Genomic DNA, 264,418 nt, shown 5'->3' with positions numbered 1-264,418 from the left:
CCCCCCCCCCTCTGGATTTCGAAAGGACTGATTACTTATGCAAGCAGCATGGATAAGAAATTAGTAAGAGTGGTTGTGTCAAATTTATTAACTGATAGAATGGGTGTGGGTGGGGTGGGGTGGGGCTTAGTTTAGTTGTAAACTGTTATAATAAATAAAGTGAGAATCCCCTGTGAGAGGGTGGGGGTATTCCTATTCTAATTGGTTCTATTATCAGATTTATAAGCATACGCTTGCTTGAATATGATGTTACTAAATGTAAAGTTTGGATCTTTTATTTAGTTAAATGTTCAACTCCTTGCAGAGCATGTTTCTAAATTGTTACAACTTAGAATATGTGCGGTGGCATATTTTCAGTCGTTGGAGAATACTAACAATTGTTTCTCTTTCATTTAAACAGTCATGCATGGTTATCAGTTTGTTGGATGAGTGGGGGATGGGGGGGGGGGGTGGGGGTGCGGGTGCGGTATACAGTTGAGAGGACTGAGTTATGTTCATAATAAAGAGAGCTCCCTCTGCCTTATAAGCCCGTTGTAGTATACGTGTAATAATAACAACATTTATCCTTCAGGCAGCTATATGAATCCCTTTGTTACGTCAATATAAGTATTAATAGAAACTATTAGTTACGGTTTCACTATTTGGCTTTCGTTACATCGTTAAAGTTTGCGTGCACTGTATGTTGATAAAGATTTAAGTTCATTACTAACACGCCATTTTTTCGGCAGGCTATATGGCACCAAACTGTCTCATGCATGCTAACAAAATAATTCAAATATATCAAATCATTCTTCCTGGAGCTCTCACCATCCAAATCTTTCTTTTATTGAGACGTAATTAAGTGAACATAAAAACTTTCCTATGTTGAATTGAATGTGGAATTTAAAATGATAATATGAAGTTGGTTAATCCTTTGATTGCCTTCCTTTTTCAATATATATATATATATATATATATATATATATATTTGCCTTTGTCGTTTACCTCCATTGCATTAACATAAAGTCTGTTCAAAGTATCTCTTTCGAGATCCGGCTTTAGGAATCACAAATGATTTTCGAGTTGGATAGCATCATGTTTGATCTCTAGAGTAGGGCAAAATATGTCACCAAAAACAGAACTAGTATTGTTCGATATAGGTGACAAACGCCTACAGTGGAATTACGATCTTCCTTACCGGTTTCGAACCTCTGGACATACAATCAGCGTCCATAGCCTAGTGGTTAGGGTGTCCGCGTACAGAGCGGGAGGCCCGTGGTTCGAATCCCGGTGGAGGCTGAAAGTTTTTTCACTGTTCTTGATTTTCCAACTCATTACGATTTTCATTTATATATATATATATATATATATATATATATATATATATATATATATATGTATATATATATATATATGTATATATATATATATATATATGTATATATATATATATGTATGTATATATATATATATATATATATATATATATATATATATATATATATATCGAGTATGTGAATTTTTGCCACGGTAAAGGTATCATACTGCGACTTAGAGCAGTGTACATGGACCAAAAAGGTTAACTTCCATTGCCGAGAAGTGTCTAAATATGACCTAGTGAACTGTTCGTTTTTGAATATGTTTTAATTTCTGTTTGTATTGATAAAGAGCATGAAAATAAAATAGCTTGAGGGTGAGTTAATGAATTTTAGAAATTCTTTCGTCCAATGTGTAGATTAGTCTCTGAAGGAACACTCGTCCGAAGGGTTGTTGCTTCTCTTCTAGCTCAAAATTGTAAAGGTTACTGTATGGTGATTTGCAAGTGCCACGACAGACCAAGCCATCAGCCATTAGCATGTGGTGAACGGATAGGACATGTCAGTTGCAAAATAAACGCATAATGAAAGCAAATTCAGCAACGTGTGTTATTCAATGGAACCCTCTAATCATACCTTGACAACCTAAAAAAAAACAGTGAGAAGAAGTACAATGACTCCATGGAACGCCACGTGATCTATTCTTAGCATTAAAAATGTCGATACTGGCTGTCACCTTTACTTGTCACAATATGACATTTCCATCAACATAATATTGAAGTATTAAAGCCAAAATTGTATATGTCACTTGACACTATATTACTTCTAATATTATCTCTTCCGATGAATTTTAAATCGTGATATCGACATGGATGCGGTTTCCATTCCGGTTCATTTAGAGTTACAACCTATAAGTACATTGTTCTGAAGTGTTTCTCGATTCGGCGCCATACGGTACTGTACATCAATCCGAATGAAAGATATTTTATTACGTTTGCTTAATATATAATAATAATGCAAGAAGGTCAATATATTTGAAATTTGGACATTTTTGTTATCATAAAATGTGATTAATATTTCAAAAAAAGTGTCTGGATGACGAAATGTTTAGAGTCGAACAGAATTGTAAATGACTTATACGTGTTATAAAAAACAACAACACCATCGAAAAAGAGGGCAGGTGTCCAGTTTTGTTTTATTGGAATCCTATGTTCTTGAATGGATGTGTAGTGGTCAGTCTTAAATAAGTAAAGTTACCTGCCGGGAAGGATCTAACTGCTTTGAAGTCTTCAGTTTAGTGAATGGGAAGCGATATGAATCGAGAAGGATGAGTGGACGAGGGTGTGGTTTACTTTTGAAATTTAGTTCAGTGACGTTATTTGGCATGCCACGTTAGATATCTTTTCCGGGTACAAAATTTGATTGTGTCATCATCAGACTTGTAATAGGTCGATGCTGCACAAAATAAGATCAAATTACTCATGAAGGAACTATCAACATCAAATAAAAAAATAACAACAACAGTAAACAAACTGTTTAGAGAGAATCTAATAGCTAATATTTAACAATAACCTTCTTCATCGTGATAAAAAGGTCAAAAGAGGGATAATTCCCTTAATGGTGTCGTGTTCCGATTAAATATATATATATATATATATATATATATATATATATATATATATATATATATATATATATATAACATCCACTTCGCAAGCGCTACACATGAAAAAGAAGATAGCGCTACATCACATCTAAACTTGATTCCTTTTTAAGCACCTAATTGGGCATGCACCTGTGTGGAGGCAAACAAGACACTTCCGGTTGACTGTAGACTATGGAGTCTGAATATTCTACTACTATACTTTCGCTAATAGCAAGTTGTCGCTTTTATTTTAGGGTTTTGCACCCTCCTTCTCTGTAGGGGTGGGGGGTGGGGTGCAATAAGCGAGGTGAATTTCACTCATCGTATTAGAGTATACCTTTCGTGGTTATTTGGCAGAAGAAGAGATAAATAAAATTGGCTTAAAGAGAGACTTTGCAAAGTATCGGACTATATCTGGCACTCTAATTAACCATCCCCACCCCCTTCACTCAACTTGGAAAGCATTGAATCGCAATGTAACAGTGTGAACTGACAAATGAAAGTAACATACATTAGATACATTGCAGATATTTAACTGAATTAATGGTCATCAGTTATGGCCCCAAAATTGCATCATTTTCAAAAGGAAGTTCTGACTCTCCAAGTCTTCCTAAGACTTTGAACGTTCAATTAGACAACTAACTGTCTCAGCGAAGACACAATGATTTGAGCTTGAAACAAATGTACCAACGTCGGTGACCATAATTTGACTCTGAATAGCATATTTCGGGGCTGGCATTAATGATGACTTTAAAACTGATTGTATTCTAATCAGTAACAGGGCCTGACGAGAAAGAAGATCCAGCTGGGATCGAAACGTCAGTCCCCTCTTACTTTTACACATTCTCTTACACAGGCTTTTTAGTGGATAAGCAGTTTGCTAAAAGTTTTGTTTTATTTTGTATTTTAATCAGTTAGCGTCGTTTGGGCGGCCGCTGATTTAACACTGATGTAATCAAATATTCTGGGCGAAAAATTGTCAGAATGGAATGAAGCCATAAATGATTCGCTAATTATAGTTATTTTCAGTGAAGAAAATTGACATGCGGAAGTGCGGTCTTTCGGAGTTAAGTTTGGACAAATGACAATCTTTTCGTTTGGTAAGATTGCTACAAAATAACAACCAAAGACAAATTCTTCCTTTAAGATGTCATCTGACAATCTTAAAATAGTAAGGCATTTTCCTGCTGTATTGTTTCATTCAAGTTTCCTTCAAATTCTACAGTGAAGTTACTGTCAAGAGACTCCAAACTGAACAACACTATGTCGATAGCGGTTTGTATTGAGAAGCATGAAGACAAATCTAAATAGCGCCATCGCATTTTAACAAAAACATCTTTGTTATCTCATGTCAAACATCCTGAGTTTACATTAACCTGGACCGACCGTATGTATGGAACGCCAAAAAGGACTACAGGTGGCGCTGCTACTCTAAACAGGAGGTGCTACTACCCTAAACAGGAGGTGCTACTACCCTAAACAGTGGATGCTACTACTCTTACTAGGAGGTGCTTTTTCTCTAAACATGAGGTGCTACTACTCTAAACAGGAGGTGCTACTACTCTAAACAGGAGTTGCTACTACTCCTAAGTGACAAGGCTGCTCTAAAAAGGTGGCGCTACTACTCTAAATAGGCGATGCTATATTGCTACAAACGGCGATGCAACTGTAAATTAGTGGCGCTACTACCCTAAGCGGAAGGTGCTGCTACTCCAAATTGGAGTCGCTACTACTCAATAACCAAGGCGTGTTTCCCAAAACAATATTCACAGAGGTGTCATCATGAAAGTCAATCTCCGTGCCGCGTGTGGTTATTGCATATGCAAACAACATTCTTTCCAGACAAGACCAACCACTAGCAAATCATCGCACATGATTTAAAAGGTGGGGCTCAAATCCCAATCCCTTCCCCGAATAATTTTTTTGGAGCATGAACCAGAACGGACTGTAGGCGGATCATGGACTATGACTAAGGGTTTCCTGGATTTACATTTTTCTTTGGAGTGCTCCCCGGAAGAAAATTACACAATTTACACTTCATATGGGCAATCCAGAAGTGTGTTAAGCTTAGATTAACTCAGTGAATAATTAGGATTAAACGTAATTTTGAAGAAAAGATTCACACGTTGTTGTTTGTTGGCACATTTCCCCAACTGATTACACCCTCCCCCACCCTCCGATGACGACTTGTACACAGGGTGCTAAGGTACACCACAGTGTACTGAAGCGCGCTGGGGGCAGCCAGTCCACAGGGTGCTAAGGTACACCCAGGGACGTCTCTAGAGGGGTGTGGGGGGGGGGTGGGGGTGTCTGACCCCCAAACTTGGTATAACTGAGATTATTGGAAAATTGGAGTGCGACAGTCGGAATTTCCGACTGTCGCGCTCTAGTTTATCTAGGCCTAATCATATATTCCTGTGATTGTGAATGACCTAAAAATTGAAAAAGTTCGGTCAAAATTGACCTTTAATCAGGCATATTTACCACGTATTTCTTGCCACTTTGAGAAATTGTATCTCGCGATTCTTATACTCCACCATACAAAACTTCGTATGATTTGAATACTCTAAGAAAATGCCTTATGGAACTACCGTCATAGGCGTAGGAGCCCAATTTGATTGGGGGGGGGGGTGTAACGACTTGCCCGAAAAATATAACCAACATTTTGTTTGCGTTCTACATGTTAATGTGCATATCATATAGGCATGCATCGGTTTTTACATCGCATGCCAATAACATACAATCATTTTCCGTGTTAATACCCTTCTATATTGGTTATAAATATGTGGGAAGTCGTTACAATATTAATGGTATTAATAATAAGTTTAACCATTGATAAACACATTGCAAATTATCCTTCTTTCAGTAGGTGCCCCAAAAGTTATCAGCATATTGCCCGAATTTTCACACAAATATATGGTGGGGGGGGGTGGGGGTGGGGGATAATAAGCTTGTGAAGTGAGTGCCAGTAGGTAAGAATGTATCGAAAAAAAGTTCTTGGAAGGCCTATGATAAGAGGTCTAAAATTGCCTCAATGGACTCAATTTTTGCACGACATATACTTCCACTTGATATCATATCGAAAAAGATGTCCTCTTGTTGCTTTTTGTATGTATGTATGTATGTATATGTGATCTTCCCGCAAGCAGGAACTCGCGAAAGAAGCCATGGAGGCTTATAGACTCGCAAGCTGACCGAAGCCAATCTCTCGGCACACATCCATTTAACGTCCATGTCGGGAAGTTGTTATTGAACAACACCCTTGCCAGACGACACACATTGCTGTCGGCGGGAATCGAACCGGGGATCTCATGACTGGGAGACGCCGGCGTTAACCACTAGGCTATACTCTCCGCCGGCAGCTTTTTCGGCAGCTTTCCTGTACAATACCCAGACGGATTGATGTAGACTCTCAAAAATGTTCACAGAGCACAATTATAGATTAGAGTGAAGTCCGTGACCAACGGCATAAAACCATGTGTATGTGAGTGTGCAGTTGCACACTTCCAGAACATTATGCGAATCTTTATCGTGATTATGTATTTAGTCAAATGTTATGGAATGAACAGACGTGACATAATACGTTACCGTGTTTGGCGAACGTTCCAAAGAACTTGGGGCAAGAAATACCTCGCCCCCTACTCCTCCGCTCCACCTCCCCTCTCCACCTCTCCCTCTCTCTCTTATCCATGGTATCATGAGTACGAAATCATAGCGTATAATCAGGGATTTGTTCCATAACAACTCCCTGGTTATAATCGTTCTTAAGAATTATCAGACTGAATTTAGCGTCGACAACCGACACAAAGTAAACAATATACTGATTGTTAAAACAGACTGTATATGACGCACTTACATCGCTCTTGGAAATACAAAATGTGTGGTTAATGTTTACCCATTATTTCATCTATAATCTGTGTTTTAAATATTTGCATAGATTGTGCACATTATTTATACAATGTTTACATACGTTAAAGTCCAATGAACGATAAGTGCCTCCTTATGATATAGTTTGAATGAAGAATAGAACGCATCTAAAGAAAAGTTGTGACTTTTGGTATCGTAGAGGGGAAAAGAAGATGGAATGAGGGAATTAGGGGTAAACAGGGAGCACGGAAGTGTCTTTCAACTCCCAGGGGGAGGGGGGCGGAGAAGAGGCTGTGATTGACAAACGTAAGTGACTGGTAGCACTCGGTGGAACAAGAGCTATTTGATCAAGTGGATTTATTAGCTTATTAGTTGTTATTAATTAATTCTTAAAAGAAAACAGCAACAACAAGAACGAATTAGTAAACTACCCCCCACACCCCTTAAATAAATTATAGGAAGCAAAACAAAACAAACCAAAACCATTACAGTTATATGGCTTCTATATCAAGTATATCTAGTTTTATATCGAATACCGTATCTTACTATAACGCAAATACGGTACATTTTTATGGAATAAATTCAAATATCGTAACACTCAAATTCATACGAAAGATGCATAAAATTACATTAAATGATTGTTTATCAAAATAGAACTGAATGAAACAAATCCTACGGTGTCTTCTTTACTACAACAGATGGTCTTTTCATGATTTTTGGAGCACTTTACCTACAATCAAATTAAACATAACCAAAAAATTTGGCGAACTTGCTAAAAAATGGTCAGAAATTCAATAAGGTATGTAACTGATATTAGTCCCTGTAGGCTATGCGTTATTACTTCCGAACCGTAATCAATTTAATGGAGAGTTTACGATGCTCGCATAAGCCTCTTTTCATGATATCTACACTTTGCTGAGTCCTTCATCGACTCCCTGATTCAACGTATTAAACACAATTTTGAGGATATCCAATGTTAATACATTTGCAGTCAATGAACTCACCCTGATTGTTACACGGAATCTGGACTTTTAAGTCTTTTGTTTTTACAGCGTCGTGTATCGGCTGGAACTATAACGTGAGAGTCGGCAGTGCGCATGCGCGTGTCATTAGCTAGCGAAGGAATGCAATGCTTAGAGATGACGAAAGCCTGGCTGACTCACAAAACAATAACCGATGACGTTTACAATTTTTTTTTTTTTATTGAATTGTCTATTTGAGATTGTCTATCAAAAAGCCTTTGTCAAGACTGAAAGGACAAAAATATTGTAAATATCTGCGTAGTTAGTCACTGATCCGGCGTTGTTGTTTTTCCGTTGGGGAAGGTGTAGGAGAGGGGCAGGGGTGGGCATAGCGCAGCCTCTAGGGCGTTAGTATGTTCCCACTAGTACGTAATAATTTATGTAAATGGTTAGGAGCTGGTATCTTAATAAAGCTTTATTGTTGACAAACCAATCCTGGAAACAACGCTTGAATATTCAATTTGATAATGTAAGTACCCCCTCTCCCCCTCTCCCCCTCTACCCGTTATCTTCCGAATGACAAACGAAGAAGAAGAGGACAAGATAAGAAAAGTATTGTTCCAATATAGGAAGCAATGGGAAGGAGTAAAAGGAGGTTAATTTTTTTTTTAAAACGGAGAACAGTCAACATAAATTATTCAGTTTTATTCTTTCGAAAGATTCCTTAGGGATTTATTAAAGAAAGATTTTCGTCACGTGGGAAGCATGTATCAGTAATGATGTATATCAGTGGTACGCCTTCAATCGCTCGATGTTATATCTTCCAATCAATACTTGGAATTTTCAAGTCCCATGACTACAAGGATTCGGCTTGACTTACATCGCGGAACTTTGGTTGCACTTTACATTGCACGGATAACTACAGTCATTGTAATATCGATATACCTTGGTACGCGGTTGATCTCGCCAATGTTGATGTTATCATGCCGACAGCTCAATCTGTATTTTTATTATTGATCTAATACAGTTTTAAATTACCCGAATGTTAAAGTGCAGTCATGTGAGAGTATACAGACAACTGGAAACACATTGGCAGGAAACACATTGACAGTATTATCCGATCCTGGGAATCAACATGACTCACGAACAGGGAACGAACGGCAAAAGTCATCCTCTATGGAACAGGGGTTCTCAAGTACTTCTCTTCGAAGTGCCCAGAGAGGGGACCAAAATCTCACTTTACCTTGATTGAGCAGTGTGTAGTATGCAGTGTGCATGCAGGTTAGGCCGGTAGGGCTACTAAAGCCTTTTAGTGCCCTATTAGACTGAGCAGTGTGTAGGCTAGGCCGTTAGAAATGCTTAACTGTCTACTAGCCTTATATTGAGGATCGTTTCCTGTGCCAAATTGAAGTCTGGCGAAAGCCGGACCATCTTTTGAGAACCTTTGCTCCAGACCAGTTTGACCATGTTTCTCTGTGGCGTCTTGCTCCCTTCTTGGACATACATGTCATTCCTTTACAACAGTGTAAGTAATGAAGCAGTGAACACCACCCTACCGTACATAACAGCAGTTGCTATTAAAGGATCAGTATATGAATTAATTCCATAAGTCATACTTTCTGATAAGTTGACATACACCGTGATCACACAAAAAATAAATAAAACATCGATTCTTCAATGTAGACTACGTCTTTAGTTTGATTTAGAGTTATCTGAATATGAAAAGTAAATAATTGATTTGATTTCGTTTCTGATTTATCAAAATCTTTGTGGGTTAACTTAGCGGTCTCTGTTAATCGAAGTCCCGAATCACATTGTTTCCATGACGTCATCGCCATTGCTTTCTCTATATATATCGCCCTCTATTAATCAGCAGTTGTGTTTACGACGCTTAAGCGACCACAATTGTGGGAGAATTCCGCAAAGGCTTATGGATTACAACTTACACGTCGGGTGGCTTCCAATTCAACATTTTAACTCAAAAGTGGAATCTTTTCAATTTAGATGGGAAAATCCGTAGATTGCCCTTGGATGAAAAACCAGCCTTACTATGACTCGGCCGGGTATCGAACCCGGAACCTTCCGATTTCGAAGCCCCGTTGCTTCAAATGCCAACGCATTTATCCACTCGGCCATAGCACCGGTATTAAAAACAGCGACCTTTGCGAAGAATAATAAACAAAATCTTGAAAGCTATCCTCTAAATTATTTTTGTACTTTACCTCTTTATTTTATTTACATAAATATGTATTAAAAATATGATGCCACCAAAAAGTGAAAATTGACCATCCGTTGATGTAAGCGTATATACGTTAAACAATCACCTCTGTATGTTTGTTTACTGTACTACATAAATAAACTCTACCTACCGGTGTCCGATTACATAAATAATTGCCGCCAAATTTAGTTCAACAAATTATTTCGCTTTTAGGGAGATGTAAAATGATACCTTCAAAATTCTTGACCGTTCAGGCAGTTTCTTTATCAATTTGATTGTTTCTGTCCGACGTAAGGAATGATGCGTAACTATTTGTTCGTTAATTGCCAAAAAACAAAACAAAAAAACTCGATGTTGATTACTAGTGATCTGGACTTATTAAAAATAAGAACAATAAATTAAACCTGGTGTGCCGGTACGAAATATAATACCCTGGCTGTCAAGTTATAACATTTCTTTTTATTCCCTCGCTAAAGTTTGGAAATTAAAGGATAGTGTTACATTCACGAAATCGACAGCCATGAGTAAAATACTGTGATTTTGGACCAATTTTTCAATGTATTCATAAAATTACTCCAGATAAGGTGAGGGGGAGGGGGGGGGGGGCGAGTGGAAGTAAGGAACTATACCATCAGAAGCAACTGGAGATACAAATCTTCGACGATATTTCAAATTGTTATAGACCATTTGGCTTTGTGTGATAATATTCTTTAATACTTTGGCTTGTCACAACTAATTGTCTCAGGCTTGAATTTACGTATATTCGATCGCAGAACTCGAAAAGCTGTGTTTTACAAATTATTTAGAACATATGTAATTGTTATTCAAAATTTGTTAAATTTTTTGGTACAGTGACAAATACTATCCCAAAATGGAATGTTTGCAAAAAGGAAACAAATAAGGGGAGTGGGGGTGGTGAATGGGGGGGGGGTGGGGGAGTGGACAGTCTGGTCAGTGGTGGACACTGATACGTTCAGACTATATACATTGACCTACTTCAGATTCGAAATCTTGAGTAGTTTAAACATTCTATGTGGACAATTATTTGGGGGGGGGGGGGGAGCTTCTAGTTGCAAGCCTGCTTGTATTCTAGTTCTGTTATAATATTACTACTTTCCAACTGCAGGTAACCGAAGCATCATGAGAATACCTAACTGTTTGGAAGAATATTATTTTCTTCAGCGGATAAAGGATTTTTTTGGATATTATAAAGAAAAACATAGACTTTGTCAGCTCTGTCCCCATGGTGACATTATACTTATCCTACTGTTGCCAGATACATTCATCAAATTTCACTGAAATGATTAAATGTTGTATCTCTCTACGTTAACAAATAATTTGTATCTCCACGATACAAAACGCTGTTATAAGAATGTGGTTTGGATCTATAAACATACAGACAAGCTCCATTAATTGTGTTAAAAGAAGACACAAACCCAAATAACATTAATGATCTGTGAGATAAAGATAACTGTCATTAATAAACACTCCCAAACAGCTAAACAAATATATCTTAGTATTTAACATTTAGGAAAATATCAAAGAGTTAATGTTTCTTTACAGGTAAGGTTGAAGACTTGACCAAGTCTAAATATCCCATCGAACCACATATACTTCAATTGTTTATATTTTTCTTTATTTTTTGTGGTAATGTTTATTTTCTATAATGGAGATGAATTTTGGATATATTGAGTTCTAAAAATATACTGAAGCTGGTCATAAGACCAAATGATGGCATTGGTTTCAGTTTCGAAACCGTTGACATTTCACATTTGAAAATATTATGAAAAGATAAACAAAGAGAAATTAAAAATGTTCAGATCCCACAGTGGCACTATGACACTACATAGTTACAAAATGGCAGCTCCCAGACCACATTCATATTCCAGGTTTATCTACCAAACGGATCAGGATATTTATTAGCTGTTTGTTGTTCTTCACAGAGATCACTGCTATGTAAGCAGTATATGATGGCTGGGTTAGTGTCCACTTTAAATCAATTAACTTTTGCGAAAGGAATATCTATTTTAAAGCGAAGAACCAAGTCAGTACAAAATTGAACTTTAGAGCTGATGGTTCTTGTATTCCTATAGCTAATTGTGCAATGGATGCTACTTCTCATGGTATGTGTATACCGCTATAATCCTCTCTACCGATTTTTATTTTAAATGGTTGTTAAATATCTAGGCGTACAAAAGCTCACATTGAGAATAACAACTGCGCTCTCTTATGAAATATACTAGACTCCATGGTACATCAGATTGTGACAAACGTGTTGCAGGCCTGATGGGTATAGAGATTTTATGTGGTTTGAAGAATAACTGACATTCCTTTAGATCAAAACATCTATCGCGACATGCAATAGGCCATATACGATATTTAAATGACAAAAGACGTTTAGTCGGAACCGAACCTGTATAGTTGCTTTAAGATTAAGATCTTGCCTAATGAGGATTAATTTAATCCCACCTGGCTCACCAGAGTACTATACCCTGCTTTAAGATCTAGGTCTTGTCTGATGTGGATTTATTAAACCCTCTTATCACACCAAATTTACCTGCTTCAAGATCAAAATAATCCAAATCTTGTCTTGGGAAGATGAATAAATCTCCCTTATTTCAACTATACATATAATGTGAATAACGGAGCAATATTCATCATAAAGTCTCTCACTCTCAATTAGACAAATCAATAAATGTTTATACAAGTATAATGAATGATATCACTCTTATATGAAAATTTATCAATCCCATGCGTTATTGCACATTATGGCTATTAAATTATATCAAGATAAACACGTAGTTTAATTTGATCATTTCTCGTTTCTAAGGAAATATAAAAAAAACTTGCATATAACGCTCGCTTGTAAAATAATATATGTTTATAGACCAATTTACTCTCCATCTTATTTAAATGTTCCTTACTTTTCTTTTTGCTATCTAAAATTATACTTTTCAGTTTTCATTTTAAATGTAAACAACCCTTATACATGTATGGCCTCTACGGCATAATGATTATTTCCCCATGCGAGGATATCGGCTTAAAGCGTCGAGAAAATATCTCAACTTTTCTCCTCAAATGACCTTGACTGGATCTAGATAGAGCGAGGTAAGAAGGGCTCTGTTTCCGCGCTTGTGAGCAAGAAATCAATTATCTTTCGAAATTCCTTCGTCTTTAATTCCAACAGGAGGGAGAAATATTGACAGGACTTTCATTGCAGCGAGCTGTAAAGAAAAGAAATTGCCAGGTGCCTAAATTGATCAAAACTCGATGAAACTTCCCGCGCTGTCAACTATTTGTCAGTTCTCACTAAATGTATCCTTAAAATCAGATATAATTCTCCAACAGTTCGATAGATATTTTAATTTGTGAGGATCCTTTCAAGTTTTTTTTTCTTTCTCTGGACGTTTGAAGGTTTTTTATTTTTTATAGTTCCTCAACTTTATCAAAAGTAGGGAGTGCAACTGTGCAAGAAAAAAAAAGTCAGAAATATAAAATGATTGTACGTCGGCTTGAGAAATTTTGTGCACAATTTTTCTTTTCATGAATATATTCATGCGTGACGCGAGGCGAGGGGTGGGTGGGGTGGAGGGGGCACACTGCTCTGGAAACTCGGTTATATGTCTATTTAGTTACATGTTCATTTAAACCCTTCATATTCAATAAATGTAGGAATTTATACAGCGTTTGCTTGAAAGTCCTCGGAATCATAGGTTTGAAATCAACAACAGGTCGTTGGTTAGGTGCGGCCCAGTCAATTTTTCACTCCTTATATCTGGCCCATTCATTCAAAAAGGTTGCCCACCCCTGATTTAAAGGCATGGTTGAAACACTGATTCATTTCAACGCAAGGATGAAACACATTCATTTAAAGGCATGGATGACACACTGATTCACGCCTGGATGGGCCTTTGTATGCATAAGTCAATGGGTAACTAATGGAGAATGCCCCTATCACCCCCCTCCTCCGTTCCATTGCTTTAGGAGTATGGCATGCAGTGTTATACACAGTTAAGTACACCTAGACCAGTACTACATTACGTCATTCATTATTGGACAAATAGCAGCAGTATTTCCCTCGCGATCGTTAGATCAACATTTTTGTTATTTCAACATGAACCTCACGGTAACCCACACCTGAAAGCTGACAAGCTAAACATTCAAGGGTAAAACAGAATTTACATACCAAAAGTGTTCTTCGATACCGATCGTATTACGTCAGTGTGATCCAAAGTGCAAAGCTGAAAGCTGCTGACAAGGTAAACATTCAAGGATAATGCAGTATTTACATTTTAACACCATAATGTTCTGTTAGACAGCCTACCACGTCAGTACAGTGTGCATATATGCAAGCTAACAAAAGTTGTGCATTTATTTGTATAGTGAACGTTGCGTAAACTGTCTCCGACCAAATAAGGGTATATAGGCCTATACCTTTGATCCATAACAAGATTTGTCACGCAAACGTAACCACTTCATCGGTTAACAAATTGCGGTATTGGTGTCTATGATGAAATCAAAAAATCAATTTGGAACCAAGTTATATAATATTTTGTATTTTACTATATTTGTTTAATAATGGTTAATAACTCCGCCGTTATTCTGACATATAAAGTATAGTCTACAAGACTTACAAACATTAGATTGGAAGACTTGGAGAAAAGTTGTTACGTTGGTGTTTGTTTGAAAATTAACTTTTCTTGCGGGGAATGATAGCATATTTAGGTTACAGTAATGACAAAGTATTAAAGTAACACATATAGTTTTGCGTACATTCGTGTACAGCGTTTGTATGTGTGTGTGTGCATATACGGGGTGGGGGGGGGGGATGGGGGTAGTTCGATGTGGTTTTGGCTATTTTCGGGAGGTTTTGTTAAGCAAGTTTCAAGCTTCAAGTTTATTTTCCACTTTCCATATATATAAACAGTAACAGAGTCAATGAGTAATTTACTCACATTATGATGAAATAACAATAAACAAAGTACAAAATATGCTATAATGGAAGTGGAGGAACCAGAAGTAAGTAGAGACTTTTCGAGTCTGGACCCTTAACAAACAAAAAAAAAAATTCAAAAATCACATAAGTACAGAGAGAGTAAAGAGATAAGGAAAAACAGGGAAAATATAAAATAAAGAGGAAGCGAAGAAAGGTAAAGCAAATCCATACAAAGAGACAATGTAACAACTCAGCGTGGGTGGTTTGTACTATTATTTAAAAGGTAATGCTTGAGTTTTCTTTTAAATGAGTTAAGAGTATTTGAGTTTTTGATATCTTGATCAAGTGAGTATTATTAATGCGATGTTCACAATATTTGTCCCTCAGAACAGATAGCGATACTATAGGTGAAAGCGTTTGAAATCAAATGAAGCAATGTTATTTTTTGTTTCAATTTTCCACCAAAAGAGGCAAGAAAGAAGGGTATGTTTAAAGGTACCCGTTTTCTTTTCACTGAAATAAATATTCAAAAGAATCAACAGTTCTCCTCTCAAGTTAGATAATTATCAAGTCATACAAGAAGAAGAAGCAGAAGCAGAAGATGAAGGGAGTAAATCATGTACGTTACTGATCAAATATCTGAGATATTATCATGGAAAGCGAGAAGAAGAAAGAACACGAGCAACGTGTCAAAGAAGAAGTTTGACACATTCGAGAAGGACTCTCAAACTTTCCCCTCATGAGGCCAGATGTATTTCTATAACATTGGAATTATTTAACCAAATACTCATAAATCTTGTTTGAAATGACACTTCGGCTTTAATTATGCAAAATGTATGTTTATGTGAACTTCGTGGAAATTGAAAAGGGTAACCGGATAGTCGTACGTGTGTCTCCCTCTGTGTGAATACGGTTAATGTTGCACTTTTGTATAGGTAATGTTTGAGGCTTTGTCAGTTAACTGTTCCTCATTCACGTCTTCTCGGAATGCTTGGCTCACGGTTATTTTCTTCCAACGAAACAATGTAAGACAGACGGAGAAAGCCGTAGATTTCATTCATTACACGCTAGTCGTACCAAACACCCCCCCCTCACCCTACCCCCAAAGTGGTTCGTAGATACCTCTAATATTGATGAACAAGTTCGTCAAAATTCAGGACACTTGTGACAAAAACGCCAGTCATTACGCTTTGACATTTACAAGAACATGACAGGCTGCTGAACATAAATCCGATATTCTCAGAAAAAAAGGGTAGAAGAAAAGATCGAGGATTAGTTTGCGATTTCAGTGACTGCTGGCTTGTACACAAGTAAATGTGATCCTCACCCTAAACTAGGTTTTGATTGCTGATACTTGTTTATTCTATCGTTGATAAGAAGTCGGTGGTCAGAGCCTCAGAAGTATATAGCAATGCAACATGATCAGCACGCGTAATAATTGTATATCGATATAGCCATTTATATATATATATGGTGATATATATATATATATATAAATATATATATATATATATAGATATATATATATATATAAATATATATATATGGTGTTGATATAGATATACATATGGTGTATATATTTATATATATATATATATATATATATATATATATATTTATATATATATGGTGTTTATATAGATATACATATGGTGTATATATATATATATTTATATATATATATATATATATATATATATATTTATATATTTATATATTCATATATGTGTGTGTGTGTCGGGACCATAGGCGTAGGAGCCTCATTTGATTTAAGGGGGGGGGGGGGGCTGTAACGACTTGCCCGAAAAATATAACCAAAATTTTTTCGCGCGCTCCGCGCGCGTTCCACATGTTAATGTGCATATCATATAGGCATCCATCAGTTATTACATCACCTGCCAATAACATAAAATCATTTTCCGTGTTATTACCCTTCCATATTGGTTAGAATTATTGGGGAAGTCGTTACAACAATAATGATAATAATAATAATATAAGTTTAACCATTGAAAGACACATTGCAAATTCTTCATCTTTCACTAGGTGCCAGTGGCGGAGCTAGGGGGTATTGGTCGGGGGGGGGGGAGAGAATGGTCTGTAGGGGCGCTTTTGACACTAAGCGGAGCGCCACCACAGGTTGGCGCGGAGCGTACAGAAATTTTTTGAGTAAAGTTACTCCCTAGATCGCCGGAAATGACCCTTTCCGGGCCTTGCTAATTTGCAGATAAACGAAGAATAAATAGGTGTCATCGCCATTTGTCAGAAAATTGCACCAACAAAATGTGACAAATGTCAATAGGTATTTCAGAGCGCAATAAAAAAGTCAATAATCGCGAATAAGTAAAAAGTGGTAAAAAGCTGAAAGGCGCCAGCAGTCCATTTGAGTCCGTCAGGGGGACATCTGCCCCCTTTGACTGTATGGACGCTCCGCCACTGGTAGGTGCACGCAAAATTCTCAGCATATTGCCCAAATTTTCACCAAAAAAATTTGAAAAAAAATGCAAATTATTATTCTTTCAGTAGGTGCCCGAAAAAATTCTCAGCATATTGCCCGAATTTTCACCAAAATATTGAAAAACACATTGCAAATTATTATTCTTTCAGTAGATGCCCGAATAATTCTCAGCATATTGCCGAATTTTCACCAAAAAAAATGAAAAACACATTGCAAATTATTATTCTTCCAGTAGGTGCCCGAAAAATTCTAAGCATATTGCCCGAATTTTCACCAAAAAAATCCGTTGGGGGGGGCTGCAGCCCCCCAGCCCCCCGCCTCTTACGCCTATGGTCGGGACAATTAATTGAATTGGAAAGTAGATTTGAAGAACTATAAAATCAAAATAGCGCTCCCTTAATTGATATCCACTTCTGCTGAATGGCTGGTAAACTGAATAGTTCACTCTAAGGCAAACACCTCTGACTGACTTTAAAATTAATCACAGAAGCAACTTTCTCAGCGTACTTTTTTTTATTTTTATGTATGCTTCAATTAATTCGTTAAACGAAAAGAAAACACAATCACAGCTGAAGAAAAATATAGTCAGAAATAAATACAGGCAAACGTCCTGTCTATCAATGACCCAATTAGGAATGTCAGACATGTCGCCAAAATAAAGAGAGAGAAAAACATAGTTAGAAATAGGCCTACTTGTGAGATCATCGTGATGAAAATAAAATATGGAGTAAGATTAAATCGTGAGCTCTTTATTTTATTTCAAGTCTTGAGATATACACATGATAGATTTGATGCCACCGTATGACCATAGAACGGCGAAGTATAGATCAACATAAATAAACAAGAAAAAAGCTTCGGTGATGTTTGCATAGCTTTGAATTAAAATTGTCTAATGCATATATTTCTGTGGAGCATGCCTTTAAAATAAATATCTCTTGCTGCACGCATTCACTTATATAGATTACGTTGTTCATGTGTTAATATGAGGTTGGTTTGGGTTTGTTGTCTTTCTCAAGACTGATACAGAGTGTGCATGAGTTCTTGTGGAGTTAACGTCCTCTAAAACGCCTGATTAAAATTCATCGGATGAGTAAGTACAAAGGTTCTTTGACCGAGCGTAACGTATATACGTGAGGTATCGAGAAAAGGAGTCATAAGAGAGATGAAGAAAAGAGGCAATATATAGACGAAAAGAAAGAAAATATGTAGATCAGATACATCAACCACGATAAAGAGCAAAGGGAAGTGGGGGGGGGGTTGAGGTGAGAGTGGGGGGGGGGTTAAGAGGGCGGACTCAGGAAAATATAAAGGTCACTCGGCTGCCTCCCCTTGCAAAAATAATTAGCATCTTGCTTATGAAATATGTTTTAAAATTTTTATGTGAGGTTGATAAATAAATAACACATTCGTGATCATTTTGTTTCGTCGACACCATGGTTACGATCATTCGGCTTTCTGTTTGTAAGAATAAAAATCATATTTCATGTCTTCGCTCATATTTGACAGGTCCGCCAGAAGGTATAACACTAATGTGACAAGATACATTCTCTTATCGATGGAGGACTTTCATAGTTCTGACATTTAAACAATTTGAATAATTTCCTCTGTTTGAACAATTTTGATTTCAATATGTAAGCCATGGGAGGATAAGTGATGGGTCTTGTGGTCGTTGAAGCCGACTCGTCGTAGGTGAAGGGGAAAAGGGAGAGATGTGAGGGGGGGGGGGTTTGGTGTGTTGGTTTGGAGCACCATACACTAGAATCTTTCCTTCTTATACTGAACTGCTTTTGAATTTTCCAAGCGAGATTGAAAGGACGGGGTTGGTTGTGGGTAGAGGTGTTGACACACCACAGCCCCTGCATACGCACCTTATGGCTTTGCTATGTTAAAGTAACCAGTTGTTTTCTATAACCGCATTTTAATTTCCACTAGAGTCACTATAAAGGGAAATTTATTGTCTGTAATTATTATCAACAGTTTTCTTTTTACTAAATTACCCAGATTCCTATATGCAAAGTAGGCTAGACCAGACCTATCTGCTATATGCAAGAGTGGACGGTCTATAGTTTAAATGCTGATGTCTACAATAATAATTATCCACTTTAATCTCTTTATATATAAGATTCCTGCTACAAACTTGTAACAGTATACTTTAACATGCAAGCTCAATGACTATAAGAATGAGAAATGTTATGCCGCAAACGCAACCAACCCCTTTAATTAAAATTAAAGACAATTAAAGACTGATAAGGCGTCTACTTCCGGCTTTACAGATCTCCTCCAGTTTTGGATAATAGGATAAGGATCAATACATCTATCTACTATTTATATGGAGATGAACTGCATTATCGCTAATTAAAACTTGTTTGAATACCAAAATAGAAAATCAATCGTTTATTTGCAGTTCCTTTAGAGGCCATCAGTTTTGAACTAAAATATGCTAGAAAGTAAATGAAAATGGTCACTTATATCTCCAAATTTAACACGCATTTTACTACCACCCTGGAAGTATTTTTTTTTCATCACCAAGTCATTTAAATTTCTTATTTACAACAACTCAGTGTGTCTGGAAATAATTTTGAGATTCAGAACCAGCAGGAAAAATTCTGTTCCAAACTTTCTAGCAATTTTTAGCCTGCTAAAATGTGGTGCGGTCAAAACTGATGACCTTTATAGATTTAATATGCAGACACACGCTGCCAACAACCTCTCTTCAACAAGTATATAAATTGCTATTTTCATCGCAAGAGATCCCCTTTCCACGTGCATGGCTACTAATGGACGTTATTGGATATTTCATCATTCATAAAAGATGCATCAAAATGTGAATAAGCCACTTAACAACGATACAAAGAAAAGCAAAACATAAGACATTATTACGAAAGTAGAGAACCTTTATTTCGCATCACTTTTAGTAAAACACAAACCTTATTTACCTCGTTTACTGGCAGGGTTCAAACATTTCGAAAAGTAACTTAAAATTACTGACCTTTCCAGATCCTTGACTATACGCCATAGATGTAACGTTAAGTTGGCTCTGTCGTAGTATTATTATTATACAAAAACACGTGTTGGGGTTTGATGGTTTAAAACCACCATCTATGTGTTAAATCAAATATACAGCTCGGAAACGAACCCTCGCCATTTCAAAATGGCGTAATTCCACGCCTCATCTCTATGTTCTATACAATATATAATGGCGGATTAACATTTCTCAAAAGAAGGGACCAAGGGGAAACTACTATTGTTAAATAGCGTGATTACCAACGAAGCATTGTATAAAAACCCATCGATAAGGAATGCCACACACACGAAGCGTGTTACATTTTTTCATTATGCAACTCAGCTGTTTCATAGATATTATTATTGCAGCTTAGTTTTAATGTTTTAAAGTCTGATGAGAGGGGGAATCGGGTCCGGGGAGACCCTCCTCCCGGATCCTCTACTGGTATATATCTTTTCTAAAAGAGAAAAAAGGAAAACCTTTCAAAACTCACTAATGGTGGGCCATGGCGAAGGCGCGTGACTTGTGAACTTTATTCGCAAAGAACAATCTCTTTTGTGCAGCCATCTATAGATATGGTACACGAACATCACGGTCAACGATACCGCTATGCTTGGGTCACATGATGTCTTCAACGGGAGTATATAACTCAATGTCCAATCGAGTTGCGGCATACAAATATACACATTCTGTCGACCAATCAGATTGGCCAATTCAACTTAATCATATATACTGCTTGCCAGTAGCAAAACGGGGTTAATTTACACGTATTGTACTCTTTAACTGAAATATTTCAACATAACATGGTACAAGAAATTGTTCAAATCGTGCCGGAGTGGCTTCTCACTATCACGTACCATTTATCATGCAAAAACCGTGAGTGGCCATTTTGTCATCATGAAAGGCAGTATGCTATCAGATAACCGGTCAAAAGTTCACTTATTGCTTATTACCTGACATATGTCCAATGTAGCAGAATCAAATGGAAATTCATCTCAAAATCAATCAAGAGTCGATAACAGTATCGATTAATCGGGCGTGTAAGAGTATATCATTGGTAATGACCTTCTTAATTTTTAATTACTCACCTAAAAAGTCGATAAATGAAAATTCCAAGAAGGATAAACTGAATTGGAGCGAAGCAAAAAGGAGAAGCAAAAAAAAAACAAACAAAATTAATCATTTTTTTTACTTCATATATACATATTGTATATTGTGAAAATACCCGTCAGTTCATCAAATGTTAAAGCGCGGGATAAATAAATTCGGAAAAATAGTCAAAAATCCATTTCACACGTCAAATGTTACACACGTTTAATATTCTACTTACGTCAATAGTTCTATGGATGGATTACGTACATTGTGATATTATTCAGTGACCAGTTTCTTACCTAGATTTCAAAGCTTCAGCGAAAGATTATTAACACGGAATCCTTTTCTTTAAATAGCTCATTTAGTTTACAGTCAAATGACTTGAATCCTCACTTCGAAAAAGGGACAAGTCATTCTTAGAGGGGAGGGGGGAAGGTGTCAGGGGGATACGACCACGGAGACCGGGGAAAATATTGTATAAAGAAAGAACAGAGACCTAATTACAGTCAGGACTCATTCTTTTCCAATATATACTTGTAGATCTAATCGCTAAGTATAAAAAATATGTGTTTTTATATAAATGTTCATTTTCTGACTTTGTAGAAAACATATCATATTTACCCCGCAATAAGTCGGACTATGTATACAATACACGTTGAACATGCATAAACAGTCATCAATATCTTTCATATATCGTATTACAAGGGTGCATTGGAATTATAATTTATTTAGTGTTCAGGGTATGTGTTGATATAGAAATGTAAGGAGAACAATATACCAACAAGAAATCGAAGTATTATCTTATTATCAATAATATACTTGTATATAATTTTAAAATAAAAAAACTGGTTTGAGATTTAATCGTCTCTTAACAAAACAAGCATGTTGTCAACCCCTTCATTATCCCTGCCGAGTCTGTTTCACAAACTCCTTTGGATAAGAATTAACAAAAATCAAGGATTATTGAATTAACAAGTCATTTGTCACTGTGTACTGTAAATGTCACTTACTTTCCTCCAATGATTAACAAAGGTCTATGGGAATAAAAATGTTTCAAAAATCATACAATTTGGCAAAACTACTTTTGGGGGCTCAACAAATGAGGTGTATACGCTCAAAAACACGATGTTCCTTTAAACTTTCTCGTAGAAAAATACTAAACCATGTTAAAACTAAATACACCGTGAAATATTAAATATATTTAGTAATGTTCTCACCGTTAGAGCATCTGCGGCTTAATTTTCTTGGAAACGGAAACTTTTACACAAGCTAATTATTTTTCTTTTATCCTCTTCATCTTTTTTACAAGGTTTCAAATAAAAAGAAATCAAAAGTAGAGATGAAACTAAAAATTTAATAAAAGTTAAGAAAAGACCATCTCACGTTAATGGATAAATATATTTTGATTTAATACTTAATCTTCCTGTAACAAATCCATCTATCTATTACCAAATTATTTTTAATATTCAGTCACAGGTTCGTATACTGCAATATTGAGATGGTTAATGTAATGAATTATTGATGAGGCTGATATAAATAAAGGTGACTAAATAATGAGATTTAAGGGTTCTTAAAGATATTAAACGTTTAATAACTCTTCCAATTAATTTCTGATTAGTTCCATATCACTGCTATATTAAAGGGCTGCATCGTTTCAGGATATTAACACAGCAATAAATAAACAATAAGCTAAAAATAACAAAAACGTTAGTAATAATATACTGCCCAGTTGCATGATATGAAGAAATAAAATGTAAGATGTAAAAAGAAAAAAGTTTTCTTTAAACTTGCAGACTTTTCAATTACCCCGTCTAAGCTTTACAGACTAATATAGATAAAATTATTTCTAAACTGATAAATCATGAATAAAAATGTAACAATGTAGAGGTTAGGCTTATGGTAGCAGCGGTGGGATTGTCGTTATCTGAAAATCGTTTTTTTAAACTACAGAGCTTTGTATAGTCATAAATACTTCTACTCTGGATTGTCATATATTTACAAGCTATTACTCTCTACTCCCTAAATCTATACAGCTCTACAAACAAGGATAACTTCAAATAATAAAGAATTCAAACATAAAATAAGATTTAAAAAAAAGGAAAAACAAAACATATAAGTTTTGGGATTATGGTGTGGAAGGTGTGGCACTTTGTGCGTTGTTATGAAAACATCAATTTAGATTGTGCATTCTGCAGAACAAATTAATCTATAAGTATGTAGAAACTAATAGCAACAAAAAATTACTTCAAAATTGCAGTTATCTTGATAATAATATCAGCCTCAATAAGAGTGGAGACAACAGTGGGGATATGCCATGACCGATCAGTCTTGTTTTGAATTCACTGTTTTTTTTTTCATCATTTATTGATTAAGCTATACATCTTTATTAAATATCATTACTTTCAAACTTATATCATGAGATATCATTCTGTGATAGGATCTTCAACCTTATGCACACATGTTGGCAGCGATTAATTTTTATTCTGCCTCGATTTGCAATATTTTCTAATCTGGATATCCTTTCTCTATGCTTCTTCTCAGTTCCTTACCAGACAATTCGAAGTCGGAGAGTACCTTATGTTAGCAATCTGTTCGTATTCAACTTTAAGAACAAACCAAAATCACTAGTCAAATGTAGTCAGCAAAAATATGTCATAAATGTTTATTGTTAAATGTTCTTACTTCCCCCATTTTTTTTTTTATAACTTCCCTGTCTTTGCCAACTCCCCCCTTTAAATGTCTTTAAATCTCACACGGCTGTCATTTATATTCGACTTGACTTTTCATAACGCTGCTCGACACCGTTCTAACTTGGGACGTGTTCGCCAGTCTTCGCTGTTGGATTACGGTCGCGTTATCGTCACTGGATTCTCCACTTCTGTACTTGATTCCTCTACACTTGTGACAACATAGGAGCCCCTTAAACGCATTCCTGAATGATGGATTCTGTGCGTATATCAGAGGATTTGCGCAACTGTTAATGTATCCAAGCCAGACAAATGTATTGAATACGGTCGCTGGTATACACCTACCACAGAATGGATCAATGACGTTAACTGTGAAGAACGGTAACCAACAGGCTATAAATACTCCCATAATAACACCAAGCGTCTTGGCGGCTTTTCGTTCCCTTGCCATCGACGGTTTACCTTTACGGTTGTCCTGAAAGCGTTGCGCAGCGTTGTTATGCGAAGCGATCTGCCGCGCCTGTCTGCGCGCCACTCGGAATATTCTGAAATACACAAAAAATATCACACCCGCTGGTATATAGAACGAGATAATAGAAGAGACGACCGCAAAAATGCCGTTGACTCCCAGAACGCAAAAAGACGGATCGTCGTACCAATTATTCTCTCTTAAGAAGTCATCCTCGTGGAGATTCAATAACACTGGTAGTACGCTTATGAGGAAGGAAACCACCCAAACGCATCCTATTAAAATGAAGGAAGATGTTGCAGTTACTCGTTGGTAGTAAGTAAACGGGGAGGTTATCGCCCAATAACGATCGAGCGCAATCACGCAAAGGTTCAGAATGGATGCCGTGCAGGCTAGAATATCTACCGATATGTACAGATCACAAAAGAAAAATCCGAAAGGCCAGTGTCCGGTGATTGTGAATATCGCGTTGAAAGGCAGTACCAGTATTGTCAAGAGCAGATCGGCGGTTGCTAAGGAAATAATAAAATAATTCGTGATCGTTCTTAGCTGCCTAAAGGCACAGACTGACACGATCACAAGCATGTTTCCACACATCGCAAAACCCGTCATGAAATATAATATTATTCCGAGAAGGATTTGAACTCCTAGTGAGAATGGTGCAGCAGCAATAGCATCATTCGCTGTTTGGTTTTCCATCGTATTATGATGACGAGGTTTTATTTTCCTTCCAGAAGATGACAAAATACGAGATGATGAAAATAAATGATCTTTATGAATTCTCCGAAAGGTAAAATCTTCTTGCGATAACCACTCTGGCCCTGACTGTCATTTGTTTTAAACCTCTATCTGGACGAAGTCTGTGGCATCAAATAATCCGAGAAGAAATTGATCGAAATTGATCTATGTGTCTCAAATTAACTAACTATCCACAGTTTTCCGATAACAGATTTTGCTTCGATATTGCTGGTGTATGCGTTGAAGGTATCAACTAGTTCTGGCTTGTCACAAGGATCTTTTATAATATGGAATTTACATAAAATAGTGTTTTTTTTCTGTATCTCGAATTCACCTTAATTTTTTGTTATAGTTTTCATCTTCACTAATGTACGAGTTAAACGTAACCAAATTCTGTCTTGAAACAAAGGTCTTTTATAATATGAAATTTACATAGAATATCTTTGAGTTTCATTTGTTTTTTTTCCATCACGATATCACCTTCATTTATTCTGTCTTTGCCTTCATATTTGTCTGTTTTCCAATAACAGAGTTTAGCTTGGCATCCCAAATCTGCGCGTTAAACGTAAAGAAACAAAATTTTCGATTTCAGAAAGTTTTTTATAATATGAAAATGATGAAACAGACTAAATGCCAATATATATTAGAGTTTACTCGCTTTGTCTTTTATCACGATTTCACCTTAATCTTCAAGTCCATCCACATAAGATGAATAATTCATAGACCACTTCACATCGATAAACCTTCAACTGTATTGTAAGCATACAGCTAAATAAGCAAATTTCCTCAGCGGCGCAATTTATTGCAATGATATTGTTACATAATGTTATATAAAAACACAAAGAACAGATCCAAATCGAGATAGTATACAATAGAAACCCAATTTAGAAATAATCCATCGGATATCCATGGAGGAAAGAAGATTCTTGTAATGATGGTCTGTACTCTTCTAAACCAGACAGACCCGTCCGGAAATGCGCAGAAATTCAACAAAATCTCAAGATTTGCCTCAAATTAGGTTTTCCTTCATTTGGTATTCATCGATGAGAGATTCTTCAAGGTATCCATGTGTCATCTCGTTGATGATTCCTAACAAATCTCCCTCTTATAAAACAGATTCATCATATTCTCACATTTACGCACCACTCCTTTTCTTTTCCTTGCTAATATGCTGACAACTTTTCCCGTCGAAAAAACGATGATTTATTTGAACATCACTTCTTAAAAGAAATCACTCTCCTGACAAAATATAACTCGTAATTTGATGAAATGATACGTTTTGAGTGATAACCAGTTAGAGAAGTTGTCTCATTTCGTCCTTTTCTTTGTTGCTAAAAGAATTCTTTAAAGAAAAAGGAGAATGCCAAGTCGAAAACATATAAGAGTAAAAAAGGAAAGAAAGAAAAACCCTGTGCTTTTTTTCTCTTTTTTTTTGAGATGGATCCTCACCTTTACTGGCAGCTGAAGCTTTGAATGAAGAAGAGCCCTGTCGAGGTACGAACTAGCCTCTAGGGCCTGGAAGGATTTCATACGATCCTACGTCAAGGCTGTTTGGATAACATCGCATCAAGAAACACATCATGCCTGTCAAAATTTTAAGTAGCATAGCAAAGAAGCTCTTTGAATTCTCTGTTCCTATACCGTGATGAAGAGGAGGTTGTTAAGGCTTATATGAAACGCTCCCGATAATATTCAAGTCTTATAATCTCGTAAGGAGCCAAGCACTCGGTATAAATATATACTTCATGCCAATATCAATATGAATAGGGACTCGAGGCAGAAGATTGTTGTATAGGAGGATACAGCTATAATCAGAGAGGAGAATGAGAGGGTGATGACAGGGGGGTTTTCACTTCATCTATTTCCCTCCATCTTCTTAATCAAGCGAGGCAGAGGGAAAGAATGACCTTTCATCAAACGTCTATCACATTTACGACGTAGAAAAGCTTTATAGACAGCATTCATTTACCTGAAATGATAGCAAAAAAAAAAAGAGAATAAAAATATGTGCATTGTTTGAACGCATATACTGAAGATAATCGGTCTTAATTATATACAAATAAGTTATGGTCAGTGCTTGAGATTATTTCCAACTTGTTTCGGATGTTTTTTATATATATATATATTTAGTAAGTGATAAATTTATATCAATTCTTCTTACGATATACAAAACGATTAGCAACAAAAGTTGAAAGACAGGGTAGATTTTTGTGGATCAAGATACAGCCTGATAAAAACCGATTAACATTGAAACAGACATGGGAATGCTTATGAAAGAATGTGGGCTAATTGTCTTGATATATTATTTGCAGTAGAAGATGTTGTGTGGTAATGTGCAGTGCTGTATAGCAATTCTGAGAGAAAATAATGAATATTTCAGATACTCGATTGTAGGATGGAATATAAGAAAATGATTCTCAATATTGAAAAACGGATAGAATGTCTTTCTGGATTAAAATCAGTTCTCCTCAATAAAGGAGCTCAGGTGCTAAAGTTGACCGACCACGGCCTATATCAGTGTTCCACCTGTGGATATGTTCCGTTAACTGTTTTCTTATGTGCTTTCAGTTGTAACATGATTAAACACTCGGCACGTATAATAACTTGTTTTAGGGGTAGGGTGAGAGGGAGGCGTGAATTGGGAAGGTCCAAGGGTACATGACGGCGAATTGGGCTAAGGGCCCTGGTCGCACAAGCAGTCTCCATTTTGTAAATGGCCACATCCCACTGTATGTTGTACTTATTGGGTTCTGAATATAAAGACCAAACGTTCTGTTTTTATCCCCCGTTCTTAACGTGATTAACGTTCTTAGTCACGTATAACATCAAATTCCGTTCAAGGGGGAAGGATATGGAACGCCAAAACGTACATTATTCAGTAACTTATTTATTACATTACTCAGTAACTTCAGTATATCTTGCTCGTTATGCGGCAGTCGTTACTGCAGCAGAACGACTTTCGTTAACGTAATCGTTATTCCGCAGCATTCACTGCCTCAGAATGACTAAAGCACTCCCCAAAACGGACATTATTTATGTCGCGGCGGCGCTGTTCAAGAAACACTGCAGGATTTCCGCTTTGCTGCGAAATGCGCGCGAAGTACGTATGAAACACATGCTGCAGCATTAACAAGTAGTTTTTGGGGGGAATTGTGAGCATGTACCGTACTACTACTAGTACTGATGTGGTACGTTTACATGCTAGCCATTCACCGGGCATTAAACTACGTTTTCTCCATCGCATAATATACTGATGGTGCGCCTTTATATACCTTGATAGAGGGCAATTTAAGGTCGATGATTAGAGAGTAATTCGCGAATTCTTGCGCTGTATTCTACGATATTCTCCTAATTTCTGCATTCATCTAATAAAACAACTGAGTGTTGTCTTGAAAGACTGCCGCATAATGAGGAAGATTTATGTTAGTCACTACTTGACAATAGCATTGCCGAATATTTTTTTTTTCTTGGTCAACATGTGACTGTAAATATTGTTGCAATAATGACTACGATTTTTCGTGAAGTCGGCAGTAAAAACTGCATAATAAAGACGATATGATTTTTGTCCGAAATGGCGACCTTTCTGTGACAGCTGACAGACAGCCCAATAAAAATTCAAGCCTTGGTCATTATGCTGCGTAAAAAGAACATAACATAATGACTTGTTATTGTTTTGTCATTATGTGACACAAAAGTTACTACCGTAGGAGTGAAAGCTGTATAAAATGTTACTGAATAATGTCCGTTTATGGCGTTCCATAGAAGGATGGGAGAAGAAGGGAAGGCCGATAGATAGAAAACACAGATAGAAGGAGTGGGGGAGGGGAGGGGGAGGGGAGGGGAGAGGGAGGGTAGGGGGCGACGAGGATGAAAAAATGTGTCGGGAAAATGATAGGGTAAATGGCAACGAATAACATGCATGACCTAGGCCACTTTTCCACGTGTTCCTTCGTGTAAACCTTCATGTTTGTAAGTGCTTGCATTGACTTGCAAATTTAGGCCTAAACAGAAAGCAAACCCCAAGGGCATATGGCGGCAAATTCCTGCCTCCTACTCTTTGATTATTGCGTTATTGTCTGCAATCTGATATTAGGGAGGGCAAGGTGTAGGTTGCACGTGTTCGATGCAAGGATATTTCACGCTTGCATCATATTGCTAACGCCATTAACGCCTTTCTCTTCGCAAACATTGTTTGATATGATTTTCTGATCCCTTTGAAGCCTCGGAGAGTGTTATGCCAGTCTTGGCGGAGTGTTTAATGCTAGCTTTCAATGCAAATATATGTAATATTACCCCTTTCGCTACCAATTTACTTTTAAAGGTCGTTAAATGCAGCGATCAGTATTCAACCAATTAACCTTTTACAATTATGTAGCGCATTCGATACGTTCTTTTTTTTTTAAAAACACGATAGAGATTAAACATAAAAGTATCTACGCCTTTCAGCGGAAAAGCTTTGTACCTTGAGGTGGTCCTTAGTAAATAGTTTACAATCTACTCAAGTTAATCATGAATATATATATATATATATATATATATATATATATATATACATATATATATATATATATATATATATATATATATATATATATATATATATATATATATATATGTCTGTTTTTATGTCTTATATCGTTAAAGTACATTTTCCTGTACAGAGAAACGCCAAACTAGATGGAATAAACGAAACCATAATAAACGAAGTAATTGTTAAAGTATATTGTAAAGGTGTCAAAGAGTAAGAGAATCACGCACCCCTTTCGTCCCCCATTAAAACATCATTTATACACACATTCACACCCCGGTGAATTTAAAATGCTCCCCTTATAACGACAAGGAACAAAAAAGTACAAACAAAATAACAATGGTTTTGGTCCATGAACTTGGAAAGACCTGCTTTACAAACACGATTTTTAATACGTTTCGCGGCGACTAAAGTGCGCTCCCCTGTATTAAAAGCAATCCGAGCTACCAGAAATTAGCTCGAAATGCACTTCTGCAGTGTGACTTTTCTAATTGTCGTACTTCGCTCTCATTGATAATGAGGCAATGTGTAATGTAAAAACATAAAATATAGTATTTACACACGGTCAATTGTATTGATAGCTTGTTTACGGATGATTACGTGAGATAACAGCTGACCAAATCTATACGTGCGATATTTATCATATTTTATTTACAAAACATCTCAATCAGACAAAAGAAAAAAATATTTTAACTTAAACGTTGCGATTCTTCAAGCACAATTGAGCCTACTTTGTTTTACCACAATCACTTACGATACCAGTCGGTTGCATTCATACGCTTGTTAAAGCTGCAGATTGAGTCGAAATTTACCAGAATTCGCTGGTGCCATAACAAACCGCGTGAATATACTTGAATATTGAAAGGTCACATGTTCGTATACCATTTTTATATCAAACCACCGTTGAATTGACTATACTTAGTCTAGTCACAAAATCATCGTGATCATCATCATTGTCATAGTAATCGTGGTCTTCATCGACACCGTCACCGTCACCGTCACAGTCACGGTCACGGTCACCGTCACGTTCATCGTCATCGTCATCGCCATCGTCATCGCCATATTCATCATATAGAGAAACATAGCGACTATGGCGGATCAAGTAATGTCTCTTGAATTGACTAGGTAGTTTCCTTGATAAGATACGTTATATAAATAGGTCTTCCGGCCGCATCAGAGTTATAACCGTGACTTAGGGAATCCGTGACGTCATATGGATTAACTTTAACGGCAAATATTCGGCACGATACAAAGGTGAAACCTACGATCATGTGATGATCACTTAAGGTACACATTCCATCTACAGGAGATGGTTAACGAACTACTGAAAGACATGCGCACTTTATATATATATATATATATATATATATATATATATATATATATATATATATATATATATATATATATATGCCAAATGGATAAATAGAAAGTAAACACATTCAGGACTACATGCATCGATGAATTTACATGTTTCCATATGATTATTTTCTAAAAAAAAAAGAAGAACACGACAAAAGACAAAAGCAATTGGATTAGCAAATTTTATGAACTGGTGCTTGTGGTCTCAGCAAAGAGACGATACGAATTTAATATTTAAAAGCAGGAATGATAACATGTGAAAAGACCGTTGGGTAAGTCATACCTGACCAATAGAATTGCAACAAGAAGATTTGCCTTTCGTCGTCGATTTCACCAAACGTCTGAACCTCATACTCCAAGTAAAGAGTAATAAATGTTATTAATTGATAACAATTTATTTTTATTTCATTTAATAAAAATTTCATTCATTCTAAAATTAAGTGTAATGGTTGAACAAGAATTGAACAATAACATATTGATCAGAATACAATGACCACTATATTTAATGACGTCTTTGCGTATACATAGCAAAGTTTCACTCTTAATAACAGATGGCCAGTTTTATACTTTTATTTGTATTTAACGTACGTCAAGTATGTATTACGTCAATCATCTGACCATCTTTACACAGATTTGAGTGGAACCACTAGAACAGTGTTTCAAAAATATCAATCATAACGTTTTTTGACCTGTTTTACCATTACTAGATTTTGCACGTTTTTGACATTTATACCATTATTGAGGCTATTTGTAATCTATTTTTCTCTCGTGTTCGTAGGTGTATGACGCAAGCTAATAACGTCACATTATAAGCCTACTGTTGAATCTAGGTGAGAAACGCATATCGCTACAACATCAAAACAGACACGACGATGGAAAATGGATGTATAACATTGGTGTACATTCAGGCGTATAAAGGCAAAGCGAAGAAAAGCGTTTATCATTGATTCATACACGATAGAGAAAACTGCGACGGACAACTTTCCCAAAAGCTAAGAAATAATGTATTCCATCTGGGCGATATCGCAGTTTTAATGTTCTCTCACATAAAACACAAGAGACTGAAATAAGTATAAATATGACATCATTGAGGCACAGTTTCCCTAGGTATTTGGGAGAATTTATTCATCGCAAGGTGTGTTGTATCATCTTTATATGAAAATGATGGTTGTGGTCGCTGGTGATTTATGAGCAGGGGAAGGGGGAAGTAGGGGGGCGGTTGGGGAATTAACAACTGTGTTTTGCACGAAACCCTCCTAAAAGTGCAGGTACAAGCAATAATTTTACTGTTATATTTAGCTATGCTTGATGTAAGAAATAGTTTAAACTAAAAAATATCCGAGCTTAAAAATTTCTTCTAATTTGAAGAAGAACAGGTAGGCTAGTTCGAATTAAAAGATAGAGAAAAAGGGAACTTCTCTCTACGTACGTACAACAAAGCAAGCTTCGTTGCAGTGTTCCTATATCTCTCCGCCATTCAATGCATATGCGATTTTATTTGATATTATTTCTTAGTTACATTAATATCACAGGTATTTAAAAACTCGAGAACATGTGGAAATCTGATACATTTCAAAACAAATAACAAAACCTAAACTTTGATATGTGGTACTTTTCGCATAGTAGATGTACATCGAACTATACTCTGAGTTTCATGTACAAATCAATGTGGACGTTTGTTAGTGCTGTTAATATATATAGGTATAAATCAATATAGGCTCATAATATGCTAGAAATTCAAATAATGGTCACTAACGTTCAAACTTCAACAGACCAATTACACTTGCCCGGAAGTATTTAATTATCTAGGTCAACCAGCCTTTCAATAACCTCCAAACTAAACAATTTCATATTTTTAACAAGACACAAATAAACATGCATCTTATACTTATACAATCAGCGGTTACCTCTTTTATAACCGCACTATTAAGGATTCTTGTTTCTTTCATTCTACTCTTAGGAAAAGTATGTTTCTGCATTACAATAAACTCTTTATTTATCATTGTATATGTATATTCTTTACTTAACACGGCATTATCGCAGTCTTATACCTTATAGTTTCTACAATTGTAGTAGGCCCTAGTGTATGTTGCCATACATAACAAATGCACATATTTTCGAGTTTACTTAATCTTCCAACATAGGCCTATAAAATACCATATACACATCATCGTAATAACGTTGATACACAGTATTGCATAATAATATCATCACTTAAAAACAATGCATGCTCCTATAGTAGTGTATATAGGCCTAGACCTTATGAAAAAGGTCAGACGTATGGAAAGGTTCCTCGTGAACTTTACCAACCTCTTCAAATTAGATCCCTAACATACTTCATTTAGCCTGGAGGGTTCAATAAAACCTACAATCAGAGGTCAATTTTAGCAGAAAATATAACAATTACTGTGAGATACCTAACGAATTTCCGTAACATTGGAAAAGGCTCCCTATATGTGAGGGTTGAAGAGACATAGTCATAGTACGTGATGTCACTAAAGCTATAGCACCCCTACGTCAGCAATGAAGATTTGATTTAAAATGGGTTAATTTTGAAGGTGAACTTCTGCTTGCAATAAGTCACAACGTCGTAGGGTATGTTACAGTATCGAATAAGTCAAGTTGTTTTGAACGCGAACTATAGGTAACATATAATAGCCATACCAAAGTACATATAAGTTCCTTCACTGCTAAAATCTATCTTACTACTAAATAGTCGTCTTTTAAGAATTAAAAAAAAAACTATTTACACATTTTCCTTCCAGTGTAACATTCATAAGTTTAGACGTTAGCCTATATTATGGTGTCATTTAACGTATTTTACGTTCCGTTCATGTCTAACGTTACAACCCCCCCCCCCCCCCTAAAAAAAATCTGAACAAGATTTGACTTTATCTGACCAGGGCGCTGCAACTGCTTTCTGGTTTGACACTGCCACAATTTCCGTTTTTGTTTTCTGCTGGTTCTTTGTTTGTTGTTGTTTGTTTGGTTTTATTTACCGTCTTAGTATTTATTGATATTTGTTTTGTTCCTTTCCATTCGTCTCACTAATTGTTGTTAAGCTTATACTTTTATCAACAACTCTTTTGCTGTAATTTTTATTGCCTATCATATTATGTTACAATTATAACCTTGGCCTAATTAGTCTTGAGTTCTAATTGCTACTTAAATCTCATATGAGAAAATTATAATATTTAAATTGATCATTGAATAAACATGAAACCAAGTTATAATCTCCAAGCAGACATAGCGTATACACCTCCGTAGTAACACCGCATATAGGTGATGCATAACATGCCTTGTCGCTATATTAATCTCTTTAAACAAGAAATCATGCGCATCGTCAAATGCCAATGCGCCTATGATTTCATTTCCAATTACTTCATAATTATGTTGGGGTTGTTGGGGAGGGGGGGGGGGGGTGGGTGAGGGTTAAGGGGTGTTACAGTAAAACAGGCACAAAAGTGACAAATTGTACTTGAGACAACTATCTTGATACAACGACTAGCGAATACGTTGGGGATTTTTATTGGCGCACTTGAATTTCAGCTGCAAGGATGATCATAGTTGATTATACAGAAATAGGCATGAAGACAATTTTCATTTGAAACCTCTTCAGAAACCATACATGTATGACCTTACAAATGGTCAAGGAGCCAATGTATTGTACTAAAGGACTACAAACTTCGTGACTGTGAATACATGAATAGGCTGAGGTATGCTATCAAATATTCCTGTTGAATAAGACAGGTTTGATATTAAGTGATCGTGAGGGTACATGTAATGTAGTTTGAACACGTTTTTAAAAGTGCAAATGAATATGACGCTGGAAATTTAAAAAAAAATGCTTCCTGGTGAATCGGAAGTTGACGTGAAACGTCTTTAACTACCCCCCCCCCCCACATCAACCAGCCCATTTCCATTAAGTCACGGATATGCTATCAAACATAACCATCTTTTCTCATTAAAGCATTATCTGATATATCATTGGGCTACTGTATATTACTTATATTACTTAATTTTTGTTTTTATTCACGCTCCATATTGCAAAATCTCTGTCAACATTTAATCGCTGTTTCTATAGGAACGGTTAAGTAGATAGTCTTTGCTTGATGAGCCAATCACTGCCTTGTTGGTACAAATATAGCCCAAGGTTTCACTTTAAATAGATGACCTACATGCATATATATACACAGAAATCAACAACCTCCTATTAAATGTAAGGTTTAGTTCGAAATTAATTATAGCTGTATTCTCATTAAAGGACTCAAATTGAAATGAGACGTGACATAAGCAGAGCAGAAATAGAAAATTTTCTTGGTAAGAATTAAAAATCAATACCGAAAATTCAACTACAGATATAATTTATATAATTTGACATGTAAAATGGATAGGATATGTTTTCACGTCATTTATCACGCATTGCACAAACCGGCATATGTTGTAAAATAAATGAAAATGGGTAATATTAAAAGACAGTTGGCCGTGAAACTGAAGTGTGTGGCACACCATTAGGCGCCAAAAGCTTGATGCTGATCCATTACTGCCATTCAGCCTTCAGACAAATTAAAAAAACACGAAGTATGTTTTTGGCGTTATATATATTGTAAATAATAAACTCGCCAGAGGTTCACGTACATACATACACATGTTACGCCCGATTAAAAATGCCTACTTATTTTGCAAATAGCCTAAAACAAGTAGGCCAAGTTTGTAGCCTATGGTTTTTAGTTTTGCCTTTATTCAAGGACAAATTTGCATTGTCGAATATCGGCGTCTTCTTGTTGTCTCAAATAGAATTCGACCAAAAGCCCTCGTTCAAGTATTACATGTAAAAGAAAAAAAAAAACGTTTTCACTTATGTTCCTGGAAGCTTCTAGAACTCGTATGTCCTTATAGGATGAATATCATTATGTAAGAGTACGTTGACATAATAAACTACAAACTTCACAAATCAAAGCTGTATTTTGTGTTAAAGTCCGTCACAAGCAGCTGGTATATTAATCAATTGGAAAATCAAAAGGAAAGACAATGTCTCTGAAAACATGTCACTTTTGTCCTAACAGAGGTAGTAAAATTTTAGCAAGAAAACTGAAAACAGATTGACATATGAAAAAGTAAGGCATAGTATGTGTTCTGCGACAGGAACATTTCCGGTATTGGATAGAATGAGTAACTCTTTAACAAAGACAAACCGAACGGTAGTTACTACAAATAACTCGTAATTGAAACGAAGGGTCTTCATCTGTAAATATTACAACAAACCTTTCAATGCAATTGTAATGCGGCCAAAGTATATAGTCAAACCTGACGAGAAGGTGGGAGTCCGGGGGCCTACAGCCCGGGGCCCAAGGGACAACTTGGGGACAGGGGCAATTTAAATCAAATAGACTAATAAAAATCTAAATTAACGCGGAAAGTAAATTCTCACATTTCGGTGATAACAACAACAAAAACATTAATGCATGTTATGGTTGGTTATGAGTAAGGATGAATCAGAACAAGGCTTCAAGCCATAGGAAAAAAATCGTCATACGCCCTTGAAAGTGCAATGACTGACAGTGGAGACTTCGTACAGGGGGCCAGATGAAATGATTGTCCCCTGGTCTTCAGCTGGCTCACGACGTCCGTGACCGAAATCAAGTATATTATCGAGTCTAGATATTTCATTAGTGCATTGAGATATCACTGTTTTAGATAACAGATCAGAAGAAACACATGCTTAAAACGAATATTTATCTCACAATATGTTCAATGATATTTAACCACTGTGCTCGTAACGTCCCCCCCCCCCCATATTCTTTAGCTTATGTACATGCATTTCATAATAACTGTTAGGGCAATTGCAAATTCCTTACCTTAATGAGTATTTTATGTAGTCGCAGTCTATTTGGTAACATTGTGTTTGGCAAGAATAAAAAACGAAATAAAAAACTGAAAACTACTAAACAAATGTAAATTATACGACATATATATATATGTCGTATAAATAGTTGCATTTCTGTTCAATGTCCATTCATATGTCGCCCGCTTAATACTTTCGATTTTTTATGCCAAATTTAGGTATTATTTTTTATGTACCGCTGGTCACCAAAACTAATAGAGAATGTGACTACTATACTGCATTTAGTATAAGCACAGTAAATAACCTTTCTATGCGTGGATATATATTAACTCGAAGTTTGTAGTAGCCGGGGAGCCCCTGTACTTATATTAAGTATGATATAAATAACTATATCAGTTAATTATTCTATCGAAATGCAATTCAAAGCTATTGAATTTCTGTCGTATAATATCTGAATAAAATCAAGAAAACTGTATGGCTTGAAATGAAGGGTTTCATAAGAAAAACTAAGCCAAAAGAAACACGACGTTGTCGTGAACTAGAATGTTAGCTATCCCAGGGTATAAGAAGGTTACTTGAGGACAGTTTTATGACAATCTTCTTCTTAAGAATAGAATCCGTATATAGGCTTATTTACCCCTGAGCAACATTGTCGGGATATACTGTAATGAAGAGGGCTTATACTTTGCATAAATGTATGTTTGTTTCCTATCTGAAATGTAACCAAAGCAAAGCGAGGAACAGAAAGAGATTCAATTTAGAATGCAGATTTATACATCCAATGTACCTTGATTTGGTCACAAACATGCCCGTGAGGTCATTGTATAAGAACTCTTTAGAAATTTTATTCAATGTTTGACCACTAGTGAAGATTCTGTTATTTAAATATGAAAATCGCAACCGAATTGTATTAGGTATGAAGTTTTTGTATTTAATGAAATAGTAAAAAAATTATATTGTACGAATTGCATATTTTGCTCAAGGTTAAAGAGGTGTTCTCCGAAATCCGCTTAATTCCCCGTCAAAACGATATTTCTGTCTTCAAAATTCATATATGTCATAAATGTTGTTTATGGGCTTGTTTTCCCCCTTATGTATAGGGAGAGCCGGGAGAGTATAGGGATGTGGCTTTCAATTTAACCTTCTTCTAACTTGTGCGGGATTATTAAGCTTTGTTTTAACTTTGTTATCTTCTCCGGGTAGCCTTTTATCCTTGTAACGTACCACAGGCTACGGAACGCCATCTGTTTCCAGTGTTAGGAAGAAATATCGGTATGTCAGTGAACATCAGAATGTCGATGTTACAATCAACATATGTTATGCTTCAACATCAGTATCAGTATGAAATAACATCAACATGTTATAACTCAATATCATTATGTCAAGAATGAAAAGGAAATATTTGATTCTATCTAGTTTCACGTTATCGACGAGTCACTATAAAAGAAGTGCACATAATCGGGTAACGTGCGCACGCAAACGTATACCTGGTAGGCTATAAACACTCTTGAAACCAATCAAAAGACCTTGACAACAGAAAGTGGTACAGCGCGCAGATAGTTGTGTACCAGAACAGTTTTTCCTTACTTTGCGAGGGGTCCCCTCTCCCCCCTCTTCACAACACTCGTCTGGTTAAGAGTATACATACCTTCAATTTATTCAACAGCTGTTACAACAGATCCTTCAAATACTTAAAGATTTCAAAACACTAAGCAAATACATTAAAAGTTATTTGAACTGGCATGTTTTTTGTTCATGTGTTTTTCTTTCTTTCGGGGTAACTGTTTGACACTGTCCTTGAAGTACAACGGAACTACTTCAATACTAACATGTTTTGAAGTGGTGTTTCATTAAAGAGTTGTTAAAACAGACACGGTCTGAGATTAAAGTGACGCAAAGTTGCCTCGGGTATTTCTCAAATTTACCCAATGGTTATCCAGAGGAGAGAGGTTTCCTAATTACATCAAAGACCTGTTAGTGTTGTCTAAAATAATGTGTTTGTGGATGATAGGGCCGGTGGGTGGATGGGTGGGTTGGTGGGTTAATGGGTGGGTTGGTGGGTGGATGAAGAGGAGGGAGTGGATAGGAAAGAAGACAAACAATTTTAACGATATAAAACGTGTCAAGTTCACTATCCATACTTCAATATCTACATTAGTTAATGTACTAAACCCATGTTACGAGTGACCAACGTATCTCTTTTCGTGTCACAAATAAATTTACAGGAAAGAAAGGCATAGCGGGATGGGGACAGGGGTTCCTATAATATTGACGTAAATTCCATGATGCTGCGAGACACACTTCTTTAGTTACACGAATCTATTGGAAATTCGTAAGGTATTAATTCTGAATTATATGACGCTATCGCAACCTCTTTTTCCCTATAAGTATAAACTGGTGATGCAATTCAATAGGATCAGTTGTATATATTTATGTGTTTACTTTTTAATATCATAATGTAAATCAAATATACGGTTCAACAGTTTTATAACTTTGCTTCTCAAATGTGTGTTTCAGCAGCGTTCCGTGTTTCATTCAGCTTGAAGAATTATGCAGAGTAGAAAAAAAGAAAGAAACACAGTACTGCATGGTTTCTTAAACAGGAAAATATAATTATAAATTAAGATAAAAATCAGATTAAAATAAAGGATGAAAACTTCAAGTAAAGAACAGCGAAACAAAGACAACCAGTTTCTAATTCCGGTCCCGCAAAATATTTTTCTTATTGAGTAGTGAAGTGTCGACGAACGTTATGTTTATTTTCTAAACACCTTTGAAAGGTAAGGAAACGGAATGACAAGCAACCAAATGAACCGAAATAAAATAAACCGAAATAAAATGAAACTGACATGACATGACTAGATGGCTGTCCTTCATTCCTGTCTCTGAATATATATCTGTTTCACCACAACTGCTCCTTAAATCTATGAAAAGAAAAGACACACAAACGCACACACCCACACACACACAGACTACACTACTAAATCTTACTACTACCGGTTTCAGTTTTTACAAAAATAGGTTCAGGATACTATACCTCTCAAACTGCCATATTAAATGTCTGCATTTAAATTCATAAACTGGCAATCAAGCACTGGATACTGCTTTAATCAAGGATCCTGTTTCCCTAATGTACGTTTGTTTTAATCTGTTCAAACGTAGCCTGTGTCTTTAATCTCAGAACAAAGGCAGAGTACTATTGCGGTACAATAAGTCAATATAACAAAGATTCTGCTGAAAGAAAGCTTAACAAACATACAACTTACAACTTTTTTTCACCTTTGTATGTTGTTTCATTCAATATTTGACACAAAACAATTGCACCGTTTTCTTTAAGCAAAAAAAAACAACGTCAAACTGAAAACTTGGAACCATTCTTTTCATTCACTGGATATTGAGAACAGTTGAATTGTCGTGAAATGCTTTAAGATACATATCGGTGAATCGTATTTGATGCAAGCATTTATAAATCAAATTTTATGCTACGACTTTCCCATGCAAAAACACATTATTTTGCCCTCGGGCGTAATGAAGATTAAACCGTATAATTAGTTTATACGGTTTTAAAATTCGGTTTAAGTGAGTAAGATAAAAATTCCGACAACCCGAGAGACAGAACGCGGGGACAATACGACTTATGGAGAGTATAGTGTTCATAATTTCATTATCGCTTTATTTCATTAACACCGTTACCCTACGGCACATACGTATAGTATCCTCCGTGGTACCCTCCTTTATATATTTATATATTCTACTTTTGTTCTGCAAGGTAATAGGAACCATTCAAACTTCAATGGCTATATAGGATACTACAGCAGTAGATTAAGCTATAAGAGAGAATAACTTTTACAGATATGCAAAATTTAAATGCTGTAACAAATGGATATATATGAAATATGTTTAAGGTTATGCAGCGTGCGTAGCTATAGACTTTTTTTTTTTTGGAGGGGGGGGGGATGTTTTCTAGAGGGGCAAGCATAACCAATTAACAAAAACGGTCTGGCAATTTTTTTCGGGTGGGTGTAGGAGCAGACAAATATTGGTACGGGGAAGGGCCCACTTTTGCCTCCCCCCCCACTGTGGCTACGCTACTGAGTAGCTACAATTCCAAAGCTACCACTGTGTAGGATATGGATTTGGGAATACCTTAACATATGTTCAAATTCCTAAAGATATCAGATATGGACTATTTATTTTGCATTGATGCAATTCTAAAAGCTATAAATTTACAAGATATAATCATTATCATGGAAAGATACCCCTATGTTATATAAAAGCATCTCTAATCGTGGTTAATATTAACACCCTTTGATTAAAACCAAATTTAGCTTTAGCAGAAACCCCTTACACTCTCAATACAGATTGGATGTATTTAACTTGGTTTCTTTCAAAATATCTGGTAATAGGGATATTTATGATATTCAATGGATATCAACCAACTAGTGAGTTGGGCACCTTTTTACCCTATTACGGTATTGTGGCGTACGCAACCAGCACTGGATAATAATAATGTCCAGGTTGGGTAAAACTTTACCCAACAGTCTTTATTATACCATTCCACATTTATCCAAATTATAAGTGAGAACTTACGGAATACGAAAAGATTGCAAATAAGTTTAGTTTGCATGTACGGTATAGGCTGATATGTAAAATAGATCAAAGAAAGACAAATATCATACTTGCAATATGGAAGTTAAATTGGTGAAAATATGAATATAGATTTACACTTGCGCATTAGTATATAGGCAACATCAGACTATAGATAGTTAACTGGACATAGAGAATGAATTATGTTCTTATAGCTACACATATTATAATAACATGAAAACAATTCCAATAGATATTATGGTGAGTAATTATCATTAACACATTTTGAATAATTAGTTAAATTCCATGAAGGAACTTATTCAAAACGTTGTGAAAGACGTGAAACATGATGAGTTCTAGTATAGTAATAAGCTACTAAGTTTAAGCAAATAAGAAGCAAAAATTACCGTCAAAAAGTAGGTTTATTCCTTAACAAGATGGAATTTATGGTTGACGTAGTAAATCCGGAATCCTGCCAAACGATTCTAACAGTTATCCAAACATTGTTTCAGTCAAAGACGGATTTTGGTTGTTTAAAGATCCTCTCTTTGACTGCAAAGTTTACAAATGCAAAGCAATTCACCTAATTGTGAGGATATAAGACGAAGAAGAAAAATCATAGTGAGGTCGTAATGAAATCTTCTACTACATTAAACCTACTCGGCCGTGTAAAAGAAAACAGACTAATATAGGTTATTCAGGGATCATTATTTTACGCCGACAGCATGCCCAATCACGATTGAAGGCGGAGCTAGCAACGAATCTATACGAATGACTTTATCAGACCAACTTCCGTCTGCTATTGTTGTTGTTTTCCCTTCAAATTTCATATCCTTTTGGAGTCTCCTTTATCAAACTGATATTTAGAAGATTAATCTTAATTATGAAGAGTATTAGAACGCCAAGAGATTTATGTTAATAAAGGGCATTATAACCAAACGAAAAAGCTTTCTTTTTAAGTAAGGGTATAACTATCAAACGACTTTTAGTTCATCAAGGGTATTATCAAACAAGGAAACGTTATGTCAATCAAGGGTAGGTGATGACCACTGACAAAGAAGACATTTTTTAAGTATGAAATTGTAATTTATGCGACTTATTTCCTGCTTCAAGCCTAAGGCAGAGCCCTTTCCGGCATAGTTTAGTTTATACCGTACTTATTAAGCTTGTAATTGCCACTTAATGTCAAAATGCCAAATGTAGGAGCTTTGCAGGGATGATTCTAAGATACAATTTATTCAATTTAATTCATAATTAATACCTTTTTGGAAAACTTAACTGACCCCTTACAATATTGTCTAAATATATATTAAGTTGTGAAATGTATATGAGACGTTTCGATGTCGTTTTAACGTTTTCATCACAAAAATATTCCACCTTTGTTACGCGCGTAACCTTTTGTAAGTAATTCATAATTTCGGAAATTCCGTCTGCTTGGCTAACCCTTCACTTCAACCTTTTGTCATAAGTGACCAATTTAACCAGCTTGGACAGCTCCCTTTATTAGATTAAATTTTAATCTTAAGAACAGATAATATGTTGAATTTTACAGCGAAAAGTTGTAAACCTCGTTTATGCTTGTTCATGCACAAATTTCCCCGCTGATCTTGTGGCAAGGGGTGGTTGTTTTGAAATTGCATTTAATAAGGTAACACTTTCAATAGGTGTGAAAAGCAGTGTAAAAACAAACAACCTTATGTACACAATATATATATATATATATATATATATATATGCGCATCGTAGTAAACTCAAGCAATATATATGCAGTCTTATAATGTTGATGTCTTCTATTCTTACCTGCTTTGTTGGCTTAAGCTCTTTATATCTGTTTCAATATACTTCATATGCCATTATTCTTTTATTCATCATATATAACCTGTTTTTTTTTTATAAATATTCGGCTGAAGAAGGTGAAATAAAAAAACAGAAAGCTTTCTAAGAAGTTGTGCACGGTGTTATTAGTCATTATGTAGTTGTGTTTCACGTTCCATTTTTACACAGCATTGGGACATGCGCACTTCCATGTCGCGCGGAAGTAGGTGAAAATCCTCTAGTGACTTGGCATATCCCATCATGCGGCATTTATTTATTGACTTTATGGAAAGTCAAGGTCAAAAGTAAGTCATTTCCCTAGATTTTAGATATGAAGAGACAAAAATTGTCCTTCAATGGTAAGAGGTTTTTCCGAGTAAAAACGGATAAAAAAGAGCTTAGTAAGTAAAACAAAACATAAAAAACATATCTGTGCTCTCTTCCGATCGACTAGAAATAATCTCGACCTTCTATGGTGATGGTTTGAAATATATATAATGACTGTTTGCTTGATGTTTTCAGATCAGGCAATCCGTTGGGAAAAATTAAAATAACCGGAGATATTAACTTATAGAAAAATTAATCAAGTGTTCCCTAAAAAACAAAGAAAGAAAGAAAAAAGAAAAAGTAAAGAATTTTTCTTTAGAGCACTTTTAAAAATCAAAAATTTGTTTGCAATATAAGATATTGTCTCATGGGGACATATTTTGCTGTTAAGGGGGGGGGGGGGATCCTCTCACACAAGCATACACATTGACCTTTACCATAGGGATGTAAAACTATAATAGAAGGGTATAGGTAGCGTTAACTAGGGGAAAGTATAAGGAACATGGATAGGGACATAAAGTTAGTCGAAATACATGGCAATGTAAGTCCTGTTTATGGTGAACCTTAGACATATTAGCAATTTTGAACGTAACGATGAAAAAATTGCCATTTATTATGTTTACATGTTTTGACCAAAAAGTTGTTGTTGTTTCTTTATTGTTAAGTAGTTCATCATTTTGTGATTAACTCATCAATCGATTAATTGCAACTATTGATTAATTGATGAATATTTTTCAATGGATCAAATTTGGAATCTTCTGAGTGGGTATTTATGGAATATTTTAAATTAAATTCTTAAATTTCTTAAAATATCTGCATGGAAAGTTTGTAATCTGTCAATTTACTTGCAAAATGAAAAATTGTCAAGACCCATTATCTATAGAATCCGAACAAGTCAACATTCTTCTGAAATTGGCCACACTGTTAGGTATGGATTTTAGCATGTTAACGGCACCCAGTGGTTTTCATTTACCTCTCAGCATATGGAGACCTTTGTTATTGACGTCATCAGCTTAATATACGGTTTCTTCCCGAGTTCGAACGGAACTGTTAAAATACTCCATTGGACCTTGTCTTCCTTTCTTCAATAAAACAATACTGTTATTCTCCACAGAATCATACAGCTAATGTATTACAGAAGTCTTCTGTTCGGCTTGGAAAAAAATACGCAAATACACATTTTTTTGCCTATAGTTCACATGATGCAGTTATTTTCCGTGACTCTATGTCTCCCTCTCTCTACCAGATTTTATATTAAGTTTTATATTTTCGTTAAAAAATATCATATTTCATTAATGTTGATCCATTTCAAAGAGAAGTTTAGCAAGCTGGGACATTGTTTTTCATGAACTGCACGTTATGTTTTTTCAAAGCACACGTACTGACAGTATTAGAAATAATGAATACACTATTTATATCAGACTTGGGTTAGGAACTGTTCATACTATCAGTACGAGTGCTTTGAAGCATAATATGAGAGGACAGTATAGATTTTGTATTAACATTATGAAACCGTCGCCACTCGCTGTAGAACATATGAATATGCATTATATATAGGCTTACTTGAATATGCATTATATATATATAAGCTTAAATGAATATGCATAATATATATATATATATATATATATAAGCTTATATGAATATGCATTATATATAAGCTTATATGAATATGCAATATATATAAGCTTATATGAATATGCAGTAATTCAAGATAGTTGGCTTCTGGTATTATGAAATGTGTTATTCTGTGTTGCCTTTTGTTCAGCTAAGAGCGTCGATAGTTATAGGTTACCTGAATTGAACTATAGTTTTCACTTGATGGCAACAAACACCTTTTATAACTCGACCTTCTTTTGGGAGAAGGTTAAGTAAAAGAAATATATCCGTTGAATAAAGCAAATTAATCTGTTTTCTTTTCTTTTATCTTTCTGTTTATTACTTTGAACGAAACCTTCACCTTCTATGTTGCTGATTGAACGAATTCATTCCTATAAGTGCCTTTGAAGGCCTTCTGAAATCACGCCTACCTTTTTTTGTATATGCACTCTCAATAATGCTTTATTATGCTAATCTTATGTTATATTAACATATAGAGAGTGATCTTACCTAGTATGAATATATTTCGGTATAGTCACGAAATTCGATATATATTATGGAAAGGGTTAAGAAGTTAATCAGTTATGACGTCATTTTCCTTGTTTTAGTTATTATCTTGCTAAAAGTCAAATCTACCGAAATATACTTAATAAAAACAGAAATAGTAAACCTTTAGGTCCAATTCTGACGACCTTTAAAAATCACGCCTACCTTTTTTTTTTGTATATGCACTCTCAATAGTGCTTTATTATGCTAATCTTATGTTATATTAACAGAGAGTGATCTTACCTAGTATGAATATATTTCGGTATAGTCACGAAATTCGATATCTATATTATGGAAAGGGTTAAGAAGTTAATCAGTTATGACGTCAGTTTCCTTGTTTTGGTTATTATCTTGCTAAAAGTTAAATCTTCTTAATATGATGTAAATTATCATATAAGGTAGATACATGTTTTCGCTATTAAGCTATTGTATATTCTTTGGAATAAATAAGAAATGTTATCTTATGTTGATATTTTTCAAGGGGAAGCAACTGACATAAGTACTCTGAAAGCTCTAACTGACTTCACAAATAAGCCCCACTTTTTGGGGAATTGTTAAAAGTGGATGAAGAAAATTAAAGTTATCTGAAGCGAACTGAATATTTATAGTTAATTCGACATACATTTTTTCTGGGACTAAATTGAAAGAATTCCATTTCTAAATTCAAGTATTAAAATGTCACCTGTATTGCCTCCAAATATGCTAGAATGTCAAAGAAATGGTCACTCGTACTTAATCTTCAACGTCAGCATCTCACTGCCACTCACTCAACATTCTTCAACACTGAGATTTTCTAATTGTCCAACATGAACACTCCTCTATGTCCGGGAATAACATTAAATACCAGCTCCTCCCATCCATATCGAGATATACTTTAAAAACAAAACAAAAACAGAAATAATAAACTTTTAGGTCCAATTCTGACGACCTTTAAATACGAATGTGTAAATTAATTTAGAGAATTGTAGAGGGTAGCTTTAAGGTACCACAAACTATTCTTCTGAAAATCAAGATATGGGATATATTAGCCTATCATACAAACTACAGTTATGGATTTTGGCTACACTCTTAATTAATGTTAATGGACTGGAGCTGAGAATAGGATCAATGATTGTTTGATATTCTTACCAAGGATCTATCTTGAGTGACTTGGGGTGTGAAGTTATCAAACTATGGATTAAGCTTCATATTTGGATTTTCACCTATAGGAGCATGACGTCATCGTGAATTTAGCCTTAAAGGAGTATTCCAGAGATTCATCATATTGTAAAAATGAAATATTGAAAACCAGAAAGCTATAAAAAACACATTATAATCTTATTTATATCTCTCCCGTCGGTTTTTACTATCCTATCACTATAGACCTATCACTTGGTTCTTGCTGTTTTCCCCTAACCCACTTGTAAGACCAACCATAGACCAAACGCGACAGATATTACTAGATATATAAAAACTGGCAAGCATATGTCTGGTTTAACATTTAGAGATATTCAGCTATCAAGAACAGTATACAGTATCGGTTTCAAGCGTTGTTTGTTTTTTCTTCGATATAATTAACACGTTCATTCCAGTTCAATTTCTCATCCATCACAAGCCACGCTGACATTTATATGATTCCAATCTCTATACACTCGCGACTCTCTCTCTCCAATTATCAAAGAATTCCATGCAATTTAGTGCTTAGTTCTAAAGTCTATAATCACCCTCATTCGTTTTCAAAACATTTTCAATTCCAGATAGTTTTCAAAAAACAAAATCCCAGGAATGTGATCAACGTGAAGGCTAATTTGAAAGAAGCAAAGAAATTTGTTGGATAGAAAGGGATTGGAATTGGTGACCCGAGGATTACCAAGTCGATCCAAACCATACGGTTACAATCGCGCTGTTAGGGGACTAGGGTTAAGAGTGGATTAAGTTGTTTGGGTTTTCGTGTCCAGGCTCTATCTTGAATGACATAAAAAAGAAATGAAAAAAGGAAAAAAACAACCCAGGCCTTAGTTGCTGTGGATCTGGAGTAATCAATGTACGAGCGATCGTCATCATGCAAACACTACTATCAAGGCACGATCATTCTCATGTTAACTATAGCGACTCACATGAAATGGTGGAGCGCATATATCAGAGGTGGATGAATACAGGAGGAAAAAGGGGGGGGATAAAAAGTTCCCCGAGGGGCATCAGAACTTCAACAAAATTACAATAAAACCAGTGAAGAGCATAAGAGTCATCCTGTATTTGTTTCTACAAATGTATTTCATATTTTGGATCAAGAAACCACCATTGAAGGTTTGAACATAATATGTCTTATACTTATAGTATTTGCAGTTTACTTCACAAAAACAAATTTACAGAAAATCCATCAAACACTCCCAATCTCTAAGAAGAGAACTGTTCAATTAATTTAATATAAAGCATACTGATTTAACCTTTTGGAAGTCCCTAAACAAACACTTAAACTTTCGTTAAAAAAAATCATATAATAATTACAAAGCACTGTAAGTTTTAGTTAAAGGACTTTTATGGGGACATTAGAATACCTCAGGCGAAAAGTAATGATTTTATTTTAAGGTCCCCTCTCTTTTTCAATTTGGCATTTCAATTATTGAAGTTTGGTCGCGAGTTTGTTTTTTCTCTACCTCGTATGATTACATTAATGGAAAGTTGATTTTCTTTCATACAATAATGTTGGAGGATTTAGAATGAATTTTCCTACATTAAACTATACCTTAAAAAGGCCCCTTCCACACCAACAAAGAACATCGACTTTTGCCGCCCTTACAAAATATTTCACGAGAAATGTTTCTTAGCCTGGGGAAGGGAAGGAGAAGCAAGAACATAATTTACCTGCGATACAATCTTCTTAGCGTTCGCTCACCCTATAGGCAATGTCCGCAAGTACGTTATGAAGGGAGCATTATGTGTACTGTCTGTAAACATTGTTGGTGTGTATCTCTTTTGGACACTGCGAATGAGAGCGGACTTAAAATGTTTACAACAGTGGTGTGCGCATGTGCACTTGTTTTGTATTCTGACCGAGGACTTGAACAAAAGAATTCCAGGTCCTCGTATGTGATTTCTAAAGAATCGCCACGTCCTCGAAAGAATTATATTGTTATGTGGTATTGTTAGGCTTAGGGTACGTGGATTTGAACAATGGAAAAAACAATGGGGTCCTCGGTCTGAATGTCAAACACACCTGTGTGTGTGTGTTTGTGGGGGGGGGGGAGGGTTATGGTCACAGCCTCCATTGTCAATCAGTTTAAAAACTTCAATTCTGGATTATTTCCCCCCACCATCTTTAAAAAAATAAAAAAATATTTCGAAGAAGCCAGAATGTAAACAAGCGGTAAAAAGGTTGCATGGGAGGAGGAATCTCTTGTAAAGAATCTTGAGAAAACCTTCAGTTCTTCCCAACCACTCTTAACTATCATTGGTTTGTGTTCCTGTCAGCTTATATACTTATACCCGGATTTAGGGTAAAATAAACCAAATAATTCCGTTTGGAAAGGAAAAAGCTCATTGTTCTCCTTAGCATATGCAAAGAGCATATGCATATACCAATGTTTACTTTACCAGATTGTTTTATTTTACAAAGAGATTCACCTAGAATGTATAGCCTATGCACGGTTCGTTGCCCATTTATAAAGTCATTTTGCCAGCAGTTTAAACTCGAATTACCAGTGAGGTATAGTGTATTTGCTAAAACTGTACTTCGTCTCTTCCAAAAGAAGTCGAATTGTCTGGTGTAAGTTATAAACAGCATTTAATGAACAATAGCAGCTTCATTCTGTATTCATATATGCAAATTAGGCAAGGCTATGTATATCTATATAGATCAGAGGTCAGGCTACAGGGACAATATATGGGCCTGGGAAAGTAAGGGATGTAGAATAATCTATTCTCATTTTCGTAAAACGATGAAGGAAAAGGCGATTTCAAAAGGATTGGGGTGGGTGGTGGAGGGGGCGGTCACGCAATAGTCCTCGAGGCCCAAACCAGCTCTCAAATGGGTTTATCTTTTGTACAAGATAAAGTGGTACATCCGGGTGAAGTCGAGAGTTGTTGGCTTGAAATGTATCTGTGCTTTTTGCAGAGTTAAGCCTAATCTATTGTATATTACTAATGGCAAAAGTAACATTACAAAGAAGCATATATAACGATAAAGCTATTTATGTTGTCAACGTAACCAGTTGCTCCAAAAAATACAACAATGGTAAAAGATGCCTTTTTATTATTTTTTATCAACAATATTATCGAATGACATATTTCAAGGCGGATAATTTGTTGGCTCCAACAAAGTTAGCCTACAGGGAAAAGTTTAGCATACAAACACACGACCTTTCTTTAAAACCTACATTTTAATATTTGGTAACTCACATCTTTATACAAGGAGTTCGTCATCTTTCCTATTGATTAGTTGCGTTTCTGAACATGTGTAACTTCCCAATGATTATAATGCCCCTAGGTCAGTGTATGTATTATTATATATATTATTATTATTATTATATTATATATATAAATATATTTATATATAAATGTCGGTCATTTTCCAGTCTTCCAAGTGAGTATTATAAAGTACTTTGATCCGTTACAAGAAGGCCTTTCTATTGGTGGATTCGGTTAATAACTTCGACTGTAAGTGTCCTACAATTAGATTCCTGTAGATGAAGTCAAATAGTTGAACAAATGGCAATACATATGTGAAACATACGTCAGTTTTCCGGCCATGAAAGTTTTCATGTTGACTTGGTTTGTGTTTCTTTTTTTTTTAAGTGAACTTATTCAAATCTTGAAAGTAATGATAATCAAATTACGATAGCAATCTTACTAAGATTGTATCGCAGATGTTTGAATTCGAAACAACGTTTATTATCGAGTAGTAAATTAATCCATTTTAATTGTAAGCAATTTTTGTCGCCCGGACATTTTGTTCTTGACGTCCGTAATAATTTCCAGGAAAAGTGCAAGTGATATAGACTTCGATTTTCTTTCCACATATTTTATAAATTTGCCTTTTCTTGAAAGTTGTCATTAAACTCAATCCAGAAAACTTCCACATAACTGCAAACTTTGGGGAAAAAACATAAGTGTTGGTGTTGCCTGGATTTAAATGAAAACTGAATGATGGGAAATGGTGTCGACCAAGTTATGAACAACATTATTGATTATTATTATTATTGTTTCGGCGGTTGAGCATATGACCCGAGAAAAAAAAACGCAGTATTGAGTTTCTCCAGACTGATTTAGGAAGGGGCATGAATTTGTATTGAAGAGTGTATAAGATTTATAAAAATGAACGAGTAACGAGTGTGGCTGTAAGGTCGTTGAATGCGACTTCCATGTAGAAGGGGTGGCTGGGGGGGGGGGGTCTGAGCTGCTCCACCCGAAAGCAAAGTTTAGAGGTCATGTGGTGTATTTTGAGGTATGCGTATTTAGACTTTAAACATTAGGTATATAATAAGGTCTAATCTCAAGGTTGTGCTCATAAATATTGCAAATTTTGAAAACAAAATCCCGCAACTGACAATAGAGGGTGGGGAGGGGGTGGGTGGGTCAGGCCTTTTATATCCCCATTTCCTACACCCCTGGTCCTTTCGAACGCCCATGAAGAGCTTTCATTCATAACTTTTGCGACAATCATTTTCATAATACCGCAGCACACAAAATGACCTAAATTACGATCAGTTTGCCTTCTCGTAGGGATACCGTATCAGCTTATGTACACACAACTACGACAGAATTTGACTTTGGCGACTTACACAGAAATACAGCACAATCTTTGTTGCAGCCTCGCGGAAAAAAGTAACATGTCAATCGTTGAAGAGCTTTATATATTATACTCCTTTATACATGATATGATCATAATAGTCTATTAAACTCTAATAAATTAATAAACAAAATTTAATGACAGTTTCATGATTCCACAATTAGTGGTTTGATCATTCAAGTTAACATAGAATATATACTTTGAAAACGAAAGGAAATACCCATGCAAAGAAAGGTAGTTTCAATTTATAAATTATATTAGCGAACTTTAGACTTTGCAACCTATTTATTTTCCAGTCACGTGAGCGATTCGGAATATTAACTGCACGCAAAAATAGCTCGAAATAAGAAGGTAATTTGCTTTTTTTTTTAGGAGCTAAATTTCACTCTTAGAAAGTAGTTGAATTCAATCTACATATGTGTGATCACCTCGAACACTCTCAAAGAGTGACTTTTCAATCTTTAGAATAAAAAGTGTATGCTAGATACATATTGCTATATTTCACTTTATCTTTTAGATACTTGTTTCATATTCTTGCAGTCCTTTATTCCAACATTAGAGGATTCATAGACGTACAAAACGTTACCTTATGTAGGAGCTGTTTAAAAAAAAATGTTTTCTTTCCCTTAAATATAATTTCAAACAAAATTCAAGAGCTTGATTCGTGGAAATGTGTGACTTCAATATTTACGCTGTAGCTTCAAACAAACAAGATACCTTTCATAAGAGATATAGCTAAATATCATCATTAAATTCGGTTTAATAGTTTGATCATAGATCGTGACACACGCCTCTTAACTGAGAGTCAAGCTTTGTCAACATTCTGGGAAGAAACATGTTTTTCAGTATTGTCGACACATGTGTAAACATTGAAGAATTATATTACGGCTTAAACGATACCGCACCCTTATGCGATTACGAAATGTTAGTTCAAATTGCGACATGTGGGTTACAAAGTTAGATAGCCCTGCATGTTGAAATACAAAAATTGTAAATTGGATTAGCCACAAAAATACAAGGGAAATCAGTAAGGGTATAGATCATATCTAAATCCAAAAGCGATAATAAACAAAGCAAAAGTGAACTAATAAACAAGGAAAGAATTCATTGAGTTTTTTTTCTCATTATTTAATGTGTAGATATTAATAGTCGCGAAAATATCTCTTGAACAGCAGCGTTCGTTAGCATATGTCCGTCAGTACAGGGTTTCAAGTGAACCAACTCGATTACATTCTAGCCTATATACATCTGCTGTAAAACAAAATGGCTTCTAAAAATAAACTTGCTTTCTCTTTCAGGTTTTGTTCATCGGTTTTCACTTTTCCTTTAATTGTTATACAAATGACAGTTGTCAATATTGTCAATATTTGAAAGATTTTTTATTTTACTGTTACAAGTATTAGTCTTACAGCCACTTGTTGCAATATGTTCGCAAGAAATTTACGTACAGTTTCATGGCATGACAGAAAACAGCCAAACTCTTGACTATTATATACAAGGGATGTGTTATCTTACCAGATAACAAAGTATATCGGAGAAGAATCCAAATAAAATCCGCATTCCATAGTGTTTGAACTATCACCAATATTAAATTGGAGTTTTGCGTACATATATGTATTCTGTTTATATATAGTTAGCAGTATTCATATCCACTGTTTCTATTTCCAGGCGATAGAATTTTATGTGAACAGAGCGTCACATTGTCATAAATTCTCATTATACAGTAAATCCCAAATTCCATATAGTTCTGTATCAAAATTATGACATTGCATTGGAGGGGAAGGGGGGGGGGAATTATGACATTGCATTGGAGGGGAAGGGGGGGGGGTTGGGGTGGGGAGGGGTGGATCCAGGGAGAAAGACGCGCGCTTCTCATGTTTTTCAATACTAATAACTAACTGCATTTATGTAACTTTGATCGTTACAAGGTATACAACGTGCAGTATTTAAGCACGGTTCCTTACAGTTTACCGATTCATACGCACTCAAACATACCATCTGCAAAGGGTAATTGACCGATTTTTTAAAGTTTTTTATATTTCCACATAGAACACTTTTCTTCTAAACAATTATTCTTTTCTAATTTTCGAAGTAAGTTCGCCACAATAGGGTAGGGTCACGTGACAGTCTGTGACAATCGTGGTAATGACCTATGGTATAAACTCAAGCGACATATGAAACGCAGGAAAGGTTTCACTTTAGAGACTGATGAAAACAGAGGAGAGAAAGAACGAAAACAAACATAAAACGAAAGGAAAAAGACAAAAAAAAAGACAAAAAACCCCCCACACTCCGATAGTTAATGTAAACCTTTGAACACCAGTGTACGACACTGATGTATACAGTTAGTATATGGTACAATGAAAAATACTCTAAGAATGAAAGCAATACTCGTGCATGGATATATATATATATATATATATATATATATATATATATATATATATATATATATATATATATATATATATATATATATATATATATATATATATATATATATATATATATTAAATGCAACCTGTTTTGTTCTTGATTTTTAATAGTACAAATTCGTTGAAATATCTTGTAACGCGACGGAAAATCTAGTTTACATGAAATTATGAATCACTGTACAAAAAGATGGAACTATTGTAAATCTGTAAGCACAATGAAATCATATACCATTTTAATATGTTTCCGTGGCAGGCCCGTATAGCTTAGAGTTCGATGTTTGTTTGGAGAAGGTGGGTGTATGGGAGGGATGGGAGTGTGCGGTTGGGTTAGGGGTGTTGGTGGGCCACAGATGTTGGCTGATAATCCGTCTTAGGGAGAGGTCTATGAGAAATTATTATGTTGGTAAGCGGTTTTAGATGGAAAACGGCTATATCATTTCAATCATCTACATATAACTACATTACATATAGTACTAAATGTAGGCCATTTGAAAGATATTTTCGGGGTGTGGTGGGGTGGCGTGTGGTGGGGTGGCGTGTGGTGGGATGCGGGCGGGGCACGTGCTTCTGCATAGAAACATAGACAATCAGTTATCCTCAAACAGTTTCAATCAGGATATTGAAAAATTAAGTGCTACTTAGTAAAACTTAGCCGATAGGGTGAAATATTACCGTCACACTTCAAAATGTTATATTTAATTTGTTCTGTTCTCTTTACTATTCTGTAACGATATGAACCATTTAAACCATGCTAACTATAAAAAAAAAAAATACACGTTTCTCTTTGTTGTATGATAACGAAATCGGCTTAGTCACAAAATGATATGTTTCTTTCTCCTTTATGTTCTTTCTTAAAATCAGCAAATAATTTACATAATTCATTCCTTCATGAGTGCACGTATTGACTATATAACAACATTATTAATGAGTCTTGTCTACTAGATTTGATGACAATATAACAACGTTCATTGAATCTTTGATTGTTTATTATTATGACGTATAAAACTGCTTCACGCGTTGAGTTATAAGTTTGTGTAACTCTCTCTGAACCATATACTGAATCACACATAAGATGATACCTATCGATCTAACTATATATGATCTGTATACGTGGTTAGAACCTGTTGGATGCGCTTTACTATGTAAATAAGTTAACGGTTTAGTCGAATATGGTTAAAACATGATTATTCCACAAAGTAAAACAAATTATTACTTTATCCATTGATTTGTAAAATCTTTGAAATCACATCTCATCGTTTATGGAGCGATTTTGATGGACGATAGTAACAGATATTTATGGGTACTCTACACTTTCCTTTAATGATTGCTTATATTTTAACAGTACTGAAGCAAATAAAAACGTAAAATTTAAGGGAAAGCATGTATCTTAAAAACGTTCATTATAATGATAAATAATATGCATGAATTCTAGGAGCTATATGATACTAAAATGTTTGTTGAAGATCAAGGCATATTAAATCTCTGTGACTATGATTCCTACTTCAAACAAACAAAAACAAAACAAAAACAAAACGATACAGACAACAAAGCAATTTTCAATTTGCATCCCATCCGCAAACACAACCACTGTTTTGAGAATCGTAGAATCCAAACACAATTATAAACTCGATTACGTCATTATTGTCTTGATCATATCCGATTTCGTGTCCTTATGAGCTGCGGCCTTTTCCCCCTTTGAAATAGTAATGCATCACATAAAACTTCTTCAATTCTTGAATAATTGATTTTACTAACTTCGATGATATCTCTATAATTTACAAAGCTGTCCTTAGTAACATATACATGTAAATGCCTCTGCATGTGATGTGCAATAACTGCACACGTATAAGGTCTTCGACCTCTGTCATATCGAATAAATAGTCAAATGTTCTAAAACCTGAATGAAGTATATATTACTACTTTGAAAATGACCTTATATATACTCACCACTCGGCATCCTGTGACTAATACAGCATTCTACTCTTATCCAGAGAGGAGAAGAAAAAACAAAAACCACCGAGGTGAACCCAAAACTATATACATCTACTCACAGACGTCGAAAGAAGCTCCCGACACGTTTCACTGGCTAGGATTATCTGACCATCTCACGTCTGTTTCAAACAACAGTCTCTATTTTGACAAGCACGAAATGTGAAAGGAAAGAATACTGAGAGAGCACCACTTTATTATGTATGAAGTGTTTCGTGCTGCTGCTGCAAGTCATGGGTATGGGTGTCTCTATTTAGTTTTCAAAGCTTCCAAACAAAAGAGAGGTAAACTAAACTAATCGATGGTCTTTTCAGGCAATTCTCACTCCTTGTGATACACTGTCTTGGTTTCAAGTTTCTCCTATTGTTATATTTGTTTGCAGGTGCAGAGCTTTTCCAGAAAGTTTCTTTTTTTTTCCTTTTTGGTCAATAGTGGATGAAGTGTAAGTGTTTGAACTGCGCGGGTCACATATTTATCTCCTTGGTAACCAAACTACTACGTGTGTCTTAAATATGTGAAGGGTCAGTTCTTGTATATAATTACACATCTAAAAAAAAAAAAGAAAAAAAAAAGGATAGATACATTGGATGTTAAGATTCAAATTGGGGCAAAAATCCATTAAAGAATTACCATATAATGGTTGACTAGTGATGCAGAAGGAAAAAAGAGAAGTGATTAGCCTAATCGTTAATTTTTTAATGTTGAAAGCATCTTCCATTTCGTAATTACGGTCATTGGATTGATATCGGTAAGGTCAGGCAACAAATGAGTAGAAATTAGAAAATGGATGCAATTATAGAACACAGGAAGCTTTTGCAAAATTTGTGTAACTTAATAATTTAGAATAATTGCCCTAGAACCCTAAATAGTTTGAATCTATAAAATTCAATGTGATGGAATTAACATGTATGTAGTTCTATTAAAATTTGTCCGTCCGTTCGTCCATCTATTTGTCCAATCGTCCATTTATCCATTCGTCCGTTCGTTCATCCGTCCGTCCGTTCGTCCGTTCGTCCGTTCGTCCGTCCGTCCGTCCGTTCGTCTGTTCGTCCGTTCGTCCGTTGGTCGGTCCGTCCTTTCGTCCGTTCATCCATCTGGTTTCGAACAGTTGGACATACCAACAGTTTGTCAGTGCGTCCTCATGATCAGCGGCCTGGGTTCGAATTCCGGTCGTAGGGATGAAGTTCCCCAGTCATTTCCATAATGAATTTTACTCATTTGTCCTCACCGTTTCATGCCACAATACTTCAATGTATACATGTAATGGTAGGATTGGTATATACTTGCTACATAACGGCATAGTACACTGTTTCCGTCGGATATTATGTCAATTTAAACACTTAGTGATGTTTTTTGTTTTATTTTATGGGAAAAAGTAAACAAAGTAGCTATAAAATATGAAGTACAAACGAACAAATTGATGATGCCTTTTATTTTCAAGTAAATATTGCGCAGATGGCCACATTATACAACAAACGGAATCGAATATCCAAAGTTCAGGTGGATGTATACTTAAAATAGATAAGTGGCACACCTGCAGTTACAGCAGTTATGCGAAACATCTGTCAATTTGATGGTGGTGCCGTTTGAGACATTGCAAAATTTAAAAAGGGAAAAGCGTACGGTAGGCTGCGTTTTAACTCACCTTGGTTAAGTTAATGAAAACCTGTTTTAAAGCTTACAAGAAAGGTGATAATTTAATTGAAGTAGGCTTAATCAGTGTAAAATATAACCCCTATCTGTACTTACTATTGGTATTTTTAGCCCACCTTGGATTTACTGTTTCTGGCTTAGGGCTGTATATGAAATGAGGTCATCTTGTGAGACCCAGCATGGTTTAAGATTAAAGGTATAGTGAAAGCTCAAATTCAGTAAAAAATATATATATATATAAAAATTTAAAATAATAATAACACGCATAATGTTGAATTTAACACGACAGACAGTAGCTCGTCTGAAGTTGTTGATATCTGAAAAATGTTTACCAAACTACTCACATTGATTACAATTCCCAAATTTGGGTAATGCAAACACTAGCTTCTAGACGTCTGCACTAAGTTAATGTTAATTACTGTGTAATTAAGGATTTTATTCAATCCTAAAATTTCGTCACCCAGATCTGAGGTTTCGTATAGAATACCTCGCATACGAGGAAATAAACAGGAAAATAATTTTTTCTTTTTATTTGATGAGAAAGTAACCTTTACTAGTCAAGATATTGAAAACATTTGTTATAGGATTTTTAAAGTTTCAAAATTTACTTAACAATGATGGAAAATCAAAAAGCTAATGTTGCATGCTTTAAATCTTAGCAACGGAACAGTAGGCTCTAAAGATATCCAAAGGGTCCGGTAGCCTTCTTTCAAATTATGTTACATATTTTTGTGATTGGGCGACTGAAGTGTCTCTTTAATACAAATCTTAGGAAACAGGATAAAACGCCTGCGAAATCCAGGTTAGATTCACCTGGCGGAGAACTGTCTACATATGAACTACATTTTTCTTCTTTGCGTATCGATGCTTCCGTTTGAAGACAAGATTATAAGATATATAGAAAGTACCACAGGCTATCTATGGGATGTAAAACGAATGTTCAGAAAACTGTACCATTCGACGATATTTGAAATAAAAAGAGAAAGGAGAAAAGAGAAAAGAGAAAAGAGAAAAGAGAAAGAGAAAAGAGAAAGAGAAAAGAGAAAAGAGAAAAGAGAAAAGAGAAAAGAGAAAAGAGAAAAGAGAGAAAAGAGAAAAGAGGAAAAAGAGAAAAGAGAAAAGAGAAAGAGAGAAAAGAGAAAAGAGAAAAGAGAAAAGAGAAAAGAGAAAAGAGAAAAGAGAAAAGAGAAAAGAGAAAAGAGAAAAGAGGAAAAGAGAAAAGAGAAAAGAGAAAAGAGAAAAGAGAAAAGAGAAAAGAGAAAAGAGAAAAGAGGAAAAGAGAAAAGAGAAAAGAGAAAAGAGAAAAGAGAAAAGAGAAAAGAGAAAAGAGAAAAGAGAAAAGAGAAGAAAAGAGAAAAGAGAAAAAACAAATAAAACAAGACCACGACAAGACAAGACAAGACAAAACAAAACAAAACAAGAGAAGACAATACACTACATGCGACAAGATAAAAAACAAACAAACAAAGCAAGACAAAAAACAACAAAAAAAACAAAAAAAAAACCCAAAAAACAAGAGAAGACAAGACACTACACGACACGACGGGACAAGACGAGATAAAACAAAACAAAACTTAAAACAAGACAAGACACTACACGAGACTACACGACGAGACAAGTCAAAACAAAACAAAGCAAATATAACTGTCCATTTTACAGGTGAGAATGTTAGCCCCCCTTTTATTAATAGACATTCGATATTTATGATTTATGTGGTTTGTGTATGCTCTAGTTCGTTCCTCCAATCTACTACGTTTTCTCTAATTCAATGTAGAACGTGACCGTCGTTTTTAAATTTCCGTGTTTCACGCGTATTAACCCGGCAACCGTCATCTCCATTATACTATACTGAGTACACACACCCGCAAGGTGTATTTGACCGGAATCATTAAATGCAAAAATCAAAGGCAACATTGGCGGGTGAAGTAGGAAGTGAAACCTTCACTGGCTGATGTTCATTGTAAATCAATAAACGAAGGCATCAGGATACTCTAGTATTGATCTATTGATCCCTTACAAAGGTGATTTCTACTGTAAAATGATTTCAACATGTTGAGGTACATTCTCGCATTCATTTATCATAATGGTAAAGATTAATACATAATGTTCAATGACATATACAGTATATATATAGGTGTCCAAGATCATTATATTATGAACACTCTTAGAAGCTGAAAATCAATTTCGGAAGTAAGTGAATAAAGGCTTGATGGAATCAGACCTTTTTATATTTTTGTGGGGGCATGAGTTTGGTTATTTTAATGTTTACCCTGTAAATCAGTAACCTAATGATATGTTATCAAATAACATAATATAAATATTACATCGATTATTGATACATGATTGGTGTCAAGTTTCAACCCTACGTAAAACACGACCCTAAGCTTGGAAACGTTTTACACTGTTCGTTACTCAAAAGGACAACAGTTTTTCTCTTAATCACTCTACTTTGCAAGCCTCTACCCAAACTGGCTTTGCTTCAAGTCTTGTTTAACAACTAGAGGTCATACGACTGATATAAGAGCAGAAAGTCTCCAAATGTAATCGATTCCAGTCTGTGGGAAGGAAAGTGGTGATCATCTCAGATCAAGTCTCTAAGCTAATTGATTTTTAACGCGCGCGTTGCATTTACTTCTCGCTTCTAGACATCACGGCTGTACATTCCCTGACAACGTGTACACCTTGGTCAATTAAAGGGAAGCTAAGCTACATACACGCTAAACAAATGCATGTGACCGCTTACAGTGATATCATATACGTTATTCTAAATCCGTGTTTGACTTTCCTGGTCCTGATTACGTAATAGTTTAATGTTTTACTCTAAATCATAGGTGTGCAAAAATGAAACCTGCTGGCTGTAAGCGTCCCTGGTGCAAATATTCATGCGGCCCGCTAATCATTATATCACTTTAGTTTAACTTTTGTTTTTACTTGACTAGTATTACTAGCTTAATTCTGCATAAACATGTAATGTGCACACGATTGCAAGGAGTTTTAATTCAACTCTTTCAAGACTAAATGACAAATGCTTACACTTTGGGATTTTTCTCAGTTAAACGACTGGTAGCGAGACTAGCGAGTTACACATGTCTTTGTAAACTATTTGACAGCAGTTTACAATATTAAACTAATTTCAAATACTTAACAATTTATTGAATATTTTACTTATATTACTACCTAACTATTTTTATTATATATTTTACTTTGTGCTAACTATGTGATAAATACAACGACATGTTGCAATTACTTAGTTACAATTTTTTTTTATTTTTTAGAAATTTAATTTTTTGTTTTATTTCGTTGAAGTGATGGACAATTAAAACCACCCGAGTACCGTATTAATGGTACGGTAGCAAAGAAAGGACATTGGTTATAAAATGAAATGCTGTCTAAAAATGTCGACTTTTGAAGCAAAATTTCTACTGGCGATGTATTTGGTTTCTTTTCTAATTCCCCTTCTGGGCATTCATACAAGAGAGCATCATATTTATATATATATATATATATATATATATATATATATATATATATATATATATTTCTTATTAAAGCTAGAGTGAATAGCCCATGAAGATTGACATACGTCAAGAGCTAATATAGACTGTGAGGCACTATAAGAGAAATCCACATGGGCCAATCAGTGGTTCACAATAGCTTAGCAACCACTGAAGTGAAGTGGAAAAAATAATGAGAAAGAAAAAGAAAAGTGAAGGGTTCATTCCCCAGTAGTCAGCCTTGTCATAGCAAGAAAGTTGACGGGTGGGGGGTTGCTGACCCCCTCACCCCAGAAAAGGGATGGTATGCACTATACATGACCTAAACTGAAAGCATCCGGAGATTCAGAACAGTTCGGGCATCCAGATGTCAGATGAACACCTCTCGGTCAAGGATTGGGTGATCAGTGCCTACAAAAGACACCACCCACTCATGTTATAAAAGCGAAACTATTTTAAGTATGAAAAATGCACAGGAAAATTGCACAACCACGTTACTCCACAGCCACATGGGATAAAGTTTATATTTAATGCTCGACGTATTCTTCTACTTATCAAATAACTTATAAAGCTCCAGTGGGGATTAAAGTATTTTCACCGCCCTAGATTTTCAACTCCATAGCTTTCAATTATCAAATAAAAAATTAAGGCATTTATTTATTTTGACTTTCACTAGAATTTTGTTTTGGGCTCAAAATGTTATAGCTTTATCGTGATCACTGACAGTAGTAACCTGCATTACACGTGCGTAGGTTAATAAAGTGTAGGGCAGTGGAATGTAGGGCTAGGCTAGGACTTGGAACTTGAAATATTAAACATTGAGGAAAAAGCAGATGTAATGAAAAGCTAAAAAAGAAAAACAAGAAAGAAGAAGAAGAAAATTCAGATAAATAATCAACTCGATATGTATAATATTCCATGACTTCATGGATTACCAATATATTAAAATGACTATTACTAAATCAAATATCACATATTTAAGAAAAATGGTAGAACAGTTATATATCTGAAAATACTTATTCAGATTGAACCTACTATCATGGCTCATAAAGCCAAACATATACCCAACCAGAAAGGCCTATACTTCTAAATTGGCTAAATACAAAAACAGCAACAAATTAGAATAAGATAATAAGAGACTCGTCTCAATACTAGTGTGGTTGATCGACGCTCGTTTTTCGTCAGGGTGAACTATAAGTCATTGTAGCGACTCGGGAAGGGAGAGGGGGGGGGGGGTGTAGGGGCGAGAGAGGGAATAATCGGGGTATGCTAGTCGCAAGAGGCACATGATAATGACAGAGGGAGAAAGGACTAATCTTGGGACACTACCGAGTACTCTGATAGTTCCTTCGATACGTACCACATGGTCCTCGTTGAGTGGGCATGAGGTGGTGGCGGCTAGGTGATGGGGGTTGGCAGTTATAGAGGTTGGGGTTGACGGGTAGGGGATGGGGTTGGCAGGTAAAGAGGGTGGGGTTGACGGGTAGAGGATGGGGGTTGGCGGGTAGGGGGTTGGCAGGTACAGAGGGATGGGGTTGGCAGGTAGGGGGTGGGGTTGGCAGGTATAGAGGGTGGGATTGACGGGTAGGGGGTGGGGATTGGCGCTAGGTGATGGGGGTTGGCATGTATAGAGGGTGGGGGCTGGTGGTTAGGGGGTTGGGGTTGGCAGGTAAAGAGGGTGGGGTTGACGGATAGAGGGTGGGGTTGGCGGGTATAGAGGGTTGGGTTGGCAGGTGTAGAGGGTGGGGGTTGGCAGGTATAGTGGGTGGGGTTGGTGGATAGGGGGTGGCGGTTCGTAGATAATGTTTTTGCCATCTGCCAAAGTCTAGCTCTATTCTTGTACGCTATGTAAAACTTGCCTTCGAAGTCGGGCAACTTAATCACATGCAAGTGGACGAGAGAGTATCTTTAAATGTGTCAGCAGTAATCGATATATAGGCCTATACATATATGGTTGGTGAGTATCGGTAATGCGTTAACTCTGACACATTCTCCGAACAGATCGGAAGAGAGGCTATTCCTGACGTCATGAATTATTCATAGGTGAAAACCGCAATTTACAACAGGCCTAAACTTTTTATATCGAATAAGTCGTATAAACGTATGCACTAGACATAAAACGCCTCTGTATATCAGTATATATCTATAGTGATCAGCATATATAGACATATATACATATCACTTTTATATGTCATTTTTTTATACACATATTTCTTTGTTTAATTAAATTGCACGTACAAGTACGTATATTATGAAATTATGATTGAATATTAAATTTGCCTTGACAAAAATGTATATAATAGTTCTGTCTACCCTACCATTATCAGATTGATACAGATTTGTATTCCGGGAAAATTGTTTTAAAAATTATGATAATTAATTGATTTGGTTAATGAGAAATGTGATAGAAATATAAACCGTTCGTAAAAAGAAAAGCGAAAAGAGGTTAATGAACGTTGTATCTTAAACAAAATATATTTTAGATCAAAGATTGGATAATGCACCATTTATGTTCCAACTGAAACAGGTCTTTCGATTACGCCAGTCGCTGATCAGTGGGGTGTGGGGGTGTACACCCACTTCTTTAATCAGCTTTCCTACTTTTTTTGAATCACAAAAGGAAAGTAGCTATTTGCACAGCCTTTCGTATTATAGACATACTTTGTAGTATAAATATGTCTCAGAACGCATCATTTCAGTTTTAAAATTTTTATTTTCTGGAGAGGGTTGGGGGATGGGAAAGATTCCAGAATTCCCTACAATGGAGTGGGTCGGTGCCCCTCCATTCCTCCACCCCTCCACCCCTCCACCCCTCCACCCCTCCACCCCTCCACCCCTCCACGCTGGTTATTGGTATTGTTGATTGCAGAATCATTTGTATCATTGCACTAAGGTTGATTATTTGTCATCGTGCCTAGGATGACTGTGAGTTGGGGCGGGAGATGGGGGGTGGGGTGGTGGGAGATGGGGGGGTGAGAGGTGACTGGAAAGGGTCGACAGTATGTAAGAAGATGTATGATAAAAGGGGAAGGAGATTTTGTTGTCATATACAAACTATGTCTATCGATATGTATAATATTCCATGACTTCACGGATTACCAATATATTGAAAAGACTATTACTAAATCAAATATTACATATTTAAGAAAAAATGGTAGAACAGTTATATATCTGAAAATACTTATTCAGACTGAACCTTCTATCATGGCTCATATGGCCATACGGTTTCAACTGTATTGGTTTTTGTTTTGTTTCCATACGGTATAACGTTTCGATCTACTTGCCCAAATTACTGTATTTAAGAAATTCTTCGTGTGTTGTATTTCATTATTGTGGGAGAGTAAATAAACAAATATTAAGATCTGGTTAATATTTAGCTCATTTAGTTTAGTTTAGTTTAGTAAAAAAAAAAGGATCAGGATGGACACTCAAGTCCCCATCAAGGACCCTATAGGAGAAAAAAAACTAAAGACACAAACACTCAGACCCGATTACAATGCTTAAAGTGCTTGTCCAAAGCATTCTTAAACCCATTCACACTACTTGCAAGTACTTCATTCTCAGGCATTCTCCCGATGAGGCCTAACCAACTGCTAATAAAGCCTAACAACTATGTCCTCTTTCAGAAAACTGAAGTTCCTCTTGATGATATCTAAAACTCTGTTACCTCTTTTAGCAGCTTCGAGACAATGTTTAGAAGGTTGCAGAGATAAAAGTACGGACATACTTCCACAGAAATATAAGTATTAGTACAGTCCTCATAAACTGAAAACCGCACTAACAGTAATTTTTGAGAAAGTTTCAATAAAATATATCGGCGTTGCCAGGTTACAAACCTATACAAATAAAACCAAGCACCAGCCAATTTTCTAGGGGAACTTAATCACTTGTCAATTTCATTCCAAAACTTAGGACGAAAAGAGAAAAGATAGGTCTAAATTGAATTAATCCTGTTATGTTAAATACGCCTTTTACCTATATCGTACTCACGCTGTACCGCGACGGATGCCTTCAGTCGTAAACCAGTTTTTGTTTTTTTTCATTCCTGGTCTTCGTCTGGTATTTCTTTCTCCTTAACATCTAACTCTCCCTCCGAGATGTTCAGTTTTTCTCTTTATCTTTCTCAAGAAAGGTAAATCACATTTAAGCCAACGTGCTTGAACTCACACAGTACAGTGACTATATTAACCTCGAGGTATTTAACGCTTTTGTTCCGTAATATATGTATAGTAGGCATATATATGAGGTATGTAGATTAATCACACAAAAAAACACTCAATCTTACATTCACTTTCGGCAATGCATGTCACAGTGTTTACATTCCCTATTGAAAGTGGCGATGATGTTAGTATACGCATTGAGAGAGAGAACAGTTTCATATTTGTCACTATGTCCTGATCGTATATTTATATATGTATATAGACCCCACACTGTTATTTAATGCAAGTTATACGATAGGTCTACTTTGTTTTGATATATATATATATATATATATATATATATATATATATATATATATATATATATATATATACATATATATATATATATATATATATATATATATATATATATATATATATATATATATATATATGTATAACTTGGCCACTATGTCAACTACGAACATGTAATGTATAGCCGAAGGGAATTTTTATAGCATTGTTTTTGCGTAGACAGATAAAAGTATCTCTAACTTGTTACTAACTTATAACTGGGGAGGGTATCTGGAGTGGGACATGGAGAGTGGAGGGTGGGTGCATGATGCAATACCGCAACAGAACACCTCGAGTGGGGCGGTTAATTCCCCTTGAACATACCCCTGCTCCAAAAAAAAGAAGAAAAAAAGAAGAAAGAAAACAAAAGCAAAACGAGAAAACAAGAAAGACTAGAAATAGACGAGAAACGATGAGATGAAATGATAACGGAGCAATCTCCCATTTGGTTTTATCTTAAAGGATGTAGGCTGCCTAGGAGTTAGGGTGAGTTTGATGGACAATGGCACCCAGGGGCAGGTAGGGGGGGGGGCGTTGTGCCATAAATTTGTTGAAATTCTTTTCAGAAATTAAATGGCCCCCTCTCATTAACAAAATCATCCCTCCATAACCCCCTTTCGTGCTCCCATGAAGGGCCAATCCAACTTCCTCCCAGTCTCTTTACTCCACTTAAAATATGGAACCGTAAGAGAGTCGTCAGTTTTATATGTAATATCACTTAACCCCAGGAAATAATACCCCCTGCTAAGGCTGATTACGCACACCCCTATATAGTCTAAAGATATGAACTGAAAGTATAACGTATTTCATGTATAGACCTACAACGTATGTAATACGCAATTCAATATTGACATCACTCTCCACGAAGTGATGTCGCGTTCTACGCGCTTACATTATCTTTTGCACTAAAGCTAGATATTTCGTTCATTTTTTCGTTTCGTTTATTTATTTGTGTTTTCACAACATATATACAACAAAAGCAGTGAATACAGGGAGTTATGGAATGTGAAAGGAAGTGCATCAAGAAACCCTTGTGGGCTTATCTAGTGATACACTCCCTGTACATAGAGTACACAAATAACTTACAAAAAAAGAATTAAGAAAAGAACCAAGAAAAAGAGAAAAAGAGAAGAAAGGAAGAAAAAGAAGAAAGGAAAGAGGAACCTCAATCTCAGTATAAGTTGAAGTAAAATCTCTTTAATTTGTATTTAAACGAATATCGGGAAGGTTCTAATTGGTACTATTTCTGTGAAGACACTATATTATGATATTACTTAAAAAAAGTAGTTTCTTTGCAGGTGGAGATCTTTTTACATGTGTAGTTTTAAATAACACCTTATTCACATAACGTGATACGAAAGTGTTCAGCTATAGTATTAGGCCTAAGTGTATAAAGACATATTATATAGAAATATTATATAGGACTTATGAAAACTAGAAATTCATTGTTAAAATATTTCCTACCTATTAGAAAACAATTTGGAAGTCGTGACCTACCATGTACAATTTAACTACACAAGTTGTGTAGAAATTCACACAACCACTGTGTACATAGTGCACGTGGCAAGCGTTGTGATTAGCCACTACACGATGTTGTGTAAAAACATATAATTTACATATAACTGGCAAAATTAGTGTTAAAACTGATACTTTTTTTCACTGACCTCCAACTTAACATATTTTCGACGGTGGGAGAGATGTAACAATAAAACACAATGTTATCAGTTCTTTCATTAAACCTTGAAAAAAACAAAAGCTTGGGAAAAATTTCATAGCATTTGTAAAGACTAGATCACACTTAAAGAATAAGTATGAAATGAGGCTTTACTTGAAATGCAGCCTATAAACTAAATAAGCCTTTTTTAACATACACAATAATACAAAAAATAACTGGCAAAAGTGGACATGACAGCCAAAATATTAAATTTCACCACATTTTCTCACAATAATTAAACCATATGAATCTGTATTGGCATCATCTATACATCCATTCGTTTTCATTTATGGTTTGAATGTACACATGTGTGATCAAATCCACATTCTACAACTAATTATAGGCCACGTTAAATCCATTGTGTTTCATTGAATACTATTTATAATTATTTATAAGCCCAACAGAAATAAATGTGTTTATAAACTGTATTAACCCATAAACACTTGCATAATTATACTAAGATGACATAAGACTAATTCGCGTACCAACCATCCTCCAGGGGTACCGCACCTTGGCTGAAACATATTCCAATACAGCAATTCAGTTTGTGGGCCCCAGGCTATGTAAAATGCCATGTCTGTTTTAAGTCTTGATATTTTCCATTCAAATTCCATAACTTTTCAGGTTTTTCCATGAATGCGGGAACTCTGATCATCAGTTTAAAGATAACAGCTGAATATTAAAGCAGCAATTTTTTGTAAAATTTTAAATTTTAATCACGGCTTAAAGTACTCAGAGAAATTAACGGTATGCAAAGATGTTAGTTACAACTGACACAAGGACATATGGTTGATTCCGCTTATCTTTACTTTCCCATTCTTGAAGGTAATGTGGCAAGTTTGTTCCAACCTGCAAGTAGAAGATATGAACATGATATTGTAAGATGCTAAACCAGGAAGCAAATATGCATCAAATGGTTGACTGTTATTACATGTTTTAAATACAGTATTCTAATCATATACTTTTTAGAACTTTTCTTACTGCAAACTTTCTAAAAACACACCCAGTGATGAATATTAATGAGATTGAATTGATTGATTATATGAGCATGCATGCATCTACCACCAACTGATCTTACCATGTCATTTTGTTTCCAAATTATTAACATCTTAGCACCTCCAACTCATTAATATGCATGCAGAAACCAATAAAATATATATGCTCAGTATGGTTGATATCTATATATATACCACGAAAGACATCAATCGAACTTGTCCTTGAGATGTCTCCAACTCTGGTGTTACACACATGTACGCACATGTCAACTTGACTGCCAAGGTTCCATATTTCCATTGTCATATGAACACAAAAAAAAAACAAAAAAAAATGTGCACTGACAAATCGTATCTAGACATGACTTCTACCAACATTTCTTCCATAATGCCCGAGGACATGAGGTTTTTTTCTGTATAATATAGAATGATATTGGATATTTTGGATTAATCAATTGATCAATGCAACCACAGTTTAGTTCCAAGTGCATTGGCCCTGGTACATTGGTATACTAATCCTCAAAATGTCTTAGTTTTACCGTATGTACTGGTTAGATGTCAATGAAGGATCGGATCTGCTCATTTTCTCATTAGAGGATGACATTGCCATTGGCAAGACCTATAGGGAAGCACATAAAAAGCAACCAAGTATGTTTCCTCTGTTTAGTAGAATAGGAATGAAAACAAACATTAGTTATGGTTTTGCTAAAAGCTACTTTTCTGTATCATGTTGACTAACTCATAGTTACAAACAGGCCTCTTTGAAATTCTCAGTTCAGACACTTATGTGTTCTTATTGTGCTTCTTTTCTTAAGAATATTCAAAACAAGGTTGCAGCGTGTTCACAATTACAGAATTGTTTCAGAAGCTTCAAACACTTTCTACAGCTATGCCTACTTCGTTCCATACTTCTGTACTGTAAACTACCAACGTCTCTCACCAAATTTTTCAATTATGTGTGCGTAATTAGCAGATGGAATTGGTATACACCAAACACAGTTTTGTTAGATTGTTTCATATAATTTGGTGGTTTTTCCCCAATACTTGTAACTTAGTGTATTTTCCAAATATCATATGAACATATCATTAACATATCTTTGCAGCCATGATCAAAGTTAGAAATATAGAATGATTGCTGTTTGAAGCACGCAAGCAATGACACACTGTTATGATACTAACTGACAAATGATACTAACAATGATACTAACTGTTACCAATTCAATAAGAAGAAAGAATCAAACTTATCAGTCTAGACATATTCCACGAGAGTCTTAAGTTATTCTGGTTATTGTCCAAATATACCATGGTGTTGTCAGTAGAACTGTGCAGACATATTTCTATTGCGTAATATTATATGTTACCTTCAGAGAGTTTCAATGACAGCTTAAGGTACTTCTGCCAGATAATTATTTCTAGACAAGCCCATGCCAGCTCTTAACCACTCTTAGGTTTCCAGACCTCAAATAGGTTATTCTGTTTGGTGGGTACAGGAAGTTGAAATCTTGTTCAATCTGCAAAAAGGACAAAACAAATATTTGTGTGTGAGGAAAAAAACAAACATTTAAATTGAACTAGAAGGATTACTTTTTCCATATTGTATAAACCCCCGTTTTGTCATCGTAATTCCCAAATCCCACAATCCTATACATGTATAGATATGACTACGTAGAACCGAGTTACCACAACATCTTTCTGCCGTAAAGATATGTGCGTTCATGTCACACGGTGGAATGTGAGAACGGTAACAACATATATGGCGGAAACACACTCCCCCCCCCCCACCTCTTCTACAAACATCACACTCAGGAACGAATAACAAGTTTAACATTTGTAAATAAGGATTGAAGAGTTTTCTTTGTGTCATAAACAGAGTAGATTGTTGTATATATATATATATATATAAATGAAAATCGTAATGAGTTGGAAAATCAAGAACAGTGAAAAAACTTTCAGCCTCCACCGGGATTCGAACCACGGGCCTTCCGCTCTGTACGCGGACACCCTAACCACTAGGCTATGGACGCTGATTGTATGTCCAGAGGTTCGAACCGGTAAGGAAGGTCGTAATTCCACTGTAGGCGTTTGTCACCTGTATCGAACAATACTAGTTCTGTGTTTGGTGACATATTTTGCCTTACTCTAGAGATCAAACATGATGCTAACCAACTCGAAATCATTTGTGATTGAACAGACTTTATATATATATATATATTTATTTATTATATAGCGCGTACTACTGCTAGTACTATTAAACTGTACGTACGTTGGACGTGAATATTGTGCTTAGATTTTGACGATCCCGCTAAAAACGGTTATTGGCCAGAGTGCTTACAGTTGTATTTATCTTCAGCAATAATAATTATATTTTCTGCAATTTTTTGCTCAAAATTCTCCCGACAATTAATTAAATTATAATATACAACTTTATTTTAAAGTAAACAAGAATTTTGTATATATAGCTACTTTATGTAATAAATAAAATCATCTTCCAACAAAGTTCTTGCTTTCTTTTCTTTGGGCGCCCATGCTACATATTTGTTGTGTTCCTATAACACAATGCTGTGTAACAACAGTTGTTGTTTTCAAATTTCTACACAACCTTTTGAAGAGTTTAGTTATCAATGACAACAAAGATAGGGAGGGGGTGGGGCCTTCTCCCACCGTACCCATTGGTTATTTTAGGACTTTTTTACTTGACTACATTATTAGCTTTTAGATAGAACTAATTGAATATGTAGGCTTAAATCATTTTATTGGAATAACAATTTCCAACTACGACGTATTAATCCATACAGCAGGTTTACTGCTTTTACGGTGATTATATGATCATGGTTATGACCTTTTCCTTTTGGGGATTACACCCAGGGAAGGACCATCATCCCCTTGTACATACAATCATAATATGGTACCGTACTATTCCGGGAACCATGGGATAAGTCAGTTCACCAATGGTGACATCACGTGTGTTTGGACAGGACCAGTTTGCAAAAGGCTGTATCATGTTCGGTTGGACCGACTCTGTTTGCCAACTGTCACGTCATAATTTGTTGTACTGGCATTTTGCGACCGGTAACGTTAATTTAGGTTGGACTGGGTCAGTTTCTAATGTTAAACATTGTGTTTGGATGGACTAGCTCAGTTTGCCAATGATGACGTCACGTGTGGTTGGACCGGCTCATTTTGCGAATTGTGACGTCATTGTTTGGTTTCAACGGCTCACTTTGTCAATGACCACGTCATGTTTGGTACTAGTGTTTGACTTCTTGTTCGAACGAGTACCAGCACAGTGTCGTAACTTCAGCACTTGGTCGTAGTTACCCATATGTACTCTAAATAGCATCCGGGTTTTTGTGACTGGCACAATTTTTTTTCGGTGAGTGAATAACAGCGCCGCCTTTTTCGCCTAAGATCGCCCGTCTCTAAAAGTACAATAAGACGGTTTTCATCCTTTCTCGTTAACTACTAATAATAAGTCATTAATTCTTAAAATCGAAAAATCAATATATAACAACCAAAATGCAACACGTTTGATAGGAATCTTACAAAAGAAGTTTCCTTAAATTTTGATTGTTAATTCACAGCAGGCGTAAAAGTGCAAGTGAAAGCCATATTGAATCTACTCGTTTTTGTTTCGCTTGGTTTCGATTGTCAAGTTTGTGCCATAATTATTTATTTAACGCCTTGTATTTGCCCTGTTCCATAATACAAGGAAGCTTATATTATATAACGCTCTGTGTTCAGTTTTTCACCTGTAGTTTAAACGCCAAGTTTCAAACTATGAATATTTCCTTCAGTTGAGGACATATAAAGCCTAACAATGTTTGGTATGATCTGTCCATGTTTTGCTCGCAGCGCGTAATCCATTCTTTAACAAGTTTCATAAAAGTGAACAAGGTTATGTGGCAAGTCCCGTGGTACAGAAGCAGTTTACCCGGCTTCACTTCTATCCGGTTATCAGAATTTTCGAATCAGCGATAAAATTTCCTTTTTTTTGAAAGAAACACAGACCAGAAAAGATAAAGGAAACCGGACAAATTTTAAGAGAATTTTTCTCTCCCTCTTGAATATTTCTATATGAACGGTCAAAATAACCATAAAAAGAGATTTGGAACTGCCTTTGAAGAGGTGGCCCATTATCTTATATCGCATGACAAGTAAAAACTCATGTTATTAGGATGGTACAGTAATATCGACTTTACGTGACTTTCTAGCCATAAATGGACATCCGTTTGTTTGAAATCAAATTCTCTTCAGGGATCAAAATTCTCTGTTTATGTTTGTTTGATCATTTCTAGACGCATTTACCGTTCTTTTTTAATGGGCTAGTTATAAGTGCGTTTATTACGTATACCAGGTTGACTGGGAGCTGTCTAAAGACATTCAACTCTAATACATTTTTAATGTCGGTTAGTTATAAGCTTTTCTTTACTAGACGTTATGGGCAATAGCAGGAACGAGCATTATGGGAAAATATTTCATTACTGTGATTTAGTTTCTCTGCATTTATAGTTTATAATCCGCATAATACGTACTACACATATACGTATCGGATGCTACTGCTCTCCCATGTTAGTCAAATAAAGAGCGGGGAGGAGGCGTTGGGAGGGGCGGTGGGGGGGGGGGGTGTTGAAGAGAGTAGGGATTACAAAGTACCGCTACTGTTGATACATTCATCAATGAACTGATTCTACGTTGAAGAAAAATTGATTAATGAAATATTGATAGTGGTTTTCAACTCTCAGTGCTTAAAACAACAAATCCTCCGTAAAGCAATAAGAAAGTTTCCTCATTGCAAATACAGTTAGGTATAATATTGTTCAAAATTATTTAACAAGAAATGTAAACAAAAACACGTGGAATACTATCTCATTGAGTGACTCGTGCATTGACTTTATATTAGTAAGCGAGGTATAAGTCTTTGTGGATTAGTATTCGAGCATTCATGAGAATAGTGCAATGGTGACAACTGTTGGAGGTGTGACAGTGTAGATGGGGAGTGGGGTGGGGGTTGGATGGTGGGAAAGAAAAAGAGGGCGTACCACATTATACAAATCTGGCCGTGTCCGATGAGCTGTCTACATGCTTAAGCTCATGGGCGGCGATCCGTACTTCTGAGTGGGGGCACAGGACCTTGTTGACTATCTAAGCGTAGCGCCACCATGAGTTGGCGCGAAGCGTACAAGAAAATTTTGGGATTTACAAACCCTCTAGATGGCCGGAAACGGCACTTGCCGAGGTTTCCATGCGGCATGTACCCAACTTTAAAATAGGGATATCATGTCCGAAATATCTCACAATCAGGATCCAAAATACTTTTTTTTAATTTCGGGTGTTATTTTGGGAAAATTGCCCCTGTCAATCTTGTTTCAGGCGCTACGTTAGAATGTTCGAGAGCTCTTTATATTATTCGATGAAGAAAATGGCCTCATGCAGGCTATTATAGGCCTATACACATGCAATACACAATTACACATAGTTACATTCCTAGGTACCGATTGCTAGGGCATCCAGGTGAAACGTACGTGTATTAACAGGGGCGTCGGAAGCTATTTGGGATTGGTACGGAAGATCAGAGTGTGGCCATCTACCATAATTATCGGGGGGGGGGGACGTTTGGAAGGTCAAACTACGCTACGCGCCACCATTGGTTGGCGCGTAGCGTAATGGAGAAAATTTTGAAAAAATGCCTCCCAGATTGCAGGAAATGGCACTTCCCGAGCTTTTCTTATGTGCATTCTCCCTTGTCTGTTTTTGTACCCGATTAATCTTCTGAAACACATTTTGAAGTATGTTTCATTTTGGTTCTTTATTTTTTGCCTTTGTTTTCTTCTTAGTGCTACTTTTTTTCTCCTTTTTTTTTGCGCCGTGAATATTGGTCCGGCGAACCGCTCCGACGCCCCTAATTAAGCATTACCCTGGTAACATGAGATTCTCAGCTGTTCGAGGGAACATGTACGTGTGTAGGCCTACTATAGGGCCTATATGAATACTATGAGGGTGCATATATGTACTATATAAATACCGTGGGCGCAATAATACATTTTGTTGTTATAGGGCCAATGAAGCCTACAGTCAACTATTCTTGCTTTATAAAGACGGTTTATTTGAAAAGATCGCACTGCGTTTATGGTAGGCGAGAAATGAAGCTAAAATAGAGCCGTACATTCACGATGATGCATAAATGAAGGCATGAAAATATTCTTATTCCTGGCATTTGGTGGGGGGGGGGGTATATGGTGTGTTACATCCCCTCCACCCATTTTCATGGGGGGATATATCCCCCCCACCCCCCCCCCCCCAGGATCGCCGCCCATGCTTAAGCTACTATGAACTGAAATATAATTAACTGGAACAGGAATGGTTTGGCATTAATGGAAATTATCCTAGCTATATGAACAGACATGCATGACTACGCAAATAAAGTATAGGAATAATGTTTTGTTTATTTATACATACATATGAACGTTGTATGAGTCCGTGAGTGTAATGTGAGGAGATATAATACTAAAGGGCGCCCCTTAAGATCTAAGATCTCTCACAGGGACATAGCTACACCATAGATATTGCTCGTTTGTATTCTTTTTTAGGCGTTGAGATGTACAAAATATGCACGTCAAAAAATCATCCACGAATCAGTTAGAATGCCCACCTCACAACCATTAGGCTCCTCTACTAAAAAAGATTCTCTTGGAAGTATTCAAAATTGTAGTATTGGTGAGCGGAGCTGGATATGGTATGTCTGGTTTGCGAATTGGGAACCTGTGGTTTGGTTCTGTTCTTCCGTTGATTTCAAGATAACTCCCAATCTCTAGCTGCTCTGTAGTGTTGATGAATGGGGTGGGTGCCTTCATCTCACTGAATATTTAACGAAGTACCTAGATGCAGAGGTACACCCTAGTCCGTCGGATGGGGGAGGGGGCGTTCAGAGGTAGTCTGGGGAGCTCGAATGCGACAACTTCATGACCGACTCGTCATTCTCTGAATATAATAGAAAAAGAGAAGATTTGGTGAAAGCCCGGTGTTGATCCACGATCACTACACGGTCAGAGTTTCAAATGAGCTTTTGTAGTCCTCCTTACCTGCTAACTCTTTTGGTAATACTAGATTGAAGTAAGCCAAACTAAACTCGCTTTATTACAGATTATGTGCCCGCGAATCATATGACCATAGAAATCTGCCGGAAGCAAAGCATTTTTATTGAAACGCTGAGATTTTTATTATTGACTTTCTTTTCTTTTCGTTGGTTGTAGAATTGTTTACTGACAAGTTTGATATTAAATGCACTTGCATGTTTTTATTAAAAAGAGAAACTTGAAACCTTTGCTTCAATATTTCGACTTAAGAGGTTCTTCTTGTGTCTTATTTTAAGAATTACATTCTCAAAGTCACAGAACATCCATGTCCTAAGGGTACTCGTGCTTCCATATCCTCTACTTGCAATTTTCTGTCGTTTTTATTGATTCAAAATAGTAATCAAAATAAAGTATAAAAGTCATATTTTGAATAGATTATCAGGCACGACGTGTCCTCTTCTCTTCTTATGGGATGTTCTTTTTTTTGTTCTTGTTTCTCTTTCTTTCTTTATTGGGACTTCTTTCCGTCCGTGAAGTCAAACGACATTTACAAAAAGCCACGCAAGGACAAAATAAATACAAAAAATATGAAACTTCGACGCTCAGTGAGATTCCACTAAATTCTTTGAAACAATTTTCTGAAAAATTTAAAAAATGAATCAAGAATATAAATGACCACAGTGAGGGCCTTAAGATACAATCATTATACTCCTTACTGAAATAAAAGTTCAGGCTAACATCGGTCAGACACATTGTCACTCGGGACTTAGTGTATTTCACTGGAAAGGGCGGCGGGACAGGAGGAGGGAGGGGGGAGGGAGAGGCACAGGAAGCATGTGCCCCAATGCTGTGAGAATCTTGTGCAAAGTAGCTCTTTCCATAAATTGAAGTGACCTATTACTACATATCTCACAGGCCCTCGAAGTTCTTCCCTCATCCTGACACATCCTATCATGATTCGCTGCCTCTGTCCACTTGTAAGATAACTATAGTACGGGCGGCACAAGTAAACATTATGTCGTCATATGCACTTTCTTAGGGGTAAGTCGCTAATCTATTAGCCTCATTGACCCATGTTTTCGTTTATTTACAAATGCAAATTGAAAATTTAACATTTGTTCCACGTTCTATCAAGTTCGTTGTTAGTGCCTGTTTGCATAAAGCACATGTTAACTTCAACCTTGTGCGCGCGCGCGAGCGCGTGTGTGTGTGCGTGGGGGGGGGGGGGGGTCTCGTGCCGACTAAACTTGTAAAATCTGCTGTCAAAGGTTGTTTACATTAATAAAGAAGATAAACAATAGGTAAAGCGAGCCACCCGTATTAAAAAAAAAATTATCCACGCCCCCCCCCCCCCACATTTACGGAGTGTTAGCTCAGTGGTTAACTCCGGTGCCTTCCAATCATAAGGTCCCCGGTTCGAGTCACTCCAAGAGTAATGTATGTCGTCCAGTTACAGATTTGTTGACAATTGACAACTAATAATCATGAACGTTAAATATGAATGCAAGAGATTGACTTCGACCACTTTGCGGCTTTTATAAGTTCCTACTTGCAGGAGGATCTAAAAATACAAACATCTATTAAGAAAGTGAAACGGGGCGCTATTTCAGATTACAATTCTACAGTAATCGCAGCTTCAGTTGGTGTCGTACTACAATTAATTGCTCAATTCACTCACTTAGTAAATTCGTATCTTTTGAAGCCCATTGGAGCATTTTCAACTGGCATAACCATAGGCGTAGGAGCCTCATTTGAGTTGGGGGGGGGGGGGGGAGGGGGCTGTAACGACTTGCCCGAAAAATATAACCAAATTTTTTTGCGCGCTCCGCGCGCGTTCTACATGTTACTGTGTATATCATATAGGCATTCATCAGTTATTACATCACATGCCAATAACATAAAATCATTTTCCGTGTTATTACCCTTCCATATTGGTTATAATTATTGGGGAAGTCCTTACAACAATATTGATAATAATATACGTTTAAACCATTGAAAAACACATTGCAAATTATTCTTCTTTCAGTAGGTGCCAGTGGCGGAGCTAGGGGTATTGGTCAGGGGCGAGAGAATGGTCTGTAGGGGCGATTTCGACACTATCTAAGCGGAGCGCCACCGCAGGTTGGCGCGGAGTGTATAGAAATTTTTTGAGTATAGATACTCCTAGATCGCCGGAAATGACCCTTTCCAGGCCTTGCTAATTTGCAGATAAACGAAGAATAAATAGGTGTCATCGCCATTTGTCAGAAAATTGCACCAACAAAATGTGACAAATGTCAATAGGTATTTCAGAGCGCAATAAAAAAGTCAATAATCGCGAATAAGTAGAAAGTGGTAAAAAGCTGAAAAGGGTGCCAGCAGTCCATTTGAGTCCGCCAGGGGGGCATCCGCCCCTCTGACTGTATGGACGCTCCGCTACTGGTAGGTGCCCGAAAAATTCTCAGCATATTGCCCATTTTCACCAAAAAAATTGAAAAACAGACTGCAAATTATTATTCTTTCAGTAGGTGCCGGAAAAAGTTCTCAGCATATTGCCCGAATTTTCACCAAAACATTTGAAAACACATTGCAAATTATTCTTCTTTCAGTAGGTGCTCGAAAAATTCTCAGCATATTGCCCGAATTTTCACCAAAACATTTGAAAACACATTGCAAATTATTCTTCTTTCAGTAGGTGCTCGAAAAATTCTCAGCATATTGCCCGAATTTTCACCAAAACATTTGAAAAACACATTGCAAATTATTCTTCTTTCAGTGGGTGCTCGAAAAATTCTCAGCATATTGCCCGAATTCTCACCAAAAAATTGAAAAACACATTGCAAATTATTATTCTTTCAGTAGATGCCCGAATAATTCTCAGCATATTGCCGAATTTTCACCCCAAAAAATTTGAAAAACACATTGCAAATTATTCTTCTTCCAGTAGGTGCCCGAAAAATTCTCAGCATATTGCCCGAATTTTCACGAATAAAAATTGGTTGGGGGGCTGCAGCCCCCCAGCCCCCCGCCTCCTACGCTTATGGGCATAACCCCCACTCCCCCCCCCCCCCATGATAGCTAATGGCCTGGCCTATCATATGACCTGTAAACTTTCATCCCATGATCGTTTAGATTTTGAGGTAGAGGAGTGAGTTCAAGCAAACGGAACCCAAAACCATCCGACTGCTCGCTCAGAGCAACGTCCACATTTATTCAAAGAATTTTCAAAATGGTTTATATCACCTTCAATCCTCCTGATTGAAATTAATAAATTTGTGGACTACTGCCAGGACAATTTTCTCGAACTGAACGTTAGTAAAACAAAGGAGTTAGTTATTGATTTCAGAACCAACAAGTGTATATCCGATCCTGTTGTAATTTCTGACTCTCCAGTTGAACGGGTTCATACTTATAAATACTTAGGGGTTGTTGTTAATGACAAACTTAGCTGGTCAGATAATGTAGATCTAATTATGTCAAAGTTAAATTCTCGTCTATACTGTTTGAGGAAATTGAAATTATTTCATGTTGAACATACCCTTCTGTCATTATTCTACCGTTCCGTCATTACCAGCATTTTCACTTATTGTATTGTGTGTTGGGGTGGTAGCATTACTGAACAGGACAAGAAGAGAATTAATAGCATAATAAGGAAATCTGAACGGCTGATTGGGAATCATCAGCAGCCGCTCGATTCTTTCTATAATTCCTGCCTTCAACGTAAGCTCCGCACCGTGCTTGATGACACCGATCACCCGTTACACAGTGATCTCGTTGGACGATTCACTGGGCGGAGTGGTAGGATGAGACCCCCAGCTGCTGGTACAAACCGCTACAAACATTCCTTCGTTCCGATGGCTGTCACACATTTTTATAATACTTACACCAGATAGGCAGCGTTTCGTTAGGTTCATAGTGCAATATTCATAATTCGATTCTTATGTTTGATTATTTTATTCTTAATACACTAGGCTTTGTGCAATGTTTTTAGGGTCACCTTTTTAGGGTACTAGATTATAGTATCTTTTCTCTTATGCATTTTATCATTATTTTTTTTTTTTTATCTGTTTAGGAGCAGTATATTGCTTTATAGGTGCCTTTTAAAGTTTAATTGTTTTCAAATTGAATTTTGATCCTTTCGTTTTTGATCCGTTTGACTGTCGTATAGGTTTTTACAATTTTTTTAGTTTTAGGTTTAAATTCCTATTAGTTTCGATTCTTATAGTTTGACCATTTTCGAGAGTTTTGATTCTTATTCCTTCAGTCAGTTGCAATTCTTATTTTTCTTAATAGTTTGAATTCTTATTTTCCTATTATATTAATATGTGCAATTCATAGTATGGTATCCTTTTTGTGTATTTTCATGTGTACTATTTGTATTATTCTTATTCCATCTTATCATTGTATTGTCTTATTGCGAGCATTTAATTGCCCATTTTTGGTGCTTAATAAAGTTTATTTGAATTTGAATTTGAATTGATTGCCACATCATCAGTTCTTTGATTTATGCTCTTTCACATAAAGCCAAAAACACATTGATGACTGAAAATATGCCAAAACCAGCACTGCATCACAAGTAGGCCATATTAGGTAGTAAAAACCTCACATATTATATTGTTATTCAAATTTATAAATTTTCTCTTTGGGTGAGGATTCTTGCTGGTACAGGTCTACTGCACAATGTCAATCACGCTTGGCGCTATAAATACATCATTGTAATGATAGTGTCCTCAAACTAATGTGATTATGATATAAACAATTGTTATGTAGCACCCTCTATTTTCACCGTTCAAGATCACGGACGGTTTATCCCATTATTTGACATTTCCATCGTACGACATTGTTAATTGATTCGGTGTATTAACTATAACTAAATTTTGAAACAGATTATAGTGATGCTTGCCATATTATTCAACGGACATAAAAGTAGAACAAAAGCGACGGAAATGAAACACATCAGATGGTTGTGGATGATGGGGTAGGGATGAGACGCAAAAAGTAATCCACAAATTGAACATGTTTAGAGTTTTTTTAAATGATTTTATTGAAAACTTATCTGTTAGAAAGAAAGGAATTGTTAACAATCATAGAATGTGGAATACACGTAATTGTTAACATTGTTTAACCGGCTCCAATCATTTCCGATTGGAGCTTCCCACACCGGATTACTTACACACACTCACTCAAGTGAGATCAACAATGCAGCTACATACAGCTACAACAATGCAGCTACATACAACACAACCGAATAAGGAATTTCATGCCCGATTGAAACTATCCGTATTCCACATGGGACGCCAAATAAGTACAATTTATCACTCGCAAGAATGTTTGTTTAATTTATAACTGTGGTACCATGTTAGTTCAAGTTCCCATATCATAGTAATTTAAATAAAACAATATATATATATATATTATGTATATATATATATATATAAATATATATATATATATAAATATATATATATATATATTAATTGAAATGGTAATGCATTGGAAATCCACAACAGTGAAAAAACTTCAGTCTAGCCTCCACCAGGATTCCGAACCAGGGCCTCCCACTTAATATGCGGACACCCTAACCAACTAGTCCATGGACACTGATTGTTTGCCCAGAGGTTCGAAACTATATATATATATATTAAAAACTACAGCATATAATTTGAAAGTTGTTACTGTTAAGGATAGTTCAGTGGTTAACCTCTTCTGTCCCCCTTTTTCAGCTTGTTTACTGAGACTCTTATACCACCGCCTGGGTGGATGAGAACTGAACTGACAGAGACTTACATATGAAGGATATTGACGTACTTGAGTTTACGGTATAAACCTACCCTGGGGTTAGTAGATGAAAGTTTAATGGCAGTTTGGGGATTATAAAATTCATATTTGCCCTGGTTACAACTTTAACACAAATCATTATTTGTGGTTGTATGAATTGGTAAAAGGGGCTGGTGCACTTTCAAGAACCGGTGGAAGGGGATGGGGGGTGGCTTGGAGGTGGGATATGGGCATGGAAGGGTGTGGACACATAGGTACATGTGGTCACATGTCAACTAAGGGGGTGGAGGATGGCTTAGGAGGTGGGATATGGGTATGGAAGGGTGTGGACACAGAGGTGTATGTGTTGACATGTCAACTAACCATCGCATTACAGAGCTGTATTGACTCAGATTCTAAAGTAGATCATACATCCGAAACAGTGAGCAGAAATAATTTGATTTCTTAAAAACACATTTCTGTGTGTCATTACTAATGGCCAGACTTATTTCAGGACAAAGAAAAACTCCTTAATCACAGTTCTTGGGAGGGGGAAGCAAAGGGGTAGGTGTGGGAAGGGGAGGGTGTGGGAAAGAAGAGGGGTTATCAATGTCATCAATGTATTACTCTATAAATCTTTGCTACCTTTGACCTTCAACATGATTGGCAAACATTAAGTAACAACTGCTACTAGTTCATAGCAGCAAGACTCCAGATATAGTCCAGTTCTGGACACTTACATTATTGTGCAGATATGAATGCAATGAAACCAGCTTATTACCATAAACTTAACTATAATCTGATACTGTTGAACAGAAATACTGTAGACAGCTTTTGCACAACTTATACTTGGAGAAATGCCAAGGCTAAAAAATAGCATAAACAGTTTAATTGAGTTTAATATTCAATCAGATCAATATCAACAATTACTTCCGTTCATTATTTTTTATGATGTTCATAGCTGCACACTGCAATCCTGTACTAGTATCATGTCTGACCATATACAGGAAAGATTGCAGTCTCAGATAACATAATGTGTTACTCTAGCCGTCCATGACGACGACAACGTTTATCCAACCAGGAAGGATCAAATTTGGCATCAATTGCAAAGAAAGGCAAATGAAGAATGAAAAATAACACATATCATCATGATCATTTGAGGCGGACAAAATTTTCCTGCATTGGTTGATATTAATCAATAATTTGGAGCAGATAAATGATTGTAACCACAAAGGTTTCCTAATTCATAGACACATAGCCGGGTAATGCCCCCTCCCCCCCCATGCTAATTAAGTGGTGCTATATCTTTTGTCACCACTACGTGTACAAAAGCTTCACTAGTTAACTGGACACGAATATTGTGCCCCTCCATAAATTGTTGGTGCCCCCCCCCCCTATCAACTCAGAATTCTTGGATATGGTGTTGCCCCAATTATTTCTGAATATCAGATAGCTGGATCAGGACACATACTTGTTACAACATCATGAAAACCTGCAACTGTATGGGACAAAGAATTAAGGTCTCTTTCTTTCTTTTTTCTTGTAGTATCTCCAAGGTTACAGATTCAATATTCGACACCCACTACAAGGTAACTACGGCGACTGGAAAAGGTAAATCTTTGATGTGACACACCTTACTTATAGAGGTGCAAAAGGTTATTAGTCATGGCTTTTGCACAATTTAAGATGTATAGGAAAAAGGCAAGAAAAAAGAAAAGAAAAAAAAAAACAGAGATAGGTTGAACCTGCAATAATGTTCAAATATTACAATCCACTTATGGACATTATTGATACAATCTTTATTAACATTGAACCATTTTTGTTTTTTTGCCATTTTATTTTGTTTTTTTTGTGACAGCTGCCATGAAAGACTATGAATATGGAGGAATCACAAGTTATCTCCACATAAATATGAATGAGAGGAATCTACAAGATAAATTTGCAATGAAGGAAAATGCAGCAGGACCTGCCAATTATTTTCAATCAATCAATAAAACAATTAGAAAGAGCTGGCAAAGTAGGGCAATGTTCCATCACCATATCAATGGCCAGCTACTTAAATTAGGCAGTATTTCACTTCTTACGTTGGGAAACCAGACATCACTTATTACTGGATACGATGAAATTTCCGAATACATATATTTAGTGGTAATTCTCCCTTCCGTTATTTTGGAATTAAAAATTAGGATGGTCAGCTAAGAATTAATGACATATGCTTGTTAATACGTAACTGTCAAACACCATTACAGCCTAAACTGACTTTTTCTATACAAATCGAGAAAGTCTAACTCGTTCATGACAAATTCATTAAAATTGAATAGGACGTTATGATTGGATATAAATCATTTCTTTATATGGAGGCTTCAAAGGAAAAATTAATTTGACTGCACCTCCAAGGTGAGAGCAGTTACTGTATCACCATAGCAGCTTCTTGTTTATTTCCAAAGGTAGCAGCTCCCTGCTAATCCGATAGCAGCTTCCTGCTACTATAGAGTAGCAGAGAGATGATTTCTGGAAAGTAGCTCCCTTCTAATTGGATAGCAGCTTCTTGCTTATCCAAGGTAGCAGCTCCCTGCTAATCGGATTGCAGCTTCCTATTAGGTCCCTGCTAATCGCATAGCCGCTTCCTGCCACTATAGAGTAGCAGAGAGATGATATTTGAAAAGTAGCTCCCTGCTAATTGAATAGCAGCTTCTTGCTTATCCAATAGCAGCTCCCTGCTAATCGGATAGTAGCTTCCTATTAGGTCCCTGCTAATCGGATAGCAGTTTCCTATTAGGTCCCTGCTAATCAGATAGCAGCTTCCTGCCACTATAGAGTAGCAGAGAGATGATATTTGGAAAGTACATAGCTCCCTGCTAATTGAATAGCAGCTTCTTGCTTATCCAAGGTAGCAGCTCCCTGCTAATCGGATAGCAGCTTCCTATTAGGTCCCTGCTAATTGGATAGCAGCTTCCTGCCACTATAGAGTAGCAGAGAGATGCTATTTGGAAAGTAGCTCCCTGCTAATTTGAATAGCAGCTTCCTGCTTATCGGATACCAGCTTCCTGTCACTATAGAGTAGCAGAGAGATGATATTTGGAAAGTAGATCCCTGCTAATTTGGATAGCAGCTTCCTGCTAATATAGAGTTGCAAAGAGTTACTAAATGGATAACAACTGCTTGCTACTCCAGAGTGGCAATGCATAAAGAGTGGAAACTATGAAGTTAAAATGGTTTGCATAGAGCCACCGTCTGCACACTCTTGGACACGAATCAAAAAGTGGGCGCTGAAAATCATTCGTCGGTGGGTTCCGGAGAATTTTCCAGACATTGGAACACACAGCCACAGCTGTACAGAACTAGTTGATCAAAATGGATTAAGATCTATTCTTAAAGGTCAAAGTCCATAGTCTGAGGGGGGTGGGGGTCTGGGGGGGGGTTATGGCTTAGTCTGCATGGAAGAACCAGGGCTGTGCACCTAAGAGGTTGATAACTGATACAATAACTGGTAAAATATATCTGGGTTATTCCATAATATTAGACATTCAGTTTGTGGCTGTTTCTGTCTCCCGTATATATTAGTTTGATAGTATTGTGGGTATAATATTTTTAGGAAAAAAATGCAAATGGGAAAAAAGCAAATTTATGTGTTTGAACATAACAGAGACTTCATTTAAAACACCTATCTCGTATAAAATTGCTTAAGTTTCCTTTCAAATACAAAGGTTAACCTTGTCTGCTCTGCTACGAGACACCCAAATTATACTAATTTTACTAAAATTACTTTATGAAGTGACCCTTCATAAAAAGTCATCTATTCATCATCATTTATCTGATAAGTAAGAATTTAAATGAACTAGTGGTAAACATTTCTAACAACCATTCGATGAGTGGAAGAGCTTTCAGCTATCCTTCAGAATGCCATTTTTCATACCAGCAAATTCTGGGACTGTTCTTCCTTCTGTGTTCACCATTACAACAGATGTACATTGCGTAACCAACCGCCCCCCCCCCCCCATCTTCTCTTATGTCTTTAGAAGTAAAAATTTGAATTTCAGAATTAACAATAGTTAGGGGTTCATTTATGCATCTACTCTGTACACAATTAATCATACAACATGCCTGAGTCTCAGATTTGCATTTGCTTTTTCCTTACAGTTCTGTTCTTGTTATGATTTTTACCTTACCCCCTCTGTCAACACACAGACACCAGACATTTAATCCATATAAAACATAACTTGCTTTTAATAATCAGAGTTTCTGATTATATGTAAGCAATATAGACAATACCCTAAGATGCTAATCAATACAACATAAAGGAACACAAGCCACCCACTTGTTTCACTTTTTTGGTATGAAAAACCTTGCAAAATTCAATTTCATTTTATTGATTTTGCTTTAACAGTTCCTCTTTAACTTTAGTTCATTGGTCTGTTTACATATCTGGCACAAGACAAAGTTGTTTATTGACAGAGCGGTTATTTTAAAATTATCAATTAGTCATGTCATTTTACTTCCTGACTCAAATTGAGTCATTGTATTTCTTCATCAGCAGGTATATCCAAAAATGTTTTCCTTCATTTGTGAAACTGCTTAATTCTGAGTACGTACAATAGATGGATTACTACTATCTGAGTACAACATACTAGGGACTTCTAACTGTACTTCTGTGAATCTGACATATTCAACTAATTAACAAGAAAAGATGCACTGATATACTGCATGTCAGACATTACTCATACACATGATCTTGGAATGTCACACCTGTTGTTGCTATGGCTACATGAAACAAGGTGTAACACAGTATCACTAGCCCTCCCTCTTATCTTGTTCAGAGTCCATTCTTTTGCAATTTTGTTAAATTACCAGTATTTTACATAAGACTACCCCACTGTACAACAGTTATGTATTAAGGACTATTGAAAACTTCAGAAAGGAGTAGTTGTAGATCTTGCTTAACATCTTTTACACTGAAGTCTTCAAGAATTACTAATATGGCAGAAATATTGACATTCTGCAATTCTAACACCCCTCCCTTCACCCCCCTCCCCACCATCTCATTTAACTAACCATATGCAAGGATTGAGGCATACACTGTAGACACCAGATATAGAAGACGAGCTCCAGTATTGATCAATATTCTTTCTAAGCAAAGAGAATCAAACTTATGTGTGAAACTTAAGTATATTGACAACAACTTCTTCTCTTTTTGAGATGCTCCTGTATTAGGTTTGGAATATTAATGACAATAATGTAGCAATTGTAAACTGGGAATTCATAAAGAGGCATTATGTTTAACATTTACAGCTGACTTGCATAGTGGCTACTTTTTCACAATCTGAAGGCACACTGTGATATGCAATCATTCTATGCTTAGAGTTTCCAGAAATTGTCAACAGAACTAATATTTGCTAACTTTGTGATTATATTTTCAATGAATGACAGTAACTGGTTTATAAATGAAAAAAAATAAAAAAAAATGCATATGAGCGCACATCTGACAGCAGTTTCATGCTCCAGTTTTAAATTCTTTGAACCTTTTCAAGTTCTCCCTATGGACCTTTCCTTTTGTTTATGATCAACATTTAATATTGCCTTTTATCCTATTAATTATAATGCATATTTCTGGCCTCACTGGTTTGCATATTAGGAGCCAACTGTCTCTAGGGACAAATGTCTCTCGGCATTTCTGAAAACGAGGAAAAGGGAACTGTTGTAGGTTGTATCACCAAAGGAAAAACAAAATGTGAGACACATTTTACCGACACACTACTTGACAATAACAGTATGAGACAATTTGATAACTTCTTGAAACTCCACGTTGACTTTGTAATCACTGAAAGACACGATACATGATCTTTTTAACTTCTACAAAACTAAAACAAAGGGTTTCTTTGTTTGCAGTGATTAACTGTTCTTGTGCCCTTTTCTTGGTGTGAGGAGGACTATTTCCGATGATAGATATGTTAATGAGTCACAATTGTTTATATTCAATAAGTGAATAATATGAACTTTAAGTAGTTTGCACAACTTGTGATAAACAAAGTAGGCCAACATGAACAAAAGTGAGTAGAATTGTCGGTACGAAAGGGCATTGTGAATCTATCGTTGAAGAGAAGAGAAGCAGATTATGCAATGGCTTTGTGCTGTCTTATCAAATACCAAATGGCAAACTGTGAATGCGTCTGCAATAAGAGTTACGCTATCCGACCCCTGGGAGGGGTCGACTCTGGAAGCAATCCATCCGAGGTGTCTCATGATTTATATGCTTGACGAGGATTAGAAACGTCAGCTGATGATGCTTTTAACGGTTTAATCAACAGATAATCCCACAAGGATCTTGAGAAGATATTACGGCACATGTCACGGCACATGTTTCATCCTTGTTATGTCTAATTTCCTTCGGACCCCATTTCTGAAGACACTTCCCGCTAGCGAGCAACCAGGAGAAACCCAAAATGTTCTAAAAATTTCTGACGTCCATGAAGAAGTAAGATACTACCTGACCCTGTGGAGGATAAATAATGAGTTGAATACACCAGTTCATTCTTCTCCCTCCTCCTCTTCCTCATCTTTCTCCTCTGTCATAACGGCTACGGAATATACAAATCTCTCTCCCGATGAATCAAGAGGCTAAAACATTGTCTAGTGTATCACCTACATCAACCATCCACAGGTGGAGGCGGTTCCGGCAGTGTGATAATCACCTGCACGATGAATCCTTTCGGGATATTTGCATCTTCAATTCGTGTTTTGTTCGGGAGGAGTTTCCCCGAAAAGTACCACCTCTGCTGGGTAGGGTCCACGCCTTCCTCTTTGAGGAGCCGCTTCTTTATTTGAAACACTGTGTCCGTTGAACGCACGACCAATTTAATGTCCTTCCCCGTCGACAGACGCAGCTTGATGTTCATGTCGACGCCGTCTGACGCGGGTTCGGGATCGATGACGTCCGATTCGATGGACTCCTCCACTAAATTGATGGGTGGACTAAGGCAATACACTGGTAGTACATATCTATTTCCTAACTCGTCGTAGCAGTCTGTTAATGTTCCTGAAATTATAGGGAAAACGAGAAAAAATGTTCAGATGGTATGCTATTGGTATAGACATTTGAGAAATACAGTACTTATGACCCATTTTTAATATCGTTATGAAATCGTGTTTTTTGGCAATTTTCATTGACATGTTCTGTTATTGTTAATAAACACTTCAACCAATAATTGTATACTAAGATCAATACTGTATACAGTAGTGATTTGAGTCCAGATGGCTAAACATTTGCAGTACAAAGGAAACTGCTGCTATTCTGTAGAAAAAACTGAAGCTTAGTGCCCTGAAGTATCATCAAGAGCCTAAGCTCTTGCACACTTCACGTCTAGACGTCATGATTTCTGCATTGGATGCAAAGAACAAGTATTCCAAGTAATAACCTCACTGAGATATATTTCAAAAACTTACAAAATCTCAACAAACTATGACAGGTCAATCATTCAAGGGCATTCTCATGTCATAACAAGTAAAGCATAACAATACTCATAAAAAAATAAAAACAACAAGTACTTAATCAAACAAACACAAACATACATACAAGACAACAGAAAGACATTTTTGCACAAACCTGCACAGACAGAAAGAAAGCAAGGTTTTGAAAGTAGATAAGAATGCTTTATCTTCAACGGGAGAGCTAATAATCTACTGTACAAACCAGACAGACGTAGTTTGAACAGTGTGCAAAAGCAAGTCTCTCTGACAAGACAATCTTTAGCAGCCATGTTATCAGAGACTTCAGTCATACAATAGTGTACTTTAACATGTAACATATGGGACCTCAGCCTTACAATAAGTCATCCATATATAACCTATTTTCTCCAGCACGGTTTAATTTGTAACTTGGTTAAGTATTTTTCACATGGAATAACCTGAACTATTAGATTGACAGGGATTACATCTTTAACCAAGATGTTAAACTAAAGACAGTGTGCCAAAGCAGTCGATCTACGCAGGCAAAATTTTGAATTATTATTATTTACTTAAGGTCTCTGGAAAGTCTTCCAAGATAAATCTTTCATACTAAGTCCCAGGTACTGTATGACTAGATATAGACAAACAATCCACTATAGAATATATACTGTGTACATTTGCTAGATGAGTTTATAAAGGACTTCCTGACTGATATTTGATGTCTTGATCATGGCAAAACAGAGCAATAAAACAGTTGAGAATAAAGCTCATTAAATTTTCAGAAATCAAAGGTGCCAGTTTCTGCTCGAACGTATCCTATTGAACCTAATATTTCACTTTGGTAGTTTAAATTCTTGGAAAATGCATGTAACCTCTCATTGACATATTTACAGTAGGTTCCTATTCAATGAAGTGTCACATCCATGCAGCTGTGATGTTTACAGAATCTTTCTACTTTTCTCAAAACTGAAACTGCTAGAAACAGTTGGAAGGAAATGAAATATAAACTCTATTACTGTACGTTTCTCTTTGAATATTTTCCTTGGCTTTCAGTATCTGATTTACAACCAACTTGTTGAACATTAAACTGAAAAACACAAAAATTCCATAATGCGGAAATAATTAGTGAAAGGAAACCATTATCACCTCTTTCCTTGTAATTTTGTGGTTGTTGGTTGATTCTGCTTGTAACCAACCATTTCTTTGACCTTTCTATTTCAAATTTCATTTCTGAAATTCGGAGTCAGGGTTTTCTGTTCCTGATTTACTCATACATTATGTACAATTCTTCATGGCAGTGGCAATTCATAACTGTTGCTTACAGTGTATTTATAGTATACTCTTGGAAATCACTTCATTGAAAGTAAAGTAACTCTTTCGTGAGTTGGATTAAATGTTGCTGGTGTTTGCTTAAACATAGAGGTCAGCACGATATATTTTGTTATTCGGTGTTTATTCGGTTCGGACAATACCAGTGAACCCAACCACAATGCTATGCCTAGACATTACATGTATACAATAACACTTTCCAGGGATCATCTGTACTTAAGAAGGCCCAGGTATAAAGTGGTCTACAGCTTACAAATTAAGAATCAGGCAAAATTTCTCTTTGACAGTTCCCCTTGAAATAGTTACAGCAGTTTTATTTATCCAGTCTGGGACAATGGAGAATACAGCACCTCATGACATTTCTGCTGAATAAAGCCTCAGTAATATGAGCGAAACTCTGACAGAAAGTAGAATATGTTCTTATTGTATAAAAGTTGGTTTAAATAAATGGAACCAAGCTGCTTTAAGTTTTCATGACCTGGAGAGTTAATCTCACCGTTTGGACAGGTTATGCTTGCACCGTCTACGATGGCTTGAGAAAGGGCATGCTCTCCGTTCTCTAGTTCCTGGGCAGCACCCCTGAGAGCATCCCAGATCTCTTTCCGCCCTTCAAAGGCTGGTGCCGTCTCCCAAAATTCATCTCTCTTACTTTTGAGTTGTCCTCTCGTCAAAGGGATATCACTTTTCCACTTTGGGCTTTCTGCCTTGAGAGGCTGGTTTCGACCAATGGGCACTGCAAAGAGTACAGAATTATTGCATGTGATAACTGTGTCCTCTAAAGTACATGTTAAGTCGGTTCATAGTAAACATTCAAAACCGGGTATCTACCCAGTGGAAATTATTAACGGTCATCCGCAACAGCAAAATTTCTGTTTTGGATAAAAAAGAACCTTCAGCTTTGGAGGTCGTTCGGCAGACGACTAGTTGCTGACATCAGAGTCAGATTTGCATAATTACATAACTTAATATCCCCAAACAGGTATAGGTAAATAATAAATTGGTATCATCCTCCATCACATTGGAGATACTGAAGTTAAAAAAAAAGAAACAAAAAAGAGTGGGCTATGGTCCACCTAAAGGGGAGTTTTACTGGCCCAAAGTTGGTGTTCTATTCACCAAACCCTACGAATCTCTGCTATAGTGTACGGTAAAGATTGACCATTCTGTGTTAATAATTTTTTACAATTCTTCGAAGGAACCAAATGACAACCAAATAATACAGTTCTGTTATTCCTGATTGTCCAAGGGACAACCAGAAAGAATTCTTAACAATTTGACCAGCCACCCAAAGAGCTAACTCACTGTACAGTAGTGAATGTAAACCACCAATATACTGTACAGTATGTCTCACACATGCATGTATTATGTACTATGTCTTGACCTACCTGCTGAATATTCATGACAGTACGCACTGCCACAGATCTGACGTTTATATTTCTGTCAAGTTGCCAAGTCGGCCCATACTACACTGTGATGCATTTTTTGTTTAAATAATCATTATTCTAACAGACAGACATGTGGCATATGACTCACTGTATGATGTTGCTGCATTAAATAAGGTTAAGTTATATACCATAGTAAATGCATAATAATACAAATGCATGTAATATGTACTGTATGCCTTAACCTACCCTCTGCTGGATATTCATGACAGAACACACTGCCACAGAACTGACGTACATACAGTATATATATCAAATCGCAGAGTCGGCCAAATATTATGCTGTGATGCAAATTTATATTTGCATAATCATTAACAGGTGAATTCCATGGAATTGATGCATTTTTCACTAAAAATCAACTTTAGGTTGCAGTCACTTGAGGGAGATATTTGATATACATGACAGTTAAACTACCCAAAACAGGTTTCACCTGGCTTATAACGTGTTTCTCCTCACTGCAGCATGCATTTGACCGTCAAGTGCTGCAGGGAACGAAAAATTAGCAAAATGTCCTAAAATTCAGATATCCCTTTTAATAGTTGGCATGATTCCAGAAATGACCAACTTTGTACTGAGTATGAAGTCACCTTGAGACCTTTCACCTTCTGCAAAGTTACAGGTGTCTATATGAATATAAGTCTTTTTGTGATTTCTTGAAATAATGAGTGTGGACATGTCCCATCAGTCACAGTTTTTTAACATTTGTTTTTGTCACAAGCCAACAGAATGATTTCAGCTGTTGTTGGGGGTATATCTATCTAGTACTACTCAGGGGCTAATCTGGCATGAGCAGAGATACTTCAATTGTGTATAGGGTTATGTGCTAGACAACCTGAAACTTCTGTCCCATCAGTCACAGAATTAGGCTGCATGCGTGGTGTAATGCAAAATGGGGAAATCCAGTGCTGAAAGACAGCAAAACAGGAGGGAACGTTTGAAAGCAGAGGGGAAATATGATTCATACAAAAAATCACAATCAGCATACCGCAAACAGTGGGCCCACAAGAAGAAGTGGGAGATGTCTTCACAACAGAAACAAGAGCGCCGAGAACGTGAACGAAAACGCAAATCAGAATACAGGTACAGTATATTTCTTCAAATTAATTTGTTAGACCATGTTATTGAAAGCAGCTTGTGTCACTGACATGATGGTGACATGATGAAGTGTTCATTTACCTGTGACAGTTATCCTGAATCAAGATTGGTATACATGTCAGATCTTTGGATTTTAATGTCCCATCAGTCACAGTATATGGTTCAGATAGTACAGCCTATATTGGACAGTTTGCAATGCCTAAAAGTATTAGTACAAGAATAGTGTCGTTCCATTCATACCTAATTTCCTAAAAAGAAATGACATAACAACTATTATCATCTACAGCAGTGGCATGCACAGAGGTTTGTGGAGAGGGCTGGATCACTGCATACAGGACCTTCTGTCCAAAATTTGAGGAATGCAATGTTCTTGGATCACAGAACAAGGAGGCCGAGTTGAAGGAACTGGTGGGTCTATCTGGGAAAAAGAACCTGAAGCACTGTACAACACACTCCTGGTTGGCAGTATCACCACAGGAGTACCCGTCACACAAGTGAATTAGTACCCACAGAACCACTAGGCTGTAACTTCAATGATGTAAGGTCCAATCCATCATTGGTAAGGCCAGGTGGATCCTTTTTATAGTATATGTATGCCCCTTTGCCTATTAGTTTTGGTTTTTTCCTCATGGGATATTGATCACTTTAGTATTTTGGGGAAAATGGAGAACATGGCTCAAAAAAATTGTATTAGACTTTCACTATATGATGGGCAGATTGGACCCTAATCCACAGTTGAAAGTATCTCGGTACTTTTGCTGCCCAGGGTTAAGCTCAGCATATTGTCAAAAGCTCATGTGACTTAAATGACTTCATCAATGTTGTATAATTAGTATCCTGTTCATTATCAATGTTTGCATGTTTCAAGGCTGTTGTTGTTAATAAATAAAATGCAAGTTTCAAATGCATATGGATTGTGTTTCATTTTTCCAGTTGTCAGTACTTGATACACAGAAGTGGGATGACATGAGTCCCATACATGGGCAACATACCTCACCAAATATGGGCCCAAACAGCTTTCCAAGTGAGGCCCCAACAAATCACACACCCATGACTCAGTCATATGGGGCTATATGAGACAGCAAGTGTGGAATGGAACAGGTTTTCCCATGGGCCTGTGTCTGTTCTACATATGCCAGTTGCTTCTATGGGATGCTCATATGGCAAACCAATGGGGGACCCACACCCCCATGGGCCAACTCGAGTGGGCCCTACCTGTGATGACTATGGTTGGCTAGAGCCCAGATGACCCAAGTTTAATGCTAGTTGACACCATATGTGGATGCAAACTGAAGTTAGAGCAAAACAAAATTTGCCATAATTTTGGAGGAGATAGCGTCCCATCAGTCACAGAGCTTCTGTCCCATCAGTCACAAGGGAAATGCAACTGTGTGAAATAGTTAATGCCAATATTCTCTCAATGGTGGTGCTCTGATATAGCTACATTAAGTAGCTACCAGGAGGGGTATATACCCAACTCATTCTTTTCATTCTGAGATAGCGCTTACAAGTTAACTAAACGTACCTAAAAATGGTGGTCCTCAAATGTCCCATCAGTCACAGGGCTACTCTAATTGCTCCCTATCAAAAAGGAACCCACTTATGTGAACAGTTCTTCAATGATGGACCAACTGGGGGTTGCCCAAGTGAATGTTGCAATTTATAGCCTTCTGCCCCCTCCCACTTCTCAACAATATAACTTTCTTTGTTGAACTTTTCTATCAAATGTCCCATCAGTCACGCTGGAATTCACCAACAAACAGACAGACATGGGGAATATGACTCATTGTATGACGTTGCTGCAACAAATGTGACAATTACCATATATATTACTGTTTATCTCACAAATGCATGCAAGTATTAAGTACTGTAATGTATGCCTTGACCTACAACTGCTAGATATACATCATGGCAGTAAAGACTGTCACAGCACAGGCCCATATTTCGCTGTGATGCAATTTTTACCATTTTCCACCCTTTTTTCTTTTTTTGATATCATTAAAGAGACAGACATGGTATGTGCCTCATTGTATCACGCTGTTACAAAGCTAGTTTAAAATTAGGTGGATTTATTTGCAGTGAAAGTCACTTCTAGAGCTGCTATCATCTAATGTACAATATCCATACTGTATACTGTACGCTGAAGGTGTACTTACGTTGTGTCCTGTGTTTTACTGTACATCATTCATCTACTATGTACAGTTCACCTAGAAACTACTGTATATACGTACATAACCGAAAAACAACTCACACTTTCAGCAGAAAGTCTTGTCAACACTTTTACTTTCAAAAAATGTCTCCCAGTCCAAAATGTGTCAAGTGTGGTTGATTGGCTGGACGAGTACTACAATGCTCTGAAAAATGCTTCTTGGCTCATTTTGTCAGCGATCTAAGGGCACCGTTTGCAAAATATGGGGCCATGCAGCCCAGGGTCCCTTATTACAGTACAGTACTTTTGCCTTGGTCAGGTATCTAATACCATCCTACAATCATGACTGTAAAAGAGGCATACACAACACTGAGCATATAAACCAATATGTAAGATACAGTACAGTATACCAATGACACCATATAGCAAACTCGCACACACACAATGAAGAAAATCCAATGAGCAGTATTGTTAATTTGTTTTGACAGTTTGGATTCCTGCAGGGCCATCAGGAACTTGAAAAGTTGTTTCATGTTCCAAAATTTTCTCACAATGTTTTTTTGGAATATACAGTAATATGTTAGGGTCCAAAATTTAACATGGAAATTGGTAGTTGATATTAAAACATACACATTTGTCTGATGAGGCCTGCATCCCTCTCCCTCATTCAGCCACCCCCCCACCCCCACCATCCAGCTTCAAAACAAGATTCAAAGACATACTTACTCGACCCGATCTCTGCATTCATATCTGCCCTGGCATTGTTCGAGTCATGGGAGGTGCCTAAGCAGCCTCCCATTCTACAGTTTCTTGGTTTATCTTCTTCTTGAGGAAAGATCGAGATCACATCAATGATTCGTCACAGGCTTTAAGATTCGAATGTAAGTAGAGTTCTGTTTTGATGAGATTTGTTTTCTCAGGTTTCCTCAAAGGATCTAGAATATCCAGATCTTCTGACGTAGTATCCTGCAGGAAGTCATTTCTCTTGTATTGTTTTTAATTTTTACATCTGAATGTGTCATAACTTTGGTCTTGCAAATAACTATTGGAAACAGGTAAATTATGAAATATAAGAAACCGTCCTTCCTTAAGTCGATCTTTACAGGTTCTTCTCCATCTGAATTAAAAGAGAAAGAGAAAACGATGAAGAAAAGAACATCCATGGGATAATTTTTTTTTATATCAAAGAGCTCGGAGACACATATCAGAGCAGTAAGCAATTGAGATAAATTATCAACAGAAAAATTATAAATTGTTTGGAAATTCCTGCATCGTGCTGTTCTAACATATATATTAAATGCGGTGATTTGGAGTGAGAGATACGTAATAAAGGTTAGTGTTTGAAAGAAAGCTCCACCAGTGGTTGAGATGATAAAAACCAACAGGATATGATTATATCAATTTGTGTGATAAGAAATACAATAATTGAATTTAAAGAAATTTATCCCGTCCACATTGGTATGAACTCAAGCTAGGACAGCCATCTACTTGTATGCCACAGTGTATGGGTACACACGCTGAAAAATTGAAAATTACATCACCACAAAAAGCTGGAAGCAACAAGCAATATGACTAAAAGTGGGGGGGGGGGCAGGTGACTCAGAAGGAACACTGGATGGACTGGGGAGACTGAAGGGAGACCCTTGGTGAAATAGGAGGAGAAATTTAATACACCTAAATATTGCTATGAAGGTTACTATGGGTGTAAACGGTAAAATAATAGCAAAGTGGGGATTTCTCATAAAGTTGCTTAAAATTTTTGTTGTCGTCATTTTCACTGGATGGGATTACAGTATATACTGTAAAAATAGTTAATGACACTGCATAACAGACTGAAGGAAATTATATGCAAACTTCAGTACTAAGTGCTATATAACACCAGGGGGTTGTTCCATAACAACTCCCTGATAACACTACCTCAAGAGTAGTAACTACAGTACTGTACAGGAGTGAATGTACAGCCATAACCTACTGTACCAATTCATACAGTACTTAAGTTACAACAATGGAATGGGAGAGCTTTTTCCTCCCACACACAATACATAATCATTGTTATTGTTAACATAATTACTACTATTTCTACCACACAATATAGTATCTACAGTAGTACTGACCAGCTTCTGTCTACAGTACTGTACAGTTGTATGTTAGCAGGAAGTAACTGTACACATACAGTGTAGTGTGGTACCGTCCTGCACCAATTGTTTACACACAGGCAGGTGTATACTGATTGTTAAAACTTAACGATCAAGCTCAACAGAAGTCTCATATATTCTACTAACTGTTACGTAGAATTTTACAGATCTATACAATAACCACAACGAATAGCAACTGCATGATGAATTACACTACTTGCACATGCATGGGCGGCGATCATGGGGGGGGGGGCGACGGGGGGACAATATATTAGGTAGGGGGATATAGTATCTAATATCCCCCCCAATATTTCGTGGCATAGTTTTTTTGTGTGGCTATAAATAGAAAATAATGCGTGAGATTATTTATCCAAATCATATTTGGCGGTGGCTAAAACTTCATCCAACACTTGCTGCATGAGGTAAATGACACTTCGTGGTCCTTTCTGTGACCTGTCCATATACAGTAGAAAGTTGTCACTCATGATTATTATCATAATGTCTGTACATCTCTTGTGTATGAGTGTAAGTATGTACAATATATGATCCACATCGATATGGGTTCACTGGGTTTCCATTTGGCCTGTTTCCTACAAGATTTCTAACCACAGGCACGTAGCCAAGGGGGGGGGAGGGCAAAGGGGCGACCGCCCCCCCTTGAGTATATTTGTTGTATTTTTTTATGATATCGCTAGTAATTTCAAAATAGAAATGCTTAGATGCAACTTACAAGGCCAGGGAAGTGCCATTTCCAGCGATCTGGGAGGCATTTTCGGCCAACACAACACAATTCCTCGCTACGCCCCTGTCTAACCATTTTCTCTTATTTCTTTCTATTCTTTTCTTATACCATGTCATTGTCTGCTAATATTTAACTACACATTTTGCCTTTCTTTGAAAAGTTTACACATTGTACTCTTGTGAGCAATGTGTTTTGCAATAGAAATGACAGGTGCTGATCAAACCTTAAAGGGGACATACACCCAACCAACAATTAAACCTTAAAGGGAACATACACCCAACCAACAATCAAACCTTAAAGGGGACATACACCCAACCAACAATCAAACCTTAAAGGGGACATACACCCAACCAACAATCAAACCTTAAAGGGGACATACAACCAACCAACAAACCTAAAAGGGGACATACACCCAACCAACAATCAAACCTTAAAGGGGACATACACCAAACCAACATATATGATAGAGTTATTTGAGATGAGCAACTCCCCAAACAGCTAAGACAAATCTTGTTGAACCTGTTTGGGAGATATCCTAGTTTAATTGACATGTCTCTGGGCTGTCATTTTGTAAATTTGTGATGTCATAGAGTCACTAGGCTCAGGGAACATTTAGCTTCTCATTGTTTGTCTTTTCTTCATATTTTGAAGTTAAAATACTGTAAGTGTTGATATTGAAACCAAATAATATATACTGTAGGCCATGTTAAGAGTAAATATTTGCAAAACTCAAATTCAATTTACAAAAAATAAACATTGTAATCAATAAATAAAATATAAGAATTTGCAGCACATGTGACCGGATGATGTCATATTTAGATTTGATCCAGTCGGCAGCGTTGTGTGTGAATGAAGTTGAGGTACATTAAACCTGTGATACAATATCTCCCAAGTGGAATAAAATATTCCCTTAGGTGGGAATGTTGTTCATAAAAGTTACCTCCTTCACAGAGACCAATAATGTTTTAAGGGTTTGTCTAATCTTTAAAGATGCAGTGGCTTATGAAACTATACAAAGGAAAATATTTCCAGGCACAGACTTTCCCATTTCTCACAAGGTTTTAAGGTAACAACATACCAAAGGTTGGTTGTCTTCTTTGTGTCACCTATACTGTATTGTACAACATCGTAGTATAAGTATGAAGTATATAGTGCAGTAGCTTTGTCTATTGTCCTATGCCTAGATTGTGTTGATTCAAATTTTGAGTGTTTGTTCTGTTCTATTGTGGTCTTGTAAATTTCCGCCTTCCTTGTTCCTTTATTTAAAAGCAATTTCCATCATCACTAGGCCAACTTTCCTGTACGTATACTGCAGAGACTTTACCAATGGTACTTACCATACTTACAGTTAGTGTAGTTGGTTAGTTATCGCAAACTCCTATCTCTTTCAGGAGGGTCGTTTTATAAGAAGGAAGGTCTGACATCAAAAGTATATATTGTATAATCTAGCCTACTAGTAGTATCTTGTTGCACAATTTACAATGTCTGTTAACAATTGTTTTTCTTTACTTTGCTGACTCACATTTGACTACTGTAGATCTTAAACTGATGATGTCACTGCAGTCAAGTCCTTCCCAAACAAGACTAATGACGTAACTACATAATTGTTGGTTACAAACACTATTACAATTCCTTTATTGGCTGTTTAGTATAGATTGCAAATGAGACTAAATTTAAAGACAGCTTTTGGAGTTGACATTAACAAATATGTTGATGAGCTGTTGATATTTCAACTGTGAAAAAGGTCAAAGAAAGTTTTGGCAACTAGGACAAGATTCAAACCAGTTTCTGTGATGTGGCCAAGTGGAAAAGGCCGTGGCATTTGAAGCAATGAGGCTTAGTATTCGCGAGGTTCCGGGTTTGATACCTGGCCGGGTCACAGTAAGTTGGGTTTGTCATCCAAGAGCAATCTACAGTTTTCGCATCTGAAATGACTTTCTAAATTGAAAAAGATTCTAAACTTGAGTTAAATGTAGAATTGGAAGCAACCCGGTATGTAACTTGTACTCCATATTTCATTAACCCTTGCCGGGCCCATATTTGTTGTGGCTTAGGCGTCATAATAACAACTGTTGTTTATTATATTAGTAGCCTAGTCTGAGACCTACTAGTTCTAATAAAAATACGCTGTTAGGTCTAGCCAGAGAGAGATTGTGAAGATGATGGAAGGTCTGCGATACCAAGTGTAGTATTATGTATAACCATAGGCTAGGTTTTGCATATTTATTGTTGTCACTAGTCGCACTGAATATGCATTATATAGTGCATTCTCTCATTGACTTGTTTAAATCAAGAGGCATGGCGTAACAGAATACATGAATGAAATCTGTCTTTAAAGCGGATAAATTTTTGGATGCTTTCCATAATTAATTTCTTAATTAATGAAACGTTTTTGGAAAACTCAGCTTGGGGGAAACCTTGTCATTTTCATGGTTCGTCAGATAAGCAGCTTAAACGATGTTCCTTTTTATGAAACTGAACGTTTTTATGTACTTCCTTTTTTGAAACATTACACAGAATCATAAAGTTGAAATATTATAGGCTCATTAAATTCATACTGTAATACATGTAACCTACCCACTGATTTTGTCTTAAATGTCCAGTTGTGGTTTAAAAACGAAGGGTACCGTACTGTACATGCTGTACTACTGTACAGTAGTGAATAACAAAAATCAAATATCATAGTCAGCTTCAAATGAAAATAGGTTTCTTAGCAAAGTATGCAAATTGCATTTCACTACAGATGCATGTTACGTCTGTCTTACAATTCAAACATAATTGTTCGTCAACAGTATGGATTTTTAAATCTGATCTTATAGTATACAGTATGTACACAATATTTTTCTTATTGTACTGTGCCTACTTATTATTAATTAATAAATTTGCCCATACGTTTGAACAAAAGTTATAAAATAAATAAACAATCACAGAAGAGTGCAATTTACAACTTAGCTAAATCAGGCACATTTCACTGGCAGTGTTAAAGATACAGTGGGACTTACATGTCGGGTGTCTGCCAGACAAAGTGGAGATGTACACTTGTTGTACAGTACTGTAACTACTGTACTGTACTCTAAGTACAGTACTCTACACTGGCAAGACACTATACAAAGTGTACAGTACTTCAGTTACATATCAACAAAAGACGGTGACCCTTGTTCAAGGTGAAATACTTGAGGTCTCACATGTACAGTATATATGTGGTAATTTAGAAGTGTTTCATGTAATGTTATCAGGGACAGTCTCTAAACTGTACAGACCATGTGCAGAGCGTACTGAAAGTCCAATGTAGGAACAATTTAAAGTAGGAATAAGTTAACTACTGTACTGTCAGGGAATGATTTAATGTCTCAAAATAGGTCAAGTTGCTATTGTGTAGAGCAATAGTGTACACAGAATTAAACCAGAGTATTCGGTGAGTGATGAAATCCAGTGCCTTCAAAACTGCTACGAAACATTTGAACCCCAAATTATTCCGACTCTTTAGATACCTCAGTACCAGTGTTACCAGCGTAAGCGTTTTTACACTAGATTTAGCATTTTTAGACTTTCCTGGTGTTCTAGCGTATGCTTTTTCAAAATTGGCCAAATCTAGCGTCTTTTGCCCGAAATTGATGGTTCACAAAAAAAATTGCACATATCAGAAACATTCGAGGTGAAATTACCGCTTGGCAACACAATGAACCTATTTATATGTTACTTTTACACAATGTTATCGCTTATATTTATTATGTGGAACTGAGCTGGTCAACGGACTGAGACGAGAATTAGTTGTAATTTTGTTGATTCTACAGTACAGTTGTTTTGTTATGATTCTGAGCCATTATTACTAGAATTTTGTTAAAATAATCATAAAACTGTCTATCATATGAATAAGTGCAACTTGTGATGCAAGGTAATTAGGCTACATTACATATGTTCATGAAAATCTATATCTAGCGTTTTCTGGGATTTTATTTTTGCAAATCTAGCGTTTTTTTGGCATGTGCCGCTGGTAACACTGCTCAGTACTGTGAACCTGTCCAGATGAGTGAGAACCAATGTTGACAGCAACCTGCCCGATACCCCTCACCCTCATTTTTCCACATCTTTGAACACAAAGTTACTATATACAACTTATGCATGTGATTTATAATGAAGTTAACAAACTGAATGAGATATCAAGGCTACTGTATACTATAAGCCTATATGCGTAATAATAGGATGACACTGACTGCCAATAAAATATGGTAAGTTACGTAGATATTGTTATTGTGTTACCATAAAAAACCTTCCATTTACTTCTAACCTGTGATTATGGACAGATATCAATATTAAATCAATAGCACTTTTTTAATGTACAGTAACTACAATACTGTGTGTATATATAGGACACATGTAGAGTAGTGCTGTCATACCTCCAAGTACTGTGCAATACTTTGCATGTACTGTATAACAAATGCTTTCAAGTGTGTCATGAGGTATTTTCACACACACTGAACAACAACAATATACCAATTTTGCAATGTCATACATGACCCTTCTATAGATATGTTAATATTGTAAAATAACATATTACTGATATAATCACTGATTCAAACTCCATGGTAATTTTGGATAAGAATTTCTAATACCCTTTCTAAATTAATTTGTTTGTATTTCATGATTCAGATGATTATTTTTTTTCCTCTACAAAAAGAAACATAATTTGATACTGCCAGATATATACTACTGTATAATGAAGTCATAATGCATCATTGAAGTGTACGTTTAAACTATGCTACTATTACTGTAGGTACGCTGTACGATTTTGTTTCAAGAGTCATCATGGATAGAAACTTTGAACAAATTTGTTATTTATTAGCCTTGATCAGTGGTTATATCAATGGCCCTACACTGTAGCCTTGATCAGTGGTTATATTAATGGGCCCTACACTGTAGCCTTGATCAGTGGTTATATTAATGGGCCCTACACTGTAGCCTTGATCAGTGGTTATATTAATGGGCCCTACACTGTAGCCTTGATCAGTGGCTATATTAATGGGCTCTCACTGTAGCCTTGATCAGTGGTTATATTAATGGGCCCTACACTGTAGCCTTGATCAGTGGTTATATTAATGGGCCCTACACTGTAGCCTTGATCAGTGGTTATATTAATGGGCCCTACACTGTAGCCTTGATCAGTGGTTATATTATGGGCCCGACACTGTAGCCTTGATCAGTGGTTATATTAATGGGCCCTACACTGTAGCCTTGATCAGTGGTTATATTAATGGGCCCTACACTGTAGCCTTGATCAGTGGTTATATTAATGGGCCCTACACTGTAGCCTTGATCAGTGGTTATATTAATGGGCCCTACACTGTAGCCTTGATCAGTGGTTATATTAATGGGCCCTACACTGTAGCCTTGATCAGTGGTTATATTAATGGGCCCTACACTGTAGCCTTGATCAGTGGTTACTGTACATCAATGGGCCCTACACTGTAGCCTTGATCAGTGGTTATATTAATGGGCCCTACACTGTAGCCTTGATCAGTGGTTATATTAATGGGCCCTACACTGTAGCCTTGATCAGTGGTTATATTAATGGGCCCTACACTATAGCCTTGATCAATGGTTACTGTACTTCAATGGGCCCTACACTGTAGCCTTGATCAGTGGTTATATTAATGGGCCCTACACTGTAGCCTTGATCAGTGGTGATATTAATGGGCCCTACACTGTAGCCTTGATCTTGCACATGCCTTTACCACTTCCTATCATTGAGTCAGCTAGTAATTGAAAAATTTAGCTGGGTGAGTGACAGTTTTTGCTCTCATTTTGTTATATAGAGTAATGTACATTTTACAAAATTTCATCAAACAGCTAAGTACTGTAAGAAAAAATCTTCCTCTGTTTAGGAGATACAGGTATGCTTGTTTAAGAACTGTGTCTAAGAACTGTCATTTTGTACTTAAATCTGGTGATGTGATAATGCTACTAGGATCTTTGTTAATCTTTCATATTTTGAAGGCAGACTGTTAAACTGTGGTGACACTTGAATACCAATGCAATCCATAGTTCATGTTGATATGATACAGTAGGTTCAATCTTTTATACCCACTATTTAGTCAGCATTATTAAAACCCATGTCCATTACAGAGAGAAAAAGAAAATGAAGCACATGTCATATTTAGACTTGCTGTGTAAGAGAACAATTAATCCATCATAAGTTCCAAAGGGAATAGTACTTTTCTTGCAACTTAGCTCTTCAATGATGAAGTTGTTTATGACAATGACTGCACATTTATCACATAGACCAATAATGATGGTTCAGTATTTTGTCTCATCCTGTTAGAGTGACATGTACAGTACCCCTCAAGATAATGTACTTAGAGATCTTTGTGTGTTGTTTTGGTTATATGTGTTCCATGTATTCCTGTAAGTAATACAGAGTAGTAGAGTACAGTAATGTAGGTTTAGGCATTGAACTACTATCAGTACTGTAAAAAACAATGTAGACATATTGTCACAAGGCTTAGAATATGCTGAAACAGTCCTCAGGATCTGCTGTTTGTCTTAGTCAAGCCCATCTTATCTTAAATTTACACCATGCAAGAAAATCTGTATGCTTATGGGCGCAAAGGTTAAGGTACAGGTGATGTTGTTGTACAGTATGTACATCAATCTTGAATCCTCCCAAGCTTGCATATTAATTAGTTACTGTACTGCCTGTCACACAACATACCACACAGACCAACAGTAAAAGGAATAACTTATTGGAATCCCAGGTATCCAGAAAGAACAAAATACTAATACAAAATGGTCAGATTGTTGAGCAATCTAGAAAGATGAATCAAGACCTATATTTTGCATTCAAATACCTATCAGTCTTAAAGGAAACCAGCCTGAAGTTTGGAAAGGAATTTATATAGTTATAAACATTTAACTCCTCATGAATGTTTTTTTCTCACCAAGCATGTTGATCTCATTATACATGTACAGTAATGTAATGTACTGCAGGTCACTCTCCTGAATGGTAAAATTGCGGAGGGAAGATTAAGTGGTTGGAGTCTAAGACAGTAGATTAGGTTAATGAGGGGTGACTGGTAAGAGATAAGCGAAGTGACCTGAATAGTCAATTTGACTAGAAGGTTGTCATGGTTGAATAAGTTACTAGGAAAAATAATATAAAGGAATAAAAGTCCCAGAACTGATTCTACTTAAATTGTAGCCCGGGTTACACAGTATATTTGCATACAATAACGTACACTTCCTTTGTTGGATAAGTTATGTTAAATTACTACTGGATTTGGAGTTCCAAAAATCATAGTTATTTTTTTCAGTTTTAATCTCTGAACTGAGATTGACATTAAAGTCGGCCTGCCCAGGGCTTTAACTTAGGCCACTGCATAGAAAATATACTAATTCTGTGTTAATACGCTAAACTTCTGCATCACCAATTATATGGATTCATTCTGCAATTTACAGTTTTCACCCATACTGAGCAATAATTACAGTATGATAGACGAACATGCTGTAATCACCATGTTGGCCAGGGTGTTATGATAATCACTATTACAAGTATAGTTCAGCAAACAAACATAGTGTGGATGTTGACCTAGTCTTGTTTGGAGACACTGTACTGTATGTGAGCCATGAGGATGTGACTTTTACCTCAAAGTCCAGAATTCTGGGCCTACTCAAGTATATTAAGCAATAAGCTAGGGATAAATGAATATCTAGCGCAAATCCTACTAGTTTTGCTTGGAGCAATTTAGCTAACTTTAAAAGGCCAATTAGCCTCTAGCCTAAACTCTAGCCTTATAATAAAGTAACACAATGATGTTATACAGTATGGTAAACTTGCAATACTGTACTTAGGGTATATTTTAAAGCCTACAGTAAGGACAACTGTAATAATGATCTTGCTGATTTTGCTGTGGTTTCATCAATCTTTTGATCAGAATGTGAATTAAACTTGTAAAGGTTGTGAATGAACTGCTCGAAGCGAGGAAAAATTTCCCCTAAGTGTGCACGCAAGATGCTTTAAAGGTAGTCAGCATAGGCCCAAATTATATTTATATATACTGAATATCCCAGTATTGGAAAATTTCCTCGAAGGTTGTGATAAAAACAGTTTAAGAATTTTGAACAAAGGTGACCATATTTGAATATCTAGCATATTTATATAGTATATAGTATCAGTGAAACTTTCTTTGAGTCACGTGGAAAGATGTTCCATGTTCAAATGTTCAAATGCGACACCATGTTCAAATGTGACGGTTCGCTGGATAGACTGAATTGTAGTTAAGACAAGATTGGGGAATAGATACAGGTTCCAGTGCCATTCCGCCAAAGTACATACCACCATACCATAGGTTTCGATCCTTTCTCCCATGGCGGAAAGGCTCGAACCTATGACGGAGAGAACATTTTAGGAATGGATTTTACACAGGAATGTATCAGTGAAACTTTTTTTGATTCGCGTGGGTGGACTGAATTGTTAATTAAAAAGACTGATTCTGATTGTTGACTTAAATGACCAATTTTGTGGGCCTAGGTAGTGTGAAGCGAAGCAATATACAGTGCATATAGGCCAACAGTGCACCCACAATGTGCTCTTTCCGCCATACAAAAGTGCTTTACTGCCATCGGAGGAATATGGCGGAATGGTGCTTTTTCTATGGCGGAAAGTACCGATTGCGTAATGACACGGACCCCATAGAAACATAGTCTTTAATGTACATGTTGATTGAATAGTTTTAACTGTAAGTTCGTAATCTTGAATTGATACACTGTCAAATATATAGTTGGTTGAATAAATAGAATTAAGTTAGGTTGATTGTTTATAAAAAAGACCAATTCTGATTTTTGATTTAAATGACCGATTTTTTAAGCCTAAACTAGTGTGAAGTGTAGCAATATAAAGTGCATATACTGAAGGCCTACCATGCCCCTACAATAAATGAGCTTTTTCGGCCATACAAAAGTGTTTAACTGCCATCTGGGTAACATGGCACTTTTTCTATGGCAGAAAGAGCACATTCTCTATGGCAGAATGTACCAATGGCGGAATGATATGCCCCTCCCTCCCTAGGCCTAAGTATTGTAATAAATTAAAATATTATGGAAATCTTATGTGACTGAACTCGCTCTAGGCTATATATTTCCAGGAAATCCTAGAGAAACTCAGTAATGATTGAAATACTTATCTTCCTATACGACTAAATGATGTACGTAGCCACAATAGGTCGCCACATAGACATACTTAGTACTACTACTAGGCTAGGCTACTGTTGCCTAAGTTACTGGTCCTCCTAACTGATGTCCTTACGTTAGTTTGTGTCTGGTATCGCCTGAAGTCTTTAACTTAAGGAAACATCAACGCCAAAACTTAAATTTTGACATTATGAACACCTAAAAAGATTAAAAGAAGCACCACCAGTAGAAGAAATCGACCAGAATCACCACATAACTTACAATTACCGTTTCAGTGTTTTCTGGTTCCGATTGACACATATCACAATTCACAGTTTACCACAATAACAATGCATCATGGTGCTATACAGTGTATATGGGCATTGATCTATATATAATGTGCATAACGTTTAGTAGTGCTATGCCCACAGAAAATTTCTGTGTCTATATGCTCCTACACAATCCGAACATTTCAAGGCCAGGTAACTTTCAAGTGACTCTTTATACAATAACTGGTTATCAAAAATAGTCTTTTAACATTTGTAAATTATTTTTAAGGTATAATTTATATTATTTAAAAATGTATTATGTAGTAAATTGAATATTGAACACAATCTGAAGATTTAAAAGGAATATATAATATGATCATATTGGTACGAGGTGAGAAAATGGCGACTTCCATGGTTCTCGAAAAGATTGAAGAATTTGTGATCGGTGGTAGTAATTCGTGTGTCAGTGAAATCGCACACGGTACGATCGCATCTGTATGGAGTGTTTTTCATCGTGAAAAATTTTACAATCTGGTGGTAGTCTAGTTCTATTTTCCGAACACATGTTGGAATTGGTGGCCATGTTACGTAATGTTAACGACAATAACAGCTACCCTAACACTACAGTTACGGAAGCCTAGCCCAATAGTATGCTACAGTAATGCGTCAATTTGACGGGGGCCGTGTCATTCCGACATCGGTACATTCCGCCATAGAAAATGTGCCAGGCCCGCAAAATCCACAAATCGGTCATTTAAATCGACAATCAGAATCGGTCTTTTTAATGAACGATCAACCTTAATTAATTCGATTAATTCAACCAACTATTATATATTTTAAGACAGTGTATCGACTCTTACGAACTTACAATACAACTTAAAAGTAAAACTTTTCAATCAGCATTAATTAACATGCATTAAAGACTATCTATTCCCCAATCTTGTCTTAACTACAATTCAGTCTATGTGAACTGGGCCAAACTTTAGAATCCGTACCATATGAATGGGAAAGCTTACTTTGAATCGGCAGAATAACAACTGTATAATCCGGTTAGGATTAGGAGATAGAAGAACGGGAGGTGGAGATAGGGAGTGATTACATGAATGTGGGAGAGAGATAGTAAGCGGGATATGGATAAACAGAAATAGTCGAATGGTACGGATTCTAAATTAGTACCGCGAACTGTCACATTTGAAGATGGTGTACCTATCCTTCCACACGAATCAAAGAATGTTTCACTGATACATTCCTGTGTAAAATCCATTCCTAAAATGTACCTTTACACCATAGGTTTCGAGCCTTTCCCCCATTGCGGAAAGGATCGCAACCTATGGCGAAAGGTATGGCAGTATGTAACTATGGAGGAATGGCACTATAACCCAAATTGAGAGCAGTATAGTCAATAGAGCCCATAGAATTGCAGGGGGATTAAGTGCTAGCATTGCAAAATTTTCAACACTGGTTGAATTATATAGTTTCCTCATTATACTGATTGCCCTAAGCTAGGATATACAGATTCTGTGACACAACAGTAGCCTATGTACATGGTACAAACTAACACCGGTAAAATATTTAATTAGTATATGCAAAAATTTACCTAAATACAGCACTGTAGTCCCAACGTTAGGGCCTAAGTTTATTCAGAAAGTGTAGTTAACCACTTTGAAAAATTTCTTCATTAAATGTTTCTCTTAAAGATACACCCAGGCCTAAATATTACTTTACCAATATTCCAATTTACATACATACATACATACATACAGCCTTTTCGGTCTTAAATAGGTGATCCTGTTAACGGATCATACAAAAAACATCTCTATCAACTCAAGAACTAATCCTTTGAAAATTTATTGATGGTGAATCTGTGAACTTTCCAGAAAATTGACAGAAGAAAATATTGACAGAAGGAAAGACCTAATGTTTTAGTAGGATAATAATATGTTGAAGTGGCGACTTTGTGACAGTTTATGTTACGCTAGTTCTGTCTCAAACATACAGAATTTTTGTTTTTTTTCTTAAGTCAAACAACTTAGGTCTTTTCACCACTGTTTGAGCATGATGCATTTGCTATTTTTTGGCAATAAATGATGCAATGGCCACTAGTTACAAAAATGATGAAACATGAAAGTACAACATAGTGCCAATGGCAGAGTAATGGTGCACCAGGCATAACTTCAATATAAACTGAGACTTCCTGAAACCAATTCTCTTAATAGAGACCTAACTTGGATTGCAAAAAAAGTGCTCCCTTATACTATAAATTGATATCAGACTTGCAGATACCATGGGGCCAAGAATACTAGTGACAAATACCCACAGTTGCATATATTATGGATTATGTATATACTATGGATATTATGAATATTATTTATGATTAAGTGGATCATTCTCATCACAATGGGTGTTTAAGTGTGTAGACTACACCAGAACTGTTAGTATTACATGAAAAGATCTTAAAAATACGTCAATTTTCTCTTTTGATCATGCAGGAATTTCCAGTAAAGAAACTAACCTGCTACAGCTGATTGAAAGTTCCGAGTATGTCCTTTCAAAATTATTGTTTTTTCTGTTTAACTCTTCTGTTTTGTTTATACAAGGGCTTAAGTGTACAAGCGTGAGAGAGCTGCTTTTGAGTTACTCCCAACTCAGTATTCATTGCTGTTATACTTCCAGTTTTAAACTGTTTTGCATTCAGAACGAAACCCAAAATAGATAACAAAGTGGAAGGGAAGACTGACATTGAAACTTTTGTCATTTGGTCGTCATAAGTATTGTGCAGCACAGTGTTGATGAAAATCAGTTCCGTCTCATTTTGCAACAGTGTTTATGATTAATGTTAGAAAAAAGGTGATGCCTATGACAGTTTTGTCACATGTCACTATACCTGTAGAATGAGTAGAAAGCACTGGAAGTTGAATACTATACATGTAAGACAGGGAGCATGTCAATGAAAAGCTAATATATTTAAGTTGATGAATATTGAATAAGATTGTGATGGTGAAGATGTTGTAACCACTCCCACCTGTCATTTATGTCATTGTCGAAGAAACTAAATGAAAACAACAACTTCAACAAGTTGCACTGCATGGGTGAGTGGAGTTGTTTCCTTCCAGTTTGCATTTTGCGCATGGACAAAAATATTAGCAAATACAATCTACAGTGTATGTAAAATCTTTCAAAGGTTAGAAAAATTTCGACATTTTAACAGAAAGGTTTCTGTGCAAGGAGTTTATATTTGTCTGGTCACTTAAATTTGTTTGAAGTTTATGTTTACTTACTGTTCTGTTTTCTGTGTTTAGACCATTTTTGACAAACAAGAGCACCGATATAAGGGCCAGAGGAGTGCGGCTCATCTCTGATGTCTTGCATTTCTTACCAAAGAATACACTGAGTCCAGATGAAGGTAAGTTATTGATTCAGCGTTACACAATGCATTTCATGGAGCAGTTTACTGTCCTCTTAGATGGTTGTGACTGTTCAGCATTGCACAATTAAGACTTTCAATGTGCTGTACATGTAAAGTAGAAAGGTGGGCAGGGGGGGGGGGTGGATGGTGGATGGTTGACATCGTCTTTTCTCACAGAAGTAGCTTTTATGTAGAACATGTGCAATGGAAAAAATGTGAATTTATTTTTCTTTGGGGGGGGGGGGGAGGGGACGGTATCTCTACAGTATGTGAGGGAGTTTATGATATGTGGCAAAGGACATCAAGTGCTGCTGCCATTTGTGTGACACTTCATAGTGGGTATAATTGCCCATGCATATTTATGCAAAGAACCACTACAGTAGATTAGATTTTTAACAAGATTATGCTCTATCTCTTTTGATAACAAACAATTTGGGTCATTGTTTCCCAAAGAAAATGGGGTTCTGTAACCCCTGTAGGGGATACCTTGGAACTTGGTATTTATCATTAATGAAAGGTAATAATGAAAAGTATAAGTCATCCTAGGTCAAATTACAATACTTAGTCAGTTCTCATATGCAAATGTAGTGGAGTCATATTGGACTTTAATCTCACAGAGAAAGTCAAAGTCAAAGTCATCAACTGGCTTTCATGATAAATAAATGAATACCACTAATAACTGTCATATTTTGTTTTTCAGTTTTGGTTACAAAATTGAAGTGTTTTGTCTCTTCTCCTCTTCTCTTCTTTTTGTAGCGAAAGTTTTAGCTTCATTCTTCTGTGACAGACTAAAGGACCATCATTCCATCACTCCTCATACACTCTATGGGCTTTTAGCATTGGTAAGTATGATGCAAACACTTCAAATTGATGATAGGAAGCACACTCACACATTCATGTACAAATAGACATACTTTTGAACAGTAGCAATATATACTACTGTTAAGTCATTTTTGCACACATATTATGTTCCCTGAAGGTAACAATTGTCTTAATTTATTTAATAGATGGCTGTTCAATTTGAACATGTAAATGTTTATTGACTTAGCTGTTTCATAAACTCACATACAGGTGTTCAAAGTGGAATCACTGGTGAGAGCAAAAAAAACATGCAAAGTAAAATAAAACTATTAACTCATCAGGGTCTGTTTGTGTAATATAACGTTGAATTAACAATCTATTTCAAACTCACTCAAACTTCATGGTTTCCTTATGACATACTTTTTGAACCTTAATGTTGACTTATTGTTTGATGACATTGGGCAGGTGGGATTGACTTTCGTAGAGACAGATATATCCTTTCTTGACAGCCTCACATTTAGCCATCCGTTCATTTATTCTCAAACGATGTATATCAATTGAGCTCTTAAAAAGGCTTATATACCTTCAGTTCAGAAGACATGCATACTTAACTTTTACAACGGATTGAATATCGATCAATTAAAGAAATTTACAAAAATTTACAAAAACTACAGAAATTTGACGTTTATCACCAGAGATTGCACAGGTCTGCACTCGCTAACAATTTTTAACCACCGAATAGGAGTTGCCATGGCATGTCTTAAATATTCATGACGCTATCATAAATCTGCATACTATTAAATGAAAATGTTTTGTATTCACTTAACGAATGATGTTTGCGGAGAAGTGTTATCGTTGAATGTTTTTATTCAAACCACAGAGTAGCGCTGTCCACATACCGTATGGAACTCCCTGTCAGATTCTCGGCACGATCTTTCGGGAAGTGCAGGTTCAGACCCTTCTCCATGTCGACAGGCGCTCCGTCTTCAACATCATTCGTAATTTTCTGCAGAACCAGATGACAGGTGAGTCAGAGGAGCTTCAACTCGTCTTCTTTCTTCTTGATATTATTAACGAGCTTTGTCAAACTCCATTCGACCAGTTTTGTTGGAAAAATTTCTCCTCAGTGTTATGTTGGTGTATATTATTTGTGCACTTCAGCAAACTCACAAGTCCTTCCTGCTGCATGAGTGAGTCAGCAGATAGCAAGGCTTCAGTACCTGTAGCCTATCGTGTTGTTTGTGTAGACACTCACAAGTTTAGGGAGTTAACTTATCTTAGTGATGTCAAGCCTCAACTTCGTAGGACCATGTTTTTTAACCTGAGGTCAGTGGACCCCAAGGGGATCTGTGAAAAAAAAATTTGGGCCAGCAAATGCAAATTAATGCAAATAAATTGGGTCTATAAGGTTTTCATAAGTCTGTGAACAATTAATTGACTTTAATATGTATTCAAAACAGTCAGAACAATCTCAAAGTGATATCTGGTTCAAATAAAAAGGAACTTTTTTTTTTACTTCATTGATGATACTCCCTGAGCCCCTAGCCATACCCTTTGTGCTTAATTTTTCATAATTCCCATTTTTGTTATTTTGAAGTGATACATAGTTTGTTATTGATTTGCTTTGTGATTCATTTTGCAGAGTTGAGGACAAATTAGGACTGGAGTTTGTTTACGGCTTCATGCAGGCTTAATTGTTTATGGAGCGATCGTTTTTAAATTCCCATTATGTTTTTTTGAAGTGACACATTTTCTTTGTTATTTGATTTACTTTGTCATTTATTTTGCAGAGTTGAAGGACAAATTAGGATCGGAGTTTGTTTACGGCTTCATGCAGGTCATGGACGGAGAGAAGGATCCGCGTAATCTTGTCATCTTGTTTAGACTATATCCAGTCATTGTTCAAAATTTCCCAGTCTGTGAGTAAACTTTTAGTTCAAAGTAATTTGTGTTCTACAGATTGCAGGTCATAGTTTAACAATACATAGAAGTATGTTATGAATATTACAACTTGGTTAATCTCCCACACTTCCATCGTCATCGAAGTCATGAATAATATAATTGTATATTACATATTATATAAGTTTGGAAAATATGTTTACATTAAGCCCCCCCATTGATGTCAACCTCTTCTTTCTTCTTTCCCATGCAAAAGCTGTGTTTGCAGAAGAATTGTTTGAAGTGGCAGCTTGCTATTTTCCTGTTGACTTCCAGCCGAGATCCAAAGATGCAGATGCAATCACTCGAGATACGCTCTCAGATGCTCTGTCACACTGCTTGGCTGCCTCTCCTAAGTTTGCTCAGGTAAGATTTTAGAATTGATATTCTTATACCACTGAAAGATACAGTAGTCTCCTAAGTTTGCCCAGGTGTAATGTTAGAATTGATAATCTTATGTATGTATTTTAGATCCTCCTGCAAGCAGGAACTCGCGAAGAAGCCTCATTGGCTTATCAAAGCCGCAAGCTGCTTATCAAAGCCCCAAGCTGACCGAAGTCAGTCTCTTACATTCATATTTAACGTCTATGATTATGAAATGTCAATTATCAACAACTCTGTAACTGGACGACATACATTAATCTTGGAGTGACTCAAACCGGGGACCTTATGATTGGAAGGCGCCGGCGTTAACCACTGAGCTAACACTGTACCACTGAAGTTTGCCCAGGTGTGATGTGAGAATTGATATTCCTATACCACTGAAAGATACAGTAGTCTCCTAAGTTTGCCCAGGTGTGATGTGAGAATTGATAATCTTATACCACTGAAAGATACAGTAGTCTCCTAAGTTTGCCCATGTGTGATGTGAGAATTGATATTCTTATACCACTGAAAGATACAGTAGTCTCCTAAGATTGCCCAGGTGTGATGTGAGAATTGATAATCTTATACCACTGAAAGATACAGTATAGTTGAGGAGCAGGGTAATCTAACATTGCCCCTACGACTGCAATTTAGTTAATTGTTGATGCTCCATAAACTAAGCCCTTTTTCCCTGCTGTCTGCCTCTGTAGCTTGTTGTCTTTTAACTTTCCCGCACATTTCCACAATCGTTTCAGTTTTGTTTGCCTTTGCTGATGGAGAAGATGACGTCCGATCTCGACACAGCCAGAAGTGACGCATACAAAGCGTTAGCATTGTGTGCCCCGGTGTACGGACCACTGGAACTGAGCGACTATCTCATACAGATATGGAATGCTATACGGCTGGAGGTATGAAAATTCAAATAAAAAGCAATTTGGTTTGTTTTTTACAAAGTATTTTCTTCTTTTTCTCTTCATTTTTATCTGTGTCTGATTGAGGCAGGTTAGTAATTTTTCATGATTCTGGTTCCCTGACCTTGAAGGTTATTACTGGACTGATGGCATATCAACAGACTTCAGTTAGAGCCTGTCAATTGAGCTGTAAAAGGTGTTGAGAGAAACTTTTGCAGTATTACAGATGTTGGAGTAATTCATTCATTTGATGTCTCTTTAGGTTTAATAAGCAGCAATTTTTGCTTTTTGATTTTTAGTCACAATTTCCTTAGAGAGGTTTTTGACAAGCCCCATTTTCTAAAGAAGTCTATGTACCAGATAAGAATTGACAGGGAACATTTTGATTATGTCAGGACAGGGAACCTCCTTTTCCTCTATTTCCACCCCTCCTTCCATTTCCAACTGTCTGTACCTCACCCCTCACCCCTCACCCTCACCAGCCAGAGCACTGAAACAAGGTACCATCGTTCAATTATCAATAAAAAAGCAGCTTTGCAGCAAGCTATGAAGAATCCTTGGTCAAAGATTGTTTACGACAAACTGATTTGGTTTAAGTTTTGTGTTCTTCGAGAGTATGTTATGATTTTCTGATTGTAACTATAAACTTTCAGTAAAATAATTTTGACATGTTAAAATGTAAATACCCTGTCATTTTTTAATTTTTTTTTTAATTCTAGATTTTTCAAGTTTTTAACACCAACACAGAGCATACAATTCTCTCTGCATTGAGGAGTATAGTCCAATCATTCGCGTTGAGTCCCATCGCTGGAAAAACAACAACATCTTTAGAAGAGTTCTACAAGAAAGTGTTCGAAGGTAGGCAAAATTCTGACTTAATGTTACCCCAAAAAAGAAAGGAAATTGCATTGAATGAAGCATTTTCAACTTACAAATATCCAATCATAGGAACTTTTAATGTTTAATTTTAAACCAAACTAAAAGTGTTGTATTGTTTTACTATTGTTGTAAAACAGAAATGTGGTATATAAACTCTAAACGGTTTGTAGTTTCTCTAACTTACAATGCATTAACTTAAGTCTTAAACGGTTTGTAGTTTCTCCAACTTACAATGCATTAAACTTAAGTCTTAAACGGTTTGTAGTTTCTCTAACTTACAATGCATTAAACTTAAGTCTTAAACAGTTTGTAGTTTCTCTAACTTACAATGCATTAAACTTAAGTCTTAAACGGTTTGTAGTTTCTCTAACTTACAATGCATTAAACTTAATTCTTCTGAGGATTCCATAATTGTGAGAGCTTTGTTGTATGTGTTGACCATGTTGTGTGTTTGTTCAGTATATTTTGGAGCAATGATGCCTCACTTTAAATACTTTGCTAACCTTACATCTTCTCCATTCTTAATATTCCAGGATGTAGCAACCATCTACGAGATCAAGACCTGAGACTGCTTCAGCCATGCTCTCACCTCCTGGAGGCTATTGCATCTGCATCGCCATCCTCTTGTTCGACCGTCCTGGAGTTTGTTATTCCTCTTCTACTAGAACAATCTAAAAAGGATTTGCCAGTAAGTAGCCGAGAGTTTAATTTGTTTCAAGCATTGAGATGAATGTCTTTGAAAAAGTGTCGAAATTTGAAATGGATTCCCAACTTGAAATGGATTCCCAACTTTGCTCTATATTCAGAAGTGAAAATTCCTAGAAATTAGACCAAACATAACTAATAAAAGACTCCTATGCAGGGCAAGTTTTTAAGAACCTTTTTTGGTTTTTCCACAGATAATCAGGTATTACTTTTTTGTTGTCCAATGAGCAAAGTTTGTTGTCCGAAAAATGTAGCAAAGAGATAAGAAAAGAAAAAAAAATGGAGGATTAATATGTACACTGTAGAGGAGGTATTTATGTTTGGTAAATGGTTGGCTTTTGGCCAAAACAGATGTTTTCTTGTTTGGATGAATTGACATTTCTTATTTACTGACTCATTGATAACATGCAAATACTAATGATTAAAAAAAAGTCTAGGGAAAAATTAGTTTGTTTGACTCATGAGAGATGACCATATTCTTAGCATCCTGGTGAAGTTTTGCATGTAACTCCTACTTAGCGTTTAAATGAGGTACTGTAAAATTTGAAGTTGACACATTTTGTACCAGAAGTGAACTTGAGGCAATCATGTATGATGTCATAGAAAGCGCACGGACAAATTTCATTTTGTCTTTCTTCAAAATTATATACAGCCAGCTTTCTACTTCACTATTACAACACATCACAGTATGAATAAACAAGTTACCACCCTTAGTATAGTGTTAACTTCACTTCCCCTTTACAGGTAAAATTGAAACGCTATCCTAGCCTATCCTATCCTATCCAATCCTATCCTATCCAACCCAATGTAAAATCAATGATGCAAAATATAAAGCAAATCAAAAACATTTTGCCGTAAGTGTTGCAACTATGACATCACCACTGCTTCGCTTCAAGTTTGACGTACGGTACAAAATCTGACGTCTTCATTGCTCACACTCTTTCGTCATTCTGTAGGTGGCCCAGAGCGCTCTGTTACTAGAAGTACTTCACAGTTTCCTGCAAATCTGTTCAACCACCCTGGTGGACGCCTCGACGGAGCCAACGTTAAGCAGGCACAAGCAGGGTATTTTAGAGATGTTAACGTCCAATCTAGAAGATTCCAGTACTAGGCTACGGGTGGCCTCTGTGAGAGGAATCTCATCGCTGATAATCAACAGAGGCTTAATCGAGGAAGGAAACATCTCCGTTTTGTGCGACTTGCTAACTCAGAGGTTTTTAAACGATGAAGAAGAAGAAGTTAGGTACGATGCTTTATCAAGATTTTTGTAGATAGGAACAAAATATCTCTACTCAACTGTCCCACGGCTTACACCGGTCACTCACTATGGAAAAAAAAAAATTATATTGTTTGTGTCAACACTTTGTTGGAAATTCTTTCTCCATGGCATCTTGTTTTCTCCCCTCCCCTCCCCTCCCCTCCCCTCCCCTCCCCTCCCCTCCCCTCCCCTCCCCTCCCCTCCCCTCCCCTCCAAGAAAATCTATCTTTTTGCATGTGACTTGTTTAATTGACGAATGTATTAATATGGTGTTTTCTGTTACCTGTGACCCAAAAAAATGATCTCTCAAATTTCACTTACCTACCCCTCCCCCTCCTTCTCCCACTCCACTATGAAGTAAAACTACAGATTTGATTTTATATTCTGTGTGGCTAAACCTGACATTGTATGGGAATTGTTTCTCCATAGTATTTAGACTTGACTGTTTTTATAGGCAAAGAAAGTGTGCTTATGTTGAGATGACAAATGTAGTAAATATACACATTAATGTTTTGAAGTTTAGTCTTACTACAAATTTGTACTGCTGCTTTGTGTGAAATCTGTTCAAAGAAGAAAAAAAACAAACTTTGCCATCGAAAGTGCAGCGTAATTCTGGAGTACATTTCCTAGTCGTGAATGTATCGAAAATACCGTAATATAAATGTCAAATAAAGGGGAAACAGATGCTTGTATTTCACAAGGTAATGTCTGGGCGATTGCTAATCGCCCAGATATTCTATACAGGGACTCTATTTGGTGTTCACTGCAGACAGAATAAATCTATACTTTTAAACTTTACAGATCTGAGAGTACTACTTGCTTGGAGAGACTGGCAGAGTTATCTCCAAACTTAATCAAGACCAGAGCTTTGCCAGTGGTATGGTCAACCATAGTTCCAAGTGAGTTCTGTACTTTGATGAATTCCTCTGAGTCGTGTCTGTACTTGAATTATGCTGACATGTTGCCACTCTATTTCAGTGGCATAGCTAGGGGATATCAAGGGAGGGCACTTACCCCGGGCGCTGGGTTTAGGGGGGTGCTGAAATTGGAGAATGAGAGTAAAAAAAATAAGCACTTTTTAGAAAAACATGACGAAATGGATGTATGTCGTCAGGCCTGAATATTTTCCAGTTACTAATAAGAATCTGAACTGAATGTAGTTGTTTTTATTAGCAAATTTATAGATTGTGATTTCTTTTCAGTCCATTTTGACCGTTTTCTCTTCTTTTTTATTCTGTTCTGTATTCTGTAATGACTACATGTACAGTAACGGAAATTCCGGGTATTTCAGTATACAGTTCCAAGGCAGTAGATTTCGAAAGGTGGAAATATCATCGCTGTAGGAGCACAATTTAATTAAGGGGGGGGGGGGCGCTGTAACTACTTGCCCGATAAATATAACCAAATATTTTCGTGCGCTTCGTGCGCAATTTATTTATCTTTCAGTAATGGGGGGGGCGCAATTTTCTACTCTTGCACCCGTGCACAAAAAACCTATAGCTACGCCACTGCACTATTTCCAATCCTATGAATTTTTGTTATCTCGTCATCTTTTGGAATAGATACGCTTGTTAGAGATGTCCATGGTGGGGATGCTAACATCGGTGCAGGGCATCCCTCTTGGAAGAAGCTTTCACACCTGGCAACGGATAAAGAACTAGGGCAGACAATCTGTCAGTTTCTGCTGGATCAACTCAAAGAGATATCGAATCATGGTGACAATGGTGAGTTCCGCAATTCTGTTCTCTGTGCATCATCTCTGTACCGATCTTTCTCTTTTTTTTTGGCTAACAAATCTCTAACCATTCTCACCCAGTTGAGAGCATTGTTTATAAACTGCACTTGTATGTCACACTGCAATGCCCTGACAGTTAGAGAAGTGTGAATGTTCCGTTTCTATGTGATGAAAGTATGGAACTGTTTATACTGTCAGTACGAGTGCTTTCAAGCATGGTATTAGGAAACAGTATAGAGTGGTACTACCATACAACAATTGTCACAACCAGTTGCTATATGGTGGTGAATCTCTTTTGTTGATATCGGCCGTTACACGTGCAATTTTGTCATATAACTCTTGTAATGTTTCCATGTTGCTAATTATTCAAAAGCTCATTGCAATAATCGTTCACAGTATATGACTTTGTGCATTGAGAAAAAAAAAAATAAAAAATGATATATTAACCCCAAAAGATCAATTTGCCTGCAAGGTTTAAGTGGATTCCCTTGTGAATCTTTATGAAATAATGTCTCGTTTTGTTTCCCAAAATACAGAAGTAATGTCATCAATCACAAATTCAAACAGGAACAATGCTGTTGTACCACGAATCTTTGGATTTTCACAACAGGCATTAATTGTTTGTTTCTCATTTTACAGTTTGCATTGAGTATAGTCTGCAGGTAGCCATGGCATTATCAGAGACTTCAAGGAGGATGTTGGGCTATCCAGGTGGACTGGATTATATAAAACACACCGTCTTAAGTGCTCTTCTCCAGTGGAATATCGGTGCCGCCGTACAAGAAGATACCGGACTGCCGTTCTTCTGTCACGAGGAAATCCTGAATAAATCCAGTGAAATATGTCAGCATGTCGTAGCAGAACTTGATCAAAGGTAAGTATTGTTGTGTGCAATGGTATGACTGTCTTTAAAGGGATACCAACTAGTAGCTTATCAAAAAGTACACTTTGAAAGCAAGCCATGTTTTATTAAAAGAATTGTCGGGAAGATAATGTTTCATCATTCCGTACTTCAGTAATTTATTTAAAAGCAAATATGAAGTTATGCTTTTGTGACATATCTCACTACATTTTCATTTTCATTTCTTTATTCCAGTATAAATTTACAGAGAAATTTATAAATAGGATAAAAATATAACAATATACAAAACATCAAAATACAGGTTAAGACATATAAAAGTTTATGAGACTAAGTTAATAGTGAAAACATAAAAAACGTTACAAAAGTTACAACTCACCCAATTTGTTCTAAGTATTTACAAGAGAAATATTTGTTATTGACATTGTACTCTTCCTTTCCATATCTATCAACTATGACAAAAGGGACTTGGAGAATCGTTGTCGTATATTCATGAAGTCGTTTTATAGTTTTACTCTTGATTCGACTGCCAAATGCCCATACTCATTCCTGCTTTGTAGTAATGCCACATTGGAGTCGTTGGTCAAACTTTTAAGCAACTGTAAAATTGCAACAAACAATCTGCACCTTTTCCCCCACCCCTAACTCCCCCACCACAACATAAACACAGAAAAAAACAGAGAACATGTAAATCTCCCCTTTAGTTATTGATAATTTGTATATTTATTTAAACTATCAGTTATGTGTATAATCAGTAAATACTGCTCTATATATTTTTGTATAAATATTCCTTTTTTTTGGTATATAAACTATCCTTGCAGCAGTGCCTCGGATCTTGCGTCCTGCCTGGTCCATTTCCTCCTCGGTGAAGACATCGGTATGTTTCAGTCTTCATCGCTGTTCAACAAGAGTAGGATCTCCTTGAAAATGCTTCAGGTAAAGCTGCTGTTTGATTGAGAGAGACTACGTTTTATTCGAATAGGATAAAATATTTATATGTTTTTAGTGCGACCCTCAAAATACCTCTCCCTGAGAAAAATAAATTGTTTACTTTTTTTCAACCGTTCTCTGTCTTTCAGAATAAGTTAGGGGTCTCGATCTCTTGGAAGGTCCCATTAAAAATCTTTACCAAAATTTCAGTGTTTTTTACCATTTGAATGCAAAACTTATGAACTTTGAACACGTCATGAGATCAATGAACCCATAAATTTCTATCTTTAACTACTGCAGGCTTCGTCCCTGTCGCCGAGAGTAACCAGACTGGTTATTTTCCTCCAAGCTGTTGTTTGTGCCGTAGGGAGTCAGGTGGTACTCCCATCTCAAGATGCTCTATTACCTTTACTCTTAGATTTAGCTCTCTTTTCTCCTGATGGTCTCACCAATCTCATCGCCTGCAAGTCACTTGCTGGAATCTTGAACAAATTTGATGGTAAGCGAACGTTTCTTCCTTAAAGCAAGTCTTGCTATGAAAATCTTTCCAGCGACAGATGCTGTGTGTATAATACATATTTGAAATCTAAAAATAGGCCCTCTGCTCCTTAAACCACAGTTGGTAAGTTTTCATGGCAATGTAATTATGTTAAAATTATGTAACAAATACACAAGAAAACTGCAACTTGTACTTGCAATAATCTTAGTAATCTCACTGTCCATGCATGTAGGTTCATTGCTTTTGTTGTTGCTGCATTTGTGCACATTGTTGGTAAGTGTGATACTTGGGTGTTTTCTGTCCCAGTCATTGGTAACCCTTGTTGATCCGAGCGACAAATTGTGGCCAGTTCATGTTGCCATAGTATGTGTCAATTTATCTAATGTATATCCTGTCCACATGATGTTATCTATCTAATGTATATTCTGGCCACATGATGTGATCTATCTAATGTATATCCTGGCCACATGATGTGATCTATCTAATGTACCTCCTGGCCACATGATGTGATCTATCTAATGTACCTCCTGGCCACATGATGTGATCTATTTAATGTATATCCTGGCCACATGATGTGATCTATCTACTGTATATCCTGGCCACATGATGTGATCTATCTAATGTATATCCTGGCCACATGATGTGATCTATATAATGTATATCCTGGCCACATGATGTGATCTATCTAATGTATATCCTGGCCACATGATGTGATCTATTTAATGTATATCCTGGCCACATGATGTGATCTATCTACTGTATATCCTGGCCACATGATGTGATCTATCTACTGTATATCCTGGCCACATGATGTGATCTATCTAATGTATATCCTGGCCACATGATGTGATCTATCTAATGTATATCCTGGCCACATGATGTGATCTATTTAATGTATATCCTGGCCACATGATGTGATCTATCTACTGTATATCCTGGCCACATGATGTGATCTATCTACTGTATATCCTGGCCACATGATGTGATCTATCTAATGTACCTCCTGGCCACATGATGTGATCTATATAATGTATATCCTGGCCACATGATGTGATCTACAGTATCTAATGTATATCCTGGCCACATGATGTGATCTATCTAATGTATATCCTGGCCACATGATGTGATCTATCTAATGTATATCCTGGCCACATGATGTGATCTATCTAATGTATATCCTGGCCACATGATGTGATCTATCTACTGTATATCCTGGCCACATGATGTTATCTATCTAATGTATATCCTGGCCACATGATGTGATCTATCTACTGTATATCCTGGCCACATGATGTGATCTATCTAATGTACCTCCTGGCCACATGATGTGATCTATATAATGTATATCCTGGCCACATGATGTGATCTATATAATGTATATCCTGGCCACATGATGTGATCTATCTAATGTATATCCTGGCCGCATGATGTGATCTATCTACTGTATATCCTGGCCACATGATGTGATCTATCTAATGTACCTCCTGGCCACATGATGTGATCTATATAATGTATATCCTGGCCACATGATGTGATCTATATAATGTATATCCTGGCCACATGATGTGATCTACAGTATCTAATGTATATCCTGGCCACATGATGTGATCTATCTACTGTATATCCTGGCCACATGATGTGATCTATCTAATGTATATCCTGGCCACATGATGTGATCTATCTAATGTATATCCTGGCCACATGATGTGATCTATCTACTGTATATCCTGGCCACATGATGTGATCTATCTAATGTATATCCTGGCCACATGATGTGATCTATCTAATGTATATCCTGCCCACATGATGTAATCTATCTAATGTATATCCTAGCCACATGATGTGATCTATCTAATGTATATCCTGGCCACATGATGTGATCTATTTAATGTATATCCTGGCCACATGATGTGATCTATCTAATGTATATCCTGGCCACATGATGTGATCTATCTAATGTATATCCTGGCCACATGATGTGATCTATCTACTGTATATCCTGGCCACATGATGTGATCTATCTAATGTATATCCTGGCCACATGATGTGATCTATCTACTGTATATCCTGGCCACATGATGTGATCTATCTAATGTATATCCTGGCCACATGATGTGATATATCTACTGTATATCCTGGCCACATGATGTGATCTATCTAATGTATATCCTGGCCACATGATGTGATCTATCTAATGTATATCCTGGCCACATGATGTAATCTATCTAATGTATATCCTAGCCACATGATGTGATCTATCTAATGTATATCCTGGCCACATGATGTGATCTATTTAATGTATATCCTGGCCACATGATGTGATCCATCTAATGTATATCCTGGCCACATGATGTGATCTCAAAGAAAGTGCTAGACTGCTTAGATACAGTGATGAGAAAAAGTAGTGTGTGATGTAGTTTGTTAAAATAAACCGGCCCAGAAGTTTATTCTTGGATTTCATGTGCTCCAAATTTGCAAAGAAACAGTCATAATGACGTCATTTCAAGCCTGAATCAATCTTTAGTGAAACATCGATGGTTTAAAAATAATATGGATCATTCCATATCAGCTGCACCAAAAGCATTGATTACATCAACGTACACCAATCACTATACTGTTCTTGCTTGACAAAGATACCGCAGCAAGTGTCTTGATGTTACTAGATTTAGTGTTAGTTTTGCACATGTGTTGTACCAGTGGCCATGCTGCTTGGTCGAAAAATGGGTTAAGCAAAGCTACCAACAAAACAGCAACAGAAGGAGACTTTTGAGGGCTTGCAGCTCCAGTTTGGTGTAATTTATTAATCTACCAATTGCTGGTAATATTTTGTAAACAGGTCTAGTCTACAGAACCTTTGCCGAAACATCCAAGCAAAAGATACTTGATCAAGTCCGGCAGACCGACGATGGAGATGCTAGAGTGAGAGGGTTACGTCTCTGGATCTGGGTGAGCTCATCTTCTGAGATTAGGGTTACAGTAATTTATCTCAGTACAGGAGGACAACTTTATATGGCCTAGGGGAGGGGGCTTAAGTTGTTGGGTCCCCTTTTCCTTTGTGTGGAAGGGCACTTACAATGATGTCAATGGGCGTGGCTAAACTTCAACTCAACAGAATTGCAAGATACCTTGTTAGATTATCTAACTGTTGAAGGACTGCTTGTATCAACAATTTGACTTCCTGTTCTTAAATTTGACAGCTAGATGGCCAAATTCCAATGGAGGAAGTGTTTTTCTTTCCACTCAATGTATTACAAGTAGTGTAGGAGCTACCCAAAACATAGGGACACTTTGATAAAACTTTATAAATCCCAATATTACTCTCACTTAAAGGTGGACAAAAGAGGACATGTTAGTGGTACCAGGGACATGTGGTGACCCAATCAACTTTACATCTGACTCTCATGAACAATTTTCCTGATTATTTCAGGTGTAAATGCAATTTCATTCCTTCATATGTCTGTCCGTTCATTCCTTCATATGTTTATCATTTCTTCAGTGTGTATACAAAATTCCAAAAAATAAAATACTTGTCCAGTATATCTTATATCTATTATAATTGTGGTGATTGACCTAAAAAAGCAATGGTCCAAATATGAAAATGAATATTATAAATGGTTTCCAAATTTGGTTATGATTCTGTTACACTTCCTGTATTGTTTAGTATCTGTTTCTCACTTTCTGTCGAGATCATATTTGCACTTATCACGTATAAGTCTTTTATTATGATTTCAGCGCAAAAAGTTGTCCAGTTGCCAACACTAAAAAAATTCACAACTGTCAAAGTTAGCTGTAGTGATCATTCAATGTTGGTCAAAATTGCTCTTTGTCATGAGAAAATCTGAGCCAGACGAAAAAATGACGCCCTTATCAAACGATTATTTCATTTCATTTATTTGTTTGTTTTATCACAACATTCAGGTGATAATAATAAGCACATATAAAGTAACAAAAATACAAAGAGTTGTGAAAGGAAGTGCTCTGAAAAAACAAATATGGCTAAACGAGTAGAGCACTCCCTATATACGTAACTTTCAAAATGTTTTACCTCTCAACAAGAAACACAGAAAAGAAGAGAAAAGTACATGTAAAAAACCTGACCCTGTCCACACTCAAACCTCCTGACCCCTGCCACAACTCTCCCACCTTTCCCAATGCCTCTCACTCCCACTCCCAGCTATAACCTACTCACCTACTCAAAACCTCCCATTCTTACCCCCATCCAACACCTGTTGAAACTTTTGCCTGAAAAGGGACATGACATTATAATACAAAACTCAATTGTTGTTTAGAAGGGTCTTAGTCTGTTTTGTTTTAAAGGGTGGAAGTGAGCTTGTAGACTTCAAATCATCTGATAGGGAATTCCAAACAGTTATTGAACGGTTTCGTACATTTTAAAGGCATGGATAACAATGTATGTTTTTTGTGTTTTGTCTGGTTCTGTGGTTGTGCACCTGATAATTATGTTCAAAAAACTGTTGAATGAAGATGGGTACATGCCCTTGTGTCACTTTAAAAGCAAAAGTAGCAAGATTCTAGTGGATTAGATCTGATAACTTAATAAGATTTAGTGAAGAAAATAACATACTCGTGTTTGCACGCCCGAGGTGCATTCCCAATATGTCGAATAGCTAGCTTTTTGTAAGACTGTTAGTTTAGTCAGATCAGAAGAATCAGTTATGAAACAATAAGGGTATGTTCACAAATCGACCATAAAGATAAAGGTACACAGTGACCATTTCACAACAGCAGTCATTATGCTGATTCATTGTTTCTCTTTCATTTCAATAGCTGACAAAGTCGTTTATACTACGAGGTCATCCCCTGAGCACAGAATATTTGAATACTCTGATGGACTTCCTGGATACTAGAGCCCTTTCCTCATCAGCTGCCGACGGTATCAACCTCATTCTCTCGGAGAGCTCCGATATACTCAACGTGAAGTTTCATGCGGAAGTGAAGCTCATGTACAGACAGAGAGTTTTCCAGCAATGTCTGCCAAGGATTAAACGAGGCATCTTGGAGGCTGATGATGGTAAGCCTTGTGATGTCGACGACGGTGTACGTTGATTGTAGTTTAATCGGTTGTAGGTCTGTACCCCTTTCGGAACTCTACACTTGGTATACACTTGAGTCTCAAGACTTGACTGTTACAAGGGGGGCTCCCCATCTGGGACCAAGACGACAGAGGGTGCAGCCATGCATATATCCGTCCTATCTGGTCACTGCGGCTATGTGTGTTAATACCATCAGCAGTGACGATCAAGTTCATTGGTGATTAAATATTGAGGAAGAGTCCTTTTTGAAACCTATGTTTGCAGTTTCAATTCAAACTAACTGTCTTAAGTACCTTAACTTGTGCTTTCGAAAATACATGTTTTGTTAGGCCAACCCATACAAGTGGAATCTTGACTCAGCTGTTACATCTGCACACCAGTTCAACCGGCTTGTATGATTTGCGAGTGCTTTCCCATTGATCAAGGCTCTTTGATTCAGAGATCTATAAACAGTTGACATCATGCAAGGTTGGGACTTGTATATATGAAACCACGGTGTGATGGAAAGCAGGGATGGCTCCATAAGCCTGAGATATCTTATTGAATGTTCTCCAAGTCTTTGATCTCTGCTCTTTCTTTCCATGTAATAAGACAAAATCAGGCCTGTCTGAGCGATTTTCAGACCAGACAAAGTGATTGGTAACCACTGAGATCTATGTAGTTTTTGGATTATTATTAAACCACAGGTTCTGCAAGCTCGTAAAAATCAAAGAAAGTTCCTTGCTTGTGGTATGACTCAGCATTTATTCTATTGTCTTTCTTCATCCTTCAACAGCTGTGAGGCCGTACTACCTTCAGACTTTGTCACATCTCTTGAGTCACATCCCTCGCCCAGTATTAATGGCTTCTTTAGAGTCGCTCTTGCCTCTTTTCATACGATCGCTGGACCAGGAGAACCCCCTAATGTACCTCTCTACCCTAGAAACGTTTCATGAACTCATCTCTGATGCCTCTGAGGTTGTAGCACAGCAGGTCACTTCAATGATCCCTGCGTTTTTGAGACTTAGCCAGTACGAACCAAGCATGGTAAGTGTATGCAGCAGCTACAGTAGGTCTCCTTGGAACCATGATATAGCATGGCACTTAAGAAAGGTCATAGGTCACTTAGCCAGTACACACGAAACATAAGTATGGTGCATACAGCTACAATAGGTATCTTTGGAACCCTGGAATAAATTTCACCCTCATAAAGTTGATAGGTTACAGAGCCAAGCAAACTTGGTAGTTGTATGTAGCTACAGTAAGTGTTCAACTACAAAATATCATGTCACATATAAAGGTCATAGGTCACCTAGCCAGTACACACCAAACATCATGGTCAGTGTATGCCGTTGCAATAATAGTATAGGATGTATTGTCACCGGTTCATGGAGCTATTTATTGAGCATTTACAATGATTTTCTTAATCCTGTTTTGCTCTGTAGAAAGTGCGCATTGCTGCTCTGAAATGTCTGAAGTCTCTCACACAGCTATCCAGCCACTATGTAAGTACAGGTGGTGGGTGTTTCACCACCATTCATTCTTAGAAGATTGGAAAGTGAATCAAAAACCAGTCCATCAGGCATATACGTAGAACTAGTAAACATATAATGTGTCATGTGTTGAAAGTATTTTTGCTGTTAGATATGTCTTAAAAAACTGGAGAATTTTACAATAATCGTGTTACGGGTTTGCGGTGGGGGAGTGGGGCATTGACGTGTATATCTACAAAGGGATACGACCTTACAGTAACTGATTAGACCATCAAATACACATGTCATCTTTGGACCACCCAAACAGTAATGATCAGACATCTGTGAAACATAAAGAAGCAAATATGCATTTACTGTTATGGATTATTTCAGGTGTTGCCTTATAAGTCTGATGTCACTAGACAACTAACCATAGCCTTGGATGATAAGAAGAGATTGGTGAGGAGAGAGGCGGTGGATGCAAGATGCAGATGGTGAGCTCTAGAAATAGATAAACACTGACAAGGACAAATGACATTTCCATATCAATCCGCTACACAGTACAGCAGCAATGTAATAATCTTTGTTGCAACTACCCAGTGTACACAATGGAACTTGAAAACCTTTTAAAAAAAAAAAATTGGAGCTCTCATCAAAAATTTGGGAGAAGAACAAACAAAAGGTGTATCTACAGAATAGAACAAACCAAGGGGCTTAACCTTAAAATTTATGCCGACTATTATATGCTCTGTGATTTAGAAAAAGAAAAGAATAAAGAATATCAATAAATCAGCCGCTTCTACTTGCTTTCTTCACTTGTTGCCTGAGACCGTTGAGAAAATATATTTTAGACTTTTGCTCTTGAAACATTTGGTGGTGTTCAAAGCTTGTTGCATTTATTTCACTTATATGGCAACTGCAACAGAAGGAAAGCCGAGCTCTGGTGCATTTGTGGATAGTGGTCATCCCTGCTGATGTAACTAATTCAAGCACTGAATTGGAAAACCTTGTCCATGCCACCTCAACATAGTTATTGCCTTTAGTTTTTTCTGTTCCATTTTAGTTTTCAAATATTCAAACAAAATATTTTTTTTTATATCTTAACATTGTGGTTCATATTAAATTCATCAGAATCAAATGGAATACTACATGGCATTGTGCCACACTACTTGGGTGAACTTGTTCAAAGTTATACCCCAACTCGCCGTCTGCGCTCTAGCACCCAATTATTGCTTTCTATGCACCCTGTGTCCTCTAAATATTATGGCGAGCAATCTTTCCAGAAAAATTAGAAATCTCTGAGTTGGAATAGAAAAGAGTGGAAAATGGTAAAAGTTTCTTCTCTACTTGGCAGATTTCAATCATGTGTGGGTCATACCTGGAATGTTTGTTTCTGCAGACTAGCGGTGAAATTCCAAAAAAAAAATTGCCACCCTATGACACCGCTGTGTTAGTATTTTTTATACGTTTACTTGCAGTCTTGAAGGACAAAAAAAGGCTCAAAATTAATATTTATATGTTGCAGACCGTTGGAAGCTATTTCCAAAGACTTGGGTAACATCACTAGAACACTTTTGGTTTTGAGAATTAGTCCTGTAAACATTGATTTATCAATCAAAATGGCTGGACTACCTAGTCTAGCGTTTTAGACCCATGCGGTCATTGAATTCATAATACAAATGATCCTGTATGTTTATCTCCAGTTTTCTTTTGCCTTCCATGTTGTTTTGGAGTCACAAATTTTAAGCAATATTCTGTTTCTGACAAAGGTTATTGTCTCTCTTCCAATTGTTTGCTAATCCTTGTTAGTTTGTTTGGTTTGTTTATGTGACAGGTTTCTTCTTGGAACTGCATGAGGCATCACTGAACTAGATGATGAAGTGCCTGCAATACTCAGACCATCTCTGGAAGACAAGTTTGATAAAGAAGTTAAAAGACATGGAAGGACGACTGGACTCTTTCGCTTGGTCAGGACTGGCATCGCAAGTTATGAGAATCCTCAAGATGGGGGGGGGGGGGAGAAAAAACTATTCCATTTGGATGGAGACATTAAAGATGGGCTGATTGTATTGTGAGGATGTTGGTTCAACCCCATACCAGGTGCAACTCTGCATGCAGATGGATAACATCCCTGTACACTATATGAGCTGGATAATGACTGTTGTTAGCAAAATCTTTCAATTTGTATGACATCTTGGACTACCCTGGGAAGGACTGCGCCCGCTGACGTATGGTGCTGCATATGATCTGAACCTCCCCCTCACCCCTCCCCCCTGTAAAAAAAAGAAGATGTGATGAGTAGCAAACCAAGGAATCTCCACTTGGTGAAAGCTGTTTAGGCTTCTCATATTTTGCTGTGCAGTAGTGATGCTCTATCAAGGCTGTTTATTGTGAAACATGTCTTCTGAAGAGATCTGTCTGATTCATCAGATGCAACTTGAAGCTCTCAGAAGGGTCGTTCCTGTAAAGACTTTGGCCAAGACTTACAGAAGGTCATTGGTTATTATTTCTGCCTCTTCACCGAGGAGGGCGTTGTGGTCAAGTGGTTAGGCAGTGGACTTGTGATCTAAGGATTAAAGGTTTTGAGCCCTGGCCAGATCATTGCGTTTTGTCCTTGTGCAGGGCACTTTATCTCCATTGCCTATCTTCACCCAGGTGAATAAATGGGGACTTGCGAGGTGACTTGTAAATATAGTTGCGTGCGCCGGTTTAGTTACCAATGACCAGGGTTAAGTACAGCGCGGCGGGACTTTATTGTAAGTTGCGCTATATAAGAACTGGGAATTATTAATATTATTGATTCGTTCGAAATTGAATGTACCTTGATCCAGCACATTAACTCAGTTATTTTGCCTTGTCTCTTCATTTGGCTTCCTGAAGGTAATCTCACTAGAACAGATGATTAGAGAAGATGCATGAGGTGGGGGAGGTGGTTGTGGAGAGGGGGGGGGGTGGTGCTGAGAATGGAGGATGAGCAAGCAGTGAAATGGGGGGGGGGTAGTCATTATGTTGGTGATCCATGTTCTTGTCATTTCCAAGAATTTGCTAACAGGTGAAATACTTCAGGTCACCACCTGGTTAGGTCACAACAGGAACTTGTGTCTGTGGCTGCTTTGTATACAAAACCTTTAAATACTATGAGAGAGTTGTAATACTAATGCTTGAGTAAGACTAAAACTTGCAATACTATATTCTACTTATGCAGACTTGATACTTTTGAAAAGAAAGTTACCTTGCCAAAAGGATGAATTTTCTCCCATAGACTGGAGTGTCCATGTACTTCATTTCCTTTGATGGAGAACTCCAGGGGCCGAAACCAGGGAGGATTCCCACAACCCCTTCAACTCTTGAAAAATTTGGGCACCTCCAGACACAAAATGTTTAGTCAAGACCAAGCTTAAACTGAATAGTGGGCTCCACGCGTCCACTTGTCACATTTTTGTTTGCACTGCACACTGGTAGCACTTTCAATGTGTCACCCTCCCCCCCCCCCCCCCCCACCTCTCTCCTTCACCTCCCAGTTTCGATAAATCCTGGATACTCCACGGAAGTCTCCGACAAGTTACTCAACTATGAATCCACCTCCCGATTCTTATCTTTAAATTCGGTTAGGCTAAGTACGACTAAACGCAAGCTTGTGCTAATCAATTCTATTTTAGTTTTGTGTTTAGTTGAATAGGGGAGGGTGTAAGACATTAGTACCGTTTATTTATTTTTCAAAACGTCTACTCCGTAAGTGCCCTGAGTTTTGCCTCTCCGGTTGCGGCGGTGTAGTAAGTGCCTAGACCCACCAATGCTTATTAATGATATGCATACTACCCCCCCCCCCCCCCTCTCGGATTCCTGGATCTACTCCGAAGAACTAAACAACCCTGTTCCTTCCTGCGAATCGCGTCCCCAGAATAGTGGCTGGAATTCACGCTTACATCACGGCAGGAATTTAATATTGATCAGCAACTGGCGGAATCAACCACCGAGGTAGAAGGAGAATCTAGCAATATATTTATGTTGTAAGGACATTGGGGATTAATAATACATTTTGCCCCGAAAAAATAGATAAAAAAAATTGGAAACATTCAGTTCCAGTTGTGATGAGAAGGAAACAAATATCAATCGATGCATTGTAAGTTCATTTCATGAGGCGGTCGTTCAAGGGCGGCGGAACCGGGGGGGCACAGGGGGCACGTGCCCCCCACTTTTCCTCAGGTTAAAAATGTGCCCTTTTTCTACATAAAAATTGAGGTGTCTCAAGTTAGCAAGAGGCCAGGGAACCAGAATGAACACTCGGGAAGGGCATTTCCGGCCATCTGAGGGGTTTGTAAAACCAAAAATTTTCTTGTACGCTCCGCGCCAACTCATGGTGGCGCTCCGCTCAGATAGTCGTGCATACAACTTTGCAAATCCTGGCTACGCCCCGACTTTTAATGAATTTCTGTGGGTCAAACTCAAAGCTATTTCGACTGGAAAAAATTTGTTAAGATATTAACAAGAAATAAACTATAATTCGGAAGATTCCTACATTAGCAACTAGCATGATTTCACCTCATTTTGTCCCAAAAGAAAACTTGTTCCTTGTTTCCCAATTTGCACATTGGACATTGCAGTGCTAGTATGCATATTTTCCTTGAAAGGGGGGGGGGGGGGAGGGGGCGTTTGGAGAGATGTGTATACGCAAATAAGATAATACAATAGGAGTTATAAAGGGTACTAAATATAAGGCTGCATCAGTCCAATCGAATTTCTGCAAAGTGCCCTTTGATGTCGGTGCCCCCCCAGATTAAAAGTGCTTCCGCCGCCCTTGCGGTCGTTGCAATATTAGTGATATAATCGAAAAGTTTTACATGCAACAAATGAGTACACTCGATATAAACGACCCTATTCTTAGTTCTTCCCTTCCAGTTTACAAAGTAAAGATACCTATATGCACGTTACAGCAATATACAAAGGCTTAATAGTGTTTCATCCCGTGAAAAAATATAGAACTACAAGTAAGTTTCCGATCTTACATTTTAGTGTACAAAGATCGAATACTCTACAGTGTAAGAGCTGATAGGGAGGGTAAAGTCAGTGGCGTAGCAAGGAGCAACCTGGCCCGATACAGCAATACAAAGGGTCCCCAAAGGAGTCCACAATCACCCAAGTCCAACCATGGTGTGAGTCTCCAGACGGCCAGATATGGCATTCTTAGGTGTTCTCTGTTGGGAAAAGAGCATCGTTTGAATTCCAATTTGGCTGGTATCGGGAGAAGACTTCAAAGCTGTCTTGAACAGATACACAAACGTGTCAAATATATCAGCTTTCAAGGATAAATCAACAAGACGATTAAGAAAGAGCAGTACAGTTTTTAGATGACTTTTGACAGACACAGATATACTATGATCCATTCCAGGAAAGGATCGAGGGGTTTAGCCAGTCTACATAAGTTCCATTCAATCAACAATCAAACTTGAGTTAGTGAAAAGTATATTAAGATGGGGTTTACAACTATATAACAAAGTGAAGAATAATGTTCCTACCTTTTATAAGTGTGTAATATAATGTCACCGACCAGAGTATTTTCTTGATAGTTATCTTGAAGAGATGATACGCAACGTAAAAGGATTAATTTAACAATGTTATCGATTGGTTATTTAAGGTTATTCAATGATAACTTTTGAACCCATCAGCTACAAAGCTGTGTTGTCGTATTTACATTAATGATATTTTTTGAATGATTCTCTGATATTTGTGTATCAAATGTGTGGACTTCATCATAATATATGCGTGCATGTCCTTGTTGGATAGGCTAAAAGTTGGAGCCCTACTTGATTCAAGACCAAAACAGTAGGGTGAAGGCAGTTGTGTTGTTATTAACAGGCGCTTATCCAGGGGGGGGGGCGTTGGGGCGTGCGCCCCCGGGTAAGAAAATGAGGAGAAAAAAAAGAGAAGAAAAAAGGAAAAAGAGAGGGGAATAAAAGAGGAGGAAGGAGAGGAAGGAAGGGGAAAGAAAAAGAAAGAAGAGAGAAAAAAGGAGAAAAGGAGGGAGTAGAAGATAAACGCAAAGACACCGGTAAGAGAAAGAGGAACAGTCATAAATACAACGCTGATCCCTATTATATACACAGGGTAGCCAGTGATGGATCGAGGATTTCGAAAGGGGCGTGCGCCTCACCCTACTAGCGATATAAACACATACCAAAAAATATGCTCAAGGGGGATGGGGGGGGGGCGGTAGAGTATTTCAAATGAGAAAAAACTGTTCATTATTCAAGTTTATCAATCCTGTTCCTTCTGAGAAGAAAGTCGAACTACACGCTCCAAGAGCCCCTGGAATCTAACATTTGTTTTAGCAAACAAAACACCCTGAGATGAACAGCTGACTCCAGCGTCCTGAGACTACAGTCGTTGTCAGTCGTGTAGGCACAATAAATCCAGAAACTGAACATTATCCAAAAGTATCTATCCCAGAGGCGTCAGAGGCATAGATACAGTGTAGAAGATCAAGATTATGAAATTCCATTATCATTCGATTTTCGTTTCATTGATTACTTTCTTTGACTTCGTTCCACACAAATGCACACGTGAACTGTTACCGTCTGTAATGTCGAATCTGCAGTACATGCAGTGGCGTAGCCAGACTTTTCCATGGGGGGGGGGGCAAAGGGGGGGGGGGGACGAAGGGTCTGATTGGTGGGGCAGACTAAGCTAGTTCAAAAGACATACCAAACAGTTTGCATGACGAACTGTGGCAAATCGGGTATTGTGTCAGCAATGTAGGGTACAGATGGTCACTCTAGTTAGCTGACGTTTTGTTATTTCCACATAGGTATTATTAACGATAAAACAGATCACTGAAAAAGTCATCGATAATTCTCTTTAAAAATCTGAATAGACTATGCTCTTTCTGTCAGTATTCAAAGATGATCAGCATGATATCTGACTTGCCTGGGAGTGTAACCACCCCCCCCCCCAAATCAACAAAATATGTTATCATTACCCCTTCGGGCCCTTCTTTTGCACTTTCTAGGGCTCACTCAAACAGTCTAGCGAAGGTTAATTCGCCTATTCTGATTACTGTCTGCGAACTTATCGACGAATTTCGCGCCCCAATTACATGCAACAATGTTACCCACGCACGGCGACACGTACAGCACTGACACGCAACGTGAAAAAAAAAAACAGCATCACACGCATTAAAACAATCGGAGACCATTAACATGGTGTACTGCTGAATTTCTGAAGAAAGATTGTAAAACAAAGTGCACCTGCTGTTGAAGAAACAAAGTCTAAACGTTCAAGAGTTCTGCTGTCTCCATTTGTCTTTATTATGACTTTCTGTCAAATATTATTGGAAATATGGATATTTTGGCTTCCAGATTAAAGGTACGAAGCAAACATGTCTGGGAGGTAAATGCTCCTAAGAAGCTCAACACTGAGGGAATCCTGACAATCCAACACAACCGTAGAATAGAAAAGGTGTTTCTGGAGGGAGTTCTCAACCAAGGCTTCCTATACAATTGAGTTTTCTCCTGGCAACTTGAATCCAGTGAACTGACCATTGGCTGGAAACTCACTTCTGATCCTTTGGACTACACATGATGGTAGCACAACCCTGACGTGTCTTGGTAGGAACCCCCAGCACCATTGAACCTGCTATGTATCTGTACTGCCTGATTTTTTTTATTTTTTATGAAAGTTCAAAATGTATTAATGTTGGCCCAAGATGTCCACAATAACAAGCAGTGATACAATGTACAGTTATGGTTACATTTGTTGTGAATTTGCACCTTTCATGAAACGTTCTTTAGTTTCAGACAATTGATCTGCAAAACTTCAGGCATAAGTACTAGCCTAATAATGAGTATAAAATAGCACATATGCCTACCTAACGTGGCTGCATAATGCAGTTTACATCCCGGGCCAATCTTTCAGTATTCAACCAACCCTACTAGTATTAGTACTACGCAGCATACTGTACATGTATGATGTACTCTCATTAGCAGCACCGGGGTAGTATATTATATAGCTAACACACTACATATGAATTGTAATGATTCCATGGTTGAAGTCACCGTAACACAACGCACACGGTCATAGGCAGTTCCGCGAATTCCACGACACATGCACAGAATGGACTGGATTTTTAAAATATTTTTCTTTCAATTTCGGCTCGTTTATCAGGCTCGAACTGATACGGTTCTATGCTTAACAGTAACACCCCAGGTCCACCCTCAACGTTCGGTTCAATATGGGCATAATCATCGCCTTCACTCTCTGCTTCGATTATGAGAAAGGGCTTCCTAATTCTAGCACAATTTCACTGCCTGGTGAAGAACCACTATCACTTTGAACTTCAGTTGTCGTATTTGGTTCTAAATCTGCCATTCCACGGGGAATTTAGATTTTGATTTCGCGCTGACTTGATATCGCTTTTTTTTGTGTGTGTATTTATGTACACTTGTCGTAGTTTAAGTATGTGTATATATGTTCGGAGGAAAAGCGAGAGCAAATCGTGCTCCTAACATGACGTCACATGACGTCATTGGATTAGGGAATTTTTTCGGGCGAACGAACTTTTCAAGCCCCGAAGAGGGTGAATTGATTCTCAATTTTCAACTGGAAAAAGGGAATTAGGGAATTTTTGGATTAGGGAATTTTTTTCGGGCGAACGAACTTTTCAAGCCCCGAAGAGGGTGAATTAATTCTCAATTTTCAACTGGAAAAATCAAGTTTTTAACTAGCAGAATGGTTGATATATGTTCTAGAGGACATGCCTAGATGGATCCCCAAAGATAGGACTCTGAAATTTTCGTGTCATGGCCACTTTAAGAATTATGACAACACATTTTTTGGCTTAAACTCGTTCATATTACATTAAACTTTGAGACGTAAAACTGTAAGAAATTAGTAACAAGACAACAAAACATAGATTTTAAACACTATGAAAAAGATTTGAGGTAAAGTAGTAGGACGGAATGTTTAAATGAAAGGCAAGTCCAGGAATGGCAAGAACTGTTGTCGTTTAGAAAGTTTGGTCGAACACTTAAAATGTACATGAATACAATTATAATATATCACCCTATATAAGATATATCTTCTTGCTCCCAGCAAGAAGATGTACCCTAGTCTCACAGCAGTAAACTATGGTTAAATTGGGGTAAAACATGGTACATTTGCCACAGTAGCCCTATAAAATAAATATAATGGTACATACTTATTTTGCTTTACAAAAAATGTACATACCATATACTGTAAAACCTTTATATTGTTGTCATGCATGTTTTGACTGCAGCATATTGACCAAATCTGGTGCATATAAAATAATATGTCATAATATACATACGACATCACACACAGTGTGAGTTGCTTTGCTGTATGTTTCAACTAGCCAAATTATGATAAAATCCACCAATGGGTGAAATTTAAGGTAATTTGTGGTGTACTGATTATAATTAAGACAAGAAGGGAAAACTGTTGTGCAATTGAGATGTAACTCTGATAAATTTAAGGTGAAACTGTGGTACAATTAGGGTAAAATTATGGTAATGCCATAGTCCCCATAGGGTAAATTTGAGATAAAACCATGGTGAAGATGAAATAGAAAGTGATAAAAATCATGGTAAAATTGTTGTATGGTACTATGGAAAAACTGTGGTAAACCGCTTCCAAAGGACCATTCAAAGTAAAATTGTGGTATTGTACCACAGTTTACCATGGAAAAAGTGGTGGTATTTTGCCGTGGTTAGTGTGAGGTAATTTTTTCCTAGGCCACACTTCACCTTCGGAGCTTGCATACTGTGTTGAAAGAAGATGGGCATTTTCTGCTCCTTTATTTCTGGGCTATAGTAATATAATGACTATGAAGTATGAGGTGTACACTATAGTTTGACATGGGCGTTTGCCACGAACTAAAGCAATGTACATCATTAAATGTACACGCAGAGCCGATACAAAGTCCTAACATCTGTATTACATAACGCTGTGTTTTGCCGTAAGTTAATACGATGATTATTGACAAGACTAGTGCATTTCCAATCGCAAATTTGGAATCAATGAAAAGAGCAGTCTTATCTAGCCAATTTTACCAAACATATGCATTTTTCTAAAGTTTACGTCAAAATGAACGGCAATTCTTGGAGCCTTAAAAGTGGCGCCAAATTCAATGGAGATTTATCAGAAAGTACGAAAACAAATATGTACTGTTTAATTACGAAAAATATATGTTATGAGATTCAACTTACCGCGTCATGGTGGCTAGCGACGCCTTTTATGCATTATTCAAACATTTAAACCAGAGGGGTAGGTCTCAAGACGTTTCGTGACATTTTATCGTCTAGTCAAATTTTGGGGGCGGGGCTACAAGAAAACTGCTCTATGAGCTCATTAACTCGCTCGTTGGGGACTGACTAATAACACAGTACAGTTAGGAGCGCGCGTTCACTGGAGGTACTTATATCAGAATCGAGTTAGTGACCAATTTTGTTCAAATACTACAGCTGAACCATTACCAGAATGTTAATAATGAATCCACCTGCTTTTTTATATTTAATTTTCCTGTTTTCTTCCATTCTTTACAAATCTTCCGCACAAGGTAGGTGGTAATGTTTTATCCATAACTGAAATATCATTATAGTATCTATATGTTACAGATATGCATTCGCAAATAATGCATGAATCCCCGTTGTAGAATCATTCAGTTATATAGCACTGGTAACATATATCTAGTATCCTATCGCAGTGGTGGATCCAGGATTCTCGGTACAGAGGACAAAGGAAGACAAGGTTTGGCACATACTTACCTTAGTATATACCGAAAGAGCAGTGCATACTAAATTAATTGGTGAAAAAATAAGAATATACAGGAATATTTTCAGTTGTAGCTTGTATTGAGCAAAACTATGTAACTATGTTGCCCCGAAAGAAGAAAGAAAATAGAAGTGGAGGTCCAGGTCGCTTGCCTCTGCATCGGCACAAGGCATCGGCTACTGTAGAACGCCATCTCCCCCCCCCCCCTTCGTTGTGCTTTTGAGAAGTCCTGGGTGTCCTATTGCAGTTTCGACGGTTTACAGCCCGATAATGTGAGTATTTGGATGGGTAAAACTGAAAAAGAAAATGGCAGACGCTTTCTAGTTAGGTCGCTGTGGGTTTGTCAAGTTTTTTAAATGAATACAAAACTCAAAATAAAAGGGTAATAGGACAACTGCTACGACGTTGAAGAACTTTAAGGTTAAGGTAGTAAAACTTGGTATAGCGCACATTACTGTAAAAAACACTCAATGGCGCTGAACAAACAAAACAATTATAAAAACGATTTCTTAAATAAATGAGTCTTTAAAGCAGCTTTAAAAGTTCTGATGGTCTTCGAATTTCTTGTGTCGACGGGGAGAGCGTTCCAAAGTCTAGGGCCAGCGACGCTGAAAGAGCGGCCTGCGAAACAATTGCGGCATGTGAAAGGAACCTTAAGAAGGATGCCCTTTGACGAGCGTGTTGAACGACCAGGTGTCTTAATTTCCAGGAACTCGGACAGATAAGCTGGTGCTGAATTACGTATACACTTATAAACGAGGAGGAGGATCTTGTACTCGGCACGGACATTGACGGGGAGGACATGCAGCTCCTTCAATGCTGCGGAGGCACTATCATATTTTGATCTGCCGAGAATAATTTTAGCCGTGTAATTTTGGATCCTTTGTAGGGGATGAAGTGTGGAGGCCGGGAGGTTGATAAAAAGACCATTGCAATAGTCCATATGAGAGAAAATCATGGCATTTGCAATTTTGAGACATGTCGACTTGTCCAAATATTTCCGGATCTTCTTCAGATTAAACATGGCGAGGGCTGATGCACGAGCTTTCATGGAAATATGATGTTTGAGATTGAGGGTTTCATCCAAGTAAACACCTAGTAGCTTCACACTATGGGTACGACGGACGGGAGTGTCCCCAATGGATAAAACGTCTGTATTACACTTTGGTAGTTGGCGATTGCTTCCGAAAACGATAAACTCCGATTTTTCATCATTCATCTTAAGACGGTTAAATTGCATCCAGAGTTTCACATTTTCTAGAGTTGATGAAAGACCCCTGATTGACTCAAATTCTGAAGAAACGTCTCCGGGTTTAAAACTAGAGTAGATACTGTGGTCATCGGCGTAGCCAATGAGGAATTGGTCATCACTGATACATGTGTTCATTGTGCTAGTATAGCAGGTGAAATATACTGGTCCATTTATACTACCCTGTGGTGCTATTGGAGTGTTGAAACATTCAGAGGCTTTGGTTTATGTTTAAGTAGCCAATTAGACGACAACATTTCAATGTGATATTTTGTTTGGAAAAGTGCATCATCATACTGAAATTGTGATCCTGATTGTAAATTTTATTTTGTGTATTATGAGTAATTATGTTGCATTCACTTTCCTCTATTATTAGTATGACACTTTCGTTTTAGACAGCTCACACTTGATATTTACAAGATGAATTATATATAAGATTGTACCGAATATTACCAGAATTACATTTTTTAAACACCTCACCGTGCCACCTTTGATACATAACAAGTGCCCCTTTTGGGAAGAAATATTCTTTTCCATTTAGTTATCTATGAAAGAGCCCTTATATTGAGCCTATTTAAAATGTACTAACACAAGTGCCCTTATATTGAAATAACATTCAAATACTGGAAATTGTGTTGCGATATGTGCAGATGATCCATTTTGTCTGCAGGTTTCAATGTAACTTTGTGGTTTGCGCCCTTGTAAATGCGGAGATTCTACAATAGTGGAGAACCCCGTGCACTTGAGAGAAACTTAGGCTGTAGACTTTACAGATTGTATGATATTACGACACCCTCCCCCCGTCCCTTCCCTCAAATAATATACTCATTAAAGAATCCTTCACTTTCAAACAGCTGAGCTAGTTTTAACCACCGAAGGGGGGGGGGGGGGGGAATCTACGTTTATAGACTAGTGGCATGCACAAGTGGGATGGGGCAGGGGGACAACTGTCCTTGAAAATTAATTATAGGCCCAATTTGTGCTAAATATGACTCGGGTTGTACCTTTGTCATCTAACTGTCTACTATTTTTCCAGGATGAGGACTTCAGCACCCGACACGGGAATCGGAATTCAACGGCCTTATGACATCATTCCCTCGTGAAGTTCCAAAAAGGTTTCTACCCATACTTATGTCAGTCCGGGAAATTTACATCGCACCAACTCGTATTGATATCCTAGGATATAATAGGCGCCTATTTTCTTCATAGGGGCTGATTAGTTCACTACAAATCATTTTTACTATCACTATGAACAATATAGTTCTACCATCCACGTCTTTTGGTAAGGCTCGGTGGAAGTAAGCTATTCTGGCGCAGAGTGTTATCAGTATTAGGAAATTATGTAGTAGGAAAGTATCTGCCATGGAACGCAGTAATACATCACAAAACTGCCATTTTCCTTATATCGTATTCCAACCTCGTTATTATAAAGATATTGTTATCGTAAAGTTATGACAAACGTAAACTGAATAAGAATATACATTGATTGTTAGCCTCATAACCGTCCTCTAGTAATTTCAATTCATATTACATTTAGTTAACATGTGAATAACTGCGGTTGATATATGATTTTCCCTTCCAACCTAAAGAAGGGATTTGATATAGAATTTGCTATTAATGCTGGTAGACAGTTCCCAACCGTAAAACGCCCATCGTGCGTCCCCGTATAATACTTTGGATTTTACTATCTTTATGCAAGTATTCCATTAACCATTAGCTAGAGTGTATTCCTATCTTTCTTTCCAAGCATTAAAGTGATTCAGTAAGTCACATCCGTCGCATCCTTACCTCGCCGCCCCATTGAGAAGAGAACAAATATTCCAAGGTTCAAAACCGTTTGAAGTCAGCTTCATATTTTATAGTATTAGTAAATAATACTCTTATTCCAGTCAAATCCAATTTCATGTGTATGGAATGTAGAACTCTAAGTACCGGGGTTGGGACCCATACATTCAAGTAGTTTACTTTTTCCCGGAATTAACAATAAACCCGGAAGGTACCTGTACAGTGTCGTAGCTAGCAAAGTGTTGCGTTTGCTCATAGATGCATGGAACAGCAGGTTTTTCTACTTTCTTGTGAGATAAACATGTGACCTAGACGGAAGTAACTTCGTCTTCAAAGCTTTGTCATACACACAGACAGAATGACAAAGTGTATAGTGTCGCCTCTCGTCAATAATGGTGAATATCAGATTAAGACATTGAAGACTGTTTACAGTGTATCCTCGTAGATAAAGTAGGGTATTGCGTAGGACCTGGTACTTTGTCAGTCATAGCAAGTGTGAAGTAAAAGCGGTATTGCTGTCAGCGTAAACTTCTCTAAACTTCAAGATTTGCTTCCCGTAAGATATCTTTCCCACCATCAGATCTATAATCTTACCTGGGGCCCGTGTAGGAGAAATCTCATGTAATGTTAACATCGCTGTTTGTGAAATATTGAATGTCATGAGAAAAATGGTTAATTGAGTGTGACACAAAGTCCTCCTAAACCGAAAGTGTCAATCTTTTTGGGGTGTACGCCTGGGTATTAGCAGTGGGGTTCATGTGAGTGATGACATCCTATATCATGAAAGGTCATATAACCAATCTTTGAGCTAGAAGTGCTATGTAAAATGTAAAACAAAGAGAAGTTATTTAATCTTAGAAGATATTCTGCTTGGTTTTTCATGTTTGGTCAACAAAATGTTATTTGTGACCATTCCATCAGATTCGTACTATTGTTATTGCTACTACGGTAACTTTTATGAACAAATTGTGAAAAATGTTATCATGAAGGACTCTTCTGTTTAGATTAACTTTTCATGTTTGCTCAACTAAATGTTATATGTGACCATTCCATCAGATTCGTACTATGAAGGACAAGTTACCGTAGTAGTGCTACTACGGTAACTTTTATGAAAAAAAATCTTAATTCACAATAATTAGAGAAAACTGATTTTATCATGAAGGACTCTTCTGTTAAGCTTAACTTTTCATGTTTGCTCAACTAAATGTTATATGTGACCATTCCATCAGATTCGTACTATGAAGGACAACTTCGTCTTGAAGACGGCAATGCTACAGCTGGAAGAGTTGAGATTTTCTTTAATGGTGAATGGGGCACAGTTTGTGACGATCTGTGGGACATTAGTGATGCTGAAGTAGTTTGTCGTCAACTAGGATTTGACAGAGCTCTTGGAGCGCATAGTGTCGCCTTCGTCTCAGCAGGAACAGGATTGATACACTTAGCAACTGTTGGCACAACAAGTTAATATTGCTACTTTATTATTACTTGTATTATAACTTTAAGATTAAATAAAGACTCGTACAGTTTGGGTTTACCTTTCATGTTTTCGATTTGTATTTAGAAGGACAACTTCGTCTTGTAGACGGGAATGCTACAGCTGGAAGAGTTGAGATTTTCTTGAATGGTGAATGGGGCACAGTTTGTGACGATCAGTGGGACATTAGTGATGCTGAAGTAGTTTGTCGTCAACTAGGATTTGACAGAGATCTTGGAGCGCTTAGTGTCGGCTTCTTCTCAGAAGGAACAGGATTGATACACTTAGACGACGTTGAGTGTTCAGGCTCTGAAAGTTCTCTACTTGATTGCGTTCACACGTCTGACCACAACTGTGGGCACGGCGAGGACGCTGGCGTCAGCTGTACTTTTTTTGATGGTTAGTGAAAGAAATGTAAAGAATTATTGCTATCAGTTGTTGATTTCATGGTGAAAAGATCCTTTTAATACGTTAACAGTAAATGTCGTAAAATGTTAAGTGCAAGTTAACATTGCTACTTTATTATTACTTATATTATAACTTTAAGATTAAATAAAGACTCGTACAGTTTGGGTTTACCTTTCATGTTTTCCATTGTATTTAGAAGGACAACTTCGTCTTGTAGACGGGAATGCTACAGCTGGAAGAGTTGAGATTTTCTTGAATGGTGAATGGGGCACAGTTTGTGACGATCTGTGGGACATTAGTGATGCTGAAGTAGTTTGTCTTCAACTAGGATTTGACAGAGCTCTTGGAGCGCATAGTGACGCCTTCTTCTCAGCAGGAACAGGATTGATACACTTAGACGAAGTTCAGTGTTCAGGCTCTGAAAGCTCTCTACTTGATTGTGCTTACGAGACTTTCCACAACTGTGGGCACAACGAGGACGCTGGCGTCAGCTGTGCTTCTTTTGATGGTTAGTGAAATAAATGTAAAGAATTAATGCTGTCAGTTGTTGATTTCATGATGAAAATATACTATTAATGTATTAACAGTAGTTGTCGTAAAAGGTTAAGTGCAAGTTAATATTGCTACTTTATTATTACTTATATTATAACTTTAAGATTAAATAAAGACTCGTACAGTTTGGGTTTAGCTTTCATGTTTTCGATTTGTATTTAGAAGGACAACTTCGTCTTGTAGACGGCAATGCTACAGCTGGAAGAGTTGAGATTTTCTTGAATGGTGAATGGGGCACAGTTTGTGACGATCTGTGGGACATTAGTGATGCTGAAGTAGTGTGTCGTCAACTAGGATTTGACAGAGCTCTTGGAGCGCATTGTGTCGCCTTCTTCTCAGAAGGAACAGGATTGATACACTTAGACGACGTTGAGTGTTCAGGCTCTGAAAGCTCTCTACTTGATTGTGCTCACACAACTGTCCACAACTGTGGGCACAACGAGGACGCTGGCGTCAGCTGTACTTTTATTGATGGTTAGTGAAATAAATGTAAAGAATATATGCTATCAGTTGTTGATTTCATGATGAAAATATCTTTTTAATACATTAAAAGTAGTTGTCATAAAATGATAAGTTCAAGTTAATATTGCTATTTTATTATTACTTATGTAGAGCCATGCCCTTTTGTTATAGCTGGCCTGCCTTAGAATTTGAACACCGGAACTGGTCAAACCCTTCCGTTCAGATTGGGAGACCCTTCAGGGCGTAGGGTAGCCTTGAAATCCATTGTTCTAAGACACTACGTTACTTTTACTAGTTATAACAACACCTTCAAGATATCTATTGACCTTTTCGCTACGTTTTTGTCTGCTTTTGAAGCATTTGAAGTTGTTTCTTTAATAGCTCTATGAGGTAATTATATAATTTCTCTTCTTTTTATATCTCTTAAGCAAACAAGGGTTCTGTAATTCATAATATATCAGTTAGATTTTGTTACTCTCGATCAAGTTCAGAGTCACGGTTGGCCCTATTTGTACTGTTAACACTCTTACAATGGTAGGCTACTGCCTGAGTAGTTTAGACTATAGGCTTAACTTTTCAGCATACTTCGTAACTTTTCAATCCAATATTTCTGTAAAATGCTGAGTTAAGATTTCGTAAATAATAGTATAAGTGCTTTTCCAGAACCTTTAATCAACCTTCATCATAATTTTCTATCTCCATACTTAATGATATCAGTGGTTCCTAAGATCGTATTTTATGTAAGTCACATGAACATATTGTATTGTAGCCTTAACAGGGGACCTTACGTCATAGTAAACTTATATTTTCGCATAGCGCCCTGATTTAGTGAAGTACTTGTATTTAAGATAGCCGCGCCCATGAGTCGTTAGATGTAATAGTCTTAAATCATGTTCGTAATGTCAATGTGAACTTGAGGCCGAGTTTTTTTTATTGACATGTTATTAATGTGTACTGAAAGGTTGTTTTAACTAAATGTTGGATACTTCTTTTAGGTTTTCAATAGAGATTAATTTCTTGTACTGGGAAATATGTACACCTTTTAATTATAACTTTGGAAAGTTAGCTAATATGCAACGATTGTTATAGAGCCATTTTGATAGGTTACAAGTTGAGGATAAATGGTTATAAGGTGAATAACCGACAACAAATCGTTATTAGGGGAATAACAGGCATTTGTATTTGCTTTGCCATAATTTAGTTACTAGTCAATTCCTAATCGGAATTGTAAACTTAGGTAATGTTCACTCTGTGCATGGTCCCATGACCACACGTAATTAAAGGAGCCGTCCCTGTATTTAATTATTAAAGGAGTACTCTAGATACCTAATTAACTTTTATAGGAGCATTCTCATTTCGGTGTAACTTTCCTTTAGTTTTACTTTCATTTATTTAAGTGTCTTACTTAATTATTTGCCAAAAATTGTTGTTTCCTTATTCTTGTAATGTTAAGATTTTCACTATTATCTAATTTGTTAAAGGCTTTTACTGATGAGACATTGTTTTCCTTTCCTTTTCACGTAGAGCTCACTAGTCGGTGTCTGGCGTAGCTGGTATTGATGGTGATGCTGGACCTTCAGGATCAATTGGAAACAAGGGATACCAAGGCCCAGCTGGACCCCAGGGTTCTCGTGGCCACGCATGACCCATTGGTGCTCCGTAGTGGACGTCAAGGACCAACTGGACCCCAACAGTTGAAGGAGCAAAATAGGGTTTTGCTAGACCAACTAAATTTCTTTTCGAGTAAACTTCAGCTTCTGAACTAGACTTTGTATTTATAGGTGTCAAATATTGGTTTTTCAGATGTCTTAATTTTCATTGTCATGCAGAGTGGCTTTACAGATTTTGTCACGCTATATTTTAATAGGTGGAATAATAATATGCATTTTCCTTTTTTACTTAAACGAATTCATCTTGAATGCATGTGCTCTAAATTCAGTAGATAGTTACACTTTCTAATGACTTATGCAGGTGGTGTAGCAGAAAACAGTTTAGTTTGTGTTGGTAAACTATGTATGGTAGTCTACAGGGTTGTACTGTATGTGTTCTTATAGGCCATGGACCGTGGCTCTGAAATCCTTCCAGAAAATGATTCTTGTTACGTCCGGAGTGGTATTACATGAAATATAGTCTGAGTTATAGATAATATGTGCTTAATAAAGAATCAAATTGTTCTTTTGCTCACAAGTGGCACTATAATATGTAAATCACGGATAAAATGTCACATTTTCCAACATAAAGAAAAACATAAGAAAAACAGCGCCCTCACTTGACCAAAAATAATTAGTCTGTCTCCAGATAGAAACAGTTTACCCCCACCCCCCCCCCCCCCCCCCAAATTCACATTTTGATGTGGAAACCTTTATAATTGTAAAGAATATGTATGGCACAACATTTCTAAAAGTTTGTATAGGCATATGGCTATTGGAATTATATTTTTCAACTGTACTTGGTGTTTATTTGTGGTGGGGATAGGCCAGTTTGATCATTGTTAAATTGTTGAAATACACTATTTCTAGCACACTATTTAATATTAATGATAATCAAACTGGAGATTCCGATAAAATTTCTTAACAAACAAAGTATGTCTAAACAGCCCTAAAAAAGTGACAAACTCAGATATGTTCTTCTTTATATTTATTAACTGCAAATCTTTTCAACATGTTCAGAACACCAAAGTTCACAACAGACTACATGTACAATGTTTTGTTACAAGCAGCGCTTCACCTAACTACCTTCACAAAAAAACTTTAAATCTCATTTGTAATATGCATTAACACACAAAGTTGGTCATAACATTGCACATGAAACTTTCTATTCATGTGGTTCTGAAAAGAAACTTGGCTTTAAATTGATGGTCCTGACTCGCACTGGCAACTAAAAAATGATCTATTTCGCAGATACATTCCCTGTACAAACATGTACATGTGCATTGTTTTGATCAAACAAACAGCTCCAAACATCATATTAAGATGAGCAGAATCAGATACTCACATATGAAAGTGGCATTTTGTCTACCATTGTATTGTGGACACTAAGATAAATGCAACGTTTGTCATTCACACATTCACATCAAGTCTGAAAGGTTTAGATTTTCAGAACTTGATCGCATTATAATCAAGAACATACACTATAGATAGTATCAGTAAGTTGTACTCTTATGAATATCCATGGTGAATGGGTGGCAATTACTCGTCAACAACAAGTTAAACGACTGTACACACAGGACCCACCCACAAAAATCGAGCCTCGTTTTTCTTTTGCGGGGGGGGGGGGGGGTGTTGAGTGATCGCATAGTCAATATTCAATAGGGTGTGGTGCACTGACTATGTCCTTGATTATTGCATATTAGATTCCATACTGAAATGGTGTTCTGGAGACTGGTGTCAGCCACGATTAAACTAACATGAAATAAAACAACAATTTGTGTGGAAATTTGCATCAAATTGAATAAACAATAATGTGAGATATTACTTCATCGGACCATTTCGAATCACATTATAGTCCTACACCTTTTCCAACTGATACTGAAAGTTACAACAAAGTACAATTTGATTTTTTTTCTTCAAACTAAATGCATAGCCCCAACTCTTGACACTACTGAATTTGTTTTCTTCATGTATACAAGTCCTACAGATCCCTCTATTTTCTTACACATTATTTTAACATGTAACTAATGATGCACTATATTTAGTTCGCACATTCCTACATGTACGTTGGTCGCAAAAACTGAAGTTGTGGATAGGAGCCTTGGAGACGCTTTTTTAAGTTGTAGGATCTGTAACTTGAGGCATCAATCCCTTGAACTTCTTTAACCGTTTTGATGAACTGGGCTATGGGTTTTGTCATCCTGATCGCACCCTGTTGTTTAAGAATCTGTTCATCAATGACATTGTGGCAAAACTTTTCATAAGACTCTGCATATAGAATATCTGTTGTTTCTTTGGGCAACTTCCGAGTGAGAAATCTGGTTGCGTTGCGAAAACAACTCGGATGGTATCTTGCCTCGGAAGCAACAAGGTCTCTGGCACGCATTTGCAGAAGAAGGGATTCGTTACATGTCAGCTCAGCAGCCTTTCTGAGTTTCCCAGCATCTATTGTCCCGTAACGAGTCAGGGGCTCTCTTCGTCTCTTACAGGTCACCTTGTCCCTTATCCAGTGATCAGCGTGACAAATGATGCACGACACTCGAAGTATGTGTGGTCTGCCTGAGGAAGATGGTCCAGCTACGTTTGATCTTAGTGTTCGCTTCTTACAGACAGGTTCAACATCGTCGTTGTCATCATCAGTGGAATTATCTGTAACATTCAAACAAGGGAAAGATAAAAATTAAATACAACTTTAAAATAAAAAAGGTTTAAAAAATTTGCTCTGAATTCATTAACCCACACCGTTTTACAACTTGAATTGACAAACCTAGTCCAGTTTATCTAAACTTGTTATAATCAATAACTTCTTTTTTACAAATGAAATATTGGGCATGAGTTTGGGGCCCTTGTCTCATTTTATCAAATCATTGAGCAATAATGAAATATCGACCTCCACCCATATAAAAAAAATCAACCAAGTATTTGTACAAATGAAAAATTGGGCGTGGGTTTGGGGCCCTTGTCCCATTTTATCAAATCATTGAGCAATTATGAAATATCGACCTCCACCCATATAAAAAAATCAACCAAGTAAATAAAAAATTGGGCGTGGGTTTGGGGCCCTCGTCTCATTTTATCAAATCATTGATCGATAATCAAATTTCACCCTCCGCCCATATAAAAAATTAACAAGTATTTGTACAAATAAAAATTTGGGCGTTGGTTTGGGGCCCTCGTCTTATTTTATAAAATCATGGAGCAACTACTGTAGAAAGTCTAAAAGTAAAATATCAAACTCCCCCCTCCCCCCATGACAGGTACTTCTATTTGTTAAACACATGCAAAATCTAACTTAACACACACTAAATAGAGATTTTGATTGTAAATGTATCCCCGTTGTTTGTACATCTAACGGTTTCTAGTCCTAACCCAAATAAATTCACGATTACATCAGGTTGATGCATTTTGCACAGCAAAATGACAGCAGGACGAGGCTACAAAACAATAACAAACCGTCAAGAACGAATGTAAAAACTTAAATAAAAGCACAACCACATTCCACAAAATGTTAGATTGACATTTCTAATTTCAGTTGGAAATTGGGTTTATACTCATAACATTATTTAAATGTTTGCTTACCATCTTTGGGCGGATTTTTAGCAAGCCTTTCTTCAGTCTTGTTGAGTTTATTCACATCTGTGAATCTCTGGTAGCACTCACGATGATAGCCAATGCACGACTCACCATGCTCATGATCCTGTAAATCAGCTAAAGATTTTGAGCTCTCTATACAGTATTTTGAAGTGACATCTCTAGCTAATGCACCATAAATACCTGGTAACACACTCCACCTTTAAACACAATCCTTGAATTTGGCAAAAGAGCTGTCAGAAAAGGATGAAATATTCGTGTTTGTCCGTGCACACACATGCATACAGCATGTGAGTGTGGGAGCAGCCATATGTTTGTGCAGTGTGTGTAACCATGGTGTAACTAGACCACAGATCAGCAGCTGTGATTGGTCAATTAAGGTTTGACCTGGAAATACGGACCAATTAGATAAGCTATTTCAAGAGCAGTGGGTAATTTTTTTTTATTTTTTATAGTTTTTCTTAAACTCTGACTGTTTGTGCCACTAGAACTAAAAAGAACAAGTCAATCTTGATTCAGTACATATTTATACTAACTATTTCAGAGGAATTTACTTTCACCACTGACCCTATGAACCAAAATGCATCTAAATGGGCCATGGCCCATGGCCTATTAATGTCGAAGTTTGTTTATATTTTCTTTCTTTATTTTCTCTACTTCATATTATTTCATACTGTGTATGTAGGTTAAATAATTTTCCTTTCAGGTAGCTATGTTCACTTTTCTTTACTTGTAATAGTCTCTGCTTTGAGGACAAACCTAATTTGAGCAGGGGAGGATGTAGAGCCATGCCCTTTTGGCATAGCTGGCCTGCCTTAGAATTTGAACACCGGAACTGGTCAAACCCTTCCGTTCAGATTGGGAGACCTTTCAGGGCGTAGGGTAGCCTTGAAATCCATTGTTCTAAGACACTACGTTACTTTTACTAGTTATAACAACACCTTCAATACCTTCAACTTTTAGCTACGTTTTTGTCTGCTTTTGCAGCATTTGAAGTTGTTTTTTTAATAGCTCTATGAGGTAATTATATAATTTCTCTTCTTTTTATATCTCTTAAGCAAACAAGGGTTCTGTAATTCATAATATATCAGTTAGATTTTGTTACTCTCGATCAAGTTCAGAGTCACGGTTGGCCCTATTTGTACTGTAAACACTATTACAATGGTAGGCTACTGCCTGAGTAGTTTAGACTAGGCTTAACTTTTCAGCATACTTCGTAACTTTTCAATCCAATATTTCTGTAAAATGCTGAGTTAAAATTTCGTCAATAATAGTATAAGTGCTTTTCCAGAACCTTTAATCAACCTTCATCATAATTTTATATCTCCATACTTAATGATATCAGTGGTTCCTAAGATCGTTATTTACGTACGTCACATGAACATATTGTATTGTAGCCTTAACAGGGGACCTTACGTCATAGTAAACTTATATTTTCGCATAGCGCCCTGATTTAGTGAAGTACTTGTATTTAAGATAGCCGCGCCCATGAGTCGTTAGATGTAATAGTCTTAACTTGAGGCCGAGTTGTTTTTATTGACATGTTATTAATGTGTACTGAGAGGTTGTTTTAACTAAATGTTGGATACTTTTTTTAGGTTTTCAATAGAGATTAATTTCTTGTACTGGGAAATATGCACACCTTTTTAATTATAACTTTGGAAAGTTAGCTAATATGCAAACGTTGTTTTGGAGCCATTTTGATAGGTTACAAGTTGAGGATAAATGGTTATAAGGTGAATAACCGACAACAAATCGTTGTAAGGGGAATAACAGGCATTTGTATTTGCTTTGCCATAATTTCGTTACTAGTCAATTCCTAATCGGAATTGTAAACTTAGGTAATGTTCACTCTGTACATGGTCACATGACCACACGTAATTAAAGGAGCCGTCCCTGTATTTAAGTATTAAAGGAGTACTCTAGATACCTAATTAACTTTAATAGGAGCATTCTCATTGCAGTGTAACTGTCCTTTAGTTTTCATTTATTAAAGTGTCTTACTTAATTGTTTGCCAAAAATTGTTGTTTCCTTATTCTTGTAATGTTAAGATTTTCCCTTTATCTATTTGTAAATGGCTTTTACTTATGAGACATCGTTTTCCTATCCTTTTTACGTAGAGCTCGCTAGTCGGTGTCAGATAGCACGCTAGTAGATTCAATACACATGGACTAGTACAAAAACCATCCATTCGTCTATTCCATTCTTGTCGTCATCGGCAGAGACCCAGAGCTCCCATCACCCCACCCCCCAGAAATGTCACCACCTAACATCCTTTCCCCCGGCGTTACATTAATACTATAACTTTAATGTTAAAAAGGCTCTTACAGTTTGGGTGTACCTTTCATGTTTGGTCAACTAAATGTTTTTTGTGACTATTCCTTTCGATTTGTATTTTGAAGGACAACTTCGTCTTGAAGACGGGAGTGCTACAGCGGGAAGAGTTGAGATTTTATAAATGGTGAATGGGGCACAGTTTGTGACGATCAGTGGGACATTAGTGATGCTAAAGTCGTTTGTCGTCAACTGAGATTTGACAGAGCTCTTGGAGCGCTTGGTGTCGCCTTCTTCTCAAAAGGAACATGATTGATACACTTAGACAGCGTTGAAAGTTCTCTACTTTATTGCGTTCACACCACTGTCCACAACTGTGGGCACAACGAGGACGCTGGCGTCAGCTGTACTTTTATTGATGGTTAGTGAAATAGATGTAAAGAATTGATGCTATCAGTTGTTGATTTCATGATAAAAATATCCTTGTAATACATTAACAGTAGTTGTCATAAAATGTTGAGTGCAAGTACGTATTGCTATTTTATTATTACTAATACTATAACTAGAAAGACTCTTACAGTTTGGGCTTAACTCTTCATGTTTGGTCAACTAAATGTGATTTGTGACTATTCCTTTAGATTTGTATTTTGAAGGACAACTTCGTCTTGAAGACGGCAATGCTACAGCTGGAAGAGTTAAGATTTTCTTTAATGGTGAATGAGGCACAGTTTGTGACGATCTGTGGGACATTAGTGATGCTGAAGTAGTTTGTCGGATTTGAAGGGGCTCTTGATTTACTTAATTTGGGTTTCTTCGCCAAAGGAAATGGTGTTCAGGGGCGGATCCAGGATTTTGAGAAAGGGGGGGCCGACATCCCGATGGTAGCACTTTAGTGATCTGCGTCCTGGGGGAGGGGTCTAGGGGGAGGGGCCCCCTCCCCCTTGGAAATTTTTGGTTAATTGTGAGTGCTTAGATGCAAAATGGTGAAACATTTCGCCAAAAACTAGAAAAACCAGAAACGTTGCAGACACGCTTTTTTGTGCACATATTTGTGCTCGATAGACACATATTTAAGAACGCTCAACAGTGCATGTACAATGGATACACTATTATTGCGTCGATTCGTTTTTTCTTTTGCGCGAAAATTATGACGCCAGATTCACCCCAAGAAAAAACATAAAACAAGATATGTTCAATGAGATAATTATGATATACTTATTAATGAAATGGGGGTGTAGGCGGTTTTACACTATCTAACGCAACGTAGTCGCCAAGAACCTGAAGTATTTTCAAGGGAGGGCCTGATAATAAGCGGAAACGGATCACCGACCGAAAATATATCGGAATTTGTGGATTATTTCTTGCTTCCTATTCAGGGGCGTAGCGAAGGTTTTTTTGTTGGGGGGGGGTGTGGAGAATTTGATTTGCCGACGGATCTGGAAGTGGTGACTGAAATGGGGGAGGGGTCTAAGGGGAGGGGTGTCCCCTCCCCTTTGGAAAATTTTTAGTTTTGAAACGTCCTTAGATGCAATCTGGTGCATATTGTAAGTCAAATTTGATTTGCCGACGGATCTGGAAGTGGTGACTGAAATGGGGGAGGGGTCTAAGGGGAGGGGCTTTCCCCTCCCCTTTGGAAAATTTTTAGTTTTGAAACGTCCTTAGATGCAATCTGGTGTATATTTTAAGTCAAATTAGATTTGCCGACGGATCTGGAAGTGGTGACTGAAATGGGGGAGGGGTCTAAGTTTTGGAAAATTTTTAGTTTTGAAACGTCCTTAGATGCAATCTGGTGCATATTTTAAGTCAAATTTGGCACCGTAGAATTTCCATCTCGATATTATTTTTATGGCAGTCGGCAGAAGAAGAATTAATTGGGACCAATTATCGAACTGTGTTTTCTCTTTCACCGATCGTTGAAATAGTGAAACTTCGTGATGAAAATGTTCAGAAAACTTTCCGGTAATGAGAAATAACAACATTCATTGATATACAAGCGAGAAACGTTAAAAATTGTGTACAATTCGTGAGCCGTGTCCTTAAGTTTTCCACGGAGAACGAATGACATCTGCGATGACGTCATTCTAAACAGAGGATAATAACAACACGTTGTCACACGATAGCACGACTCATGGGCTACGGCCTATACGGAAGCCTTTAATTCCATTTCTTTCACTGAGTTGCCGGCGATTCTGGCACTCGTCTAGCTGAGCCTGGCTACAGTAGCTATACTGACGGCCGTGACATGATCAGTTATTTGCCGAGAGGTTTTTAACTTGCAGGCGTCGGGTGATTGGATTGGTGAATGAGTTTATCAGATGAAGAACTGGAAAATCGAAATAACCGATAAAGAAGCTCCCGTTCTCCTTTTCTCTATTCAGCTTTCCTTCTTTCTTCCCCTTCCGCTCTCTTCACCTTTTCTCCTTTTGCCGACAGACCCAAAATTTGCCGACAGCGACCAAATTATTATATATAATATAATAAATCAAAAAATAAAACCAAAATCTCAAAGGTTTACTTGTTAACTCAAGGTTTCATACTAACGAAGAATCAGCTGACTCTCAAGGTTCACACGAAGCTCTTTTAGATGCTCTTATAGCTGCATTATGAGCCCATAAAAACTCGTGCACAGAAAGTAGATGCATTTTGAGAACGAGACGCCCAGGCCGAATATAAAATATTCAAAGGCTACTACTGATGAAGCTCCTATAAAGTTTGAGAGCAGAAACCGGTCTAGTTGGTCATAAGAACCTACACTAGTCTCTCCTACTATTAACAGTACACTCAGTTCACCTAATAGGTGCAATTATGCTTCACCACGAGGAGCATGCTATAAGTTCATGTTCCTTGGGCCCTCCCTTAAAAATACTTCAGGTTCTTGGCGACTACGTTGCGTTAGATAGTGTAAAACCGCCTACACCCCGTTTCATTCAGATAATTATGATATACTTGCTAACTGTGCATTGATTTTCCCTGACAGTAATAGTCAGCACTATAGTACTGAGCCGTATCTAATTAATACGTGATGTCGCGTAGGCCTGGTAATTGCCTTAGTTTCAAATTTGGAATAAAAACGATCGCGTTTCAGGGAAGAACAGCTGGATATATATTAGGCTTTTCTTTCACCAAGTTATGCCTATTAGGAATTTAAAGTACTCCCACATAAAAAAACGCAACTGATTTCCAAAAAGGGGGGGGGGGGCTGGGCCGGGTCGGCCCCCCCTGGATCCGCCCCTGGTGTTGTACACTTAGATAATGTCGAATGCTGTGGCTTTGAGAGCTCTCTACTTGATTGTGCTTACATGACTGATTACATCTGTTCCCACTCTATGGTCGCTGGTGTAAGATGTAGCTCCTACGGTAAGTTCAACGGGCTCTCAGCAGCGTTTATTTTGGCCTTTTTTAATATAAACAATTTTTCATATACTTGGATGATGTAGAGTTTCAGAATGAAAAGATAACGAACAGCTACACACCTTGTTTTATTTAAAAATAACATGCAGATACATCAAACATATAGTTAGTTTACTATACAACTAAATTGGATAATGTACAAGAATGGAATGCTACAGTAAACACCACTAAATAATGACAATAACGGCCGTACTTCAATAAAATGCTAGTAATACCAACAAAGGCTAACAAACTTTAGGAATTAAGAAACAACATACGACAATAACACATCTTATTGTGAATTTAAACAAATACGAAGTAATTGCTTAGTAATTTGTTAGCGACTTGTCGAATTGAATATCCTTTCTTCATTTGTTGTTAAGCAAACGATGTATGAAACCGTTTAATATCACCCGTATAGATCTCAGATATCATAAAGTTTATGGTAAACAGGTTGGATCCACATTCAATTTTGATATCACAAAAAATTATTTTGTCTGCCATTGTAGCTGCTTCATTGGCCAATTGGAGTCCAACGGGAGTCTAGTTAAAGGCATTGAAGACTCGCCCAAACCGCGTGCGGCCATCTGAAAAAGTTAACTTGCCGTTAATTGCTTGCAAGTGATGTTTTGTTCGTGTCGCTACAAAATGAAGACAGTAATGAAACGTGATACCTTGTTATCTTTAGCTAGACCTGAGATGTCCATGGCTGTATCGTTTATACACTGTGCTATGGGTATTGACCGCAGCTGTATGTACTGACTGTACACTAGTGTTTAATTACCGACGGTAGCAAGCTGTGTGTGTATTTTCTGGGATCGATGGTGGTGTCTAACACTTCTGTTACACCTCATTCTAAACTAGGTCAGATTACCGGTATTAGACTTTCTTTTTGCGTGAGTTTTCACACCCTTTAATATACCCTGCTCCATTCGATTCAACTACGGTACTAACTCTACCTACATTTGCAGACTGCAACGTGTTAATTATATGGAAATAGTGTTTTGTTAATTTCTGTATGTAACCATGGATGAATTTGACGTTTAAAGCTTGCAAAATTATCTTCAATTAGACGAAGGTTCTACGAGACTTCTGAATAGGACAAATAATTCTTCAGGACGTGTTGGGGTACAGTGTGTGACGAGGGCTGGGATATTCTCGATGCACTGGTGGTTTGCTGTGAGCTTGGTTTCGATGGCGCTTTGAATGCTACTGGTGATGCTGTCTTCGGAAAGGGTATTGGTAATATTCATCTCGAAGACGTGAACTGCAATGGAAACGAAACGTATCTTGTGGATTGCAACCATCAAGGACGTGGCAACTGCGTACATTTTGAAGATGCCGTACATTTTGAAAGATGTCCTGAATCATATACCGAATCTCAAAACGTTTTATAGTTGTGAATTATTTCGAGGGTAATCTAAAGCAACATCATCTTCGACATCGTTTACGTCAATTGCACTGCAGTCGATCTCAATTAAAACAAACTTGCTTGTATTACATTGTACAATATACACTAAAATAGGCACCACTCCCACTATTGAATTAACGAACTGTGGCCTGTAGAAATCGGCTTAAGTTATCTTAATGATGAAATTAGGCAACGCTTGATCAGATTTTGATATGCATTAATATCTATTAATGTCAGATGCCATGAATGTAGTAATATCGCTCTTTCCGAGTATTGCTCTAATAGTTTTCTTAAGCATTTTCGAGCATGTATGAAAAGTCTGTCATGTGATCATCAATTAATTTCGTATTTAGATGAAGGTCAACTACGGCTAATAGACGGATCGGACATGTTTTCAGGACGTGTACAAATATTCCTTACCGGAGTTTGGGGTAATATCTGCGGTAATTTATGGGACCTAGATGATGCAAACGTAGTGTGTGGTGAACTGGGATATGGCACCGCAGTTTCTTTTACTCACACTTCATTTCCATTTGGTGAAATCAAGAACGAACCGTTCCATCGAGGAGGCTTGCAGTGCAATGGAAGAGAAAGATCAATAGGTTGTTGTCCCTTCTCAGAAGTAAGCTGTGATCAGGGGAAATTCGCTGGAGTAATATGTGAAACGAGTAAACGTAAGTTAAAGTATTGACTAATGGCGTTACCGTCACTGCTACCTTTGAATAGAGAAAATCTTATGGTCCTTTTGTGAATATCAGTGTCAGGAGGCTGCCAATGTTTTAAATGCGTGATGTCGCAGTGCCACTTGACGGAAAGAAATCTGTGTCACAAAGATATAAACAAATATAAAATGTACAAAATATCAACAAATATACATCAATTGTCTTTAAGCAGCGAAGCCCATTAATAAACACATCAGCATCTTCAATACCTTTGGCATTGGCAAAACTGATATATAATGCAAAATAAATATATAAACAAACATATAATATTGCCATGCGTAGACTTGTCCATGCAACGTTTTAGTCGTATATGTCACCGGAGTACTAAAAGTATGGTATAGTCCGAATCGAATAAGATTATATTAGCTGATTGTGATTAATCAGAAGTATCCCTAAGACAATGGTGGTAAATTGTTTTACATCTCTTTTATATTTTGTACCTATTACTACTGAAAATATGTTTATGTGATCGGCTTTTAGATGTAGAATAATCCTGTAATTATCTGTAATTATTAAATGATATACCTTATGTACTATTTCTGAACCTTATTCATGGATTAACCGGCTAATGGATATTAGAGCTAACAACATCAGAACATCAAGAACATCAGTATTGGTCAAGCTATTTCCAAATATACATCATTGACTTTGAATTGACATTTAATCTTCCGTGACAATTAATTTTCATTACATGATTGGTTTCAAAGTTGTTCGGGTGAAGTGGGAGTGGTGGGGGTTCCAATATTCCTGGGGTCGGGTGGGGGTTTAATATTCTAGGGGGTGGGGTGAGGGGAAGGGGGGGGGGTTGGAAGTAGGAATGGATGTCGAGAAGAAATGATAAATTCCACTGACTGATTAAGGTAGGGCAGCTACATTTAAGAAAGGGCCAGACTCGGAACCAACTTAAGGGTTATATGGTTAGAGGGTTAGGGCTCTGGGGTTGTTGAAGCTTAATCTTATGTAGTTTAGATAAGAAAATACGAACTTTAGACGTTTAATGGTACATTCTAAGGCACTTGTAAAGTATAAATTATGGCCATATTTAGATATTAATGTTTGTGCTCAAAAATATTTTGAAACGTTTATGTACTACTGTACATTGCAGGGGCGGATCCAGGGGGGGGGCCCGGGCCCCTCCTTTTGAATATCCTGATTTTTTTTACCGCGTTCGAGGGAAAGGGCCCCATGCGTGATCAGTGGCGTAGCTACGGGGGGCCTGGGGGCCGAGGCCCCCATGAAATAGGCTGGCCCCCCACTGGCCCCCACTGGGAATGGGGTAAAAACAAATGTTGTAAACAAATAAAAAAATAAAAATAAGTGCGATTCGCTTATATTTTTTGTTCAATAGTTTGGGAAATAGAGTTACGCAATTATCTCGTCTGCATCTGGCAGAATAAGAAAATACAATATCTGTAGTAATCATGAGAATGGTCACACAGCATGGCATGGCAATGGTCGATGCGACGATTGCGACCATATACCACGAACCTTGTTGTGCTGCGCGATATCGATATCTGCTGAAAATATGTTCAGTGCTTCCACCTAGCGCAACAATCTATCAAAAGATTGGCTCCGTTTGTACTGAGCCGAGGTATCAGGTTTTCATATATTGCCTCGAGTCAAATGAATATATGCAGGCGCGGATCCAGCGGGGGGGGGGTCCAGGGGGTCCGGACCCCCCTGCTCTTGGCCAAAAAAAAGAGAGAAAAAAAAGAGACAGAAAAAAAGAGAGAGAAAAAATAATTAAATTAAACGCCAATTTTAAACATGTAGGACGTCAGAAAAGCGGTTATCCTCACAAGTCATCCAGGTGTGTCTTTTCCGTCAAATGAACTATAGTGTGCACGCGTGCTACACGTGCCAAAAATGCCGAACGATCTCAATTTTCAGACCGAAAAGTTTCAAAATTGAGGTGGTGTTCGAATTTTTTTCGACGGTGAGGTTACAGAGCGGTAGGCTGCTAGGATGCGCTAACGAATTTTTCATGAGCAAACCCCTCACCCTTCCAGAATCCTGGATCCGGCCCTGCATCAAACAGTGGTGACGGAACGGGAGGGGATTGGGGGCTAAAGGCATTATGATTTTTGTATCATCTCAACTCATCTGATATGTAATACCATATTTCATAGATTGTTTTTTTCTCATCAATTGAGAAATTGCAGACATTAGCAAAAATTTTCTTGTACGCTCCGCGCCAACCGATGATGGCGCTCCGCTTAGATAGTCTTACGTTCAGGCGCGGCTGGACCAGTCAGACCCCCCCCCCCCTGTCACAAATCCTGCATCCGCCCCTGATATGTCATTGAATATTCCACAAAACAACTTTTTTATGCCCACGAAACTGTCGAAACACTACTGGTAGAGATATAAAATATTGGGAATTCTGAAATTCCTGCAAACATGCGGCTGTGCCTGTTCAATACTCACTACTGTACCGCCTTAAAAAATGATGAGTGGAAATAGTTTCTCCAAGGACCGTATCGTATCGTGGGTATCGAGTGCGTCTGATATACGAACGTACGTAGTACGTACGTACGTACGTCTATGATGATATGCACTGTACTGTACTGATAAAAACATAGGTGAATTTCACTCCATGGGAGTGATCACTGAGCACATTCCGGTATAAGAGTGAATTTCCACTCCATTGGAGTAAATCTTAACTCCTAATAGAGTTATATTCACTCATATTAGGAGTGAGGGTTAACTCCAATAGAGTTAAATTTCACTCTTAATTTGAAGTGCGCCGAGTGATCACTCCAATGGAATGAAATCCACTCATTTGTTTTTAGAGTGTTGCTAGATATATGAAGAAGAAATTTACATACCAATACATGTTATCGGTCATCGATTGGCACAAAAACCCAGATTCTGATGACAGCTGCCTCAAGAAACCCAAATAAATGGCCTAATTAGCACCGAGCCACCAATGTGGACCATTACCGAAACATCGATGCGTGTTAGTCTTCCATCCCCTTCCTCTAATGCTATTTAAGTCCACATGTGGGCATATCCTGCAAACCTACCGGTAGCCCACAGGGGTTTGAGTTGGGAGAAAGGCCTTGACAGCTTGAAACGACAAATGATGCCAACTTCCCTCAAGTTAAAAGTCTGGCTGAGTTGGCAAGGCCAGTCAGCATGAAAGAAAAAAACTTTTTTTGCATTTCTGTCACCAAAGTTGCACATCTTTTTGGTTGCTATTTTGCCTCACAGGTGCCATCTCCTGCGATCTGGGGGGTGCTGAAATCTCAAATTTTCTCTGTACGCTCCGCGCCAACCAAGGTGGCGCTCCGCTTAGATAGTAACCTCCGGCCCCCCCACAAGAAAGAACAGCCCCCATGGCCCCCCCACTCAAAAAATCCTAGCTACGCCACTGTGCGTGTAATTTTTTGTCAAATAAATTTGCAAAAAGAGTACACCATCATTCTGATAAAGTGAAGGTGAGAGGGGCACTCTGACTGCATCAATAGTCTCCATCTGGAAGGGGGCATCCAAGATGAAATGGCCTGGAGTAGCCTGGTAAAAAGTAGTTTGCATCACCACCTACTCCCCAAAGACGTAAATCCCAGCTCATTGCTCGAAATTGCAAATATATGCCCGGCAAACCATGAATACATGATTTATTGGAAATAAATTTTACTCCAAACTTTCACGAAAAGTAGCACCAGATTGCACCGAGGACCTCCATATTTTGTGAAATTTTCCAAAGGGGAAGGGGGGCACCCACTCCCCTTAGACCCCTCCCCCAGGACGACGATTAGGCATTTCCCATCTGGCCCCCCTTCGGCGAAATCCTGGATCCGCCACTGCATTGCATGCAGAAAGTTTTACTGAGAAATCATACAATTATATTTATTAGTGTTTACACGGGTCCAAAAATCGGGAACCGGGTACCCGAGGGCCGTTACCCGTCGGGTATCCGGGTACCCGGATTTTTTTTTGTTTACCCTCGTGTATCACGATTTTCAAGAAATTACATATTGGATGCTGTAATAAATGCATTATATTCTCTACTGACAATGTTTTCATGTTCAAATACGTAGGTGTAAGATAAGGTATTAAACCTCCCTCAATAATTTGCTTCTGTTTCTTTCATTAACCTGTTAATAAATTAATTATTTAATTATAATTAGCATTACTACTAACATCGCACTGCCGCCGCTGCTTATGCTAGCTCGTGCACGTCTATTGGATCAAACCATATAAATATCCAATTTAGCTCTTAAACAGTTTTTGATACTACTACTACTATCTATTATGCAGGCCCAGGGTTCGCATTAGCCGCGAGATTGCGCGATTCGCGCAATTTGATCGCATTTGGAATAAACGATTAGTGAAAAGCCACTTGCGATTGCTATTTTTTAGTTATCCCGTCTATAATCCATAAACATCGCGTAAAATTCCTTGTCAGCCTTTCCTTCTTTGAAATAAACGAATGAATAAATAATAATTTCTTCCACATGGTAGCCTAACACCACACTAAGTCAATGAGAAATCTAGCTAAGCCTACCCATCTGTTTATTTGCTGGAGTTGTGACGCAGTTATAAGACATCCATGGAATACTTTCGTTATTGCTGTTACGTTCGACCACATGGTTGCCTAACACCACACTAAGTCAATGGGGGTAGCCTAGCCTAGTCATCTGTTTATTAGCTGAAATTGTGACGCAGTTATAAGATATCTATGGAAAGCTTTCGTTATTGCTGTTATCTTCGAACACATGGTAGCCTAACAACACACTAAGTCAATCGGAAATCAGCCTAACCATCGGTTTGCAATTTTTTTTTTTAAATAATCACACTTTGCGTATGATTCGGGTAATAAATTAGGAACCGGGTAATATCGCGTCGAACGGGCTCCTTCGTTATTGCTGTTATCTTTGACCACATTGTAGCCTAACACCACACTAAGTCAATGGGAAATCTGCTTAACCGTCGGTTTGCCATTTTTTTTTTTTAAATCACACTTTGCTTAGGATTCGGGTAATAAATAAGGAACCGGGTAGTATCACGTCGAGCAGGTACCCGGGTACCCGGATAACCCGTGCAAACACTAATATTTATGTAGACTTAAAGCTGTAACGATTGTTTCGTTAAGCCCCTTTGGGCAGTTATATGTGAGAACCATGAATTGTAAAAGAGTTGGACTAGTAGGCCGAGATGATACCAGGCTTCACATACCATTAAAAGGCAACATGCGAAGGTTAGGTCACATTTTGTGTTCAGTTGTCATTACTAAACACTCGTTATACGTCTTGCACATTTACTTGGGCAACACGGACCTTAGTCAGCTATTTCGGCAGAAAAAGAATCAAGACCTTGAGACATAGAATCTTTAAAATTAATCCTGCAGATCCTTTAAAAAATATCCAATAGGAGCGCTATCCGCTGTATGAAGATTGTGTGCGGTTTTTCTGTCAATACGGTAATCATTGCAAAAAGTAACTTTTTACGCATCTCGTACTCTTTATAAATAAAAACAAACATCAGGACACGGTGAAGTAACACTGCGTACATTTGGGGTTGCATTTAATATCTGATAACTACAGTAAACAATTTGTTTACATTATAAAATATAGGCCTAACCATAATTTGTTTTCATAAGTATCCATAGACCATTATCATTTAGCAATGCTTCAGCAAAATTAAAATTCTGCATTACCTTTCTGTAGGTGCCGCTGTTCCAATAGTTTACGCGGTGGTACCGCCTGTCGCCTTTGTAATACTTCTTACTCTTATTGGCCTTATATGGTACTTCAGAGTAACCCTTGCCGAGCGATTCGCGAGACACCCTCTTCCATCAACACCGGTTGGACTTGCCTCAACGCACACAAACCTGTCCTATGTTCCGACCATCACAAGTGATAACGTCAGTGATTCTGATACCCGATACATAGACTGAAAACGTTTCTACATATCGCCAATGGGAGTTGAGGTAAAGCAGGACGGGGAGACAAAATCTGATAGTAGAAAGTCGTCCATGTGTTCAACTCCATCGATTGACGAAGACAAACAGACAGGCAGAGAACTAATGATACATATTTAATAACCAGAGACAAAGAAGAATAAAACGAGGTAGCAAACCCAGAAGGATGGAGATAAGGACCCACACATCTAAATCGGTCTTCAGGTCTTGTTTGTCTATCCCTAATAATGACAAAACTGTAGGGGCAAAATTGTACTCTTGAGAAATGTCATTTAAAGATGATCAATTAGTACAGACGTTTTGAGAGATTAGACTTATAGTTACAGTTTTGAAATTTAAAAAGCAAATAAATTAGTTTGCATAGCTTTCGAGCACAAGAAGTGGAATGCGAGAAAGCATTTCTTGCATATATATGTACGTCCTATTCGATCCTGGGATGGGATCCTTGAGGGGAAATTGCCAATACTGGCAAAGGGGAACAATGTGTTATACAGTTAAGGAAAACAAAAACGTTTTTATTCGGTGGTGGAGAACAGATATCCGAAATGGAGAATTGCTGTTGAGTTTTGTCTGTATTTTGTTGAAACGCTAATATAAGAGCCATACCATTAAAGAATAGAGAGAAAAGAGAACAAAGCTACCTTTATGCCAGAGCCACAGGGTCATAATTAAAGTCGTAAGCCAATTTGGCTAGAGATATGGAAATGAAACAGCTAGTAAATTAGTTTGTACAGCTGTCGAGCACAGGAAGTGGAATGTGAGAACGCAGTTCTGGCATACATAGGTACGTCCTGTTTGATCCCGGGATGGAATCCTTCAGTTGATTGCAGCCAAGTGTAGGGGGATATTGATGATTTTGAAAATGGATGGAGTAAAGAAGCGGCTCAGGATTGCTTCTTGCGGGGTTAGATAGGATAGGGTCAGAGATGTAGATTTGGTAGGAAATCGAGATATAGATTTGGTAAACACGGCGTCGATGGTCATTGGTGAGTGTCTTACAATTATAGGTCAGAAACATCTCAGTTGTATTTACGACCAATTGTTTCAGAACCTTGTTTTGTGTAACTTTTGAGGTTCTTCTGTAACATGACGAGCATATGTATAGCCTAGCAGTTATAGTGATCAACACATCTCGCTTATGTCAACATTGGAGCGTTCTAGTTGACAATATAAATGCGAAATATGGACATTAATATCGTACGCATGGAAAAACTAATTAAAAATATAAATCTAGAGAAGAAGTTGGAGATTTTTGAATGCTATTTTTGTCATATTATTTTATTAAAAATATTAGTCTGCATCATTTTTTCACTGTGTAAAACCTCGTAACTTTCTATACAGCTATTACAGTTCTGATAAGTTACGTCGTGGTGGGGTCCGGAATGGGGGGGGGGCATGGGGGTTGGGTGAAGGTATGGTACGGGAAGCAGGCTTGTTTACCTTGCAACTCCGGCTCTGGAACTCATCGCACATCACAGGAGCGCATTCATTATGAGGTGACCTATCCGTTTGATTACGTAGTGAAGATATTGATTCATGGCCTACTCGATAGCCATTTTAATAAGTTACAAATCTGGCAATATAGCATGTAATAACAGCGTGAATTGTTGTTTTGTAATAACTTCGCGTCTCCTATGAGAGACTTAAGGGAAACTGTCAAAAATGAGGATTTCTGATTATAGACAAAAACAATTGGACCCTTTTACCTCGCCATTTTGGAAATGTAGCTTATTTGACCCCTCGTCCTACTGGCAAAGATACAGTAAAAGGATGAAGATAATGAAATGAATTCCATTATAATTCGATTTTCGTTTCATTGATTACAAGGAATGTAGGTAACATCTAAGTAATACCACCAACACTATCGTTCTTGGAAGTTAAATTTGTGGACAGAAAGATGGAAACTCTCTGAATATATAGAGGGGTAAAAAAGCATTTAAACTATTCACTACCGCTGTTAATAAGTTGATAATATTGATAGGATATTGGTCAGCTAGTTCAACAGTAATTACAGAAGTAGCCTACAAAAGCAACGGTTTCAGTACTAAAGCAACTTTATTTGACTTCGTTCCACACAAATGCACACGTGAACGGTCACCGCCTGTAATTTCGAATCTGCAATACACTACAAAGGTAAACACGATGATACTGCATGCAGTACCAGGTCTAGAGGATATCAAAAGGTATTTGCCATAAAAAACAGTACAACTAGGAGCGCGTGTTCACTGGAGGTACATGTATCAGAATCGAGTTAGTGACCAATACAGCTGAGCTATACCAGAAGTGTTCGGAATGTTAATAATGAATCCACCTGCCTTTTTATGTGTTCAGGTGTTAATGTTCCTGTTTTCTTCCATTTTTTACAAATCTTCCGCACAAGGTAGGTGTTTTTTTTCCATAACTGGAATATCTTTATGGTATCTATATGTTACGGAACATTCCGCAATAACAAATTGTGTATAGTTTTGTACTTAAATAATCTTGCAATAAGGCATTAATCCTCGTTGTAGATTCGGTCAGTTACATAGCATTGATAACATATATCTAGTATTCTATCGTAGTGGTGGATCTAGGATTCTCGGTAGAGAGGACACAGAATGACAAGTTTAAGCACACACTTACCTTAGTATATACCGAAAGAGCGGTGCATGCAAAATTAATTGGACAAAAAATAAGGAAATACAGGAATATTTCCAGTTGTAGCTTGTATTGAGCAAAACTATTTTGCCCCGAAAGAAGACTGAAAATAGAAGTGGAGGCCTGGGTTGCCTATATTTGCCCCCCCCCCCCTCTTCCGGAAAAAAATAGACGTGGTGGCCTAGGTTGCTTGCCCATGCATCGATCTAAGTCATCTCTTCGGCTTCTGTAGAATGTTCCCCCCCCCCCCCGCTGATATTTTAACCCCGTTGTGCTTTTGAGAAGTCCTGGTTGTCCTAGTGTGGTATTTTTGAGGGTTTTACAGTCCTATAATGTAAATATTCGGATGGGTAATACTGAAGAGACGACACGCTCTGTGAACGCTTTCTATTAAGGTCGATGTGTAATTTGTCAAGTTTTCTTAAGTGAATACGAACTCTTTGTTGAAATGGGGAAGTTCGACAGAAAATGGAAATCTTTGAGAAAAGGGTAATGGGACAACTGTTGAAGGACTTAAAAAGATGCTATTGGAGTGGTAAAACCTCCAAAGTTGTGTTTGTTACCTGGCCAATTAGAAAACAACATTTTATTGTTATATTTTGTTCGGAAAAGTGCATCATCATATTGAAATTGTGATCATTATTGCAAATTGTAAATTCGTAAACAAAAAACGATGCATTCACTTTCCTCAATTATTAAATTAGTATGATATTTTCTTTTTACTTTTAAAATCGCTCAGCCAGCTCTACTAGTCCACGTTTGGTGTGTACACATAAATTATATGTAAGCTTGTACTAGATGTTACCGGACTTATAATTTTTAAGTACCTCAAGGTGCCTCCTTTGATACATAACAAGAACCCCTTTTGGGAAGAAATATTCTCTTCCATTAAGTAATTTATGAAAGAGCCCTTTGTTAAAATTCTAATTACTCAACTGCCCTTAATTTGAAATAACATTAAAATACTGGAATTTGTGGTGTAAACTTCACTAAACTTAAAGAAAATCTCTTTCAGTAGACATTTTGCCCACCAACATATCTCTAATCATACATGGGGCCCGTGTAGGAAAAATCTCACTTAATGTTGAAATCGTAGTTTGTGAAATATTGAATGTCATGAACTAAATGGTTCAATAAATGTGACACGAAGTCCTCCTAAACGGAAAGTATCATAGACGTCAATCTTGGTGGGGTGCATGTCTGGGTATAAGCTGTAGGTTATATGTGAGTGATGAAATCCTAGCCTCAGCGGTCAAAGTTCAATAATGTTTGAGTGAGAGGTGATATTTCATGAATTGCCAAATATCTATATTTTACCATTTGGTATATTGTAACATTTTTACGCAGCTTTCATGAAATTTCGCCAAACGAACAGAGCCCTAAACGTCAGAATTAATCCAAAAATCCAACTTGTGTACGATTCACCCTATAATTCGAACTATCGAGTGAGTGGTTGTGTTACAATTTGAAAGTGAACATCGACAAGCATTCTATATATGCAATATATGCTGTTTTATTTCAACAACCACATGACTTATCGAGATACTTTTCGTCTAAAAATAACACATCTACGTGTTGCAATTGGTAAAACGAAATTGTGGGACATGTTATCAAAACCAAAGGCGGAAACAGAAGCTGTGTTAGAAACTGAACCGTGGAGCAAAACTGAACAGATTATTTTGATGAGGGATATTACAGCTGACTAACGTCCGTTTTGTATCGATTTGGCTTCCACTCGTAGATGGAATTTGGCCCCTAGATGACACATGATGATATGAAAAGCTAGACTAGTCAACAACGTTTGCTTTACATGTAGATCTTCAAATTGACATGTTCACTTAGCTAGTATCACAGATTTATATCGAATCTTTATCAAATGTGTTTTGTATCATGAGGATTGATATCTAAATCGTGCCTGAGTTCTTACTAAACCTCCTGGTACGGTTTCCTATCTGTATAACGGAAAATAATAGTTTCGGTCGCCAGCTAAGAAATACGGCAAAGCTGTTTCACAAAACGAACAGCCAAGTCAAACGAATAACCAGAAAGTCACTGAACATAATCGAAATGAAAGTACACAAACCAAATTAAGGTACAGTTACATCTTTGCACAAACACAGTGTACTCTACAGGTTTGTACACCAATACGCAATAACCAGCTCCGTGAAGTATATATTAGTAACATATATATGCCTACTACTGGCAATTTAAGTTACGCGCCTACGTACACTCTCCAAAAGTTTGACCTCCATCGGTCGCATTTTATGTTACTGAAAACGATCTAAACAATCAAAGCCTAATATCCTACACTGGGGTGACTTCGGTCCCTTTGTCATGTTGACATGATGGTAATGATAATGCCCAAGCACACACATACCAAATTTGAAGTCAATCGTTCTTAGGGTGTAGCAAGTGTTTGTGACACACAAACACTATGGCGGGCCATCAGTCTAAAATCGTGGGGAATCGACTTATACCGATGTAAATCGACATATACCAATTTCCTTCGAATTATACCAGTTTCCAACAGCTTAAATTGACTTCTACCGATTTAAATCGACATATACCAGTTTAATTCTACATATAATCGAGTTAAATCGACATATACCAGTTTAATTCTACATATCATCGATTTAAATCGACATATACCAATTTAAATCGATGATAAGTAAAACAAATCGGTATGTGTCAATTTAAATCGAAGTATACCAGTTTAAATCGATGATATGTCAAATTAAATCGGTATATGTCAATTCAAATCGACATATACCAATTTAATTCGACTTATACCAGTTTAAATCGACATATACCGATTTAAATCGACATATACCAATTTAAATCGATGATATGTAAAATAAATCGGTATATGTCAATTTAAATTGGAATCTACCAGTTTAAATCGATGATATGTCGAATGAAATCGGTAGAAGTCAATTTCCTTGGACTTATACCAGTTTCTAGCAACTCAAATTGACATATACCTATTTAAATCGACATATCATCGATTTAGCTCATTAACATATTCCAAATCCCGACTTCTGTGATGATTGTGAAGATTTTACATAGTTTGATTTCAGGAAATGAATGACACGTTGCGCGTTGCTACAAAAAAAAAAATAGAAAAAAAGAAGAATAATCCACAAGTTTTCCAACTGTAAAAGATGTTATCATGTTTTTGTTTTGTAATTGCTGCTATTTTATCCTCCGTATATGTTGCATGTTGTATTCAAGTAGCTCCAGGTAGCGAGAAATAGTTTTGCTTGCTAAAAGCAATAATGAGGTAGCTGGAAGACAATTTACTGACCTTGAAAATGTCATCACTGCCCACACCCTCTCCGTACGGGCCTGACCCCTATTACTTTACTTTCATTACCACTTTATTGTTTATTTTCTTACACTTAGCCTACTTATTTTTCTTACTCTACCGTCGAGCCAAGGTTTTCTCTCTTGGTAAAAAGATGGAGGGGGCATGACTGCCCCCTCCCGGCCCACTGAGCCCACTGAGCCCACTGAGCCCACTAAGCCCACTAAGCTCACTAAGCCCACTAAGCCCACTAAGCCCGTTGCGATGGCCATGCGTGAAGCAAATATTCATTTGTATTGACAAATGGCATCGGAACTCAGGCAATTCCAGTGATAAAGGTTCGTTGTTTCTAAGTATGGCATTTTCTTAATGAACAAAAAGTGGTTCTAAATAGAACAGATATGTCATAAGGTTTCAGGCTAAACAGCCCTATAAAAATAGCACGGTACCGTGTCTTTTCCTAACAATAGCAAAACTTGTCGAAAAGGGCAGCAATACTTGTATTCCATCAACAATGTCAGCCACTACCTCCCTCCCCCGCAAACACCTTGTCTGATTCATTTATTATCAATTTACAGCCAATACGTTCAGTTTGTTTGAAGACACACGACATCCTTTTCAAAAAAGCTGCAAACATCAAATAAACAAAAACAAAGCAAACAAAGAAGAACAAAACAAATAAGACAGAGCAGGTTGCAATATGCTAGATTTTGTTGTCTCATGTTTCTCGCACTTTTAACACGTCATTCTTGTAGAGATAACTTTGTTCAATTAAATGAAGTAATAATCAAACATGAATTTGGATGAAAGTCACAAACATAATATTCTGAATCTATATCAGCCTGGGCAAAGAGTGAAGACGTGATTATACATGGGATAATTTATGAGGAAATTTAACGGGAATGATGACTCTCCCTTTGTAGCTCTGAGGTAAATTAAGATAATCGATGCTTTCTAGAACATCTTTCAAGCTGGGAGGTGTTACTTAACTAGAATGAGATATTACGGTAACTCTTCATCGAACAATATATTCTTGAAACTCTCATAATCCACATTAAGTACATCGTCTTGGGTCTTTGGTAAAGACCTGAATATAACAATGCCGCATTGTCTCTATAATTCCCCCTTAAACTGCTTTCCACTCAATTACGTGAATTAAAAATTACAATAGGAAGCAGACCACGTTAGGTTATATGTTTTACTATGAGAACTTATTTTGAACTCAATTTTGAGAACCAGGAGACACGCCTTCTCATTCGTTTTTGGTTTCGATGATGATCGTAATCTATGCATTCATGCAGGCGGAGAGTGTGTTTGTGTATGGGGGGGGGGGGGTGCGTGCGTATGTGTGTGTGTGTGGGTGCATGTGTGTGCGTTTGTTTTCTATCTGACCAAGGACTTGAACAAAAGAATTCCAGGTCCTCAGTTGTGATTTCTAAAGAATCACCACGTCCTCGGAAGAATTCAATTGTATGGGGTATTGTTAAGGTTAGGGTACATGGATTTTAACAATGGAAAATACAATGGGGTCCTCGGTTGGAATGTAATACAAACATGTGTGTGTGTGTGACGCCTCGCTTGTAAACACGATATCTCAAGATGGGAAGCTTGGACCAATCCAATACTTGGTGTATATGAGAACCACATTGAATAGATGAACCCTATTGTTTCTGGTGCCTGTGTAGGTCACCAAAGGTCAGAGGCCAAAAACCAAAATATTACAACAAGCAATAACTCACATTGACGGGGTCCGACATGGTTGATATTTTGGGAGTAGTTGTGAATGGGGTAAGGGATCGTTTCCAAACATAACGGCCATGTGATCCAAGGTCAACAAAGGTCAATCAGGGGTCAAAAACTAGTATTTTTGCAATAACTTGAGAACAAAATGTCTGTCAAGGTTGGGAGTTACACTATTGTAAGTGGACCCCAATCTAGGTGACCTTTGATCTCAGGTTGACCTCCGGTGACCTTTACTAGTTTTTTAGTTATTTGAATTTTCGTGACCATATCGGATCTCAAAGGGTACTTTCCGATCAAAATTGTCCATGGGATTCGAAGTTATCAGAGGTTATTTTTTTTTTGGTTTTTTAATAAGTACCCTTAGGATAGTCGTACAGACTTGTCATGTTGCTTTTTGGAATCTCTAGGTCAAAGGTCAAATCTTCAAAAATATGCTCATTTTAGGAGAAACGGGGCAAAACAAACAAAGTTTGTCAATATTTTGATATATGATATAGCTCTTTGTGCTATGTAGAGGAAACCAACTCCGGCTTCAATCGGACACCCAGTTCTCAAGTTATGAGGGGCCAAAGGTTGGTTTTGATACCTTCTAGGTTTATGGTTTATGTTTATGTTTAAGTTAGGTTTATGTTTAAGCTCCACTACAAAAATAATAAACATTCACCATGTTGATTGAGGGTAGACTATTAGTGTAAAACTGAACTATGCTCAGGCATTTAGTTAATTGGATGATCTTTTATTATGACACCTACATGTGTGTGGGCGTACTGGCTCAACTTTTTTTTTTATTGGAGCTTGCATGTCATATTTTGCGTATATCACACAGTTTACTACAAAACTGAAAAGTTTTAACCATACGAGCCAATATAACATTTGCGATATATTAAATTAATTAAATATCAGGCATTTATCAAATTTGAGTAAGTTAGGATTCACAAGAAGTTTTATGTATGCAATGTCTGACTGTTTAATGCCAATCAAACTTAAATCAGGGTCCATTGGGGTTGAAAACACCCTCTGTATGACCCAAATGCAAAAACAAAATAATGCTAGCTCACAATTATAGTAAATTGTACTATTATAGATCATTGCATATAGAAACTTATAAAATGCCTCAGTTTGCCAAAGAAAAGGCGAACTGAATGTTCCCTGTGGTTACAATATAAAACTGTTTAACACTTTTTTTGAACTTCAATATACAATAGGTGATATCTAACTGTGGAATGTGGCCTTAATTATTTACTCATCATTTGTTTGAACAAAATAAACTGCGTCTGCTTCAGTAAAAACAGGTACAGGCATTGTCTAGCTATGTTCCACTTAATTGTTAAAAGCTGTGTATCAAATGCGGGTAAGAACCAGAGGTGGAACCTTTGCAAGTATATATAGTAACCGAAACTACTTGCAGATATACTTGTTAATGGGGACTACACCTGCAAAGATTTACAGTACACTTCTCAGTTCTCACCTATACCTTCATGACCTTCACCTTTCTGTATGCTTTATACCTATATGGAAATAGTTAAACTCAAACACAGTAGTGTTGACCATGCTGTGTCAAATTTTGAAACACCTTGTAAACACAATATCTCAAGAAGGGATCGCGATGTGTAGAAGTACCACCGTTAGTACAATAAGCTTATTATTTTTGTGGAGGTCAAAGGTCATTTGGGGTCACCAGGGGTCAAATTGTGAAACCTTGTAAACAAGATATCTCAGGAGGGAATCATTTGCAAACCTCATATTTGATGTATAGGAGTACCACATTCTGTAAATGAAGCCTATTGTTTTTGGTGGAGTGCAAAGGTCATTTGGGGTCACCAGGGGTCAAATTTTGAAAAACCTTGTAATCACGATATGTCAATACTGGAAGCTTGGGCCGACCTTTAATTTAGTTTGTAGAAGTACCATATTGAGTTAAAGAAGCATATTGTGTTTGGTAGAGGTCAAAGGTCATTTAGGGTCATCAGAGGTCAAATCTTTAAACCCTTGTAAACATGTACACCCTTACTATACATTACGTCAGATTCATGAAGAAAACTGCTCATGTTACATCATCGAAATCCACAATGCATTTTTGCATTCTGGTTTTTACCTTCCATACATGAAAATGTAACATGAACTATACTGTACCATATTGACAATCGCTTAAACCACTTACCAGAAAGGTAGTACCAATTTTTTTTCAAATTACAACTATACGTCCATATTAGTGGTTGCTCTGCAGTTGTAAGTCAAAGTGTGGCTTAAAGGTATGCTGTATTGGCTCTTAATATGCCAGATATTCAAAATTCTTAAACTATTTGTATTACCACCCTGGAGGAAAGGGACCTCATTGGAACACTCAATCATCGTGGTTGCTCATTGAGAATGTCTGAGCACAATTTGAAGGGTTAAGACCTCCAGGAAAGTACTTTATGAAAACGTCTATCAATTATAGTGGCCAGAATTTACGGCTATACAGACTACCTATAAACTTGTAAATATTTAATTTTTCCAGACAGAGTGACTTAACTAAACTTGAACTTTACTGCATTTTGTGGATAACCTGTACAACTTGAACAGCTGGATATTTTACCTGTTTCCATGATCCAGTTACAGGAATGCTATGGAGACTTGTTCTTGGACAGGACAATGACGCTTTGACCTCCTGGCACATCTTGCAACGTTGAACATACCTTGTTACATCCACGTTGATAGTTTTCCAATAGAATATAGACATTAATTTTTTGTCTAGTTTTATCTCTGCCAAGATAAGCTTCTTCAAAGAGATAAGAAAATTCATGATCAAGGATATATCATGCTTCTCCCTCCCCCCCCCCCCCCAAATGGGCTGCAGAATTCCTAGCTTTAGCTGTAGTGCCACTGTAATTAAATCTATATCAGTGTTTGAAAATGATATATTCCCATTATTGTTCATACTGCATGGCCACTATTTTGGTCTATATTTGTTTATAAAGCTTTTTTCCGCAGTGAGGTTGGCATGTAGAGAAAATGACACACCTAAAAGAAGTACTATCAGGCCCTCGATATCTTACCAACCACAATGAATCTGAATGTGTTACATTCAGTGTTAAGTACCACTTTCCTATAGCAGTAGGCTATAGTCCATTAATTGTATTTTTATATTGTCAAATGTATGCAGCCAAAACTATCTCTGTAAGCTTTAGTGATATGATTTTGTTATGCTTGTTATAACTTCTATGATGGGTGGAGTCATAAAAGGTGGACATTTATGATATGTGTTATGACAATTGAGTATACAAAACGAAACCAAACTAGGCTTAAGCACACAACTGATTATAATGTACATGATGTCCAATGGCGAATAGCCATTAAGGGCTGTTCACCATTTGACATCATGTTTTATTACACAATTCAGAGTGCTCTGGGTGAATTACCAAAATATGATATAAATTTAATTATAGGCCAGAACAGAGTTATATAAGCGACGCAGAATGAAACGAAACGAAAAAAAACCCATTTTATTTCTAGGCTTGTTAACCCTATACTATAGGCTAGAGCTGTTTCGTGTCCAGAAATTTAACTAGGCCATTAAGACTAAGCAGGTGTGAAGGTTGACGAAAGCATAAAAAAGCAATATGCAATGCAATGTATAAATAACTTTCCGTAAATGTAAACATTACTGTGCAAATAGAGGATAAGCCTTTCTACGTGTTAACTTACATAGGCCTTAGTAAGATTATGACAAAAATCATCTTTCCTACAAAACGGCCTGGGCTAACCACAGGCATAGTGTGTATCACATACTGTAAGTTACAGACATTACCTCCGACGCCACTATGAGCTGCCTCGTTGAAAAGCCCAACATTGCAAAACTTTTCTTCCATCATGTTAGGTTAGAGTTCCATTTTCAGCCAGTCTGAAAGACTGACTTTGTCTCCGTAAGATCCTTTTCTGGGTTTCATTGTAAAACCACTTGGATAGCTCTTATCGCTTAGAAAATAAGCAATTTGTCTTACGTTTTCTGCCAACTTTACCACTTTTAGTTGTCACACGGCACGATCGATCGACTTACTGCTCATATACGGAAGCCGAATTTCGACAAATATTGCTAATAATACGGATAATTCCAGAGTCCAATACTGATTAATGTTTTACTACTTTATCGTATCTGCTAGCGGACATTGTGTTCGGGGGGAGGTGGGGGGGGGGGGAGTTGACATAATTTGTAACGAAATAAACGGCCGTCAAATAATGTCCCCGTTCCGTTAATCATAGCATTCGTTGTCCGGGGAGACATGTACCAAACTGCCTTGTAAAATAGACCGGGAGACTAAATGTACTAGTAAATCCAGTATAAATTGTCCTAGCGGAGACTAGGACAGTATGTACTGAATCAGGGGAGACATAAGACAGTTTGTACTACTACACCGGCGTCAACTGTACTTTTGACGGTTAGTTAATTAAATGTAAAATTGTAAAAATAGACACAAGTTATTTTATGTTGGAAGACTATCTACGTGGGTTTATTTTTCATGTTTGGTCAACTAAATATTATTTGACTATTCCTTCAGATTCGTACTATGAAGGACAACTTCGTCTTGGTGACGGAAATGCTACAGCGGGAAGAGTGGAGATTTTCTTGAATGGTGAATGGGGCACAGTTTGTGACGATCTGTGGGACATATCTGATGCTGAAGTCGTTTGTCGTCAACTCGGATTTGGAAAAGCTCTTGGTGCGCTTAGTGTCGCCTTCTTCTCAGAAGGAGCAGGATTGATACACTTAGACGACGTTGAGTGTTCAGGCTCTGAAAGGTCTCTACTTGATTGTGCTCACACGACTGACCACAACTGTGGGCACAACGAGGACGCTGGCGTCAGCTGTGTTCTTGACGGTTAGTGAAATAAATGTAAAGAATGCATTCTATCAGCTGTTGATTTTATGATGAGAATACCCTTTTTATACATGAAGAGTAGCTGTCGCAAAATGTTTAGTGTAAATGACTATTGTTATTGTAGTAGTGCTACTACTGTAACTTTTATGTAAAAACACTTTCACTCACAATATACAGAGAAAAGTATGTTTATAACCGAGGACTCTTTCTGTTTAGATTAACTTTTCATGTTTGGTCAACTAAATATTATTTGTGACTATTCCTTCAGATTCGTACTATGAAGGACAACTTCGTCTTGAAGACGGGAATGCTACAGCGGGAAGAGTGGAGATTTTCTTGAATGGTGAATGGGGCACAGTTTGTGACGATTTGTGGGACATTATTGATGCTGATGTCGTTTGTCGTCAATTGGGATATGGAAAAGCTCTTGGTGCGCTTAGTGTCGCCTTCTTCTCAGAAGGAACAGGATTGATACACTTAGACGACGTTGAATGTTCAGGTTCTGAAAGTTCTCTACTTGATTGTCCTCACACGACTGAACACAACTGTGGGCACAACGAGGACGCTGGTGTCAGCTGTGCTTTTGACGGTTAGTGAAATAAATGAAAAGAATGAATTCTATCAGCTGCTGATTTCATGATGAGATTATCCTTTTTATTCATTAACAGTAGTTCTCGTAATATGTTTGGTGCAAATTACAATTGTTATAGTAGTAGTGCTACTACTGTAACTTTTACGTAAATACATTTTTACTCACAATATATAGAGCAAAGTATTTTTTGTAACGGAGGACTCTTTTTTTTATAGATTAACTTTTCATGTTTGGTCAACTAAATGTTATTTGTGACTATTCTTTCAGTTTCGAACTATGAAGGACAACTTCGTCTTGAAGACGGGAATGCTACAGCGGGAAGAGTGGAGATGTTCTTGAATGGTGAATGGGGCACAGTTTGTGACGATTTGTGGGACATTATTGATGCTGATGTCGTTTGTCGTCAATTGGGATATGGGAGAGCTCTTGGTGCGCTTAGTGTCGCCTTCTTCTCAGAAGGAACAGGATTGATACACTTAGACGACGTTGAATGTTCAGGTTCTGAAAGTTCTTTACTTGATTGTCCTCACACGACTGACCACAACTGTGGGCACAACGAGGACGCTGGTGTCAGCTGTGCTCTTAACGGTTAGTGAAATAAATGTAAAGAATGAATTCTACCAGCTGTTGATTTCATGATGAGAAACCCTTTTTTATTCATTAAAAGTAGTTCTCGTAAAATGTTTGGTGCAAATTACAATTGTTATAGTAGTAGTGCTACTACTGTAACTTTTACGTAAATACATTTTCACTCACAATATATAGAGCAAAGTATTTTTTGTAACGGAGGACTCTTTTTTTTATAGATTAACTTTTCATGTTTGGTCAACTAAATGTTATTTGTGACTATTCTTTCAGTTTCGAACTATGAAGGACAACTTCGTCTTGAAGACGGGAATGCTACAGCGGGAAGAGTGGAGATGTTCTTGAATGGTGAATGGGGCACAGTTTGTGACGATTTGTGGGACATTATTGATGCTGATGTCGTTTGTCGTCAATTGGGATATGGGAGAGCTCTTGGTGCGCTTAGTGTCGCCTTCTTCTCAGAAGGAACAGGATTGATACACTTAGACGACGTTGAATGTTCAGGTTCTGAAAGGTCTCTACTTGATTGTCCTCACACGACTGACCACAACTGTGGGCACAACGAGGACGCTGGTGTCAGCTGTGCTCTTAACGGTTAGTGAAATAAATGTAAAGAATGAATTCTACCAGCTGTTGATTTCATGATGAGAAACCCTTTTTTATTCATTAAAAGTAGTTCTCGTAAAATGTTTAGTGTAAATTAATATTGTTATTGTAGTAGTACTACAACTACTGTAACTTTTATGTAAAATTCTTTCCCTCACAATATACAGAGAAAAGTTATTTTATTATGGAGGACACTTTCTGTTAAGGTTCTTGTGTCGTCAACTAAATGTTATTTGTGACTATTCCTTCAGATTCGTACTATGAAGGACAACTTCGCCTTGAAAACGGGAATGCTACAGCGGGAAGAGTGGAGATTTTCTTGAATGGTGAATGGGGCACAGTTTGTGACGATTTGTGGGACATTATTGATGCTGATGTCGTTTGTCGTCAATTGGGATATGGGAGAGCTCTTGGTGCGCTTAGTGTCGCCTTCTTCTCAGAAGGAACAGGATTGATACACTTAGACGACGTTGAATGTTCAGGCTCTGAAAGGTCTCTACTTGATTGTCCTCACACGACTGACCACAACTGTGGGCACAACGAGGACGCTGGTGTCAGCTGTGCTCTTAACGGTTAGTGAAATAAATGTAAAGAATGAATTCTATCAGCTGTTGATTTCATGATGAGAAACTCCTTTTTATTCATTAAAAGTAGTTCTCGTAAAATGTTTAGTGTAAATTAATTTGTTATTGTAGTAGTACTACAACTACTGTAACTTTTATGTAAAATTCTTTCCCTCACAATATACAGAGAAAAGTTATTTTATTATGGAGGACACTTTCTGTTAAGATTCTTGTGTCGTCAACTAAATGTTATTTGTGACTATTCCTTCAGATTCGTACTATGAAGGACAACTTCGTCTTGAAAACGGGAATGCTACAGCGGGAAGAGTGGAGATTTTCTTGAATGGTGAATGGGGCACAGTTTGTGACGATTTGTGGGACATTATTGATGCTGATGTCGTTTGTCGTCAATTGGGATATGGGAGAGCTCTTGGTGCGCTTAGTGTCGCCTTCTTCTCAGAAGGAACAGGATTGATACACTTAGACGACGTTGAATGTTCAGGCTCTGAAAGGTCTCTACTTGATTGTCCTCACACGACTGACCACAACTGTGGGCACAACGAGGACGCTGGCGTCAGCTGTGCTCTTAACGGTTAGTGAAATAAATGTAAAGAATGAATTCTATCAGCTGTTGATTTCATGATGAGAAACCCCTTTTTATTCATTAAAAGTAGTTCTCGTAAAATGTTTAGTGTAAATTAATTTGTTATTGTAGTAGTACTACAACTACTGTAACTTTTATGTAAAATTCTTTCCCTCACAATATACAGAGAAAAGTTATTTTATTATGGAGGACACTTTCTGTTAAGATTCTTGTGTCGTCAACTAAATGTTATTTGTGACTATTCCTTCAGATTCGTACTATGAAGGACAACTTCGTCTTGAAAACGGGAATGCTACAGCGGGAAGAGTGGAGATGTTCTTGAATGGTGAATGGGGCACAGTATGTGACGATTTGTGGGACATTATTGATGCTGATGTCGTTTGTCGTCAATTGGGATATGGGAGAGCTCTTGGTGCGCTTAGTGTCGCCTTCTTCTCAGAAGGAACAGGATTGATACACTTAGACGACGTTGAATGTTCAGGTTCTGAAAGGTCTCTACTTGATTGTCCTCACACGACTGACCACAACTGTGGGCACAACGAGGACGCTGGCGTCAGCTGTGCTCTTAGCGGTTAGTGAAATAAATGTAAAGAAAGAATTCTATCAGCTGTTGATTTCATGATGAGAAACCCCTTTTTATTCATTAAAAGTAGTTCTCGTAAAATGTTTAGTGTAAATTAATTTGTTATTGTAGTAGTACTACCACTACTATAACTTTTATGTAAAATTCTTTCCCTCACAATATACAGAGAAAAGTTATTTTATTATGGAGGACACTTTCTGTTAAGATTCATGTGTCGTCAACTAAATGCTATTTGTGACTATTCCTTCAGATTCGTACTATGAAGGACAACTTCGTCTTGAAAACGGGAATGCTACAGCGGGAAGAGTGGAGATTTTCTTGAATGGTGAATGGGGCACAGTTTGTGACGATTTGTGGGACATTACTGAAGCTGATGTTGTTTGTCGTCAACTCGGATTTCCAGGGGCTCTTGTATTGCTTAATTCGGGTTCCTTCGCCAAAAGAAATGGTGTAATACACTTAAATAATGTTGAATGCTCGGGCTTTGAGAGCTTTCTTCTTGATTGTGCTTACATGACTGACCACGTCTGTTCCCACTTTATGGACGCTGGTGTAATATGTAGCTCTTATAGTAAGTAAAATGAACTTTAATTCACAATTCCTACAGTTCCACAGGTTCTTGCAGCGTTTATTTCGGCTTTGTTCTCAATATAAACAGGTTCATAAACTTGGGTGATGTATAGTGTCAGAATGCAAAGATGCCGAACAGCTATACCCCTTGTTTTATTTAGAAATAACCTTTAAAGGTTTCAATATGTTATGCAGATACATCCAGCTTATACTTAGTTTACTATACAACTGAATTGGATAATGTTTAACAAAGGAATAGTACAGTAAGCACTACTGAATAAGGACAATAACACTATACTACAATTAAAGTATAGTAATACAAACAGAGGCCAAAATAATTCAGGAATTAAGAAACAACATACGACAATAACACATCTTATTGTGATCTTTAACGAATATGAAGTAATTGCTAAGTAAAATGTTATGTAAGAAACCGGGTTTAAAATCATATAAAACCTTTATCACACACCCCTTATTAATCCCAGATATTACATAGACATGCAAAGGTTATGGTAAACAGGTTTGATTCAAATTCAAATTCAATTTTTATACCATAACGACTTATTTTGTATGGCATTGTAGCTGCTCCATTGGCCAATTGGAGTCCAATGAAAGTCTAGTTCACATAACCTGCTCCATATAGTATTTCTACCTACCATTCGATTCAACTACGGTACAAAACCTACTTAAAATTGCAGACCGCAACGTGTTAATTATATGGAAAGAGTTTTTTTTTTTTGTAGCAACGGATGAATTTGAATTGATGAGGTTTTATTGTGCTTAAAGCTTTAAAGCTTGCAAAATTATCTATCAATTAGACGAAGGTTCCACGAGACTTGTGGATGGGCCAAGTAATTCTTCAGGACGTGTTGAAGTTTTCCTCGACGAAATGTGGGGTACAGTGTGTGACGATGACTGGGATATTCTCGATGCACTGGTGGTTTGCTGTGAGCTTGGTTTTGATGGCGCTTTGGAAGCACCTGGTGGCGCTTTCTTTGGACCAGGTATTGGTAATATTCATCTAAATGACGTGAACTGCAATGGAAACGAAACGTACCTTGTGGATTGCAACCATCAAGGACATGGTAACTGCGTACATTTTGAAGATGCCGGTGTCGTGTGTATTCCAAGAGGTAATTTGTCCTGAATGATATACCGGGTCTCAAAAACGATTTATAGTAGTGAATTATTTCCAGGGTAATCTAAAGAGCAACATCATCTTTCGACATCGTTTAAGGAGATTGCACTGCACTCCATCTCAATTGAAACAAACTTGCTTGTATTACATTGTAAAATATACACTAAAATAGGCACCACCCCCACTAATGAATTAACGAACTGTGGCCTGTAGAAATCGGCTAACGTTATCTTAATGCTGTAATTGAGCAACGCTTGATAAGATTTTGACATGCATTAATATCTATTAATGTCAGATTCCATGACTGTAGTGATATCGCTCTTTCCGATTATTGCTCTAATAGTTTTCCTTAAGCATTTTCGAGGATGTTTGAAAAGTTTGTCATGCCATTATTCAATTCCTTTCATATTTAGATGAAGGTCAACTACGGCTAATAGACGGATCGGACATGTTTTCAGGACGTGTACAAATATTCCTTAACGGAGTTTGGGGTAATATCTGCGGTAATTTATGGGACATTGATGATGCAAACGCAGTTTGTGGTGTACTGGGATATGGTACCGCAGTTTATTTCACTCACACTTTATTTCCATTTGTTGAAACCAAGAACGAACCGTTCCATCGAGGAGGCTTGCATTGCAATGGAGGAGAAAGATCATTAGGTTGTTGTCCCTTCTCAGAAGTAAGCTGTGATCGGGGGAACTTCGCTGGAGTAATATGTGAAACGAGCGAACGTAAGTTAAATTATGAGTTAATAGGTTACCGTCCCTGCTACCTTTGAATTAAGAAAATGAAATGGTCCTTTTGTGGATATAACTGTCAGGAGGCTGCAAATTTGTGATGTCACAGTGCCACTTGATGTTAAGAACTTTTGTCATAAAGATATAAAAAAAATATAAAATTATACAAAACATAAACATATAGACTTAAATTGTCTTTAAACAGCGAAGACATTAAATACATCTAGCATTGGCAAAACCCATCCATAATACCAAAAAAATACAAGCGTATCTGATGCCTTGCGTTGACTTGTCCATGCAACGTTTTAGTAGTATATTTCACGGCGTACTGAAAGTATGGTATAGTCCCAATCGAATAAGATTATTTTAGCTGATTGTTATTAATAAGAAGTATCCCTAAGACAATGGTGTTAAATTGTTTTTGCATCTTTTTTTTCATTTGGTACCTATTTCTACTAAAACAAATATGTTTATGTGATCTAAAGGTAGAATAATCCTGTAGTTTTCAGTAATTATAAATATACATTCTATACTATTATTATGTGCCTTACTCATGGATTAATTAAATCACCAGCTAATGGACATTAGATCTAACGAAAGAATATCCGTATTGCACAATAGACTGTTTTCATGCTCAAATCGTTCATTGTAGTAGCAGACAGCGCTAGATAAACTAGTTTCAAAAATACAACATTGACTTCTAATTGATTTTTAATCAAAATTAATTTGACATTACATTATGTGAATAACATTACATTCACTGCATGTCATTAACAAACCATATACAAAAAGCAACAGATATATGTAACAAATGCTTCAGACTCATTGAAGAGGGAAAATGGGAAAATTAAGAAACAAATCCATATTCCTTATCGTGATGACGCTAAAGCCATTTCAGAGCTATAGCGAGTTCAGAAACGCTTTTGGAGGAATCTGTTTGATAACGGTTATGCCAGTTTCTTGGTTCAGTAGCTGAAATCATTGACTGGTGACGGACGTACAATATACGTTCCATGTGTTAATATTTCAACTTTAGTACTTTCCCCTTCCATCCTTCACGTGACTATGCAGTAGCTTAATTTTTCAGTTAAAAGTAGACTCAGATACTTCTTTCCTTCCAGTAAACAGAGATGGAAACTTTGCGTTGCGGTTGATGGATGGTTTTGGTAACAGATACGCAGGTCGAGTTGAAGCTTTCTTTGCCGGACAGTGGGGAACCATCTGTGATGTTGGATGGGACATCAGAGATGCCAATGTAGTATGTAAACAACTCGGATACGGACGTGCAACTAATGTAATAACGGGAGGATTGTTTGGTAGTGGAACTGGACTTATTTTATTATCCAATGTGGATTGCCGTGGCGAAGAAAGTCATCTGCTTGACTGCGTTCGTTCTGCCATTGGAATTCATGATCAAGAGTGTGATCATAGCAAAGATGCAGGTGTGCAGTGTTCAGGAAGTAAGTGAGGATACTTAACTAAATGGACATTTCAGCAGCTGGATGAGACAACTAATATCCAATACTATACATGCAATTAAGTTACATTTAGTAACTAGGACAAATTAATATGATCAAAGCGACATAAACTGTATCAGAGACATCCAAATATGCTCACTTGGAGTTCTATATAGTACCTGACAAGATACAAAAAAATGTGGTAACAAATTCTTGTCGTCTTGGCGTAGCCCTAGATGGAGATATATTTAACAATGTAACATACTAAACTTTACCACAACTTTTTCCGTGACATTAAATGATACTGATTGCTAATTTTGTAACGGTATTCTTCCTGTTTCAGAATGTCTGGATTTCCAATGTCCTGCAGACATTCAGGCTACCTTACCTGTTAACACGGATGGCATCGCTATATCATGGATTCCGCCTTCAGTTGAAGATAATCCCTGTGGTGACGTCACTGTGACGCAGAGTCTCACACCCGGTATCATCTTTATGGAAGGAGTGACTGTTGTCACTTATTGGTTCCATGACACCTCTGATAATACAGCAGCCTGTAATTTTACAGTAACAGTTGTCAAGGAAGAAGTACTAACAGGTAAAGGTATCATATATATTTGCAACGGTCTTTAAGTAGCAATAAGAGAAATTTGGATAAATCTTAACCAAACCAACATAATCCGAGACTATGGTTTGTCACACATTAATAGTGACGTGCACATGATTGTTTTCAAATTTCTTGGGCGGGGAGGTAGTTAAGGGGGGGTTGGGATAGATCTGGAGTAGAAATTCTAAATTCCACTGATTGATTAAGGTAGGGGTAGCTACCTTTAAAGAAAGGGCCAGATTTGGACCCAATTTAGCTGCTTTTAAAAGAGGATCACGGCTCTGGAGGTCGTTGCAGTATAGTCTTATGTAGTTTAGATAAGATTATAAGAACTTAGACGTCTAATGGTGCGTTATGTTCCACTGTACTTTGTATACAGAAAAATTCCTGAGAAGTCACAATTTATTAATGTAGCCTAAAAGCTGTATCGATTGTTTCGTTGAGCCCTTTTGGGCAGTTATATGGAAGAATCAGGAATTGTAATAAGAGTTTACTAGTAGGCAGAGATTATACCAGGGTTTCACATTCCAGTAAAAGGGCAAATGCGAAGGTTAGGTCGCATTTTGTATTATGTTGTCATTACTAAACACTCGTTATACGTCTGCACATATGCTAGGGCAACACGGAGCTTAGTCAGCTACTTCGGCAGAAAAAGAATCAAAACCTTGAGACATAGAACTTAAACAAATGAATCTGCAGATCATCTAAAAATGTCCAATTAAAACGCTACCCATTTTTTGAAGATCGTGTACAGTTTATGCTGTCAATACGGTAATCACAGCAACAAGCAACTTTTCCGTCTGCCGTACTCTTTCTAAAGAAAAACAAACATCAGGACACCGTGAAGCAACACTGCGAACATTTGTGCTTCCTGTTAATATCTGATAACTACAGTGAATAATCTGTTCACATTATAATATATAGGCCTAAACATAATTTGTTGTCGTAAGTATTCCTAGACCATTATCATTTAGCAATGCTTCAGCAAAATTACAACTCTGCATTACCTTTCTGTAGGTGCCGCTGTTCCAATAGTTTACGTGGTGGTACCGTCTGTTGCCTTTGTAATACTTCTGACTCTTATGGGCCTTATATGGTGCTTCAGAGTTCCCCTTGCGAAGCGGTTTGCAAGACGCCCTCTTCCAGCAACACCGGTTGGACTTGCCTCAACGCACACAAACCTTTCCTATGTTCCGACCATAAAAGGCGACAACGTCAGTGATTCTGGTAGCGTATATGACGAGATACCCGAGATAGACACTGAAAACGCTTACTACATAACGCCAATGGGAGGTGAGGTAAAGCAGGACGGGGAGACAAAATCTACTAGTAGAAAGTCCTCCATGAGTTCAACTCCTTCGATTGACGAAGACAAAGAGACAGACAGAGAAGATATGATTAATGATACATATTTAATACCCAGAGACAAAGAAATACAAATGAGGGAGAAAACCCAGGAGGATGGAGACAAGGACCCACAAAAAGCAGATCGTTCTTCAGATTTTGTCTGTAACTCTAGCCGTAATAATGACGAAACTGTAGGCGAAAACTTATACTCTCGACAAATGTCATTTAAAGGTGATAAATTCGTTTAGACTTTTTGAGAGATTACAGTTATAGTTACAGTTTTGTACCCCGGCGAACATATACGAACAAAAATGCCACATTGAGAAAATGGCATGATGTCCGTAGTGATACAGAATAGCAATTTGGTTAGAGAAAATGGAAATTAAGAAGCAACTCATTAGTTTGTATAGCTTTCGAGCACAATCAATAGAGAAAACGCAGTTCTTGCATCTATAGGTACGTCCTGTTCGATACCAGGATGGGATCCTACAGGGGAAATTGCCAATACTGGCATATGTGAATAATGTGTTACACAGTTAAGGGACAAAATCGTTTTTATTCGGTGGTGGAGAACATATGTACGAAATTGCGAATTCCTGTTCAGTTGTCCGTATTTTATTGAAACGTTAATATTAGAGCCATACCATTGAAGAATAGAGAAGAAAGAGGAGGGATGGGGTTGTTTGTAGACTGTTAAAAAGACTCGTTTGATATTAGCGTTGGTGGGAGTGAGTCAAATACTGGCAAACATCAGGACAGACTTAATTCTAGAAATAAACGTGGGTATTGGAGGGAGCGGGGGGGGGGGGGTTCATTATAAAGAGAGAACAAATAGGATTAAGCTTTGGCCAGCATAAAACGACTAGATACGCCATCATTTTAAAATCGCGTATTAATGAACTCGCACTAAATTGTTGGTACAACAACTACTGTTCATAACCCACAACGGTGCATCAGTAATACTACTTGGAGTTCGTAACACGGTAACATGTGTTACAGGACATGAACAGTAGTTACTGTACGAGCAATGAGTATCGGGCGGGTGATTTTGCTGGGTCTTCATATGGTTTAGGGTCAAGAGTGGTCTTTGCAGAATTCCATGGGCAGGTAAATAACCTATACGGAGTATTTCGTTAAAGAGAGGAATACTTTTACTGGAGACATAGTTGTTAGTGATATTTCTGAGCATAAGATTTTTAAAGCAGGTTTGTGATTCTCTTAATATCCTTCCATAAGGTTCTATATGGTTCTTATCATTGGTAATATGGATACATTTTTTTCAAATTGTTTATTTCTATAGGCGGTTATAAGAATGTTTTGATCTCATTGATATGTGTTTTGGTGTGTGAGACATGGGTATCATATCGCCGATCTATGTCATTCTCAGCGTGTTTTTTGACTCTCCAGTAGATGAGGTAAATCACATTTCAAGATAAAGCACGCAGTTTATTTTCGACTGGATTCAGAACGTGTTTGTAGTTTGGTGGCTCTGAATGTAAATGGGATGCTGGGAATATTTAAAGCATAGGTTGGAAAACACAATTTGTAAATAAAACCAGACGCGAAAATGAGGGTAAACTAAATGTTAATATTGAGCAAGGTTTTCAAATAATCATGAAGGGGTTGATGGATCATGCCAAACAAGTTAATATTCAGCTCGGTTCTTGGATTATATGAGAACAATCTAATTTGGACGACAACCAGTTCGTGAGGATATTATACTTTGGTAGGTACTTTCCATCTGCTTTACGAATTATGTCAGTTATTTAGAACGTAATCACTAAGTAAACCATGAATTGTTTTGGTATAAACGGCGTCGATGGCCATTGGTGAGTGTCTTACAATTATAGGTCAGAATCATCTCAGTTGTATTTACGACCAATTGTTTGAGAACGTTGTTTTGTGTAACTTTTGAGGTTCTTCTGTAACATGACTAGCATATGTATAGCCTAGCAGTTATAGTGATCAACACATCTCGCTTATGTCACTGTTGAAGCGTTCTAGTTGTATAAATGCCAACAAATGTACGCATGGTAATACTAATTGAAAAGAGAAGAAGTTGAAGATTTTTGTAGGCTATTTTTGTCACATTATTTTATTAAAAGTATTAGTCTGCAGTATTTGTTCACTGTGTAAAAACTCGTAACTTTCTATACAGCTACTGCAGTTCTGATAAGTAACATCGTAGTGGGGTCCGGAGGGGCAGGGGTATGGGGCAGGCGCGGCGGAACGGAAGAATTATTGGGGGGGCTAATGTGTGGAGACTATCAGAGCCGTATATACGGCTCTGGAGACTATCTAAGCGGAGCGCCACCATCGGTTGGCGCGGAGCGTACAAGAAAATTTTGGGTTTTTTCAAACCCCCAGATGGCCGGAAACGGCACTTCCCGAGTGTTTTATGCTGCGAATATCTAGCCCTAAAATATGGGTCTCAAGCCTGCAATTTCTCAGATTGCACGTAAAAGTCTGTAAAAACATTGTAATTTGTATATTCGATGGTGTTTTAAGAGAGTAGCTATTACTCGTAGTGTACTCGCAAAGACGTTTTTGAGTGTAGTAAGGGCAGTGGCGGAGCTAGGGGTTTTGGTCAGGGGGGGGGGCAAGAATGGTCTGTAGAGGCGCTTTCGACACTATCTAAGCGGAGCGCCACCACAGATTGGCGCGGAGCGTACAGAAAAATTTTGAGTAAAGGTACTCCCTAGATTGCAGGAAATGACCCTTTCCGGGCCTTGCTAATTTGCAGATAAACGGAGAATAAATAGGTGTCGTCGCCATTTTGTCGGAAAATTACAACAACAGAATATGACAAATGTCAATAGGTATATGAGAGAGCAATAAAATAGTCAATCATCGCAAATAAGTAAAATGTAGTGAAAAGCTGAAAAGGGCGCCAGCAGTCCATTTGAGTCCGTCAGGGGGGGGGGGGATCCGCCCCTGACTGTATATATGGACGCTCCGCCACTAAGTAAGGGGATGTTGAGAACTGGCTGAAATGAGGCAAGTCATTGGCCTAAGACGAAGTTGTGTTACGCTTACCGCGGTACTCACACTCACTGCTTCCAATTTTCACGGGGCGTGAAGACGCGGTTGGGGTGACAATGTGGTCTATAGCCAGGTGACGGGCCGAGGGTCCCCCAGCAATTACTAAAATTATTACACCTATATAGTATACGTGTGCATCGGACAGATCGACAAGTATGCATTGAAAAATGGGCAGATGCACGTTTCGGAGCCTTGGTAAATATTGGGGGGGCTTATCATGCATTTGCCCCCTCAACTTTTTCTTTGGGGGGGGGGGGGGGGCTGAGCCCCCCCAAGCCCCCCCCCCGGTTCCGCCGCCACTGGTATGGGGTGGGGTTAGGTGATGGTACGGGAAGCAGGCTTGTTTACCTTGCAACTCCGGCTCTGGAACTCATCGCACATCACAGGAGCGCATTCACTATGAGGTAACCTTCCCGTTTGATTACGTAATGAAGATATTGATTCATGGCCTACTCGATAGTCATTTTAGCAAGTTAAAAGTCTGGCAATATAGCATGTAATAAAAGCGTGAATTGTGGTGTTGTAATGACGTCGCGTCTCGTATGAGAGACTTAAGGGAGACTGTCAAAAATGTGGATTTCTGATTGTAGACAAACAAAATTGGACCCTTTCCCTCGCCAATTTGGAAATGTTGCTTATTTGACCCCATGTCCTACTGGGGACAGTATAAAGGATAAAGATTATGAAATAATTCCATTATAATTCGATTTTCGTTTCATTGATTACAAGGAATGTAGTTAATATTCTAAGTAACACAATCTTCCCTAGCATTAATGGGATTTAAATTTGTGGACAGAAAGATGGAAACTCTCTGAATATATTAAGAGGGGAAAAGCATTTCAACTTTCCACTACCGCTGAAGTTGATATATTGCGAGGACAGTGTTCAACTAGTTCAACAGTAAATACAGACGGAGCCTACAAAAGCGACGGTTTCAGTACTAAAAATAAATTTCTTTGAATTCGTTCCACACAAATGCACGTCTGTAATGTCGAATCTGCAGTACACGACAAAGGTAAACACGATGATACTGCCTGTAGTACCAGGTCTATATGATATTAAAATATATTTGCCAAACAACACAGTACAACTAGGAGCGCGTGTTCACTGGAGGTACATGTATCAAAATCGAGTTAGTTACCAATACAGCTGAGCCACTACCAGAAGTGTTCGAATGTTAATAATGAATCCACCTGCCTTTTTATGTGTTCAGGTGTTAATGTTCCTGTTTTTTTCCATTCTTTACAAATCTTCCGCACAAGGTAGGTGGTATTTTTCCATAACTGGAATATCTTTAGAGTATCTATATGTTATTGATATACATTCGGAATACTGCGCAATAACAAATTGTGTATAGTTTTGTACTTCAATAATCTCGCAAATGACGTATAGATCCCCGTTGTAGAATCAGTCAGTTATATAGCACTGATAACATATATCTAGTATCCTATCTCAGTGGAGGATCCAGGATTCTCGGTATATAGAAACCAGGAAGACAAGTTTTGGCAGATAATTTAGTATGTACCGAAAGAGTGGTGCATACAAAATTATTGGTCAACAAATAGGGAAATAAAGGAATGTTTCCAGCAAAGGAAAAAGAAAATAGAAGTGGAGGCCCGTGTCGCCTGGATTTGCCCCCCCCCCCTCCCAAAAGAAAAAAGAAAAGGAAATAGAAGTGGAGGCCTAGATCGCTTGACCCTGCATCGGCCTAAGTCATCTCTTCGGCTAGTGTAGAATGTCCCCCAACCTCATGAGTATTTTAACCCCGTTGTGCTTTTGGGAAGTCGTGGGTGTCCTATGGCAGTTTTGACGGTTTACAGTCCTACAATATGAGCCTCGGATGGGTTAACCTGTAAAAAAAAAACGGCAGACGCTTTTTATTTAGGTCGTTGTGGGTTTGTCAAGTTTTTTTTTAAATGAATACAAAACTCTTTGTTGAAATAGAAAAGTTTGACAGAAAGCGGGAATATTTGAGCAAAAACTGCTACGATGTTGAAGAAATTTGAAAGATGCTATTGGAATGGTTAAACCCCCATTGGAGCGGTTAAACCTTCAGAGGCTTTGGTTTTTGTTGGAGTAGCAACTTCGACGACAACATGTGGTATATTGTCCGGGAAAGTGCATCATCATACTGAAATTGTGATCCTGATTGTAAATTAGAGAGTTATCATGTTGCATTCACTTTCCTCTGTAATTAGTATGACACTTTCTTTTTTAGACAGCTCTTCTAGTCTAGGCTTGATGTATACACAATGAATTACATATATCTAATATTGTACTAAATATTACCATTAATTTATTAAACACCTCACCGTGTCACCTTGATACATAACAAGTGTCCCTTTTGGGAAGAAATATTCATTTCCATTTAGTAATCTATGAAATAGCCCTAAAATAATATACTAATTTACAGACTAGTGGTGTGAACATTCATGGGACCACTCATCCAGGTGCCCCCTCCTTATACTTTCCAACCTCTCAATTAATTCAAGTATATTTGTTAACACAACCTCCCTTGAAATATTAATTCTAAACCCAATTTACAGTCTAAATATGACTTGGAAGGTACATTTGTCATCTAAATGGCTAGTATGTTTTCCGGGGGAGGACTTCAGCACCCAACACGTGAATCAACGGCCTAAGGTCTTGAAACCCCTCCTTTATGACATTATTCCCTCCTGACGTTCCATAAAGGTTCATACCCACACTCATACCCATTAGTCAGTCTGGTAAATTAACACCCCCACCCCCTCGTTTTGATAGCCTGTTCACGCCTATTTTTTTTTCGTAGGGGCTGATAGTTCACTACAAATCATTTTTACTATCACTATGAACAATATAGTTCTACTATTCACGTCTTTTTGTCAGGCTCGATGGAAGTAAGCCATTCGGGCGCAGAGTGTTCTCAGTACGGTAATTATGTAGTAGGATAGTATAAACCATGCAACGCAGTAATACATAACATAACTACCATTTCCTTATACCATATTCCAACCTCATTGTTATAAATTCATTGTTCCTGTGAAGTTAGCACAGCGTAAGGTGGGCTCCGTCACGGCTGGATTAGTATATACATTAACTCTTAGCCGAGTATTAACTTCTTTTCATTTTACATTTAGTAAACGTGTGATTAGCGGCTGTTTATATATGATTCTCCCTCCCGACCTAAAAGAGGGATTTGATGTAGAATGGGTTATTAATGCTTGCAGATAGTTCCCATCCGTAAAACGCCCATCGTACGCCTCCAGTAATACTCTGACCTTTTACTATGTCACATTCCAAACCTCCTTGTTATATGCATTATTTGTTAAATAACCCCAAACGTAAACAGGTCTCAGTAAGTAGGTACAGATATTAGCATTTAACCTCTAGTAACTTCAGCTCATATGACATTTAGTAAACATGTGGCTGTTGATATATGAATTCTCCCTCCCCACCTAAAAGGATTTTGAGTGAGTTATTTATACTAAAAGTACTCATCGTACGCCTGTAGTACTTTGGATTTTACTATCATTGTGCCAGTATTCCATTGACCATTAGCTAGTATATTGTTTCTTTCCAATGTTTCTTTCCAAGCATTAAAGCGACTCAGTAAGTCATATATGCCGCATCCCTTCCCCGCCGTCCCATTAAGAAGAGAAGAAATTATCCAAGGTTCTAAACCACTTGAAATCAGCATCATTATTTTATATAGTAAATAAATGATGTTTTTATTCAAGTCAAACCTCATTTCATGTGTATCGAATGCACTCTAAGTAACGGTTTGGGACCCATACTTTCAAGTAGTTTAGTTTCCTCCGAAATTAACAATAACATATTTAGGGGGGGGGGGGCGGTGATGATGGGTATTGGAACTCCGAATTTCCCCTCACTGAGTTTGGAAGGGGCATGACCTTTTATGGACTGGCTGTGTGAGCTGATCAATTTTCGAATTAGGGGTGTAGCTATATGGGGTCGTTGAATGCGGCGCCCTTGTAGGGAGACAACGTTTTCCACTCGATTGACGATGCTATCCCTACTACGCACACCACTGGAATATAACACAACGTGATCTATTATCATGCATCAATAGGTAAAGTTATTACGGTCCTTAATAATGCGTTACTCTTAGGAGTATATTTTATTATATGATTATGTGAAGGAGGAATCCCGAAACATTACTCTAAGAGGACAATATAGCAACATTTAAGTAAGGTAACCATAAACATGTGTACAAATTAGAAATAAGTCTATACAAATTTCTGTCTCATTCAAAACCTGCACAGTTACTATACTAAACGGTACACTCGATATTTCTTAAGAAAGTTGCAGGACTTTACACATGTCGCTTTAAAAATATATTCAGACAATGCGATGGAAAACGCAAAGTATCGTGCGTATAACATATAGAAATTCTGCCTTCACATTGTACTTAATGCACCTATAATTCAAAACAGCTTGATCCGCCTTAAGCTTCTCCGTGAGGGCTCATTCCTCTACCAAAATCAGTCGAGAAAAAGTAGGAATTTGGAACCCCCTCCCACCTTGAAATCCCATTAACGCAACTCAAGATCAAATAGGGCCTGTTTATTCATCCATCTACAAACACGATCCAAACAGACCACAGGGATGAGACACATACATTAAAGTAGTTTGGTTTCCTTGTAATCAGCATCGTTGGATTATGAATAACTTGTGGAACGTAACCCGGATTGGTACTACTCATAGATTTGGAGAATACTGATTGCACGGTACAGTTATACGACTCCTATATGCATGTATACATCAACACGAAATTGAGGTATGATACCTGGCTAAACGGTGTATAAGGTATATATTTCAGCTGGCACAGCGCAGGATTTATAACCCTAAGGTCACTTGTTTCGAATCCGGTTTTAAGTAGCCAAATATTTCTGTATCCTTTACAAGTTTGATTATAAAGTCTATGAATTGCACGCATTTTGAAGTCATACTGCTATGTTAATAACATCTAACACAGGCAATAGCATAAATATCAATACAAACTGACATCAACATGACGTCGTCTTTCCTGTAAACTTGCACGTCAATGCAACCCTGACGTCAATGCAAAGTAGAATAATGGAAGCAAAAAGCCCAATCATTTGCTAGTTGCTAACCATTACACTGTTGAATGTAGCCATTGCAACTGATGATGCTAAAAAATAACATGTGTCTCTTTGATTTGTTTATATACTTCAGCAATGTACATAGAGTTCAGGAAACACTCTGCATAACTTTCTTGGTACACTATAAAGTATCGATACAATTACATGAAACAATAACAACTGAAAATATAAATAATGATAACAAATTGCAGAACACAGGAATAAACAAAAGCCGTGTTCTCATTTAGATTAGGATCTTGTTTTCCCTCATGAAGTTAATAAAGCTGAACACGGACGCGTCAACATTTGACAACGAGCGTATGGTGGATCTACGTCAAACGAAAGAGTATTACATAAGCGCGACAAGGTCACGATTGTTTACAAAGCAATTCGCTAGTTATATTACTATAAACGACAGTCTGTGATTATGCGGAAGCGAAGAGGGACAGTAACCGGGTTACGTGATCCTCCGAGTGGTCACAATAGTCTTGATCGTCCTTGCGGGCCAGGGTCCTCAGGGAGCTCACGATTGAAGGGTCTATTCCTGAGAAACCGAGCGCTTAAAGTATTCGAACCATTCCTCCTGAAATATCGTAAAGGCTAAAGTGATGACATATTTGCGATGCTTCGGCGTATTAATAGTGTTTTGAGACTGTTAACTTTAATAACGGTGAAGAACTACAAGGTACCGTTTCGAGAAAACTTATAATTATTTTCTTATGATTTTTAAAATAAATTGTAACATTCAGATGGCTTTTGCTGGATGCACGAGGCCGTAGGACTCGTGCATAATTGACGTCTTAATGAATGTGAAGCCTCAGTGGAATTTGTTTCCCTTGTTAGGAATATTTTAAAGTTTGTGCATAACAGAAAATGTTCATCATGAAAGTGCAAATAAATTCCGGTAGGATTCTTAAGCTTTTCCTTTCCTTTCTACTCCCCTTCTCTGGTTCAAAACATTAGTTCCATGTAGGTAAAGCCAAATAAAGACGTACCTGAGTTCTGTTACGGTTCCTTACTCGTATTACGGACAAAAATAGTTTCGGTCACCATCTTAAAATTTCGGCAAAGCAATTTCACGAAACGAACATCCATTTCAAAGGAAACACTTTGCGTATATGCGCAAGTGGGCGTCATCTTTAAGTGCATACGAACGCTCAGTTAGAAATCATGATGTCAAACCGTACGCTTGTAGACGGGTGCTTTTACTTGCTTCACGTTTCTGTGTATAAGAAGGGTCGGCGATTTGTTCTGTTTGCACGTATTGTCGATAGAGATACAATACTTCTTCCGCAGTAGCACTATTACATGAAGGGATGAGATACAAGAATAAATAAGGGCTCATAAGAGAGACTCGATGAAAAGAGTTAACTACGGGATTGGATAGTTGCTTCTTAGACTGCATTATATAGAAGAGGTGATGTAGATCAATATTAGCGTTTAATCTATATGTTCCAAAAACTGATTTCCAATCCAAATTGTTTAATATTTTAAATACCGAAAATACATTTCTCTTATAAAACCAATATCACAAAGGTCATCTTCGTCTCACAGCTGGAAATACTACAACGGGAACAGTTGAGAACTTCATGGTTTAGAGCAAATAACTATTGCTATTTTACTATATAATTCATTTTATTTCTGACTATTCTTTCAGATTCGTATTTTGAAGGACAACTTCGTCTTGAAGACGGGAATGCTACAGCGGGAAGAGTTGAGATTTTCTTGAATGGTGAATGGGGCACAGTTTGTGATGATGTTTGGGACATTAGTGATGCTGAAGTCGTTTGTCGTCAACTGGGATTTGACAGAGCTATTGGAGCGCTTAGTTTCGCCTTCTTCTCAGAAGGAACAGGATTGATACACTTAGACGACGTTGAGTGTTCAGGCTCTGAAAGTTCTCTACTTGATTGTGCTCACACAACTGTCCACGACTGTGGGCACAACGAAGACGCTGGCGTCAGCTGTACTTTTTTTGATGGTTAGTGAAATAAATGTAAAGAATTAATTCTATCAGTTGTTGATTTCATGATGAAAATATACTTTTAATGTACAGTAGTCGTCGTAAAAGGTTAAGTGCAAGTTCATATTGCTATTTTATTATAACTAATACTATAAATCTCATGTTAGAAAAGACGCTAACAGTTTGGGTTAATTTTCAAGTTTGGTCAACTAAATGTTATTCATGACTATTCCTTTTGATTTGTAATTTGAAGGACAACTTCGTCTTGAAGACGGGAATGCTACAGCGGGAAGAGTTGAGATTTTCTTGAATGGTGAATGGGGCACAGTTTGTGATGATGTTTGGGACATTAGTGATGCTGAAGTAGTTTGTCGTCAACTGGGATTTGACAGAGCTATTGGAGCGCTTAGTTTCGCCTTCTTCTCAGAAGGAACAGGATTGATACACTTAGACGACGTTGAGTGTACAGGCTCTGAAAGTTCTCTACTTGATTGTGCTCACACAACTGTCCACAACTGTGGGCACCACGAGGACGCTGGCGTCAGCTGTACTTCTTTTGATGGTTAGTAAAATAAATAAAAAGAATAAATGCTATCAGCTGTTGATTTCATGAAGAAAATATACTTTAAATGTATTAACAGTAGTTGTCGTAAAAGGTTAAGTGCAAGTTAATATTGCTATTTTATTATAACTAATACTATAAATCTCATGTTAGAAAAGACGCTAACAGTTTGGGTTAATTTTCAAGTTTGGTCAACTAAATGTTATTCATGACTATTCCTTTTGATTTGTAATTTGAAGGACAACTTCGTCTTGAAGACGGGAATGCTACAGCGGGAAGAGTTGAGATTTTCTTGAATGGTGAATGGGGCACAGTTTGTGATGATGTTTGGGACATTAGTGATGCTGAAGTAGTTTGTCGTCAACTGGGATTTGACAGAGCTATTGGAGCGCTTAGTTTCGCCTTCTTCTCAGAAGGAACAGGATTGATACACTTAGACGACGTTGAGTGTACAGGCTCTGAAAGTTCTCTACTTGATTGTGCTCACACAACTGTCCACAACTGTGGGCACAACGAAGACGCTGGCGTCAGCTGTACTTTTTTTGATGGTTAGTGAAATAAATGTAAAGAATTAATTCTATCAGTTGTTGATTTCATGATGAAAATATACTTTTAATGTACAGTAGTCGTCGTAAAAGGTTAAGTGCAAGTTAATATTGCTATTTTATTATAACTAATACTATAAATCTCATGTTAGAAAAGACGCTAACAGTTTGGGTTAATTTTCAAGTTTGGTCAACTAAATGTTATTCATGACTATTCCTTTTGATTTGTAATTTGAAGGACAACTTCGTCTTGAAGACGGGAATGCTACAGCGGGAAGAGTTGAGATTTTCTTGAATGGTGAATGGGGCACAGTTTGTGATGATGTTTGGGACATTAGTGATGCTGAAGTAGTTTGTCGTCAACTGGGATTTGACAGAGCTATTGGAGCGCTTAGTTTCGCCTTCTTCTCAGAAGGAACAGGATTGATACACTTAGACGACGTTGAGTGTTCAGGCTCTGAAAGTTCTCTACTTGATTGTGCTCACACAACTGTCCACGACTGTGGGCACCACGAGGACGCTGGCGTCAGCTGTACATATTTTGATGGTTAGTGAAATAAATAAAAAGAACAAATGCTATCAGTAGGTGATTTCATGATGAAAATATCCTTTTAGTACATTAACAGTAGTTGTCGTTAAATGTTAAGTGCAAGTTCATATTGCAAAATTATTATTACTAATATTATAACTTTAAAGTTAAAAAAGACTCGTACCGTTTGGGTTTACCTTTCATGTTTGGTCAACTAAATGTAAATTGTGACTTTTCCTTTCGATTAATATTTTGAAGGACAACTTCGTCTTGAAGACGGGAATGCTACATCGGGAAGAGTTGAGATTTTCTTGAATGGTGAATGGGGCACAGTTTGTGATGATGTTTGGGACATTAGTGATGCTGAAGTAGTTTGTCGTCAACTGGGATTTGACAGAGCTATTGGAGCGCTTAGTTTCGCCTTCTTCTCAGAAGGAACAGGATTGATACACTTAGACGACGTTGAGTGTTCAGGCTCTGAAAGTTCTCTACTTGATTGTGCTCACACAACTGTCCACGACTGTGGGCACCACGAGGACGCTGGCGTCAGCTGTACATATTTTGATGGTTAGTGAAATAAATAAAAAGAACAAATGCTATCAGTAGGTGATTTCATGATGAAAATATCCTTTTAATACATTAACAGTAGTTGTCGTTAAATGTTAAGTGCAAGTTCATATTGCAATATTATTATTACTAATATTATAACTTTAAAGTTAAAAAAGACTCGTACCGTTTGGGTTTACCTTTCATGTTTGGTCAACTAAATGTAAATTGTGACTTTTCCTTTCGATTAATATTTTGAAGGACAACTTCGTCTTGAAGACGGGAATGCTACATCGGGAAGAGTTGAGATTTTCTTGAATGGTGAATGGGGCACAGTTTGTGATGATGTTTGGGACATTAGTGATGCTGAAGTAGTTTGTCGTCAACTGGGATTTGACGAAGCTATTGGAGCGCTTAGTTTCGCCTTCTTCTCAGAAGGAACAGGATTGATACACTTAGACGACGTTGAGTGTTCAGGCTCTGAAAGTTCTCTACTTGATTGTGCTCACACAACTGTCCACGACTGTGGGCACCACGAGGACGCTGGCGTCAGCTGTACATATTTTGATGGTTAGTGAAATAAATAAAAAGAACAAATGCTATCAGTAGGTGATTTCATGATGAAAATATCCTTTTAATACATTAACAGTAGTTGTCGTTAAATGTTAAGTGCAAGTTCATATTGCAATATTATAATTACTAATATTATAACTTTAAAGTTAAAAAAGACTCGTACCGTTTGGGTTTACCTTTCATGTTTGGTCAACTAAATGTAAATTGTGACTATTCCTTTCGATTAATATTTTGAAGGACAACTTCGTCTTGAAGACGGGAATGCTACATCGGGAAGAGTTGAGATTTTCTTGAATGGTGAATGGGGCACAGTTTGTGACGATTTTTGGGACATTAGTGATGCTGAAGTAGTTTGTCGTCAACTGGGATTCGACGAAGCTCTTGGAGCGCTTAGTTTTGCCTTCTTCTCAGAAGGAACAGGATTGATACACTTAGACGACGTTTTGTGTTCAGGCTCTGAAAGTTATCTACTTGATTGTGTTCACACAACTGTCCACGACTGTGGGCACCACGAGGACGCTGGCGTCAGCTGTACATATTTTGATGGTTAGTGAAATAAATAAAAAGAACAAATGCTATCAGTTGGTGATTTCATGATGAAAATATCCTTTTAGTACATTAACGACGTTGTCGTTAAATGTTAAGTGCAAGTTCATATTGCAAAATTATTATTACTAATATTATAACTTTAAAGTTAAAAAAGACTCGTACCGTTTGGGTTTACCTTTCATGTTTGGTTAACTAAATGTTATTTGTGACTATTCCTTCAGATTCGTACTATGAAGGACAACTTCGTCTTGAAGACGGGAATGCTACATCGGGAAGAGTTGAGATTTTCTTGAATGGTGAATGGGGCACAGTTTGTGATGATGTTTGGGACATTAGTGATGCTGAAGTAGTTTGTCGTCAACTGGGATTTGACGAAGCTATTGGAGCGCTTAGTTTCGCCTTCTTCTCAGAAGGAACAGGATTGATACACTTAGACGACGTTGTGTGTTCAGGCTCTGAAAGTTCTCTACTTGATTGTGTTCACACAACTGTCCACGACTGTGGGCACCACGAGGACGCTGGCGTCAGCTGTGCTTCTTTTGATGGTTAGTGAAATAAATAAAAAGAATAAATGCTATCAGTTGTTGATTTCATGATGAAATTATCCTTTTAATACATTAACAGTAGTTGTCGTTAAATGTTAAGTGCAAGTTCATATTGCTATTTTATTATAACTAATACTATAACTTTAAAGTTAAAAAAGACTCGTACAGTTTGGGTTTACAATTCATGTTTGGTCAACTAAATGTTATTTGTGACTATTCCTTCAGATTCGTACTATGAAGGACAACTTCGTCTTGAAGACGGGAATGCTACAGCGGGAAGAGTTGAGATTTTCTTGAATGGTGAATGGGGCACAGTTTGTGACGATCAGTGGGACATTAGTGATGCTGATGTCGTTTGTCGTCAACTAGGTTTTCAAGGGTCTCTTGGATTGCTAAATTCGGTTTTTTTCGCCAAAGGAAATGGTGTAATACACTTAGATGATGTCCAATGCTCGGGCTTTGAAAGCTCTCTTCTTGATTGTGCTTACATGACTGACCACGTCTGTTCCCACTCAATGGACGCTGGTGTAAGATGTAGTTCTTATGGTAAGTAAAATTAACTTTAATGCACATTTCCTATAGTTCCACAGGCTCTTGCAGCGTGTATTTGGGCTTTGTTCTCAGTATAAACAATTTACATATACTTGAATGATGTAGAGTGTCAGAATGAAGAGATGCCGATCAGCTATACATTCACCTAGTTTTATTTAATAATAACCATTAAAGGTTTCACGATGTAATGCAGATACATACAACTTACACTTAGTTTATTATACAACTGAATTGGATAGTGTACAACAAGGGATGAATTTAAACTATTATGTTAATTGCTAAGTCAAATTTTCGAATTGATTATTCTTTCTGCATATGCTGTTAAGCAAACCATGAAAGAATCCGTTTTATATCATATATACACCTATATCACACACCCTTTATAAAGACCTGTAAAGGTTATGGTTAACACGTTGGATTCAAATTCAATGTTTATACCATAACGACTTATTTTGTATGGCATTTTAGCTGCTCCATTGGTCCATCGGAGTCCAACGGAAGTCTAGTTAACATACCCTGCTCCATATTGTATTTCTACCAACCATTCGATTCAACTACGGTACAAAACCTTCTTAAAATTGCAGACCGCAACGTGTTAATTATATGGAAAGAGTGTGTTTTTTTTTTTGTATTTAGCAACGGATAAATTTGACGTTTTATTGTGTTTAAAGCTTTAAAGCTTGCAAAATGATCTTTCAATTAGACGAAGGTTCCACAAGACTTGTGGATGGGCCAAGTAATTCTTCAGGACGTGTTGAAGTTTTCCTCGACGAAATGTGGGGTACAGTGTGTGACGAGGGCTGGGATATTCTCGATGCACTGGTGGTTTGCTGTGAGCTTGGTTTCGATGGCGCTTTGAATGCTACTGGTAATGCTGTCTTCGGAAAGGGTATTGGTAATATTCATCTCGATGACGTGAGCTGCAATGGAAACGAATCACATCTTGTGGATTGCAACCATCAAGGACGTGGCAACTGCGTACATTTTGAAGATGCCGGTGTCGTGTGTATTCCAAGAGGTAATTTGTCCAGAACGATATACCGAATCTCAAAACGTTTTATAGTTGTGAATTATTTCCAGGGTAATCTAAAAAGCTACATCATCTTTCGACATCGTTTAAGGCAATTGCATTGCCTTTCCATCTCAATTAAAACAAAGTTGCTGTATTATTGTACAAAATAAACTAAATTAGGCATCACCCCCACTAATGAATTAACGAACTGTGGCCTGTAAATATTGGCTAAAGTTATCTTAATGCTGTAATTGAGCAACGCTTGATAACATTGTGACGTGCATTGATGTTCATTAATGTCAGATGCCATGCCCGTAGTGATATCGCTCTTTATTGTTCTAATAGTTTTCTTTAGCATTTTCGATGATGAATGAAAAGTTTGTCATATGATCATTCAATTCCTTTCGTATTTAGATGAAGGTCAACTACGGCTAATAGACGGATCGGACATGTTTTCAGGACGTGTACAAATATTCCTTAACGGAGTTTGGGGTAATATCTGCGGTAATTTATGGGACATTGATGATGCAAACGTAGTTTGTGGTGTACTGGGATATGGAACCGCAGTGTATTTTACTCACACAATATTTCCATTTGGTGAAATCAAGAACGAAACTTTCCATCGAGGAGGCTTGCAGTGCAATGGAAGAGAAAGATCAATAGGTTGTTGTCCCTTCTCGGAAGTAGGCTGTGATCGGGAGAACCACGCTGGAGTAGTTTGTGAAAGGAGCAATCGTACGTTTACTCCTTATTTATTCATGGCAGTTGTTTTTGCTAGATTTGGAAGCACGTGTCAAATGCATGTCTAAACTAAATTGAAAAATTGTTCAATCTTGAAAATTATTTATCAATTAATATAAATGCAGTGGAAAATATCCTCTTCATATGAAAGGTATACAGGGCTGTGATGTTTCGAAAAAAGTTTTTCAAATAGATACTTATAAGAGAGCTGAGTAAAACACACACGTACACACACCCACACACATGCAATAGACTTACTATACTTGCTAAATGAAACAGAGATAATGTTGGTAAGAAATGTACGAGCTGCTCATAAATAAGAGGTGCAGTCTTGATGTTGTTTAACTGAGGATGTCTTAGTCATACAGAAGATCCTTTATTCATCAGTTTAATGCACGAAACCGTCATTATCTATTCCATTCTAACCGTTCGACTAGTATAATGCTATGGTAAACTAGAAGTTAGAATGTTTTGTATCAGTTTACTTTCAAAACTCTTAAACGACGTTTTCAATTTTTACTGTTACTTCGTTCCTTTTCAACTAACTATTAACTTAATAAGCAGAGCTCGCCTACTTAAAAGGCTATGAAATATGATCGTGTGAATGCGCAGGGAGGGGGTGGAAGTGGAGGGGGAATAACGAGAGAGTGAGGGCAATATGAGATAATGTGGTTCATGATAAAACGGATCGTTGGGGTAAGTCCTCAACAGCCTTAATTCTGAAGGTGTATTAACAACTAGGTATATTGTTTTACCGCCAGTGATCACTGATGGTAACTTTCAGATGCGACTGACGGATGGCTTTGGTGACAGATACGCAGGTCGCGTTGAAGTTTTCTTGGCAGGACAGTGGGGAACCATATGTGATGTTGGATGGGACATCAGAGATGCCAATGTAGTATGTGAACAACTCGGCTACGGACGTGCAACGAATGCAGTAATGGTAGGATTTGTGGGCATCGAAACGGGTCCTATTTTATTATCCAACGTCGACTGCAATGGAAATGAAAGGACCTTACGTGACTGTTTACCGTCTGGAATAGGAATCTATACTCAAGAGTGTGATCACAGCAGAGATGCAGGTGTACAGTGTTCGGGGCGTAAGTTATTTCTATAAAGACACTCTATCTACTCAAATCATATGGTGTGTTTCTTGATAGTATATGTAATATTTCAATATGACAGTCAATATATGATAGTAAAATGAAAAAGATACAAAATATATGGGAAGCGAGTCCTCTGGTCAGAAGGCTCACTTGTCATTCAGGGTCAACGATGTTATCAGCATTTTCACATACAAATGAGCCTAGTCTCCAATTGAACCAAATTCTACTCATTCTGACATGCAAATGGAATAAATTCGGTACAGATGTTATACTATATTGAAGAATGGAGTTAGAGTTGCATAATCACAGCAAGCACTGATATTAAGAAGAACGGATATTGTTTAGTAGTTTTGTATCGATCGTTCCTTTTTTTTTCAGCATGTCTTGAGTTTCAATGCCCAGCAGACATTCAGGCTCCATTACCTGCTAACTCTGATAGCATCGCTATATCATGGGCTCCGCCCTCAGTTGAAGATAATCCCTGTGGTGTCGTCACTGTGACGCAAAATCACTCACCCGGTGACTTCTTTATGAGGGGAGTGACTGTTGTCACTTATCGGTTCCAAGATACCTCTGATAATACAGCATCCTGTAGTTTTACAGTTACAGTAACCGAGGACGTAATATCAACAGATACAATATTTTACGTGGGGGTACCGTCCTTCGCCTTTGTAATACTTCTTACTATAATTGGCCTCATATGGTGCTTCAGAGTTCCCCTTGCTAAGCGATTTGCGAGACGTCCTCTTCCAGCAACACCGGTTGGACTTGCCTCATCACACATAAACCGTTCCTATGTTCCGCCCATCAAAGGCGACCACGTCGATGATTCTGGTAGTGTATATGACGAGGTACCCGAGGCAGACAGTGAGAACGCTTACTACATAACGCCAATGGGAGTTGAGGTAAAGAAGGACCGGGAGACAAAATCTGCTAATAGAAAGTAGTCCATGAGTTCAACTTTTTCGATTGACAAGACAAAGAAACAAGCAGAGAAGATAGCATTAATGATACATATTTAATACCCAGAGACAACGAAGAGCATGAAAAAGCTCACAAAATGTAGATACTTCTTAAGATGTTGTCTGTAACTCTAGCCCTAATCATGACGAAACTGTTGGCGAAAAAGTGTACTCTCGACAAATGTCATTTAAAGGTGATACATTCGTATATTCTTTTTGAGAGATTAGACTTATAGTTACAGTTTTGTGGTACAGAATACCAATTTGGTGAGAGAAATGGAATTTAAACAGCAAATAAATTAGTTTGCATTGTTTCGAGCTTAGGATGTGCCAATACTGGCAAATGTGAACAATGTGTTAAGGGACAAAACGTTTTTATTGGGTGGTGGAGAACAGATGTACGAAATTGCGAATTCCTGTAGAGTTGTCTGTATTGGGGGTGGGAGGGGGGGGGGCTAATTTGAGAGAGAGAACGAAAAGGATTTAGTTTTTGCCAGCAGTAAGCTGTGATAGAGCCGCAGTGGGGTTTGAAACAAAGTTTATGGTCAAAGTTGACACCAAGATGGTCTGCTTTTCCGAGTGGCTTCTGAGAGGTGCACAAGGATAGCAGACGGAAAATAGTTTTTACTTGAGTGGTTTATTTTGAGATGCTGTCTGTTGCAGTGGTTTTCTAGATATGATTGGTGGTAAAATGGATGATGAGTATTACCAGTACTCCAGATGAGGATGTGGCCTGCTAATAGGCAGAAATCGCAGCCAAGTATAGGGGGATAATGAGGTTATTGAAAAAGGAACTAAGTAGAGAAGCGGGCTGAGGATTGCTTCTTGCAGGGTAACCGTTTTTAGATGGATAGGGTCAGAGATGTAGATTTGGTAGGAGATCAAGTCTATAAATACTTAGAAATGAAAAGGAAAGCTGAGAGAATGTTTAAGGAAGAATTACAATTTAGAATTCAATGACGAATGTCATTGTGCCGTGCTTTATCAAAGGGCTTTTCATTATCTAAAAAGAGGACTGAAGTGTAGCGTTGGGTATTTACAAAGCCAATTCTGATCTCCACCGAAGTAGGGTTAAGAGTGATGTATATTTTCGGAAACCGGATTGGGAAGGGTTACTAATGTTATTAGTTTCAATGTGGACACGAAGTCCCTAATTCTTGTAAAGGCATTACCAATAAGCGAGCGAGAATCATTTTACTGGAGATTATATAGTTGTTAGGGATATTTTTGAGCATAAGATACGATTTCTAAAGGAAGTTTTCCAGTACTAAAGGGCGATGGGGGTTTTGGGAAGGTAATCAATATTTAAGTGCCGAAAGGATAAGAGATTAAATTACCGAAGTTTGAGAGGATATTGCGGTTAATATCGTGTTTAAAATTGTTGTCAAAGTGATTGCCTTCATGTGGCTTGAAATTATTATTATTATTGAAATAGTTTGATCTCTAAAGTTAGTATGACCGTTGAAGGAGACAATTTGTTTCCTTATTTTGGGTTAGCATAAGGGTGATTCATTCTCTTAATATCCTTCCATTAGGTTCTATATGGTTTTTATCATTGGTGATAGGGTTACATTTATTGCAAATTATGGGACATTGGTATCCTTTAGAATCTGCGGAGTTTCTCATTTTCTTTATGATATTTATGATTTATTTGGTTGCTTTCACAACTTTGCCTATGGATCTGGAAGTGGGACTGTTTATGACAGGTTTTAGAAATTAGGTAAGTATTCTCATTGGTGTTGCTGTCAATGTAATCAAAACTTTATCTTTGGGAGGGGACAAATTGGAAATGGAGTTATCATTGTTAAGTTACCTTTGACAGTGGGAGTAAAACTTTGAAAACAATTTCATAGTATGTACACTCAAGATTGATATCTGTTTTGGCGGCATTATAAATACCGATTAAGTTAAGAGGATTAGCTGCCTTAATCTTTGTAGAGTGCCTATTCAATTATTTTGAGTTTTCAAAGGACACATTTGTTGTCAAACTAATTTCTAAACAATTCTTTTTGGCTTTTCTTTCCATATCACTCTTCTGTCACATTTTGGGCAATACCTATTTATCAATATGTCGAGTCAGAGTTAAGGGTTTGACTAAGGGTACGTCGAGCTTTTTGGTTCTGATGGCTGACATTTGCTGGGTCTATCTCATACGAAGAGTGTTTTTAGACACCCCGATGTATTGTGCTTCACATATAATGCAAAATACCAAGTAAATCACATTTTTTGAGAGGCAGCTGATTGTTGTCAGATGTGTTACGTTGCTTTGGCTGTTTGTGTACAACTAGTGCACACGGCTTGCAAATTTGCAGTGTAAGAACCACTCAGTAGCATACATTAGTAGCCTGTGCCGAAGAAACACAAGGGCCACAATTAGCCGCTGTCGATATTGCACGGCTGCAAGATCCCTATAAATGTGAGTGAATATTTGGCTTCAGTTATTCAGGAGTTTACCTTGTTTTGTAATTACGTAATATCTTTTACTGCGGTGAACCCACATACATATTTAGCCGACCTTGTACAAACTTTACAACTTTACATTACTCTACATTCTCATTTGGTTGCTGTTGCATAACGAAATCAAACTAAAATAAAAGTTCTTTGGCTTATATTATATTGTTTCTTATATTGTTGTTTAAACTATGACACGTGAAACCATGGTGCTATAGTGTGTTGAACTAGACTACATGTCGCAACCTTCTATATTAATATACTGTTTATGAAGCAGTCTTTCAAACGAGACGGTGGCTACTCGGTTATAAACTAGCATACACCGGCTGTCACACTTCGGTGGGTTCAAATAGTGTATCTCTTCAGCAACGATTTGCCACAGGCAGCACCCTCTTGAGGACCTATGTTTACTTTGTTTGTTTTGTAGGCCTACTCGAAAATATTATTCAAAGTGTAATATTTTATTTATGCACCAATGATTCATTGCTATTGTATAATGTCATGAAACCTTCGACATCTGTCACGAGAGTTCATCAAACGCAAATTCGAAATAACTCCCTGGTAATACAGACGATCAACTTTTGGCATGGAGCGATATTCGAGGGGCAAATTTAGCATTACTTCTTTAGTTGTATATGCTATTATAGTGTCATCTGAAGTAAACATATCGAATGGACAAGGTAAGAACCCTACCACAATGTTTAAGGTTATTTTTTGTGTATGTAATGAAGCAAATGTGTAATCTTTTCTGAGGTGAAAATTCAAATGTGCAATTCAGATTAGGTTGCACCAAGATGGTAACATGTACCCACTACAGTGCTTATATAGGAAAGAATTCTTACAGTGAATATGTATTGACGCAGAACGACGATTATATCAGGGACTTAGGTTTTCATTATTACGTAGAATAGCCAGCATTTTGTTCTGAAACATTTTGCAATGAAAGGTAGAAGTAAACGTAGTGGCACATACTCTTGATATTGTCTTACAAAGTAATATTAGGTTGATGTCCGTTATTATACAAGTACCCTTCATTTTCTTTAACTCTCGGATATATTTTAAAAGGAGGCGGGCAAGGGGGGGGGGGATGACACAAGGAAGGACTAGGGATGCACATGTCATGTATATACCTTTATTAATAGGTGCCTAAAGGTCATTCCTTTGTAGACAGATAAGATATAAGGTGCATGCAGAATACACTAAAGTATACAGTGGCACAACTGTTCCGAGGTATCAAAGCCCTCGCCAGGATGGATCTAGAATTCAATATTTGAAGATATATTTCTCCTTTCATGACCACAAAACAGAATCATAGGAACGATAGACGAACACCACAAATAACGGTAATCCACCGGAATATTCGTCATTTACGGGAAGTGTAAGCTCAGTGGTTAACGCCGGTGCCTTCCAATCATAAGGTCCCCGGTTCGAGTCACTCCAATATTAATGTATGTCGTCCAGCTACAGACTTGTTGACAATTGCCAATTCATAATCATGGACGTTAAAATATGAATGTATGAGACTGACTTCGGTCAGCTTGCGGCTTTGATAAGCCAATGAGGCTTCTTCGCGAGTTCCTGCTTGCAGGAGGATCTAAAATACGTACATTTACTGTTACGAATTGCTGACGATTTGATAGATAGCTTTAGATCAAATAGCGAGCAATGTTACTTATACCACCATAGTGATTCAATTTGCAAAAGGAATGTTATGATATAATGTGTCAAATGTCTTAAAAAAATTAAACAAATGCTCAATAGTGCTGTTGATACTGCCAGTAATGCAATCAACACCATCAAAGACAGCCACTTAGTGAGTAGCATACTGATTACGAAAACCATTTTGGCACGTGATATATACATTATTTTTTAACTTTTTCCAACATTTTGACAGACAGTGTCAAGTAGAAATTGGCTAGACTAAAATTACAGCTTTGTTTAAAAGCTTTGAAGGCTGCGTTTATTCTGACAAATTTGGTCCCGTCCGGAACAATTCCGCGTAACATGAAAGTATTAAAAACATTGACCAAGTAGTTTAACAAAACAAAAGCAAGATTAACAAGAGAATACTAACATAGCCATTGATATAACTTTTGCGAGGATTATGTACGACGTAGAAAGATTTGTATAGGTGAATAAAATATGGTTTGGCATGTGCCATCTTTAAATTCCAGTAATTCGTCATTGTTTTAAATTATAAAAAAAAAAAGTTAATCTGTAATCATAGTTTTACGTGTGTTCTTCTTAAGTCTGTTAATTTTTGTAATCAGCGATGAATGGATGGACTATAATCTGCAACCTGACTGTTTTGAAGCTTAATTCAAACCGATGTATTACATCATATCGGCAGACACATGCAGGTTTTAATAACATTTGGAAGATTCCTTCATTACACGTGTTTTATTAAGTAAACAACTTGTGAACACAGACAATTGCTGTGCACTTAACATCATATTATGTAAGGTATATGTTTTCACACTATCAGAACTTTATGATGGACAAATCCGGCTTCGAGGTGGCAATGAAACTGCTGGAAGAGTTGAAATATTTCTCAACGGAAGTTGGGGCACTGTTTGTGACGACGGATGGGATTTAGCGGATGCTGATGTAGTTTGCGGTCAACTAGGTTTCTCTGGAGCTTTAGAGGACTTTTGTGTGTCCCACTGTGGTATCGGTACAGGAGATATACACTTAGATGAAGTAGAATGTAGTGGATCAGAAGACCTCCTCTTGGAGTGTTCGTATACATCCCAACATGACTGTATTCATTATGAAGACGCAAGCGTCAGCTGTAATTGTAAGTTATTGAAAGCTCTAGAGGATTGCTATGACTTTCTTTCATTAATGGAGATCGAGAGGTTTTCACACACAGTATAAATTCAAGTTAAATTTAAAAGTTAAAGATGAATGTTTACAGTCTTGTATGAGGCTAAGGCCTCCTCACACGACTTTACAACTTAACCCCTGTTCATTGGTAACTTGTCACAACCACACACCAAAGAGTGCACAGTTCAATCAATCTCTCCTGGGACACCACAGTACACCACAACCACATGTCCCCCGGGGGTATTCCCAAAGGGTGCAGCTACAAATCGGTGCACACTACTATATTTACAAGTTAGATCGTAGGTCCCAATCTATACACATGGGTGAAGAGTGGCAATGGAGGATGCCTTGCCCAAGTTCACAACGCAATGATCTAACCAGGACTCGAACCTGCAATTCTTCGATGATAAGTCCACTGCCTTAACCACTGGACCACGACGTCCCCAAAACTTTCTAAGTTACTATGCAAGCAATCTTTCCGTATTTTAAATATGTAGAATCATGTAGAATACCAGATGTAGTGGATCACAAGGTTTTGTTTCCGAGTGTTTCTATCTATCGCAAAGTGACTGTAGTCATTATGAAGATACTGGTGTCAGCTGTAATTACAGTAAGTCATCATCTGGTGAAATTTGCTGTAATACGCTTTTATATCGGTATTCAATAATGACTTGTTAAAATTACTAAAAAAGCCATTAAGGAAGATATAACTATATTTTTTCTTTAAATGCTGTCTGAATATGCTAATATACAAAGCAGTTATTCCTATAGGGCTATTGCACTTCTCTCAGATTTCTTATACGATGGACAAATCCGGCTTCGAGGTGGCAATGAAACTGCTGGAAGAGTTGAAATATTTCTCAACGGGAGTTGGGGCACTGTTTGTGACGACGGATGGGATTTAGCAGATGCTGACGTAGCTTGCGGTCAACTAGGTTTCCTGGGAGCTTTAGAGGTCTTTAATAATTCCTATTACGGTATTGGAACTGGAAACATTCACGAAACAAGATGTACTGGAACAGAAGCTTCGTTGATTGAGTGTTTCTTCACGTCGCAAAGCAACTGTAGCCATATGGAAGATGCCGGTGTCAGCTGTAATTACAGTAGTAAGTCATCAAATGTTAACATCAATGGTCAGAAGTCGCTTGAACATGCAAAAAACCTCTTGGGATGCAAGTTCTATTTCCAGCACTTTATAGTTCATTTTTGTCATCTCCTACGGATGCTTGTGGAAACCAATTAATTCACATTCTTTCTTATTATCAGTTACAACCATTTCGTTTCCATGCTATTTGTTAACACTTACCAGAAAGAAACAGAGGTAGTAAATGGGAAATGATACAGAAGAGTGGCCTTCGATATTTTCTCAAGATTAACTGGTGCCTTAATAACAAGGAGCATTTGAGGTGTTAACGGAAACGCTTTCTTCAATGTTTTCTATACCTTGTGGTTACCGGTAGCATGTATGGGAAATCTGTAGTAACTGATAGTCCTTAAGACCTGGCGTCTGACTAAGTTAACAGTGCATAAAGTAGCTTCAGTTGAATGACAAAGTATTGGAATCTGTTGTGATTGAGAGATTATTGTACACTACACTCTCTCGGATATGAGTGGTATCATTATCATTATTTTTGTACGTGTTATTACTCGTCGCTACTTTATAACTTAGGTTTTAAATCTACCCTAGACCTTACAGCAACAGGCAATTTTTATTTTCTTTAAAACGATAAAAATACAAATATGCAATCTTGCGATCGCGAGGGTATGAGAAACATTAGTGGACTCGCCTGGACTCGGCCTGAAGTTCAAGCCCAGGGCATTCCGAGTCCGAGACACGTCCGAGTCCAAGCTAACCCAAGTTTGAGTCCGAACTCGAGTACACCAGCCCTGAATTACACCCTATCGCTATGTCACTACTTGATTGCTATGATTTTGGCCAACGTCTTGTACGCTGCAAGCCACTTACTGACAAGTTTGTGTGTTACCATATCGTATGATGGGATCATATATGAATCAATTGTTTTGGAAACAGCCTCTAACTATGTTACCAAAACGTCAGCACTAGAATGCAGATTTATTAAAACATACTAAGTAGACTAATAAATTGACTAATCTCCACTTTGTTGACAAATAAACAATATATTTATAGGATGTTTGATTCAAAACAGTAACAGATCAGACCAAAAAATATGTAATTGTCTGTAGGTTTCCTTTCATAGAGAAACTGCCAATAACTGTTTGTATTTCACTTGGACGCAGGGTCCACGAGAATTGTAGATGGGCCAAATAATTCTTCAGGACGTGTTGAAGTTTTCTTCGGAAAGTGGGGAACAGTCTGTGACGATTACTGGGATATTCTCGATGCACTGGTTGTTTGCTGTGAGCTTGGTTTCGATGGTGCTTTGGAAGCTCCTGGTGAAGCTCTCTTCGGAGAGGGTATCGGTATTATTCGACTCGATGAAGTAAACTGCAGTGGAAGTGAAACATCCCTTATAGATTGCAACTACCAGACTATGCATGATTGTTTTCATTTCGAAGATGCTGGTGTTGTTTGTATTCCAAAAGGTAACATACATAGGATTAAATAACTATTTGTACATTGGTATTGCCAACTGGATGTTTTCTTTTGTTTTGAGTTGAAAGACCAAACATTTCATATAATGCCTAGAGTGGCTTAAAATAGTTGGAAAAATTTGAAATCAATCGATCACAGCGTTTAAATGCCCGGTTATCATTTGCAAGAATGAATGAAATCTAAATTGCAAATATCAACGATGATTTTCTTTCCATCTGTATTTAGACGAAGGTCAACTACGGTTAGTGGACGGATCGGACATGTTTGCAGGACGTGTACAAATATTCCTTAACGGAGTTTGGGGTAATATCTGCGGTAATTTATGGGACATTGATGATGCAAACGTAGTTTGTGGTGTACTGGGATATGGAACCGCAGTGTATTTTACTCACACAATATTTCCATTTGGTGAAATCAAGAACGAACCGTTCCATCGAGGAGGCTTGCAGTGCAATGGAAGAGAAAGATCAATAGGTTGTTGTCCCTTCTCGGAAGTAAGCTGTGATCGGGGGAACCACGCTGGAGTCGTTTGTGAAAGGAGCAATCGTACGTTTACTCCATTTTTATTCATGACAGTTGTTTTTGCTAGGTTGTAAGCACGTGTCAAATGTATGTCTAAACTAAATTGAAAATTCTTTAAAAAACCCATAGAGATCTGACGAATGTTAAATCTTGAAAATTATTTATCAATTAATATAAATGCAGTGGAAGGTATGCACTTCATATGAAAGGTATACAGGACTTTAATTTTTGAAAAAAAAAATGCTTCAAATAGATACTAATAGGAGAGCTGAGTAACACACACGTACACACACACAGGCAGTAGACATACTATACTTGCTAAATGAAACAGAGATAATGTTGGTAAGAAATGTACAAGCTTCTCATAAATAAGACGTTCAGTCTTTATGTTGTTTAACTGAGGATGTCTTAGTCATACAGAAGATCCTTTACTCATCAGTTTAATGCACGAAACCGTCATTATCTATTCAATTCTAACCGTTCGACTAGTATAATGCTAGGGCAAACTAGAAGTTAGAATGTTTTGTATCAGTTTACTTTCAATACTCTTAAACGACACTTTCCATTTTTGCTGTAACTTGTTCCTTTTGAACTAACTATTAACTTATTAAGCAGAGCTCGCCCACTTAAAAGGCTATGAAATATGATCCCGTGAATAAGCGGTGAGGGGTGGAGGTGGGGGGGGGGGGTGGAGAATAATGAGAGAGTGAGGGCAGGCGCGTATCCAGGATTTTCAAACCCGGGGGGCGCGAATTACTATCTAAGCGGAGCGCCACCATCGGTTGGCGCGCAGCGTACAAGAAAATTTATTGTTTTCAAACCCCCCAGATCACCGGAAACGGCACTTCTCGGGCTTGAAATGACCAACCAGATGTACACTTTTTGCCTGAGAACCAAGTATTTCCTAATAGTTTTTTTTTTCCATCCATAACCTTTTTGAAGATTGTCAACCCGGCACACATCATGTTCGACCTGATCGCATCTCCTGTGGGTCTTTGCTTTTGTAGGTGATTCTACGTCGCGGCCCACAATACCCGTCAGCCCCACTTTTCAAGGTTTTAAGCCCCATATTTGTTCAGAATTTGAAAATTCACATTTCTCGTGAATAAACTCACTTGAAAACATACCCATAATGTTGTACAAAATTTCATCTATGGACAACCAATATAGAAAAAACTTCCTTCAACCCCTAACAGACCGGTCAAAATTGCACGAGTAGAGGGAAGTGTGATGTAGAATGTTGGTCATAAATTTTCGAAAATTCAGACACAGTTAATTTATTGGTGTACAAATATTGCAACCTGTTATAACGGCTATTGTAATACTTGGTTGAAGGAAATGAAAAAAATAGCAGATATTTCCGAAACCGAACACTACACACATAGGCGTAGGAGGCGCGGCGGCAGTGGCGGAGCTAGGGGTATTGGTCAGGAGTGGCGAGAATGGTCTGAAGGGGCGCTTTCGACACAATCTAAGCGGAGCGCCGCCACTGGTTGGCGCGTAGCGTACAGAAAATTTTTGAGTAAAGATACTCCCTAGATCGCCGGAAATGACCCTTTCCGGGCCTAACTAATTTGCAGATAAACGAAGAATAAGGTGTCATCGCCAAATTACAGCAACAAAATGTGACAAATGTCAATAAGTAGATGAGAGCGCAATAATCTAGAATAAGTAAAAAGTGGTAAAGAACTGAAAAAGGCGCCAGCAGTCCATTTGAGTCCGTCAGGGGGGCATCCGCCCCCCTGACCATATGGACGCTCCGCCAATGCGCGGCGGGGGTGCAGGCCCTAATTCGCCATTACTAATGTAAAAGAGAGTTTTGACATAATTGGACCTCCCTGCTTTTTATACATCTACATGAGACATGTCATTGTTTACATTAGCATCCCGCAGTATACTGCGCAATTTGAACGGACCGTACGGTACATGATGGCATGCGATGTAATAACCGATGCTTGCTTATATGATATTGACATGAACACGTTGAACGCGCGCTTCGCGCGCGAAAATTTTTGGTTATTTTTTTCAGGCAAGTCGGACAGTTTTGAGGCTTTTCATCCTGGAACGCCATTTTCATGCTCACTGATATGATGTGATATCTGCTGTTTGCGTTACAAATTCGAACAGGCGCGTAGCGAGGAATTTGCCAAGGGAGGGGCGAAGCCTGTAGGCAAATTATCTAAGCGTAGCGCCACCATAGGTTGGCGCGAAGCGTACAAGCAAATTTTGGCCGAAAATGTCTCCCAGATCGCTGGAAATGACACTTCCCAGGCCTTGTAAGTTGCCTCTAAGCACTTTCTATTTTGAAATTACTTAGCGATATCATTTAAAAAAAATGCTGAATGGGGGGGGGGGGGGCGGGCGGTCGCCCCCATCCCAAAATGAGTCATGTTCCCCGACGACACGGTCGAGTTCGAGACCAGCCACAGTTGGTTTCATAGCACAATTCTACACACGCGTTACGATAGACCATATATAGTATATATATAGATCATTAGTGAGAGAGGAAAATGGAAACGTCAAAAAATGGAGTTGTCGGTGTAAGGGGTAGGGTGAGTCACACTTTTACGAAATCATTGATCCGTCACTGGCTACCCTTCAGCGCTGTAATGATGTCACTGTTCTTCTTTCTCTTCCCGGTGTCTTCGCGTTTTGCTTTTACTCCCTCTTTTTCTCCTTTTTCTCTCTTTCTTCTTTTTCTTTTCCCTTCCTTCCTCTCCTCCTCCTCTTTTTTCCCCGTTTTTTCCCCTTTTTTCTTCTCTTTTTTTTCTCTTTTTTTCTCTTTTTTTTCTCTTCTCTTTTTCTTACCCGGGGGGCGCGCGCCCCCAACGCCCCCCCCTGGATACGCACCTGGAGGGGAATATGAGATAATGTGGTTCATGATAAAACGGATCGTTGGGGTAAGTCCTCAACAGCCTTAATTCTGAAGGTGTATTAACAACTAGGTATATTGTTTTACCGCCAGTGATCACTGATGGTAACTTTCAGATGCGACTGACGGATGGCTTTGGTGACAGATTCGCAGGTCGCGTTGAAGTTTTCTTGGCAGGACAGTGGGGAACCATATGTGATGTTGGATGGGACATCAGAGATGCCAATGTAGTATGTGAACAACTCGGATACGGACGTGCAACGAATGCAGTAATGGTAGGATTTGTGGGCATCGAAACGGGTCCTATTTTATTATCCAACGTCGACTGCAATGGAAATGAAAGGACCTTACGTGACTGTTTACCGTCTGGAATAGGAATCTATACTCAAGAGTGTGATCACAGCAGAGATGCAGGTGTACAGTGTTCGGGGCGTAAGTTATAACGACACTATGTTTACTCAAAATATATGGTGTCTTTTTTGTTAGTATATTTATTATATAAATATGACAGTCAATATATGATAGTAAAATGAAAAAGATTCAAAATATATGGGAAGCGAGTCCTCTGGTCAGAAAGCTCACGTGTCATTCAGTGGTCAACAATGTTATCAGCATTTTCACATACAAATGAGCCTATTCTCCAATTGAAACCAAATTCTACTCATTCTGACATGCAAATGGAATAAATTCGGTACGGATGTTATACTATATTGATGATTGGAGCTACAGTTGCATGATCGCAACAAGCACTGATATTAAGAAGAGCGGACATTGTTTACAAATTTTGTTATCCATCGTTCCTTTTTCAGCATGTCTTGAGTTCCAATGCCCAGCAGACATTCAGGCTACCTTACCTGCTAACTCTGATAGCATCGCTATATCATGGACTCCGCCCTCAGTTGAAGATAATCCCTGTGGTGATATCACTGTGACGCAGAGTCTCCTACCTGGTGACATATTTATGGAAGGAGTGACTGTTGTCACTTATCGGTTCCAAGATACCTCTGATAATACAGCATCCTGTAATTTTACAGTTACAGTAACCAAGGAAATGAACCCAGCAGGAAGTGGTAAGTTTTTTCTAACGTCTTGCAAAAACCTATAGTTCCTAAATCCTTTACCCAAAACTGTTTTCCAAAGTTACCGTTTGCAGATGCCATACCATTGTCAGTGGCATCGTGTTATAGAGGTGCCTATAGTGAACAAAGATTATTCTAGCTTTTCACATGCTAGTTGAGTGAGGCAAATGGGCATGATGTTCTTTCAGAAATCCCACTATATCGAGATTGTTTCATCAATGGCGTCGCGTTTGTATATCACTTGTACTTACTTGTCCCTCTCCGGTGGTTGGCATATAGAGAAACAGGATGCAAACACAGCTAATTCGAGAGGAATAGAACCAAAGAAGAAACTTCAGAGATATAAAACCTTACCAAATATGTCTGACTAAAAGAGCATGACAGGGCGGTAGAATTATGCGAATGTTTTACATGTGCTCAGTAGGTAATAAACCTCTCTTGTGAAGGTCGCGCACGGTTCAAATTAAATAAGGAAATCTCATTAGTTACATAAAAATGGGAAGAATTTCTCCCCTTTTTTAAGAGAAAAGCAAACGACAAAGATGTTTATATAAATTTTTAGTTCTAATCAATATTATATACCTATACTTAATAGTGTGTATGCAAAGTATAAATTACAGTATTCTGTTTTCAACGTAGGCATATTTAAAAACATGACTGGCAATGCTTCGACAAAATTAACATTCTGCGTTACATTTTTGCAGGTGACACCGTTGCAATAGTTTACGTGGTGGTACCGTCCGTGGCCTTTGTAATACTTCTTACTCTTATTGGCCTTATATGGTGCTTCAGAGTACCCCTTGCTAAGAGATTTGCGAGACGCCCTCTCCCAGCAACACCGGTTGGACTTGCCTCAACGCATATAAACCTTTCCTATGTTCCGCCCATAAAAGGGGATAAAGTCAGTGAATCTGGTAGCGTATATGACGAGAAACCCGAGACAGACCCTTACTACATAACGCCTTTGGGAGATGAGGTGAAGCAGGACGGGGAGACAAAATCTGCTAGTAGAAAGTCCTCCATGAGTTCAACTCCTTCGATTGACGAAGACAAACAGACAGGCAAAGAAGATATGATTAATGATACATATTTAATACCCCGAGACAAAGAAATACAAATTAGGGAGAAAACCCAGGAGGATGGCGATAAGGACCCACAAAATCTAGAGAGTTCTTCAGATGTTGCTTGTAACCCTACAGCTGATAACGACGAAACTGTAGGGGGAAACTTGTACTCTTGACAAATGTCATTTATAGATGATAAGTTGATATAGATCTCTTGACAACTCTTTGACTGACTGTTTTTATACTCACTCATTCATGGAACTTTATATCCAAATATTAAAATATCTTGGTGGAAACCGACTCAATTCACTTGTACATTTTTGTATTTTGGCAATGGGTGAGTTTCTGAAACCGATGATAAGTTCAATACTACTCTGATATTTTATGTTAAATTGAATTTATTGTTTTATGTTTATACTATTTGCAACTGATTTCTGTTAATGTATGTTTCAAATATGTACATCAACTGCATGCATGTGTGACTTATAACTCTATATTAGCACTCTCAGAAATGGTGAGTTATCAAGTGAGGCTTAACCAAACAGTTTATGCATATCAAAAGTGCAGTATTTTGTAACAAATTAATAGACTTTGACAAAGGAATAAAAATACTGCTTGTTAAATCGATTCAGGGGAAGACCTTGTGATGATTGTGGACAGTAATCTCATAATATGCAATTTTAATTAAAGCAAAACCTCATGCCGTCTGATGAGTACTTAAAAATGAATGAAATTTTCTTCTTGCCGAAAACGAAAACTTTTATAATAAGTTATGAAAATGCCAATAAGAATAAGACTAAGTGTCCGAAGGCGGTGTTATCACACGGAGATTTTTTTTTTTTACAGGCTACACAACTACCGCTTTCCTTTTTCAAAATTGGCAGCATTGAAATTCAGTTAATTCCAATGTTTCTACCAATTGAAAACTAGTTAAAAGGTTCAATTATGACACGATATTCGAGATAATTCGAACAACGATTCATAAAAATCAAAGAATCATATTCGTTCCTTTCTAACCCCTTTTGCGGAACATTCAAATTTGGCCAAAATGAGCCCATCGAGACAAGTTTCAACTAATAATTCACGTCAGGTGTAGATTGTTACTTTCTTTACATACTCTATGTTAATATCTTGTCTCTCTGCTGTCTAAGACGGCCAGTCACGGAACAAATTTACTACTTCATACCATCGCCGCTATTTTGGGACGAAGTATTTGACTTTATGAGACGCCGTTTTCCATGTCGTGAAATACATACCCACGTTCAAAACATGATCTATTCAGGACAGCGACGACTATTCAATGGAACTTTAAACCAACATATAGGTTAATGAGAGCAATTGCAAGTAAACACTTCTGGAATGTCAGGTTGTTAGAGTTTGGCGAGGAAACAATGTCACAGGTGTTCCTTTAACTCCTGCTCTAACTGGAGGTAAAGCGTTTAAGATCGAACAAGAGCAACATTAAGAAATTGTACATGCCTATATACGTTTTGTTTTCAGTTATATATTATCTGTTGTCAGATTGTAAATAGACTCGACATATACCCAGACTGACGTTACTTTTTAATTACACATATTTCGTGCGCCGATTTCAGATGAATAGATTTCCCATTTTCTTAATACATTGGTTTAATTGATTGTATTCCTCTGGATTGGAGAAGGGCTAGCTGTATAAAAAGTGACTCTATTAATCACAATAATTGTAATTGGTTTAACACTGTCATGAATGCTATTTCAATTTCTCAATTGATTTATTCTAAGATGCTTTCTCGTATAACCAAGAAACCGACAGCATTAATGAAATGTAAATAAAGAGTTTAATGTATTTACGGAGAAGAACTGGCAATGTTTTTTTCTTCTTTAAATGCCGAGTTAAACTGTTTCAGATGTAAAACTGCGTTACTTTCAATTCCGTTTTTTACCGAGAATAATTGCGACTAATAAACTTTTGTATAGTATGGGTAAAACCAAGATTGGCGAGTGTACCTTCTGTATAACACAGATCACAGTCTAGAGCACTTGTTTTGGCATTGTCATTTGCAATCAAACATTATTTTACAAGTGGAACATTGTTTTTCAAGAAAGCAATATTTCTTCACAAAAATATATCATATTTTGGGCTTTGGGAAAGGATGTACCCATCTATATAACTTTATAATTCTAGATGTGAACATTAGTATTTACCAAACTAGTCGCCCAAACAAGAATCTTTGTATAGAGGAATTCTTTTTTTTAAATTTAAGTTTGAAATAAACGTTGAAAATTATATTTACCACAAAACAACAAATTAAGAAGAATAAGAACAAATTTAATTTGTAGCTCTAGTAGTAGCTCTAGTTTGATGTTTAGTTTAATTTCTTGTATTACGTGTCAATTTGGTATATAACAACTTTGTTAATTTGGGATTCATTTTAGTAATCGAACTACCATGTATACCATGTACTATTGTGTTATTTGCACTGGCATTATCATTGCCATTCGTTAACACCGTCTTAAACGGTATATGCAATGAGAAGAGAGTTGTTAGATATCTTTGCTATGCATGCCAGCCGGAAAATAAGAACGGTATAGTTAATTAAGGTGCTAGCCTGACAGGCAATAGTTTATTTCCTGTCCCTAACGAGATCTGTTTTATTTAACGTTTCCTATTTTGAAGGGTTGAAACCATCTCCTTACTTATGGTAGTAGATCACAGTGGGTGGCCATTTCGATACCATCATAGTATATTTTCTTCAAAAGCTGTACTTACCTATAACAATCTTCGAATCTTTGTGATTTATCACTGAAATGGTTTGGGATACATTTGGATTGTTTCCTAAGCTGTAAAATGTCTCTGTATTTATTGCATTATCTAAATGCAACGTTTTCTAGAATTTTAGAAACCTAAAGGTAGAAACAAAGACATTTGACAATGTCTTACAACTTTGTTAACTTAAAGTTATCTATAGTCACCGGAATATCCCTTGTGGTACAGCTTTGTATATTTAAAGCTCCTTATTAAATAAGAAGTTGTTGAACATGAAATGTATAGGACATAACACACGTAGTGATGAACTATTTTGATGTCCGGGCACGGAGCTGAAAAGCCGACTAAAATTGCTGAAGACGAAGACGAAAATCCGTAATAACACACACTGACGAAAGTCCGTAGTAAAGTAATAATACAACTTGTATTTACAGAGATATTTACACCGTTCGTCACAAAAAAAAAATACGAAAAACAAAATAACTGTTAGAATGATTCCCTCTGAACACTATCGAAACACACTAATAAAAATACTCGAAATCATATAAACGTAGGTCGTAAATGGTGATATTTACTGACTCGTAAAATACCGTGTTGGCTTGTATAGGTCTTCAACACCCGAAAACTTAAAAATACCTTTATATGGAAGGCCAAATGAGCAGCTCTGCCACTACAACTATGGTGCAGCATATGGAATGTAAGAGAATAACGAGCTTACTTACAGGTATTAGTGAACACCTTAATGAACACAATCATGTGTCAATGTATGTTTGACGTCAACCAACCATTCTCTTACCCTTGTGGGAGGCTGTTTTTTCTGTTCAGATTATTTTGCATTATGATGGACAAATTTATCAACTGAGTAGTTTCCAGTACTCACGAAAACCTTCCAAAATGTGTGCGTTGCCTGTCTACCTCTCCTTTTTCGAACTACCAATCTTCTATTGTCTGTTTTATTTCAATTAAAATTTCTAATTAACCCGCCTGCAGAAGCCATGCCTTGCATGGTTCTGAAATTTTGTTTTTACAAAAGTAAGGTTAAAAATGAGAAACCTTCTATGGTAAAATTGATTTAAAGACTTTTTATTTAAAAGAAACAAAAGTTTATGTATCAAACTAATTGAAAGCGAAATGCTTTTGATATCAGATGGCATAAGTGGAAATCTTTATTTGAAGTTTAATGATTTATTTGTTGTCGATAATATTGACTATTGGTCATAAAGTATTATGAATTTGTACATTGTTTGGACTCTTGTTGGAATGATAATAAAAAAAAATATAAAAAAAATGCCTTGCACGGCTCGAATCAGGAGTTTTCATGCTGACCATTAAATGGACAAATCCGGCTAAGGGACAGAAATGGAAGAGCTGGAAGAGTTGAAATATGTTAATTGTGACGACGGATGGGATTTAGCAGATGCTGATGTAGTTTGCTGTCAACAATGTTTCTCCGGAGCTGTAAAGGTCTTTAGTGAGGCTTACTATGGTATGGTATGAGCAGGAGATATACACTTAGAAGAAGTAGAATGCAGTGGATCAGAAGACGTCATCTTCGAGTGTTTGTATACATCCCAACATGACTGTATTCATTATGAAGACGCAAGCGTCAGCTGTAATTGTAAGTTATCAAATACTACAGAATTGTTATGACTTTCTTTCAGTAATGGAGATCGAGAGGTGTCCGCTCACAGTATGACTTCAATATACTTTATATGTTATTTTAAACACAATCTTTCCGTTTTTCTGAACCTGAATGTGCTCAGATTGTACCGAGTTATTTCACGTATTATTCTATAGTTTGTAACATGCATACTGGCCGGAATTCCAAACGTTTATTCTTGCTATCGTATTTTTTGTTCAATATATTTCTATCAGATTTGACATGATGGACAAATTCGACTTCGAGGTGGCAACGAGAGGGCTGGCAATAGTGGATATTTTCCTTGTACTGTTTGTGATAATTGTTGGAACATGGCAGATGCACATATAAGTGTGTCTCCAGTTTGGCTCTACTGGAGCTGATGATGCCCTCACGTCGGTGTTTTTCTAGGAGTGGAACAGGATCAGGGGGTAGGAGCGAGGGGGGGGGGGGGCACGTGCCACCCCCACTTTATAGGAAGCGCGTATCACGTCCAATTCTGGCTGAGCTTCATAACATGCTGTTCGTGCAACAACAAGTTATGACGAATCATAGAAAGGATAAGAACTACGTTGTAGTCGTCTTTGTGCATACGGTTCGTGGCCATGAGGTAGGAGCCGGAGGGAGGGGGTTTTATTTCCAAAACAGCAAGTGTGCCCTACTGGCAAATAAAATGTGCCCCTTTGATGGAGAACTGTCTTTTGGATATCTTAAGCCTTTGTTAATTTAATATTTTATTTTAATTATTTATTTTTAGTCTGTACATGCTATTTTTAAAATGGCATCCCATATCTTTTTTTTTTGTAGCACGGTTAACAATAAACAATCTCAATAAATAGTATTGATAGCATACTAACACATTGGCCGGTGTGTATAGGTTTATAGCATAACGAATGGTGGTTGTGAAATGAGAAAGTGCCCCTCTGATGTTGTGCCAGCCCCAGGGGCGTATCCAGGGGGCGCGCGCCCCCCTATTGGCCGTCACCAAAAAAAAAAAAAAAAAAATTGATGACGACCTTTATGTGAGATGTCGGTGATCGCTCAACCCCCCCCCCCTCCCGTATGCTTTATTTTTTGTTTGCCAAAAAAAGGTTCTGGCGAAGTTCGGCGGCATAATAGTTTTAGAAACATAGATGCTAATTGTGTTTGTATTATCACTATAAACACTAAGTGACATGACAGCCATACTAAATTGTGTATTTTGTGTCCATATTTACTGGAAATGTTGCTTATTATTAAGGTCGAAAAATGGATCACATATGGCCATGGGCGGCGATCCTGGGGGGGGGGGGAAGGGGGGATATATCCCCCCATGAAAATGGGTGGAGAGGATGTAATACACCATATCCCTCCCACCAAATGCCAGGGATAAGAATATTTTCATGCCTACATTTATGCATCATCGTTAATGTACGGCTCTTTTTTAGCTTCATTTCTCGCCTACCATAAACGCAGTGCGATCTTTTCAAATAAAGCGTCTTTATAAAGCAAGAATAGTTGACTGTAGGCTTCATTGGCCCTATAACAACAAAATGTATTATTGCGCCCACGGTATTGATATAGTACATATATGCACCCTCATAGTATTCATATAGGCCCTATAGTAGGCCTACACACGTACATGTTCCCTCGAACAGCTGAGAATCTCATGTTATCAGGGTAATGCTTAATACACGTTTCACCTGAATGCCCTAGCAATCGGTACCTAGTAATGTAACTATGTGTAATTGTGTATTGCATGTGTATAGGCCTATAATAGCCTGCATGAGGTCATTTTCTTCATCGAATAATATAAGAGCTCTCGAACATTCTAACGTTGCGCCTGAAACAAGATTGACAGGGGCAATTTTCCCAAAATAACACCCGAAATTACAAAAAAAAAGTATTTTGGATCCTGATTATGAGATATTTCGGACATGACATCCCTATTTTAAAGTTGGGTATATGCCGCTTGGAAACCTCGGGAAGTGCCGTTTCCGGCCATCTAGAGGGTTTGTTAATCCCAGAATTTTCTTGTACGCTTCGCGCCAACTCATGGTGGCGCTACGCTTAGATAGTCAACAAGGTCATATCCCCCCCCCCCCACTCGGAAGTACGGATCGCCGCCCATGCATATGGCACCATTTTGCATTTCAGCCCTTCTTCGAAAGCAAAAATTGTCCACCCCCCTTAGACCCATCCCCCAGGACGGCGATCATTCATGCCTGACGCCCCCCTATTGGAAAATCCTGGATACGCCCCTGCAGCCCCCTCTACTTTATGGAAGCTTCCTACCCCCCCCCCCCGAACAGGATATATACACATTGCTGACACAGAGGTGCTCCGGCGACAAAACGTCATTACTTGTCGGTAGTCACAACTCCTTCACAACTGCAGCCATGCAGGCGAAGCAGTTGTAAGCTGTAACGATGCTGGCACGTCCATTGAAGTTGTTTTCAACTTTATATGACAATGTTTGTTACCATTATGGATTGTTCAGTGGCGTAGGAAGGTACTTTTGAGTGGGGGGGGGGCTGAAGACTGATAGCCGGCCTGGTGGAGGGGTCTAAGGGGAGGGGGTATTTTTTTGCATTTCCAGGTGGCCTCAGATGCAATTTGGTGCAATATAGCACACTTCAACACCCACTCCATTTTGTAAACTTAATTTTGTATTTTCTCCTGGTCTTAGATGCAATTTGGTGCTCAAAATGAGATTTTTTTTCTCATTTGGAAATGAAAAAGGGGTTTTCTGACTTTCGAACCGGGGGGCGGAATGATACTTCCGCCCCTCCACATTTTTCACTGGGGGGGCTGGCGCCCCCAGCCCCCCCGGTTCCTACGCCCTTGGGATTGTTTTTTGATAATTTACACTACCTTTTATCTGCCAATTTCATTTCTCTTTGTCCGTCGCATTTTGCAATGTCCTAAACATTTTGCAATGTCCTAAACATTTTCAATGTCCTTTCCAATGTTACCATTACCATCACACTTGCGTTCGTTTTACAGCACTCTTATAAGATGAGAAGGCTAAATTTCATCTACAAAACGGAAATCGAACTGCTGGGCAAGTTGAGGTGTTTTATATAAATCAAACTAGACAAAAGGACATCAATATTGAGATTTGATAAGAAATGAATTTATATTGCAGAGAAAGAAGAAACAAACAAAATGTACTTATAAGAAAAAAGCACCTGATAAAAAAAAAGGAAATATTAGCTATTGCTATAGAACTACTCGTCAGCCGAAGACTGCTGATCTTCTTCGAATGATATCAGGTGGGTTATTGTCTTTATGAAAAGAAATTAGTCAGATGTCATACTTTGAAGAAATTTGCCCCTAGACTGACCCCGGTCACGAAAACTAACGGTTATTTCACCCCAACTCATTCTTTCAGCGACAGCTCCCCCTTTACATCTGGACTGTGAGACCATGACAGTGAAATGAAACACTTTGACTAAAACAACACAATATTGATATTTTCTTTAAGAAAAGTCACCCAGAACAGAGTCTGGGTACGAAAAAACCGAACAGTTAAATCCACTCGTAACTCCGGGCCCCTTGCAAAGAGATCGAAACCATGTCACCATGACGGTATTATGTTAGGTGAAGTATCATGAATTTCTTGGAAAGGGAAATAGATAAAATATATGACTATATGGTTAATAGATATCGGCCTGAGGCTTAAGTCTTACTCTTATATGTTGACTAGTCTAATGGAGATAGGCTTTGAGAAAATTTGGGACAGAACTGTAAAGTACAGCATTGTTACCAACGCAGTATTCTGCATCTGGGACGCAATCTTTTAGCCAAGGACTGCAAAACCTTCAAATTGGTTCCGTCGGGCATACATTTTGGAGGAAACAAACCACAAGTACACACACTCACAGTTAGGCCTATGGAATACATAACAATTTTTCACAACGCATTCCTTTCTTTCTTTTCCAAAAAAACCACAACTTGTTCCCAAAAGAAACCAAAATTCCAATCTTTTGTACAGATGATTGAATTTGTTTGAATACAAATAAATCATAACCATCAACCGCAAGTACAGAGTAAACAACATTTCCATTACAGAGATTTTCATGCTAAATATAGTCGTTGGTAGTTTCCAAATTTCCTGTGAGTTGATTGGCTAATAGCCCTTACCATTGTCTGCAAACATTCTTGCATTTGTAGTGCACAATGAACACAGGATGTTGTTGTTTAAATGCAACAGCTTGTAACTAGTCTACCGCCTAACTTCTAGAATTGGACAATAACTTTTATCGTTGTATACTTAGTTACAGCTTTCATGATTTGATTTATTTGTGCACACTATACACATATCATCACTATAGGCCCCCGTTGCGCACAAGCAAATGTTTGTCGGGGGTCATTAAAACTGTGCGTTCCTGTAGAGGTCTTTTAAAGTGCATGTTTTCATTGCAGGACTGTAGGGACGCAAGTTTAGATAAAACATTAACATATGACTATGGTTATCGGTTGTTGAGCAATCATCTGTGTATCTAAAGTACAGAGACAATATGCAGAAAGTACACCAACACCTTCCTCTAACTGGATCATACCATAAATACACACACTGGCGAAAAAATGATCTATGTTAATCGATTTGGAGATTTAATAACAATATTGTTTTTCCAATTATGCAAAGGATCAGGTGAGGAGGGGTTCGTTAATCTTGAATTATGAGTCTTTTCCATAGTATCTGTAAATGGTGCAAACAACATGCTGCTGTGAAACATGCAGGGATGTGCCCACGCTGGGCGGCACCGCCCAGCACTAAAAATTACCGCCCAGCACTGTCTTAAAAATCGTGAATCCCGCCCAGCACTATTTTCATCTAAAATCCCGACATTCCTAACAATATATTCAACATAAATTGGGCCTAGCCTATGCCAAAATCATACAGACTAATAATGCATCAGTTTACACATGCGAGAAACATTACTTACGGCTCTCAATCGGTCCCTTGTAAAATCTCTTTGAAACAAACTAATAACTTTTACCAGGTAGGCTACGTAATATATTTCACTAAAAAAAATTTAAAAATGTCAATTGTTAGCAAAACTAGTACTTGTGTATGTGCTTAAAAAGCTACACAAGTGCCAGCATTTGGCATCTGAGCACTTTCAAAAATCCTAGGCACATCCCTGAACATGGTAAATATAGTTCATTCATGAATATTCATACTGCCCATTTAACAGCCTTTCCAATCTTTAAATTTAACATGAAGGGGTATTAAATGACTTCATTATTTGATAACATGATATCTTTATCATATAATCCTTTAATAACCGGAGAAAAATGAAAAACAATACTGGCTTATAAATGCAAGTTCTGATTTTCATCATAACTGTCATCTACATAACGCTTTACTTTTACCATGGAAATATTTGTAACAATTTAATAACATGGAGCATAAAAATCTGAATACATACCAGATAGTGAGACTTGGGAGAGTCTGATCAGATCTAAAATAAATCTTTTGGAGCAGGAAAAAGCTGATAATTTGTGACTACCATTACTTGAAATCACTGCTTTGTGCTTTAATACACCATTGCTAAAAATAACACGGTTTTAGCCTGCATGTAAGACTTACTGTAGTACCATTCCATCGTGGTTACCCTCATTGACTTTAAGTGCAGTGGTTCAAAGTCAGCACTCAAAAGCGAGACTACCTAGGTTGGCGGAAAGCCGATTAAAGCAGCACAAGACGAAATCTGTTAGTAAAATACAAGATTCTGACTACATTTGTGATCTCAAGTAACATTTTTTATACTGCAACAAGAAAGTTTTAAGGACAACTGTCTGAATTATTTGTCGGTACCATGCTGTTGATGTGACGCCAAGATGATGGTTATCTTCTGAGTTATTAGAAATTTTAAAACAATACATTTTCATATATTGACCTGGAATAAGGAGCTGATTTCGTCAGCAAAATTTAGGATTAAGTACCAAATTTAAGATTAAGGATAAATTTCAGCATATTTTTATAGTGCAATTCCTGAAAATTAAGAAACATATCAAAAGCCAAACCAAATCATTCTTATCAGAACGATGATATAGCAACACAAAGACTCTGAGAAAAGTGGATGGATCTGTTTAACAGAAATTAATTTTGTAAATCAATGAAACATCATTCAAGTCATATCAAGAATACAATGGCTGAGTATTGTTACACAACATCACCCTCTCTTATACTGTCATCAAAATCGATTGCCCGAGTGGCACGCATGCCAATGAGGCTGGATATAGTTTCTGGAGCGATACCCTTGGGTTCAGCCACTTTGACGGCTAGCATGTCTGCAGAAATTTCAGCACCGGATGGAATGTCTCTAGCAGCTACCAAACTCTTCCCCAACTGAAAAAGAAAACAAAAGATGAAAAATTCACCTGAAATTGAATCTAGAACCTTTATCAGAGCAAAGGTTTTGTTTTGACTGCACTGTTGTTTCTTGCCAAATATCCATATAAGCACATATCACAACTTCTCTCTCGATCGACCAGTTTTGCCAAACTCTTACATACGTGTTGATTTTCCGCTTATTGAGATGTAGATGAGACTAACGTGTACACTTTAACAATTGAAAACGAGACAACATCAGATGTTATACAGAGTTTGTGGATTTGGATTACTCACTCCACTTCATATGTCTCTTTATCTGATATGTCAACGTGATATTTGCATATTTTTGCATGTTTTGTTAAGGACATTGATCTGTAGTCAAATAAACACTTCTATGTATCATGCATACCTCCACACTGTCTGCTCCCCCAACCCCCCACCCCTGGCCCCATGGTCACCATCTACCCCAGGGACTTCAGACACATTGCTAATCAATGTACCACTCAGCATATTGTCTCTAAAGTTATTGCCAAGAGGTCATACTCAACAATGTTCTGAATGTATATCTTACGGGTAACAAATGTTCTTGAATGACCATTGCTCCATAGTTCTGTAGATGATTTCTGTACAAAGTGAACAAGTTAATAACGTCTGCCCCAGAAGACTGTACAAATGGCAAAAGGACCACCCAGTTCACCAAACTCTAGTTTTACGGTGGAATTCTGAACAAACAACCCAAAATTATGATGTTATGACGATATAAACTTGTACTGTGGGAAATGTTTACAAAACTTCTGAGTCCAGACTGTCACATCTTCAGGTAATGCATTCTGTTGAGTACTCAGATAATGTTCTACAAATTCCTCACATTGCACATAAGTTGTTGTCCAGCATTAAGTTCTTATTCATATCTGATCAGGGAATTCACTTTCATTCAGAGATGTTAGATGATGGACTACATAAATCTACACATTTGATAAGACCTAATATGCTCATAGCATAGGAGAACATTGATAGTTCTGGTTTGCTCTCCTGCAGAGTTTTTATCTTTTTCTGCTATCAGAACCTTCTCAAAAGGTTTGCTCAATTGCTACCCAAATGAGATATGGCGCAATAGTTACAAACTCAGCAACATTTAAAATAAAATGTGGTCAAATTGTTAAACACCCCCCTTAAACATCCTCCTAGAGGTTATAAAGACAAGCCTAATGCATTGTAGTGAGCCAAGAGGGAAATCTGGTACCCCATTGGTAATACTGTACATTGGAAGCCTAGGCCTTTGTCAAAACACATTGAGAAAGATTTATACATTGTTTTTTCTCTTCACCCCCCCCTTTTTCTTATGTTTTGTATATGTTTTACCAATTGCTCAAGTTTATTCACTTATAACTAGAGTATGTACAATAGTCTACTTTTAATTATTTATTGTGACGCAAAAGTAACAAGTAGCTCACTAACCTTGTTGAAAGTTGGTAATTCACAAGCCCTCATTTCTTTAAAAGTGCCCCCAAGAGCCTTTTCTAAGGTCCTTATTTGGGTGACAAGATCTTTCAGCTCATCCGGCTCTGAATAACAGAAGAGATAAACCTGCTAATCTCAAAATGATGTATTGAATTCGGACTCTGCATTCGTGCAAAATAAAACTGCTTAAAAAAATCTTTACAAATAATCATATTGTAAGAGAAGTACTTACTCAAAACAAGATTAATAAAGTCTGTGTGTCGTTCACCGGTTTTATACCCAGATTTTATTTTAATTAAGCTTTGAATCTAAGAACGTGTGTCGTTCACCGGTTTTATACCCAGATTTTATTTTAATTAAGCTTTGAATCTTAAGCTTAAGCTTTAAACCTGCTAATCTCAAAATGATGTATTGAATTCGGACTCTGCATTCGTGCAAAATAAAACTGCTTAAAAAAATCTTTACAAATAATCATATTGTAAGAGAAGTACTTACTCAAAACAAGATTAATAAAGTCTGTGTGTCGTTCACCAGTTTTATACCCAGATTTTATTTTAATTAAGCTTTGAATCTAAGAACGGAATTGTCACCTATGCGACTGTAACCTTGGACTCTAGTTTCATCTACTCTGTCTTCCATCCCTATGAGAAGCGAAGATTACATAGCTTTAAGATACAGTAATAAGTATGCACACTTCACTTGAAGAACGTTGCTTCAGTAATATCGAACACGAAGAAAATAATACGACCCTCTTTGGCTATAACATCTACACTAGAAGAACGTTGCTTCAGTAATATCGAACAAGAAGAAAATGATACAACCCTCTTTGGCTATAGCATCTACAAGGCAACGGATAAATGGGTTTACTATGAAACAAGCATCGTTAAGTAATTATTCAAACGAGCATTGTTGAGTAATTAATCTTCTCAACTTTGCTTCCTTTATAACTGTCGCAAAGATATTGTCAAACTTAAGCTACTGTAGCCAGTCAAATATGAATGCAATTTTCAGAACAAATTATTTCACTTTGCTAAGGTTAAGAAATACATCTCCAAATACAAATGTTTTGGTATATATGTGTTGAACATTTTCATATGTTTTCTTCTTTACAAGGAAACACATTCCTGACCTAAAATCAGCATTTTGAGTTTGACTGGCAGACAACAATGGGTTTATCAAACCTAAGAAGCATTGCTTAAAATAACAGTCATTCATTCATCAAACCAATTACTCTCTACTATACTTTTTTACTTTTCAAGATATGAATGTTATTTGGCGAGGGGTTAATTTTTCTACTTGGGTTCTTCTTTTTTCATTACCTGGAATTTTTTTTGGTTCAGAACTACATATACAAAATCGAAATAGGAAAGCTGAAAAACATTCCTTTCTTTGTAACATTTGATGTGAAAGTTGACAACTAAACCTTATCAACTGTTTTGCTATTAATATCCAGTATTTCAAAAATTATCTGGAACATCCCGGACATCCTGGACTTAACTCTAAAAGCCGGTTAAAACGGTTCAAATATGGAGAAACATTTAACATAAGTGACCACTAAAAGGAAATAAAGACTCCTTTTGCACCTACCAAGTGAGGCCTCATGGTCACTACCTTTCCATGTTTTGTCCATGGTGATGTGCCGCTCAACTACTTTGGCACCAAGTGCTATAGCTCCAAGCGTGATGGTTGTTCCACTCTCATGCCCTGAGTAGCCTATAGGGATATCTGGGAATTCCTTCTGGTAAGCCTTCATTGTGGTAAAAAAACAAGATAAAAGTTGCATGGTAATACTATTAATTGGTTTTCAAATTATTTTCTGTATAACAATTAGGATGTTTGTGTTGCCATACATTTCAGTGGTCTACTAAAGAAGAAAGAAAAGAGAATCCTGTCTTTTCTCTATAAAGTTGCATGAATGATTTGATTAATAGAAATACACATCATGCCAGATGATCACTTGTTGACTTGAAAAGCAAATCTTGATGGTAGTTATTAAGCATTAAGAGTTAATCATCCCAGAACTAGCATTTCATTTCATGTGGAACATGTCAATCAAAAACTGTTTTTAGAATCCCCCTGGTGGTTAGTAATTTTGCAACATTAAATAAGAAACCAATTACATGTTAGGTATAACAGAAACATTTTTTAAGTGTTTAATTCAGAGAGGGCAAGCAAGAAACAAACGATGACTTTCTCAAGATTCCAAAAAGAATTACAGTCCTTTGAAAAAGGAATTAAACATATTTGCACATTTAGTGATGTAGCTCAATGCACGACACAGTTGCACTACCTCTTTAACAGACCATCACAAATCTGCAAGATACATCTGAACAGCAACTGCTGTTTGCGTAAACCATACTTAAGGTACATTCAGTGCTGATAGTCGACTCTTCCTTTTATAGTCGATTTATCGCATAGCTCTTCTCGCGATTACTGGGTTTCAGTTATGACGTCATCACTGTAATTTTTTTGCCATTGCAGAAATACAGTAAAAATAAATCTTTCTCCATGGTCTTTTATGTGTTCTTTCGCGACTGACTTAACGTGTGGTGTCTAAACCATGTTAAAACAGCTAGCAAACAAAAACTGTGAACAACTTTCAATCTACGCTTCTTAAAATCCTTCATAGTAAATTTAAAAACTTTCGAATCAATCTATGAGGCTACTACAAAAACTAGCACTAATAAAAGCAATCGTGTAAACAATAAATAGATGTAACACCTTGTAGCATTGTTACGATTAGTATGCAATAGTTTTCTGTAAATCTAGGACGTTTAACGTTCTAGGCTAGACTCTAGCCTAGCACGATAGCAGGCACATATTTTGCACATTGACTTTAAACTACACCTCAATCTACTCATTCGATCAGACATCTGATAAATGTAAACCAGGCCAGTGATGAAGTAATTGTGAACATGTTTGCAGAAAAGGCAATCGTAAAAGATTAATAACTAATGAATTTGCAATTACGTGCAATGATCAAACATTGCTAGGGCTCAATGTTGAACTGCAAAACAAGCATATTACTGACAAGTAAACCTGAATCTACTCAGAGCAGGTGCTTGCCGATATTTAACACAGCACAGTGCTAGTGTAGCATTATGAGAACTTGTATACTTTTGCGATATTTGCTGTCAAACTGCCATTAGGGTTGTGTTTGACAGGTTAGGCTATTTTCAAAAGCAGATTATGTGTAGTGCTAGCTTGTAGTCGAGAAATCGCAACTTAGGTTTTGAGCGCGATTAATCAAACTTTCAAAGTGTGATCGTGACTACTGGCGATTAATACGATTACGACTATCAGCACTAATGTGCATAAAGTCAGAATTTAGACATTTGAATACAATTATCTAACTTAGCCAGTACATTGCAAAATGGTGACCAGCCGTCAACTACTGTACTTCAACTTTCCTTGTTGATTTGCCTGAGATCTCTCTAATAGACTGAGGAGTGTGGAGAACAGCCACGGAACTTTGAATGTAATGTAGGTTAAGGCAGCATGTTGCATTGTGTAGTAACTTCTTGACCTTTTGTCAAAGCCATGTATTATCCACACATATAAATGTACACTGCTCACTCTACAGTAACTAAGAGATCTGAATGCTCACAACGGCTCCACTCCTTCCAATTAGAATTTAAACCAGATATAGACACCTAAGACTGTATGAGTTTCAATTTAACATATCATCTTTCCACTTGCAACCACGTGGAATGTCTAATGTTAACATTTCTGGGATATACTTTTGCTGTAATAAAATAAACAGCATACTACAGTATGTGATGTGGCACCTGAACTTTCATGTAGATACAGGTGGAGTATGAATAACAACAGGTTGGCAATGAAGTCAATCAAAGCATTTTCTATAACTTTCATGCAGCATGCAAACGAAAAGTTTTTGCATGGCATACAAACATGGGGATGGACAAATTGCCTTTTAAATAATTATCCAGTATCCTTAAACACTCCAGATGAAGTAAACAATGAAGCCACTGTGTTTGGACTCACCTCTATAACCCTTAAATGGACATCTTCTGGGTTCAGAGGATAGGCACTTGTACACTGAAGGAAGCAAAAGTCAGCACCTTTGTCCTTCAAAATCTTGTAAACCTGACAAAAGAAAAGAAATATAAAACAGATAATAAAAACGAAAGACAATAGAAGAGTTGCAAGATATTCCTTCATCAGTATCTGTACTAGACAGACAGAGCCTTTCCCCCTTACAGTAGCAGTTCAAGTTTGCTATTAAAACTGTACACAACAGTTTTGTTCGTATGATGATTGGTTGGTGTTTGTCTTGGTCGTCCAAATTTTCTTCCACAGTGAGATGATACAGGAAAAATTTACCTCCTTGTTTCAATAATAATGACTACCTACCCAGGGAATACTTTAATCTAATCAAAAACAGCATAATTATATGCAAACACCTACACCTGTGCAAAGATATCTAGCAGTATTTGTACAGAGTAGAGCACAATATAGTTTCATGACTTAATTAATGTTTTTAGTGGTATTTTTTTAGTGGTATATGAAAAAATTAATTTTTTCATCGCCACAGTCCTAGTTTGGGTATTTTTCATCCTATGATTCAGGAGAAGTGAATTGTTGAACCTCTCACCAACTTAATCTAATCTATTTTGAACAGTGGAGAACGATGAGCACTACATCGCAGCACTTCGTTTTGGAGGCTGCAGGGACGCTATCATTAGTAAGCTACACTCTAGCCAGGAAAGTTCAAATTTCTAAAAGTATAATAGCGATTTAGATGGAAATTTCTTGGTGAAGTTGCAAGTTAGCAATCTTTCAAAGAGTTAAAATGTGTCAGAATTCCCTAACTCGTTTTTCTTTATAATATGTTGTTCAGATATTTGTTATTTGAGAGATTTTTGTTAATCACAGCCGTGCACCACTTCCAAGAAGTATGAGCAGCACTGGTGGACGCGAGGTCTGTGCACATTCCTGTGTATCGTTTCAAGGCCAAGCTTAGAGTGAGATCTGATCGATTCTGACCAATGTGCCACACTGACGTCACTGTAAGTCAGTGTTAGAATCAAATTTTCTGGCAGGACAGGCCAACATTTCAAGCACTCTATCACAGAAAAGAAAATTTCATCACAGGGCAAGGCTTAGGGTGATACAAAGACAAAAAATGATATGACCGGCAGGACTGGATCCCATTTCCACTCAAAAATGCCTTTAAAGATAACAGTCAACACTGAGTGACGTTCTTGACCAGCAATCTGCTGATAAATTGGTTCATGATTTGGTCACTTCTGGTACAGATTACTGCAAAAGTGTGCTGTTCGGTGTCCCAGCCTGTGAAATCAGCAAACTACAACTCATTGCTGGAAAACATGATCCGATTACTACAGTGCTGACTGTACTGCATTGGCTGCCAATTCAGCAGCGAATCATATAAAAAATATTATGCTCCCTATTTAAAATTGTACATGGCTCGGCGGCGACCTACAGTACAGTACTTAAGTGAACTATTGACATGGCGTTCTTCACTCAAAAGCCCCGGCCATTCACGAACCATTGACTAAAGTTTGATGGTGATAGGGCGTTTCATATTTTTGCGCATTGTCAATAGAAAGCCCCTGCCGTCTGCACTTCATCTTTGACTGAACTTGAGTTTTTAATCTGTATTAACCATGATGATATAAGTTTCATTTAATAATTGATTTATCTTTTCTGATTTTGCTTCAATGGCTAATTTATTCCTTGCATTACTCTTATGTATTTAATATTTGTACTTCTTCAGATTGAAATCTAGTCCAATCTAAAGTGCTTTGAGATATTCTGTTGTGTAAGGCACTCTTTAATATATATTATTATTATTATTATTGTATGGGACTATCCACAGTATACATTCTTCATTTTACAGTTGAGAATTTTATGAGGGTTTGGGTTGGGAGTGGGAGGGAGGGATGCAGGAGCGGTCGTGTTACCTTTTTCATTGTATCCATCGACTGCATGCCAGAGGACACTACCATTGGACGGCCTTTCTCTGCTGTCTTAGCGATGTAAGGAAGATTATTGGTGTCACCAGATCCGACTTTGAAGAAAGGCACTCCAAGATCATGAAGAAAGTCAACAGCTTTCTGAAAAGGAAAGTGTACACAGTAACATTTCATGTTTAGCTGTCAGTTAGTTACACTGAATGGACAGTTCTACTTTGGGGTATTCATTGTGGACAACCATAAATGTAAAGTAACACATGATGTAATCACTTGGGACACTCTCTGATCTATATAGATCTTTCATTGTAGTTTGGTCTTTTGGACAACCATCGTGATTGTGTGAAATTATGAATGACTTTCCAGCAAGTCAGCCAAATTTTCAACAACATTAAGGCAGCTCTAGGAGACCCACACAATAATTGAAAACCAAACATCCTATGTTTGACACACTGAGTTTTTCACAGTCTAACTGTCTGATGTAGTTTGAAAAAGATGCAAAACCCAAATGTCAGAGTTGCCCCTATTCTGGACTTAGACTGGTTCCATGGTAGCTGTTTTAAAACATCTGTGAGTCAGTTTAATCGAGAAGGCCAATGGGAGGGGGCCCTCCAGTCGTGAACAAAATGTACAGACGGAGAAGCCCTATCTGCTGAATTACTGGACTACAGTCTACATTGGTCAATGCTGTCATAGCTATGAATTTCAACACTACTGTATATACTGTACCCCCAGCATCTTGTCAAGTGTACACTGTTCAATGGTCAAACTAAAGCTCCCTTTATAACAGTTCATTGAAAACAAAGGTCCCAAATTCACACCTCATCCATTCCAGATGCAGTAAAATAAATCCCTATCTGGTTAGCGTAATCTTGCAGCTCTTTGTATTGGTCGTGGCTGAATTCTAGAAACTCCTTATGTTCTCCATAGGTCTTCCCCCACGAGTTCTTAGATGTGTAGGGTCTGGCCAAGGCGGATTTGTTGAATTTATAGCTCAGCTCACTCTTCTGAAATTTCGCGCAGTCTGCTCCGGCGTCCTGCAAGTAGGAGAGAAAGGTTGACGATCTACTGTAGCTTAGACCAAAATATTTGGCAAAGATTGACTTAAATAATGGAAGACTTCATTTAACGAACCAAATATCAGTTTGAATTTGCACATTATATTGACCTGATTTTGTTCTCAACATATAGCACAGTAAAGTGCAGCCCAAATTTTGAAAATCAAAAATGAATAATCTGAAATTGTACCAGTCAATGATCCGTCTCATAAATCCAGCTAAAAGTGGAATAAAATTCAATTTCAATTCAATTTATCTTACATTTATTTTAATTAATAATCAAAAAGTGTGCAACATACATGTAGGTTAGTAATAGGTATGTATATATACTGCAACAGATTGTACCAACAGTCCACCAACAAGTGGTACACCTACCAAATGAAATCGGAGGGCTTTCACATTCAGCACCTACTTCTGGGAAAAATGAACAGGGAAACAAAATGCTCACCTTTGCAACTTTTATCAGATCTTTTGCAATTTTCATGTCACCCTGATGGTTCTGTCCAATCTCTGCTATGATGAAACATGGATGGTTCCCTCCAATCTTCCTATCTGGGGCAATCTCGAATTCCAAAGGCATCCTGTTGGTTTACTAGATCTGTTGATAAACCGTATTAAAAAGGTTTTTCAGTTAGTTTTGTGTTTAGGTATCCTGGATCATGCAATAGGCTGGATGTGGAGCCTATGTCTCACAGTGTGTAGAATTGAAATGATCATTCACAGAAAATTTACTTCTTAGCTATTCTGTAAGTTTTGCTTTTCATTGGTTGCAATCAACTTTCAAGAAATTTATGCTATGAAAGGGTTGGAAAACTTTGCCAACCAGCGAATTTAGGTTTGAACATTAGAATTCAGTCCTCGACTCCTCGCAGAAATTTACCATACAAAAAGTTGATAAAAATACAGAGTAAAAGTAGAAAAAAGATAAGAACCGCTGACATGTGCTATAAACAATGACCGAGTCTGTCACAGAATGTTACATAGGCCTAGACTATAACGTAGGTTAAGTAGGGAAAAAAAGGATCATGAAGGACATTCAAGTCTCTATCAAGGACCCAATAGGAGAGCCAAAAACACAAAAAATCAGATCTGATTATAATGCTTAAAGTGCTTGTGCAAGACATTCTTAAACCCATTCACCCTACTTACAAACTAGTACAACTTTCTCAGGCAAATCTATCCATTCATTCACAACCCTATCAGAAAAAAGTTATGCCGAATATTAATCCTACTTTGTATCTTCTGGAGTTTAAGACAATGACCTCTGGTAGAACTACTATAATTAGCAAACATGAAAAATTCAGTGACGGTTAAATTGTCAAAACCATACACAATCTTGAAAACCTGAATCAAGCCACCTTGAACCTCCTAAGCTCCAGAGTGATGAGATTCAGCAGTTTATGATATGGAACACCCTTTAAGGATCTAATCATGCTATAGCCCTCCTCTGGACCTTCTCAAGTACTTCCTTATCCTTAGCAATATATGTGTTTCAAGCCTGCACAGCATACTCCAGATGAGTCCTAACCAACTGATTATAAAGCCTAACCACTGCTGTATGTCCTCTTTCAGAAAACTGTTCAGTCTCTCTTGATCATACAGTACTGTACCTAAAACCATTTTCCCTCTTTTAGCAGCTTCGAGACAATGTTTTAGAAGGTTGCGGAGATGAGTCAATGTAGATACCTACTGTAGGTCTCTTTCAACAAAGACCTCCTGCAACTCCTCACCATTAAGAGTGTAGGTATACTTTTGGTTACTACTACCAATATGCATCACCTTGCATTTTTCAATATTAAAATGCATTTGCCATCCCTGAAACCAAGAAAAATCCTTATCCAAATCCATCTGAAATTTCTCATAATCGCTTTTGTAAGAGACCTCAGAATACAGGTTGGTGTCATCAGCAAACTTCTTGGCTGTACACAAAATATCTGTCAATGTTATTTATATAGGCAACAAACAACAAGGGACCCAAAACAGACCCCTGTGTAACCCCACTAGTAATGTCCTGCAAAGAAGAAGCAGAGCCACCCTATGTTTCCTATTACCGAGCCAATTCTCGATCCAAGACACTAAATTCCCATTGACACCCATACTCTTCAGCCTAAGTAGAAGAGGCTGGTAGGGAACTTTATCAAAGGCCTTCTGGAATCCAGGAACACAACATCTACAGACTTCTGCCTATTTTAGTGAGCTTGTTACATCTTCGATTAGCCTATAAGCTCAAGAAGTGGTGCGACAAGACCTTTTTGACAAAAACCATGTTGAGACTCTGATCAAAGACTAACTACTGAAGTGACCGTAGTCCTTTCAACAATAGACTCACATGACCTTACAAACAATACTAATGAGACTAACAGGCCTGTAATTACAGGGACTTATCACCCATCTTGGAAGTTGAGGTAATATTAGCACATCTCCAGTCCTGAGGCCCTTAACCTTCATTCATAAATTTACTAAAAACCAATGAGATTGGAGAGCAGAAATGGTTTGCAAAAGTCTTCAACAGGCCCAGTAGCTTTAGAAAACGTTTTGGGTGCCGTTTTTTTACATGTGTTTGTCTGTGTTGTAAACTTAAGTTATTTCAACTTTGCAATTGTTAGGCTACAGTATGTAGGCTAGGGTAAAGACAGAACCTTTATTTTTTATTTAGAATAAGATACTTAAAATTGATATCGTTACAGCGATCTTATTACCCTACGTAATGTTTTCATAAATATTAAAATAATCAACACAAACTTTAGAGAGAAGAAGGTAGCAGCAGAAACTAGGTAGGCCTAGGGCATAATTTACCCAATGCCTCCCTCCCCCATGAGAGTACTGAGAACCATAGGCTAGTACTTGCCTACTACTAATTCTAAGCCTAAATGCAGTCTGGTTAGGTTAGCCTTACTAACTTGTGCCCTCTGATGGGCATGATCAGTTAGTGCGAATCAGCTAAGCTGAACAGATGTCCCCAATTTGCGGGTACTGTCCCGGACTTGCCTTGGCCTATGTCCACATTGGAGGCTGGCCTAAGCTTAACGTTAGGCTATTGCCCAATGCGACAAACAAATCACATTTTCCAGAAACGTAAGAACTTTTAACACTAAGAATATAGACTTACACGATGATTGAAAGTGTGCCACGTAGCTACCGATTTCGATCTACAGGCCGTAATACACCTTGTTGTCGATAAATAAATACAGCAGCTTTCGTTTGTGTACCTACAGCCTGCCAGTGTGCAAGATCAGAGTACTTGCACTAATTTAGTATTGTAGCGATCGGTAACACCTGCTTACTAGCATCGAATTTAAAACGGGGAACATGTATGGAACGCCAAAAGTATCCTTGGGGAAAGGTGGGGTATAACGGAATCTTGAGTTACAACGGACCCCTCTCAGTATATTCAAAGTACAATCCCACCATCTGATCTTCTAATCCGCTCCGATGTACTCTGAATATGTGCATTGCCTTGCAAGACTTTAAATGGCCTATATATATATCTCTCAGTGAGAATTTGACAGAATCAAACATCTTCCCCTACGAGGCTACGCCAATGCTCAGTAGTTGCACATGGCGCACAAAATTGTGTTGAATTTCTGGACTTGGGCTGTTGCATAACAGCTACATTAAAACAAGGAGGCGGTATACCTTGTTCCCAGATTGCACTGAGAACAGGAGTTATTTACGTGTGACTATATTTATATATCATAGTCGCATATCCTGCTGCAGTTGAGTAGAAAGTCCCAAATAACATATTTTGACTTAAAGGTTGTGAAGACTCGCGCACAAAGAAACGTCTCATGCTGGTAATCTGACCAGCTAGTTTTGGATGAGGTGTAACAGAAGTGTTAAACACCACCATCGATCCCAGAAAATACAGACACAGCTTGCTACCGTCGGCAATTAGACACTAGTGTACAGTCGATACAAACAGCTACGGTCAATACCCACAACACAGTGTACATAGCAGCGTGGACATCTCAGGTCTAGATAAAAGATAACAAGGTATCACGTTTCATTACTCTCATCATTTTGTAACGACAAGACGAAAACGTCATTTGCAAGCAACGGAAAGTTAACTTTTTCATGGCCGGGCACGCGGTTTGTGGCGAGTCTTCAATGCCTTTAATGTCACTTGGCTCTTGACTCGAATGAAGGCAACTTGAACAACGAACAAGTCCAACTTGCTAGGGACTCCAGCTGAGTCCAGGACGGTATATTAATGAATGAGAAGTGCCTGTTCTGTCATAAGAAAATATCCTTTTCCCTTTTTGTAGACTAAGTGAGAAAGTGCCCCTTTGTTATTTGAAATGAAAATTGCCCTATTGTCGGAGAAAATTCAATTCAGTGCCCCAACGTGAAATTAAGACAAACATAAGAGAAAAACTTAAAAACTTTGGTTTCAAACATTCAAATACTGGAATATCCAGTATGGAATCGATAGATTATCCAGTTTGGTGGAAATTTCTGAGGTAACATCAAATCAAATTCACATGTTCCACAGCCACTCGAAGCTCGTGCCCCCCCCCCCCCCCCACAACAGCTCCCTGGAATTTCAACCCTGCCGGATGTCACCCCTGTTAGTGAGTCAACTTGAAGTGATTCTGGTCCTTATTTTAATTTCCTGTGAACTGACTCATGCAAGGTATGTCAACAATAATGACTCGATTGAGTTGACTCATATTTTACTGGAATGGACCAGTATATTTGGTTGGCTTGACTAGACTAGTCTAACTTAACTTGTCTTGGTTGACCGTGTGCAAATTAGTTTGAATTATTCACTTGGGTTGCGATTACAGTTGAACTGTATTTGCGAATCGACCAAAGGCTGGGTGACTGGGTGAAAAGTTTCATAAATTGGTGCTTGCATATGAATTTTCAATATTTCGTGAGGGCAATGGGGAACGTTTATGTGAAATCAGCACTGTGAGTGACATTACCATGACAAAAGAGTTCAAAGTGTGTGTTTCTCTTTCTAATGTACCAATCATTATCCAAAGGAGAAAGTAATATTTCAGATTTGGAATTCGAGGAAGCCTCCAATTGAATGTGTAGCGGCTTCGTAGCGGCTTCTGAGGAGAATCGCTTTTTCTTTTGTATTTTGACTATTTTCATTGTGTGATAGGATTTACTATCACTAGCTGACTCGCTGGCACTGAGATAACGCCTTCGTAGTCTCTCAGTACGGTTTACGCCTTTACGACTTCGATTTCACTTAAACTACGGATCCATTTCTGCGAATCTATTACCCAAGTTTTAATCGTTGTTTTGTTCTTTCTGTTACCGTATATTTTTGGAACGTTCATTCAAATGTATAAGCGTCGGTTTATTTGTAGCAATGACTCATGGCTTCATCGTCGGAGCTACGCAAGCCAAATTAATATGCAGGACCGTTTATTTTGTGCAGGATATCCCCACTTTTTTTGCCCGAGATTAAGCCCATGATGAACAAAGGGCAAATTGCCCCCCCCCCATATTTATTCACTCCTCTAAGCAATGAGTCTACATTATAGCAAGTAAGTATAAACCTATTCTACTTGCATCTCTCTTCAAGGACAATTAACCAACAGGCGTAGGGTTGTATCATTGGTAAGGCGTATAGGAAACAATGGTAACGAGGGCCAGGTCGGCGTCGGGGAAAATAATGCCATGATCCTCCTATACTGCACTTTCCATTTTATTTGGAAAAATAACCAATAATATTATAATGAGTAAACACTCTTCTTTATTCCATATTTTCCCAGGCTCCGCCGTTTCCCCCGTAGTTGACCTCTTCTCATCGTGCAGAACGAGGATGGTCCATGATGGTCCATGATGGTCAATGATGGTCCATGATGGTCCATGATGATGATGTCACAAGTTTTATGACACTATATATAGCCTATATCACAATTATCGTTCATTAGTTTCACACCATTTCAGCTATATAGTAATAGTGTAGATCTTGGGAATTGATAACTTGAACTTCAGTCAGCCAATCAGTCTTGGTACCTTTCTCGTCGTATCATACTATCGATCTTGAAAAATATATCCGATATCTTATACATATATTTAAATGTCATCTCTTGGATTTATGCCAGTTGCAGTTTGATTTTCTCTACACGCCGGTTGATTTGGGAGACTGGTTTCTGTAGGAGGTTACGCGTGGGTAATGACATACATCTCTTCCTATCTCAAGATTAAAGGTGACCAGCTGAGACTAAGCATATGCATGCATGTGGTATGTACGTGTGCCGCCTCGTTTCCTTGGCTCTTTACTTTGCCGCCCGGATAATACAGAAACTGTTTCAGAAATCCCCCTCTTCGCAGACTTCTGACCTATGATACCCATGTTATTATGTACTTGTCTGTTGTCTCTATACAGTGTTTGCATCTCTCAGCTGTCCGATGTATGTGCATACCATCACATCGATCACGTTCCCTAGATACTTTTGATTTTGGAATAATGTAAGTTGAGGGTCTGCGTGCATCTTCATTGCACTCTGTGTTTTCAACGTATTGAAACGATTTTGTTTTTCAGTAAAAGTCCAAGTTTTTATTACCCACCTGTCAGAATATGATAACGATACGCTTTTCCGTGTCTATACGTACATTTGACAACATTGCTGGGCAAATGCTGGCTGAATATCAACTTTGAAAGCTAAGGTTTCCTATTCGATAAGAAAGTTCCATTGAATATTTCAGTTTGTTTTTGTGATCGTATATGAGAATTATAACTTCGGAATTTTGCATAATAAACTCGACAATTTCATAGGAAGGGATTGGGCCAAGGTAAATTACTGCCTACAGCTTAACGAAAGTTTTGAGAGGAATTCAAGTCAAAGGGACAAGTTAATCTTATTTACAGGCCAGTCCATGACTTTATATGACATGAACTATCTATTCACATTAAACGGTTATCCGGTGTATCCGGTTACGCGTATTGTGATTTCGGTTAAAATATGTCAATACAAAATTGGCTACAATCCGGATCCCAGTCTAATACTATAGCAGTAGTATAGCTAGGCCTAATTACCAAAACGTTTGTAGCAGGCCTAATTGTCTACTCCGTGGATTTTATTATGATTAGGTGTACCATACATGCGTGTGTATGATACACACGTATATGTTTCCGATGAAAAAGCCTGCAGTGTGCTTATTCAACCGCAGAAGAAAGGTTGCCTTTTCTTCTTTTCAACAATAGGAAGAACGCACAACAAAAGCTGCTCGCTTTACCCAACACTTTGTGACGTCAGAACTTACGTACGTACACCAATTTAAGTATAGACCTTTGTATGATCAATATATTCATTCCAGCCATTGAAAATGAACGATTGTATTCTTGAAAGACATGATATTCAACTTCTGCACAAAGGTACCGGCTATGTAGCTTCCCGTGTATGAAAGGCCTATTTACAAGGATTGGTGACATTCTAGAATTAAGGACGGAAGTTGCCAAAAACAGTGTGATGATTCGTGTAGGCGTATATTAGGCTATATGCAGAGTTATACTTGAGAGCAGCCATGCGTGACCATTGATTAAGTCTCGCGCTCACAGGTTTAGCAGTATATATATTCAAATTCTGTAAAATGGTGCCAGCTATATAGCTTCCCGTGTATGAAAGGCCTGTTTAAAAGGATTGGTGAGATTCTAGAATTGAGGACGGGCGGAAAACAGAGTGATGATTCATATTAGACGTATATGATATTTGTAGAGTTACTACTTGAGAGCAGCCACACACGACCATACAATAAGTTGGTTAAGTCTTGAGCTAGCACGAAAGATTTAGCATTCACAACAGAAATCTATAATTCAGTACCATGTGGTACACAGCAACAGTGGAGGGATGTGTTTATACGTGGATTGCCTGCCTTATGGGTAAGTAAAAAAAAACATGATTATTTATTTATTTATGATATCTTTTCACGTTAAACATGATCAAAATAGAACAAAACTGTTAGCAAACTGCAATATCCACTAAAGAGCCTGTGTAAGAGAATGTGTAAAAGTAAGTGGGCATGACGGACGTCTCGATCCTATCAGGATCTTCTTCAGAGGCTGAATGCCAAGTAACAGTAACAGAAGGGGCAAATAAACCCACAGAATACAGACAGGTTAATGAGCAGGGTGGACACAAATGAGAGAGATGTAAGCCTAGGATTAGTAGACAAGGGCTGGAGAGAAAAAAGAAACCAACAGGGTGAAGAGGTGAGGTAGGAGATAAACTGTAAAGGGACAAAGAGAGGATTAAGGGAAGAGGGTATAGGGATTAAACTAGAGAAGGAAAAAGACAGAAAGGTGTGGAGAAAAAAGGGTGGAAGAGAGCTCTGAGCAGAGGAGAGACAGGGGGGGGCAGGGGGAGTGGGAGGGGGAAAGAAGTAAAGTTAGTCATGTCCTTCCTGAATGTTGCGCCCATGAGGTTGAATGATGGGAAGGCGTTGTATCCACAGTCTCTCTCTGCTGATTCGCACTAGGTCAGGACGGCTACCTATAAGGACTCAATACCCTGTAGGAACATGTCGTATATGGTTGGGAATGTTAAACTGTTCTCCAACTGGGGTCTCAGTCTTCATGGTGTTTACTGTGGATCTGTGGCCATAGAACTGCTTCTTGAGGATGGTTTTAGTTTTACCAACATACTGGATGCCGCAAACTCTTCAAGAGATCAGATAGATTTCATTATATGTTGCGTAAGTGATGTTACCCTTAGTCTTGTATGTGAGTTGGGTGCTGGGGCTGGTAATGTACAGTAATTGGATTCAACAATGTTGTGGCTGCAGACGATGCATCTCGAAGTACGGTCACATTTGAACGTACCATGTAGTGAATGTGTGTAGGGGGTTAGAAGTTACAGGTGAAACAGCAGCACGCACAAGATGGTCCCGTAGGTGGCGAGGACGCCTGTAGGCGATGGTGGGTTTTCAGGGACGGCTCGTTGGAGCCTATCCGAAGAGAGGAGAATATTGTGGTTGTTGTTGTTAGTGATCTGCTATAGAGGAGGAAGATTTGCAGAAGATTAACAACCAGAAAAACAAAAATGATCGACATTGCACAAATTTAATAGTTTGCTATAAACATATATTATGTTCTTATATTATATCGACAGTTATGTCATCGACAGTCGCCACTGAATATTACGGCACTCTGATTGGTTCTTTTGGAAATACAACATTCCACGGTGTAGAGGGAACAATATATGCCATAGATGGTTCTAGAATTTGGGTTCGAGGATTCTCTTACAGTGGAGCTGCACCAGGTATAATGAAGTTAAATATAGTGATACGCTATAATACCGCAATGAAACATTAATATATATATAAATATATTAATATATATATATATATATAAATATATATATATATATATATATATATATATATATATATATATATATATATATATATATATATATATATATATATATATATATATATTTGAACCCGACTGTATGTTTGTTTAGTATCGTGATGCATGGATTGAAAAGGTGTCCTGAAAGTGTTATGCACTGTATAGAGATATAAACAAAATCATGTTCCTGGTCATTTCGACTTCATAATGTTATCTTCGCAAATGGGACTATTCTTTCGTGATTCGAGAATACGAATTTTTACGTGACGTAACTTCGGCATACCACTCTTAACGTATTTACAGTGAAAAGTTATCTTCGCAAAGGAGCGTAGCTTTTATTGGGTTCAATCGTATAAAGGTCAATCGTTTGTGATAGTAGACAGCCGGTAGGCCCTAAACTATCGTTCTTACATTTAAACGGCTGCAAGTTAACAGGAAGATATGCATAGACGCAAATCTTGTGTTTCCCCGATCTTTGCACCGCTAACGGAGTCTGTATGGCCTAGCGCAGTTGCCATCTTCACCTATGAGGTTTCATCAGATAAATATTAATATCTAGCTTCAACTCGTTCTCTGCCTCCACTACCACCTGTTTTTACTACTTTAAATGTAGATTCCGCTCTCAAACGGTTAAGTAATGCGTGTAACGTATATCGGCTAGTAGCAGGCAGTGTGGTAGTACTCCAAAAGTACTCGATACTCGAGTACTACTCGAGTACGAAAGTGCTCGTACTCGTGTGGGAAAATACTCGTCCTCGACCATCGGTACTCGGTACTCGACAGTCAAAGTACTCGTACAAACGTACTCGGTACTCGGAATGACGAGTATACTCGAATATACAAGTACTTTACGAGTACTTTTTCAAGAAAATACATCCGGAAAAATACCGAATATTATGTAACATTTCTTTAAAATTTGCTCTCCCTTTCGGCAATAAATTACTTAATATATCAACTCCATAACCCCTAGTAAATTACGTACTGTGTCAGTTAACAATTGTTAAAGCTTCAGCAGGCTACGTAAATATTACTTCCTCTCATATTCACAATATCACATATTAAATTATTGGTATCAGGCCTGGAATTAATATTTTGCTCAGAGGGGTTATTTTCCATAGAAAACCGCCCTCGCTAGCAAGTTCACACGGGCTCCTTTTCATTTCACAGGGGCTATTTTATTTTCATATTTCATGTTACCCTAAACATAGGCTACATTATGTGTACTTTTAAAATTGGTTTAATAGGCCTATTGGCAAGGTTGTACTGCAACATAAAGGCTATTTTAGGCTAAAAAAACTTTGCCCATGCACCTAAACTGTTTTGGGGGAAATTTTGGGCCCTCTGGAGGCAAATCGTCCATTGCCCCTGTTCTCTTATACTCTACTGTAATGCTCACACTGCAAATCTATTATCGATTGAATGAACATAACCCCTACAACTTTATGATGATGATTACTGGGATGTTATATAAGTGTGGCAGATATATCGCTGACATTTGCAGTATACGAACTGTAATCATGTTTGCTCTTATTAACTTTCATTCGTAGACGCAAAATTTTTCGCCGGTAGCACGGACTTACCTAGTGGAAACGGTGTTATAATCCCTGACGAAAATGGGCTGTAAGTACTATATCAAGACCGATTCTCTCACTCCGTATCCCGTCTGCTATTATTGGCTACGTTGGCAGATTAATTTCTTCACAATAGTTCGAATTTGCAAATTGCAACTTATTATATATATAGCCTCATTCACATAGCCTCATTCACATGTTCAACATTATACACCGACGGGGTTCACAGTTTTTTTTGTAACAGGGAATAAGTCTACGGATGGGTTCGCTTGCATTTTTAGCTGCACCTCTCCAGCTACTAATACTCGTTGAAAGGTTGGTGTTATATATCATGGCACACAATACAGCGCAGTAAATAGCATGGTACATAATACAGCGCAGTTTATAGCATGGCATACGACACAGCGTCGTATATAGCATGATACACAATACAGCGCAGTATGGCACACAGTACAGCGCAGTTTATAGCATGGCACACAATACAGCGCAGTATATAGCATGGCACACAATACAGCCCAGTATGGCACACAATACAGCGCAGTTTATAGCATGGCACACAATACAGCGCAGTATGGTACACAATACAGCGCAGTTTATAGCATGGCACACAATACAGCGCAGTATATAGCATGGCACACAATACAGCCCAGTATGGCACACAATACAGCGCAGTTTATAGCATGGCACACAATACAGCGCAATATATAGCATGGCACACAATACAGCGCAATTTAGCACGATACACAACACAGCGCAGTATATAGCATACACAATACAGCGCAGTATATAGCATGGCACACGACACATCGTCGTATATAGCATGGCACACAATACATCGTAGTATATTGAATGGCACACAATACAGCGTAGTATATTGAATGGCACACAATACAGCGCAGTATCTAGCATGGCACACGACACATCGTCCTATATAGCATGGCACACAATACAGCGTCGTATATATCATGGCACACAATACAGCGTCGTATATAGCATGGCACACAATACAGCGTCGTATATATATATATATATATATATATATATATATATATATATATATATATATATATATATATATATATATATATATATATATATATATATATATATATATATATATATATATATATATATATATATATATATATATATATATATATATATATATATATGATTGTAACTACAAAATGCCCGATACTTAAGTCTACATTCGCTATGGGAGAAGTAATATCTGCCCGATACCTAACTACTATTAATTTTAATGCACCAGATTCATGTACAATGGGTGTTTTAATGTGACATTTTGTTTGAATTTTTCCTTTTTCAGCACCACCAGATTACATTCATATTTTAACGAAGACCTGATTCTCAGTCTTCCGGAGGGGACATCATTTCAAGATATTAAATGGATTGCCATTTGGTGTGAATTGGTTGGTGTAAGTAATAAAATTACTTCTCTATTGGCCTCTACACTTGGTGTAGACTGTTTCCCCCTTCCTATAGTCCTCATTATAAGTCTCATTATTATTAATTTGGTGATAAATTCAGGGAATGTGTCTTAGTTTTAATAAGTTATAACGTTAGTTTGAGTAGCAAGCCTAGTCGGAGGGTTATTTTGGTAAATTTATAACTGTCTACATTTCGGCGACCAACCTGCTTAAAGTTAAATGTTATAATTTGTTAAAGAAACAAAAAGAAAGAAAAACAAAACAAGACTGTTAATACCGGTCCTGATATCAATGGAATACATTTGCAAGATTTTGATATTGAAATACATTCGATAACGACAGATAGTATATAGCTGTACGGGTGATCTGCTTCCTTTCAGTAGCCTTGCCATTAACCTCGCAGGGCAAGTTTCTTACATAAATAAAAATAACCAGTAACTAAGGGAATAGCTTTGTAGCCTGCATGATGGAGATACATTTAAGTAATGGCGCTTATTCACCTGTGTTCGAGGAATATACTTAGCTTACAATAAGCCAGGTCAGAGGTTATTGCGCAATAAAATGTCAGATGGGTATATGCTGCCCAGTGTGATAGCTTCTTAACACTTCTAAATATAAGTGTTTCAGCTTCCCACTTATTTATATTTTTGTATGATAACAATTTCGAAGAAGCAATAAACCTTGCGCAAGATCGTGATACGTGGCGGAGGTTAATCACTGAGCATGTCGGATAGACGAGACTCAACTTACTACTACTATAGCTTGTATAGGCTTAAGTTTCGTTTACTGGTTATCAAACAGACAAGGGTTTCAAAAACTATATTTTCTGAAAGATTATGACATATGTAATCATATGCGGAAATGATTACCTTTAATTATGAGGCACGTTTATCATAAACTTAGCAATTGAGGTGTACAAAGCACTAAACGACTGACGTTGCCTGACATCAGCGGTACCTTACCGTGCTATGTTTGTGTTGTATCGGTTCGAAGTATTCCACCAATGAGCTGAGCAGACGGAATCACGCACATGCGCGTTAGAAACTCTGAACTCGGCCTATTTTACACTAGACAAAATCATAATGCTGATGTCATCATGGTCTTACTTTTCTTTAAGAATATAGTCATATAAAAGATATGCCCATATTACAAATTTATTGTATCTACCACGATATTATAATATAATCATATACTATGCATTGAACTTGAGTAGTCATGCGTGTGTCTTTACTCTTTTAGTTATTTAATGAAAAGCAACCGCGCTGCGTACAGACTATGAACTACGGTATAGGCCTATGGTTAATGTTAGTAGCTGCAGACAAGACAATAGTACAGTAGTATATTAACTCACGACTAATCTATAAGATAATCTATAAGACTAATGTATACTAGACTATACTAGGAAATGTATATCTATACTAAGACTAATCTTTACGACTAATCTATAAGACTAATCTATAAGATCTATAAGATGTTTGTGTTGTATTCTTTCGAAGTATTCCACCAATGAGCTGAGCAGACAGAATTACGCACATGCGCATAAGAAGCTCTGAACTGGCCTATTGTATACTAGACAAAATCGTAATGCTGATGTCATCATGGTCTTACTTTTCTTTAAGAATAAAGTCATATAAAAGATATGCCCATATTACAAATTTATTGTATCTACCACGATATTATAATATAATCATATACTATGCATTGAACTTGAGTAGTCATGCGTGTGTCCTTACTCTTTTAGTTATTTAATGAAAACCAACCGCGCTGCGTACAGACTATGAACTACGGTATAGGCCTATAGTTAATGTTAGTAGCTGCAGACAAGACAATAGTACAGTATATATTAACTCACGACTAATCTATAAGATAAAAAAAATCACTTATTATTAATTATATAATTAAAATATTCCATTGATCCCCTACCATATCCCCGAGTATACAGATGTATAGGCTGAAATAATGATTATTCAAATCATTTACTGCAGCAATATCCTGTAGCAATCTGACCTATAAGATAATTGTATTCTGTCATATACCTCATATTCACTAACCACCAATCTACGTGACTCCTTTGTTCATTATCTATTGTCGTATCCTCTCACAGGTTGACTTCGGATCAGTAACAATACCCATCGACTTTTTGCCCCCATCTGAGATAAGTATCGGAGAACTTGGTTTTACGCCACGGGTGCACAATGTTCACGCAGATGACGTCATTATTCTTAACACGAGACAAATCAAGTTTATCAATTTGGACTACGATGGATTTGGCCCAGGTAAAGCATTCTGGCGATGCCTTGTCGTTGTTAGTGAGGGAGGGTGGATATGGATGGACGTGGTGGGTGGAGGTATCATGTTTAATGGTTCGGAGGTAAATGTAATATATGTCATAGTGGTGGCCTGTATAAGTGCAGGGGTGTGCGCGCGTACATGCGTTTATGAAGGTTTTTCTTGCAACTCTCTTACTTAAAAAATACACGTTGCTTCCACTCCATACTTGTTACGAGGATGCATCGTAGTAAGAAGAAGGAAAACTTTATTGTTATCTGCAACGATCCAATAGTCATTCGAAGCACCAGAATGTATATTCTGAAAACCTTGTTAAAGTCGATAACTTCAAAAGCAAAGCTTGAATGAACTTTGTAGTTAGTATGTGATTCAACCTTCTCGACCATTTGGCTAAGATCATATGTAGTATATATTCCCTTTCGAGGGGAATGGTGATGCACACCCGACGATGATCACACAGTCACAGACCCGATGCAAGGGGACTGGGTTTGAGAGCGGATCAGTCGTTCGGTAGTTTGGTTTTCGTGCCCAGGTTCTTTCCTGGGCGACTTTTTCTTAAAAAAGTACCTTACTGAGTACAATAATCATATAGTTCGTATATGGAGTTGTTGATTCACCTTTTTGAGTACCAGGATCGTATTGATTTTTTGAATGTGAAAGGTCATTCAGGGTCAACCGAGTACAAAATCAGTCAACTGTACAGTAGCAATAAATGCAACAGTAATGCTCGAATGACCTCCATACTCGGTATGTGGAGTGACCATATTAAGCACAAGAACCTTCTACATTATACAGTTAACCTTAACTCTTCTCATAGAAGATACCGCAGAGAACCACCGACCCTGTTGTATTTCTGGTTATGTAATAAAGTAATTAATATATTTTTTTCTGGTTATATCGTTGTACCTCACATCATCGTCATCGTGGCGTAATGATGCACTTACCTTTGATTTACAGCTGCATATTTCTGGACCGGTGATGGCACACCAGATAGGAACGATGAACGAGTTCTATACCCAGTTGGATCGTAAGTTTCAATCGATATACCTTTCCTCAAGATTTCATCCTTCAACAGCTTCCAAAATAAATTTTCATTTGTGTCTAAAGCCCGCCGCACACTACCGTACTAATCAAGACCTGCAGTACACTACCGTGCTGCTCACGACCTGCTGCACACCACCGTGCTGCTCACGACCCGCCGCACATGATCGTACTGATCACGACCCGCCGCACACTACCGTCCTAATCAAGACCCGCAGCACACTACCGTATTAATCACGACACGCCGCACACTACCGTACTAATCAAGACCTGCAGCACACTACCGTGCTGCTCACGACCTGCTGCACACCACCGTGCTGCTCACGACCCGCCGCACATGATCGTACTGATCACGACCCGCCGCACACTACCGTACTAATCAAGACCTGATGCACACTACCGTGCTGCTCACGACCTGCTGCACACCACCGTGCTGCTCACGACCCGCCGCACATGATCGTACTGATCACGACCCGCCGCACACTACCGTACTAATTGCGACCCGCAGCACACTACCGTATTAATCACGACCTGCAGCACACTACCGTACTGCTCACGACCCGCCACACACTACCGTACTGCTCACGACCCGCCACACACTACGGTACTGATCACGACCCGCCGCACGCTACCTTACTGATCACGACCTGCAGCACACTACGGTACTGATCACGACCTGCAGCAAACTACCGTACTGCTCACGACCCGCCACACACTACCGTACTGCTCACGACCCGCCACACACTACGGTACTGATCACGACCTGCCGCACACTACCGTACTGATCACGTCGGGCAGTGAACGTGCGCCTTAACGTTTGTGCGACTGATCATTATTTTTCCAGCTGTATAATTCGCGTCGACTCCAGTCGGTAGTATGAACATGTAGTGGATACCTCACCGGTAATCTTGCAGTGCGCGGAGGTTCATGACTGCGCTGTTTTAACAAATATATCCAGTCACTGCTTCCTAAAATTTGCATATGACCTAAACGTGCTCCGATTGGTAACAGCAGACCTTCATTATGTGCACTAATCAGTAGGTCAATGTGCGGGGGTCAGTTGTAGGACTCTTTTAAGTCTTCTTCACCAACATATATTTTCCACGTAACGACTCGGTCGAGTTGAGTCTTTTCGGGATCAGTAGTACAGTGTGAGGCTGTCTTAATGCCTCAAACTATTCTATTTTGTTGCCTTTTGTGATTTCTAATTGACACGCACAATTGAATTTCGGTTCTTAATATTAACCCTTTCCCTCTCCTTGTCCTCGTTCTTTATCATGTTAAACTATGGCAGTTTATAGGCTATGTAGTTGTCATTGGTTGGGCCTGTAATCGCACGATATATATTTCATGTAAGTATTTATATATGCGTTCACACATCCTGGCCTCCGTTAGTCCACCGAATTCATTTATCCGCTACATAAACTATGTGTTTTATAAAGCCAAAAAGTTTATTTTTGTCGAACGTATTTTCACACATTTTCTTACGCGGCCATATAACAAGAAGCAGTAAAACAACTGTTTAATTAGACCTACTTGAGTAGGAGAGCACCTTTCTCCATATGATGGCACCTTTAATAAGGCTTTAGACAATCATGGAGTCGTTGACCTCGTAAAACAACAAACTACCCTCCCCCACCCCCGACCCCATCCTTCATTCTTTGTCTGTCTGCCAAAAAAATCGCGGAAACCAAATCATCAATGTATTTTATTATACTGTAGATATCTTGCTTCGTCATTTAACTGCAGGTCAATAAGGCTGCCTTCATTTAATGGTGAAGACGTGTTAATAACATTCCCGAGTGAGCTAACGGTACAGGGTGTAGATTTCATTGGGCTCTGGTGTGAACTAGCGAGACAAGATTTTGGCCATGTACGTCTTAACAGTACCCAAACTAACAACATTCCTCCATACATTGATCCACCAGTGGTAAGTATACAAGTAAACAAGTATACAACTCATGCATATTCAATACGTTAGCTTACACAACAGCGAGAGATAGGATTACTTTGCTCGTCAGTTTGTGAGGCTTTTGAGGAGGATTTCCAATTTATGTCATCGCTTATAGAAGGAAAAGCAAATATTTAATTATTGTGGTTACTGTTATGGGACGAACTATAGGTCATAATATTGTAAAATTCAACTGAGGAAAATATATAAATATTTTGTTTCTTTCATCATTTTGTTATGATTTCAGGAACATTGTCAAGTTCTGGTAGAGGACAAGTTTCATATCAGCTGGAGTATAAATTCAGAAGAAAACGTTATTACTTTCACATTCCGAGGCATCATAGACGAAAACGAATACTTAGCGTTTGGGATTAGTGGATCCACCAGTATGACTCAAATGTTTGGCTCTGACGTTGCGGTTGTGTGGATTGATCCGGAGACTAATTTACCTCGTGCGGAAGACTATTATTTGAGTGCTTACAGTCAGGTAGAGTGTTGCGGATAAACAGTTTATTTATTTAAATCAATGTTTGTTTGTACAAGCTATACCATCTCGAAAACAGTCGAACCCCTTTCAAGCACATTTTGAAGTGTCATTTCAAAATAATTTCGTATTTTTATATCCACGCAGGTAACAAACTTAGCATGCTGTGTTTGGAATTGTTTTATTTGCTTCGGATATCACACTAATGTATATAGATTTCCATGTCGTGGGATCATGCCTCTGTTTGAGTGGGGTGGGGTGGGGGGGGGGCTATAATTATTTTGAGTTTAGATAAGGTGTGACCATTGGTGTAAGTGTTAAAGGGATGGTACTCCTTAGTAAGTGTTTAGCACCACACATTTAGTGCTGTCCTTTTCCTCGCACCATATTTTGAAAGTCCGACTGAAGTGACGGTTGATGTAATCCTCTTACATCTATAGCGTTTCCCAATTGTTCTTGAAAAACCTACACATTGCTAAGAGATTTTTTTATTAATATGATTACATAGCGTGAAGCCGAGTCGTATCCTTCGTAGAATTGCTCCTGTGAAAATTAAGTTTAAAACTGACAAAGCATACCACAAAGAGGCCCTGTATTTCGGGGACTAATAAGGCGACTTGTGGTGATTAGGATAAAGCCAGTGCCACGGAAGGTCCCAGGGACAATTATACCAACGGGACCCCTTAGTTTTGTCTTCTGTTTTCCTCATGTATATCATGAATAATACATATGTCTTTATCCAATGTTTCTCCATCCTCTTATTGACATGGGGTCCTGGATCTGTATAGACCCCACGACCTTCCCCTTTCGTCTCATCAGACATCATGGTCCTCCAGTGAGCCAAAACTGAATTTAAAATAGAACACATTTACCGTTTGTTCACTTATATTTTTTTCTCTTTATCCGACTGTAGTGCATTCCTGATGATGGTAGAGGTGCTTGTCCTGATGAACTTCAAAAAAATGGAGTCAGTGACGTAGTATTAAAAAGTGGACGAGTGAGAGAAGGCGTTACTATCATTTCAGTTACAAGGCCTATTACTACAGGTAAGACATCATAATTCTGTATACTTTGGAACAAAAACAAACAAACAAATATTTATAAAATTAGAGTCTTGACTACATTTTGCATAACGAAATTCGATCCAATCGCTAAACTTGTGAATAAAATCCTGATGCTTTTCCTAATTGAAATCTGCCAAGTTTGGTTGTGAATTCCTTTACTGACCAGTCGCTACGGACCCTTCCTCTGCTGTCGTTCATAATACTGCGAGGCTTCATCTCCCTGTAAATGGAGGGAATGAGGCAATGAGTTAACGCGGGGGGGGGGGGGGGCTCTATACAGCTTTAAGTCGGGATTAGGTAATTTTTTTAAGAAAAGTCACCCAAGAAAGAACCTGGGCTGGAAACCAAAAACGACTGATGCGCTCTTAACCCCATTCCCCATACATCGAGACTGTGACTGTGTGATCATCGTCAGGTGTTTATCACAACATAATGCTATGCATGTGGATTACGTATGTCTTTGGTAAACTGCAGTGTAACATTCTGCTTCTGCCAATCAGATACCCTCCGACATAATAGCCTACAGTATGTGATATGTTAAACTTACTACAACTTATGCTGTAATCCATGCAGCAAAGTACGTTAAATTCTTAGAACAAATATATGTCTACATTAGCTTAGGCCTACAACATCCAAACCTGATGCACCGGACCTAACCTACGTTGTATAAAGGAATAGCGGTTTCAGTGTACTATAGGACCACCCATTTAATGGGCTAACCCAATATTAACTATATTGTTAACTAATTATGAATATCCATTAGCAGAAGGACATACTACAAAACGATCGTATATAGTACCTGCTTAAGATATTTATTTCACTCAAGATATGAAAATAGAGATTTGGAAACCAAACGGTCTTCACCGACTTAATTATATAGTTACCTAATTACATTGGGACTGCGTTCATATAATTGTTCTATTACTTGAAAAATAACAAGCTTCTTTAAGAAAAGTGACATATATACTTCTAGTTTTCTTCTCCTCTGGGGTCCGTTTGATCCGTTTGAATAATTTCTATGTAATCGTGTTATGTTTGTTCACATGTGATTCATATTTTCTGTAATATTCCGCAGAAAGTTCTACCGACCGCAGTATCCCTCTTGACGGAGACGTTCCTGTTTCTTGGGGAATTGGATTTATTAATCCAACTGGTCACGTGTCGCGGCATCACACAAACCCTCAAAGTAATTATTTTCTTCTCCAGATTATATTAAGGCTTAATTAATAAAAATTTCTATGACAATTTTGCTGTGAAAAAAAACGAAATCCACAAAGAGACTAGTTATGCAAACATATTTAATGACTTGGAAATTTATCTTCCGTTTAAATGGTCACAATCTTGCCTCTCCCAATTTATATCGGAATATTAATCAAACTATGTGGGAAAGCTGTAATGTATACCGTCATACAATTGACAATTTAAAAATACAAGGTACAAAAAGAAAGAAATAGTAAACAGGAGGAGAAGAAAAAAGCAAGCAAGCAATCAAACAATCAACAACAAAAAGGGAGATATAAAGTGTCATCATGAAAGATAAAAACACAGAAAGGCTGGAAAGTAAAGGAAGAAAACAAAGAATATAAAAGGTATAAGCAAGTGGACAGGAACAGAGTCCATTTAAATATTTTCTCTTTTCTCAAACTAGACACTGTGACGGTCAACTTTGGGAATCCCACTTCTGATGCATGTCCTGAACTTATTGCACCGACCGTAATCCCTGAGCCAGTCGAACCCTGGACAATTGAGCCAATTTATGCGTCACCAAATGTTCCAATGGTTGCTTACATTGGTTCTGCTGGTGGTAGGAGGGGGTATCAAGGAATTGCAGGTTTGTAGTATCTCATTAAGATGTTTACACATTAGGAAACGTGTACATCAAAATATATATATATATATACGGTGAGATTCGGACGCAAGAAAAACATATGTTTTCTTGGTTGGTATTTTGTTTATGCTTACAGGTTAGAAGGTATTCTGGATTATCGATTGGCGTTGTGGTTTTCATCCTCACCAGTGATGCATTATTATTTCATGTTATTACATGTTATTACATGTTATTACATGTTACTACATGTTATTAGATATTATTACATGTGACTACATGTTATTAGATGTTACTACATTTTATTACATGTTTTTACATGTTATTACAGGTTACTACATGTTATTAGATAGTATTACATGTCATTATATGTTATTACATGTTATTATAAATTATTACATGTTACTACATGTTACTACATTTTATTACATGTTACTACATGTTACTACATGTTACTACATGTTATTAGATATTATTACATGTGACTACATGTTATTAAATGTTACTACATGTTATTAGATGTTACTACATTTTATTACATGCTTTTACATGTTATTACAGGTTACTACATGTTATTAGATAGTATTACATGTCATTATATGTTATTACATGTTATTATAAATTATTACATGTTAATACATGTTACTACATGCTATAACATGTTACTACATGTTATTACATGTAATTACGTGTTATTGCATGTTACAATATGCTATTACATGTTATTCTAAAGGCACTTTACGACCCACTATATCTTTGATCTGAATGGTGGGATGCATAAAGGTTAAGGTTGGTAACGTAAGTTGCTTTCGAAAGACAAGTAAACTAAATGAATTATTAGTTTAATTTCAAACCTCTGCGAATTAGGGTCTATAAATATTGATTTTCATATGCAGCATATTAGCATACGCAAATGCAGTGGCGTCACCAGACTTTTCAGTCTGGGGGGGCACAGGGGGGCACCAGCATTTGATGGGGGCACTTAGGTGGACACGGATCGCCGTCCTGGGGGAGGGGTCTAAAGGGAGGGCGTGCTCCCTCCAGTCGCGGCGGAATGGGAATATATTGGGAGGGGCTAATGTGTAGAGACTATCTAAGCGGAGCGCCACCATGGGTTGGCGCGGAGCGTACAAGAAAATTTTGGGTTTTTCACACCACCAGATGGCCGGAAACGGCACTTCCCGAGTGTTTTATGCTGCGAATACCTAGCCCTAAAATATGGGTCTCAAGCCTGCAATTTCTCAGATTGCACGTAAAAGTCTGTAAAAACATTGTAATTTGTATATTCGATGGTGTTTTAAGAGAGTAGCTATTACTCGTAGTGTACTCGCAAAGACGTTTTTGAGTGTAGTAAGGGGATGTTGGAGAACTGGCTGAAATGAAGCAAGTCATTGGCCTAAGACGAAGTTGTGTTGCGCTTACCGGTACTCACACTCACTGCTTCCACTTTTCACGGGGCGCGAAGACGCGGTTGGGGTGACAATGTGGTCTATAGCCAGGGGACGGGCCGAGGGTCCCCCAGCATTTACTAAAATTATTACACCTATATAGTATACGTGTGTATCGGACAGATCGACAAGTATGCATTGAAAAATGGGCAGATGCACGTTTCGGAGCCTTGGTAAATATTGGGGGGCTTATTATGCATTTGCCCCCTCAATTTTTTCATTGGGGGGTGAGCCCCAAAGCCCCCCGGTCCCGCCGCCACTGCCCCATCCCCCTTTGGAAAATTTTCGCATACGGAGGATAGGCTAGATGCAAAATGCTGCCGCATTTGATGCTAAATTCGATCTGAAGATATCTCCAGAAATTGCTATTTTTCAGGTAATGATTTTAACAAGGCGCAGAATTTTGCAGAGGATATGAACCACATGCTGTCGATATTATGCCTAACCCTATCAATAGAACCTACATTTGTTGAATTAATGTGTGCATAACCCCAGACTCCTTTGTGTCCTTCACATTTTCGCCCATTATCTATTAAGATGTAACAGGTTCCAGCATCGTTATTGGCTCCTATCAGGGATCTCACCATGCAATCCAAAGTTTGATCACACATCGAGTATGGCTCAGTATGCAGGTGTGAACATTCGCCATTTGCTCATACAAGCATCTGACCTCAAATGACCTCTGCACCCCCTACACAACAGGGTTAATATATGGGTCCACAAATATAGGCAAGTATGGTGCCTGCGGACCCTCACATTCTCACATATCATCAGCTCCTAACCTGTCAACCTCAGACCAAGGCAACATATTGCAGTACCCTCCCTTCTCACAGTCATGTAGCTCGCGAAGCGGACGTGTATATCCGCTAGTATGGCGTGAGCACTGACACATTCAATGTAAATATCGACACCTGTTGTAATGGCGCGGGTTACACTTCGATACCCGACGTTCAAGGATAAACTTTTTCATTTTTTTCGCAGCTCATTTGAAGAAAATACGAATTACTGTACTTCTTTGTCCTTATGAAAAACCAACTCAGATGATGGGAGTTGAATATAACAAAATATATATATATATTTTTTTACCAACCCAAATCTCAGATGGGGGGGCACTCGGGGGGCACTAGGTTTTCCAGGGGGGCACGTGCCCCCCTGGCCCCCCCCCTTGGCGACGCCACTGCGCAAATGTACTTCAACTTGATACAGAATGTGTTAAATCTTCTAAGTGATATGCCTACACTGATTTAGGCATGGCCTGTGGATTTTGTTATACAATGGGGGAGGGGGAGGTGGAACGGGGGACGGGGGAGGGTTGGGAGGCAGATCTGTTTGCAATAGGTCATACACATTCGACAAACAGTTCCACAGGACAGCGAAAGTGATCAGTTGATATCTTTAATAAAGTGTCGGTTTATGATTTTTTTCTGCAGGCCAAGTCGGTTGGGGAATAGCGTGGTTTATCGACGATAAACTTATTCCCGAAATTCACGTAGAGCGTGGTAAGACTTACACTTTCATGGTATTCGGCGGAGACGATGTTAGCGTTCTTGGTAATTATCATCCATTTTACATCACAAACTCAAAAAATGGCGGCTACGCGCAGCAGACGGAGTTAGAAAGACAGGTTAGTAACTGCTTAATCCTGCGTATTGATACAAGATATCACAACCGCAATTCTCATCGCGACACTTATCGAGAATAAACCTGCAAAAACGACATTTTTTGCACACCGCTCTTTTCAGCCGTCCCTTCATTTTCGTGTTGTATTCGTGTTGAACATAACTTGTTATCAGTAGCAATACTCTCTTCACTCTCCTTGCATTTCTTTACTTCAGAACGTTCCCGCACCTCCTCCCAACACAAATTAGGTTCAAATATTGGATCTTTATCCAGTACAACTATAAACGTCTGTAATAATCTGACCAAAAAATACAAAATAAAAATAAAAAGGAAAAGTACAGAACTGAACAATACGTATTACGAGCTTTTCACTCGTTTTGAACAGTACTAAGAAGTAGTATTGCGCATTCCTATCTTCCAGGAGTGATGATTCTTTGCAAGTAGTATAGCTTTATTTCAGTAATTATGGTCTGGCAGCATTTAAAAATTCACAATATTTACCGATCACGTTTTCCTTTCATGTTCTTTTCTCAGGATGAGGTGATATATGCGGGTCCTGTTGGTAAGTAAATAACTATAACTTTAACTATATATACACACACACTCACACACACACACACACACACGCACACACACACACACACATATATATATATATATATATATATATATATATATATATATATATATATTTAGGCTTGCATTGGGTTACCGATGTCATTATCAATATAAATTTAAGCTGGACTGGATTTTGTTTTCTTGGTCTATGATATATATGATATATAAAACTTTTAAATTTCCCGAAGCCATTCTTTACCACATCTTCAATTTAAGTGAATGATTTCTCAATAGAGGGCAGTCTTTGTGAATACAAAGGTACGACTGATCCGGAAGACTTCGCCACATTTGAAAAGTTCGTGTTGGGTTTGACTCTGGATTGTCCTGACGATCCTCAGCCAGGTGTTCTTACCTGGACCGTCACAGAAGAAACTCCAGACCTTGTCTATTATCAAGTGAGTTATTATTGTTATATGAATATTCATTTTAAAAAACATGAAAGGCTTCCGTTTTAGTTCAACATTGATACTATGAAACATATATCGTAACGTAGAAAGCGTAAGATTTGAGGGTTTGATGTTAATAGATACAAACTTAGCATGATCTTTAGTGAAGTCCTGCCTGAACGTCTTTTAGTTTTGACACCGTTTGTCAATATCTCTTAACCAATCGAGTGTTGTTAATAATAACATTACATCAATTGATCAAACCACGATATAAAACTAAATTAAATTATCGATTAATCAATTAATTCCATTCCATTCCATTCTAAACATTTAGTCGGACAGACAGGCTGCTTCATATCAATTATGTATTAACCACGTGCAAACGAAAATTAAACATTTTCGTGGTGTATTTTTCTTCATATTTAATAAACAATGTGACTAGCCATTCAAATATCTGAACGATGATTTTAGGGTCTTTTAGAGAAATTCAAGAAAGGCAACTCAAATAACTGTTTTAATTTTTCAACTATAGTTTGCAGCATTTCTGTCAATGCCAATACCAAAATTGTTCTTCAACATTCAATACTGTTATCGTTTGGTTTGTTCTCCAAGCGTGACTTTTTGAAGCTGAAATGAAATAATACCCTGATTCTTGCTTCATTTGTTTTGTTTTATGACTTTCCGTTCAGTGTTATCTACATCGCTTTTTCGGCTGGAAGATTCATGTTACAAGTCCGAACAATTCCGAGTCATCTACCCCCAATACTACGCAAGCACCCACAGACGAGCCCGCACCTACTTCGTCTTCAGAGACTCCAACCATGAGGCAAGATCCACTGTCATCTGTTACCGTCGTTTCTAAAGACATCACAATGACGACACCAGATAAAACGTCATCTGTCAGCGTCGTTTCTAATGACGTCACAACGACGACACCAGATAAAACGTCATCTGTCAGCGTCGTTTCTAATGACGTCACAATGACGACACCAGATAAAACGTCATCTGTCAGCGTCGTTTCTAATGACGTCACAACGACGACACCAGATAAAACGTCATCTGTCAGCGTCGTTTCTAATGACGTCACAATGATGACACCAGATAAAACGTCATTTGTCAGCGTCGTTTCTAATGACGTCACAACGACGAAACCAGATAAAACGTCATCTGTCAGCGTCGTTTCTAATGACGTCACAACGACGAAACCAGATAAAACGTCATCTGTCAGCGTCGTTTCTAATGACGTCACAATGACGACACCAGATAAAACGTCATCTGTCAGCGTCGTTTCTAATGACGTCACAACGACGAAACCAGATAAAACGTCAAATGTTACCGTCGTTTCTAATGACGTGACAATGACGAAAGAACGAAAGGAAACGTCGCCACGTGCTGCAACTGCAACAAAGAATGTTGAAAAAATTCCATCGACTTCGGGTGTTGGTAAAACTAAGACGCGAGCTATCAATTTCATGATCTGTCTTTCAATTCTAGTTAATTTGTGGTTTGTCTTCATTTGACAATTACATTTCACTTTCTAAAAGTTTGGCTTCATTATATGCTAGAGGCTTCAATTTCTTTTCTCCTTTCATATATATATTTTTATTTTGGTTTTTTGATATGTACAAGTTCTAGTAATGACGGAACATTTGAAAAAAATTACTGATTAAAAGTGTTTTGCACGCTGAAAAAATTAGGAAAGAGCGTAATAGTCATATAATAACTACACGCGGAGAGGGGACTCAAAGGATTTTCAAATATACCCAAAGTTAAAATGCATATGCGATTAGAATGTAGATATGCAACAGGATATTAATCGTTAAGCACAAATGGTAATTTTGAATACTGGAAAATTTGAACCGTTAAGTGAGACACACATGAGACATTACGTCATCATGCTAAAAACGTCATTTCCAATCGTCGGTGTAATCCCGGCTGTATAGAGGGCGTACTGTCGAATCGATCATCTTCTGCCCCATGCAGGTTTAAACCATTTGACAGATTTGGCATTTATCTGGATCGACCTGAGGCAGTTCGTGGATAAGAAGAGGACGAGAGATGGCGGCAGAGGTGGGGGGAGGGGGCGCGTATTTTTTTTCCCCAGGACGAACGTGGGCATCGGCCAATCAAATCCCTGGATTCCAAACATGTGACGCTTTTTCAAAAAACATGTTCTGAATCTTTTTTCCTAGTTTTGACCCCAGTTTATGAACGACAATCCTTCATTTTTATAGAATCTGGATCCCTAACCCACTTTCTAAACCCTAACTCTGATTTTCAAACGAATATGTATATTCGTGAAAAACCTGAAACCCACGTTCGTCCAGGGAAAAAAAAACGCGGGGGGGGGGGGGGGCTTGTATAAAGCTGGTCACATACTGGTCTGTTTCACTGGTTATTCGCAATGGTATGCATTTTGTTTAGTCTATTTTTCTTGGCATAGTTGCATCGACAATGATGATAATTTCCTCTTTAATAATGTATCATTTCTTCTTTGCAATATTAATATATTTTTATATATTATTATTCCTCCCTCTTTCACGACACTTTTTCTTGCTATTCACTGATTTTTCATCTTTTACATGCTGAAATGAAGGGTTTATTTTTTAGACGATCTTTAAATCAAATTGAAATAACATGTGACGGAAATGTGTATGTTGGGACACTGCACTTTCTCGTGAAAATCATTGTTGCGGAAATTGTTGGCCGTGTGAGGGATCAAGCCGCCCCTTCCCTCGTGTCAAGGACCCCTGGTACATGTTACATGGTTTGACCTGGACGATGGAAAGTTATAATGCAAAACAAAATAAAGCTTTAGAATAAATCGAGAAAGTAGTAATTAAAGAACAAATTGCAAACGCGAAAGCCCCTACGAGAGGCATTTGAGTTTATAAACTTCGGCGAATTTACATAAATACTTCATGTGCACATTCATGCTCTTTCAATGTTGTA

At 37.6% G+C, this 264,418-nt stretch overlaps 9 protein-coding genes and 1 long non-coding RNA gene across 19 annotated transcripts; 5 read left to right on the top strand and 5 right to left on the bottom strand.

The window, feature by feature from the left end:
- Positions 1–20,421: 20,421 nt before the first annotated feature.
- Positions 20,422–26,925, bottom strand: LOC139967911 (D(1) dopamine receptor-like). Its single transcript, XM_071972119.1, has 2 exons — positions 26,818–26,925; positions 20,422–25,920 (listed from the first exon to the last, which is right to left on the bottom strand). Exon 2 carries the CDS (start codon positions 25,327–25,329, stop codon positions 24,235–24,237), a length of 1,095 nt encoding a protein of 364 aa, XP_071828220.1. The 5' UTR covers positions 25,330–25,920; positions 26,818–26,925; the 3' UTR covers positions 20,422–24,234.
- A 39,838-nt stretch (positions 26,926–66,763) lies between these two features.
- On the bottom strand, positions 66,764–69,987 carry LOC139968199 (uncharacterized). The gene is made up of 3 exons (XR_011793243.1): positions 69,879–69,987; positions 69,057–69,136; positions 66,764–68,374 (listed from the first exon to the last, which is right to left on the bottom strand). It is a non-coding gene; the product is annotated as an uncharacterized lncRNA (long non-coding RNA).
- Positions 69,988–80,588: 10,601 nt separating this feature from the next.
- On the bottom strand, positions 80,589–107,245 carry LOC139967910 (ubiquitin domain-containing protein 1-like). 2 transcript variants are annotated; one of them, XM_071972118.1, is made up of 4 exons: positions 107,112–107,245; positions 95,511–95,901; positions 90,595–90,831; positions 80,589–88,359 (listed from the first exon to the last, which is right to left on the bottom strand). In XM_071972118.1, the coding sequence occupies exons 2-4, from the start codon at positions 95,581–95,583 to the stop codon at positions 87,971–87,973; spliced, it is 699 nt and encodes a 232-aa protein (XP_071828219.1). In that variant the 5' UTR covers positions 95,584–95,901; positions 107,112–107,245; the 3' UTR covers positions 80,589–87,970. The 2 variants fall into 2 exon arrangements, with proteins under 2 accessions (XP_071828219.1, XP_071828218.1); XM_071972117.1 differs by having other exon boundaries at positions 107,106–107,232.
- On the top strand, positions 107,211–129,902 carry LOC139967909 (MMS19 nucleotide excision repair protein homolog). 3 transcript variants are annotated; one of them, XM_071972115.1, is made up of 22 exons: positions 107,211–107,305; positions 109,582–109,630; positions 110,392–110,495; positions 111,255–111,340; positions 112,180–112,324; positions 113,090–113,218; positions 113,455–113,603; positions 114,359–114,511; positions 115,234–115,372; positions 115,927–116,081; positions 117,055–117,341; positions 118,158–118,256; positions 118,914–119,080; positions 119,731–119,965; positions 120,772–120,886; positions 121,181–121,379; positions 124,216–124,325; positions 126,168–126,411; positions 127,209–127,459; positions 127,858–127,917; positions 128,278–128,378; positions 129,719–129,902. In XM_071972115.1, the coding sequence occupies exons 1-22, from the start codon at positions 107,221–107,223 to the stop codon at positions 129,738–129,740; spliced, it is 3,084 nt and encodes a 1,027-aa protein (XP_071828216.1). In that variant the 5' UTR covers positions 107,211–107,220; the 3' UTR covers positions 129,741–129,902. The 3 variants fall into 3 exon arrangements, with proteins under 3 accessions (XP_071828216.1, XP_071828217.1, XP_071828215.1); XM_071972116.1 differs by lacking the exon at positions 107,211–107,305 and adding an exon at positions 107,450–107,573 and having other exon boundaries at positions 118,158–118,255; positions 118,919–119,080; XM_071972114.1 differs by lacking the exon at positions 107,211–107,305 and adding an exon at positions 107,450–107,573.
- Positions 129,903–138,268: 8,366 nt separating this feature from the next.
- On the top strand, positions 138,269–147,846 carry LOC139967906 (neurotrypsin-like). 4 transcript variants are annotated; one of them, XM_071972108.1, is made up of 6 exons: positions 138,269–138,454; positions 142,933–143,163; positions 143,265–143,576; positions 143,782–144,093; positions 144,303–144,611; positions 146,124–147,846. In XM_071972108.1, the coding sequence occupies exons 1-6, from the start codon at positions 138,376–138,378 to the stop codon at positions 146,147–146,149; spliced, it is 1,269 nt and encodes a 422-aa protein (XP_071828209.1). In that variant the 5' UTR covers positions 138,269–138,375; the 3' UTR covers positions 146,150–147,846. The 4 variants fall into 4 exon arrangements, with proteins under 4 accessions (XP_071828209.1, XP_071828207.1, XP_071828211.1 ...); XM_071972106.1 differs by having other exon boundaries at positions 144,300–144,611; positions 146,124–147,797; XM_071972110.1 differs by lacking the exon at positions 142,933–143,163 and having other exon boundaries at positions 143,268–143,576; positions 144,300–144,611; positions 146,124–146,936.
- Positions 147,847–148,034: 188 nt separating this feature from the next.
- LOC139968174 (uncharacterized) lies at positions 148,035–150,738 on the bottom strand. Its single transcript, XM_071972569.1, has 3 exons — positions 150,707–150,738; positions 149,828–150,039; positions 148,035–148,897 (listed from the first exon to the last, which is right to left on the bottom strand). The coding sequence occupies exons 1-3, from the start codon at positions 150,736–150,738 to the stop codon at positions 148,305–148,307; spliced, it is 837 nt and encodes a 278-aa protein (XP_071828670.1). The 3' UTR covers positions 148,035–148,304.
- A 14,852-nt stretch (positions 150,739–165,590) lies between these two features.
- LOC139968173 (scavenger receptor cysteine-rich domain-containing protein DMBT1-like) lies at positions 165,591–204,254 on the top strand. The gene is made up of 28 exons (XM_071972568.1): positions 165,591–165,943; positions 175,786–176,106; positions 176,375–176,695; positions 176,966–177,286; positions 177,557–177,877; positions 178,141–178,461; positions 178,724–179,044; positions 179,307–179,627; positions 179,890–180,210; positions 181,028–181,342; positions 181,761–182,081; positions 183,209–183,547; positions 183,888–184,142; positions 185,169–185,740; positions 193,921–193,963; positions 195,303–195,626; positions 195,862–196,170; positions 196,410–196,718; positions 196,951–197,262; positions 197,503–197,811; positions 198,052–198,360; positions 198,601–198,909; positions 199,149–199,457; positions 199,695–200,003; positions 200,713–201,027; positions 201,436–201,756; positions 202,524–202,862; positions 203,247–204,254. The coding sequence occupies exons 1-28, from the start codon at positions 165,856–165,858 to the stop codon at positions 203,813–203,815; spliced, it is 8,844 nt and encodes a 2,947-aa protein (XP_071828669.1). The 5' UTR covers positions 165,591–165,855; the 3' UTR covers positions 203,816–204,254.
- Positions 204,255–206,705: 2,451 nt separating this feature from the next.
- LOC139967905 (scavenger receptor cysteine-rich domain-containing group B protein-like) lies at positions 206,706–219,058 on the top strand. Of its 2 annotated transcripts, XM_071972104.1 has the most exons (8): positions 206,706–206,961; positions 208,767–209,078; positions 209,899–210,213; positions 211,367–211,672; positions 211,908–212,228; positions 215,170–215,508; positions 215,886–216,146; positions 216,860–219,058. In XM_071972104.1, exons 1-8 carry the CDS (start codon positions 206,868–206,870, stop codon positions 217,393–217,395), a joined length of 2,484 nt encoding a protein of 827 aa, XP_071828205.1. In that variant the 5' UTR covers positions 206,706–206,867; the 3' UTR covers positions 217,396–219,058. The 2 variants fall into 2 exon arrangements, with proteins under 2 accessions (XP_071828205.1, XP_071828206.1); XM_071972105.1 differs by lacking the exon at positions 209,899–210,213 and having other exon boundaries at positions 206,715–206,961.
- Positions 219,059–224,697: 5,639 nt separating this feature from the next.
- LOC139967908 (N-acetylneuraminate-9-phosphate synthase-like) lies at positions 224,698–239,678 on the bottom strand. 3 transcript variants are annotated; one of them, XM_071972111.1, is made up of 8 exons: positions 239,515–239,678; positions 236,854–237,003; positions 236,169–236,384; positions 235,339–235,491; positions 233,396–233,497; positions 230,978–231,137; positions 229,388–229,494; positions 224,698–227,944 (listed from the first exon to the last, which is right to left on the bottom strand). In XM_071972111.1, exons 2-8 carry the CDS (start codon positions 236,983–236,985, stop codon positions 227,759–227,761), a joined length of 1,056 nt encoding a protein of 351 aa, XP_071828212.1. In that variant the 5' UTR covers positions 236,986–237,003; positions 239,515–239,678; the 3' UTR covers positions 224,698–227,758. The 3 variants fall into 3 exon arrangements, with proteins under 3 accessions (XP_071828212.1, XP_071828213.1, XP_071828214.1); XM_071972112.1 differs by lacking the exon at positions 239,515–239,678 and adding an exon at positions 239,394–239,411; XM_071972113.1 differs by lacking the exons at positions 224,698–227,944; positions 229,388–229,494 and adding an exon at positions 229,908–230,031.
- Positions 239,679–243,733: 4,055 nt separating this feature from the next.
- Positions 243,734–264,109, top strand: LOC139967904 (protein Skeletor, isoforms B/C-like). Its single transcript, XM_071972103.1, has 15 exons — positions 243,734–244,251; positions 245,480–245,629; positions 247,269–247,341; positions 248,620–248,728; positions 250,845–251,016; positions 251,987–252,056; positions 253,820–254,000; positions 254,269–254,508; positions 255,419–255,551; positions 256,645–256,755; positions 257,218–257,400; positions 260,273–260,466; positions 260,997–261,024; positions 261,315–261,475; positions 262,156–264,109. The coding sequence occupies exons 1-15, from the start codon at positions 244,194–244,196 to the stop codon at positions 262,984–262,986; spliced, it is 2,694 nt and encodes an 897-aa protein (XP_071828204.1). The 5' UTR covers positions 243,734–244,193; the 3' UTR covers positions 262,987–264,109.
- The last annotated feature ends 309 nt before the right edge of the window (positions 264,110–264,418 follow it).

This window comes from Apostichopus japonicus, chromosome 5, assembly GCF_037975245.1.
Source record: "Apostichopus japonicus isolate 1M-3 chromosome 5, ASM3797524v1, whole genome shotgun sequence".
NCBI lineage: Eukaryota > Metazoa > Echinodermata > Holothuroidea > Aspidochirotida > Stichopodidae > Apostichopus > Apostichopus japonicus.
Note: the sequence above shows the minus strand (reverse complement) of the source record. Positions and strands in the feature narration are given on the sequence as shown.

What these genes read in the sequence shown, in the direction of transcription:
- LOC139967911 (XM_071972119.1), bottom strand. Translation starts at nt 25,329, where the DNA reads ATGGAAAACCAAACAGCGAATGATGCTATTGCTGCTGCACCATTCTCA.
- LOC139967910 (XM_071972118.1), bottom strand. Translation starts at nt 95,583, where the DNA reads ATGGGAGGCTGCTTAGGCACCTCCCATGACTCGAACAATGCCAGGGCA. An exon ending in GAATGCAGAGATCGGGTCGA is followed by an intron (nt 90,832 to 95,510) that starts GTAAGTATGTCT and finishes TACTCTTTGCAG; the next exon opens with TGCCCATTGGTCGAAACCAG. An exon ending in AAGCATAACCTGTCCAAACG is followed by an intron (nt 88,360 to 90,594) that starts GTGAGATTAACT and finishes CTATAATTTCAG; the next exon opens with GAACATTAACAGACTGCTAC.
- LOC139967909 (XM_071972114.1), top strand. Translation starts at nt 107,465, where the DNA reads ATGATCATATTGGTACGAGGTGAGAAAATGGCGACTTCCATGGTTCTC. An exon ending in TGTTCAAAATTTCCCAGTCT is followed by an intron (nt 113,219 to 113,454) that starts GTGAGTAAACTT and finishes CCCATGCAAAAG; the next exon opens with CTGTGTTTGCAGAAGAATTG. An exon ending in GGTTACGTCTCTGGATCTGG is followed by an intron (nt 124,326 to 126,167) that starts GTGAGCTCATCT and finishes TCATTTCAATAG; the next exon opens with CTGACAAAGTCGTTTATACT.
- LOC139967906 (XM_071972106.1), top strand. Translation starts at nt 138,376, where the DNA reads ATGTTAATAATGAATCCACCTGCTTTTTTATATTTAATTTTCCTGTTT. An exon ending in TTACAAATCTTCCGCACAAG is followed by an intron (nt 138,455 to 142,932) that starts GTAGGTGGTAAT and finishes CCATTCCATCAG; the next exon opens with ATTCGTACTATGAAGGACAA. An exon ending in AGCAACTGTTGGCACAACAA is followed by an intron (nt 143,164 to 143,264) that starts GTTAATATTGCT and finishes ATTTGTATTTAG; the next exon opens with AAGGACAACTTCGTCTTGTA.
- LOC139968174 (XM_071972569.1), bottom strand. Translation starts at nt 150,738, where the DNA reads ATGGATTTCAAGGCTACCCTACGCCCTGAAAG. An exon ending in GCTACCCTACGCCCTGAAAG is followed by an intron (nt 150,040 to 150,706) that starts GTCTCCCAATCT and finishes TTGTGTTTAAAG; the next exon opens with GTGGAGTGTGTTACCAGGTA. An exon ending in TAAAAATCCGCCCAAAGATG is followed by an intron (nt 148,898 to 149,827) that starts GTAAGCAAACAT and finishes TGAATGTTACAG; the next exon opens with ATAATTCCACTGATGATGAC.
- LOC139968173 (XM_071972568.1), top strand. Translation starts at nt 165,856, where the DNA reads ATGTTAATAATGAATCCACCTGCCTTTTTATGTGTTCAGGTGTTAATG. An exon ending in TTACAAATCTTCCGCACAAG is followed by an intron (nt 165,944 to 175,785) that starts GTAGGTGTTTTT and finishes CTATTCCTTCAG; the next exon opens with ATTCGTACTATGAAGGACAA. An exon ending in AATATGTGAAACGAGCGAAC is followed by an intron (nt 182,082 to 183,208) that starts GTAAGTTAAATT and finishes CTTTCCTTCCAG; the next exon opens with TAAACAGAGATGGAAACTTT.
- LOC139967905 (XM_071972104.1), top strand. Translation starts at nt 206,868, where the DNA reads ATGGAGCGATATTCGAGGGGCAAATTTAGCATTACTTCTTTAGTTGTA. An exon ending in AAACATATCGAATGGACAAG is followed by an intron (nt 206,962 to 208,766) that starts GTAAGAACCCTA and finishes TCACACTATCAG; the next exon opens with AACTTTATGATGGACAAATC. An exon ending in AGGTGTACAGTGTTCGGGGC is followed by an intron (nt 215,509 to 215,885) that starts GTAAGTTATAAC and finishes TTCCTTTTTCAG; the next exon opens with CATGTCTTGAGTTCCAATGC.
- LOC139967908 (XM_071972111.1), bottom strand. Translation starts at nt 236,985, where the DNA reads ATGCCTTTGGAATTCGAGATTGCCCCAGATAGGAAGATTGGAGGGAAC. An exon ending in ATCTGATAAAAGTTGCAAAG is followed by an intron (nt 236,385 to 236,853) that starts GTGAGCATTTTG and finishes TCCTACTTGCAG; the next exon opens with GACGCCGGAGCAGACTGCGC. An exon ending in TCCATTTAAGGGTTATAGAG is followed by an intron (nt 231,138 to 233,395) that starts GTGAGTCCAAAC and finishes ACCACAATGAAG; the next exon opens with GCTTACCAGAAGGAATTCCC.
- LOC139967904 (XM_071972103.1), top strand. Translation starts at nt 244,194, where the DNA reads ATGTGGTACACAGCAACAGTGGAGGGATGTGTTTATACGTGGATTGCC. An exon ending in TTTGGTGTGAATTGGTTGGT is followed by an intron (nt 248,729 to 250,844) that starts GTAAGTAATAAA and finishes ATCCTCTCACAG; the next exon opens with GTTGACTTCGGATCAGTAAC. An exon ending in CTACGATGGATTTGGCCCAG is followed by an intron (nt 251,017 to 251,986) that starts GTAAAGCATTCT and finishes TTTGATTTACAG; the next exon opens with CTGCATATTTCTGGACCGGT.